This window comes from Uloborus diversus, chromosome 5 (genome assembly GCF_026930045.1).
Source record: "Uloborus diversus isolate 005 chromosome 5, Udiv.v.3.1, whole genome shotgun sequence".
Lineage (NCBI taxonomy): Eukaryota > Metazoa > Arthropoda > Arachnida > Araneae > Uloboridae > Uloborus > Uloborus diversus.
The window spans coordinates 89,334,500-89,622,857 of NC_072735.1; the positions used below are offsets into that span (position 1 = coordinate 89,334,500).

Below are 288,358 nucleotides of genomic sequence, written 5' to 3' on the forward strand. Positions count from 1 at the left end.
CAAAGCCTTCAGCAAGAAAATTTCTACAACTATTAATTTAATGTATATTGAAAATTTCCGAAAAATATGAAGGGTGTTATACATAATATCACCTACTGATAAATAAAAATCATAAAAAAAGTTACATTTTAAGACAATTATAAAGGTTGTTTATAATATCACGATCTACTGATAAATAAAAATCATTAAAATGAAAAAAAAAACCTTCAAATTTTAACACAATTGTTTTTCTACTTTAAATACTATCCCAAAAAAATTTCCACAACGTTAATAAACTTCTGCATGAGCATTTTTTTTTCAGTTCTAAGCAGATTTAGACGGTTTTCAATGTCTCGTCAGGCACTATGAACGAGGATTGGCCAAAAATTTACCTACTGGGTTTTGGCCATTGCACTTCTTATATGGATATAAGCAATCATTTCGGAATAAAAAAATATATGTAAAACCAAAGATTCTGGACAGCTACCTCCTCTTCACCCCTCTAACGCCTAGAAGGTTTTTCTTTCATGAATGTCATTTTGATGTTAGCACCACTAACTTACCTCTTTTGCTAATATTGTATCAATGAGAGAAAACTTCTTGATATATTGACTGCGTCGTCGACAGCCTATATATGGACTCCCTGCGCTAAGCTAACTATTTGAAACAATTTGAAGGAAAACAGTTTTAAAGGTCTACAACAGCAGACTCAGGGTTGGTGAAATTAGTCTCTTCGTTGTCGATCTTCCCGTCGCTCAAGTTGCAACTGTCCCTGTCATCATCGTCAACTAGTTCATCATCCGATAAAGTAACATATTTCACTGTATCTTCGAGCGACATATACTTACATTTGCTCATTTTACGTTTTTATTTACTCACAGACTACAGCACAAAAAACTCGCGCGCTATCTCGTTTGATCGCGCGCACCCCTGCTTGCATCAGAAAGTTTTCACTGCAAACGCAGTGGATGACGAGTTATCTCGTCCCTAGCGCATACAGCATAATTCTGGAGGACGAGTTATCTCGTCCCTAGCAGTCAATGTGGTTAAAAAAGTAAGAGTTATGCATAAATTTTAAATATTTTCCTTACTAATGGATGATGTTCTAAACAGCCTCCAGACTATCTTATCTGAGTCACAATACAATACAAAAAGCTTTATCTTCTGTTCATTAGAATACGCATTCGACATAACACTAGCTAAATTCTATAATAGTTTTGAATAAAGTATTTCTTTCTGACTATTAGTATATAAGGGTAATTAATAATGTACCAGTTAAAGATGCTAGTTTAATTATTTATATACTAGTTATCGTTTAAGATTAAAGAATTTTTCCTAGACATTTAAGAATATTTTACATTTAGGTTATCCATTGTTGTAAACTCCCTAATAATTTACAACAGTTGGCAATTGAATTGAGTTTACACTGCAGAAATTCTTTAGATCGAAAATTAATAAAAGAAGTCTGTGTTTAGATGTCTGCTCGCAAAGTCCGAAGAAGGCTTTTAGTGTCAAAGGAAGGGCTCAGGCAGTTATGACATGCTTCCATGAGAATCATAATTTCCCTCTTTTCGAGAATTCTATGAAAGTAATATTTATTCATAAGTTCTTTGAACACAGATATTCAATTTGTAAGTGTCAAAATTATTTTCAATGTAATCGGATTTGAGAGAGATATTTGATGAGGATGGTATGTAGTGCTATTTTAAGTGAAAATAATACTTTGCACGAAATAATGGCATTGATACTAGGATAAAATACGTCATTGATAAATTTTGTGAGACGTCTATTATTTCAAATACTAGAGGGAAGTCAGTCTAAATACTTTCAAAAATTCGATTTTTTGATTTTTATATATTTTGAAACTCCATTTCAATATCTTTTTAATGATACAAACTTCTTGATCGTCCTCATATTAGAAGTGTCAAAAAGGGCTTTAAAAACTGTAAACATATTTTGATGAGGTATGATTTTTTTCTGAAAATTGCAGCATCTAGAAATGGTATTTTTAACCGACTTCAAAAAAGAAGGTTATGAATTCGTCTTGCGGCTTTTTATGTAGGTTTTCTGATTATTCCAAAACTACTGGACCGATTTGAAAAATTCTCTTTTTTGTTTGGAAGGGTATACTTCCCAGATGGTACCATGGTAATTTGGTCTGGATCTGATAAGGCGTCTCGGAAAAGATAAGAAACTTTAAATTTCACACGTTGTGGCAACGTAATCCAGCTTACATCCCAGGCGGAATACGTCACAGGTCACGTGGTTTTGAAGTGTCCGATGTATTTTTACAGCTTTGGTTTTTCCTTCGTCTTGAACAATATTTAATTCTCGCGGCAAATGTTCGATCAATTTTCGCGCCTGTTAATTTTTAAATATAGGTGTTACTGATGTTGTTAATACTACAAAGCAAAGCAGTAAATTGAATATATTTAGCTACTTTAAAAGCTGAATAAATTACCTTAATATTTTTTTTACTAATAAATAATTTTATTTAGTCACTAAAGTGTTATTTTTTTGAAAATATTACAGTTTTTATTATATTTAGTGTTTAATTCAAGGGGAACTGAATACAGAACACCTCCCCCCCCCCCCCGATGATTTAATTTACATTCTTTAATAACATATTGTAACTGGTGTCTGATTTCTGAGATTTGACCAGTATTCTAGATTTACTATTTCAAAATGCCGCCAGTTTTATTTGAATTTAGGGTTATACTAATTATTAGGCTTAAAAAAAGGAGGATGTTTTGAACTCGTCGGATTTTTTTTTTCTTGGTACAATGTTTCATAAATACTCGAAGACACCTGTACCGATTCCTGAATTTTTTTTTGTTTGAAACGGTATACTTCCCCGACGGTCAAATGGTAATATGTCCGGGTTCAACGAAATCGAGAGCACTCTTCAAATATCATACTCATATTTAAAGTGATCAATTTAAAGGGTTCAATTTTGAAAAAATTTTGGGAGTAGACCTCAGAATCTCTTCAACCCCTAACCTTACCAAAGATAGTCTAGAATCCGTTTTTAAGTCTTTTAATAAGTAAAATTTTCTGGGATGGGCTGCAAACCTCTTCTCCCCTACCATTACCAAAGAAGATTAGAATGCATCTTTAAGACTGCAAATTAGAAAAAATTCTTGGTGTGGGCCCTCGAATTTTTCATCCACGTATCATCATGAAAAGATCGTATTAAACTGCGTTTTTGGCTCTGCAATGGCAAAAAAAAAAAAAAAAAAAATCCGTCGGAGAAACCCCAAACCCCCCTCTTCTTAGCATTATTGGAGATAATGTTTGCGTTTTTAACGTTTCAATTTCAAAAAATGACCGGGGAGGGGGGGGGGGGGTTCACACCCGAGCACTTAATATTACGAAAGACAGTCAAAATGCATTTCTAAATTACAAATCAGAAAATTTCTTTAGATAGGCCCTCAAATCTTTCCTCCCTTTAAGATCATCAAAGATCGTTTAAAACTGCATATTTACAGCTACTATTTCAGAAAATAGACAGGGAAGCTCCACCAAACCTCTTCTCCACGAAAATTACCAAAGAATGCGTCTTTTAGACTACAAAATCTCCCGGGGGAGTAATCCCCGGCCCCCCTTTACTTCTTAGTTAATATTATATTTGCGGTTGGTTCATATCGGCTTCCTCTTAAATCAGAAGTCCTATACAGTCGCCTCAGAACGCAGTACAAATTACAAGAATACTACTTTGAGACGACGATATATGCAATGCACCTCTTTGTTAAGAAAAAAGGAAAAATATTGGAAATGTTACAGCCTTTATGTTAAACTTGCGTCGTCTTGTGAAAATTCCTTAAAAATGCTTTAGTTAAAGGTGGAATATATTGATATTTGTAAAATTGAAAAAAATTCCAAAGCATCGTAGTTTTTCAAATGCCCCCCTCCGAGAATTCTGTCTGGATCCGGCCCTGATCTTACCTACTTATTTTATATTTACACTTACACCACTAAAAAGCAAAAAATAAATTACTTTTAAAGTAAAAAAAAACCGCCTTCAAAAAACACCTACGAACTAAAAAGCAAAAGATAACTGATTACACTTACAAACTATTTCCTACCCAAACCTAGAAATGAAATTCATTTTACAATTCCAGTACAAAAATAAGCCAAACTAAACACCCAATTATAAAATAAAAACTGATTTTAATTACTATACGATGAATTATTTTTATTACCTAACTAATTTTATACGATCTCTTAATTTTCAGTAACTTTTCGAAGTCGGGGCCTCCTATAAACTACCACCTAACGTAACTGAATAGGTTTAATTTTAAAGACTAATTTCGCGTTTCGTTAAATTAGTGTTTAATTCAGGATTCGGTGGGTTGTCAGTTACGTTAGGCAGTAGTTTGTAGGAGGCCTCGACTTCAAAAGGTTATTAAAATTTAAGAGATCGTATATAATTAGTTAGGTATTTAAAATAATTTATCGTATAGTAATTAAAAGAAATGTAAATTTTATAATTAGGGGGTTGAGTTTAGCCAATTATTGTACTGGAATTATAAATAAATTTCATTTCTAGTTTTGGGTAGGAAATAATATGTAAGTGTAATCGGTTATTTTCTGCTTTTTAGTTTGTAGGTGTTTTTTGAAGGCGGTTTTTTATTTAAAAGTATTTTTTGAAACTAAATGTTCCTTTTTCTCAGAAACTAAATTGCGTTAATCTTTGAAATTTTACCCACCTATTCCATTCATCTAGCATGTACTGAAGTAAATGTTTTCTCATATTCCAAAAATATGTTTTATAGAGCTGATTTTGTGTTACAAAAGGGCATTTTTTGAAAAAAAAATACAGTGAATTACACATTAGAAGTTTTAAAAAAAAAACTAAGCCTTCTTTACGTAAGATTTTACCTAAGCATAGAAAAAATAGTTTATTTAAGGTACAGAAAAAATGTCATAAGTGTATCTTTAATAGATTTTCAGAAAAAGGTACATGAACCTGTGCAAACTAACAATGACGATATAGGAAGTTCCGACTCCCCTTAAGCATGCATGAAAAAAAATCAAATAAACATGAAGTTGGTGTTAAAAAAATCAACATTTGAATTATTGACATCTCGAACTCATAGTGTGCTTTTACCAATCACGAGTGTGTGTGTGTGTGTGTGTGTGTGTGTGTACAGGATATGGACGTAACCCCTGGAAACAATGATCCCTGGTGCGGCAGTGTCGGAATGGGTTCCAGATAGAGGATGTTGCTCTGAAGAATGTTGCTTCAGAGGAAGGCGGGCAAAAAATTGAATCCAAGGAAGAAAGGACGGACGAACGGAAGCTCAAAATTGTCAAGTGAGATCAATAAGCAATGTGTGATTGCTCAATTAAAAAAAAAATACTTATAACTACCATGATTTTATGCCGGGACATTGCAATTATGCACGTGTCAATAAGTTCATAATTTCTTTTTCGTTAATAAATAGAGTGAAGAAAACCCAAACATATTTCCCCAGCACGTGTGCATCCACTTTGTTCTACTTTTTGATGATTTTAGGCACACCTTCTATATTATTTACGACAACAGAATGGAAATTTCAGCTAATACGAGTATAGGTACGCATCTCAGAACTGTATTACCGAGGCTCAAAGTTTCTAGAAAACTAAATCAGTAATAGAGAATCATATTGTGTGTCACTATAAGTGCCCACGAGCACGTCAACTTTGTGTAATTCACGTCTTCTCGTTCAAAATAAATTTAAAGCATACCATGTTGTCATATCGTCACACTCAGTTATTATTTATTACAATCTGTATTAAAAATAGTTTTTTTTTATTTATATTAAATTTTTTATCCAATTTTGGTTGTAATAAAAAATTACATGCATATCCATTTCTTTATGAAATATTTTTACGAAATTATTAAAAATTCTCAAAACTTTGATTTACATACGTTTTTTCCACTCGAACAGTTTTTAAAAAATGTCAGACTTGTTTTCAACTAACTTTATTATGATTAGTTTATGGGATGTTCAATTTTATTGAACTTACTTTGCACTTTGAACTTAACAAGGTTTATTTTTACTATTTTTATTTTAATTAATAAATATGACACTGAAGAATTCTGAAAAAAAAAAAAAACATAATTGATGCATTCCTGACTTAGCATGAGTTAGAAATTAATATTTCCCAACTTTTTAGTTGGCCCCATCGCTCTTTTATTCTTGTGTAATTGCTGTAGCGTTTTCTTCCATCTTCCTCATCTCTGTTCTCGTTTTTGAAAGTGGGCAAGTGAAAGTTCTCAGAAAGCTATTGAAGCAATACAGTTTCATTATTAGAAGATAGTGGCCTTAACTTGTAACACGTTTTTCTTATTTTTCACAAACAATTTTTGCATAAAACTTGAATTTATTCTTATTTCTAATTAATTTTGGTTAAAACGTAAAAAAAAAATAGTTTAGGTTTCTTAGTTTACGAACTGCAATTCGTTAATAAAATCTCAGTCTTTAAACTATTATTTTTCAATCAAATTTCATGAATTAGTATCGTAAAGCATAGCATTTTATTATCGTATAATGGCTCTTTACTCATATCTCGTCGCCGTTGTAGCCTCAGGAATTTGTGTCATAAAAAAACTTTCTATCTAGAACTTGAATAGATCGTGCTATGATTGTAACACTCCTGAAACTTGCCATGTCGTCACACAGAACCGCTATCGTGATATCTCCTGACAAAAGTTGATTTATTGGTATTTTGCCTTCAGCAGCTTTTGATATTGCTTAAATCATATTACCATCCATTATGAATTGTTACGTTGAACCAGAACTAAAGAGAAAATCATAGTGAAACCTTTTATATAAAAAATGATATTTTCACACATAGTATTTTTATAGCGTTCGGCCATTTTAGAGAAATTTATCCGTCAGATGTTATCAGCTAAAATGATATCAAACTGCTAGCTATATTTGGTTATTATTAAATGAAATGACTTGACAATAACAGTTCAAGTGAGTATTCCGCGCAATTCTATTAAAAAAACTGTTATAAATTTACCTTTAAAAAGAAAGTCTCTTAGTTTTTCAACTGTTAGTCATGATACAATAGCTATTGTAAAGTGTTTAACGTACAAATAATTGTTACAAAATGAGAAATAAACAGCTAAATAAATTTTGAGATTTTATATTGTCATTTAGAGAAAGTATAGAGAGGAAAATTTATTTAGAAAGTAAATTTGAATTTGCAACATCCAATTTTTTCCAAAATTTTTTAAAAATAATGACTTTCTTTACAATTGGTTAAAAAATAATACATGCTTTTGAACCGATTTTCGCTACCAACAGAAAGATTTGCTTCTATAAATTTACTTGAAATGGAGCGAAAAATTAAAAGATTAAGATAAAATACCCTCATTATTAAATAGAAAGATAGAAGAAATAAGCTAATATTTAAGTTAAATGCGCTTAGTATGTAATGAAGAACCTTTTTCTATTTGCTGAAATATTTCTAATACTAACAAGTAAGTTTCCAAATGAATATTAAATTGAACATCTTATAAAGTAAACGAATATGTAATGAAACTCACAAAAAAAAAAAAAAACAGTAGACTAAACTGTTTTGCATTAAACTATGTGAAAATCTGAATAAGCTCTAATGTTCCCCTTAGTTTTATTAAAATGCATATTACCTTCGATGAAATACCAAAGTCGTTTTGTTATGTTTCAAAATATAAGTTAAGTTGACAAAAAATAGCAAAATGAGTTAAACTTTTACAAAATTCGTCAATCGGGAAAATTAATGAAAGAAATTGTTGAAAGTATATTTCTTTGCATCTCGGCACAAAAGCTGTAAAGATACTTTCTACGTCAGAAGAAAGACTGGGGCTGAAAATTATGGCGTCGTAACAACGGAACTGCTCTTTCACAGAATTCTTTGATCTGCAAGTTAATTCTAGAGCTCTTCTAACATACATGTCACGTATTGCTAGTGCTGAGAAGATATCTGAATGCATCGTAAATCTAAGTGTTCGTTTACAAAATTTAATATTTCAACTTTCGTCTGTTTTTTTTTTTTTTTTTTTTGATGCTATACTTTTAAATCTGTCACTATCTAAAGTTCAGCGTATTTTTATTGTTAAACTATTGTTGTTAATTGGTTGGTTATGAACTAAATGATAAAGTTGTGTGCTTTAAAGTGGTTTTTAAAGTTATACACATTTTAATGGAATGAATGTCAAATATTAATATAGGAAGCAACTATCTTTAGGTGACGTATTAAGTAGGTAACTACGTTGGCTGTGTGTGTGTGCTCAATAAGTAATAAGACTAATTTTACTGCAGCGAAACAACTCAACGGAATGTTAATTTCTGTGGCATGAAAAATGTCTGTTGTCTGTATTAACAAAAGCTACCGATAGTTGTTGCATACAGATTCATGTTTCTGAGTATCACGTGATTGAATTGAAGCTTGTTGCGTCTACTTGGCGTCTACACGAATTTGCCAGTTGTCAAAACGGAAGCGTCCTTGGAACAAAGTTATGCGATTGAAGTTTGTTTTCGTCTGCAAAAATCAGCATCAAAGATCTTTGATATGATATGTGAAGCTCTCAACGATGAAGCAATGCTTAGCTTTAATGCTTTTTGCTGGCATAAAGCTTTTAAGAAAGGCGGGCAAAACATTGACAGATATTGAACGTAAGGGACAACCTTCAACATTCATCACAGAGACAATGATTAACACTGCTGCTATTATCATCAAGGGGAATCACAGATTTGTTTTACATCAGTGATTTCTGCCTGTTTTCTTAACTTAAGAAACGAGGCAAACATTTTGAAAGCCACAAAGCATGTCTAAACTCTGCGAAGGCGGTTTTGAATAAGCTCCCACAAACTAAACGTTCGCAAGTTTTTAAGAAGTTGACAGAACGTTGGAATAAATGCATTTAGTTCCTCAGAAGTAATGCTTAAAAAAACCATGTAATTTATGACGATTAAAGTTGTTCTGTATTTTGTATAAATTTAGTCTTATTACTTATTGAAAAGCCTACGTATTTGATAAATTCTGGGCGATACCTAGCCAAGATTGAGACCGCGTAGTCAAGTTTGGTACTTGCAATTAAAACCAAATTCATTCTCCGTTTGGGGATTAGATATTTGGTAGATTTCCCACAGATCAAAATAATAAACCATTAAATAAGGTTTCTATGAAATACCGTAAGAAAAATGTATTATCTACATCCAATTTAAAAAAACTAAGTGGTGTAAGCATTTGAAAGTTTTCTCACTTTTAAGCACTTTTATTTAGTATAAAGTGGGAATAGATGGGAGTAAACGATGGTCATATTTGGCAGCAAGGGGTTACTTAAAATAAAAATCAGCAAAAAAAACTTAAGAAACTCTTTGAGTTTTTGTTTTTTTGTTTTTTTTTTTGCGGTGCATTGCAATCAAATAGAAAACATCATTAAAAAACGCAAAATATTTTTTACCTTGCCCCATGCATTTTTATAGTGCAATTTTTTCCACTTTTTATTTAAGGTACACATTTAGTGAAAACAATTTTAAAACATTTTCAAAAGAAATTGTGTCCCCAAAATATGTAAATATATCGTTATGTTATGTTTTGTAATATTTTCAGAACATAATTCAAATTTTTTTATCATAAAAAAGCTAAGTTACCTTAACGATTTAGCAATGCACATTTATCTACAATTAGAACCAAAAACGTTATGCCGTAGATGTTTCAAGTTTCACACCTGGCGTTGGTATTGGTTATAGAAAAACACCTCTGTTGCTGAATTGTTAACGCATAACTTAAAAGGGTCCCTTACTCTTTTTTTACTGTAAATCATTGTTTGTTTCAGAGTACACTAAAGGAATTTTATGAATTTCTGATCATTTAGTGGAATGACACCGAGTTTTGTTGCCAAGTGTAAAAAATAAGAAAAAGAACTTTGAGAAATAATATGTACATAATTTAATAATCGTGCAAGTAAGTAATGAGGTGTACGCGTTAGAAATATTTCGAACAATTGAAAATGTTACATATTTTTAAAGTGTATTTTAAATATGTCATAAATCTCCATTCATTTTCATTATAAGACAGTAAGCAACATTAATTTGTTATAATTAGCTAGCGTAACAACTTATTTTTTCAACTTTTATATTTTCCCCCAAATTTTCCAATGTATGCTTATCTTTTTTAAGGAAAACGTTTTTCGCTCTGAAAAGGGATCGGAAGTTTGATAATTAGCAAAGAAAAGGCGGAAAGAAGGTAAAAAAAATGAGTTTACCTCTGACGTTTGTTTCTTAAAATAAAGTGGATAAACCATATTAAAGACCAGCCGCTTCGCAATAACCATCTTAATTAAAAGTAAAGGAGTATGTATGGGATGCATTTGAAGATGAAATTATTTCTCATTTGTGTGTGCAATCTGTTAACTGTGTGAATGGATTTTATGGTAAATAGTTAGCACACTTTTTTCTAATGGAAAGGAATATTCTTTAATTTATAAAGACTAGTAATGCATCATTTTTGGTTATTATATACTGTTTGATATACATTATATATCTTACATCAAAACAAAACTATCCTAAGTCGCATTATCCCTACTTAGCGGGAGAATATAATTATATTTATTTCGTGAGTTTCACGCTCTTTTAATCCTGGCAAATAATCATAAATCCTTTTTTTTTTCTTTTTTTGAGCCATATATACATAATGTTATGGCTCAATATGGGAAGGATTGAAAATCACCAAAATGAATGCTGAAAATGACCATTTTTTCACTTATATACGTTTGACCAGCAGATACAGACATTATGCTTTATGACGTAAGTCATTGATGTTTTATTTTCTGTTTAATGAAGATTTTTTTTTCTTTTAATGTTATTGTAAGTGGATGATGCAACTCACACACTTCCTAAAAATTCCTAACGCACATTTTGGTTTAGGAGAAGGAATAATGAAGAATTTCTGTATTTTTTCTAGAAATGCACTTACGCTCTTTCAGCGGTTAATAAATAGAGAAACTCGTTGAAACACAATTTGTATTTTCTAGAGTACAAATGTCCCATGGTGCGCATTTACACGAACCTAAAGACGCGTTGTAGTTCAAACAGTCAAGGTTACTTGTTTATGTGCATTTCCTGGTCTATAGAATATTATTAGTACTCGTTTTCATGTTCCTAAAAACTCAGGTGCACGTGGTATGCCTAGTACATCTATTTTAACCTTACTTTCAGAGTTACAAAAATACAGTTTCATACAAATTCAAAACTCATTGCACAATTTCCAGCTATAAAAGAAGAAATCCAGTTGATGAAGTTTCGTTAACAGACTTTTTTTTGGTTTACAGTGATTCGCTGGTGTACATTTCCTGGATCATAACTATTTGTCATGTTTGTGTTCTGGCGTATAGTTTCTGGTAGTTTTCTGTTTTCTAGTCACTGCTTTACGCGCAGTTTGAAAAACTATAACAGCGTTTAGATTAAATGAATACGATAAAAAAAAGGCGGATAACTGATCTACTTAACAAAAGAGAGTTATTCTTTTTATTTCAATTATTCATAAATTCTTATCAAAATTCACAAAATCTTCATTTCGAATGATCACTCTCCTCTCCAGATGCACAAGTCTTCAGGAACGAGGAAATTCTATTAACACACACTAAACATCTTATCAAAAAGAGATATCACATCCTGTAATCTCCTCCTCCTTTTCCTGACACTGAACAATGGCGCTAAACACGATATTATCGAGCTACTAACCTTTTATTGAATCTTTCGGTGCTGAAAATTTAATAAAGAAGTCCGTGTGCATGCATTTCAGCGACGCCGTTAGGGACACTGGGAAAAGGTGATTGTCAGTTGTGGGGATAAAGCTACTAAATAATGTTATCATGGGCCGGGGGCTTTTGCCGCGACAGTGGTGCTGTTCAGGGATATCGTCTCAAGTTGCGCGCCGAATGATTTAGTATGCGACGACGGAGACGAGACGTATCTCTATATATTGATGAACGATCAAATATTCGAGTAATGGCAAGTTGTCGTATTTATTATTTTCTTAAATAATCTATCATCCTAATTTGACATAAACAAATAATGTTTGGGCCAGGTATGTTGTTTGACAAGGAATGTTGATAATGCTAGCTACCTGTATATTTTTAATGGTGCAGAGTACCAGATTTCAACCAGAAAATGGTAAAACAGTGCTTTAGAAACATGGTTAAAAAAAAGATAAAAATCTAAAAGCTGGTAAAACAATTCATAAAAGACCGTTCACTAAACTTTAAACACGAAAAAGGTAAGACTTCACAACACGGAATAGTTTTAATTTCTTCTATCGAAATCTTAAACAAGAAAGTAAAGAAAAGTTTGCAGTGCTGCTTTTAATCTTGTATCTCTCTTCGTTTTCCCTCTTTTAAACATGTATTGTAATTCTTATTTAAATTATTGCTCTTTCGGCATTACGTATATTTAAAGCTTCAATGATTCCTTACTTACAGACTTCTTACTAATATGCATACATTAAATTTGTGTTAGTTTTGACTGCGAAAAATACGTTTGTAGTTATATTTCCATTTTATATTTTTGAAGAAAGAGTTGAATAATATTAGATTACAGATTGACTACGCTTAAATTAATTGAAAAAAAAGAGAAAAATTACACTGCATTTCAACTGGGATTAAATTAACAGTTAGCTGAAATATAGCAACAATATATAACATCAAGTTGCAAGAAATATTAATGAAGCTTAACTTTAAGAAAAACGAATTGCTACATTTTAATTAAAAATACGTTATCTCTTCGACAGTACCTTCATTTCCAATTTAATTATAAACTTTGATATTTAGAAAACTTGTTCACTCTGAGTACATTTTAAAATAATATTACTGAAGACTAATGAAATGAATACCTTAGAAAAAAAAGGTTAAATTTTTAATCTTATGTATACGTTTAAGTAAAATTAATCGATAACTAAGAAAATACTTTTAGATTTGCCTTTTTTACCTAAACTGAAAGACACAACTATCTTCAGCGAATACTTGTAAAAATTTTATTAAAGGTAATTAATATTTTGAGGAATTAGAGAATTAATTTCAAATAGTTTGTCTGACTAAATAAGGTTTTGTTGAGAAAGTTTGAATTAATATTTCTTAAACCTTCGTTTTGGTCTTGTAGAATATAAGCGAAAAGAAATTGCTGTTTTTGCTTGCTTTCACTGTAAAAAAGCAAAATAATGATATTTAAAAACAATTAATATTCATACGGGATAACGAAAGGAACGAAGAATTGGGTTCAAAATTTCCTGTTTAAAATCATTACATTTTGCTAATTATTAATAACATTTTCTCTTTTTCTAACCATGTTTTTCTTCAATAAAAGTTAGAACACCATTCCTAGGAGTCAGAATTGAATTTAAAGTCGATTAATCTCAATCTTGCAGTTTATCTCTTAAATTGATTGAATAAGTACCAAAACAATGTAGTATGCTTTAACAGTGCTGTACTACAACCATGAATCATTGCTTTTTCCAATTTAATTTAATGCGAATATTTACAAGAAATGAAATTATATGAACAAATTATATGAAACAATTACATGAATTATATTATATGAACAAATTATAAGAAACGGTTACATTTTTCAAACTGAATATGTTACAAATTACATTTCAAGGGATTTTTAACTACTCTAATATGTCGAGAACGTGAACGATGACTGCACTGTTTTTGTTAAAAGATTATTTCAAGGAGCTTTTTCATTCTTGTTTTTTTTTTTTTTTTTTTTTTGGTGGTCAGAGCTGTACCCACAAAGTCACGGATTATCGCGTATGATGGATGTATCCAGCCGTAAGAAAAATGGATTTATCTGCTCCAGGCTTTTTGTTCGAAGGAAGTTTTTGCCGCATGGGATAGAAATGGCGTATGCTGGGAATGAAAGTGAAAAGCCAGCTTATAGAGAAAATACACAAAACTCGATTATGATGCATGGAAAAAGTTTTCTCATTCTGGTTTTCTTTATTGTGTGCAGGTTTTTAGCGTGAAACGTGCACTTGTTATCGCTAGAAGGTATTTGTAGATCTTCATAAAAATATTTTGCTCTTCAATGTTTAGTATTTTGAGACGAAAGGAAGGACTTCATTTTTGGATGATACTAATTTGGGTTTGAAGTTTCTTTATGAAACACTAAACAAACATTGTTATATTTTCTTCAATATTTTCTGTACTTGCAGCCTAGAATATTGAACATAAACCAAATTATTTACACGAAACATGGAATTACAATAAAATATCTGCAAATTATCTTTCTATTTGCACAATTCGTCGCAAAAAAGATATGTACTAAATAGAGAACTATTTTTCCGAATTATGCCATGTTTTAAAGCAGTTTTTAGACCCTTCACAGTATGTGCCTATCAAGAGAACATTTAGGATCCAGATTTGTTTTTATTTTTCTTTTGAACTATGCTTTTAACTAGATAAAAACAAATATTAACAAACCCAATAATGTAATATAAAAAATAACAAAATTTGATTGCACAAAATTGTAGATTCCATTCAAAATTGCAGAACAAACGTTTATGGTTTTTACAGAACTCATTTTTTAATACAAATAATGTGAGGTTATAGATTACGAATTTGGATTGAAAAAAGGGTTCATTGTAACCTCGAAACTAGTGTATGCAACAAACAGTAATTTTGTTAAATCAAAAACTGTAGTTTCTTTTGTGTCTTTTCAAGCGCAAAGGTATTTGTTCAACTTTAAACCAAAATATGGACTGGGCTAATAGAAAACCTGGTAAATAACTGACCACGAAAAAAAACAACTATTCCCAAGGTCTATACTCAGAATCAGCAAGTTGACATAATTCGCTAATATTACTGTGAATGGAAGATGATGGTAAAATCCCCAACATCTTGCTTTGGAGCTGTGATGAATCAGAATTTACAAAATAAATTTCTTGTCTCTCTGACTAAATTTGATACCGAACGAAGCTTATCCGAAATACAACATCAAGAGCACTGCTTGACGCATCTGATGAAATCGCCACCGGAGATGGACAAACGCTTTTACGTTGGCCTTACAGTCGTTGGAAACAAATGTTTTGGGTACTTCATCGTGGAGTATGGGGCGACTCACCAAAATAATAAGTGATTCGAAATCAATTAACAATACCTTTTGCATTACTTTTACAGTACATAACCAATTATTTAACTACTTATTTCCAAACACCCACTCATCCCCTACTACAACACTGGCCTTAGTCTACTATTTGAGACAATTAGTAGTGTGTCTTGAATACCCGAATGACATATACCTTCGTCCGAAGGTTGGACTTTCGATGTTGTATTCGAGGAAGAACCTCTAGTGCCTCATTTGTAAGATGTTTTAGTCATGGGATAATAGGACGATTCTCCAAGGTAAGCAGTGGTAAAGTTATAGAAATAAACAACAGTCCTTCCGTTTTCTAATGGCCAAACTTGCAGAAGAGGTAGAGGTAAGTAATGAGAAGTTGTTCCCCATTGCAAATATATTTTGGACGTTCAATGTACGAAATTTCTGCCAGCTTAAGGAAGTGGCCGATGTGGAGAGTAGTGAATTATAGAGATTTTATTCCATTTTTTTTCTGATACACTTAAAACTTTCCATACTTCAAATAGCTACAATGATGCAAAATAAATACAGTTAAGATATTAGCAAATGCTAATGAACACAAATGTTACTTAAAATACCTGAGCTGAATAAACGGAATTCTAATTTCTGCAAGTTTTGTCTTTCATTTAAAATTTAATCTTCGCAATCAGGTAAGTATGCTTTAAAATCGGAAAGAAAGTATCATTTCATTTTACTTCTAAGTTAAAAAAAATAAATAAACAATCGTAAACAAAAAGTATTTAATTCAGTTTGCAAATGAATATATATTTTTGTTTAAATGCATTCCAAGAAGTTTCCCAATTTAATCATGTTATACTTTGAGAATTTGCAAAATCATTATTACGTTTTAAAGACGTACTCTATGCTAAAATTCCCTAGAATAATAACAGGATTTGATCCTATCGGAGCCTTTGTCCTTGTGCAATCGATGCATCGTTTTCTCACCACGGTGCAGATAATGATTATGTTTAAGACCCGTCCCTTTTTGAATACTTCAACTTCATTCAGATGAGAAGATTACAAAAGGAAGCTTTTCTCTGGCCTTTTATTTTAAAAAATAATCTCCCTAATGAAAGCGCTGCCTCAAAGTCTTTGTAAAATCTCATTTCCCTACGTTCAATGTAATTTATACGGTTTGTCTAATACTGTTCTTCAAATGCGTCAGACTCTCAACATGTTTGAAGTGTGAAACCTTGTAACGATACGGATAGTGGGAGAGGGCACTTTTTATTCGTTTTTTTTTGCGAAAGCGAAATAAACTTTAGCTTCTCTGAAGTAGTAAAACTTATCAACTTTGTATTTTCAAGAATTGTTTGCATTCAGATATTTCAGAACATCTCACAATTTAAAATATATTGTTTTCTACTTAAAATTAAATTATTTATTACTTAAAATTACATATGATTTACTATATAAAATTACAAAATATTTACTACTTAAAATTACAAATGATTTACTATTTAAAATTAGAAATTATTTGTTTTTGCAAAATAAGTCAATATAGATTAACCAGGGCCAAGAGGAATAATATAGTGTCTATTTTTTAGACAATAGATTCAAGCTCTATTCATGAATTGGTAAGACATTAGGTGCTAGACACCTCACTGAATATATCAAATCGTTAGTAGAGAGTTAGTCCACTGTAGATGAAGTGTTTTGATTTTGTTCATAGTATGATAAGTTCTCATTGGTACAAAGTAAGCCGCAGTTGTTTTCGTTAGTTGCTTTTACTAATGTTTAACAGTGCATAGTTATATAGTGTCCCGCATAACTGACTGAAACTCAATCTAATTGAATAAAATAGCAGTTCGTAAATCTCTGCAACATGGGACATGATGTCTAAATTGTTATCTATAGCAGAGAAAACTATTTTGTTATGGTAGGGTTTTCAGCGCACAATTTTCATCGATTACATCCATTGCAAGTAGCATTTTTTTGACCACTGAAAACTTTTTCTCGCTAAACCTGAAAAAATCATTTTTTGTCAAAACTTCATGAAATCAATCACAATGCACTAACATTTTATTACAATATTCAACTTATCTTTCCGAAGAGCAGAAAAATGTTGATGAATAAAAGGAAGACAATACGAGAAGTCTATCTCTTAAATGAATTATGTCTTAAATGCGAGTCGCAAATGCATTATGTGCCTTTAAAACACTATAACCTTGGTGAAGTTGAAGAAATACCTATGTGCAGGAAAGAAAAAAAAGATAATATTAACAACATTTAATTGAACAAAAATTGCAGACTGTTGCCTACACGTGTTTTGGGAATACAAAGAACTCCTTTTACAATGCAAAAAAAAAAAAAAAAGAAAACCGACTTAAATCTGATTTAATCCATAAGCTCAATAACTTTGCATTGAAAAAGAAGTTCCTTGTAATCCAGAAAAACGTGTGTGCAATAGTCTTCAATTTTGTGCAGTTAAACGATGTTATTTCTTAATTTATAACTTCAGTAGTTCAAGCTTCCAATATGCATCGTTGTTTATAATTTCATTGTACTAGTGAATGTTAAATGATTTGTATCAAGTAAGAAAACTTGCTAGGTAAAATAACGGAGTTTAATAAGGAACGCTAAGCGCTAATTAAAAAATTGTGCTTTTGTAACCTGAAAGTAAAATTTGTTTCAAAAAAACTGAAGTGTTTCGTTGGAATTAAATTCTACAAAAACACGAAGGAAATGTTTAAAATTATGCTTAAGGTTTAATGACTATTTTTAAATGCATCATGCTTAGCACGTGTGCAGATTGTTGTACGCAAAACATTGAAAAGAAAAAACGACTTACGAAAATTTTTCAACGTTTTGACTTATCTGTACAAAGAGTAGCATTTGCTAAAATTTTAATCGATTTCATGTTTCACAGTTCGTATGTCCTTTTCAGATTGTAAGATATGAAAAATAGGTCCTTCTTACGCCCTTTGAAAAACTCTAAAAATCCCACAATTTCTAAGACATTTAGCATAGTTTGAAACGATGGTGTAAATTTAATGTTTCACACATGCCTTTATTTAGATTTTTTACCCGACTGCGCATGTGTGACGCAATGGAGGATAATGTGTTTATTACTCTATGCATGTATGTATGTATGTTTGTTTGCTCCTATGTGGCAATGTCGAGTCTTAGCGCCTCTGCTAATTTTGATGGTTCTTATGTCAATTGATTTGTCTTAATTTTGCAAGTGTCACTAAACACATGACAGTAACCGAATTTCACCACAGCAACAGCCAGTCACTATATTGTCAATTCAGGATCCTATCGCATGCGTTATTTCTGCCCGCATTTTTTTTTACCAACTATACTAAACCGATTTTGATGGTGAAACACTATTATAATTAAGTTGATTTTGATCTCTAACATGTTGCATTTGTTTTTGTCGTGATTCAGGGGACTGAGTTTCGCAACGTGTACATCCTTGACGGGATTTTTTTAGTTTTGCGAGAATGATTTAACTGACGACGCTTCCGAGATCACGTCATCATGAGTTATACAAACTGTTTATATAGAACTTGATAACAAAGCAATTAGAAACAATGTTCCTAGAGTAGGAGCATGGTCAGGGTGAAATAGAACGAAAAATATTACCATTGCATTGCTGTTCTGGGGTGTAACTGTACACAAGCTCAAAGGAACTACTTTGAACCGATCCGTGGCTAACTTAATTTCGTGCATTTTAGCTAAAGGTCAAGCATGTGTAGATTTGAGCCGAGTTAGGTCCCTAGATGGAATAATAATGAATTTTTAAGACTACCTACTCGCTTAGTAATCCTCACGATACAAACTTCACTTGCTGAAAAAAATAACAACACCAAGAAAGACTTGTGCTAGATGAATGAAATTTGCCTCACGCATAAGTGTAGCACTGTTAACGCCACTCAGTACTTTTAAACTACGGTTGCTTTAACTGCGTGCTGTAAATTTCGTGAGCGTTATTTTCCGGTGAAATTTGACGTATTGAGTTGATGTTAGACAAGAATGCCTTTGATAAGACGAATAAACCCTTATCTACAGCTCACCGAGTTAGATTGAGGTTGTGCAATAGGGCTAAGAGACGGTGGAATTTCTTTCCGCGATATTGCGTAAATGTGAATTGCGGAATGTGCCTACTGCGCATGATTGTTAAGAGCAGTGGTCCCGGGATGGAACTGCTTCAAGAAGATCGGTTTCCGGGTGGCCACGTGGTAGTACTGAGAAGGAAGACCATTGTATTCGGCGTGCGGCTGTTCCGAATCATACTGCGTCTACGGCAGAAATTCGACCAGCAGTTGGTACCACAGTGACACTACAAACTGTCAGAAATCGGTTACTTCAAATGACAGCGCCGAGCCAGGGACCCTGTAGCGTGTATTCCACTAACGCCAAGACATTGCCGTTTGCGACGCCAGTGGTGTCAAGCCAGAGTTCATTGGAAGACTTATTGGAGTCCGTTCTATTTTCTGGTGCAAGCAAATTCTGCCTTGGTGCCAGTGATAGCCTTTCGTTGGTCAGAAGGAGGCAAGAGGTATGCCTGCATCCAAACTGTCTGTGTCCTAGACTCACTGAACCTATACCTGCAGTTATTGCTCGAAGAGCGTTTTAATATGACACCTGGAACATTCTCCTGGTTATTCCAAACACACTGACAGCAAATTTTTTCATCCGTCTGGTGTTTCAACCTGTAAAATTGCCATCCAAGGACCGCACTCAAGGGGAGTTTTCAAAGAGGATAACGCTCACTGTCACACTGCTGTTGCAACAAAATGTGCTCTACAGAGTGTTGTCATGTAACCTTGGCCTGCGATATCACCAGATCTGTCTCAAATTGAGCACGTATAGAAAATCATTGAACGACAACTAAAGTATCATCAACAGCCAGCACTGACCATCCCATTATTGTCGTAACAAGTTCAACAAGATGGAACTCCATATCACAAAGTGGCGCTGGGCACCTGTATGACACAATGCATGCACATTTGAAGGTTTGCATTTAAAGTTGTGCAGGTTACACCGGCTATTAATATAACAGCATTTCACATTTGAAATGCATTTTCTTGAGCTTAAAATAACCTGTTCTCTTGAAAATTCAATCAATTGAACATCTCAATTAGACAAATACATTGTCATAATTTTATTATTCTACAATATTTTTTTCTTGGTGTTGGATTTTTTTCCCTTCAGTATATCGCAAAAAAATCAGAAGATTGCGAAATTTACCGTTTTATAATCGTAACTAGCAGAAATATCCGGCGTTGCTTGGGTCAGTAATAATTGTGAGAAACAATTGCTACGTTCATTCGTTTTCTGTTTTAGCTGAAACAATTCAAAACACAACGCTTTGACGTGATTAAAAATCGAGCTTCTTCCTTACCCATAAAAGTAAAATAACAATAAGTATAAAGAATGAAATAGTATTCAGTTAGAAATGAAAGCACGACATTTAAGGATATAAAAATTTGAAGAATTTCCAAAATATGAACTTACAAAAACAAAGGCCACTAAAAAAAACCGTGCGCTTTATTTAATTAAATAGTACACACACACACAAAAAAAAACTCTCTACTATGTTTCCCTTAGTGTGCAAAAAGTAGAGTTTCCAAATGTTTAAATGACTTTAAACGACTGTTAATAAAAAGGGCTATAAATGACTGTTCACTCTGGAGAAGCCTTGATTAAAAATTTTCGTTATGATTACTTTTAATATTGCTATTGTTAGGCAACGAATTTTTGTAAAAACGGGTTTTATATTTATTCATTTAATGGGAAATTACGTGAAATTTAATGTTTTCCATCATTAATTTTTTAAACAATGTTTTTTAGAATTAAATTATAGCATATGTTATCCCTGGTAATTTACCTATCTGTGGTGAACAAATTGTTAATATCGTTCCTTTAGTTTAGAAGTTTACCCTGGACATCCTTACATACAGAAGTAGCCATTTATGTACATAGATGAGGATGAAAATCCTAAGAAAGCAATAAATGTCATGTTTGCTCCAGAGAAGCCTTGATTCAAAACTTTCATTATGATTACACTTAATATTGATGCTGTAAGGCAACGAATTTTTGTAACAATGGGTTTTATATTTAATCATATAATGGGGAACTATGTTTTTTTCGAAATAAATTATAGCCTAAGTTGCTTTCTGATAATGTAGCTATCTATGGTGAAAAAATGGTTAAAATCCGTCCGGTAGTTTTGAAATTTACCCCGGACATACATACAGAAGTAGCTATTTATGTATATAGATAACTAAGTCAATGAAAATTAACTAAAAAGTGTAAAATTAAAAATATTTATTAAAAAAAAACTCGACTGTGCAGTATTTTTGAATATTATGTTTATATATTAATAATTACTGTTGAATAACTACACCATTGAATAGTTTTAAAAAATCGATATACACACACAAGATAAATCATAAATTCAAAAGCAGAATAAAAGGATGAACAAGTCGGGGTCCATTCAAATTTTACGGGGTTTTGGTTCGCCAAAAAGGGATTGGCCCCCTCTGTTGATACCTCTATTCTGTTTTTGAATTTACGATTTATCTTATATGTGCATCGATTATAAAACTATTTCAATGGTATAGTTATTTAGTAGTACCTTGCTTGTAGATCATTCATCATCATATATATCATTCAAAACTACAGGTTTTTTTTTCTTTTTAATTTTTTTGGTTTTTACACAGTCGTTTTTTTTTATTCTAGTTTATTTTTTTAAAGGAAGAAGTGCGTAAGCCCTACCGACGTAACGTAATTTTTACACGTAAATAGATTGAGGTACGTCAAACATGCACGTTTTCGCAGAATAGTGAAAATAAGTACAAGAACTGAACTCCTGTGAGCTCTCATGCTAATTAAGCACTGCTTCTAATGGTAATATAGGAAGATCTATATATAGCACAATTTTTCTTTTTTAGTCTCCAAAACAATTGATTTTTTCAAATTCTAAAGCCTTTCAACAGATGGCGCCAGTGCTTGAAATATTATGAATCAAAGAGTGATGCGGAAGAGCAATAGTACCAGTACTGAAATCAAATTACAGTGGGTTTGAATTTCACCGAGTTTGAAAATTTCAATGACAACTTTGTTAAAGAAACGGATATCTAAACTAACAAATAAATTAAACGCATTGTTTCACTTTGCCGTTTTACCATGAATATCGATTGCGGTGCTAAATGGAAGTTGTATGTTAATAGAAATAAAAATTTTATCAGAAGGGACATAAATTACTCTACGTGTTTCTTTAAAGAGAAAGGATCGGGGGAAGGGGGGGGGGGGGCAAAAAAAAGCGAGTTCAATATATTAAATAAATATTTTTTTTTCATTTTGAAAGTATAACTCGTTTCTAAAGAAATGCGCTGCTTCATTTTGAAGTCTCACGAGAAATCTATTCTTTAAAAAGACGAAACGAAAAATCATACTAATGAGAGGAACGAAAATAATGAATTGAATAATTTTAACTTTAAATATATTTTCTCATTACGATGATGCATTTTGTTACAACGTGCGGAACAAAAATATTTTAGCCGTATTGATTTGCTTACATGCAGAGTATCTTTGAAAAACAATACAGCTAAATTTTATTTATAATACGGTTAGATATTTCGAAAAAACAAAAAAAGAAAAAGAAACCAATACACTTAGAAAAATGAAATTTTCAAGTTGGAATGCGTTTATAAGACAAACAATAGTTTTAATTATTATAGAGGTATATTTTCATCCTTTAAAAAATTGCACTTTTAGACCGTACTCAAAAGGAAAATATATTATTAAAGACCGAAACTTATTTTTGCTCACAAATTTCTCTTAACTATAGTTTATATTTACCGTTTAAAAAACAAAATAACCAGTAAATTACGATGATGAGTTGTGCGGAAAAAGTGCTATTTGTGAATTTAAAATCGTCTCTGATATTTGTTTACTTTCAGTTTCTTCTGGAGAAAGATATTTCGTGATTCAGGAATGAGTTATATTTTTTGAGAATCCAGTAGATACGGTCGTAGTATTTCATAGCCCCGAAAAACAAAAGTTGAAACATTAAACTTACAAACTCTGTTGATCTCCAATTTTTTTTTTTGAACTGAGGATTTGTTTAATTATTTACTTACTTATTTATTTATTTATTTATTAAAAGTATTGCACACTACAGAAAAAATCCAATTGCAGTGGAAAAAATAATAAGAAAACAGCAATTAAAAAATCACTTAAAATATTAAACATCTAGAATTAAAATTGTAAAATTACATGTTAAAAATATCTAAATCACGACAATGAATGTTAAAAAGCTTGTAAAATTTAAAAAGACAACAATTATCTTCATAGTTCTACTGTTTAAAAAACATTTTAAACAAGAACGACTCCTAAGAGTCCTACTTGGGGCAGCAAGTTGGATTGAATTAACAATATCAGAACAGTCAATAAAATTATTTAGTACCTTATCGAAAAAAAAAAGTCACAAAAGTTCCCGGCGTGAATTAAGACTGGGGAGATTTTAAATATTACATAAATAAGAGTGAGAATAAGTCAAAATAAACATGATTATATATATCAGTTCTGTAACAAAAGTAATAAAGAAATTTGGATTGAATCTTCTCAAGAGTTTTAGCTTTATTATTGTAGTAGAGATTCCAAATAAGACTACGGTACAGTAAAGTGGGGCTACTTGAGTCTCCAGGAGCTGCTTGAACCCATGAGAAAAAAGTGGTTTAAATCCGTCCTGGTCCTATAAAACTCAACGTATAGACTTAAAAAACTTTCTCCGTGACAGTTAGCATTACTAGGTAGAGGCTGGAATATGAAACAAAGTTTCTGCTATTCCCGCCTTTTTCTGATTCAGGTTATGACTGGAAGTTGTCTAAACAGTTGTTTTTTGTGTCTGAAAAATTTCACACGCAAGTTCAAGAAAATCTGATATCATCAATGTCAAGATAGTTTTATGTTTGCATTCAATTTCTTAGTTAAATAACAGAGTTTTAAGGTTAGAGCTATATAATTAACACAGTAACTAATATAAGTGAGTAAAAGTTCACTGGTTGCCTTAAAATGGGGCTACTTGAACCCAGAGTTCAAACAGCTTCAAACCACATTTCATCACTAAATTATGCTAAGTAAGGTTTGTAATCTTTTAAAATCAAGATGTTAGTTACTATTTATACCCGTTTATTTGCAAATCTGGGGATAAAAAGAGTCATAAAGTAAAAGAGAGCCCCTTGAAGTAGGAAATAATGCGGATTATTAAGAGGAAAAATTACAATTGTGTCCAGATTCAACTAATTCCTAATTTCCTTAGAGAGTGGCATCAGCCCATTTTGACTTAAGTATATCATTTCTAAAAAGGAAATTGAAAGATGGTTCACGAAACAAGCCTGGGCTTCCTGTTGTATTTAGTAACGAGGAAGATCAGGTATTAAATAATATCAGAGAAATAAAAATCCATCCAAGCCATCAAATTGAGAAGTTTTTATTCTTTCTAATGTTAAATAACGAGCATTTCAATTCGTTTTAGCCGTAGTTAAATTATACTTCTATTTGAGGAACTACGTCTGCCTAAAAATATGTTTTTATGTATATACGTTGATTTTACATTAACTTATATAAATATAATTTGCAATTAATATAAATAGTTTGCTCACTACCACCGCCTATTTTACAGTTTTTTCTAATTTGCTGAGTGGGACCAAGTAGCCCCAGCGCGGGGCCAATTAAACCCAATTTTAAAAATAGAAAAAATTATTAAGATTTAAAATTGTTGTTTGAAAAGGCTTTAGGTGGTAGCAGAACGTCTGAAAAGTGGTAAAAACAAGGTTATCAGTTCACATTATGAGTTTAACAAAGCATTCAGTGTAAAACTCGCAAAAAGTATAAAATTTCGGGTCCAAGTAGTCCCACTTTACTTTACTCAAATGGTGTACAGTCTAAATTTTTAAATGCTATGGTTTAATATCTCGGTTTTTGTCAGTAAAAATAATATTAAGTGTCACTAACAGTACATTTCCCGGGTTACCCTTTGTGTATGTGTTCCAAAAAGCCGTTAACCCTATTTTACAACGTAAAAATTTCATTAGACGCGAGTGGTCGAGGAATGAATCCATCGCGTAAGGGAAGACTATTTTGTATATGATATTGGACTCATGACATTTTAAATAGCTCGTACGGAATAGAATGAATGAACTCCGTAACGGCAGGCTCTGTTTTCAGGCATAAGGATTTGGTACACCCTATTTTCAACCTGAGGCTTAAAAGCTGCAAACCTGTTTCAATAAATATCTTACTTTTTTGTCCTCAGTTAAGCTTAATTACTAAAGAAGTTAAATGAATTTCCGGACTAAGTCTTTTCAAAGTCTATCATGACTCTTTGAAGATGTTTCATTTATCTAAACAAAAATACATTTTTATGTGGTTCGGTACATGTAAAATATTATTTATATTGATCTATGCATTTTAAAACAAAATAGCTTGAAACAGAGCAAAAACTTATAAATCAATTCAAAAATATATGGCTACGTAAAACTTGGTTTAAAACAAAAAGTTCGGAGTCGTTTAGAAGAAAAACTTCAAGTAAAGGAAATAAAAAACAAAATAAGCCTTCTTTAATCTAAATTAAGATTTTAAATTTCGTAAATTCAACTAAACATAATCATGCAAGAAAAATCTTGATGCCAAGTATGGCCACTATTTCTCGTTGAATTTCTAACACAAAGATTCGTTTCTATACGGTTTCTTTCAAAGAAATTCTTTTAAGTTTGACCAGATTAAAATAAAAGCATGATCATATTTCTTTGACATGATTTACGCTTTTCCGTAAACAAAATATTTTAAATTCATCTCACTCTTTCTTCCAAGAGTGTAGCTCTTTTCTAAAAACTCTTGGTTTTAACCTACATTGCTAGTATTTTGATATATATATATATATATATATATATATATATATATATATATATATATATATATATATATATATATATATATATATATATATATATATATATATATATATACCTTATTCTTCGATTAATTGTGCTCCTCTTTCAGTTGTATCATTCACAATTTTCAGTATTTTAACAATCTCTCTTCCCTTTCAATAGCTTAAACATTTTGCCGTGAATCAGGATCAAATAGGAAAAAATCTTTTAGTATTTGCAACTTATCAAACAATTTTTTTGTCTCATAATTGATTTTATAAAGAAGATGATCTTTACTAAGAAAGTATTCTAAATCATCTACTGTTGTCTGAAATTTGTTAAACAGTCATCAGACAGGTCTTCCTTATCACAAGCATTTTGTGGACTAGTCTTTTCCTATCTTCAAAGTTAATTCCTTCATCCAATACAAACAAAGTTACAAGTTTATCCCCTAAGTACCATAATTTCCAATCACTGCTTCTGCTGCATGTTAGTTGTCATTTTGTACGCTGCTAGTTTTTCAGACATATTATATTATTCAAAGGAGCCTCGATTGGGTTGCTGTGAAAAACCATATATTCATACAGCATTTAATTGTAAAACAGCTTTGTAAAAAAGCTCTGAAGGGCTTTCTTTTCATGTAAGGTCAATTTAAATTGCTTCCTAAATATAAAAATTTTCAAACAAAAATTCCTTTTGCCACCCATGTGGCTAAGGGATAAGCTCCAGGTTGCCGAAAACATATCCCTGTAGGAGGAAATTCACCAGGAAATATTATTACAAGTTATGAGAATTCTCTATAATATTTCCCAATTCCGCTTTTTACGAACAATAACATGTCATCCACTTCGTCTTTTTGAATTCAAGTGGTATGTGTACTTGATTGAAATGTTCTGAATGATGGAGATCTTTTCACAAAATTTTGAAGTGCTTAAATAATTGAATATCTAATCTAGAAATAAGAAAGGCAAAAACTTCTTTACGGACACACTCTGCAGTACGATTTCAAGTGCATGATGATGGCAATCCAAATGTAATATATCACCGTTCAGTTTTTGCATTAAAAAATTGCATGAATAATTTCTACGGTTGGTCATGCAAATCGTTGTATCAAACACCATAGCAAGAACAGTTAGCAATAAAGAGCTATCATCTAAGATATCATATACAACGGAAGAAATATCTGAGGAATTCCGAGTAGCTGTTCAATATTTGGACCTGAAGCTATCACGGTAATCCTGTCGGCGTTCTTTTTCCAGTAACATCTAGATGTAGCTTTGTATCCCAGTGAATAACTACAAAATCTAAATTTAAATTCATGAAATTTAATTTTACCTCTCGAAGATTTTCTTTTGCTCTCTTAGGGAATGTACGATTGATCACTAGGTCAATTTGATTTAAATTTACTGCATCTACATAGGCTGTAAATAAACAAACAACATCCTTATCCCTAATATGGCATTTGTCTAACAGTGATGAAAGGCGAGCAGATATCAATAGTTTTCAAGCGTTTTTGCATTGTGGTAAACCAGCTGTAGAAAACAAAAGTTACACAGGTTAGGCTAGATATCCATTTCAGTTTCTAAATCTTGTAAATCGCAAGAATTTGATCATAATAAAGAACTATGTACTGAAATAGAAGAAAATTAATTTAAAGTATATATTTCTACATTGTTCTGATCTGGATATTTTTTTAAAATTTATATTTTAGCCATGGAAAATACAGTATATTTTTAGGTTAGCAGCAATCGGGGATTTTTCGAAATTTATATTTTAAAAAGTAAAAATTGCATAAGCATTTAGGTATGTTTATAACTAAAGAACAGCGAATTAAAATATAATTGCAATTACTTTTATTTATAACATTGAAACCTTGCGACTCTATTTGACACATCTATTACACACACAGGGAATTTTGTAAATCAACATCCCCAAGCCTGGAGGAGGCAATTTGTTGTTGTCAAAGATCTAGGCCATTAATGGCCTAGGTCATTCATTAATGGACTGTGGAATCCCTTGTGTCCATCTTGATGGGAAGAAACGTTCCCCTGTCGCTTGGTCGGAACAAGCGCAGAAGAGCGGTACGCTTGACCCAAGGCCATTGGTGTACATTTTATTCTCTGTAACATGTTAAATTTTACAGAATGAAAGTGAGAGAATGGTCGATCTGGAAGTAGCAGTACCTATTGAGGTTCAAAATTACTTTATATATAAAACGTTAGAATATTTTTACATAAAAATGAGAAAACCCGCAATTTTTTCTTCGAAACTCAAAAAAGGGGGCTTCAGGGGCACGTGTTAATATTAATGGATTGACTTTGAATTTTGCAAGGATCATTTATTTGTACAATGGAACAAATTAAGAGGGCGTCGCGTAAAATATCTGCAACTTCATATATATATATATATATATATATATATATATATATATATATATATGTATATATATATATATATATATATATATATATATATATATATATATATATATATATATATATATATATATATATATATATATATATATATATATATATATATATATATATATACTTGTGTGCAAAAATTAAGGACGAAGTCGAAAAATTAGCATATTAGTTGAACGAAGAGGCAAGAGCGGACAGAAAGACCAATCAGGAGATTAAGTAAGGTGATGTACGGTAGCACATGCGCAGATATGCAGGCAGACGTAATGGGGGAGTGTCTGAGTAGTATAAAGCATGTTGTCGGTGTAAGATCAGTATTTCTGGCAAAGAGATTGCACGCCGTATAGCAGTTAAAATCACACCGAGTTGCTGCCTCAGCGAGAAATGGCGAATAATCAATCTGTTAGACGACATCTGATGCTTTTACCCGAGGTCGAATCATTGGGAAGTTGGAGGAAGGCCGCAGTGTGACAAGTGTGGCTGCAGAGTTCGATTGCTCACAGCATCGTTTCACGATTTTGGAGACAATTTCAAACTACAGGAACAGCTATCCGGGGGTTCAGTAGTGGTCGTCCACGAGGAACCACACCCGCAGATGACCGGTATATTGTCTTACAGGCCAGAAGAAACAGGCGGCAGACAGCGGGAGAAATCGCTAGACACACGACACAGGCGACTGGACGACCGATATCGCGTTTTACCGTGGCCAGAAGACTGCACGGTGGTGGTCTGTTTGCACGACGCCCTATACGGTGTGTACCTCTAACGCCTGCCCATCGGAGAAGGCGTTCTCTGTGGTGCCGGGAACACCGGAATTGGAGAGACAATGAATGGGGACGAGTACTCTTTACAGATGAGAGCAGATTCAGTCTGAGTAGCGATTCTCATCGCATACTCATCTGGAGAGAGCGGGGAAGCGCAATCATCCCTCGAACATCATTGAAAGGGACAGGTATGGAGGTCGCGGTGTTCTCGTTTGGGGAGGCATCATGCTTGGTAGTCGTACAGACCTTCACATCTTCGACGCAGGTTCAGTCAACGGGACCCGTTATTGTAACGAGATTCTTCTTCCATATGTGCGTCTTTTTAGAGGCGCTATGGGTCCGCAGTTCCTTTTCATGGACGACAATGCACCATGTCATCGCACAGTAGCTGCCGAACAGCTCTTAGAGAGTAGGATATTGAACGTATGGATTGGCCGGCACGATCTCCGGATCTCAATCCCATCGAGCATGTATGGGATTTTCTAGGCAGACGCTTGGCAGCTCGTACCTTACCACCAGTAACGATTCGGGAGCTTCGATTGGCGCTGCAAGACGAATGGGCAGCAATGCCTCAACAACTCATTGACACCCTCATTCTCAGCATGGACAGACGCTGTGAAACCTGCCTAGCAGTCGGGGGAGATCATATCCCCTACTAAAGACCGGATGTTTCTTGCTGGACACCCATCACAGGGATGTTTCGGCCTTCAGTCGCATTGCGCTCCATGCTACTTTTTCAATAAAGCTTCTTTTTATCCCTCTGATTTCTCTTTTAGTAAGTGTTGCTTACATTACACATGTCCTTACGTATTGGGGATCTTACGGTATTAAATGTGTTGATTTGGAAAGCTTTTGTACAAAGTTATATTGAAAAAACCGTCTCGTCCTTAATTTTTAATATATATATATATATATATATATATATATATATATATATATATATATATATATATATATATATATATATATATATATATATATATATATATACATATATATATATATACATATATATATATATATATATATATATATATATATATATATATATATATATATATATATATATATATATATATATATATATATATATATATATATATATATATATATAATATACCAAATGTAGTGCATAAGGAAATGTCTAACATCATATTTGCCTGCAACTCTTGCAAAGCTGGTGTATCCAGAGACTGCAGATTGCTCATTTGGAGGTCAGATAAAGTGGATGGGCCGTATTTGAGCTTTAGGCGAAAGTGAAAGCCCAGTTGTTGTATTAGCAAGATAATGGTAGAAATCTTTTTTGACCGATTAATATTATGATTAAATAATTTTAGCTACTTGACGACTCTGCTGTAGATTGTTTTTAGACAATGGAAGGTACTAAAACTGATTACGCGTTTGCGCAAACTCTGGCACAGGAAATATCTTCGCGGTCTAGTCATGGAACCGGTTTATTGATGGTAACCTTCCTTTAATTATAATTTTGATTCAAAAAAGAAACAAACGAAATGACTATCGTAGTTCGTAGGTGGAGGTGTCAGAACAACGTAATGTCATTGACAATAAAAAAAAATAAGCTGGTCTTCGACTAACCACAAATCACAAAACTTTATTATTTTTTAGAATTGTATCATTTTTTAAATTTTAAGTAGGTTGCGCCATGCCGCTTTACTGCTGCTTTGTTGAGACTGATTAAAACTTGGGTGTTTCATGTAAACACGACATATGTGTATCGCCGCTTACACACCATGGGGATGCAAACGAAGACCTACCCGCTTTGGGACACCCTCCCCTACATCGCTCTGGCTCTGAGGTACATATATACTGGATACAGTCTTTAGAACCCTAAACTTGATGCAGCAATTAAGGTAAAGATACATAATTTGGTAATAACAACAACGCTGATTAATTGAAGTTGAGCTGATAGTGAAAAAACTAACTTGATATTTCGATTCAGTGCTCCAAATGTAGCTAAAATCAATTCTAAAACTCTAAGTACTATTTTGTTTGCCCTGTGTAATGAAATCAACATTATACAGTTTAAGTCACCATATTATAATACTTCGCTTTAACGGATACAATTGGGTAAGCATTCTGTATGATAAATCCCTGATACATGCAATTCTTTACTGTCAGATATTTTCTAAATATAAACGCTTTACAGATGTAATTCTCTTGGGATTAAGATAGTATGTAACTTAATTTTAGAAAATACTTTTAGGAGACAAGATGTTATAAATAAATATGTGTGTTCTTAATTCCTCACTTTTCTCCACGAAATTAATTTCATTTATTTTTAAAAGTGATAAAAATAGACGTGAAATATGAAATCTTTTTGCTCCAAATGAAATATCAAGAGACTTTTACACTAGCATGAGGAGAACAAGATTATGAGATTTTGGTAATCTCAATAAACTTTCTAAAAATGTCTTAGTATAAAAACAGGAGTCATCGTTCTGGTGAAGGACGACATTTCCGGAAAAGAATTTTCAAAGTTTGAAACTTTAGTTCGGAAGTTTCAACATAGTATAGGTAGTTTCCTGGAATGCACGGTACATAGAAAATAATATTTTAAACAACAAGAAAGGAATCAGTTAAGTTTATATAAATTATTGATTTTTATGTAAAATATGTCTATTTTCTGTAAAATCACATTGCATGAAAATATAACATTTTGAAAATAAAAAAAAGACTAAATAATTGATCACGAGTAAAAATCTATTAATGGCATTGTTTGTAGGGTTGGTTCGGGAAAGTAGATCACTGGCGTAAGTGGGCCCCCCCCCCCCCTAAAACTGAAACATGGATGAAGTTTCCGAACTTTTTTGCACTGATCATGTTAAAGTTCATCACAGTGATTGGTTTTGCACATATTTTGGATTCGTAGAATTTTTTCCAAGTCATAACACTTAGTAAAAAAAAAAAAAAAATTCCGAGGAATTTTCTTTCTTTTTTTTTTTTTTTGAGTTCACACACAAGCAATATTTTCCAATGTTTCGTGGTTAGTTTTTATTTATTTTATTTTATTTTTTCTGATAATTAATTTTCACATATAGTTTAACTTAAAGTTCATACAGCAACAATAATATTGTATAAAATATTTTTAATAAGTGTTTAAGAGGAGTGGGGTCCCACTTACTCCATATATTTTTCTTATACGGGGTAAGTGGGTCCCCTATCATAATGAGGATTTCAAAACCGAAAGGAAATCTGATTAAGTATTTGTATTGGTGAAATACCAGAAAACTATGATGACTTAGTAGGAGTTGATAGTTCAGCTACAAAAACTGCTAAAGCTGGTGATTATGTATTTGTAAAACATACATGAAAAGAAATCATTATGATTTAAGTAGGTTTAATGTTGTAAGTTGATGATACAATATGAAAAATACTGTTGAATTTGCAAGAATGAATAGAAATAGTGACACTTTTTATTAGCATAGTGCAGATGATGTTGGAATAATTACTGAGGATGAAGCGATAATGGTTCTTCCTTAGCCAACCTTACATAAACGCAGTTATTTAGTGTTTCCAATTTTTTTTTTAACTTAGAGTTTTGGCAAATTTACTCAAATTGATCTTACTCAACTGCATTGCGTTCATTAAACACACCTATGTAAAAGTAAAATATATACCTATAGGCTTTCAATAAATTTCACATAATGAAATTATTTTGTTTTTCGTTTTAAAATTTTCCGTGATACAGATTTAAAAAATAGTAAATATCTCATAAATGTATGCATTTACAAAAAAATAATTCACACTAAAAATGTACATACTTTATCATGTTAGACCTTCTTTCCCCTTTTTTAGATATGCTTCATTTAAATTTAGATAAAAGGAGGGGGGTGACCACTAACCCCTTACTATGAGTTAAGTGGGACACCCATCCGATTTTTTTTAAATATAATCGTTAATAATATTTAAAACATCATTTTAGAAAATAATGATGAACTTTTGTTTATTAATAATGTCCAAGATAAAATAAGACGATGGGTTCAAATTTTTTTGTTTCAAAACTTTTGCATAAGGTTTCAAAAACAAACTATTCTCAAAAGTTGTCCTTCGTACCCCAACCACCCCTATATAGGTTTTCCTTTCGAAAAATAAATGTAAATCCAGTGAAATCCTGTTACAACGAATACCAATACAGCAGAATCTCCGTTTTAATGAAATAAATGGGCAGGCCCAATTAAACTGATATTTCATTGGCTGAATCTCAATTAAAATGAAATTAATGTCACACAAAAAAAAAATTTAGGACCTTGAAGTTCTTTGTAATGGAATTTCAGTGTATGTTATGATACGTAAAAACACGCTACAAAAGTTCGTACAATTAAAAAAAAAAACTTTCTCTGTGCACATATACAAGGTGCGGCTATTAATTTCCAAGACTGACGTAACTGTGGGAGAACAAAAAACCGGAAGATGGCGCTAATGATTGCATATTGAAGAGTGTTTTTTGCGCATGCGCAGGGCAATCGGCGTCATTCAGAAGTAAGTGGTTTTCGCGGAAAGGGGCGCATTAAAACGTAGCTCTTCAATTCCTGTGTTGTCACTTTAATGCGAACTTTTACAGTTGTTTCCAGCGTGCGTACGAACTGCGGCCGACAAGTGTGTGGATCGTCATCGACGATTTTGCGCTCGTCTTGAAAGTGTTTAAACCATTCAAACGTTCAAGTGAATTTCTTTCAACTTTTTGTGTGATTCAGCAGATGTTTTGCCCAATTTGAAACAAAATTTAATGTTAATTCTTTGCTCCATTTTCACTTCAATGACAGGAATTTGGGAGCTATCTATGTTTTAGTGCGCCCTTTCCATGAGAACCACTTATTTTAGAATAACGCCGATTGCACTGCATATGCGCAAAAAAACGCTCTTCAATATGCAATCCATTAGCGCGATCTTACGACTTTTCTCTCTCCTACCGTTACGAGAGTCCTATATATTAATAGCCGGACGTTGTATAATTTAAAACCTTTACTAGTTGCTATATTTTCCCCAAAAGGTTTTTTTTTTTTTTTTGATTGTCGGTGTTTGTAATAAAACAATACGTTTCATATCACGATACGTTTTCATCGGTGAATATTGGTGGTACTAATGTCGAACTTTTTTGTGTTCGAAGTATTTTTTCGTGCGTTTGATTCCGCTAAACGGAATGTAGGGTATAATAGAATCATATAAAAAGTTATTTTAGTTTTCTTTTCATATCTTAACTTTGCATCTTATTTCGATCACTTTTAGAATTGGAAGTACGAATCTTGGACTAACGGTTGCGAAAATAGATCTCACTTTGTGTGTTTTTACTTATCATAGCATAGGATTTGCATATGTACCCCGATAAAAGTAAGAAGATGTTTAAAATATATTTCCTAATAAAAAGCGAAGGAGAAAATATTTTTTATAGCTGCATAACTATTAACTTTACATAAAATGTTAGTATTGATTTATTAGAAAAATAAAACAATTGCACAATTCAGTTGGAAAACAAGAAATAGGATGTCTCAGGAAATACCTGTAGTATGCCGGCAACATTAGTTTTTTGAATAATCTATTTTAAGGATTTGAAATACAAATGTTCAATTATTTCTCCATTATGTAAAATCATTTACCACACACAAGTTTTTAACAAATTCTTTAAGTTTTAATATTCCTCTGGAGACAGTTCATTCCATGCTTGCTCCAAAGATGCTCTATCACTGCTTTTAGCGCTAGAAATACAGACACCTTATTCCACATTTGTTTCGTGCTTCATGTTCACACACGTTCTCCATTGGATTTAAGCCGTCCTGTCTAACCTGTATCTAGTCTCTGCCACTGGTATTATTCATACTAAACCTTTTTTCTTCTTTTGCTGTGCTGTTTGCTAAGTCAGAAATACAGACACCTTATTCCACATCTGTTTGTGCTTCATGTTCACACACGTTCTCCATTGGATTTAAGCCGTCCTGCCTAACCTGTATCTAGTCTCTGTCACTGGTGTTACTCATACTAAACCTTTTTCTTCCGAAATGAACACTTGTATAAGCGACATGTACTATTGACATCAAATTTAGTCTCCCCAAAAAATTATGCAACGGTCTTAAATGGACCTTGCATAATTGATGATAGTCTTGGCAATTAGTTTTCTTAGAATTAAATTGAAAAACACATTTTCTTAATAAATCGAAACCACGCAGCTAGTTGATTTTCTTCTTTTACTGTGTTGTTTGCTATAACATCTGTTCAAAAGTGCATCAGCATTTTGAAAAAAAAAAAAAAAAATGCTTCGCTGGAAACAGACAAATTTCTTGTAAACTTAAATAAAAGGTGATGAATGATTTTTTACTGCCAAACAATGTAGCATTAGTCTTAAATAAACCGTTCGCTAAGATGTTTTGACGATTGCCACTTAACTAATGCATGTGACATCAATTTTAAAACATACTTTAAAAGTTTAGATTTTTCCATGTAATTCAGAAGACATTGATAAATATTAGTACTATTACGATACATTCTTAGTGTAAAATTATTTCACAGACAAATTGTTAATTATTTTCAAAACTTTTAGCAGAATACCAAGTAGAAAACAAAATAAAAGATAGTGTCTGCAAAATAAGCTCCTTAAATCTAGCTGTTTTAATACATATGAGACTCCTTTGATCTAAATAAAAGACGTATAAACTGTTTAATAATATAATTTTATTTTTAAAACTTTTGAAACAGTGAAAAACATTCTTCCTTTCTGTCTAAACAGAGTGTAGCTCTCTCATCATATTTCCAAGAAAACATCTTCGCAACCATTTGCAAAATCTTTCTTGAAATTGGATTAAAAATTGCTATATCATTTGGAAGCATAAGTATTTTTCAGGTCAACAGCTCTGAAGCTTATTTTGAAATTCAAATTTCATTTTTGAAATAATCCCATATTGAAAATATTTGGACAAGAAATAAAGGTTTAGAATTTAACAATATTTTCCTTACAGGTGTTTACGCTTTTCAATTAAATAACAAACTTGATGCTAAGAGTAGTATTTTGAACATATTCAGCAAAATATTATACAAAGTATACAACATAAAGTATTATGCAAAATATATTATAACAAAGCCAAGTTATATTGCATATGTAAAATAAGATGTTTATTTCTATAGTTTTCTTTAACATTTATTTTATGTGGATTGTAACTGGATTCGAATTTTGCTAAATTGAATATCATTTTTTTTGTTCATTTGAAAAGCACGGAAAACTTCAAGCAATACTTGAATATTAAAAACAAGGTTACTTTTTTACAATTTCAATATTCGTTTCATTGTTTTAGAAATGAATAAGTAAAAATGATGCATATCCAGTAAAAAAAATAATTATTAAAATATTGATAAGTGACTGATACACGAAGCAACATGACTTTCGTAATTTGCTTATTTAAATTTGAGGCTGCAAAAAAATGATATCAAGAATAGTTACTTATTGTGTTGAATGATTATAGCTTATTTATTCAAAACCAAAAATAGTGATAATAACATAAATAATGCTAACAAAATAAAAAATAAAATAAATAAAAGATTATTTTTGCGTTCTTTTCTTACTAGTGATTTTTTTTTCGAGACGAGATTTTGCAAAAAAGCTGCATTGAAATTTATTATTTTTCATTTGTTGTTTTTAGTATGAATAAAACCATTCTCAATGAAAGCAAAAATGTAAACCTATTTACACTGATAACATGAATTTAATTTTTGAACTTGTGTTTTAAATTTGTTATCAAGAACTAAACTTCAAAGCAGCATTTAATATAATATTTAAATAAAACACATTAAACTCTTTTCAAAAATAGAGCTGGCAGTACTGAAGTATCCCAAAAAACCTTAACAAGTATTTTTAAGTATCACTGTTTAATGTTTAAGATATCACCAAAGATTCTTATTTAAATTTGAGTTATTATTTAAATTTTAGAGTTTATTTTAGACATTTGAAAATGTATTCATGCATCTTAATGAGCTTCGTTTTTAAAAACCGAAAATCCTATCCGTTGGTAATCGATTGCGAAACTGTTAGTTTTGAATTCAGTCAATTGTGTGCTGGTTTGTCGTTCGAAAACCAAGCATTCATAAACGGATTAATGTAGGTACTAAAAAAAAATTATTCGTGCTCGATTAATTTACGCTCCAATATTATATAATTTGCTTGACTACCACGAATTTGTGATGGCAGTGAATTTAATGTGTTCACACGAGAAATGAACGACATGAGGGTGCACCGATAGGGAGACAATATTTTATATTTGCCCTAAAAAATAAATAAGCTGTAGAAACATAAGTCCACCAAAGCTTGAAATCGTTACTGAAATATTTAATAAGAAAAAAGGTGCCCAAAATAGATAAGAGCATACTATAGATTGATCATATTTTCCCCAATTTCAATTTGAAAAACTTCACGAATTTTCTTTTTCTTTTTTTTTTCTTTTTCGCAATTGATTTTTCAGTAATTTTAGTCGCTTTTTTAGAGCTGTTGAGGACCACAAACAGCACAAAAAGTAAATTTTGCCATAAATGTTATAGATTTAGAGCTTATAAAATAGTCTGTACAAGGTCAGAAAGGGTATAAAAGTCTTACATAATTTAGTTAATACCATTCTTCGTTTTCATTAATAATTAGCGAGATATAATGTCTTTACATCAAAAATGCTCCTAAAAGTTTTATTGATTACTCTGTTTTGCCCGTATTGACTATTAACGTTTCCCGCTATTAGGTCTCTATATCAGTGTTGAGCTTAAATAATGCAAATATACATATATTTACAATGATTGACGGACTTTGATAAAATTCTGATTGTATATGATTCGTTAAACCAGAATTTATCGACTTTGGGCTACTTTTCCCTAGATATTGTTGATTTTGCTGAATATAGAGGAACAAATTTGGCAGTATTACGTCAATCCTCTGATTAAAAGGATTGTCAAAAAGTCTTCCAGTACTCTAAGCCACGTTGGGCCACTTCACGGAAAAACGGCAAACCTGTCCCACACGTGACAGTTAATATCTTTAATGAAAGGTAAATATTTAAAAAGACAATGAACAAAACTATGTTGCTTAAAAAATCACAAATGTATGTGTGACTTCTTAAGCAGAACATTTTGTTTACTTTTTCTGAATGTTTATTTTAGAAGTGAGACCTTTCTTGCAATGGTTTAGAAATCACAAATACATATCTAATCGCAAACTATGTTTGACGGATGTGATTTAGTTGTTTTTTAATTGTTGCCCATAACAATGGAAAATATTGGTAATTATGAAGTTAAAATACTTCCGTTTTTTAATTTTCGCCAAAAATAATGAAAAATGTTAGTAATACATATGTAAAGTTATTTTGGTTGATTATTGCAACAAATTAATTTCATGCTGTAAGTAATCAGACATATTACAGTCGGCATATACGTCAACAGTTTAAGAGCATATAAGTTAAAATAGTTTAACTTAAAAAATTTGTAAAATAGTTTGTTAACTTACAATTAACGAAACTAACTTTATAATTGGTGAATTCCTGCGGTAACGGACGGGCAGTTTTACAAAAATCGATGCATTTCTGTCTATGAACATATCAAAATACATATTTTTTCAAAACTGATGCATAGACTTTTATACAAATCGTAGTAAATTGCTAAAAAAGAAAAAGACTAGTGTTCTTTATTAGTATTTTTTTAATCACGTTTAAAAAACGGTAACGGAAGGACATTTCTGCGACATGGTTTTTAAGCTATCATGTTCTTCCCAAAAGTTCAGCTAAACTATTAAAGGGAAAATTATATAAAATTAAAGCACATACAGGAGTGTTCAGTCATTACATTTCCACCTCTAGTTCTAAAAAATTGTTGAGCATATAAATTATGTATTTGTTAAGGGTAATGGAAGGAAAAGAAGTCCAAAACAATTAAACTTAGAAAATTTCAATTTACAAACATTTATTCAGCTAATCAAGCAGTCTGAAACAATGATGGCTATTGCCTGAGCCATCTGTTACAATTCTGAATTCTACAGAGTGACGTATACCGGGTGTTCCGTTTTAACCTGCGATACCTTTATTTTCGCAACCTTTAGTTCTAGATGTATACTTTCAATTGCAAAAGTGTTCAAAATCAGATGCAGGGTAGATATTGAGAGTTTGAAGTGAAAATAAAAATTAGTCAAAAAGTACAACATTTAACTTTTTATACGGGTCCCAGGTCCCCTAACCTATATTTATTGAAATTATCTCCATTGAAAAATAATTCCAGCACAAAAAGATTGAAAGTAGTACGACCAATATTCACCGAGATATGAAACGCAGCGTTTTGTGACTTACACCACTTTTCACTCACTGTCAATAACACCTTTATGGGGAAAATATAGTGGTTAAAAATTACATGTGTGCATAGCGTGTGATTTTTCAAATAATTCGAGGTTTTGATGTGTGTATCTCCATATCACGGCATAACATTTGCATTTATTTTTGAATAGCAATGAAAAATAAAAACATCTTGTTTTTCTTACTTTAACGACCTGTCATTCTTCTGAAAGAGCGATAGTTCCAATCTCATCTTCTGTGATCTCTTAAAACATTAAACTGGAATATATACATGAGTTTTGTTCGCAAAAATGTCAAGTTTTTTGTGTTAGTAATAGTTTTAAATGGAGATTATTTCCCTAAATATTAGTTAGGGGATCTAGGGCCCGTCTAAAAAGTTAAATTTCGTACTTTTTGACCCATTTTTATTTTTGCTTTAAACTTTCAATATCTTAACTCTGCATCTGATTTTGAACATTTTTGCAATTGGAAGTATATATCTAGAACTAACGGTTGCGAAAATAAAGGTCTTGCAGGTTAAAACGGAACACCCTGTATAAATGCTCAATAATTTTATCATTATAGAACATTTATCTTCTTTCTCAGCAAACATGAAGATCATTCCTACATTATTATGCATTCTCAAACAAGTTATTTCTATTCCTTCATCTTCTATATGAAGTACCTGTCCAACATCGCTCTACGTTAATTTCTTTTCCTTCGATCCAACTAACAAAACTTGTCCAAACGTTAATGAATTCTTTGGCATGTTCTTATGATTTGGTGTTTTTGATTCAGCAGTATCTTCATTTTTAACGTTATTTATAACTGAGTGTCTGTTGACGTTGAAGTGAAATCTCGTTCGATTTGCATAAGTACTTACTATGTTAAATAACATAACTTGCTACAGGATTTAAATAGTGCACATTTTGTCTGCCAGAATGAGAATGGATCTTTTTGGATCCTTTTTTCTCCATCTTTTTGAAAGTTAATCTTTGAATTTAGTGATCTTTCCGCAGTCCGTTTAACGGTCAAACCAATACTCTGAACAGTCATTTCTTGTGACTTGTGGCAACAGATCTGAAAGCAATTTCAATATTGTGTTCTTCCAGTATAAATATCAAGTTTGTGAGCAACTGTTTTTGCTTAAATTAGCTTGTAATATTACAAATATGTCATACCAAGTTGATTTTCACATGCTTAGGAACTTTTAAGTGTAGTTTTTACGAGTTTTATTATATACAATCAAAGAAATAAAATCATAAAACATTTTTTTAATGTAAATAAAAATTTATTCAAAAGAAAAAAAACTATTCATAGTTTTTGCACAAATATTACTGATATATGTTTTAAATGTGACTACTCGCTTTAAACAATAGTTTGTTTTTACTAGCATTTTAAAATTTTACCCTGTATCAGCTTATAATTTTATGTCCTTCCGTTATCGTATTTTTTCGTCCTTCCGTTACCAAAAAAACCATATAAATTAAATATCCATTAAAATTATAACTATGACTCCTTGACCTGGAGCCTAATTCTGCTTTGCATAAAAAAAACCTTACTTTCTATTCCCAATAGATTCTTGGTGAACTAACTGCGAGATGTAGTATTTTGGTAATGGATGGACATTAAATTGTCACCTTAGTAAAGTACCTATTTCATGGTTGAAAAAAAAGAAAATTTATATTACTTACCAAAAAGTTTAACTGAATATTCAAAAGATAAAAGTTAACCTAAATATTATATGCTGAGATAACAAGTTTATTGCAATTACAGTATCTAACAAAAAAGAGATTTTTTGCTGTGCAAAAATACAAAGAGAAATCTTGATTTTGCCCTTGATTTTCTGGAAGTCATCAATTTATTTGGGAAAAACAGGTTAAGATTCAAGAAGTTCATTTATTTTTGCAGAGAATGGTATAAAGCAAGTAAGGGAATATTAAATTTAAAAATTCAATTATCATGTCGCCTTTTTCCTGGAATTCACCATTGCCATTATTTTTCTTTGCTATTGGTAACATTTAAATCGCGGATTTCGGTTTAGGTTTATCGTTATTTATAATATTTGTTCTTTATTAAAATGCACAATTTTGCTGTGAATAGGTATAAACTAGGCGCAGAAAAAGCAAGAGCATAACTTGAGAGAATGCGTGCGAGTTAAGTAACAGTTCAGAATGTAGAAAAAAAAACATAATATTATTTTTGGGGAAATATATTAGCTGTCACGTGCAGAAAAAATTCCCACTATTCGTGAAATATGAAATGTCCCTTTTACATTGAATTATGTAAAAAAGTTGGATACTATTTTATAAAACCTCATGTCGCAAAAGTAAATTACTTATTGGAATACATAGAAATAAGCTTCAGAGCTGTAAAACACACATTTTTTTTTCACCACTTCTCTTCATATATCATTCTCTCCTGTATTATTACACCATTAAAGTATATTTTATTAGAAAAACAGTTCATTTGTGCACTAAAATAGCACGGAAGAGGATCTTCATCCCACTTCCTTAGAATCAATCTTCATATAATGAGTTCTGAGTCTTCTTCTGAGCATTTATAAATTTACAAGGCAGGATTTGGTAGGAACAGCTCACAGACTTACCTATATTTTCATCAAAATAGAAGTTTTGTTGTAAAAAGGTATATTTCTTGTATTTTGGGTTCTAGTTGTTAAGATATAATGCTTTCATTGATTTCTAAGATTTTTACACACATTTATAAAATAATTTACGTATGAGGCAGTGAGAGCAAATTGAGGTAAGTGGACATTTTAAAGTTTTGAGTAAAACGCGATGAAGTTACAAGACATTAAAAAAAAAAAAAACAATAAGTTTCATGTGTTTTAAAAACAACACTTTTTTTGTCATAAAAATCCATTTTACTTTGCATAAATAATATAAGGTACTTAAGTTCAACTCAATAAGAATTAAATGATGCATAATTCAAACGTATGTATGAACTTGCTTCCTTTCCTTCTTTCAAAAAGTCATACTGGGAACCGTGATTCTCCAATTTGTAGATACTAAAATCCTACATACATAATATAGGATGTTAGGTAATAACTGCCATAGTTATTCATTTTTAACAACTTATGAAATTGACTCTAAAATATATTTTAAATTCAAAACAGACATAAATGTGTTAAAAAAATATACGCCCTTTCTCTGAAATTACTTCATTTTTCTCCTGCTTGAATACTATCTTATGAAATGCAAGTGAATGATTTGTAATTTGTTTTAATTTATATGAATCAAAATACAATTGTTTTGCTCAGTATTTTCTTTACAAAGAAAAAAGTAAAAAAATGTATTGCGAAACGTCGTTGTATTATACCGTTTTAAAAGTTGCTAAATTTAATATTTTAAGTGCTACGAAATGAAAGCAAATTACAATGTTGTAAAGAGAAGCAACTTAATGCCATATATATATAAAACTTTTTTTTTCAATTTTAATAAAAATAATAATTGCGTTTTAAAATTAAAAAGGCGGATCAAAAAAGTTGATTACATCAAACTCATTGATCAAATTTTCACTCCAAAGTAAAATCCATATTCATTAAACCGAGACCGTACTGTGCCAAATTATCAATAACACGATAGCTTAAATTAGAAACTGCCAATGCGTTTTCTTTTTAGTAACTTTCTACCGTAGGCAGCCAGGAACGCAATCAACGATCTGCGTTCAAGAATCGATATTCTTCTTCCGAGGCAATAATTGAAGTTGTATACGCTCCGTTTTATTCTCCTTACTACGTGCAAAAGTAGTGGAATGTCTCAGGAGCTAGAATGGTTTCAGAAACTCTGATATATATTGGAATCAAGTAAAGAAGGGGATTTTTCAAACTGATAATAACTGTCATGTTCGACTGATGTAGAAGAAATATTGGCAAAATATTGTTACTCAATATGTCAGATGACTGTGTTTAAATAGGGTGAGATTAATTTGGAGAAAATATGATGTATTTATTTTATCACGCCAAAAATTCAGCGCTTCTTTTTTTTCTGTTATTATTATTATTATTTTTTTTTGTAAGGAAAATGATGAAATTAATATTGACCCAATTCGCAAGTTTAATGTGATAAACGTTGATTAAAATATATATCTAACTTTTTCATCCGTAGAAGAGAACCTGTATTATGGCGAAAAATGTCAAACTTCCGTTCTTTACAGTTTCAAAAAAAAAAAAAAAAGATTAAATCAGATATAAACACACACCATCAGAAAATGAAAGTAGTTTAAATGAGAAAAAATATTAATTGTTTTTTTTAATTAGTTTTTTTTTAATGTTTAACTTCGTTACACTGCCGAAGTACATTTTAAAAATGCCAACTTGTTTTATATATTTCATTAAAATGGAACTTAATTTTAAGCTGCCAATTGCGAAAACATTTGAAATTCTTTATAAACACAACGACTTATAAGCTTTTTAGCATAGTGTTTTAGTGCATAAGGTATGATTTGAAGGAAAGTGGGATTCGTCATCTTAACTGAGTAGATTACGTTTTTGTAAAAACGTCTGTAACAAAATCAAGACTGCATTAGTTTTAATTTCAAGAGAAGGATTTCAATTTAAACTCACCTACTATTTTTTTAAATAATTGTAACTTATTCTAAAGAAGCTTTAAATGACTTACGCACTGTCATTGTACATTTACGTTAGTTTTATTATAAGAAATTCAAATGCATGAAATGACTGTTGAGAACTGAACTTTCCTTTCTAGAAGAAATATCAGGCCAATGATATTTCCACTAGGCTAGTCCTGGAAACCGACTTAACAGCGCTGTGATTTTTACTTCACCACTTAAAACTGAATATAAAGAGACTCCCATACCCATGTTTAACTAAAGTTTTGACTTTTTTAACGTAGGACCGTCATTTTTTTGCCATTTAGCCAGTTCACGCATACATTTTTGTTTTTGTCATCTACATTTTTTGATCCAATTGTTTTTACAACAGATACTTTATTATTTTGTCGCTTTAAGTCTTTGGGAACCTGACACTAAAATTAAAATGCTAATCACAGAAATTTCCTGCGCGTTATGCATACAGTCATCTGTTAAATCTTCTACAGTTATTTTAATCTGAAAGAATTTTTTTTTTTAATGTATTAGTGTTTCACCTCTGCGTAGAAATATTTTAACGCTTACTCTGTCTTTAAGAAAAAAAAAAAACTATAATTTAATCTTGGTTTAAATGTCTGTGAGCTGCTCCCAAGTAATACATTCTTCGTTCGACAAGCACGAACAAGGTCTTGTAGAGGATCACCGCTGAGTAATACACAGTTCCATCATAGAACCGGATTCAGCCGGATTTTGTCCGATTCACCTGATATTGGCGGGGAGTGTCGTCCCACGGTCATTGCGTCAACAGGGGGTTGTCAGCCCGGTCAAGATGTCTGCCCTCTCTGGATCCAGTCCAGATTGCACGTCAGGAAACCATCGGTGGTCTAGGAAAGAGAGTTCATTTTGCAGAGGTCACTTGAATGCAGTCAGCTGCAATAAAGTTAGACAACAAAAGTGTGTCTCGAGAGATTGGAGCAATACCTAAACCTCTAAGCTTGAGTAGATAGTTGATTCAAATCTCCATGCGTTCAGTAAATTTCAAACATTTCTGCGAAAATGTCATAACTTTATTCTAAATGCCTAAATTGAATTTGTATTCAGTATTTGCAATTTAGTAGAATTTTAAGTCAATATGTCTCTTTAGAGCAGAGATGATCACTAAATCACTGAAATTGCACTATATTTTCTGATCTCTCTCTTTTCTGATTATCTTTAATTTTTTTTCAAATAATTTTATTATTATTTTTTTAATATGTGTTTTAGATATTTTATGTACTCATATTTCTAGAAGATCTAAATTAATTCAAACATATGAGCGACAAACTTAACATTTTCGTAGATACGTGAATCAAGTCTCAGTTAATTTGATTTCGAGTCTTTACTAGAATTCCTAAGGACCAATCTGCGTTTAGAGCAAGATTTGAATCAAATCTCTCAACACATTTTCTACGAATAGGCGAATCGAAAATACTGTTAAAAAATAACGTTAAGCTAGCAATATTAAAATATATAATTCTTGTTTTAAAACGTGTGGATTAATATTCTAATCTAAATGACAGTGTGTAGTAGATATAGGGATAACATTTAATTACTTGGATGATTGTTTAAATTAGGTATATATATATTTTTAATTTACTCTTAAAAGAAATTGTTTCACTTAATTTAATAATTTTTTTGCTTATTAGTAATAAAATGAAATTACTCAACTTTGTATCGGCGAGTGTCAAAAGCACTAATCATTATTTATTTTTATAGTAAAAGTAAAACAATATCCGGGTCAAAACATGTAGGTTGAAACAAGACATCTCACCATGTTTGGTAATTCTTTTGTGCTCAAAAATCAACACACTATTTTGAGGCAAGAAAACGATGTGTGTATTTGGATTAAACCACTTGGAACGGGAAAATGAAGGCCAGAGGCAAACCGACTGAAGGAAAAAATAAGAGATAAGTTGGTAAACTATCATCTGAAGGATGACGTGTCCAGACCTTGGTGATGGGATAATCCCCTCCAGATAAGACATACTTACGAGGATCCTCCGTGATAATGGTTTCTGTAGACTGGTGTTGGCTAATCGAACTGGGCAAGGCTCCCACATTTTTCTTTTCTAGAGTGCCGCGGAAGCTTTGCAGGTGGCTACTTTCCTCGCTTGATCGATCGAAATCGGAACCCCTTTTCCGCCTCGTCAGGGACTGCTGTAACCTAATCTATAAAAACAAGAACACAGGTATCATGAGAAAACTGATAATTTAGTTTCTTGATAATAAATGTTCTATTCTAAATAAAATGATGTCCCGCATAATATGAATCAACAGTTTATATTACATACATTTTAAAGTTGTATTATTGTTTAGATTATCATTAGAAATGCGTATTCAAAATATGGTGTTTTTAATTAACATTTTAAGGATAATATTAACGGCTAAATTTATTGTAAATAAATATTGAGTTTCCCGAATTTATTACAGCACTAATTTCGTAGCCATCTGTTTCACTATTAATGTTAGTATTCTAGAATTTAAATGTTTTAATATTGTATTAAAATCGTTCGCTGTTTATGTTGCTTCTGCTTATTTAGTTATTATTTTAATCATGATTTATCTTTTTATTCAACTTTTTGATCCACAAAAGGCTATGGAAGATTCTATACAGCTTTACCAGGAAAGATAGACCAGATATAACGAGGAAATGCTCTGGTTGACGATGTCAATCACATGATTGCATTGAACAAGAAGAAATTTGTGTCAAGCAAACGAGGAATGTGAAGAGTATTGGTTAACTTTCTTTTATTTCATAGAACATCAACAATAGTGGCCATAGTGGCAAATCTTTTGGCAACCTATTGTTTATTTTAGGTCTATCTTTCGCTTACTTGCAAATTAACAGTTTCTGATACCACTATACGTTAAGTTATCACATAAACACACCTAATGTTAACTCTACAAAAAAAAAAAAAAGAAAACACTGCGTAAAGGACGCTGCGTTTTGAATGATCTTCAGGCACAAAGAAAAACCCTAACGAAACCAAATGAAATGTGTTTGAAAACTCGTTTTGGCATTGTTAAGTATTAGTTTGAATGACGAATAGATTTGATTGAAGAGGACACCCCGAGCAAAGATAAAGGAAGTAGGCATAAGGTGAAGAAAGTTGGTAAAAAAGGAAATTTTTTATTGTTTAATTTAAATTGGTGAAAATATTGCATTTGTTTTTTAATAGCTCGTTCACTTTTTTCCTCCCTTACGTATGAGAAGACAAGCTAAATGTAATATCCTTACTCCTTCTTTTGTAAGAAAATAATAAACATTGATTGTCAAAAGCTGGCACAGATTTTATGCATAACCTATATGCATTTATGATAAAGTTTTAACGTGGGATAGTAATCATTGCTAATACATGGCGTAATTGTTTACATTAACGCAATATATAACGCAATTGATTGGAAAGATATTTCATATTTCTCTCTCTTTCTATAGCCAATATTTCATTATATATTTAAATATCAGCGTTTGAAAAAGAAATGTGAATTTTTGCGTAAAATTTGAAAGTTCTATACATGTTTTTTTTTGTTTATATGTTATTATATCTTTCTGCACATGCTTTTTTAATCGTTCTATTTGTCTTTCTATGGTCATTATTATTATTTTTTTTTTTTTGCAGTCGCAGAATTCTCTTATTTGTTATATCCTAGTGTGCAGTGATATGCCCCCTTCTTTCAAATTATTATAAATGCTTTGAAAGAATCATTAAAATATTCATCTCGTGAGAAGAATAAAAAACATTAACTTTTTTAGTGTTTGATTTTTTTTTCTCAATGTGTTCTGTTCTCCACTAAGTGAAATGTGCTAAGTTATAAATCACACGTACTTTGAGCCTCTTTTCGAGTCTTATTTTAATTTTTAAAGGCAAATTCTTTGAAATAACGGGTTGAATTTAACCATCAGGTAGATTAGCTTTAAAACCAATTGCAAGTCTCTGAAAATTCAACACAACTCTGAAGTGAGCACAACTCTCAACATAATCTGAATAATTTTTCATTGAAACTAAATTGTAAGGACACAATTGCGGGGAAAAGCAAATGTTTTCTTTTTCTCATCTTTTACTTAAGTCCCACATAGATTTTAGTGTTTAGGTAATTTTCAAATAGATGCACTTTACTGGAACTAAAAAGTTTCTTCTTTAAATATAGATGAAATCGAACTGTTTAAAAAAAAACGCTTACACTAATCTTATATTTTCTAAAACAATCAAAGTAACGAATAGAGTACTCAGGACAAGAATAATCTTGTGCCATTTTGATCCCCATAAATTTAACAAGAACTTACAAATCGGTTCTCCCCAAGAACTAATTCCGTATTTACGCGTCTTTTCCAACTGTCAAGACACTTCGCATTTGAATAATCTTAGGTGGCCAAAGAGCTCATTTCAAATGAATCTCGCAGTTTCTGTATACAAGCGGACGTCCAAATGACATCAAAGACTGCTCTGCGAGTCGCTGATAATCGTCTCCCCAATGCATTTCTGGATGGAGAAAATTTAAATCTACTTATAGTTGGGATTGCTTAAGATTTCCGTCTTAGTGAGATTACATTCCCGAACAGTTTGGAGCAGGATATTGTAGTTACTATTGTTTAGAAATGAGTTCTAGAAACTGAAACTGATAGTTGAATATTTGTGACGTATTACGTTTAACATCTTTCTCATATGGTAAAAGTGATATATATATATATATATATATATATATATATATATATATATATATATATATATATATATATATATATATATATATATATATATATATATATATATTTATATATATATATATATATATATATATATATATATATATATTTATATATATATATATATATATATATATATATATATATATATATATATATATATATATATATATATATATATATATATATATATATATATATATATATATATATATATATATATTATCTATATATATTTATTTATTTATTTATTTATTTATTTATAACTGCAAAGTATAAGCATCGACACTCTTTAGAGTGACAATGCTATTCATGTGAAGTATTTAAAAATTATCCGACGGCTATTATATAAATGACGGCCACCCTTTTGAAAAAATAATGACTGCGCGAATAAAATAAATTTATGCAAAATACGTTATAGGGAAATGAGTTTTTCAAACTAAATATATGCATTTTGTACTAAGGGAAACACAAAACTCATATAAGAAATTAAGAATTAAACTTTCTTGTAGCACTGTTGGTAAAATTAAATGTTATTTCAAATTAAACTTCAAGATACCTTCAATTTAATTGAAGATTTGTTTTTTACTTTGCCAGTTCCTCGTTTGGTATTCTAAGATTACCTACAAATAATATAAAATATTTTCATACACTCATTTCATACATTGTCGGTTAGTTCTAGGCAATATATACATCTATAGAATGTTGCCTTTCAAACTTTGCCGGAATCATAAGTACAAAAAAAAAAAAAAAAATCCATTACATTATAAAAAAAATAATAAACGAAGGAGAAAGAGAGTTAAATGAGTACAGGGATATTTAAAAAGAATGGTAGGGTTTCGCAAGGTTACTAATTAAGGAATATTTTGCCCGCAGCCACTTAATGTCTATGTGTGTTATTTTATATGTCCCATTCGATATTTATTATTGAGTTAGTCAAAATGGTGACGAAGGGAGATGATCTTCTGCACTTATTGTAATACCTCAGATCACCAAAACGTGACACAATAGAGTTTTTTTACTGTGGGAATATCTAAAGTTGCATTAACTGGCACGAAAGTGCTACAAAATGCATAGTAAGAATATAAACAAAGGTGCGATATCTTTCAGGTTTCAGGAGGAATGCACACTTTTTTTTAATAATGGTTTAGGTAAAGAAAGCATTTCATTTTTATGCCATTTTTACTCTTAGAAGTATACACGTTTTGCACCATACTATTTTTTTTAAATCACCTTACATGTTTACAAAAATAACTATGGATGTTCATATCAGTATGACGAGTATAAATGCAAAAATTAAAATTTCAAATTAAATACAAATATCATGCATGACTTCCAAAATGATGAACAAATTTTAATTATTCTAATGATTCAACAAAATACTTACTGGTATTGTAAAAGTACTAAAATCGTCTGTATTAAACGTTATTTCACGTGCATCAAAACACGAAATATGCCATGAATGACTATTTTCATATGAAATGTAAGAATATACAGTCAGATCCGCTTAATGGAATAGTCATTTTGCCCAAAAAAAGCATTCTAATAAGCGGAATATTCCCTTAACCGGGATCAAAAAACCACATTACATTGGTTTGGTACATTGAAAATGTATTATATTAAGCGGGATATTCTTTTAACCGATATTCTAATAAGCGGTCTCGATTGTATTACCCGTATCAATCAGTGGCGCAGCCACGGGAGGGGTTTTGGGGTTAAAACCCCGCTCAGAACACAAGCACCTTTATTTCCTCCGTTAAAATCAAGGGAAAAAAGCAGAGTATTTGAGTTTTTCCTAGCAGAATAGGTTTCAACAAAATATCTTACTGCTTTTAATGATCGGGAAGCAGTCAGAAATTACTTTTCAATTCTTAAATATAAAAGTTGTATTTCATGATGAGCAACCCACATCCACCCTGGTATAAGATAACTAAAATGGTGTCAATAAAGCTCTACAGAGTATCATGGTCCCTCAGCACTTCCATCACAGCACAAATCCTTTTTAGGGACATCTAGAGAGAGGAAACCTTCCGCACCGGATTTTCTGAGGCTCTTAACCAATTCTCATCGAAAGATCGAAACCGTTATTAGCTAACATTTGACATTCATAAAGACATGAATGTATTTGAGGAGGAGGTTTTAAATGATCTCGCAAAAACACACCCACACACACACAAAAAGGGATATAAGATTAAAGTAAAACTAATAGTAAATATTACGTGCATTTTTCCACTTTCTTCGTTTTATAGTGATATCAATACGAATTATTAATTGTTTTTAAGCAGTTACTTTGAATGAATAATTACTTATCTGTAGAAATTCTTCGATATTGAATAATTATGCATTGTAAATGAATGGGAAGGAAAGCAACAATTTTCGATTTTGAAAATCCCTGCCAGAAAATTTTCTGGCTGCGCCACTGGTATCAATGCATTATAAAGAAATAATTATAACTCAACGAAATATAAATGACAGGATTAAAAATTGGGACTGAAGTGTATCCTTCGATTTGAACACAGCACAGAACAATATTTGTTTTTAAAAGAGTTTTGATTGTGTTTTGGAAAAATAATATGTAGGGGAGAGAAGTACTGTCTTCCCTTGATAAAATTCTTTAGTTTTACAAAAAGGGATACCTATAGTTCGAGGTAAGTGGTACCTGGAATTTGACGGATATGTGACATCACGGTTGCCGAACGGGTACGATTATCAGTGTGTAATTATACCTAGTGTATTTAAAAAAAACATATTGTAATTTTTTCCCCTATAAATAAAGAAACTGTAATTTAAGGCAACTAAATTTATCAAAGTACGTGTATTAAACTGTTGCGGTATTAAAATTGAAATTTAACATACAAATACATTGTCTCTTCTCCTCATTGGCTCATTTTTTTCGTGATCTTCGAGGTATGGTGAAGGCGATTTTTCTCTTTGGCAATACATATGGTTATCTGTATAACTGTGTGACGTCAGATCTGTCATCATTATGACCTCTGAAAAAGTAAAACAAGTTATCCTAATTAAAAGAAATACATATGTGTATTTTTATCATTTATTTAGTTTTAACCTTAAGATTAACGTTTATGCTTCTTATCATTCAACTAAATAAAATAAATAAAAATAAGTATGTGCATGCATAATTTAGTAAAATAAATAAATCTACACGTACAAACTTTTTGTTGTAAATATTTGTTTTCCATTATGCCTTAAAATATTCAAAGACAAATAAGTCCCAACGTTAAAATTGAATGTTTTTTTGTAGGGCAATAAGCATTACAATGTTCCTTTTTAAGTAAATAACAGATGTGATACGTCAAGAAACAATGACCTATAACGAGTAAAAATGACAACAACGTGTATAAAGTACAAATAAAGTAGTATAAAAGAGTTAAAAACTCAGCAAACAACTGTTTCAGGGTTGTCACATGCAAGCCCCTTCATCAGTGCAAAAAAGAAAAGCCCACACAATGTAAACCGAACGATAAATGAACAAAAATTTCGTATTAAAGAACATAAAAATTATGTCAAGAAGCAAGATTTAAAACGTTCCTCGATTGCACAACACTGTTGGTCTTTAAATCATATTTTCGATTTTTCTTCTGCCAAGGTTATTCATGGGTGTTCCTCGATTTATGATTTAGATTTTTGGGAATCCTATTACATTTGGAAAAATTCTGCTTCAATAGCTAATGATTTGTCAAATACTCCCCTTTCCCCAGTGTTTGGAACTCTTTTCTTTAACCCGGGAGAACTCACGGTACTTTTCGTCACACGAACGCTCGCGGAGAGCTCTGTAGGCCCGGAGTGGTTATTTCAGTAGATTAAGTTTGCAAAATAGAAAAAAAAATGTGTTTTCAATACTAAATTATAAATAGATAAACAGCCTCTAAAATATGTTTTAAAAAGAAAGGTTTAAGAAAGTTTAATGATACATGAATCTAAATCTTCTTCTGAGCATTACTGATGATCGCTTTACTGTTCTGTGTCAACTTCTTCATCATCTTCATTAAGGGAGTTCTCCATCAGTTGAAACCTCAACTAACAAGATCTGCAACATTTTCATTTAATCTTTGTAGCTTAAATAGCGATGCATTTTACAACCTCTTCCTTTACATTCACAATCTGAAATGAAAAGCGTGAGCACCCGCTCCGGGCCTCTGAGGCACGAACCGGAATTGTCTGGGGAAAAGGTCAAATGTACATTCATGAAAAGCATGTGGTCAGTATGTAGGTCACCTCGAACGCAGCTACTGTGGACCTCATTCATTTCCGTTGAAAGGGTGATTTTTGGCAGCGTAGTTTAGTCATGACCGGGCCTGAGAGGCCCGATGCGAGTTCTCCCGGGTTAAAAAAACCTTTTTTCTATTTGTGACGTTTTTCCGCACTATAGGTGGCGTTGTTGTTCTGTGATGCATGTGTTTCCGGTTTCCATGCTTATTTACTTTGCTGCCTTCCATTTTTTGTTCATTTATCGTTCGGTTTACATTGTGTGGACATTTAGTTCTTCTTTTTTTGCACTGATGAAGGAGTTTGCATGTGACAGCCCCGAAACAGCTGTTTGCTGAGTTTTTAACTCTTTTATACTACTTTATTTGTACTTTATACACGTTGTTGTCATTTTTACTCATTCCATAGTACAAAGTTTTTGACTGCTTTTTTACAATGACCTATAACGTTTGGCATTTTAGCACAATACATACATTTTTCCAGACCAGGGGTCCACAAGTTTTGTTCATCTAAGAAGCACAATTCTAGAATACTGGCAGCAGCACTAATTTTCTACTGGTAATTAATAACTGAACAATATAATTTAACATAAAAAGATCTATTTTCGTGTTCCTGTGTAAAATAAATGATTAATTAACAATGCATAAAAATATACTAAAAATCCTCATATAAATAATAGCCGATGATCGAGTAACCCGGGTGTTCCAACAATGTAACTCGCGCCACGGCATGATAATTTTGATTATGTGGTTTGGTATTTTTTAACTTGCTGAGAATGGCTTTATTGCGACCAGGCTGAACTCGATCCTATAACTTAGCTTTTTTACTGGTAAGACTGTCATTTCAGGATAATGAAGAAACGAAACGAGCTGATGTGTGCATCACATGACTTTCTTTTACTCCAATTTTAATGTCAATTTTCCCATTATTGGCAATTTTAATGTGATTCAATAGTGTACTCTCTAAATATCACCACCAATGGCCAAATCGAAACCAGATTTTTTTAAAAAAATGTCAAATTTGCTGTCAACTTGGCGACCAAAAGACTAGCGATGAATCGCCAAGTGTTCACCAAATTGTATCACCACTTGAGTTTACATCGAAATTAACACTGATTTCCCCCCCAAAATTGGGGTAAAAGACCCCCTTAAAAACACACGAATGCAACCAAAAAGGGAGGTGCACAACTAGACCCCACTATGAGTCTACTTACCAAATTTCAACTTTCTAGGACATATCGTTCTTGAGTTATACGACATACATGCGCACATCCGCACATACGTACATACGGACGTCACGAGAAAAGTCATTGTAATTAACTCGGAGAATGTCAAAATGGATATTTCGAGTGTTTATTCGTTCTTAGGCTTTTATCCGCGTGTGATCGAATTGAAAAAAAAAACTCAACATTAATTCGGGGGTGAGCAAAATGGAAATTAAGGCCGAATTTTGAGTGAAAATTTTTTGCGAATACAATACTTCCTTTTTTGGAAAAGGAAGTAAAAATGGTCAACAACGAACGCCACCAGGGTTAATCCACTGGAGTTAGGGTTACAATTTCAACTATCAAAACATCACCAAACAGGCAATGGCTTAGTTCAAACTAATGTAGAACAAATTTTCACCCGTCATACCTTAAAGGCGATTTTCTAGTTAATAATAATAATAATAATAATAATAATAATGTATGAACCTCATAGTCAGTACAATTTTTGCATTTCAAACGTATTTCTTCTAATTTGTATTTCTTCTTATGGAGTTTACTGAAGAAGTATTTTTCCATGAATTAAAGTTGCGATGTCTTTGCAAAAAAGCTGAGAATGTCACCCTGCTCATCCCCAGGAACAATAACCATTTCTCCTTCAACTAAACTCCCAACAAGTTCAAGCTCAATCTTCTTCAAGAACTCTTATCGCGCCCGTATTGAAATTAGGTTAGCTAAGAATTCGCATGAAATTAAAAACAAATCGATCGTTTTTTTTTTTTTTTCACTGTGCCATTTTATTAATGCTACACGAATTTTCCACTTTTGTGTAGCTAATAATTGAAAATGAAAAGATTGTCACGTAGCATGTATTATTATTATTTTTTTTTTTTTTGAAATAAAATATATTTATTATTGTGATACAGCGGTGGGTACACATACAACGTTTGTTGGGGGGGGGGGGGGCAGTGATGCCCGGTGGGCCAAAGTTTGGACTTCCGTTAAGGATTACTTTTTTTTGCGTTGAAAATTTCATCTAATGATTACGGAGTTTATTTTCTTTCTGTGTTGAAACACATTTTGGAAGTAAATACATTTCGGACATTTTTGTGCATTTAAGAAACATAAGATTTTCAATATTGTGTGCGTATGTACAAAAGAAAAACATTTCGCATTTACAATAAAAACAATGTATTTTGTGAAATTAATTCTTTTTCTTTCATCACTACAGAGTAAGGCAATTCCGGTTTAATAAACTTCCGCTACAAAGCCCCGAAAAAGTATCGATGCATGTTAGTTCTTTGCATCATCGCATGTACTGTATGAAACTAAGACTCTACTTTTTAAAAACAGAAAACAATAAATAAAGAGTAAATAAATTAAAATGAAGCAAATAAAATAAGGTAAGTGAATCAAAAAAAGCCTTACTAAGATTTATAGCATGATATCTCGATTAATATGATTGAATTGACCCCCGTTTTTGATTATTCATTAAATGACTCAAAATAATAATAATAATAATAATAATAATAATAATAATAATAATAATAATAATAATAATCAAAGTAAAAATTGAAGTTTAAACTGATTTTTTCCATAGTTTTAACAAAGATAGACGTTTTGGCTTTTTAAGGAACACGGGTATCAAATAAGGCATGATTTTTCAATAGCATAGAAAAAAAAAAGCCAAAAAATACTACCAAACGTCCAAGAAAAAAACTTTATTATGAGTTAAAAAACAACATTTAATAAACTCAAAAACATGATATAAAAAAAGCTCGTGTTTACTTCATTGGAAAGGGCAAAAATCAATTGGCACATTCGTAGCACTGATAATTCGTTATTTTCTGACTAGTAAAATACAGAGTGTGAACCATGAAAAAGACAAATCATACTAGTAAAATAAGACCATGTATTACTCACATCGCTCTCCTGAAATACTTTTTGCTATCCTTTTGCCTGATAATCAAAAATTGCTTGCTAATAAAGGGTTTTCTTACGTCGATTATGTCACGATCTAAAGAATGTTTGTTATAGTGTATCAAAAAATGAGGAGATGGCCTCTGAACCACCCTGACTCAGTAACGAATATCTAAGATGCGTATGTTACTGTGCAAAGTAAATATTTCAAATATTGTTAGTAATAAAAAACTTCAAAATTAAATTGCGTTAGTTTATGTTCTTCAAAGAGTACATTTAACAAAGCAAGGATAATCACATATTTGGGTCTTTATAGGTTTATTCGTACAAAATTTTTTGTCTGTCACTATTAAGTTGCCCAGCATAAAAATACAAATTAATCTAAGTATTAATTAAACATTATAAAAATATTAAATAACCTAAAACTTAACTAAACAGTTTTAAAATATATAACTAAAACAAAATAAAACAAGTGCCATAAAAATGTAAAATTTTTACCAACCTGGTGTCATGACCGGAGGTTTCTCATCTTCATCAACACAGATACACATCTCCCGATTTCTGTCTTTACCGTTCTTTAGTAGAGCATCAGACCTAATCAGATAAATGATCATATACGTCTTATCATCAACTTTCATAATATGCTTTAAATTCACATCTCACTATAACTCTGATCTATTTTTACTAACAGTTCAAAAAAAAAAATTTTTTTTTCAATCTGTGTCGACAAAGTACCAACATTAAAATGATATTCACAGAGAAAAAATATCAACATGTTTTCTTTTGGCAAATATGATACACTTACGTTTCTACTCCAATTCAATTAAGAATTTTGTTTTATTTGTTTATTTATTTACCTTTTTTTACGCAGATCTCACTTATTAGAAATTAAATTCATTTAAGATTTTTCGTTTTCGACTGAAATAAAGCGAATCGAAATAAGCGTTGCTAGTTCAACCGCTTGAACTCGCGACAGGGGAAATTTATTTATTTATTTATTTATTTTTGTAGCTTTTTCATAATGGTGTTTTTTATTTATTTATTTATTTATTTTTTGCTGCTATGTTTGTATTCTCGCTTGAGTTCCTTGTGAAATAAAATTATGAAAAGCAGGACAACATGTATTGAAATAATTTGGAGCATGGTGTAAATCAAAAAAAAATTTTGATCGATGAACATAATGATATTTTAGAAAGAATTCCTGAAACAATTTCCCTTCGTAAAGTAATTTGAGTTAAATTACTAAAATTTCACAACTTTCCAATATTAACATCACCTAACACCCGAGTAATAGCGAGAAAAATAATTTAATAACTTATCAATTTGTTTTATTTTTGTACCCAGACGGTTCCAGACATAGAAAAATAATTAGAAAAAACAGAAAAAGACGAACAGGGTCTAATCAACTAAAAATAGACTTATATTCACAACTAGACCATCTCTGATTTTCGTGAAACGATGAGAATTTTTTTTCTCAACCTTTTAATGTAAAAAACAAATCTTTTATGGAAAAGTATTGAAGGTATAAACATAATTAAAGTGCATGTGATTGTGATCAATATTAGCTGTTATATTTTTTATGTTTCAAAAATAACTTAAGTAATAACACTTTAAAGCACTGATGGCACTTAAAATTTAGTATGTTTTATCTTTGGCATAGAATGTTTATGTATGTTTTTTTTAAAAAAGGTCATTCATAAATAATGAGTGATTTAAAAATAATAATTAAAGAGCGCTTGTTAAAATCTGCCGGACATGATTTTATATGCTATAACTTTGGTTTTATACAAGTTACAGATTTGTACAATAAATCCATTTTTAAGAGACTCGCATGCATTTAAACTTTAAGCAAAAATATTTTTTTTACAAAATTACAAAACCTAAAAACTGAAAGTATTTGAATTTTATATCAAATTAAAGAGCATTTTATTGCCAAAATTGGTTATCATATAAGTTAGTAGTTCTTTCTAGTTGAGCTTCAGTTGTAAAATTTTAAAGCACTAACGACAAGTTAAGAAAATCGCTTTTAAACGATTTAAAATAATAATGATTTCTCAGTATTTTTAACTGATTGTTTTTAACTACACACAAATTTAAGGAATCAAAGATAAGTACCGCCTCGGGTGTTAGGCGGATTTCATAAACACTCAATAAAATCTGAGATGGTCAAATTAAGTGCCTCTTTGAAATGCAAGGAATGACTTGGTAATACTAGTTTTCAGAAAGACGTAATGTAATCATTTTCTTCCAACTGTACATATTTATAAAAGTTGCTTGAAGTCAAGTTTTTCACTCCTACGTAAACTTAACAGAAACTTAATTAATAATTTAAATTTCTTAGGACACATTATTCACGTGATTAGTTGTTACTATAATAGAGCTGAGTAAAAAAAATAATAATAAGATTCACAATATTACTTTTCGTATATAGTTTAAATAAAAGTAAACTTCAAAAGTTCTGGAAAAAAAAGAAACAGTGAGGCAAAACGAAAAAGAAAACACTAGACCAAGGTGCATTTTTTTAAAAAAATAAATCTGCAAAAAATACCTAAACAAGTTCTTATGAACTTTATATTAATTTTTGAAATGAAGGCATATGCTAAAGAAAAATATTTTCCTATACTTAGGTGAATTTACTTTATAGAGAATGATTACATTTTCCAAACATCTTTTTTGGCTAACAGTACGAAAATATTTTATGCAAATACATTATTACTTTCAACTTACAAGGAAAAATTACTTTGAAAATTTCCTAAATGTATGAAAAAATCTTCCCCATTGAACTTCTTTATTTGCAAGTCACCACAGTTCACATAAATTTGCAGCGGAATATTGATCCAAGCCGTGAAGAGTAATAAAAAATACGCAAAAAAAACGCTTTTCGTGTAACTGTAGAATATTTAGTTCATTGCTCATTCACTAGAACTGAATTTTATCATACGTTATGAACATAAAGCTCAACAAAGTAACTTAATCTCAAGTTAAAATAAAACACGAAAGGTCATATCTTAAGCACATACGAACAAAGCATAATCAATCTATTGTTTCCTGCTGCTTAGTATCACTGGTGCAAAATATATAAATGACATATATTTATATCTCAGAAATTTCGTAACACATAAAAAAGCAATTTACTCAACATTTTTATAATGGATTATTTCACCATTATTTCGAGCATTATGCGCATCAGTAAAAATACAATTCCTCTCGCACAGAAAGAATGCATCTCAAACCAGATAGCGTAGGCAGTAAAGGTTTAAAAATACTTTACTTTACTGCCTTCTTGTCATAAAAATTTATTAAAAAGAAGATCGGTCATAAAAGTGCAATGGCGATATGGGCTGTCGTCGGAAAATTGTGTATTACTTATTTATTTATGAAAGGCATAGGAGACGTACTGATGCTTTCGCATTGTATGGATCGACGAAATAACGGTCATTATTTCAAACTGCAACTGCTGAAGATCATACAAAGGGAGATTGTTGTTAGGCGAATATCTTTTCTTTATTTGAAAGAAATAGAACAGGCGAGAGTTTACAGGATAAAATAGTTTTGTTCGTAACGAACCAATGTGGTGCTTTATTTTTAAAAATATTTCATCGATCATTATTTGATTTGAGCTTATTTCAGTGTATTATTTTTGCTGTATTTCTTCTTTTCTCTTGTTATAATAATATTTAATTTTTTCGAGCAGAGTAGAAGTTTTTTGCATTGTTAATTTGCAATTTGAACTCTTATTCCATCTTTGTGAAATTGGAGCAAAATATATGTTATAATTTGACTGCAAATATTATGCATGTTTGAATAAACCGCTTGGAGTTTCAAGGTTAATAAAGAAAAAGAAAATAAATAAATAAACAAATAAATTAGGTTATTTCGGTCAACTTCTTGAAGAAACATGATCATGACATCATATAGAATGCATTAGGAGCAACTTACTATAACATTTTCAAAGTAAGACCTATTACAAGTTTACAGGATAAAATATTTTAGTAAGCAACGATCCAATATAGTACTAAATTCCTAGAAAAATTTTATTTTTTATCGTTAGTTTTGAAAGGTTTTCAGTATATTATTTCCATTGTTTTTTTTTTTTTTAATCTCTTTTCGTAACTGTAGTCATTTATTTATTTATGTTTTTTTAATTAAAAAACCCCTGATTTCAGAGCAAATCCTTTGCATTGTTGATCTATAATTAAAATTTTAATTCCTGTTTCGTTTAATATTTATTTAAATCATGCAATCTGTGCCACACTTAGACTACATAAAGCCTTCATGTCTTGTATTAACTGCTCTCATTTAAGACACTAGACTTGCGACAAATAAATAAAGAGAAAGATGTAAAAAAATAAAATAAATAAACAATTAAATATAGTTTAGACTATTTATGGAAGGGATTTCATTGATTTTGGCATGATATAGAATGCATCAAGAACGGAAGTACTGTGCGAAATGTAGACTATTGCCTATTGTGCACTTATTACCTAAAAATATGCAGAAATTAGTTTGCTGAAACGAGCCATTTCTTCTACTTTCTTTTGAAAAAAAGTAATTAGTTTTCATCCCATTTTGACTTGTGCAAGTTTAATTTTCCTGCTAGTTTATGTATTTAGAAAATGTATTTGTACAGCTTTTATTCTAATAAATATTCCAAATGTCAAAAGAGTAGTTTGTCAAATACAATTGACTAGTTTATCGTAACGTTTTTTCTAAAATAGAAAAATTTACATATTGTCGTTTTAAAGTAAATCAAAATACGCAGAAATTGAATAATCCTTTTCTATTACAGTTTTTTATGAAACATCGTGCATTAAATTGTTCAGTACACATAAAGAAATTACTTTATATATTTAATTATTTATATTTTTGAAATTATATAGACTTTTCAAATTGTTATCAAATTCACGACAGATTTTCAAAGTTATCATATTTTAGAGGTGGCTTTTTCTGTATTTTATTCCAATGCTAAAGATCTCTCAATACTTATCTTAACGAAAACTGAAAATAAATAAATAAATAAATAAAGAAAGAAAGAAAGAAAGAACTGCAAAAAGCAACTGAAGTCAAACTAGATCCATCTGCTATTATTATACAATTACGAACTTTTCTCATAACAAACTAGATACACTATATTTGCAGTAATCCTTTTTCATCTCCTCGGAGTGATTAATCAGACTTGGTAGTGGGAAGAGGATTCTTCCATTAGGACCTTTTCTTTAATTCTATTGAACGACGGAATATCACTTGGTTCATTCCAATAAGCTAGAATTAGCCAATCTTTGGGAAAACGACACTATTCGTCGCCTTAGTCATGATTTTTTCCCTTCATTTTTTTTACTCTTACTAACAAAAAAAAATTCCCGTATGCTATGAAGGGATCTTTATTAAAGATATTATTGGCCCATGGTAATAAAGGTTTCCTATTTCCTCGAACTTGCGGGTTTTGTGATGTGAAAAAACATGATTTGTTCCCTTTTTCGTTTTTCGTATTCCTCACAAAAGACACGGAAGAAAATGGAAGAGCAGTTCTTTCATAAAAAATACGTTACATAATTCTGGAGAGCGTTGAAAAGATTTTTTTTTGTGGACAAAATAATAAAAAAAATCAAGATCATAATGTAAACACAATTGTTGATTAAGTAGTTGATCTGCTACAAAAAAAAAATAATTTTCTAAGAATTTGATCACAAGAATATTATAATACTTTTTCCTAATGAAGTTTATACGAAAAAAAGGAGTTTTCTGCATTACGAAATCTGGCTGAAATTCACTTGCAAGTAGTTATTGTGATACCGATATACCAGAATTTCTAGCTATTTCGCAAAACCGGTATTTGCTGATAGAAAATACCGGTATTTTCGGTATTAACTGAAAAAAAATCTTTTAGTTAAATGGTTATCAATTTAATTCACTATATATCTGCCATCATTTTAAATATACATTACTTTTTCTTTCTTTTTTTTTTTTTTTTTTTTTTGATGAGATCACTCCAAAATCAATATTTTGACGTTAAAATTTCTCTTCGAAAGCACGAATTAGTTGACTATCAATGGACAAAAGTAGCGAAAATATTACAAAATATTGTTTTCAATTCCAGAAGATGCGACGAATAACATGTTCATGCGTTTATGTGTATCTTGTTTAAAGTGGACGGTTATGTTCTTAATATATTTTCATAAATAATATAATTTAATGCATTATATTTTGAAATATGGAAACGAAACAGTTTAATTTTTATTTATTTATTTTATTTATTTACTTATTTATATATATATATATATATATATATTTTTTTTTTTTTTTTTGAGAAATTCCTAATACCGGTATTAGTATTTCAGGATCCTGTTTTAAAAAATACCGAATACTGAAGTTAAAAATACCGAATTACAAACAACCGGTATTGCAATCACTACGTGCAAGGTAAGGAATCTTATACGTAATATTCATGCAGTACTGCCTTTGCTCGACAAGATATTTGTAATGGTAAAGGGTAATGCTAATATTTATAGATGATTTTGAAATTCTTAATAGTGTGCCATTTGTTTAAAGAAACCGCCTAAAAGAATAGGACTGAAATAGTTCAGAAAAAATTTCTCGAAGTGAAATAGTAATAAAATATAAATTGTATTAAGTAATGAATTGCTTCATCGCTAAACTAAAAAAAGCGCGATATGATAATATATTTTTACATCAGAAATACACTTTGATTCTATAGCTATTTCATTTTATTTAACAGGATTTTTTTTTAACAGGATTCAATTTTCATCACTTTACACTCCAAGGTCCCTCGTACATAGCACTATTTGTGGCTTTACCGATTAGACAGGGCAATGAAGAAACCTATGTTTTTTGATCCAGACCAGTTATTGAGTAATACCTGGTACAACAATCCCCGATTTCAGAATTCACTTGGAGGGCTTTGTGACCATGACTTATTCAACTAGCTCCAGTCACCCTTAACGAGCACGGAGGTTCTTCTACTAGCTGGCATCGAGCCCGGGACCTTTCTTTTACGAGTCCGAGATCTTAACGATCAAGTCAAAACAACCTCCGCTCAATTTCCTAACGGGAGCTAACAAAAAATCAGCTACTGCATTTTTTTCAGCAAATTTTTAGAAATTAGACAATAAACAGCGGTAATCATCGCCTCCCGGAACCCTACAGTACATCAAAAACTAATGATCCGTTTTCAGCAGATCAGCTGAAATCTAATGAGTAGAAATTATGTTTCATCAAGTTTTGGTTCTTTAGACAGGTTGTCCTTGAGTGGAGATTGTTGTTTGGAGGCAGTGTAGTGGCAAAATGGGGTAAGGAGGAAGAGCGTCATGTTATAACAGTGCAATGAAATTAAAAAATATATATGCATGTATGCGTATGAAATATCATGGGGTATTGCGTGTTAAAGATTAATTTAACAGTTGATTCGTAAATAAAATCTTAATAACCAGAGGAAAACTATTTTTAAACTTTTGAAATTGCATAATGCTTAATCATAAACATTAAATGCTGATACACTTTTAATATGTATGATTGACGCTACAGCAATTGTGGCGTACACTGTGAATTACAAGATATAAATAAGTACGAAAGTAGCACACAATCAGAAAAGCGTACTGATCATTTCTAATTAAAGTTGAAGGAAGAAAGTAAGAGAGAGCATATACTCAGAAAACTATAAGAAAAATACTAGAATTTATTCCTGACGCAGTTTTTTTTAAATAAGGAAAGATGCATATATATATATCAAAAAAGAAAAAAAAATGAAAGGGAAAAAAAATACGCATGTAGGCCAGCATCTTACTTTTTCATTGAATAATTATGAATTACTTTAAATCAGATTATATTGCATGAGGGAAGTTTTATTACAGACAAGAAAAAAACTCATAAAACGAGTTTTTTTTTCTAGAAGAAATTCACAAAAGAAAACAAAAATGAGCGTATAAAAATTACAAGTCTAGTTGCGAAGAAGAGCAGGTATGTTTAAATTAGTTTAATGCATATAAACCTGAATTCATTAACTCTAAACAAACTTTAAAACTGATTAGGAAAATATTTTACATTTAAAAAAATGTGTTTTTTTTTCATGTCATATGAAACAGAAAAAGTATTATCAATATAAATTTTTCCCTTTACTCAACACGTGCCTTGAATGAATTTTGTTCATACTATTCGTTTGAAATATTGATGCGAAAATTGTACGTCAGAGCAGAAAATGACATAAAACAAATACATTTTTTAAAAAAATGTATAAGTAATAAATTTGCATAAATAAAACTCTTAATTAGTTTTCACGAATATAATTTAAAAAATAATTATAAAAGATAAAAAGAATAATACTTACGTCTCACATGTCCTCTTCATGTGCCCTATAAAAGAAGAGAACCCATAAGTACTAAGAGAAAGATGAGTACAGAGAGAAATAGTGGTTTGGAGTGTTAAAACAAACACAGCAAAACTAAAAGATTCTGGTGAACTAAAAATTCAAATTAGCATTTTCTCCAAATAAAGTTTATCTCCACTCGACGATAGTGTTTGTGTTAGATTTACCTTTTGACGATTTCAGTGGTAAAAACATTCTTCCAAATTATGCTCTTCAGGGGACACATTTTCTTTTCTTTCTTTTTTTTATTTCAGTAATTGAACTTATCGTGAAATTTCGAATTGTAGTAAAAGTTCTGTAACTCACCTCATTAAAATACAAAAAAAAAGTAAAAATAAAAACAACTGTACAGGAGCGTAATAAATAAAATTTAAAAAAATGAACTAGTAGCCGCTAAAACTACCAGTGGCCACCAGTTTGTTCCACACACCACATGGCACATTCAGCCGGTTGTTTGCACTATGGATTTTGAATCTTACGCTTCAAATAAAAAATAGAAACTATTATGTTTTAATGTTATTTAATGTTGGTCACAGTGTTTTGTTTTCATTGTCTTGTGCACAATGTGTAGAATTAAGCACAAAAATCATGAAATTCTTTGCCTTAAATAAAACATCACGTAAATTACCAAATCAAATTAGTATCATTTTTATCATTTAATACTTAGAGTCTATACCAGCAGTAGGCAACTGCAATCTAAGTTCGTACAGCGGGGGGTCAGAAGCTGCACCTCCGAAAATTATTTGAAAGTGTAATGTACATAAATTAATTTCGTAAAATTGTTTTTTTAAGCAACTCAATCTTAAAATGCTGTTTTTATCACTGTTTCTACTATTTTCGAAGTAATTTCGTGGCTGATTTAAGTTTTTAATATTTATTTTCAGAAGTATCCGGACCTTAGCTAAAAGAACTTAGCAAGCTATGGAACTAATCACACAAAATAAAATAACTTCTCTAAAGAAACTTGTATAGAAAACAATGCTAATACGTATAATTCATTCTTACCATGCTACATTTATTAGTAAGCGTTTGTCCAATTAAGAGCAATTTTAACGCATGCCACGTACGTTTGCAAAAAATACAATTTTCGAAGGTATTAATATTTATGCATTTATTTCAACGAATTTCCTTTTCTGCGACACTGCTTATTTTACTAGCTCTTTTGCCCATCGCAATTTGTGACAACTGTCACTTTTAGGAACGAGGCCTTTTGACACCAGAGTTGGAATCAAAGTATCTGCTGCCATGGCTAAGGCACAGTATATGTCACTTATGTGTTGCATTTCAAAGTTCCGTTGTTAGTTCTTTTTAGTTCCTTTTACATAGTAAAGGAGGTGTTGTATTCGCAATTTTTTTTCCTCTCAAATATCGGCATAAATGCCAATTTTGCTCACCCCTGAATGAATACTGAGTTGTTTTCCGCACGTGTGACCATCCCCGAGTTAATTAGCACAAGTTTTCTCGTGACGTATGTATATGCTTATGTATGTACGTATGAATGTATGTACGTATGTACTATGCACGTATGAATGTATGTACTATGTACGTATGTATGTCCGCTTCTATGTATGTATGTACGTATGCATGTACGTATGTATGTTCGCATGTATGTACGTAAATCTCAAAAACGGTATGCCATAGAAAGTTGAAATTTGATATGTAGACTCCTAGTGGAGTCTAGCTGTGCATCTTCCTTTTTGGTTGCATTCTTATGTTCTAAAGAGATCTTTTACACCGTCTGGGGAAAATATGTGTTACTTTCAATGCGAACTCAAGTGATGTTATAGTTTGCAAACAATTGGTAAATTATCATCAAGCTTTTGGTCGCCAATATGGCAATATATCGCTAAGTTGGCACAACATTTGGCAGAAAAGAAATTCCTTTAATCTGGTATCAATTTGGCGCTATTCGCGATATTTAGAGTTAGCCATTGAATCACGTTAAAATTGCACGTTATTTGGGAAATTAATCTCTGTAAAACGGTTTTTTACTTCGATTTGAGACAGATTGGGGAAGGGGGGGGGGGAGGTGGTATTTAAAGTGTATCCTTGCTTACTCTTACTACATTTATCATTAAATTGGCGTAAAATGATGTCACGTGAGGCACACATGAGCTCGTTTCTTTAAATACTTTTCTCATTGTTATAATATTGTTGCCTTAAGTTATATGTCTATTAAGCTTATAATTATGCTGAGAGTGTTTGCGTGTTAACTATCTAAATGTGACAGTGAATACACCGAATACATTTTTATCTATTCATCAGGTGGAACTGTATCAATATAATACAGTTTTAGTTAATATCCATATCCTGTAATATTAGTCATCTATGATATTACAGTAAGAAAATTAAATCTCTTCTAGAATGAAGGCTGTTTGGGTAACAAACATGGCTCAAAAGCAGAAGTTATTGGATATGAGACCCAATGTTGTAGTTGCTGCTTCAAAAACTGAGGAGGGGAAACACTTGCAAGCACTTCGTCGCTTTCAGTTACCCGAACGAAATTCTCCTGAATTATTTTCTCGTTAAGGGGTCTTAGGACCTTTAACCTTCAAAATTTTCGATTTTCTGGAAAAAATATATGTTATGAACAATTTAATTCTGAAAAATTTGATACCTTTATATTACCATACGGCAAAAACTTTTCAAGTTTATCGTAAAAATGCGTGTAAACTTTCCCCATAGAGATTTATATTAACAGCAGATGTATAAGCTTCTTTTTCTCAGGTGCCGGTTTCTTTGGTTTTCTAGTTTTGCGCTCACATCTCAGAAAGTTTCTTATATATTTCCGTAAAACGTTTCATGCATGTTTGTCTAGTATACGTTTATGATCTGAATCTAAATTTTAACTTAAAATGAAGTTAATATTAAAAAAAAGAATATTTTTGCACAAAATTTTGGAAATTTTCGATATTAACTTAAAAAATTTAAAACAAAATAAACAAATAATTTTAAAAAAATAAACAAATTTAGGTTCAGGTCATGAATGTAAACCAGATAAACATACATTAAAAGTTTTGCGGAAATATATTGAAAAATTTCTGAGATATCATGCGCGCAAAACGAGAAAACCGAAGACACCGGCACCTGAGAAAAATACGCTTAAACGCTGCTGTTAACATAAATCACTATGGGGAGAGGTTACGCATTTTTACGATAATTTGAAAAGTTTTTTGTGCATGGCAATAAATGAGGTATCAAATTGTTCAGAATTAAAATATGCATAACTTATATTTTTTTCTTGAAAGTCAAAAATTTTGAAGGTTAAAGGTCCTTAGATATACACAAGAGTGATGCAATTATCCATAGAGCATCACAAGGAAGACTTTTGACACTTGTGCTGCATTAAATATTATCAAAAGGATCTAAATTTTATATAGGATATATGATGGATAGATTTTTTTTATCTGTAGTATCTATCTACTTTGATTGCTGAAATATCGCCTTAAAGAATTAACAAAAATGTAATTAAAAAAAAATACTTTGCACGTAACATACTCTGTAAAATATCGTTCACATCATTTCGATGATTCTTTAGTCGTAAGATGAATTTCTTCATTTCCAACAAGTCTCTTCCCTACACTTATGCTTTAATCTGTGGTTATTTTTTTCTCCTTATTTTACTTTTACAGGAAAGTAGATTAAAACGAAGAAAAAAAAAGCGTAGGATGGAATGAAAATGCTTCTGAAACTCACTTTTTTGATCCTGCATCCTTCTTTTCGTCCTCTTGATGAGGATGACGGCGATGCCTGTGAGCAATACGACTAGCACCAAGGCAGCAAGAACGACAATCATCACCTGCGACGTCAATTGCCATCGACTGCCTCTAGGAAACACAGAAAGAAAATAAACAAGGACTTCCAACACCCCTTTAGACCGGTTAAATATTTAAAAAAGAAGGGGAGGGGTAGAACAAACTTTAAGTCAGCAATGAGTAGGAATTGAGAAACTGCATGCGCTATGAAACATTCAGGAACATTTGAAAACTGATATTACTGTTAAATGGCATTGAGTAAATCCGATTAAACAAAGAAAAAAAAAGATAAATCCATTTTTTTCTCCGTTAAAAAATACCCATGATGTATATAAAAAATAAATCAGTCTCGGATACTGGGCGTTGGTGTTATGCAAAAAATGGGTCAACCCACCAAGCAGTACTTTTGAGTAAATTGAGTTCAAAGTTGAACATCAATGTTCAGTTTTTTACAAGTGGTAAGTATTTTGTTTATAACATGGCAAAGCAATACAAAAATTGGCTTAAATATGTTTTGCGTCCTATGATATATGTCATTTTATCTACCAACTTATATGAATAACTCATTTTTTGTGGATTAACTCATTTTTGTAGAACATCATCTATTTAATAATAAGAATACAACATGCGTAGTACGGCAAAAAATATCAAAATAATAATAATAATAATAATAATAACATATTTAAAACTTAATTTAAAAATAATTTTTCCGAAACTTTACACTACAGTACGTTACCCGTATCTTAAGAATGAGACGCCGCCTTCGTGCGGGAGTTTGTGCACCTGGCACAAGAAAAGAATAAAACAGTAAATGCCTGAAATATTATTTTCGAAGTAAAAACGCAAAGAAAGTAAATGATGCAAGTGTTGTAAACAGCGTACTGTTTGAACATTCATGAATATCTGATGATCCATTGTGGGATCCTCACCTGATTGAAAATTAAATTTTCTCTTTGCGTTTTGTTTTCCAAATTTTTTTACTGGTCTGGAATCCTTTTTATCTATTTGATTTTCGCGTATTCCTACTATAAACAGCCGCAAGAGTACAGCTGTTTTCTTAATTATGTAGTTTTCTTAATTATGTCTTGGAAAAAGATGTGTTTCATTTAGTAGCTATGTAAGTGATGATTGCTCTGTATTGTTAGTTCCACATTCTACAAGCTGTATATTGATTTGAAGTATACTAATTAATATTTTGCTTGAGGTATTTACATCATCTTGTATTGTGTTTTTGAACCAGTCCTTAATATCCACCAAAGCCCAAAAAAAAAATGACTGGGAAGAACAAAGTTTTTAAGAAAAAAAAAATAGCTTTAATCAACTCAAGAAATGTACTCCATGAAAAAAAAAAGTCACAAACATAGTAAAATATTACATGATCAAAAAAAAAAAAATACAAATTTAGTAATTGTGCTATTCTGTAAATGCAACTTCGTCACTTGTTGGAACACGGTGTGGCGTGTATATCATTTTGCACTGTTCACAATTCGCAAACCATAGGTCCCTGCATTTTAAAAGAAAAATGACGTATTCATATACAAAGTACTCTCCACTAGCATTGCAGGTATTTTCGACTAATAACGAAATTTCGCATGGTTACGATATTTAGAGTTGAGAAACTATTTCAACGTGAAGTTCGAAATTCATAATGTCCCAAATGGGTCATTCTTAAAAAAGTAACTTTTCTGTCACACGCCCTTTTACAGTAAAACCTTTAAGGAACAATTCTTTTAACAATAATCTTTAATTTCACCAAAAATATATCTATTTAAACCTGCCAACATTTTTTTAATAATAATTTTTATTTTAGCATATTTTTGGTTTACAACATGTAAATTCTCACATCCGTTGCAGGTCACACACCTTGTGTGACTGTTTATGTTGCTTAATATCTTGTTTAATTAAAAGTATATACTTATTTATTGATTACTCCTTTCACAAGTGTCTCAAATACTAATTGTTTAAGTATATTTATTTTTTTAATATTGTGTTTTAATTCGTTTTAGTAGGACAAGAAGTCATGTCTCACAATAAATTCTCATCTCCGTTACCTAAACACAAATTACCATTCCTCATTAACACGTGACAGTGATGACATAAAATTTTGTTTTCCATGATACAAGGGAGCTTGTACCATGGCAGCTTGTACCCTTGTTTATTTTCAACCATTGTTGAAGTTGTGAGATTTTTGTCAAAAAACAAAAAGATAGATTTTGCTTTAAAAACTTAATATGGTTATTCTGACTTCTCACCTCCGTGAACTTGAACTTCAGAGACGTAAATTAATCTAAAACGGGCTGATGTGTGCATCAGATGGCTTCCTTTCACTTCAATTTAATGTATTTTCCCCATTATTGGCATTTTTAACGTAAATCAATTGTTTACTCTCTAAATACCACCAACAGTGGCGAAATTGAAACCATATTTTAAAAAATCGACAAATTAGTCGACCAAAATACTGGCGATATATCGCCAAGTGTCCGCCAAATAATAACACCACTTGAGTTTACATCGAAATTAACAATGATTCCGCCCCCCCCCCAAAAGGGGCAAAATACCCCTTTAAAAACACCCGAATGCAACCAAAAGGGGAGGTGCACAACTAGACCCCACTAGGAGTCTACGTATTAAATTTCAACTTTCTAGAACATACCGTTCTTGAGTTATGCGACATACATACGCACATCCACACATCCGCACATCCGCACATACGCACATCCACACATACGCACATCCGCACATACGCGCATCCGCATATCCGCACATACGCACATACATACATACGTACATACAGACGTCACGAGAAAACTCGTTGTAATTAACTCAGGAATCGTCAAAATGTATATTTCGCGTGTCTATACGTTCTTAGGCATTTATCTACGTGTGGTCGAATCGAAAAAAAAAAAAAAAAACTCAACATTCATTCGGGGGTAAGTAAAATGGAAATTAAGGTCGGTTTTTGAGTGAAATTTTTTTCGCGAATACAATACTTCCTTTTCTGCAAAAGGAAGTAAAAGGAAGTGAACATATTTTCATATGCTCAACATATTCATATTGTAGCAACGAAGGAAAACAAAATCCCTGAAAAATGTATCTTTTAGGCCTACATTAATGGAAACTTACTCACCTCCGTGACAGACCTTAACAATGTCATTATTTCTGAGGTAAAAATAAATGATGGAGGGGAAATACATCAATAATAGGCATTCTATTAAAATTATAAAGTGCCAGAATATCTTCAAATTTAGTAAATACTATTTTTTTACATACATTTGAAACTACTAACTAAGCCGTACATTAATTAAGAGAGCTTAATATCATATTCCCCTTTTAATCACGAAAATAGATGTATGTATTCTCATAAATAGCTTAATCTTTCCTTAAAGTTTCCTAAATCATCTTTCTGTGCAACGATATATAGTTCTTGAGAAAGTGTTTTTTTTTAATCCCAAATTCTAGAGTTATACTTAGAAGTAAAGGCAGCCGTGATTTTGACCTACTTGAGGAAAAAAGATAAGCATATGTTTTCTTTACCAATAATAAAGCTGAAAGTCTGTCTGGATATCTGTATCTCTGTGTGTCTGGATGTGTGTGACAAACACAGCACCTAGACCGTTCGGCTGATTTTCATGAAATTTGGCAAAAAGTTACTTTGTAGCATGGGGTGTGCACCTCGAAGCGATTTTTCGAAAATTCGATGTTTTTCTTTTTCTATTCCAATTTTAAGAAAATTTTACCGAGCAAATTATCACAAAGTGGGCGACTAAATTACGAAATTTTCATAACATGAACCCGTATTATGGGCAAGCAAATGAATATATCAAATTGGCGAGAAAATCATCATAAAATTGTTGTAAATATAGAAACGAACCAAATGACCCCTTGATTTTCTACTATGTGCAAAAAAAAGCCGCCGCCTATTTCGGAAATGCAACTGAAACAGCGCTGGTTATTTTAAGTTTTTGTTTTTTTTTTCAATACTTTGTTCCTTATCCTTAAATTTCCTGCAATTGTTAAATAAATTGTATTCATCATAAGCATGTTTATTTTTGACTAATCTTTACCAATATATAACATTATGTAGAGAACTATGCCGCTGTCGTAACTCTAGGTATATGAAGACCGCCGTAATTCTAGTATTAGGGAAAGTTACTTTGAAAAATTAAAGTAAGGTGACATGTAACAGTTTATTGAAGTATTATATTAATTAAGACAGCCGAAAAATAAATTTTATTTCATTAACCGTATTCAAATATGATGTTTATTTATTTATTTATTTATTTATTTATTTGCTAATTTGTAATAAACTAATTGTTTGGAAAAAAAATACCGTACATTACTCTCCGTTATGATTTCTGAAAATAAAATACTTTTGAAAATGGACGAATAGTTAATTAAATACCTTAAATAAATATTTTAAAATTTACAGTACTTACTATTCAGAAATACCCATTTATATTTATTTCATTCTTTTCAGTTTTTAAATAGGGGAAAAATGTATTTTCATTTTTAAGAGTGCAAGCGGGAAATGTTTCATTTTTCTTTTCTAAGCCTTGTAACCCCAATATTCTTTGCTTTTGAAAAAAAAAAAAAAAAAAAAAAAAACAACGAGAAAGCAAAATTGTTGTTTCATATTTTAAGAGAAAAATATCAACACTGAAGTATATATAACGCTCTCAGTTTCTAATCAAAATTAATTGGATTGTGTACAAACACTTTTAATTAGAAAAGTAAAATTAATAATTTTTCCATATTTATACAAATACAAAAATAATCCTGCCTATTAAAATTATAAAGTGCCAGAATATCTTCAAATTTAGTAAATACTATTTTTTACATACATTTTTACAGTGCGTATTTTTTTACATTTTTTTACATACTCGTTTAAATTTGGGAAAATATTATAAACTTTACCATACATATCGTTACAAAAAACATGTTACACTTTTTCAATTGCTTAATAAACTTTTACAAAGAATGAAAAAAAAAAAAAAAAAAAAAAAAAAACAAGAAAATACGTAATGTAATTTAAAAGAACACAATTCATTACATTGTCCAACCCAGTTACATGCGCAAGTAAGCTTCGAACAAATATGCTAAAAAAAAAAAAAAAATTGAGAATGCCTAACAGGTAAAAGCATCTTGAAGTTAATTAAAAATCATACTTCTTTCTGAAATAACCTTGAAAAGAAAGACTTAAATCATTAACTTTGCTTTTTGAAATTCTTCACGAAAAAGCTATTAATAAAACTAATAATAGTCATAAATCCACATCTTTTTTCGAGGTTTGTATTTTTCTACTGATAAGTTTGATATTGAAAACCGTTTAATCTTAATACATGTTAATCTTAGTCTTATATTTAATTAAGGTGTTATAATTAAATAAAACTATTTTTCGTTTACACATATATCAGAATTAAAGCTGAACTATTTAATCCGTAATTCCTTACCATTTTTTCGAATACTATATAAGTTTCTTTTTTTTTCAAAATGTGCTTTATTATTATTATTATTATTATTATTATTATTATTATTATTATTATTATTATTATTATTATTATTATTATTATTATTATTATTATTACTATTATTATTATTTTTTTCCTTTCATTTAGTTTTATTCATTTTGTCTTTTTCATGTCAGTTGAAGAAGGGACCACTCAACCAGAGTCAGTGAGGTCTTTGTCTCGGAAATACACGTTCATTTAGAATACTTTCTATATAATTTCGATATCAATTCGACATCAAGCAGTCGACGTATTAAAAGAAAACTTTTTTGCTTCAAGTTCAAATAGTTGTTCCATTAATTAGTAATAGTTCCCTTCAAAGAATTTATAATAAAAAAAAACATCCAACATTTTCCGTATAATATTAACATAAAAGTATTTTTTAAACTTAAAATTATGTAATTTATTATTTCAGTTCACATCTTTTCTAGTGTTGCAACTATCTTTAAAGCGAAAAGAAAATAAAAAAACCTATAGTATTTTCGTTTTAGGGGTTTAATTTCTTTAACATGAGACAAATGTGATCTTCAAAAATTTTGGCTCTATATATTCAGCAAAATATAGAAGAGTTGAAGAAAAAAAAAGGTCTGCATAGAAAAGAGCTTACATCTGCTAGATTGTTCAAAATTTATCTAAGAAATATTGTGTTTTTACTGTACGTAATATGCTATTATACTTGAATAAAAATAATCTAAATACAGAAAGAATTCTGGATACTTCTTTCGCAAATTATAAGCATTTGATGCGACCCAAATTCAAATTGATATTTATTTAAACGCATGCATAAACATTAAGCAGCTACTATATCCTTTATCCATCCACATACATTGCGTTTAATTATATTCAATTAAACAACACGTAGAAAAGTTCGCAATGGAACTCGACAATAAAACCAAATAAATATAAATCGAAACTGTAGCAGCTTTGGAGAAGTAAATCAGCAGAAATTATTATCATTGTATCTTCTCCCAGATTAAGAACGGAAGCACGTTAAGAGCAAGTTGAACACCCCTTAATTAATTCCATGACAGGGACCATGTATATCTGCCCAACAAATATTCATTTCTGTCACTCAACCACTGTTTTCCTCGCCCCGAATTATTCATCCTTGTAAATTAATGGTTATCCATTCGTATTACTTTGCATAATTAAAGTGACATAATGGCTTAAGATTTAATTCATTAACCATATTAACCATAAGAAAAGGAATTCGCGGCTTTAGCGTAAAAATATATCACTTGCCGCATTAAGTCTTTTCAGGATAAGTCCTTTGAGCATGCTTGAATGATGATGGTAGGAATGTGTGATGATAACAATTGTTCTTTTCAAAGATAATATTATTCGAAAGCAAAACTTTTGAGTGAAAATGTTGTGTTATTTTCTCAAACTCGTAACTTGAAATTAATTATAACTTGAATACTTATAAAGTTGAGAGAATAAAATGTTTTACTTTGTTACTAAAAGGGACTTCCAATCATCTGCTTGTTCCTACTTCTAGAAAAATTATTTTATTTTTACCTAATGTAATATTTTTCACATTTGCTTGCTTATTCTAAGAAACTAGCGTATCTTTGCGGGACTCCTAACGGATAGCCAAAAATTCAGATAAAATTATAACTTAAGTGCTGTACGATATGGCAACTACTGTGTGTTTTGATCTCAACTTTGCGTCATAATGTAAGGATAAATCAGGAGAAAATGAACTAGACCACCACTTATAACTTGACAATAATATGCAATCAATAAATATGAAACATCAGTTAGTTTTCAAACAAATATTATAAACTAACATCTGTTTATATAGCCTTTTTTTTCAGTTGTGGTAATTTAATTGTTTACTGTCTTCATTTTTACTTCCTTTTACATAGTAAAGGGATTATTTTAATCGTGAGTGGTTTTCTTGGCCCGAGCGCACGTGCATGTGTACATATGAATGTGTAGAAGCCCAAAATATTCATTTTGACAATCCTCGAGTTAATTACCTCGAGCTTTCTCGTTTCGTTCGTATGTAACTATGTGCGCATGTGTGTATGTACGTATGTATATCGCATAACTCAAAAACGGTACACCGAAGAAAGTTGATATTTGGTATGCAGACTTCTAGTGGGGTCTAGTTGTGCACCTCGCCTTTTGGTTGCATTTGGATGTTTCTAAAGAGATTTTTTACACCTTTTTGGGAACAATCAGTGTTTATTTTTACTCAAACTCAAGTGATTATATGTTATAATTTGCCGAACACTTGGCGCGATGCATCGCAAAGTTTTTGATCTCCTAGGCTTGTCGCCAACTTAGTGATCTGCCTCCAAGTTGGAGACGAATTTGGCGAATAAATATTTTTCAAGTTTGGTTTCAATTTGGCGGTATTTAGAGAGTTATCCAATGCATCACGTTAAAATTTCCAATATTGGAAAGTTCAATTTGGGAAATTATTCGAATCTAATTGTGACAAATTAGTTCATATTTGAAATTTATTAAATTTCGTAATGTGAGTGACACGCCCGAATGAGGTAAGGTTATTGAATTTTTTGAAAGTCGCAAGTAAAAATCATTAAGTTAGAGTAAAAAGAAGTCACACATCACCTCGTTTGAGATAGAGTACACTTTTACTTGTTAAACTGGTACTGTAAATTTAGGAATTAAAATTTAAAAAAAAACGCAATTTTGTCCTCTTTATGGTGACTACGGGACAAAAGCGTATTGATACTAAAAGCCAACTTATTTTATAATATATCAAGAATAAAGGACATTTTTCCCCCTCTAGATATGTTTAATAAACAAGAACCACGTCCGTATTTTGTTAACTATATCGTTCTACCTTGACAGCAAAGATTCGTGAAGCCAATCTAAATGCTGACTTAACTGCTCCATGTTGTTGAGAAGATTGCTCAAGTTCGGCTAATCACAGCAACAAGAAAACTGTTGTATCAATGAAGTGTAAATGGAAACCAAAGACCATAAATATGATCTTTGTGTTGATCAAAAAATCAATCTATATTTGTGTTTAATCATGAACTTAGAAATTTCCTATTCGTTTCAGCTCAGCCGTGTTTAATTATTACTCATGCTAAAATAACTACTAACCAATTTCTCTAGTAATAATTCCTGTTATATTCGCTCTAAGTGATTAGGGGAGTAAGAATTGTTTACTGTGTGTGGTCTTTCAACATTATTTCTAAGGCTTGATGTAAATAAGAAGGCAGTATAATTTATGTAATTTGAAACAAATTTAAGTTTTTTATTTATTTATTTATTTTTTGTGGAGTTTTTAAATTTTGAAAAGAAGCATTAAGAAGCAAAGGGATGTAATTGACAAAAATAGGAATTTAAAGATTACAAACACAATATGCAGGAGGAACTCTCATTGCGTTTTCAAGAGATGATAATATTATATTCTGCAGGTGCTGATATACAATATAATTTAGACAAACTTTTCAATAAAACTCCATCTTTAGTTTAGAAAAGTCAAAGCTATAACTTTTTCCATTACATCCCCTTACTTCTCGTTGTATGCATTCCTTTGGAATGCTAACGCAGTCTATGAATGCGATCCACGCACCTTTTCGTTGGTCTGTTTGTTTGGAGTGTGACGTATTCACCCTGAGGACGACCGCTTGGCCTCGGCCTTTGGCATTGACAGCATACACTACGACGACGAAGCTCGTGGCAGGTGGAAGATCACGTGCCAGGAAGACGGGGATGTCGGCTGTATGGTTACCCCTCAGCCTGTGCATGGCGGTGTCGTGGACCTCCATCACAAAATGCTGCCGTAACCCGTTGTTCGAACCTTCCATACATTCCAGCCGAAAGGAATGTTGGGTTATGTTCATGATGGTGCAATTTTGTACTGGATCTGGTGGACCTGAAATTACACAATTGTAAGAAAGCGGTCAGAGCAATCCGAGAAGTGCTTATAATTACAATGATTAATTGCAAATTTTGGAATCTGAATTTGAAATTTCGCTTCATATATGTATTTTCTTGCCACCTGACACTTACAAAAACGTATGACTTAAAAAATTCAAAGTTACTGCTTAGTCTGATATTGTTTTATGCGTTTTTGGAAACAATAACAATGAGTTAAAAAATATTTAACTTTTATCAAAATAAGTAAATTTTATAATGTTTGACTTGTGTCTAATGTGCACAAGTTCAAATATTTCTGTTTATATGAGGCAGGGAGACGCAAAGGGATGCAAGTGGATTTTTTTTTTTTTAATTTTTGAGTAAAACGCTTTTGAAACTCAGATCCTATTCGTTTATTAAAACTGTTTTCTAAATCACCTTGTAGCAGCACCTAACAGGGCTACTAGTATTCTTTGTTTTCCGAAAGCAGATGCAAAGTTCGCTCATAACTTGTACTGGTTATTTGCAAATATTTATTTTTACCATTTGCATCTCTTTGCTTAGCGTTACCACTTACAATGTCTATGCTACTTCTTTCCTTTAAAAGAATAAGAGGACGGTTTTATAAGGTTTTAGAAATCCTTGTTATGAATAATGTATTCATTCATGCAAGTCAATTTAATTCACCTCACCTGCTGTGACTACTGTATAGACGCAGGGTTCTCTCTGCTCTCCAACGCTGTTGCTGCCCCAACATGCAAGAGTTCCATACTCGTAATCTGCCCTTGCAGTCACGGTTGCCGTGCTGCGTGTGCCCTCACTCCGAAACTGAGGCACGTCCTCAGCGCTCTCTCCACTCCGGTTGAAACTCCACCGAAAAGAAACGTCTGCCGGATCGGCCTCCACCTCACACAGCACTCGCACCTCCTCATGCTTTGTAGCCCCGTACAAAATCTTTTGGCCAGGTGCACAAACTGGGGCATCTGGAGACAAAAAGAACAGAAACTAAGACACCGAACCCTAATCACTATTGTATGCGTTATTAACGAAGCCAGAGTCTCCTTCTGTAATTATGTGTGGGGGGGGGGATAGTTACAGCGAGCAGAATTTCCACGGGGAAAAGTTAGTTAAAACAAGTTTCTCGTTTTATTGAAAATACATTTGTTAACTTAATGTTACAAAATATCATTGATGTTTCAGCTCAACTTAGGTACCTTTAAAATGCCATTGCTGTTAAAGACTTATGACTTTTATAGCGAGAAAAATCTGACCTGCTTCGTTATCACGTTTCTCAAAATTTAAAAATATGATGTTTTGAATGATGTTACTTGACAGATCAAAATCCCTTTTGAGTTGCAAGTAAAGATTAAAGGATTTAGAAAGTGGTTTATCTGAGGACGAGTACCTCAAAAGAGGAGGAATCGGACTTCGGCCTTAACTTAAGGCCCTTAAGAGGTGTCAACAAAAATTTCATGGCTCCATAGTCCTCCATTATTAGAAAGAAATTCCCTAGGAACTACTCTCCGAAGGTAAAATCGTAAGATTGACGCCATGACTACATGACTTAAATTTAATAAACACGTACTTCACGACTACTTAACCCAGACCCTCTGGTATCGAATCTGATGATTCATCCATATGGTCGTCTCGGGTTTTAATTTACAAAATTTTGCGCTTGCCAAATTTGTGCTCAAATGTTCTATTAAAATAATAAATTAAGAAATCTGATGAGTAAATAATAATTTAAGAATTTATAACTGTGAATTTTAGTCATTTAGTATACGTAAAACATTTTCAGTATTTAAACTTGGGTGTTAATACCTTACGTTTATTATAAAATTATTCTAAGTTAGTATATTGTATACATCCAAAATGTCCAGTCCCCTTAGTGTCCTTTTTTTGGGAGGTTCTACTAATTCCAAAAAACTCTGCTACGGTCAGGATAATTGCCGTTTAAATTTAAGTGTGGAACATTTCCAACCATATGAAAAGTATTTGATCTATCGCTGTAAGTTTTTAAAAATATAGTTGCTATCCAGCTGCAATAATGCTAAATGCTATGTTTTGAGTGTATAAGATAGCATGTATGTAGCATTACAATAATGAAGTTATGTCCAAGTTCTAAAATCATAATGCCTCGAATTCAAGAAATATAACAATTTATAGCATTCTTCGAGACATGGTTCTTATCCGCAAAAAGAAAGTATAAGCTAAAATTTATAACAATGCATTGATTTATCGATAAAAAAAAACTCGAAGTTAAAAAGTTACATTAAGAAAACATATGTCTTTTTTTTTCATGTTAGGAAGCCGTTTCACAGCCAACCACTCTAAAGCATAAACCCCTTTTACTTGCTGCGATCTAGCTCATTATGTAGTCAATGATACAAATAAAACAGAACACTTCAACAGATTAGCACTGCTTAACCCAAATCACCATGATAATAAGTATTATATATCAAATTACTACAATAAAAACCAACTACAACATTAACCAAATTACCATGCATGCCCAAAATGCAGCAGATTGTAATACTGATGTAAGATTTTGTTCTCATCTTGGATGGTGAACTACGTTTCTATCACTGTACTACGAAATTGGAAAACTTTTAAAGTCAAACCTACCTAATACATTTTGTTTGCCTTCTATATTGAATCAAGCTGTTCTAAATAAATATCACAAAGAGTAAGGAATAAATAACTTAAGATCAAAACTAAAAGGTACTTAGGAATGTAATTTAAAATAATATTATTCACAAAGAATTATATCTCGAAATCCATTACTTCACTTGTTTTGAGTAATTGGTTGAGTTATGTGGCGAAAAGTTTTCTGAATAAAATAGTAAAAGACATTTTGTCGATACGCTTGAGCTTTGTGAGCCATTCATTCCAACTTCTTTCAAGTTCTATTTATGCTAAGAGTTACATTTCGGTAGAAGGCAATTATGGTGAATACAAGTTTCTAAGAAAAAGCTCTAAAATGAATTACGGTCTTATATTCTAAACAGAAATGCTTTTAGATGTAGAACGATTTTAAAGCTCAGAAAAATTAATCATAAATTTTAATGACCCATTTTCGTACTGATGCATTTGCAAGAAGCGGAAGCTTAATTTTATTTATCTTTTGTGCTAGAAAAAAACCAGTCATTTAAACTAAAAGTTTGTAGATACAAGTAACACACTTTTTATGTTTCTTATTTAATGGTGCTCAGAAGTTAAAAATATAAAGAAAGGTTCTTGAATGAAAATTATAAATTTATAACTTTAGATATTTCAAACATGAATTATATTTGTGCATTTCTCTCAGGTAAAATATGGTAGGTTATATTTATTTCACAGATTTGAAATTCATTATAGTAATACTATATAGAAGTATAAAGAGCAACTCAGTATTGATAAATCAGTTCTTATTATACAACCAACCTGCACATAATAAAAATTACTTATTTTGTCATTCGTTTCTATCTTCATGCACTGAAGGATTGGTTTTTGTATAGCGGCGAAACAAGTTCATAATTTGTAAAAGTAAGAAATAACAATATATATTACTACATACATGTTTTTCGGGGTTTCATAGAACCCCTTTTCAATGCAAGCTAGTGACTTTGTGGATGAAAAGGCATCCGATATATGGACTTTTCATCTATTGGCCCATTTATTTCGTATTAAAAAAGGGGTTCCTTCTAACCCCGAAACACGCAAATGCAGAAATCTGCAATATGTGTACATTTATATGTTGTTGTTTTTTTCACGCACAGAGATATTCATTCAACTTTAATTTAATAATTTTTATGCATTTCCACGTCATCATAGTCAGAAAATTCACTGTCCATTCTAATTAGGCAACTATCGAAGTTTTTTTTTCTTATGCATAATAACTTACATTGTATAGAGAGATAAAGTGGCTTGCTTTCCCCTAATCCTTCTGAATTTGATGCTGAACAAGTGTAATGTCCTCTATTCGTCCTCTGTACCCTCTGCAATACCAGGGACTGGTTGCTGATAATCAAACCCGCACTGACATTGGTGTGCAACTCTCTTCCTTCAAAGCTCCAAGAGATTTCAGTGACCCAAGGGTTGGCCCTGATGTCACATTCCATGTATACGTCATTGCCTTCTTGAATGTGGAAGTGTCGGAGCTTGCTTCCGAGCCTTAGGACCAGCTGAGGGACATCTATATAAAAAAAATATATATTACTTGAATTACAATATTAGCAACGTATTGGACAAGTTTCTGTGCTATTTAAGCATCTAAAATTGAATCTGTTTTTAAACCGAAATTATTAAGTAACATTATGAAGTAAAGGGAAAAAATGATTATACATACTGATTATGCTTGCGAGGGGAAGAATATTTTTTTTACAGTTTGAATACTGAATAATTATCTTATCATTTCCAATAATGAATATTTTGACAGCAAGAAGAAAAATTACTACTCCTGGAAGTCTAGTCTTTATCTTTTACAGTCCGCATTTCATATAAAAAACCCGAGAAAAAGCAAAAAAAAAAAAAAATAAATAAATAAATTTGAATTTTGACCATTTGAATTCAAATTACGTTTTTCGCAATCACGAGTATGTGTGTGTATGTAGGCATGTGTGTTTATGTGTGTGAGGGGGTATGTGTGTTTGTGCGTAGGGGGTAAGTGTATGTGTGTGTAGGCGTGTGTGTTTCTGTCTGTGTGCAGGTATGAGTGTGTGGGTAGCTGTGTGTATGAGTGTTTGTGTGTGGTGGGGAATGTGTATGTGTGTGTAGGCATATGTGTTCGTGTCTATGTGCAGGCATGAGTGTGATGAGTGCGCGGGTAGTTGTGTGTAGGCATGAGTGTGATGAGTGTGTGGGTAGTTGTGTGTAAGTGTGTGTATATGTGTAGGTGTCTGTATTTATGCGTGTGTGTGTATGTATGTGTTTGTGTGTAGGTGTATGTATTTGTGTGTGTGCGTGTGTGTGTGTAGTTGTGTATGTACGTGCGTGTGTGTAGCATATGGATGCAACCTGGATACGGTTTTCGCTATAGGAGCTGCATCGTGAGGAGCCGGTCGACGGTGATACTGCAGGGGGTACTGGTGAGAATATAAAATGATAGCACATAAAAACAGTCAAGTGAAAACAATAAGCAATCCTGATTGCTCAAAAAAAAGTTTAAATTACATTAGTTTTAGAAAACATCAATTATTGCAAGGTTACATGCTTGAAATGATGATAAAAAAGAGTAAGTTGATTTGATGATATAAATATTAGGCGTTTATCTTTCATCTATGTGGTTTTAAACATAGATTTGTTACCAGAAGTTTTTTAGAACTTTTTTTTTGTTTAACTATTTAAATAAATACACATTCCGCATTTATTGCTATTAATTATTTATAATTATTGTAAAAAATTCCAGGTGGACTGTGACACATCGTGCAAATTTAGAAGAAACATGTATCCTGGTAAATTCTGCCCATTTTGCTTTAAGGCATGTGGGTCATTCCATGTCAAGTGATCCAAAACTTTTTCCCTCACCTTTTTGTATTTCTTTGAAATTTGGCTCATCTATTGTACCCTTTGAGGTTATCAAAAGTTCAAATTTTTAGATTTTTATCTCTGTTATTTTTTTATTTATGACACTTTGATTTTTCGAAAAACCCTCTTTTTTTCATGGATGTTTGAACATAAAATGGACGATAACTCAGCACTAAATATAGATAGAAAGATTTGGTAAAAATCATTTTAAAGTACATTAGTTGCTGTTTAATTGGATATGCAACATGACTAATTTGAGAAAATTTTTAGTTTTTAAAAAATGAAATTTTAAATTTAAATTTCTCAGAAAAGGTATAATGAATTTTTTTGAAAAAATTCTCAAAATTTTGTGTGTATTTTATCTTCATTTGTGCAAAGTTTCAAGTTGGGATCTCAATTAAATCATATTTTTATGAATTTTTAAATAAAATTTGACTTACGAAATAATGACATTTTTCAGATTCTAACAAGATAAATATAGGGTTCTCTTATTAAGGATGGTTTAGTAAGTAGTAATTGATCATGACTATGCTTGAAATGAGCTGACATGAATTTGTAGATTGGTACCCCCCCCCCCCCGAAACACACAACCACTTTTTATCTTTTTTTTTTTCCAAAACTGTATTTAAAAAAAAAAAGCTGGCACGAAAGAGTTATAATCATAATAAACTGGGATGCGCGCTGCTAAACATCAGCAGTGACTATGGCTTATAAATGGTGGGGGGGGGGGGGGGTCATAAAAACTAAAAGTCAGAAAAACTTTAACAGACAAATAGAACCACTCATTTGCAGCTTTTTTTTTTCTTTCGAAAAGTGGGACGATAAGGGGAGGAAGAAGAAAATCTCGAATGAAGCTTAACAACATGGAAGGTTATGCTCAAATTAGCAAAATTTGTTTGATCTATAACTGCGTTTAATATATGCATAAATAGATCTCGCTGCATTGCTCTCCTTTACAACTGAAACTAAAAAGAAAACTAGCATTAAAGAAAAGAAGACCGCCGCACTCCAAATTTTGTAGAAAGACAGTTTTATGCGGAGATACATATGATCTGATACTTAGATTGATTTTTAGTTTAGTGTGAAAAGAATGAAACAAAATGGGGGGGAAACACTCCTATTTTGCTATGATCTTGGGGCAAACTATTTCTTTCCTCCCTCCAAAATTGAAAGTTGGCGCAGGGGTAGGGGATGAAATGAATCATAACTTTCCTTATCAGATAGTGAAATCAAGTAAATTTTGTGAAGTTCGGATTGAAAAAGAAACACTTGGTCCGAAAAAAAAAAGCGTCAGGTGAGGCGTGATACTATTATAGTGTTAATCGTATGTGTGGGTGGGGGGGATGTACTTCGTCTTTCTTTAAAGAAGAACATTTACCAGCTTTTTATATGCTTTCTATTCATTTTGTTTTATTTTATTAATTTATTTATTTTTTGCGTTTTGAAAATAGTTTTGAAAAAAATAAAATAAAAGTGGTGGTGCTGGGGGTGGGGCTTTTTCTTGCTTTAAAGAAGATTATTTACCAACTTTTACTAAGTTTACTATTTATTTTGTTTTATTTATTTATTTATTTAATTTTAATTTTCGAAATGTTTGAAAAAAAAATTAAAAGTGGTGGTGGGGGGGGGGGGGGCATACCAATCTACAAATTCATGTCAGCTCATTTCAAGCATAATCATGATCAATTACTACTTACTAGACCATCCCTAGTAAGAAAACCCCATATTTAACTAGTTAGAATCTGAAAAATATCATTATTTCATAAGTCAAATTTTATTTAAAAATTCATAAAAATATGATCCCATTGAGATCCCAACTTGAAACTTTGCACAAATGAAGATAAAATACACACAAATTTTTGAGAATTTTTTTAAAAAAAATTCATTATACCTTTTCTAAAAAATTTAAATTTAAAATTTAAATTTCATTTTTTAAAAATTAAAAATTTTCTGAAATTAGTCATGTTGCATATCCAATTAAACAGAAACTAATGTACTTTAAAATGCTTTTTTCCAAATCTTTCTATCTATATTTGGTGCTGAGTTATCGTCCATTTTATGTTCAAACATCCATGAGAAAAAGAGGGTTTTTCGAAAAATCAAAGTGTCATAAATAAAAAAATAATAGAGATAAAAATCTAAAAATTTGGACTTTTGATTACCTCGAAGGGTACAATCGATGAGTCAAATTTCAAAGAAATACAAAAGGGTGAGGGAAAAAATTTCCCAAATTTTGGATCACTTGACATGGAATGACCCATATACAAGAATGCAAAGAAGAAGTACTTTGTCATCAATATAAACAACAAGTAACAATTGCTTACAGTGTATCTCCAGATCCCATGTATCATCAATTGCAGATCCAGCAATAAGTGGGTTCTCCGCCCTGCACGACAGCTGCTTGTTATTATCATCTATGGAAGGTTTGAAATTTAGCACGCTGGTGGTGAAATTGCCGTCTGCAGAGACCGTATCTTTGTTGTGTTTGAGCCTTGTCGTTCCTTTCCACCAAGATATTACTGCAGGTGGTTTGGAGCCAGCACTTTTACATACCAGATCAACCGGCTTCTCAGCAGACATGGGTCTTTGTCCACCTTCCATTTTCACAGATACTGGGCGAACTGTAACAGAGGAATTAGGGAATACAATGGTTATTTTTAAAAACATTCACACGAACGTACAATTAGGAAACCATATGCGCAGATATTTTATGTTACATAGATAATCAAATACTTTAAATTGTTCTCAAAAAACAGCAGCTGTGGAATGGAGCGTCAAAAACAGAATTTGTGTTGCTAAAATTGAACATTCAACAGTTTGCGTGAATTGGTTCCTCTGAATATTTTTTAAACTGATTCTGGTCGTGCACTTCAGCTTGTGTAAGAGTCTTGAACTTGAAAAAATGTTTAACTTTTTTTTAGGCTAAGGTCTCACGGACATTTATATTGATACATTAAATTTCGAGAAAGTCTTCATGCAAACTTTAACAGAAAAAAATGAATTACATAAATAAATAGTTTTAAATTGGTGAAGATTTCACTGTTTCGTTTCAAGTTCAACAAACAATAATTAATAAATCAAAACTTGGTAACATATTGGAGAATAATTGACCATGCAAGGACGGTACCCATAGTCGCAGATAGATCTCAACTAAAAACATAATGTTCAGTTGCAGAATATTACAGTTGGATAAAAAAATATAAAAACCCTTAAGGGCAAGAAACACGTTCGATGTAACAAATATAGCTTTCCCTTAATCATTTGAGCAGAAGTAAGCATGAAATATCGTTCTTTTAATTCTCATTTAAATGTTTTTCCCTCCAAGTAATCTTTCTTCCTCTGAGAGCAATTCCAAATACAAATGGGAGCTTTTAAGAGGGAAGAGAAATACATATGTATACATTATTCAAAAAAAATGATTTCTTCCATTTTCATACCTCTCGGGATGGTATTTGTAACAAAAACAAGGTTTGTACAGAATGAAAAACGGATTCTTGGTGCATCGAAATATGCGCACTGAAAATAGGAAATGAGCATAGCCAGGAGCCATAAACGAAAATTTAGCAAAGGCTAATGCAATGTTTGGGAGTTTGTTTCGAAGCATAGATCCTGAAATCGAAAGGGGTATTAAACACATAAAAATATGGGATGCCGAAAATCTCAACGTAAAAACAAAGCTATTTTACATCAGTAAACATTTATTTTACTTGATTCGGTGACTAAAAATAATAGCTGTTTGCAATAGCTCGCGATAACTCATGCATATGTGAATTCAAGCGTAGCATTCATTTCATCTAGGGGTTTTTTTTTTCAATATTATTAACATGCTTTCTTTCGTATAGTTAAATTTCACAGCACGGTGTATTTAAACGTATTTATCATCACATTTGTAGTTTTTAATAAAAACGCAATTTATGTTATCCAGTTAGAAAAAAAAGCATAATGGCATAATTATTGAAAGTTAATTAAAAATAATAAATACTGAACTCATTTTTTTTTTTTTTTTTTTTTTTTTTTTTTTTTTTTGAGCAATCACGAATTGCTTATTTTCCTCACTTGACCAAAGTTGGTGTTTCTTTGATTTTTCATTACCATGACTATGAGAATTAGTTTATCTCCTCGTTTCAATATTAATAAAGAGGAAATGTTTCGTCGCCGAGGTTACAAATCGTTTGCGTTCATTCAAGGCATAAAATTTAACTCTGCAAACACACGCGCCTACAAACATACACACACACTCTCCCCCTCTCCCCACACGCGTTCATACACACACACATACTCGTGATTGCAAAAAACATAATTTAAACTCAATATGTCAAAAAAAAAAAAAACCTTCTGCTCTTTTTTTTTCTTTGTCGCAGACCTCACATTTTAACACTGCAAGAAATATTTAAAAACCTGAACACAACACATGTCTCATTCTGACCCTATAATCCTAAAAAAAGTTTTTTTTTTAAAGTTTTTTTTTTTATCTGTCTTGCCTTTCGTAAAAACTAATTTAAACTATTTCTCACGAAGTTTTGAAGTGAAGCAGACGAAACAGCTTCTTCATCCGCCAGACCTCAAGTCTTTAACTCCCTAAAACCATCACCACTGCAACCCGGATAACAATGTAATATATCTCCTAACAATCTAAGGCTACGCTAAGGTTACACGCTAAGAGGTGGTGTGAGGTGGATAAAAAAATATCTATACGACAAATCCTTAAATATAATTAAAACGAAATTTTACCTTATCAGAACAATAAATGTTTTTTTTTTCTTCTTAAAAGCTCCTTTACAAAAAAAAAAAAAAAGTAAATGTGAAAGCGACAAAACCTTAAGCTGCCCCTAATTGTGTTTTGCCGTGAAAATGTATGTAAAAATAAAATTTAAGCAACATATCCCCATGTATATAATAATCAATTCACTGATCACGTAACGCTCCTAATGTCATCAACAATGAAACTCCCGCGATAGCATGATAATTTTATAATAATATGTTTTGGTAATGTTTGACATGAAGGGAAATGCTTAAGTGTGACAAGCCTAAACTGGATCCGGTAAGTTAACTGTTAACTGGATCCGGTAAGTACTGTAAAGACTCATTTTAGAAGAATGAAGAAACGAAAAAGTGGTCAAGAATGAACGTTATTGATTGGAGTTCAGGGTTAATCACCAGGAGGGGTGTTTAAATTTAGGGTTCAAATTTTAACTATAAAAATATCATCGAAGAGATAATGACTTCATTCAAATGCAGAAGCAATTTTCACCCGTCATACCTAAATAGGCGATTTTCTAGAGGATAAAAGATGAAATCAAATAAAAGATGAAATCAAATTTAAGTAAAATATATTTTTTTAATGAAAAGAAAAAAATCGACTCCATTATGACGTTAACTCGATGAGAAATGTAACAATATCTTTAATGCAATAAAAATAAATCTTTCAGAAAGTATTTTAAAAGATACAAAGCAATAACATTATTTCATAAATTAAAAGATTTTCAAGAAGTTGTATGCAGTAAGCCAATTTAATGATTACTATTTGAACAGTGAATTCAAATTATCTGATAATGAAGACAGTTCATGAATATTAATGGAAAATCCTCTTTACAAGAACATTTCATTAAAAGGAGCTCAATACGTCTTCCACGGAAAACAAATATATTCAAGAGCTCCACATTTGCTCGAAATATCGTAGGTCGTGCCATTCATTTGTTTTGTACTTTTACTATTCATTGTTGCAATTGATTTGTACAAGAATATGTTCTAAAACGGAAATTGGATTCATATTTCTTATAGGACTATGCTTTTTTATATTCAACAAAATATATAACTCTACGCTGTTAGATGTTTATTTTTGAAAATGTTTTCTTTCCATTCAATTCAGAATGGAAATAACTAAAATTTTCATAGGACGGTTACCACAAATACTAAAATATGTTTCTTAAAATATTTGTATATATCCAGATAAAAAACGATTTCAAAAAAATTGCAGACGAAAAGAACTTTTCGCGTACATTTCAAAAATACTGCAGTTTTTTTGATGAGTGCAAAATGCTTTCATTTTACCTTTTTTTTTTGATAGTGCAGTTACTTTGCAGTTTCCATTATCTTCACAAACTTGATCCGATTATTTGGTGAATTTTTATTGCTCATTGAAGACTCAGCTTTTCAACTAACAAGTAACTTCAAAACTTTATATGATAACATCTGATCCTATCGTAACATTGCATTTTCGTAGATCTTCTTTATTTTGAACACTGGAGACAAAACAGAAATGTTCACAATCTGCGGGCGTTCATGATAGAGGGAGGCTGGATACTGCATATATATTCACTGAGAGCGTCAAAACGTATTCATAATATCGAGGTGTACACATTAAAGGTCATTCTGATAGAGAATTCACTATCATTACACTTAACTTTAAACTTCATATTTTTTTGAACGATTTATTTCTTTTACGCATTTTTGAAGTCAATAGTTTTATAGGAAAAAAAATTATATTCACAAAAAAAAAAAAATCCATTATTTTATTTGTGGATGGGCAGTAACTCATTCCTGCCCCTTCAAGCTGTATATCAAGATACATTTCACAGAATAAAAAGAAAACACAGCACATAACATATAAAATTTAAATACCAACAAGGGTAAAACATTCTAAAGGTTCCTTATATTAATTTACAGCATTTTAGAGCGAATCATAAAAAAATTTAAAAAACAATTCCTTTCTGATTCAAGGGACCCCGTAAAATTTGAATGTGCCCCGACTGTTGAGTCTTCTATTCTGCTTTTGAATTTATGATTTGTTTTATCTGTGTACGGTTATAGAACTATTTCAACTTTGTAGTTATTCAGTAGTACTCAATACATTCTAAACATCTGGCTTATACATTTTTCTTTTTAGTTTTTTTTTGGTCTTTTACGCAGTCGGGTTTTTTGTTTTTATTTAATTATTTTTTATTTTACACTTTTAATTAATTTTCATTGACTTAGTTATTATGATTATAAGACGGTACCTTTCGCAACTTTGTTTTTTCATTGAGAGAGTTTGTTTGTATCGTGAGGTTTATTAAGTAACTCGCGGTGGTCTAAACAACTGATAATTAGTCCCTCTAGGGACCTAACTCGGCTTAAAGCTACATGTGCTTGACCTTCGACAAAATTGCGCGAACTTCAGTCAACCACAGCACAGCTATATAAACAGCCTGTATAACTCATGATAACGCGAAATCGGAAACGTCGTCAGTCAAATCTTTCTCGCAAAACTAAAAAAGTGTGTCAAGGAAGAATACGTCACGAAACTCAGTCCCTTGAATTAAGGCGAAAAACAAATGCAACATGTTAGAGATGAAAATCGAATTAGTAGACTTTCTTTCTTCTGGTGCAATAGCACGGGTTTATTTTGATAAGGACTACTAACTGAGTGTCTTGCCTTCGTTACGCATAATATATTTGTTATTACAGTACATATTGCATATAAAGAACACGTGAAAGAAGGGAAAGGGGGGAAAGTACATCCAGAGCAAAGGTGTCTTGACCCACCGCCTCAAATGGGAGAAGCAATCGCTTAGACCACTCGGCCACTGATACCTCAAATAGTAGGCTTAGTAAATAAAAATTTCAGGCAATGAAAACTCAATGCATTTGTCGCACGCAGGTAGCGTGCGACACAGTGAGCGACACCCATCCCGCGCCAATCCCAAACTGACAAAATTGCAACTGGTTTTTGAAATGGTACTTTTGATTACTGTCATGTTTTTAGTGACACTCCCAAGGTTAAAACAAATCGATTGACGTAAGAATTACCAAAATTGGCCAAGGCGTTTAGCCTGTAGAACGCCACATAGGAACAGACATACATACATAGACTGATAAACCCATTACCCTCCTTTGCGTCGCGTACGCGCAGTCGGGTAAAAAAGGAAGTATTGTATTCGCGAAAATTAATTGTTAAAAAATCGACGTTAATTTCCATTTTACTCACCCCCGAATGAATGTTGAGGTTTTCTTGTTTTTTTTTTTTTTTTTTTTTTTTTTTAGACTCGACCATACGTGGATAACTGCCTAAGAACGTATAGACACGCGAAATATCCATTTTGACCATTCCCAAGATAATTACAGCGAGTTTTCTCGTGACGTCTGTATGTACGTATGTGCGGATGTGTGTATGTGGTATGTGTGTCGCATAACTCAAGAACGGGCTGTCCTAGAAAGATGAAATTTGACACGTAGACTCCTACAGGGGTTAGTTGTGCACATCTCCTTTTGGTTGCATTCGGATGTTTCTAAAGGAGTTTTTTCCCCCTTTTTTGGGGGAGGGGAAATCATTGTTAATTTCGATGTAAACTCAAAAGGTGTTATAATTCGGCGGACACTTGGCGATATATTGCCAGTCTTATGGTCACCAAGTTTTGTCGCCAACTTGGCGACAATTTTGGCGTTTTTTTTTTTTTTTTAATTTGATTTCAATTTGGCCTTTGTTGATTGATATTTAGAGAGTAGACTATTGAATTACATTAAAATTTCCAGTAATGGGGAATTAAATTAAATTGGAGTAAAAAAGAAAGTCATATGATGCACATATCAGCTCGTTTTTCTACAACAGCCGACGCGTAATGGAGAATGTAATAAAGGGATAATTTTAATTTCAGATAATTTTTCCGAATGAGGTCTTAATTCTAAAAAAGGGGAAAAAATTCAACTTTTCTAAAAATGCCTAATTAATTGGAAAGACGTCGCTAGGAATGTTGAAAGATTCTATAATGTTTCAAACTAAATAAATGAGTAAAAGTAACTCTTTTAGTTTATTTTTATTAGATATTTCAGGAAACACACTTTTTTGCGTACATTGTAAATTATATTGAGAAATATTAACTGCTTTGGTAATATTACTTATTTACCTTTTCTTAAGGGCTTGTTTGATATTATGTTTCTGCCACTATGGCCTACTAATAAATGTGCTTCATGAATTACGGTAAACATTTATTAAAAATACGCGTAAAATTTAACACTATAGCTGTTTTATTTACGGGATAGACTAGTTTTTAAGCATTGACAGAACTGTCATTAGGTCATATCTTTTAAGTCTACCATACCCTTCAGAATTTTTCCCACTATTCTTTTCCACTAATTTTGTTTTTACTATAATTCCCCTTTATTAACGAATAGTCATATTTTTCTTTCGTCAACAAAGACCTGTGTACTTTTTTTTTTTTTTTTTTGAGTTCATGACAGTTACTAAAACTTAAAATTGAAACGCTGAAAGCAAATCGGCCAGTATTAAAAACTCTATAAAAGGGAGAAAGCAAATATCCCGAAAAATAAAAAGATCTTGCGAGCACATCAGAAAAACAGTAGAACTTCATTAATATGCATAAATAGGGGATCCAGTTTGTGCAAATTGATGAAAGTACTTTTTAAACAAAATAACTAAACAAATGAGCCAAGGTACGTACATAAACAAACTACTGTACGCAGTAAAAATTGTGTTTTGACTTCAAGAGAATAAAACAAAACTGAAAAGAAATTTTTTTAAAATGCATAAAAAATTGCCTTTAAAGATTTATTATTATGCTAAATTGCATTTCATTTATGTAGTGTACAGTTAAAAGCTATTCGGATTAATCAAATTCCAGTTTAATATGGTTTGGATTAGTGAGGTAAATGTATTGAATTGTAATTAAAAGACTACTAACATGGTCAATAATTGAGCAGATGCAGATAAGTGCATCCGGCATAAAGCCCTCGTTGCATAGAGATACTATACGTCATAATAAAAATAAATAAATAAATAAATAAAAAACAAGTTTCTGAGCAAACTAAAAAAAATTTGGCTAAGTATCGACTTTTATTACATTTCCCATTACGAGTCGGGCATTGTATGAATTAGCCAGAAAATATGATAAATATGGCTTAATATTCAATAATTTATCACATTTACCAATTTTTGTGGTGATTGGGGACAATCACCGGGTTTATCACATTTACCGTAACTAATGTAAAGAGGTAAGTTGAGTTATTAGAATGCTCAGGTTAACAGGTTAAAAGGCTGCCTACTAGGTTTTGCATTAACTTTTTATTTCACTGAATCGTTTTTTTTTCTTTCTAGAATTGATATTAAAAGATGATTGACTCACATTAAATCAAGCTTAGTTTTACCGGATTGAAACCACCTGAAATGCTGTATTGTTTTAATTAAGAGCCTAAGTCTAACAAGAGAATAGAGAAATAGACAGCAAGTGTTGTGAATATGATATTGGTTCGCGGAAAAGTAGGTTCGTACCATTTGGGACGAGTCACTTACAAATGTCAGATTTTATAGTTTTTTAAATTGTTCTCGAGCTTTCAGATCCATAAAAGCTAAAGGTTTAGATTAATTAAAACCTTATTATTTGCATTCTTATAATTACTTCAATTTGTATTGTATTTCATTTCATTTTGTCGTTCAGTGTTTCAAAGCGGTATGGAAATTTCAAAATGCCAATATTTGTTCGTCTTGTTAGCAGATTTTTAACAGTTTGTTCAATAAAATTTGTTAGAATGTAAATATATATATATATATATATATATATATATATATATATATATATATATATATATATATATATATATATATATATATATATATATATATATATATATATATATGTGTGTGTGTGTGTGTGTGTGTGTGTGTGTATAAAACAAAGAGAACAAAAAAAATTAGCATCAGAAGAAATTGTTTACACGTGTATATTCTTATGTATATTTCACAATCATTCATCGGAAATCTTTCTTGGTTCCTTGCAGAAAACACGTTTATAAAAACAAAAGTTTAAGCACAATGCATCTATGTTCTACAATAATCCATTCTTTGTTTATTTCCTAAACCCTTAAAAAAGCGTATATAGGATAATTTTACAATGGACGATTGATTAAATCCCCGTACTGAATTTGTTAAATAATACACTACGCAAGAACAATTTTTAAACACGAATAGAAAGCTTTTTTACTCGTTTTTTATATGATTTACTTCTTTTTTTTTTTTTTTTTTTTTTTTTTTTTTTGCATACACAACTGAAAATCAATATTTCGCCTAAAGCCTCTACCAATATATTAACATATTTCATCTCTTGCTACATCACCATACATACATCACCGTTTCATCGGAGCATTCAATAAGCAATATTGTTGCATCCAGAATTTGAATAATGGAACAGAAAAACATGCTTACCGCTTGTATCATGAATGCATAAATTACTTAAAGCAAAATGCATCATCTTTTACTCGCTGCTTGTCATCAGGAGTTGCATTTTTCATTTCGTGTAATTAAGAAATTTGATGAGAAAGCGAAAACAGTGACAGGTGTTGGTATCTGTTACATAGCTTAAGGAAGCATTCAAGCCGATTTGGATCTTTTCAGGTAAATGATTTATGGCGAGTAACATCGAAACATCAGGCTGCGAAGTATATTTTATTATTAATGCTTAATTTCCGTACTTTCTTTTTATTGATTTTAGCTTTTTTTTCGAAGGAAACTGATGACGTTAATGAAAAGGTATAATTTCGCAGAGAGGCAAATAATGAGAAAAATGCGAGGGATATTATGACGCTATAATAGCGCTTCGTGCGATTACACTCAAAAGCTAAATTTAGGCAAGTTTTGGGAAGTGCGACATTTTTGCCATCAAAAGTTTATGTCAACATTAGTTGGTGTAAATTTTTATTTTTCAGAAGAAATTGGATATATGTGTGCTTGTTTAAAACGTGTAGTCGTGAATAGTTTTTAGTTGCGCATGCCATGCAGACTTGATTCCATTATAGCAACAGTTCACTATTCTTTATGTTTCGTTTTTATTTTTGCTCGTAATTAGCTAATTTAAAAATTGACCAGTATTGAATTCATGATTGTGCTGATTATGAACTAGCCAAGTCAGGGTATTTTTTTATTAACACACTTTTATTAACTTCACCTGCATGTATCGTGCAACTGAATTTTGCAACTCATATTTCGTCCAATTCCTGCCATCGGATTTTTTGAAATTTGGCATGCAACCTCAGATTTTATGACAATGCAATATCCTATAATTAAATCAATTAATCATTTATTAATTTTTAGTTTGTTCCAATTTTAATCAATATCTTTGCATACATCCACTAATATGAGAACGAAAAATGCTTCCAAAAAGTAGAAATAAATATCGATTGAAGCCCCTGACTTTTCTGCATGAGATAAAATTTGTTCCAATAATCCAAAAAAAAGGACATTATTAACTTGTTTTTAACTAATATCATGCCAAAATATAGGTCAGACTTCAAATAAAAATGCATTGTTGATCATGATCATTTTTGAACTATGATTTTATTAAAATGCATCCAAAAAGTTTAAAGTAATAGAAATACGGTTTCCATATACACATACATTGATGACTGGTATGGATTAGCTGGATTTGTTAAATTAAGAATCTTTATGCAAAACAAGTAAAATTTCAAAAAAAAAAATAGAAAATAAGATAATTGTTTAAAAAACTTTAAAAAAAAAATTTGAAAAAAAAAAAAAAACCACTCTTTTGTAGCAATATGAAAAAAGAAGTAAAAAATAATCTTTGAATATTAATTTTGATAAAATAATAGACCAAACAATTTCCTTAAATATAAAAAAAGCTTGGGCTGCTTCATATCAGTTGTCTTAAATATCTTCCACTTGTTTTCCTTGCAAAAATCTAAATAGACAACACCATACGCTTTTTTTTTACATTACAGTTAATTTTTTGTTCAAATACTTTTTATACTTAACATCCAAGGATTATTCTTTACTTTTTACTTCATATTGCTACAAAAGAGTTTTTTTAGATTTTTAAACCATTACTCTTACATTCAACTTTACACTTTTATAAGGCACATAACTTCAACTTCAATCACGTGTCTAAACAAAAGCACAAGATTAGCAGAGACATTTTTTAAAGTAGGGTGACGACTCTAGTAATTGGCACTTCAAGAGTTTGTCCTTAAACTTACCTCTGGTTTTCATTACTTAGAAAAAAAAATATTCACTTGCAAAGATTTTTGTATCAAAGAATGCACATCTGTGCATCTATTTAGTTCACTAAAAGCAAAAATATTTGAATTGATATTTTTTTATAAATAAATGTAATTGGCACCTAATACCCCTGTGTGTGACACCTTGTGATACAGTAATTAGCACATGTTAATAGAACTGGAAAATCACTTTTTTTTTCACTTTAGATTACATACAAAGTTTATCATCATAAGAAACATAATTAATGTTAATTTAAAGTAGGTAATTTTACATACATTAATATTAAAGCAGACATTTTGATGTTGAAAAAATATTTCAGAGAAATTAAAATAAATTTGGAGTGTTGCGTGGAAAAAAAACTTCAAGATTATTGCTGTTTCATTTGTTGGTATGCAATTTTGATTTTACGAATTACAGCTGTTTCTACAGAAAACGGAACATTAACTCGATGGTTCTGGGGGACTATAAGATATGAAAGAATTATATATATATATATATATATATATATATATATATATATACATATATTTGCATATTTGCTTCTCTTAAAATTTAACAGCATATTCTGTAGGATTCAAATCAATAGCAGAACCCATTTAATATAGTTGCTGCAAAAGTATCAGAAATCAAACTAGTGACATATTGCACAACACATTAGGGTTTTTAGGTACATGTGCCAATTACTGGAGACTAGCAGAACTGAAGCTCCACTTAATGGCATCCATCGTTACTTTAAAAATCCAAAAAAGGACAAAAATATACTCCTACCCACTCAAAGTCAGATTTTAATGGATAGATACGCATCCTTCCCTTAAGCCAGAGAAGAAGCTTTTGCAACAAAAATGACTGATTTGACACAAGCCACAATTTTTTCTCTTTCCTATGCACTGCTACCAATTAGTAATATACATTCAAGTTGTAATCTTTAAATTAAATGTACGTTCAGTTGGTATATGGCCTTCTACTTTTAGAAGATTGGATACAAATCTTATTTTATGATATTTTTGTTGGAAGTGTCAATCACTGGTGAAATGCCAATTACTGGGGGTGTTACCCTATGTAATGGATTATTTTTAACATTAATCACAGATGACCTATTAGCTTCAAAGAATACACCATTTTTAGGGTTTTTCAATGTTGAAATCGCTACACTCGTGTCCCTTGTGATTGTGCAAGCAAATATGCAACTGTAGCGCCACCTATCACTCAAAAGCTACTCTAACCAAAAATGTACAACAAGCACCTGAATAAGAAGACTCATAATTCGAAAGGATGGATTTAATATCTATCACCGATTCCTTGTAATTACGTTTTGAAAACAGACAGTCTATTTTGGAACTTCATTTAGTTTAATTGAAATTTATGGCAAAAAACAAAAGCTATCCCGAAGCGTACCATTTCCCTAGGTCAGCCATTATCAATTAGAAATATATTTCATCGAACTAAAAAAAGATAAATCTACACAAATGGGTAGTCCTTGCAGTTACTATCATTTGTATAATTGATTTGAAAAATAGCAACACTGATGCTACGTGATGTTTTGTGCACGTACGTAGGAGATGTAGGATATTACTATGAAACAAGCGTGTTCATGTTACGTTTTTTTTTTTTTTTGTCAAAAACAAAGGTTTCAGGTTGCGCTTCTTAATTCAATGTCTTTTCATCATTTTCAACAATTATTCAAGGTTCATACAAACATTCGAGGCTCTAACAAAAAGACCAGCTCGATCATTTATGTTAAGTTTAAAATAGAAAATCTGTAGCTTGGCCCAACGTCAATAACCGTTATTGGCAACGCAAACCGACTCTACTCATCTCTTTTTCAACAAATGGCACTAGTTAGGCCACAGTCTATCAGGAGTCAACTTATCACATCCAGAATGAAAAATCAACACTAGATAATACCAGAGTGTTCACAAGACCTCAGGTAAGACTAGTTTATAGTGCTAACATTAAGTTCTACAAAATATGGATTTTTCATTGACTTTTTCTTATTTCGCATTTATTGGATCACATAGTTTTGTCTCAAATAATTTGAAATTAAAAAGCATAAAGAATGATGACAAAAATTTACTTTAGATCTATCTGTTAAAAGATCTATTTCCGTATCTTAAAAAGATATTTTTATCTGCTCATTTCCTTTTAAAAAATCCTAATTTGAAGACATAAACTATCATAATGCTTTCAAAAACTGTAGAAGAAAGCAGCGCAATATTGTTCTCCTGGTTTAGTCCTTCTTTTCCATTTAAAACAGCAGTCTCGTAAAAACACTTTGAGCCCTTTTATTCACGTGACTCAGGTTCTTATGGGAGTAAGTCACGAATTCTTCGACGAAAGGAAAAGAAAATATTAAAACAATTGCGACCCTAATTGAGTGTCATGACAAAAATATTTCGTCGGTTTTCTTGTTAATGTACTTTTTTTTCTTTCGACGACCGAGAGCATATTTTTTTTTGGTTACACTGAGCTAAACATATGCAATGTATGTAAAAATGGGAGCCATTTTTGACGTATCAAAATGATCACATGCCATTATTCAATTTCGATTTTGTGTAGTTAATAGTTTATTAAGAGAACTATGTCTGTGAATATTTTAAAATAAATGTAATGTGTAGCAAAACAGCTAAAAATGAGAAAATGTAACAATAATTTGAAAAAAAAAAAAGAAAACACTAGTGTTTAAATGAAAAAAGAAATCGTGGTTGCCATTCACTGAAAGGATTACTTATATATTCTCTTTCAATGGTTTATATCCATTTGCAAACTATAGTGGGTTCTTACCTAGTTATTAGGTTTTATAAAAAGTGTTTTTTTTTTCTTTACACACATTGTTTGTTATTTAAAGAAGCATACTTATATTTTATGTTCTACACACAATACAAGTTGCAACAATTAAGAAAATGGGTTATCTATGTCAGATTTCTTAGCAATTAAATTCTAGATTTGAGTAGCAAATGAATGCATTGCATCAGTAAACAGTGAGCCAACTGGCAAAGCCAATACTGCCAGACTATTAGCACAAAAGTCGGATCTCCATTTTTTAAAATTAAAATTGAGTAATTATCACCAAGTGGTTCTTTGTCACATATTTCAACGAAATACAATGTTTTATATTCATTTGACTATGGAAAATATTTTTAAAAAAATTCTTAAAAAGTTGCATTCGAATCAAATACAAGGAGGCGCAAAACTTAAAACGGCAATTTTTCATTTTGAACTCAGCTGCAGATACGACTTTTGTGCTTAGCATGGCAGAATAGTTGTTTTTAAAATACACAATAACAATACAGTATGTAACAATAAACCTGTCTATAACGATGTTTTCTTTGGTCCCAGCAAAATGCAACATAAATAATCACCTGTTTATAACGATAACCTGTAAACTTTTTTTTTTTTGATTCCAACAGTATTGTTGTAGACAGATTAATCTATGTAATCAATGTATGAATCAATTTATTTGCTCAGAGTGCGAGTGGAGACATTCGATTTCAAAAAAAAAGAAAAGAAAAAGCGACATGCTATTAATACAAATTAAAAAGAAAAATAACAATACATATATAGATGTGTAAACGAAGTGTACGCAAAGTACTGTGTAAATGTCCCCCTTACACAGTAACATAATAAGAAGTTCAGAGTAACAATAAAATTTACCTCTTACCAAAATTCGTGACTAATGTTTCGAACTACGCAACCATATGTTTAAAATCTTCCTCTACATTCATAAAAAATGAATCTCCACCCTCGCTGCAGGAGCAATCAATATCTTAAGACAGCAAAACATTTCCCCGCGAAACACAACGAGTATAATCAATTTAATAGATTAAGCTTTATAAGAAATAGGATTTTCTTGTAAGAAGACCGCGGCCATTTTGTTGAAATAGAACTGTCATACTCTAACTGAATCATTCTTTCATTTTTATTCTAAGGATACACGTGTCTAACTTTTTTTTCCATGGACTTACAGAACAACGTCTCAAGATATACATTAATAATTTCAACCGAAGTCTCTTAGGTTTAGTTCGTTTTTGAAGTTTGAGAAACAACAATATTTTCTATTTCATATATTGAACGTGATGTTTTAAGCGTCTTGTGTTGGAGATTGTTTGGGGTTTTTGAAACTGAAGATCCTATTACTGTGAGAATTTCAGGAATAGGAAGCCGACTGTTTGCTGAAAAGCATATTGAAAACTTTATTTAAACATAAAACCGTATTGGATTCACTCTTGCGAGATTGTTACCTGACTCTTACTGTTGAAATCATGCTTCTTCTTTAAGCCATCTTATGAGAAAAGTTGTCTCCAAAGCGCAAAAGGAAAAATTCCTTGCAAAGCGTTAAAAGTATCGCGTCTTTCAATTATTTAAAAAAATATTTTGAACAGTTTTTAAGGGGTACTTGCCACCGTCTTCATTTGCGTTGTTGTAGAACAATTATCTTGGAATAAATCTCAAATTGAAAATCTATGCTTAAAAACAATTTTCAATGATCATATTGATAGTTTCAATAAAACATGAACTGTACTGAGTTCAATCTCGTAACTTGTTCACTTTAATTTTAGTATACAAATTCATGTTTCATATCTAAGCATTTTCCCGGGAAAAAATGTCTCCAAGTACATTAAGAAATTTTCTTTACAATTTGTTTAAATCAGTTTTGTGCCTTTCAATTATTTCGATGATCTCTTGAATATACACTACTACCGTTATTAATGTAACTAATGTTGGAATAAATGTCCTGTAATGCAACATAAATTGAAAATGCAAGCTTGAACAACTTTCAAGGAGTGGGATATATTCATATTTTCTTGAATTACTCATTAAAATGCTAAGTCAAAGTTTTATGCGAAATAATTTTTCTCTCTGTGAAATTCTGAAATTGCTTTTCATCCCTTAACTATATTTTATCTGCATATATAAAATAGCTTGTCCTGACTGACAATCAACGCACAGCCAAAATAACTGAGGCTAGAAAACTGAAACTTGGAACATTGTTTTATTTTATAACGTAAGCGCGTGCTAAGACAGAATTTTTGAAAATTTCAATTTTAAGGGGCTGAAACGGGATGGGGAATGTTGCGCACTAAAATGTGAAATCCTCAAGAATGGGCTTGAGTTCAGGGTCGAACCAGGTATTGAAAAATTCGAAATTTTACGAGGATCACGAATATTTCAGCCTCATCCACACAAAACGTTAATTATTGGAGATATTACTTAAAAACTCAATTATACGTGAACTGGAACATACGTCTATGCCAAGAAATGGTCAATTTTTTTTTCAATTTTTGCACCGTTTTAAAGCCCCTCCCCCCCCCAAAAAAAAATAATAATCATTTAAAAAATATCGGCTAGGACTAAAGCCGTGGACATCGAAAATGACTACAAAAAAGTTAAAAATGTTCGAATAAAATATTAATTTATTTCAAAAAGAAATTTCTTCCTCCACTTTTTGCGCGAGATTAATTTTAGCTTGAACAAAAGCTGAATAATATTATTTGTTTGCAATTTCTTGTTTGAGTATCTATAGAAGTAAAATTTATAGCAATCTGTTTTTAATGCATTGAGGATTTATCTGTAGTAGGGCATTTAAAATATATTTCCCTTTTGATTAGGTTTTCGCAAGTCGATGTTTTCATGTACGGTTAAAAAAAAATGTGACTCTTACTGGTTATGTTAATGCAAGGCTTCGCTTGATACGCGTCTTATCATCATTGATAAGACGCGTATCAAGTGAAGCCTTGGTTAACGTTACTTTTAAGGGTGAATGATATTTCTGTTTTAATGGCAATATTGAGGAATATTTCTCTTATTTAATTTATCTTATTTTCTTTTTATAATAGGTGTTTTTATGCTATTAGACTCATTCCAATGAATATTTTCAAAACTATTCCGGGGATATTTTGATAATTGAGAATTTGGCGTGATCGTCTCATTTTTGGTGCAAATAATTATACTTTGGCAACCCTGCTGATTTATAGTAGCCCTACGTCAATAGATGTTTCCGTTCGCTTTGTTTAGATTTGCAATGAAAAATACCTCGCGCTGGCGCTGAAGCCAAAAATTGACGCCAATGAAGAAAGATCGCCAGGTTCCTAATTATCGAAATATCCCAACTATTCCAGACGTGAGTTTTGAAGGGCGGTCGACGCTCTTTTAAAACTGTTACCTTTATTATATCGGAGATGCGGTTTTTTTACCTTACAGGTACGTTACGGCACATTATTAATCTTGGCGATTGTTTTTGTTTAACTTATTGTTAGCATGATTGATTAAACTTACGTGGAAACTGCTTATTTGGCAAAACCATGCATTATTTTGTCACTGTGCTTTTTTTTTTTTTTTGAACAAGAACTGAAAATTCGCCAAACAGACATTAAACAATCCTTTAACGTGTTAAATTATTTACAAAATGAATATATCGATTCATAAATAATGCGAACGATCCATTAAAATAGAAATTAGAGGAGATGGAGCAAGCATGACGACGATGTAAGCATATTTTAAAAAACATTCTTACACGTCTAACATTTTACGGGGTACGGGATTTGTTTTTTGCACAGATGTACCATGTTGTTTAAGTTTTCGTTGGAACGACTGGATCACTGATCGGTCAGAGTTCACTTCGCTCGCTAGGCGAGTTTGGCGATAAACAATAGAGCTGCGAGACTATTTTACAGTTTGAAAGACCTGTTAATGTAATTTAATGTATTTTTTGTCTGTTTGGCAAAATACTTAAATTGCAAGTAAATGTCTGTAGGATTTTAAAGGGTGTTTACACATATAAAAAAAAGAAGGAAAGAAAATGATTAGTTTACGTCATAGGTGGCAGAGGGATTCCTTTTGATCAAGTGATATTTTTTTCTTGAATTAGATCGCTAATCGATTGCAGTTCATATCACTCGCTAATCGACTGGGTTACGATAGCGGGGTCACATGGCGAGGTTGGCGAAACACGATAGATTTGCGGACTTTTTTTGTTTTGTTTATTGGAAGAAACATTGTTAATTAAAGGAAAAAAAAAGAAAAAAGAAAAAAAAAAGTCCGCTCCACTTGCAACAGGGTTGGGTTCCGGTAGCGTGGTCGCTTGACGAGTTAAGCAATAACAGTAGGTGGAGGATTATTTTAAGTTTTAAAGCAACTTTACGTGTAACTTAATGTTCTGGCGAATTGCTTTGAAATTCAAAGAAACGTTTGATTTGTTTTCAACGGAATGAAATGTACTACCTTTTCTTTTTCTTTTTTCTGACGACGATTTTCGAATGTCCCACACGAGTATTTTTTTCTTTTTTGTAAATAAGACAGATGGATAGCTAATCAGTCGGAGTTTGCTCCGCTCGCTAACAGCTGGGTTTCGGTAGCGTGGTCACTCGACGATAAACAATAGAGTTGCGGAATTATTTTACATTTTAAAGAGGTAATTTGATGTTTTTTTTATTCGGCGAAACATTTTAAATTACAGAAAAAAAAAAACGCTTTACTCACTAAAGAGCAGGGTTACGGTAGCGTGGTTGCTTGGCGCGTTAAGCGATGAATTATACAGTTGGTGGGTTATTTTATGTTTTAAAGCAACAGTAAATCTAATTTTATGTTTTTGTGAGTAGTTTTAAATTCCAAAAAAACTTTAATAGTTTTTTTGAAAATGTGTGTACGCATTTAGTTGAAAAAAAAAATTATCATTTCTCATCAATGGGAGGGGTAGAGGGTATATACAGGGTCCATTATGAAAGTAATGAACATTTACTGGCAAAATATATTTATTAAACGTAATTTGTACAAATGTTCAATATTCTTCAAAATACATTCCTCCTGCATCAATACACTTGCAGAGCCGTGTTTGCTGCACCTAAAAGGCACCCTGAAACTCTTCCAAGGGAATGCCTCTCAGGAACGTTGTAACATGGTGTTGGATGTTTCCCAAGGTTCCCCAATGTTTTCCTTTCTTCTCTCTCTCTCTCTATTGAGTCGCGGAAACAAAAAGAAGTCACATGAAGCTAAGTAGGGACTGTAAGGTGGTGAGGGATCACCGGGGGGGGGACATCGATAACGGGGTTCGTTGGCGACCTCCTCCTGGCTATCTTTGAATGCCTTGTGCCACTTCCCAGACTGTGATCTTGAAATGCAATCGTCCTTGAAGGCTTCTTGCAGCATCTGGAATGTTTCGGTTGCATTTTTTTCCAAACCTCACGCAAAACTTTATGGCGTATCATTGTTCAAGCGAACGCTCCATTGTGTTATGTTACAAAAGTTGAAAACATACTTCAAGCGGAGGCACTTATCTCCGCTCACACTGCTCGAAAGAAACTGACGACTGGGATGCATTGAAAGGGCATATCCCGCACCACATTTCCCAGCCAGTTTTACCGTGCTGCCATCTATCGTCGCGTCAGAATAACATTATGGTCATTACTTTCATAATGGACCCTGTATATATTTTTAAATTCAACGGACTTCCTTAAAATTCTTAGCACGGGCATCACCATCCGGGTGCTGCTAGTTTGCTTATATGTTGATATGGTTTCATTTGCAAACTATATTTTTGAATTAAAAACCAGTTTGGTATTTAGCTTTTAAAGCTTTTTATCTAACTATCCGGCAACACCTTTAAACCCTAGCAAGGTATGAATTTTTTTGAGACGTCTACAAATGGCAGTGTTAAAAACATCTTTATATTTCTAACCTTTAACTGTTTTTTTTTTTTTTTTTTCGTGATTATTCTATAGTGCTTTCTTTTAATTTCTAGGTTTATAATTATTTGGAAATTGCAGTAAGGAATTGTTTTTCGCATTATTAATTAACTGCAATGTGTATTCCAGTGAAAAAAGGGATCCGCTTTTATGGTTGTGTGTCAACAAATAAGTGACCTGAAAAATTTATGCTGTACAAAAATAGTTTAGATAATTAAGATAGCTATCTAGGAATTTTAATCCACAGTGCTTCTATTTTGCATCGTTCCTCACAAATTTCATTATTTATCTTACATTAGTTAGCATAAAACAGAAGAAATACTCCTAAAGTGATGAATAATTATATAAGATTAATTGACAAATGCTAATAAAAGAAATTCAGGTTCAAAATGTAGTAGCATAGTTCAAAGTTATTCTGATATTTAAGTTAATTGAGCCACAACAGAGATGAGATTCAAAATAAATTATTGTAAAAAAATTAGTAAAACTTAATGCCTGAAGAACTCACATATTTACTTTGCATAAAGCAATTTTTCTCATTTCTAATAATGCTTTGATTATTACAGTTCAGTAGCTGCAATTTCAACAACTCTAAAAATGGCTTTCGAACAGTAACTTCAAAATTAATGAAGGGCACAATTATCTATGTAAGTATTATCAACTGTTTTTAAAATTACTGGCTACAAAATGTATTTCATACTGATTCCTGGAGAGAACAACAGCAGATGTACTAGTTTGATGTTTTAAATATTTATTCATCTATATTTTTTTGAGTGTCAAATTAATAAAAGCTTTGAAGTAATGCACTAAAATGGTAAATTATGCAGAATTCTTTTTGTTTCTTCACTTTATTTTTTTGAGTGTCAAATTAATAAAAGCTTTGAAGTAATGCACTAAAATGGTAAATTATGCAGAATTCTTTTTGTTTCTTCACTTGTTTGTTTTAGTTCTTGTTTCGCATCTGAATTGGGGCAAAACTTGTATATTAACTAAAAAAAAATAAGTTTTTCTTATTATTATACAAAATAAAATACAAAACCTAAGCAAATCAACATATATTACATCTAGACAGAAAAAAAAAATATTTCGCCCTCTAAAAACGGAACATGCATATACAATGTTCGATGAAAGTACTATTTGTATTTGATCGTGTAGATAAAATATTCGTAATCAGTTTTCACAGAAGAATACTTAGACATCTGCTAATCTGTTAGGTATGTATTGATTTTTCTCAGCAGGATTGAATCTCAAATAATGGAAACATTCCAGTCTTGGGCTATGTAATCTTCGAGATTGCTTTTGCTTTGACGTGAGATAAAACCACAATATTTTGCTCTTTTCATATGCAGTTGCTACCCTACATGCTCTATGATCTACGTTTTCTATTTTTCATCGGAAACTGCAAGCTTAAGGGTGAAAATAGGCATTGCATCTTTATTATTTTCATAAAAATGTCTGATTAAGGAAAATGTTCTTTCAAACGTTAAGAATACTTGAGGCGTTTAGCATCAAAAGCGAGGAAATCCATTTTTAAAATGTTAGAGGGTAGAAAAAAATATTTTCGATCTGTCCGTTTAAATTTTCTAAAGTAATTAATTTTTGCTTGGCAAAATCTTGGCGTGCGGCTTTTTTTTTAAGCTTACTTCTCCAGTAAAAGTAAGAGAAAGACGAAAAAAGCATGAAAGAAGGATTCATGCACCTTGAAAATATTACAAAAAAAAAAGTCAAAAATAAAAATAAAATAATTTAATATATATCGAAAAATTAAAAATTGGAAAGTAGGGTATTGAGATAGGAAAAAATGTCTGTTGGTCTGTCTGCCCCCCCCCCCCCCCCCCCGCTAATAACTTTTGAGTGAATAGTCCGAGTCGAACATTTTTTTTTTGTTCGAAAGATCTCGGCAATGACACCTCACTCCTATATTTCATACTAGCAAAAATACCCAGCGTTGCCTGAGTCAGTAATAATTATGAAATCGTTACTTGCTTTTGTTTTCTGTTTTAAGTTAAAGAATTTAAAACACATCTTTTTGACGTGATTAAAAATCAAGTTTCTACCTTAGCCATAAAACCAAAATAGCAATAAGTATAAAGAACAAAGTAGTATTGATTTAGAAACGAAAGCACTATATTTAAGCATATACAAATTTCCAAAACATGAAATTAATCTTCTCGTGCTTAAAAAGATTAATCTCTTGATACTTTTTTTTTTAACATGGAGTATAAAACGTTCTCTGTATGGCTATTGAAGTGCGAAGTTTAAAAAAAAATATAGCCGCGCACGTAATTCCCTTATACTTGCTTTAGTTATTTCGGGAAATTTCAATCATTTTCTCTTGGTGCGATTTTACCGAATTTGCTTGAATCGTTTTGGGATACCTTCGATGACGCTCCCCCCTTCTTTCCTTACTTTGTAAAACGGTATGATATTAATTTTCGTTGAGATATTATCGCCAGGTGCTGAGATACTTTTGGTCGCCATAAAATGGCGCTAAAGAGTTTCATCCGAAATGTTTCCAAAATAAGTAGTAAAATTTGGCGATTGTTTGACATTGTGCAAAAAGGAAAATTAATGGAAGTTTTTGGGCTGTTTATGGATTTGCCTAATTTAGTTTCAGGATTATTTAACACAGTAAAAAAAGTTTTTTAAAGATTCTTTGATTGGCGATATTTTGTTTACATGGTGAAAGCTGAGAAACATTATGACGTAGTCTTCGGCTTCAAAAACAGCGACGTTGAAAAAAACTGCCAAATGCATCAGCTACGGAAATCTGGTTGATATGATAATGAGTAAGTGTTCAATCAGCATAAATATCAATAAAAACCATTAATTACATTAAAGTTCCGTTTAATTGGAAAATGATCAGCCAAATCATGTATTATTTGCCAATCTTGTGCAAAAATATTACTTCAAGATTTGACTTGAGAAAAGCCTTGAACAGTCACGAAAAGCAAAGATAGCCAACAATACAACAATTGTCGCTATCGACAGGGAGTTGAGATGATACACTAAATACTGTATTGAGTTGAGGAAAGCCTTTGAACATGGAACTAAAAAGCTCATAACTCGTTTTTTATTCTACTTAGAAATTTCGAATAGGTGTCATCTTCAGCAGAAAAATCAGAGCTTTCGATGGACATATAATGTAACTATGTGCAAGTATTTTTTCATTCCTATATTAGAGAATTTATACGAAAATTGTATTTTATTGCCCCCAAGGGGGTTTTGCCCCCATAACGGGACGAAAACTACCTTATGTGTTATTCTGATGCATAAGCTATATTATTGTAAAGTTTCATAAAAATCCGTTCAGTAGTTTTTGCATGAAAGAGTAACAAACATCCATACATCCATACATCCATACAGACAAACTTTCGCATATATAATAGTAGTAAGATTTTGATTTAAGCTATTTTTAGCACGCTTTTATTAGCTTCACTTGTATGTATGTATGTATGTATGTATGTATGTATGTATGTATCTTGTAACGGAATCTTGCAGCTCAAATTTCGCCCACTTCCTGCGATCGGATTCTTTTGAAATTTGGAACGCGACCTCAGACCCGATGACAATGCAATATTCTATAGTCAAATTAATTAATTAACTCTTTTGATTGTTAGTTTCCTCCAATTTTAAACAATATTTTGGCATTAATCCAACAATGAAAAAGGAAAATTTTAAAAAAATACATTAAAAAATGCTCGCAAAAATTATCGAAAAAATCTACAAAAACCTTTAATTTTTCTGCATCAGACAAAATTTGTTCCAACGTTCTAAGGTAATTAGAACATGAAATATAATTGTTTTTAACTAATTTCATGCCAAAATTTAGGCGAGCCTTTAATTGGAAATTCATTGCTGATCAGACCATTGTTGAACAAAACTTTTATTCAAATGCATCTCAAATTTTCAAAGTAATATAAATATGATTTCCGCAAACATACATCGATGACTCACAGTAGTCTCCCATCAAGGTGCCCTTGTCTTAACTTTAAGATATTACCTCGCACTCGTTTTATAAATAATTTCGTCAATTAAGTCCCAATCTGATTCAAATTTTCATATACCGCACAAAAAAAAAAAAAAAAAAAAAAAAAAAAAAAAAACTTTACCTGATAATTCTTTAACATAAGACTAAAAAACAGAAAAATAAAATAATAGTTTAAAAAATTAAAAAAACACGCTTTCGTAGCAAAATGAACTAAAATGTGAAAAATAATCTTTGGAGGATAGTAGTTGACCAATCACTTAATTTTAATGCAATACAAAAAAGCGTGGGGGGCTTCTTATCATTTGTCTTGAATTTCTTCCATTTGTTGTCCAAGCAAAAATGTAAATAGACAGCACCCCACGCTTTTTTGTATTACATTAAAATTAAGTGATTGGTCAACTACTATCATCCAAAGATTATTTTTCACATTTTAGTTCATTTTGCTACGAAAGCGTGTTTTTTTAGTTTTTAAAACTATTATTTTATTTGTTCAATTTTGAACAGTTCAAAAAAAAAAAAAAAAAAAAAAACTTAACATTAGCGCCTACGGGAAAATTCAAAGCGATTCAGAACTGTGAGGCGAATTTGCTTCAAACTTTGTAGGAAAAAGTTTATGGTGACAAACTTGTATATGAAATATCTTTTTGATTTGAACAATTTTCCGTTCAATTTTGAACGGTTCAAATCCTTTAACATTAGCTCCTACGTGGAAACTGAAAGTCAATGCAGATTCCGTACTTGAATGCGGTTTACTTCAAACAAATTTTTTTGAAAATAGCTCTTGACGACTAACTCCAGACTCCAACTCCGAGAATTTAGGGTCATCTGATTCCGACTCCGACTCCTGTGCCCGACAATTAGGAGGACTCTGACTCCCCGACTTCGACTCTGACTTCGTAGCTTTGGCAAAAATTTATACACGGAGGACAAATGACTGACTCCGATTCTTGGATATTCGACTCCGACTCCTTTATCCAAAAATGAGATTGACTCCGACTCCGACTCCACAGCTATGATTTTAACTGTGAAATAATTATTGTTAATATGACTTATTTTTATTTTCGCGCTAAAGTTTTAATTTAGGTATTCAGTTTTCGGCGGATATACTGGAAGTCATTTATGTTTATACATAAAGATATGCGCAGACGATTTCTTTTTTTTTTTGACAGTGAAAATTATTTCTTTAAGTTGACATTTTATTGTTTTTATTTATTTTGGTAAGTGCATTAATTAATTTAAAAAAAAAAAAAAATTGGCAATAGGGGAAAAAGAAATGATTATTTTTTTCTTGATATGATGTTTATTTTATTTTAATAAGATAATTAATTTTAATTATTATTTTTTCGTTTTGAAAGCTGTTAAAGAATGTTTTTTTAATGGAAAAAAAGTGAATTAGTTGCTTTGTTTAAAAGGTGCTGCTATTTTATTTGTTCGTTTATTTATTTATTCTTTTACGCATCTAATTTGTTAGATGAGTGAGGAATATTGTAATCCTAGAAATCAGCTTAAAATATTAAAAAAATAAGTTTGAAACAATTTGCGATTTTAGCTATTTTTGAGAATATTGATCTGGTACTAGTAGTATGGGTATGCGGGGAAGTAGGCTCGTTTAGTTCTAGACGGAACTTCTTGTTGCTTTCCCGTTAAAACAGTATTTAATAATTATTTCCAGGATAAAAATAATTTTGGTGAAAATGGATTGATCTTTCTGTTTAATTTACTCTGAAATTTTAACTTAAAAACACATTGTCATATTGTATCTCAATTTTCGGTCTTGTATTAATTAGCCTGTTAATTAAAAATCTTAATTGATTCAGTAATTTATTATAATAATTCTGCTATTGTTACCGCTTGTTTTCCACTGGCAGTTCAGTAAGCAAATGAGCTGAAACTGATTTTTGACATTTTTTTTCCAAACTGATAGCATGAGATTCACTCTTAACATTTTGGAGAATGAAAATTGGCCATGAAGTATCAAAAATTAGAAAAAAAAAACATTTTAAAATACAGGGGTTCAACTGAATTTTCTACAAAATCCTTTATTTAATCTATGCTGTAAAAGAGTACTATGTAAGGAGTAAGGTTTTGGCAAATCAGTACTCATGAAATTTGTCACGTCTTGTACAATTATAACACATATATTATAAAAATATTATAAAAACTTCTCATGACTGAATATGCACTGTGCAGTTTTGTTGTAAACTATTTGGAACAAGTACATAACTTTGCTCAAATTTTTAGCTCAAATCAGAGTAACTAAGACCAAATTTATCTCCATGCCGGGAATAGGGGGCCCACGGACGGTTGTACCTACGGACGTTGGCCAGGAAATTCCGGGTATCGTCGAGAGAGATCCCAATTGGGGTTCAAGGTGTGTGTCACAGCTCACTTCAGTTCCCCAGAAAGTTTCAACGCCATCAAACGAACATTTAAGATTCTATTACATTTTTTTCGGTTTTAGTAGGATCTAAGTAAAAAAAAAAAAGCATGAGGTTTTTTTTTTCTTTTCGTCCGTCGTGGCTTGTATTATTCATTTTTGTTGTAGTTATCATGATTCCCTATATTTTGAAGGTTTTGTTTCTGTTTTTTAATGTTGTATAACTGTTGTCTTGTCGATGTGACTGGCTTGCAAAACCGAAATGGCGTACCTTTGTACCCAAGGACACATAATAATATGTACCCCTGGACAGATAAGTTAGGAGACCTGAGGCCCGTGTAAAAAAATAAATTTTGTATTTTTTGACTCATTTTAATTTTCACTTCAAACTTTCAATATCTTAACCCTGCATATGATTTTGAACAGTTTTGCAATTGGAAATATACATATAAGGCTAACGGTTGAAATAAAGGTCTTGCAGGTTAAAACGGAACACCCGGTATACGTAGGCTGCATTCATATATTTATTTTATTCATGAGCTATTGCATTTTCTTTTCCTTGCCTCTCAATCAATACAAAGAAAAATCAATCAACTCAGGATCATCGCAAAAAGAGCTAGCCTGAAGATATTACTGCACAAAGAATGAGAACTGCATGGCAGAAAATATATTAGGTACACAACATTCAGTCACAACGATCCTGATTACTAGAAAGTGGACGTGGATAATTTCCTGAATCGGCGAATTCAATTCCGTACATGCGTGTGTCGAGATTATTTTGATGAAGCTTACTGAATACTAAGTAAACGATATGACAGTACAGTTGGAAATCCTTCATTTAATGGCTTGGAAAAACGCTGCTCAAATCACCCATAGAAATGACCATTATTAGGAGCTAATACAAGAGATAACAATCAATGCTGGGTGTTGGTCAAAGTACTAATTTCGATTCAGTGTTTCTTCTTTCCAGTAAAAGCATCGATGGCGAGGAAAAAAAATGCCGTTAATGTTTATTTATATTTTCCCTCACATTTTGGGCTTCTATATAATGGGACCATGTTTATTTTCGTTACTGTATAAGATTACGAAATGAATTAATTCTAACACAACAGAATATTTTTGATGGCGAAAGTATGGACGTAATTTTTCTAGTGTTAAGTAAAATCAGAAAAAAAATCAATATCTGACATAAATTACAGAATTTTCCCAGTGTTGAATAGTGAATAAGAAACAAAATAACATTTACTAAAAAAAATATTCTGGAGATAAGACAGATTAGTTTTGTTTTTTTAAGAGTGATAATTGACTTTGCTCCTCTTTAAATAAACTGGTAAAAAGTGTGTCTATTTTCCGGTTGTTTAAAAAAAAAAGCTACGAAGAAACAAAAGTTTTATAAATAGAAAAAAAGTCATCGATGTTTTTTTTTTAAATTAATATTTTCTAAGAGTTGATGTTTGAAAAAAAAAATCTACTGTAATTGACCAATTTATATTTGTTGTCATGCATATACATCCTCAAAGTCTTCAACACTTTGTTCGGAAAATCCCAACTGTATCACACTTTTGTCAATTATATTTCTGTCCCAGGATGAATTTGATGATTATATGGTGAAATCCAGCGGTAACGGAAGGACGGTTTTTACAAAAAAATCGATGGATTTCTGTCTGTGAGAATATCAAAATACATATTTTTTTCAAAAACTGATGCATAGACTTTTATACACATCCTGCTAAAAAGCCAAAGCCATGAATTTTTCGAAAGAAACTTTTTTTTTTTTAAATCGAATTTGCAAAACGGTAACGGAAGGAAATTTTTGCGACATGATTTTCACGCTATCATGTTCTCCCCAAAAGTTTAGCTAAACTCTAAATGGGAAAATTGTATGAAAATTAGAGCACATACGGGAATGTTCAATCATTACAATTTCACCTCTAGTTTTAAAAACCAATTATTTTAAGCATATAAATTATGCATTTGTTAAGGGTGACGGAAGGACGGTAATGGAAGGACAAGAAGTCCAAAGCAACTTGGTAAATTTCAACTAAAAGCATTTATTCAGCTAATACAGCAGTCTGAAACAATGATATCTAATGCATGAGTCATCTGTTACAGTTCTGAAGTCTTTAAATACTCAATAATTCTATCAGAATCAATAGCACAATTATGTTCTTTCTCAGAAAACATAAAGATCATTCCCACATTATTATGCATTCTCAAACAAGCTATTTCTATTCCTTCATCTTTTATATGAAGTACCTGTCCAATACTGCTGTTTGTTAATTTCTTTCCTCTCCATCCTACTGACAAATCTCGTCCAAACGTGATCCTTTGATCAAATGAATCCTTTTTCATATTCTTATGATTTGATGTTTTTGATGCAGCAGTATCTTCATTTTTAACATTATTTAAAACTGAGAGCCTGCTGTCTTTGAAGTGAAATCTCCTTCGATTTGCTGAAGTACTTACTATATTTAATAACATAACTTGTTGCAGAGTTCCGATAGTGCATATTTTCTGTGTCAGGATGAGAATGGATATAACTCCATCTTTGTGATAGTTCATCTTTGAGTTAACTGCTCTGTTCGTAGTACGTTTAACAGTTAAACCAGTGCTATCAACAGTCCTTTCCTTTGACTTGCGGCAACAAATCTGAAAGCAGTTTTAACATTGTATGGTTCCAATATAAATTTCAAGTTTGTAAGCAAATGTTTCGGCTTGAATTGGCTTGTCATATCACAAACATGTCATATCCAAATGATTTTCTCATTCATAGGAATTTTTCAGTGCAGTTTACATGATTTTCATCACATGCAATAGAAAAAATAAAATCACAAAACATTTTTTTTTTTAATTTCAGTAAAAGTTTATTTTTTAAATAAAGCACATGTTTGTTGAAATATTAATTATATATGTTTTAAATGCGACTATTAACTTCAAACAATAGGTTGCTTTCTACTAGCATTCTTAAATATTACATTGTATCAGCTTATACATAAATGTCCTTCCGTTACCGTATTTTTTTGTCCTTCCGTTACCATTAAAAAACATGTAAATTAAATACCTATTAAAATTTTAACTGTGCCTCCTTGACAAGGGACAAAATTCTGCTTTGCATAAAAAATATAAGTTTCTATACCCCATAGGTTCTTGGTAAACTAATTGAGATGTAATATTTCGGTAACGGAAGGACATCAAATTGTCACCACAGTAATGGACCTTTTTCATGTTTCAAATGAAAGAAATTCGAAATTACTTACCAAAAAGTATAACTAGACATTCAAAAGTTAAAAGTTAACCTAAATATTATTTGCTGATAATCAGTTTATCCAAATTACAGTATGTAACAAAACAGAGATTTTTTGCTTTGTAAAAACAAAAGAGAATAGGGTAGACCGACTAGTGAGTGAACACCACCCAGTGAATGAACAGCGCGTCATTTTTTTTAAAATAATATGCTTCCAAAAAATTTTTTCTGAATAAATTCACTACAAAAGCGTTCTTTATTGATATTCTAAGCTATCTGACACCTGATTGGTTACTTTGGATACGTATTATTTTCCTGGAAAACATTTGAAATTTTTACTGCCGTGAATCGTTCTTTCTCTCTTTCAAAACAATAAGACTGGTTTCGTGCTAGCAATTATTTTGATGCATATTATTTTTATCGATAAATTTTATTTTTTAACTCTACGAAAGAAAAATTAAGTATACATATATAGACTATGGATTTAAATTGTTTTAGTCAATGCAGAATGAGTAGACTTTCAGGTAGAGGGGTGTTCAGTCACTGAGTACGAAAAATTGCGAAAACCCAGTGAATGAACAATGGCAAAACTTATTTTGATTTAAAAATTAATTTGAAGTTTCTTTGAAATATTTTCATTTTCATACTTTTTACTTTCTTCTATATCTAATATGTAGAAAAAAGTATTGGATTCGTGCAAATTTTCGAATTTTGACGGATTTGAACGTTTTGAGTTGTGCTGAGTCCATTTCGACTATTTTTGGAAAATGTCTGTCTGTCTGTGTGTGTATGTGTGTGTGTGTGTGGGGGGGGGGGTGTGACCAGTTTTTTGTGGTCGCTCTATAGCAAAAACTACCGCATGAAATCGAACGAAATTTGGTACACATATGTGCCCTTATGTGATTTTGTGCCCATTGGTTTTTGGCGCGAATTCCTCCAAGGGGGTGGAGCAATTGGACGTTTTTTGAGTTACGCGTGATTGCTATTCCTCAGGAAGTAACTGGCGGAATCAAACAAAATTTAGTCCATATGTTGCCGGTTACAGGAACAGGTGCTGATTCAATTTTGGTGTCAATAACTCAAACGGGGTTGAGCTATAGAACGTTTTTTGTCGTCAATTGTGACTGCTGTATCTCAAGAAATAATGAACGGAATGAAAGAAAAATTTATCGGCAAGTAGCCCTTAGTAGGTATAAAAGCTGATTTTATTTTGGTGTCAGCAGCTAAAAAGGGGGTAGCGCAATCGCCCGTTCTTTTTTTCCATTGTGAGTGCCCTATCTCAAGAAGTAATGCTACGTTCTTCTTGAAATTTGGAATATATGTGAATCCATATGTAAACAGGCTTTGGTTCAATTTTGACACCAATCGCTCCAAGGTGCTGTTTTTTTTTTTTTTTTTTTTTTTTTTTTTTTTTTTGCGAATAAAAATAGCTTTATTAATGCAACAATAAGAAAGATAAATCGTAATATATTGTCGTTTGCGTATTTCTCGTGATTTTAATTGTATGGAAATGATCGGAAATATTATCTCACTGATTTAAAATTTTTAACTGTTGCCATCTTATGTTTATTAAGGGGTCTAAGGACCCTTAACCTTCAAAATTTTCGACTTTCTGGAAAAAATATATGTTATGCATATTTTAATTCTGAACAATTTGATACCTTATTTACTACCATACGCCAAAAACTTTTCAAGTTATTGTAAAAATGCGTAAACTTTCCCCTTAGAGATTTATGTTAACAGCAGCTGTTTAAGCCTCCTTTTCTCAGGTGCCGGTTTCTTCTCTTTTCTCGTTTTGCGCGCATAATATCTCAGAAAGTTTCTTATATATTTCCGTAAAACTTTTCATACTTGTTTGTCTGGTTTATATTTATGACCTGAACCTAAATTTGTTTAATTTTTTTAAATTATTTATTTATTTTTTGAAATTTTACAAGTCATAATCAAAAATTTCCAAAATTTTGGGCAAAAATAAATATATTTTTTAATATTACCTTTCATTTTTAATTAAAATTTAGGTTCAGATCATAAATATGAACCAGACAAATATGTATAAAAAGTTTTACGGAAATATATAAGAAACTTTCTGAGATATCATGCGCGCAAAACGAGAAAACCGAGGAAACCGGTACCTGAGAAAAAGAGGCTTAAACTGCTGCTATTAACATAAATCTCTATGGGGAAAGTTTACGCATTTTTACGTTAACTTGAAAAGTTTTTGGCGTATGGTAAAAAATAAGGTATCAAATTGTTCAGAATCAAATTATGCATAACATATATTTTTTCCAGAAAGTCGAAAATTTTGAAGGTTAAGGGTCCTTAGCCCCCTTAACAAATAAAATATTTGTGATGAATTCAAGCAATGCTTTTAAAGTAACTTTCAATTTTCGCTCTTTGCTTTGCTTTTGCAATAATTCAGATATTGGGATGGTCGTCAAGTTTTTGCATGTGTAATTTTGTTTTTGTTGGGAATATTTCTTCCTTGTCAACCATGGGGAGGGATCAGAAAAAAAAAGAAAAATATAGAAGAAAGTTTCGTGATGGCCACAATATACTAGTTTGTAATGCAGATAGTTTTATATGCTTATTTATTTATGTATTTCATTATATATTTTATAATTTCTTTATTTTTGTCTTTGCAAACAATGCACTTTTTGCTGAGTTTTATCTATTTATATCTCTATGTGTATATTAACCAACCTACCTACATCTATCTTTCTATATCTTTATCTATTTTGATAGATAGATAGGTAAATAGAGAGACTAATATAGAGATAGATAGCTAGGTAGATATATTGATAAGGAGATAGATAGTTAGGTAGTTAGATAGACAGGTAAAAAAAACAGGTAGATAGATAGATAAATAAATTGATTAGGAAAATAGAATGGTAGATATTCAGATGTACAGACAGATACATAGGTAGATAGTTAGGTAGATAGATGAATTGATAAGTAGATAAATAGATAGATAGATAGATAGATAAATAAATAGATAGATAAATAAATAAATAAATAGCTAAATAGATAGATAAGTAGATAGATAGATATATAAGTAGATAGATAGATATATAAGTAGATAGATATATGGATGAATAGATAGATAGATATATAAATAAAAATAGTTATATAAGTAGATAGATAGATAAATAGATATAGATAGTTATATAGATAGATAGATCTCAAAGAAACTTAGTTTCTTTTTGAATCAAAATTTATCATGTTCATTCGCTGAACCAATTTGTGTTCATTTACTGGTTCGAGGTGTTCATTCACTGGGTCGTTGTGCCATTTTTTCTTTAAACACTAAAAAAGTCGGAAGCGGTACCATTTAAGTTCCCGCGATTTTTTAGAGATATTTACACAGATCAATTAAAATGTTTTAACTATTACGATCTGTATAGTATAGAATTTAAAATTACTAGGATTTTGAAAAAATGAAATTGTGCTTAACTGTTCATTCACTGGTCGGTCTACCCTACTTGATTTTGCACTTGATTTTCTGAAAATCATCAAACTATTTGGAAAAAAACAGATTAAAATTCAAGTAATTCATTTATTTCTCAAGAGAATGGCATATGGTAAGTTGCAGAATATTAATTTTTAAGATTCAAGTATCATGTCTCCTTTTTCCTGGAATTCACCGTATCTGAATTTTTTTTTGTAAATTAAAATTACTAAACGGTTTTCATATATATATATATATATATATATATATATATATATATATATATATATATATATATATATATATATATATATATATATATATATATATATATATATATATATATATATATATATATATATTAGGGTGGTACTTATTTTTGAAGTTGTAGATATTTTACACGACGCCCCCTCAATTTGTTCCATTATATAAATAAATGATCCATGCAAAATTTTAAGTCAATCCATGAATATTAACACGTGCCCCTAGGGCCCCCTTTTTTGAGTTTTAAAGAAAAAAAATTGCGGATTTTCTCATTTTTATGTAAAAATATTCCTAGGTTTCATATTTAAAGTAATTTTGAACCTCAGTAGATGTTGCTACTTCCGGACCAATCATTCTCTCACTTTCATTCTGTAAAATTTTGCATATTACATAGGGTACATGTACACCAATGGCCTTGGGACAGGCATACCGCTATTAACGCTCGTTTCAAACCAAGCGGCAGGGGAACATTCTTTCAACCAAGATGGACACAAGGGATTCTAAAGGCCATTAATGAATGATTTTTGACAGCAACAAATTGCCTCCTCCAGGCTTTGAGGGTGTTGGTTTAGAAAATTTTCTGTGTATGTAATAGGTGTGGCAAATAGGGTCACTAGGTTTCCATGCAAGAAATATAAGTAATAACAATTACATTTTAATTCGCTGTTCTTTAGTTATATACTTAAATGTTTATGCATTCTTATAATTTAAATTTTGAAAAATCCTTGATTACTCTACCATAAAAATAAACTCTTATTTTCCATACCTAAAATATAAATTAAAAAAAATTCCAGATCGGAATAATGTAAAAATCTATACTTTAAACTGTCTTCTATTTCAGTACATAGTCCTTTATTATCATGAAATTCCTCTTGCAATTCACAAGATTTAGAAACCGAAATGGGTATCTATCCTAACCAGTTGAACCTTTTTTTTCTATATCTGGTCTACCACAACGCAAAACAACGACAACTATTGAGATCTGCTTGCATTTCATCAATGTTAGACAAATGCCATATTAAGGACAAAGAATCTGCTCATTTATTAACATCCTATGTAGATGCAGTAAATTTAAATCCAAATAACCTTATGATCAGTCGTACATCCCTTAAGAGAGCAAGAGAAAATCTTCGAGAGGTAAAATCAGATTTCATGAATTTAAATTTACATTTTTTAGTTATTCCCTGGGATACAAAGCTACCTCCAGATGTAACTGAAAAAAAAAAAGAAAAGAAAACGCTGATAGGCTTACCATAATAGCTTCAGGTTCCAATGTTGAACAGCTACTCAGAATTTCTGAGCTATTTCTTCAGTTGTATATGATATCTTAGATTGTTGCTCTTTATTGCTAACTGTTCAAAGCTGTAGTGTTTTATACAGCGGCTTACAATACCGGCCGTATAAATTGTGCATGTAATTTTTTTGAACAAAACCTGAAGGGTGATATATTGCATTTGTATTGCTATCATCGTGCACTGGAAATCGTACTGCAGAGTGTCTTTAAAGAATTTTTTGCCTTTCTTAGTTCTAGACTCGATCTTCCATTATTTAAGTGCTTCAAAATTAAAAAATTACACATACCACTTAAATTCTAAAAGAAGAATTTGATGACATATTATTGTTCATAGAAAGCGGAATTAAGAGATATTACAGATAATTCTCATAACGTGTAATAATATTTCTTGGTGAAATTCTCCCTCCTAAAGGGATATGTTTTCGGCAACCTGGAGCTTATCCTTGACCCAGAAGGGTGGCAAAAGGAATTTCTTGTTTGAAAAATTATATATTTAGGAAGCAATTTAAATTGACACTACATGAAGAGATTGCCCGTAAATGCTGTTTTACAGTTAAATGTTGTATGAAGATATAGTTTTTCACAGCAACCCATTCTAGGCCTTTTAAATTAATTTAAAATCTAGTGTCTAAAAAACCCTGCAGCGTGCAAAATGATGACAAACTGCAGCAGAAGCAGTGATTGAAAAATTCATAAATCACTTATGGTACTTAGGGGATGAACTAGTACTTTTGTGCGTATTGGATGAAGGAATTAACTGTGAAGATAGGAAAAGACTACTTCAAAAAAATGCTTGCTGAATAGGAAGACGTGTCTGATGACTATAAAAAATTTTAAATAACAGTAGATGATTTGGAATATTTTCTTAGTAAAGATCTTTCTCTTTATAGAATGAAGTCAATAAAACTGTTTGATAAGTTACAAACACCAAAAGATGTTTTCCTATTTGATCCTGATTCATGGCAAAATGAAGGAAGCTATTTAAAGGGGAGAGATATCGTTAAAATGCTGTAAATTGTGAATGATACAACTGAAAGAGAAGCACAATTAATCGAAGAATTTCACAATCAATTTACCAAATATGAGTCACAAAAGCAATTTAGTATTTTACAGACACTCTAAGACTATCGGAAAAAAATGCACACGATTGAGATACATTGAGAAAAGCGTACGATTAAGGTAAAGTTTCTAAAGCAATATTTCGTTCTTATTCAATGTAAAATTTTTAGACGATATGATGTAATTAAAACGATTAATTTTATTGCTACCTCGCTGTAAAAATATTTTGCAAACATAGGAGAAACGATGTACGGGGTCTGCAGTAAAAACTCGAAGATTTGTGGGAAAATTATCAAAAGTGTTAAAGTTCAACGTCCTAGGGGCACGTGTTATTATTGAACGATCGAGTTCAAATTTTGCACCGATCACTTTTTATTATAGTGTCACAAAACTAGGGGGCGTCACTTGTTGAATTCCGAAAAAATAATTTTCCCATATAAATAAGGACCACCCTAATATATATATATATATATATATATATATATATATATATATATATATATATATATATATATATATATATATATATATGTGTGTGTGTGTGTGTGTGTGTGTGTGAAAACTAAGAGAGTTATTTATGTTAAAAATAGTTATCACCTTTTATAACTTGTATGCATTTGTTTGTTTAATCATGTAATCCGAAGCTTTTAACAATTCAAAATCAATCACGGTAATATGTAACGGCAATGAAAAATTCAAGGCAGTAATAAAATTCTCGGACTGCAATGTAATGCATTCATCAAGCATCGTATTTAATAACAACAATGCCCAAATAACGAGCAATAATGATATGCGACACTCAAATCTGCATTAGTAGCTAAAAATAAATTGAAATAATAGTTTTGAGTCAAAGCGTTCACTTCGAAGGTAATCACCTATTCTCATTTTGCTCGGAAGAGTTGAATTGATTAAATGCTGTGAAAATGAGTAGCAGCTTCAAAATACAATATCACTTCTACTTTGAGCACATTCAAGTGGGATTTCATTAATTTGACTCATGAATCGAAGCATACTGGCAATTGAATTTCAGTATGTTGCTAGTAACGTGGGAAACAGAAAATGTTATTGGATCTTTTGACGGCTTACGTTTGTCTATTATTTCAAACATATGGTTGTTTTGACGTGGTTGTCCGTTTCCCAGTATACTCATTGTTCGATAATTATTCTTACTTACTAGTATTTTGATTGAAGGTTTTGCACTCTTGTAAACATTTAACCCTTTAGCTGCGGATGAAATGACAAAAGTCGTTACTTTAAAAATTAACAAAAATATATAATATATTAAAAATTAAAAAATTATAAAATTACATTTATTTCCGGCAAATGAAAGAAATTTAAATAAAGGCTTGCATCCAGGCGCCCCTCCCCTTTCTTTTTTTAAAGACTCTATGTTTTGTTTTCGAATTCCGAAGCTCTGTAATAAACTATTTACTAAGTTTTAATGAAAAAGTATTATTTTTCAAAATGTTCCGTTTTTCTTTTTTTAATTTCGTTAATTTATGCTGGGTATTATAGAAACATAACACTAAAAAATCGAGATAACTCTAAAACTATACCATAATATCTGGCACAATCATCATCAAAAAAAAAGAAAAAGAAAAGAAAGAAAGAAATATGCAGTTAGAAATTAAATCATTATTATTAAATGTAAGACACTGTTAAAAGAGTCCGATGAAAACAAAAAATATACATACTTATTTCAAAGCAAACAAAACGAAAAAAAAATAATTCATCTAAATATCGTTGTTTAGAAAAATTATTTTGTTAGGTATGATTTTTAGTTGAGGTATGAGAATACGCGAACTCTGTAATCAATAATATTCATTACCAGAAAAACTCTTTTTCATTCTCAATAACTTATTTTACATTGAAATAACTTATCGTGTAACATCATTAGATCCATTTACTATACATCTACATAAGATCAAAGGAGCTAGTGGCAGTCAACGGTAAAATATAAGAAATGAGCATTACACTGCAATAAATAAATATTCGCAACGGTCATAGCGTAGCACTCGTATTCAAAAAACTTTTCTTTGCCTTTAACAGTGAATTCTTACAAAAGTTAAGTCGAATAAAGAAAAACTCACTGATTCTGAAAACTATGACTCACTTCCGATAAATTGGCTTTTTAAAACATTCATGTTGCTTTATTAGTTGAGGATAATGAATGTACTTACAATTCATATCTACTGTAACAGCAGCGATCGCAGGTTGCGAGAAATTATTGTTGGAAGCTTGGCACGTGAAGACGGCCATCAAGTCGTGCCGCCTAAGTGATTGGATCTCGAGCTCGTTGCGGACCACTCCGTGGGGGGTCACGGTGTACGTATCGTCCAGAAGGACCGACTCTCTCCACCACGTGACTGACGGGAGGGGTTTGCCTGAAAGAAAAAGGAAGACTACAATGACTCCATACCTGCCGGTGGTATCTTGATCCGGTGCTGGAATTGCATCTTGTAAAACTATCTAAAAATGCAATGATTCATTGAATAAAATAACAAATACCCCTTCTGTCTCAAACTAGTACGTCTAAAATTGTTTCCCTTTCTTATGCCGTCTGCTTTTTGTTTTTTTTTTATTTAGTGCTCTCAAAAGTCATTATTTTTGTTCTCTTTGTTTTGTTACTTATGTCTTAAAATTCTTCACAGTTCATTCTTTCAGTTTCTTGTTCAAAATTTATAACTTTGTGTTTACGTTTATTTCAGAAAAACTTTCCACAATTTCTGAAGATTGATGTATTTTTATTTTACTCCTTCAGCAATTTTTCATTTGTTTTGTCCTTTTCAACGGCATAATGATCTTCTTGCGCAGTTAGAACAGTCTGCTGGAGGTTCTTGCGAGAAAACACTCAGTAGAACGTAGAACTAACCAACAACCAAATCACAATTAGTCTTTACAATAAGGTTGACAGTTTTGTCTCAAATTAGTTAATACGTTTCAACTTTTTAGACTAAATATAGAAACAGATTTTATAATTTTATTCAAACTTTGTTCAGAGGTTGTAGGGTGTTATGTTAATAATAAATAACATTATTTTACCAACAATTCCCTTTATTCCTTCATAGATTAGTACCAAATTAATTTAGAAAACTAAAAAATCTTGTCCGAATAAAAGATTAGGTTTGTGTTAAACGAAAACAGCTAACGCAATCTGATAAAATTACATCAATATTTTTACATTGAGGAATACATTCATGAAGTTTTCCCCAGATTTTAATTTCAAACGTCTTTATTGCATTTGAAAATTGCGTTTGAAATGTCAACTCAATTCAATTTATGTTTTATCCTAAATAGGAGAAATACAGAAAACTTTAAAGAAACAAACAAATATTTCAGACACGCGCTAGCCATTTGTCAAACTCCTTGATTGAGTAGATGGGAGTAAATGATGTAACCACATCCTTGCCGGATTCCACCAGTTCAAAGGAAACCTCTGTGATGCTACGTTACAGTTCACATTAAAAAAAAAAGGATTGACGACAATACTTTGACGTTATACAAATGACTTTTTGATTGTGATTGATCTAAACACTCGTTTAAGGTTTACAGACTATTTTTTAGCTTCCAGTGGGAAAAAGATAACAAAAACTAAATCAGAAATGTATGATTTTGAAAATGAGTAAGAAATTGTAAAAAAAAAAAAAAACTTTATACAATCCAACGATTTTAGTTATTTTGTATCATTGTTTGTGTCATGTTCTTCGTTTTTAATGTGCGATAACTCCTGAAGAAAAGGAAAGGTATTTAAAGAAGGTTTTTTATTAACAGAAGATCAAATTATTCCGCGTTTTCCTTTCCCCTTTTTAAAGGTATGCTTCTTAGTTTTCTATTGTTTCGTCAGGTTTAGAATCATTCCCACGTGCTGCGAGTACTCTGCTATATATTTTCTGATTTGCAATTCAAGTACCTGCTTGATGAAACTGCTACATCAAAAAAACTATTCACATACTGGAAACATTACAAAAAGGAATCAATTTTTTCACGAGCTATTTCATAGCTTAGATTTTTTAGCCATAAATTGGTGATCACGTTTATTTTTTCATAAAGGGACTGAAACTGTATTTTTTACGCAGAGAAGTTGCTAAAATGTGTCACTTCCTCTGTTGTTTGCTTAGTCGCAAATTCATTTCTGTGTACATTCTTTATTTGAGCAGCTAAATAGTTTCAATATGATTAATTTTTATTCATAAAATTCTATCAAGATTTTGAATCTTACTGGCACAATCCATTCATTGTAGTCACCTCTGGCTGGCATAATTTCAAATGCCAAACTAGTTATGTTTTGAAGCAAAAATTCTCATTCTTTCTGGCGCTTAACTTCTCATTGAACATTGATATGAGCCCTCCCCCCCTTTACTACCACTCACTAGTATAACTATATATGGTTATAGAAATAGTACATTTGGCGTTTAAAATTGAAGTTCTTAGGATAGCTAAAACTGGTCAAATGAAAATATAAATAAGTTCGTATAACTTTATTTAAAACATATTACTATAGGAACACATTTAAAAAAAACTAAATACAAATGACGTTAAGGTAATATAGGTGGTCTTGTTTAGGTTGACATGTCTTACTGGTCACTTTCACAACAAACATGGGAAGACTGACACAGTTTATCCTTAATAAGTTTTTGAGTATTAACTGACAAAGCACATAAAAACTACACTTAAATTCTCAGCAAAAACCAATTTCGTTAAAAATACTTGCATGTAACCTCGAAGTTGAGCAAATTATTGTTAATTTTTTCTTTTCGGTTTTGCTTTTTCAGCATTCAAGCGAGTAATGAAATTCTGACACTCCGACACAGCCGAGAACATCTGAGGTTGAAATCCCTGTTTTAAAGGGTTAAAGCACAACATGCATAGTGATAATTCTGATTCTATAACTGGGTTTAATCAGAAAAAAATGAATCTAGCAATATATAGATAACTGAATTTCTTAAGGTAATTTGTCAACTGATCACTGAAATATTATGATGAAACTCTGTTAAAACAAATTCACATAAAAATTTGTTTAAAACTTAGTAAACAATAATGTTCATTACTGTTTACTATGATATTAATTTTGTAATACGATGTTGAAAATATCGTCATGTTAAAATGTTCTGCTAGTAACATGTTGTGTTTCTGGTGAAATTGCTACGTATGTTTCAGACTTGAATCATTTTCAAACCAATCCCAACATAAAATATGCCAAAATATATATGATAAAATAAACAAAACTTTAAAAAAAAGAAAAAAAAATATGTGATGAGAACGAAAAGACATCTATAGATTTCTGCAGTTAAGATTAAGATTTGAATAAAAACTTTATAGTATGTGCTTTTTAAAATCTTATCTTGAAACTTCATGCCCCATAAATCATATTTTTGGATTGAATGGAGTTATCAATACATTCAAGATAATTCAGTTTCTTTCTTTAATCCAGTTGGAGCGATAATGAGGAGGGAAAATAAAAAGAACGAAAGAAATGCAATTGTCGTTATCGACAAAACTACTCAAGACATTAGTTTTGATGGGATGAAGCACGTGACAAAATGACGTCATATATCAGAGATAGAAAGACCGTTATCACGCTGACGAAAACTCTGCTTCCAACGAGGAAAATCCTTTTCCTCGAAGCCGGCAGGTAATCATTGGATTCTGTCAAATGATAAAGGTTCCTGGAAATGGGTATCTAAATGAAAGCCTCAAGATTGCTTTAGTGGCTAGTTATCGAAATATATTCAGTCTGAGAGCTAAAGTTTTCCCGTTTCTGTGAGAGATCACAAAAATTATATGCTGGGAAACAGGGCACAGGGGGGGGGGGGGGTAGGGTTCTATTCAAGGATTAGGAGTGAAACTCTGAAACGGCTTGCTCTTGAAGTATACTTTAGGCTTATTATGCAGTAAATGAATCCGTAATAAAAATTTTCGAAGTGCACTTTGTAAAAAATGCTTTTGGTCTGGTTGTTGTTTATAATATTAATGTAAGTATTGCGTGAGAGACATAAGCCACACCTTTCAAGAAAAGTAATAAAAATAGTGGTTACAAATTTAAAGAATCTTTAGAAAATACAGTAGAAATTTTGTGGACTCAAGCGCTTAAAAAATGTTTATTAAAAATTGGTTTATTCTGTTAATTTTCAGATATCAAATCAGTTGTGAAGTAAGATCTCACTCATTAAACATTTCTTTTATGAATACCTCTCAATAATATGTAAAGTTTCCAGAGTTCCAATTAAATTTGGATAATAGTTCGTAAATTTTTGCTTTGTTTTACTTCCTGATAAATTTGTAACTCAAATAATGTCTCAATTTGTTTCGATAGAAATTGTACACAGTATTTTTTTTCTTCCATTCTTTCAGGATTTTTTTTTTATTTATCGTCTATTTTTGCATCAGATCATGTTTTGGAACTTACTGTCATCAGGAATACATATTTAGAAAAAAAATGATGGTTTTCTAATGTTTTTCAAATCTTGATCGTATATGCCGTAACTTGCCCCTAACATGTGAATAAGTCTTGCAAATAATTTTTTAAATGTGAACCCTTAGTTTTCCTAGAGTTGCCTTGATTTAAAGACATAACTATGAAAAATATATTTTTATTACTAGTGATTAAAAAGAAAAAAAATCATTGTATCACAAATAACTCATGAAACCCATGTATATACACTGTTGAAAAAAATCCTGAAATTTTACGGTAAAGGTTATTAGTATCCATGTTGCCAGTTACTTTTTCGTAAAATCCTGTTTTACTGTAATTTTTTGTCTGAATAAACAACAGTTAAAAAGCGCAAAATGCAAGCATCAGGTTCGATATCGGGATCTTCGGATAAGCAGGCGGCTATGCTGCCCACCATACAATTTGGGACATATTGAGGGAGGGGAAATACGGTGTTATCTGCTTCGTACTGTAAGTGGCGTGGTGTATCGATTTGCGCTGCAATCGTATACGTTTTTCGGTATCATTTACGGTAATTTTTTTCTGTACTGTAAACACTTCATTTTATAGTAATATTTACCATAAAAGTTTCCTGATTTTTTTACAGTGAAAATATGTGTGCATATTTTACCGACGGTGAAAGATTATGTGTTTTCAATGTGCTATCCAGTTTAATGAATATGCTGATTAACTTCTATTTTTTTCTTACGATATGTTTGTACCTGCATATTAGTTTATTTTCATAGCAAAATAAGAAAAATATCTATCTCGAATCTCAAATTACCTTCCTCTGCCTCGCATATCAAATGCAGATTATCCGCCTCGTTGTACGGACCGATCAAGCTCTCCAATATCTCTCCATTTTGATCTGTAATAATTGGCTTTTTCGGTGGCACTGAAAAGAAAAACAAATCTTTCTTTATGTTACGATGACAAGACAAACAACCGTGTGGTTAAATTAAGTAAGCTTACTTAATCTTTCCTTACGTCTTCCAAATCTAGCATGTATCAAACATAATGATTTCAAGTTTTCACAGTATACACATTTTTAAATAACAGAACGCATAAAGGAATACTGGAAAATGCAACTGCTATTTATGGTGAGAGTTACTTTTTGAACAATAGCATATGAAAGCATTGACAATGACAAACCGAATAGCTTCTATGAGGTAAACGTTTATGAAACCATACAATAAAAATACTACATTTTTCTGATTCAAATTTCTGCTAACACAATTTGACTTTTTGATTTAAGTGAAACTTACTCCACAGAATAACATAAGGGAGTAAAAAAGATTGCACAAAACAGACAACTAGGTAAAATGTTATGAATCAACGAAGCTGTAAAACCATCACAGCTTTGAAAAACATAAATAAATAAATTAAAAAAAAAAAAACAAATTTGGAGATAATGTTTTAAGGTCCATTTTTAGTATTCGAACAATTTCCGATGCAGATTACACAAGATGGTTGCATTCCCCATTGTGTACACAATGTATTGTTTTAAAAATATTTTCCTCTAATTTTCAAAAAGAAAAAACATCGTCAAGCAAGTGTAAGGGGAGAAAATCGATTAAAAAAAAAGCAAGTCATAATATTATATATAAAATACACCGCCTGCTCGGTCTTTCCATTCGAGGACTGCAATTTCGTGTTTTTAGCACTCATCAGCCTGGAATAGGAAGTAACTGAGCTGGAGGTAGAAAACATCTTAAAGGAGCTAAGAGAGTCAAACAAACTGGTACACTGTTAAAACCGGAGGAGCCAGATAGGTGCGATTTTCCGCCTTAGGGTGCAAAGATGGAGACATAGAGAGTCACAGAGGCTAGGAAATATTGTTCCGATATCTTTTAGCACCTCAGTGGATGAAAGAAAGTAATGAAGGGCCATCAGCTCACGCAGTAGCCAATAGCGACTCTTTTCCTCCGCAAAGGTGCCTCGCTCGCACATGCGCTGTGCACTCCGGGATAAGTTCAGTTCAGCCACTTTAATGGCGGACGACGATGCTGCAACGTAGTTGTTGATATATTAAATTTTCACATTGAATTGACAACTAAACTGGATTAAAATTCAACATTTCTGGGACAAACCTTCAAAACCTTGCGTAAGTACAGTCATTTAATCATGGTATAACATTTAAGGCTTTCCAAGAGGCTTTTAGTGTTTTCAGAGTCGAGTTTCAACAAAGTAAATTGAGTACTACTTCTTGTTTATAGTTAACCGTTTTAACATAGTGATGTATGGCTTTTTCTATCATCTGTACTAATATATGCTGTTACTTGCTTGTCACGTCAGCGGTCTCGCGGATTTTCCCCAAAATGTTTATTGTTAGCAATACGAAATAATTAATAAGTAACCGTTATGAAAATTTAACGATGTGACTTAACTGCTACAGCAGATACACTAAATGTCTTGATCTTCTCAATAAAATAGCTGCGTAGACGAAGCAAAGGAAAAAAAAAAAAAGACGCTTGGAAAAGAAATCTCTCTGTGTGTTTCATGCCATGACTCATTACGTAAAAATATTTCGTTGGTGTTATTTCAAAAAAAAAAAAAAAAAAAAACGAATGCATTGTCTAGACGCGTTTATTATTATTTTTTTTTTCTGATTTCTGTTTCCAATGCTTTTTTATTATGTGGGCTGCCAAAAATTTGTTTTGATTTTAATGTCAAAAAAGTTCCTATTTAAAAAAGAAAAAAAAGTGCTTTTTTAGATTACTTATGTTTAAATAGGATATTCAAATGTCGAACCATATATGTATACGTATCAATATGTTACTCTTGATTAAAATATTTTGAACGTTTATAAAACGCCTGCAATTTATGAAACGATATGATTTCTCCGTGATTGTAATATAACTGAAAAATTTTGAATGTGTCCGTAAATTATCCATAGATGCCTACATTCTTAATTTTTGGTATTATGCTGTAGTAAATGTCAATATCCATTTAAAACTACAGAGCAATCCAAGGGTTTTTATGAGAGTTAGAACTCGGATAGAGGAATTGAAGTCATGAACGCTTCTAAATTATGTTGGAAAGTCTGAAATGTGATCAAATGCCTTAAATGACAAATTTTAACCCAAAATCAATTCAATGTGAAAAACGTACCAAGACTTTGTATATCATAAACACAAACAATAAACACAATAATATTCAAAAATGCACACAATACGGGGGAGGGGGGGAAGAGGATCTACTGCAGAAATCAGTAACGGTGCCATTTATCTCTCTGAAGGTTCCTTCTTTTCACCGCCGCTGTCTGTCTTTTAAAAGGTGCCCGTTTTTCACCCTAATAAGAGGTGCGATTTCGGCTCCGTATTGGGTGTCGCTGGTGAACAAGCGTTTCACCCCTGAAAGGTGCCAAACGCAACCTGTAGTTTTAACAGTGTAGCTAATGTAAAATTAGCACACCAGACGATTGACAGCAGCACGGGTGTCTTACTGCAAAATACATAATATTATACTAAATGATTGAGAAATAGACAAGGGAATACAGAAAAAAAAAATAAAAACACCGAAAAGTACATCTCAAAATTTGAACTATTTTATGAAAACATTCAAGCCTGCCTTTGTGCGACCTTTTTTTTTTTTTTTTTTTTTTTTTTTTTGTGCAAGTTTTATTTTTTTCTCTTGCGGTAGCTATATAAAAATTTCAATAAGATTAAGACTCATTCGACGAAATTATTTGTAAAACGAGTGCAAGGTAGTATCTTCAAGTGACCACAGGGCACCCCGATTGGAAGCCATCGTGACCTGCCACTTATTTCTTTTTTGGTAATTTTTTCCTGACTGTTTGGAAATGTAATCATCACTTGGTGAATTTTGACATCCTTTAAAGATTTCATTCTTAGTTATTCCGTAAGTTGTTTGGGTTATTTTCTACATGAGACTTTTTTTATGCGGTCCCTATCCACTGCATAAAAAAAAAAAAAAAAAAAGCTGTGTTGGGAAAACTATTTTTATAGCAACTCGTGAAGTTTCGAACGATTTTTTATGCGATTTTTTGTGCGGTCCCTATTCACCACCCCAAAACAGTTTTTGGTGTGCTATCTGGTATGCAAATAAGATTTAAAGAATTTTCAAGAGATGGCGTCACTGGTAGTAAATCAAAACGGACAATGTTGCAACTAACTTCATTTTGTAACCTCATCGTTAGACTTTCATTTTCAATATGTGACATTTCGCTGAAGTGGAAACAACATAGTTTTTGTGTGCTCTGAATATGTGAGCATTTGTGCCAACAAAACACAATTTGCGGGAAAGTTTACTTCTCTGCTTCCATTTGAAGAAAAGTGCGGCTGAAAGCAATCGATATCAATGCTGCAAGAAGCGTACGAGGAACACGCTTTATCTGTTTCCACTTGTCAGTTTTGGTACAGACGTTTTAGAAGTGGTGATTTTGATATCAATGACAAAGAGTACGATGGAAAACCACAAAAGTTTGAAGATGCCGAATGGAAGGCTATATTGAACGAAGACTAGTTCCAAACGACTTTACGGAACTCAATTGATGGGTTTGAGCAGAGCATTGCGGGAAAAACGGCCACAATATAAGGAGAGGCAAAACAAGGTAATTTCGCAACTTGATAACGCTCGGCCACATGTTGCGCCGCCGGTCAAAACATACCTCGATACCCTGAAATGGGCAATAATACACCATCCGTTATGTAACCCAGACATTGCTCCTTCCGACTAATGTTTGATTTCTTCGATGTCACATGCTCTTGAGGATCAGCAGTTCTGCTCTTGTGAAGAAGTCAAAAATCGGATCGATTCGTGGGTTGCATCAAAAGACGCAAGGTTGTTTAGAGTAGGCGTAAGAAAATTGCCAAAAAGATGCGAAAAGGTAGTGGTCAACGATAGACAATGGTTGACACCATTTTTTCCCAATATAGCGTAAAACTTGAAAAAAATAGTCCTTTAAAACTTATTTGTACAATTAATATAAAAACACAATGGCGATGTTTTAACTGTTCTATTTTTTGCGGTGCGTTCGTAACCGCGAAAAGACACCCAAAATATGTTTACGTGGTGAACTATAGATTCTGAACTATAGATATTTAGTGGCGTTTAAAAATGTAATTTCTCGCTACATTGCCAAATATATTGGACATTTTTAAGTAGAAACAAATATTCAGATTTGAAGAACAAAAAGTAATCCGTACCTTTAAAAACTTGAAGATCAAAAATCTGTTTAACGGCAAATGCATTGTCAAACATTGAGTCGAAACTGAATTTCAAGCATTTTTTTTTCCTGCTTGTATGCCTCAACCATTAACGTATAATTGTATTTTCTTTATAATAAATAAAATTCAAACTATGTTTGCACCGATAAAGATGCCAAACATAGGAACAAAGACACAAAGGAGGAAAACACAAAATTATTGTATGGAATCTTCTTTGGGCGCAGAATAATTATCAAGTTACTTCCGAGAGCATTTTCGTCTCAGAAAATGCTTTTTTGATTTTTATTCACGGCAGTTGATGCATATTTTTCTCGCTAAGGATACATTTTCTTTTTTCCAGTATCTTCAACGGAAAAGTAAGAAGCGGAGAAGAATTTAAGATTATTATTATATTGTATTTATTTGTTCTGGCATAATTTAGCAAAGCAATCACGGTATGAAATTCAGAGACAAAACTTAAAGAAAAGGAAAAAAAAAACGGAAGTCTGGTTTTTTCTAAGTACACGCAATTTAAAATCTAGCTATATTTAAGTGAATATATTTTCCGTACTGTTTAAAATACATGTACGTTTTCCCCCTCATTAATAATAAGATGAAAACTCGTTCTCGTTTGATTAGTTTTATAATATTTTTTCTTAATAGTAATTATTATTATTATTATTTTTTTTTTTTGAAACTTTTACTTCAAAAGTGCATTTTCACCATTTGCTATTTTTTTCTTGTATTCCTACTACATTAATACAGCAAATACCATAACTCGAAAACGATCAAAAATTAGCCAATTGTCTAAACAAAAGTTTAGGACTTAGCAAAAAATAAATAAATAAACAAAAACTTGAATCCATGTATGAACAATTGAATATTCCGCTGTTAAGGATTGTAGTCTGGTGATTGCTCCGTGTTCATAAAAGCTACAATTTTGGCTAAATGTAAGGGTTTTTTTTTTCAGAATAATTATTTACACTACAAAACATAAAAATGGAACATAAACGAATCCTGATATTCTAAAATAGAATAGAAGCAATAGTCAAAAGATACATGTACTTTTCATAAAGAAATGTGTGCGATTAAATAAGAGATGTACTACATGTAATTTTAATGCAAAAAAAAGTTTAAAAACAAATTTTAACGGAGATAAAACTGAATTGAAAATCGGACATTGCATTAACTCATTTTAATGTTTCAGTTCCACAAATTTTTAAGGCAAATTGAATTTAAAACTTAAGTATGCATAATTTCCAAACCTAAATGGCTAAAGTTAAGTTATAAAATAACAATGCACAAAAACATGCAATACTAAGAAGTCATAAAAAATAAACACTGCATTTATGCATGAAGAAAAAAAAAACATGAAAGTACGTAACTCCAAAGAGCAAAATTTCACTGGTCACATTACAATGGTCTCCATGTTTGCTCTGACAATTGCAACGACATTAGAATGATAAACGTTAATTTAAAAAAATCTGAAACGCTGCTGGAAAAAAAAAACGAGCAGCTAATATGGCTAATTTATGTCAATGACGTATCTGGGAAAAACCAGGAAAGTTTCTCAATAAAAGATAGAAAGCTTCTTAAAGTTAAATCTGAAATTTTTCTGAAAAAGTCAAGAAACTTCCCAATCAAAGCCAGTAGCGTTTCTGAACCACTTTAGGAAGTTTTTTTTGTTTTCTGTGGAAACTTACATATGTTATAGTAATAGCTTGGCCCTTTTCTGATTTACCAGGAAGATTTCTAAAGTAAATATGGTTGAAGCAGAAACGAAACATTAGAGTCACCCACATTATAAAATCGGCATTTAAGGAGCTTGTTGCCGTTCTGAAAACTTTTCGCAAAAAAACTTGTCTCTCACAGGAAACTGGTGCAAATCCTTGAAATTTAGAAACGTTACTCAGAAGAACTCAGAGTGGTTTCGTATTTTTTATACAGTATAAGCCAATGATTAATGAAATTAATAAACTATCATTAGAGCTTATTAAGAAATAAATAAATAAGTCTACGCATGAATAAGTGAATGAAAAATGTATAAATAAATGAATAAATAAAATTAATATAAAACAGAAAAAAAATCCCTGATCCTGAATACAACATTAACAGAGCTATTAAAGGTACTTATTAGGAACAGTTACTTTCGCTCTCTACCTCTAATAGCTTCTAAACTAGAGGTTTCATCTACTTGCTCAACCATGTACAATTTTGAGCTGTAATAAGTTTGCCTGTTTTTCTTATATTGGAAAATCGATAATATTCAATAACTCACGATATATTAACTAAATAACACCCGCAGTGGCAGTACAATAATTATTATTCGTTTTTTAGTGAGTAGTAACAGTTGTTCTTACAAGCATAAAATATTAAACTATTATTTAGTTCCTTAGTTGTTGTAGACGTACACTATAAACAACCAAGATATGAGATAATGCATAATTTGCTTTAGAGTGCCTTCTATTGCGATTTATGGATGAAGTTAAGTAACAAAGAAACACAGATACTAATAAATCTTAATTAATCCTTTAGGCAAAGCCTTCAGTCTCCAAATTAAATGTTTTTCAAAAACTAATTATTTTGGAATTAAGGAAATTCTTTCTTGCGCAACACTGTTAGTCTCACAATCATATGTTCGATTTTCCTTTGGCGAATAGTTTCCGGTCCCTTGTGTATTTACTTCGCTTCCTTTCATTTTTCGTTCATTTGTCGTTATTAGTCATGATATACAAAAAAAAAGAGGCTAAAATCGCAAAGCACGATGTTGTTCTGATTTTTTAATACGTTGTTTGGGTCAGTTAAGGTAGTGTAAATCTGTTTGCAGTTTTCAGAAACCTGTGCTTGCTGCGCAATTCGCGAAAAACTGCGAAATTTTCGGACTTTTTTAGTTTTTCCTTCCTAACTCCTAAACTTTGCCACTTGTTATGCTAAATATGAATACCAGTTTTAAAGCACATTAAATTTTGAACAATTTAAGCTTAAGTAGCGCTCTGCACGATTAATAGGTTAGAAGATATCGTAATTCAAAAATTGGCCATTTATCGTGAAAAATGAAAAAAAAAAAAAATGCTTTGATAACATTTCAGATGAAATATCTAAATAAATTCCTACTCTACAAGAAAAAAAAAACTGGATATACTGTTGCAGTAAATTTAATTGGCTTTCATTTAAACCAAAATCGAAGTTTGTAGATTCAATAGTTCTTTTACAATCGCAAAACAAGTAATCGGAAAATTCGATTTTTGAAGAGTTGAAACAAAGCACTTCTCAAGACAATATGAAAACTCCTATTCTAAAAAAAGGAGCAAAAAATGAGATCACAAAAATGAAATTTGTGTTTATATAAGCTTTCTGTGCTGGGAAAACATGTCAGTTATGAAGGGAAAAAAATAGTCCAATATTTGACAGCCCTACACTGTAAAAAAATTCCGAAACGTTACTGGCTATTTCCGTGGAACGTTTCGTGATTTCAGAGTTTTTCACCTATTTCCCCAGAAAATCAAGTATCTTCGCAAAAAAGTTTCCTGAATTCCTAAAAGATGCACGAATGCAGACCTTGCACTGGTGTAAAAAATATTTTTTGCTACCAGTTTAAATATTGACGGAGTGTGTTTATTAAGTGTATCGGCTTTAGACTGTTTATTAGGGTGGGCCGAAAAAACTTTTTTTGGAAATCTGTTTTTGGATAGGGCGGAAAAGTTGCTATATGGGCCCGTTATTACCCATAAAAAATTTCGCTAAATTTGTTAAATATTTAGCCGGCGCTATTTGACCTTGAAAAACTGAAAAAAAGGGCAAAAATGCAATTTTTTCAAAAAAAAAAAAAATAAATAAATAAATAAATAAATAAAAGAAGGGGTCAAAAATAAAAGTTTGAAGCTAGTTTCAGCAAACATTAGAAGTATCTGTCAGTGAATTAGTTAAAATCCTCAAAGACTTTTATGCATTTCGTAGAATATTTAGCTACGCTCCTTTAAGACTGAAACATGGGAAAAATGAAAATAATAATAAAAAAAAATGTTTCAAAATACGTAAATACTGAAATGTTACGCAATACGTTACGTAGAAAAAACAGGGAAAATTGAATCAATTTTATGCGACATTTGTACACCAATTGTAAAAAATGCACACACTCAAATAAAAAATAGTTATATAAGATGCTAATTTTTTAATCTTCGGTTACAATTGTTTCTCCTGGATAATAAACGGCGCTCAACTGCTTCTGTTATTCCTAAGATTATTTTATAACTATTTTATATATGGTTAACAAATAGAGCCCTTGAGTATTAAAAAAATGTGAATCCTCTGAAGTCCTTTAAACTGACCAATGAATTTAACGCAAATATTCTTCTTTTTCTCAAGCCATTTCTTCCTCTCGATTTTACTACCCACTTAAGAGACGAAACCCCTGACAGGAAATGCAGGACATGCTGACATTTTTATGCCTCATACAGCTTTAGCAGCAGATCTAACTGTCGCTTCAAATAGAGCAGTGGCTAAAATTGCTACAGCAGTTCTCGCTGATTTCGACTTAGTTTATCCTAAACAAAACAAAAATATAGCCGATAAAACCAAAGGAGGGAGTCGATAAAAAAAGGAGTGAGCCAAGAGAAATGGATTTAAGAGCAATTAAAGGGGCAGCCATAAAGAGTTTGTATTTTGACGGCCGCAAAGATGACACCCTTCAAAAGACATCTGGCCATCAAAAATTAGCATCTGAAGCACATGTATAGCACTGGTAGAAGAACCAGGTAGCAAGTACATTGGTCATTTATCACTAACAGGTGGTGAAATTGCAAAAGAAATTTCGCAAGGTATTATAGGCTTTGCAAAAAAGTATAATATGAGCTTGCTTAACTTATTGGTTATTGGATGAGACGGAACAAATGTAAATACGGGATGGAAAGGTGGAGTAATTTGTTTACTTGAGACATATCTCAAAAGACCTTTACGGTGGAACATAAGTCTGCTGCCTACTAATGAGTTGTCACTGAGGCATCTTATTCTGGAGTTGGACGGTTGCACAAAGGGGCCACATTCATATTCTGGAGCTATCGGACAACTTCTTAGAGATTGTGAAAAAAATCCGGTGATCAAACTTGATAAAATTGACTGCAATCTTCTGGTTTTGGACATGAAAGATATAAAAAATTTAAGTACTGAACAACAATATTTGTATAGAATCTGTCTTGCCGTAAAATATGCTAGTTGTCCCTCTAGCGTGGCTAACAGTAGCCCAGGCAAACTCTGTCATGCGCGATGGCTGACAACTGCAAACCGTTTGTTACACTTGTATATAGACACTCCAACTCCATCAGAAAATCTTACAATGCTTGTGAAGTATGTAATGTCAGTTTATGCTCCAATGTGGTTTGAAATAAAAATAAAACCGAACTGCCAGTATGGTGCCCATCATTTTTGGAAAATGATTTCTCTTGAAAGTCAGTTTCCAGACAACGTTAAAGAGATAATTTTCAAAGTTCTCTCAAATAATGCATATTTCGCTCATCCTGAACAGCTACTGTTGACAATGTTGTTTGACTCAAGAAAATACATTCGGGAATTAGCTGTTAGGCATATTCTTAACTCTAAAAATAAGAAGACGAAGAGTTCGGATGGTGTACGATTTTTTAAGCGTCCTAAACTCAATTTTGATGCCGTTGATTATGTTGATTTAGTTGATTGGGCAAACTGTGTTGTAATAGAGCCACCTCTTACAGTGCATCTAAAAGACCAACAATTGAAAGAAATGTGCAAAGAACAGCCTACAGAGTTCACTTTCGAGAAATTTCCCTGTCACAATGCAAGCTGTGGAACGTTGTGTGAAACTAATAACCGAAGCTGCAATAAAAGTTCGTGGTGAAACTGCACGAGATGGATACATTCGTGTTAAACTTCAAGCTCGGAAAGAACTTCCATCATTTGATAACAAGGGACAATATTATTCCAAAAAATTAATCCTCATTATGCATGAGGTATTATAAATCAAATTTGAAGATTTCTTTTTCAAAATTTTATTATCTCTATAAGCAATTCTAGAAAATGTATGATACTATTGCGCGATAATAATTACTATGATTAATAGTGATATTTAATTAATTTGTTTATGATTTAATTTCGAAAAATAATTTTCACATAGGTTTTTAAAGAAATTCAGTATTTTTTTCATTTTTCTCCAATTTTTGATGTCAGAAAGGAGCGGTTAAATGCTCATTAAAATCAATGAAACATTTTATGGGCTCGAACTGGCTCATTATATAACATTTTCGGTGCATTTCAGCAAAATATTCGGAATTTAGTTTTTTAGAAAAAATTTCGACAAAAATTCATTTTTTTTCTATTTTTTCGGTTTTTTAGTGTCAAATAGCGCCGGCTAGATATTTTTTAACATCCAAGAAATTTTTTGTGAGTGCTAACTAGCTCACTACGCAACTTTTGCGCGCTATCCAAAAATTGATTTCGAAAAAAAAGTTTTTTCGGCTTATTTCGGCCCACCCTATTATGGCCCGTCCGGATTGACTAAGCTTCCAATGGGAGCAAATAAGTCACTGGATAGCTTCAGCTTTGCGAGGCAGAAATTGCAGGCAAGGAATATGCTTGGTTCTTGCTTGCAATTTTCGCATAGCGTGGCCGTGGTTGCTCTAATACTTCTGGAGCTTTCATGGTAAATCAGGATGGTTGTGATCAAATAAATTAAACCTATTTAATTTTTCTAGAAGGTTCACTACTGGCTTTAATAGGGGAGATTTCTTAATATTTCAGAAAAGTTACTGACTTTTATCAGAAAACGTTCCTGGTTTTTGTAAGATATGTTACTGACTGAAAATGGGCACATCAGCTGCCTATTATTTTCCAGGAACGTTTCTGAATCGTTTTTTCAGTGTATGCAGGTAACGCAAACATTCCTTCTCCTACTTCCTTCACATTGATGAATTCTCGGCCGCATTTCGTTTTTCAACTGGAAAGTTACCAACAGAGTTTCAGTTTGAATAGAGAATATTTTTGATATCAGACGATTTTGTCATGAGATTCTATTATACGAAGACGGAAGAGCAGAGAAACAAAGAAAATTAAATAAAAGTGAGAGTTCACTCATTCTTTTTGCAAAAGAAAATGAAACTGTTCAGGTTCATCATATCAAACTTTTAAAGCTTCAGCTAGAAACCTAAAATGAAAAGGGCCTTCATGTACACTTTGGGTAAAATATTATAGAAAGACTGTATTTAGTGAAAAATAATTCAAGTTGAAAGAAAGGAAAATACACTCTTAATTCAAAAGAATGAAAAAATAACTCTTAAAAAGAGTGAAATCTATTGCGGGTGCATTCATTCTTTCTGAGTGCTAGCTTTATCGAAAAAAGACGCTTTACGAAAAAAACCAAGACTAAAACTTTTCCTTATTGGCGTGAAATTCAGAAACACTCTTTTAAAGAGCGAAAAATAAAAACATTCTTTAAAAGAAGGACTCAAAAGCATTTTCATTGGTTCGATTCTGTCACGTGATTTTGTTTAGAGAGAATCTTCTACACCTCCACGTTAGGCTTAACTAACGTTGGTCGCGAATACCAAGTAGATGTCGCTATCTGAATGTCTTCATTTAATGAATTAAAACACTATTTGTCGCCGAATGAGGATTCTGAAGGAAATGCACAAAAACTGAATGGTAAGTGCGAAGAATTTTCTTTTTTATTAAAACTTGTAACTGTTAATATTTCTTGAACTGCTATATCGTTACAAATCACCCACGTGCAATGTTACGGCGAACTTTTTGTAACTTTTTCTTCCAAATTAATGAAACTGGTATCAAAATTTTATTTCGGAAATCGAATAAAAAATATGACATTTGAAACAGTCGTTACCATCTTTGGTGTGTGTGTACTGTATATATATTTTAGGCAGGTGTTACAGACCCGACCATACGCAAATCTATAGGTCGGATATCGAATCCGCTCCCGATGGTCGGAGCTCCAACCACTGCGTATATTTTAAATTAATCAAACATTGTTTTTGTGTATAATAAACTTTAAAGAGTATCATAAACTTTGTATAATACACTCATTCATATGTGTAACGGGCCATTCATTAATTCAGGGTCCTGAGGGGGAGGGGGGAATTCTCTACATACCCTTTCTTGGAGAGGGGAGTTGGTGGATCCATTCTTACGTAATATTTTCCAAGCCGATATTTTATATTAGAAATCCGCGGTCAAGTGGTTTGGCAAATATTATATTTCATTTGCTTCAGGAAGGTAAAAGTATGTATTATAGGATGTGCTGTTTTTTACTTGTGTTTCAAAGAATGAAACGTGTAAAATATAATAAAAGAATCGCACTGTGTTTTGCATGTCTTATTTTTAATTATTATCGCATCATATACAAAAATTATTTGTCGAAAAACATTCGGTCTAGATTCCTTACAGTAAACATTTCTTTACTCAAAAATGTTTTTGAAAAAATTAAAAAAAAAAAAAAAGATAGTTAATTTAAGAACAATCCCAGTGATGTAATATTTGTTATTATTGTGAAGAAAAAAAAGAATCTTACGTAAGATGGGGGGGGGAGTCTTCCATACCCTTACATAGGGGGAAGGGAAGGTCAAAAACTGGCAAAATTGTCCTTACGTAATTAATGAATGGCCTCGAAGAAAAAAAATATCGAATTCAAACGTATCTTGTCACAATTTATGAGTGACTTTTTAAATTAATTTGAACTGATGTAACTTTTAAAACATTATTAATGTTAAAAGGCACACCGAGAATATCAATACGGAGTTTCAAAATTTTAAATCTATTTATTTGGAACTGTGTGGGTTTTTTAGTTTTATTTCAATCTTTAGATTCGGAAATGTACGTAATATTGCACGTGGGTGATTTGTAACGATATACGAGTAGTTCAAGAAATATTACCAGTTAAAGTTTTAATAAAAAAGAAAATTCTTCGTACTTACCATACAGTTCTTGTGCATCCTCTTCGGAAACACTTAAAACATTTTTTTTTTCATTTTTTAAATTGAAAAACTAATTTTTTTTTCAAATGAAATAAGTTTTAAAAACAGTTTAAAATTCAAATACACAGCATAAGCACATGAAAACACGTTTAAAAAACAATTTCACCAAAGGAGAGTGAAATGATTTTACCAATTTTATTCTAAAAAAAGAGTGAAATAGCGGCTTTCCAAAACGGAAAGCAACCACTCATTTAGGATATTAATTTAGTCTTAAAAAGAGTGAAAAACACTTATCAAAAGGGAGTGAAATTAGCTTATCCAAAAGGAGTGAAAATAACCGCTCCGCAAAAGGAATGAAATTCACTCCTATAAGGAAAATGCGTTTTCGACACTGGAAAGGAGTGAAAATTTACTCAGTCTGAGTTAAAATCGCTGGAATTTTTTAAGAGAGTAGGGATACAGCTTGAAACATTAACCAAAGGGCTTTTATTTTTTCACTTATCAGCTCTAGTTTCAACGCAAAAAATGCTAGCCTATATTTACAAGAGATCTGAAAAAGGGAATGGATTAAAAAGATTTTTTATGTACTTGGAAATAAACGTCACGGATTTGCGAATCAATAAATTTTCGTTTAGTTTGTGAACATACTTGTGTAATGAATAGATTCTAATGAAACTAATGAAGAGCTTGAAAGTACTAATGCAAAGTTGTAACATATTCAGCAATTCAAATGTGTGTTTTTTTTGTTAAGTTTAATGAATTGTGTTCATGTTAAACTTTATTGTAGAACTGGAATGGCACTGGGACATTTGTCTATGTTTTTGGTTACACAAGAGCGACTTTGAGCTAGAGCAATATGGTCATATTTAACTTCTCATCATAAGAGTGCTCGAGAAGAAAGTTATAAAAAGCGTGTAATCAGCGACATTTTAAGAAATTATTTTTGGACTTGAAGGCATTATATATATATATATATATATATATATATATATATATATATATATATATATATATATATATATATATATATATATATATATATATATATATATATATATATATATATATATATATATATATACACACACATATATATAAACAAGAGAAACAGATTGAAAGGTCATCTCAACAGATCAAGATCGTTGATGGAGAGGATGTGGATCTACTTGTTCTTTTTTGCTATTTTGTCTCTAACATTCAAAATATTTCCTTCATAATTTTGTTTTTATCCAAAGAAAAATGAAATAGCTCTTGGATTCGTACTGTATCTTCACGAAGTTAATGGATTTTATACCACATTTTCCCATGTCTGGCTAAGAAACACAAAGCTGAGTGGTATTTTTCAAACGAACCGGTGTTGGGTTGGCCTGGCCACCATAACTTTCCGTCCTGAAGTGAGTCACGAAGCCCTAGCCGAAACTGCAGAGAAAGAGCTGGATGCTCTGTATAAAAATGAGGTATCCACCGATACCCTGTGACAGTATTTAATTCCACATGTTCAAAATGCAGCATGTAATGCAAATGTGAACCGTCTTTGTTTGCCTTAATCAAAAGAGTAGCTTCATTCCACTCGAATCGCAGGTACCAACAAGTAAACAAATGGTTCCCAGAGAAGTAGGATACCTCAGAGTGCAATTGGTCGAAGACTAACTTAAATTTTAAGATCTGTTCTTCACTAATCACAACAATAAGAGAACCAGCCTCATCCGTTCTTTTCAGATTTCTCTCATGTTAGTGCAAAAAGGGATATATGGGAGCATGCTCTTGTTGCATAGCCGGTTTTAGCTCCACAGCTTGGTGCAATCTGCCATTTTAAAAGATTCCCACATTATCTTAGCAAATCTAATCAATAAAAAAATGGAAAGAAAAATAATTAAATGAAATAAAATTAACCTATCACTACCTCCATTTTTTCACTTCGGAAGTAGGGTCATATCCATCAAGGAAACCCTGAAAACCACGACATTAAGTGTAGTTAAATTTGAAAATATGTTTTGATGATAAATGTAAAATGTAGTTTCACCCTTTTGAAATCATTCTGCTTTCTTTCTTTTGCCCAGATTTCTCTTATTCTAAAGGAAAGTATTTTGTTTTAAAAGTCTTTTGTAAAAAATATTTTATATTCAAAATAAAACTTGGTAGGTAACTTTCAAGTCGTAAAACGAAATGCGGCCAAAAAATTTATTAGTGTGAAAGGTATAGATACGCAGGGAAAGAATTGTTTGGGTTACCTTCACAGGGTAGTCAGCTATTGGTCTATTTTTTTTCCATAACCGCCGTGTTTTGCCAACACACATAATTTATATAAACACATATTAGAGTCTTATCATATCATTCTTTGCCTCTTTGTTTAAAATGGGATCTTCCATAGTATCTGGAAAAGTGTTTTGTCTCATTTCTTCAAAAATCGAGTGTTCCGATAATTTGTTTGTTTTGCGATTATGAAAGAAAAATTGAATCTACAGACATCGTTTTTGGCTTAAAAGAAAGCCAATTAAATTTACTGCATCCGTATATCCAGTTTTCTTTCTTGTAGAGTAGAAATTTATTTCGATATTGCACCTGAAATGTGATCAAAGCATAATTTTTTTCATTTTTCGTGAAAAAGGCCAATTTTTGAATTACGATATCTTTTAAATAATTGGTCGTACAAAGCGCTACTTCAGCTTAAATTGTTTTACCACATTTAGCATCACAAGTTGCATAAATTAAGAGAACTATGCAACTTTTTTTAATTAAAAGGAAAAACTAAAAAAAGTTCGAAAATTTTGCAGTCTTTTTGCGAATTACGCAGGGAGCACAGGTTTTTGAAAACTGCAAACTTAGGTTTACACTACTCTAACTGACCAAAACAACATATTAAGAACTCAGATTTACAACGCACTTTGCAAATTTAATGTCTAATATGACTGGACTATTTGGTTTGCATTGGTGAACCATTCATTCTTCTTTTTATGCCCTGATGAAGGGGCTTGCATTTGATTGCCCCGAAACAGCTGTTAGCTGAGTTTTGAATAATTTTTAAATGCTTTCTTTTGTACTTAATACATGCTGTGTCAATTTACTTATTCCACAGTACAAAGTTTTCGACTGCTTTTTAACAATTGAAAACTTTAGATCATACGACGAAAAAAAGTTACGGAGGTTTCTCACATTTTACAATTTTAATTTTCCACCATAGCCTTAGAAACATAACCAAATTACTAAAAAAAGTATATTGTAAATTTTTTCGTGTGAGTCCTCAATGCTAGTCAATAATATCAAGTGTTCATTAAACGTTTAAGGAAAATTCTATTAGTAAGTTTAAGGCTCTTTTCATTTAAATATATTCCTCTCAGAGAGGCAGTACGGCATCTAAACAGTGAGTTATCCTATTAAGGCTTTGAGAATACGATATCATGTATATAAGATGCACTTTCGTACACCTCTGCGCGATTTTATTTCTTCAAAAACGCGATAGGATATTTTATAATGAGAAAATGTAACAGGATTTTTTCCCTCTTTCTCGACAGAATTTCTCTCAACACTAAAACATAAAAATTGTCTACAACATCATAGCTACCATTAGCTAGTTTATCTGCGTCTCAAACAAGGTACACGGAGTGCATTAAATGTTAAAGTATGATCATTCTAAACAAATTACACTCGATTTCTAGTGTTTTAGATACATAGATACATACTCGCGTTATTTTAAAAATAAACAAAGTTTATTATTTTTCCCATTTCTATTTCCAAAATTTCTTTTAACTGCTTAGCATTTACAATGCTCAAAATATTTCCTTTTTTTAGCCTACTTTCCCAGTAAAAGTCAGAAAAAGAAGAAAAAAACTTGAAAGAAGGCTTAATGCATCTTAAAAATATCCCGAAAAACAATTAAAAAAATCAAAAATAAATAAAATAATTAGATAAATATTGAAAAATTGAAAATTGGAAAGTAGGGTATTGAGATGGGGAAAAATGTCTGTCGGTCTGTCGGTTTGTCTGTCGGTCTGTCCCCCCCTAATAACTTTTGAACCAATAGTCCGATTCGAACAAATATTTTTTTGTTACAAAGATCTCGGCGAGGACATTTCATTCCCATAATTCATGTTTTGATTTGAACAATTTTTTGTTCAATTTTGAACAGTTCAAAATAACTTAACATTAACGTCTACGGGGAAATTCAAAGCAAAAATAAATCTTGAACTCAGAGGCGAAGTGGCTCCAAACAAACTTTGTAGGGAAAAGCTTTTAATGAAAAACATGTTTCGTAAATAGCTTTTTTATTTGATTAAGTTTTCGTTCATTTTTTAACAGTTCAAATCTCTTAACATTAGCGCCTACGGGGAAACTGAAAGTCATTATAGATTCCGAAGTAAAAGGCGGATTTACTTCAAACAAACTTTGTTAGAAATAGCTCTTGACGACCTACTTCCGACTCTGACGCCGATAATTTTGGTGCTCCTGACTCCGACTCCGACTCCTGTCCCCGAAAATTACTCGGACTCTGACTTCCCGAATTTGAATCTGACTTCGTAGCTTTGGCAAAAATTTGTGCTCGGAGGAAAAATGGCTGACTCCGACTCTTGGAAATTCGACTCTGACTCCAACTCCTGTATCAAATAATAAGTCCTACTCCGTCTCTGCAAATATTGGCAGACTTGCGGACTTTTAGGGGAAATGACCGATTCCAACTCCGAGTCTTTGAATTTAAAACTTTCAGCTCTCGAATCTAACTCTTTTGTCCCAAAATCAGATGGACTCCGACTCTGACTCCACAGCCATGGTTTTTACTGTGAAATAATTGCTTTAAATATATTTTGATTTTATTTTCAAGATAAAGTTTTAATTTATGTATTCATTTTTAGCAGAGAAATCCTTTATGTTTCTACATAAAGATATGCGCAGACGATTTTTTTTTCGACAATGAAAATTATTTCTTTAAGTTGACATTTTATTGTTTTTATTTATTTTTGAAAGTACATCAATTCATTCTTAATTTTTTTTTGGAAACAGGAGAAAAACGAACTATTTTTTTATGTGATTGTTTTAATGAGCTTTTAATTTGAATTATTTTTTTTTTCTTTTTGAAAACGATTGAAAGTTTTTTTTTTTTTTGATGGAAAACATGTATTTATCTGCTTTGTTTAAAAGGTGCAGCTATTTTATTTGTAATTTCATTTATTTTTTACGCATCTAGTTCTTTAGATGAGCAAGGCAGGCTTTATTTCTCGAAATGAGTTTAAAATATTAAAAAATATGCTTGAAATAATTTACGATTTTAGCTAATTTTGAGAATACTGATCAGATACTAGGAAGTCGATATTGGTATACGGGAAAGTAGGCTCGTTTAGTTCTGGACAGAACTTCTTGTTTTAAATTAAGTTTACAAATGGAAATGGAGTTTCATTGAAACCCCATCCAAAGGATGTCTATGGTTTAAATCGTTTTTTCTCTAATATTTTCATTCCCAATTCGTTCACCCTGAAAAGTAAGAAATCTTTTAAGATTTAAAGATACTAACTACAGTTGCAGATAAAATTGAGAGGAAATATTAAGAACGTTTAGAATGCCGGGAAACTTCATTGATGAAGATAATTTTTGAAAAATATTTCCAGACTTTCGTTCACGGAACATAAACACGAGACATGATTACATTTCGAAGAAGTAAAAAAAAGTTAAAACTATGTTAGAAGCGATAAAAACGCCTAACGCGAGGAGAACAGAAGTTAGAAAACGGAGAAATAAAATTACTTCAAGGAGAATTTCCTTGCGGGCAGAATAATTATGAAGTTACTTCAGAAACTACTTTCCTTACTAAAATTTTCCTTTGATTTCTCATTTCTAAGATAGAAATATGTCTTATTTTCTAAGAAAATGGTACCTTCTGCGCTTCTGTTATTATCGTCAAAACTATAAAAGTAACAAAGTTTGCATTTCCCTGTTTAAATACATTGTAAAAATATGAAAAAGTCAATGCATTTGCTTAATTTATTTCAGTCCTGGGGAAAAAATAGCAGCATAATATCGATTATGTGTATCGATTTATTTTGGTAAATTCATTTAGTTATGAAGCATAAGTTTTTGCAAGGTTCTACACGTGTAAATTTTCTTAGAGTACTGTTAACGTGTGACCGCACAAGAATCCAAATTGCGGGTGTGGGTGTCAAGAGCGCGAACACACATTCCGTAAAAATGCATTTTAGAGACTTATGCGTCAAAAAATTTGCCCCAAACTCCCTATTTGAGAGCAAACGACCCCTTTCCAACAATGATTCCCCCCCTCCCCCAATCAGAACCTGTAACTGGCCTTGCGTGTGGCCATGTAAGATGTGCGCACACTGTGTATTATATTGAGCGAAAAATGTCGGTATTTAAGCTTGCTTATGACAGAATACCATTGAGTTTTATATGAGGTATGTGGAGTTGGCGAATTAAAAATGAGTGGCCAAACTAAGTCAAATTGAGAAATTTTGTTTCGTGAGTAAAGGTAACGCTGTATTGCACGTGTGACCATGTAAAACATTTCCTATGCAAAATTGTAGATGCACCAAGGGCAACAGGACGGCTATTAAAGCATTAATGACATTAATTATATTTATGGTAATGATTTTCATCATAAGAACAAAAATAAAAGGTTGGTATCAAAGAACTTCCTGAATAATGGCTTTGTACTGGCCATTGTTTCAAATGTTAGATTTCTAAAATTAGCAACACATAACCTTAGAAATAAGCGAATAATACTGTTCCCACAACTTTTAACCTAGTAATACTTAGTAAAGCTATTATATCGGACTAGCGTGATTTATTTTTAAATTAATGTAGGGGAGTGTGGGGCTAATTATGAAATATTTTCGGTTAACACAACAACCTACCTAACACGATAGCTTAATTAATTTCCTCAAGATATAGTTGATTTCAGCTAAAAATGAATAGTTCTAAATGTGAAGGAAAATATTAATAAATGTAATTTTTCGAAATCTGATTCTTAGGCTTGTTTTGAGTTTAAGGGGTAAACACAATTTTCACGTTCGCACGGGGAAAGTGTTTCGAGCAAAGTGAAATAATTCATTTTGCTTAGGCAGTCATTAATTAATTATTTATATTCATTGCATTATTAATTAATACACTTTTTTGTTTCCTCATTCACTTATTTTCTTATTTTTTCACTACTTTTTCACTTATTTTCTTCTTTCTCGTGCATTTATTTAAGTGATTATTCTTTTATTTATTCATTTATTAACTGCAATGCCCGGTTTTGCACGGTCTACCTCGAAAATAAAACTTATGTCAAGTGACGCATGTTCAACAATCAGGCTTCAATTAGAGGGAAAAAAGCTGTAAAATTTCCCGTTCAAACAATCATTCTGAAAGAAAGAAAGCAACAAATCAAAAATTCCCGAACAAATTAAACGCAACTTTCCTATTTATCTTCTGCTGGCGGTAGAAAAAAAAGAAAGAAGATAAATAACCAACTAATAATCAAAAGGAGAAATTTTCAACTGAAAAGAAAAACAAAAACAAAATTTTATTTCGTCGCAGTCGAGAAAAAAAAAGTGGCAACCTTCTGAAACTTTATTTACGCTCATTTAAAATGAGATCGCGCAAACGATAATTTTCCGATATGAAAATAGAGTTCCATTATGCTTAATAACATTTTTAAATTTTTTCCCGGTAATTTTACAACCTTTTATTTTGAAATTCTGAGGAAGTGAATGTACTCTATGATTTTCTTCTGCGAGCTTTCGAATGAGACCTGAATCATAGAAACCGGATAATTATTTCGGGTAGAAAAAGCCATTTAATGCCATTTTCGGGTCATAAAATTAAAATTCGAACGGTTCGGTTTTTTCATGACGTTCGAAAACCTCTCTACGTTCCTTCTCGGGAGCTCAAGTACCTCCTTGCCAAATTTGGTCCAGATCCGACGTAAACTGTGGATTTGTATAGGGAACACACACACACACACACACACACATACAGGGTGATTATAATTAAAGTTCCACTTTCAAAACGCTGTAACAATAAAACCACTGGTCAGAATGACGTCAAACTTCAACGGAATATTATCGAAGAATGGGGGAACTTGATGGCAGAAGAAAAAAAAAATAATTGGAATTTTTAGCAATAGATGGCGCTGTAAGCATAATTTAATAGTGATCGACTACAAATGACAAATAAACCATAAACTATTACCTAAGGTGTAAACTATACGTTAAAACACCGTACTACTCAGCGTGCACGAGGCTACAGGTTTGATACTGTTAGTTAAGTAAGCCCATCCAACACGGCAAGGTCATATCACATCGGATGGGAAAAATGGATTTTTAATTGTCCTGAGGCCGAAAACCGCAAAAAAAGCATGAGTAAAAACCAAATCGGTCTTTAATTTTCGTGAGACTGGCGCAAAAGATGTTCGATATGATGTACCCCGTTTTCTGTAACAAGTTGAAATCGAGAAAAGCATGTTCCAGGACTGATTGAAGTGTTTCCAGGGTCACGTTTAGAGTGTGTTGCGCAATGCATGCCTTCAGCTCAGCAAAGTTTGCAATTGGAGCACTGAACACAGTAGCTCTCAGATAGACCCATATCCAGAAGTCGCACGGGTTAAGTGGCGTTTTTATAACAATTTCAAAGAGTCGTGCGCATCACAGGTGTTTTGATTTACATATTCTGATACTTCAGCGCCATCTATTGCTAAAACTTCCAACAATTTATTTTTTTTCTGCCGTAATGAAAATGGACAGCAGACAGTTTAAATATCAAAATAAGCAATAACAAAAGCAAAACAAGACAAAACGGAACTCAAAGTCAAGATTTATTGCATGATTAACCCCCAGAGAAAACCGTTAAGCAATTAATTTCAGTAAAAAGACCCATAAAATACAATTCATGCAATTTTAAACTGTCTACTGTCCATTTTCATTGCTTTTGCTGGATGTATTTACATCTAGAAGCTCACACCTTTGAATTGAAGAAGGGGTTCCTTGAAACCTCGAAACACGTGTATTCTGAAATCTGTTTATTAGTGCTAAACAACTTTGGATATTTCCTGTTATATATGCTCTTTGTTTTATTTATACAGATTTGATGAAAATATCTTTCAAAAAAATGTTTCATAAAAAAATATATTTTTTTTTCACTTTGCGTTATGTAGAAGAAGAGGATAAAAATATTCATATAAACTCTGAGAAACAATTTTCCTGACACTAAAAATGTTCGCTTGGCGTCTGTTTATCTGTTTTTTCTCCGCAATATATGCATACACGCAAACAAAATTGTTAAATATTATTTATTGAACGCAAATTACAATTTGTTTTTCAAAGGAATGAAAAGAAAAATATTCGAACTACATTAAAAGCAATAACCGTGTCAAACAATAACTAGGGCTCAAAAATTGAGGAACAAAATTACGGTACGGGATTTTCCTTGCGGCCAAGTAATTATCAAGTAACTTCCGAAACTACTTTCCTAGCAGAAAATGTGCCTCTGATTTCTTGAATGTTACATTTTCCTCACTAGAGTGGATTTTCTTTTTCTTTAACTTATCTCTAACGATGAGAAGAGGGAAAGATGAACGTTTCGCTTTTAAACTTATTTGTTTTTTATTTTTTGAAATAACATAAACTTTTAAGTTTGAGAAAATAACGAAATATTTACAATATAAATGGATGTATTTCATTTACTTTAAGAAATACTTATAACGTAGAGTATCCAAAGCAAAAAAAACCTTCTTAAATTCACTCTTTACTTCGTTTTAAATAAAAATAGTAATATTTTGGTTATATTTAAGTAGTTGTATGGTATATTAATTATATACAATAAATATTTATAACAAGTTTTATTTTATTGCAAACGAGACCTGTTTTCAATAGCATTAAATCATTCTTATAGGAGTGAAATTATAGCTGATGTGTATGGCCAAGTGGTCCACTTGCACCAGCATTTCAAAAGTAGAACAGTAGACCATGCAATCACGTGCAACGAGTTATTTGTGTTTAGAAAAATCATGAGAGCATTATCCCACGACAGGTACTCAGACACTAAGCAATTTTTAAAATTTGTATATACTCTGGATAGGTTCAAAAATCTATAATTTTTTTCCAATGACAACCGAGATGTAATTTCCCTAATAAGAAAACAGATAAATAATTTAAAAAAAACAAACAAACACTGCTTCTGAATTTGTGCATTGATCTGTTTTCCAGTGATAAATATCCGTTTTGTTTGACGTAATTGCAAATTGGATAATTTTCTACAGAACAACAAAATTAATATGCCTTCTTATTCGTACAGGTTAAATTCCATAAAAGGTTACAGCTGATATAATTTTAAATAATGAAGCAACACATAGATTAGCTTGAATATGTACATTTACAACTGATACTTTTTAAGAGTAAATTTAATTCACACACAGTATTTTTTCCCCTAACAAATACACTAAACATTTTTCAAGAACATTTAACGAAAGAGCTTTACAAAGTACCGCTTTTGTTCGATACACAACCATAAAAAATAACCGCAGAAAATGTTTCATGAACACAGTTTTCTCGCGAAGATGTTTACAAATAGACGTGTGTAAAGCTTGACCACAATTAAATGGCGGATGATTTTGAAGCAAAAATATCGTTTGTATCATTTGTAATTGGTTGTTTGTTACTATTTTGCAATAGATAGGATCAGCGAGAACGTGTCTCTTGAAACTCGGCGCTTTGTGGCTGACTCTACCAATTACAAATGATGCAAATGAGTTTTCAAATGAAGGTTATCCGCCATCTCTCCATATTCTAGCTTTAACAAGTTTTGTTTTCCACTGAACTCCATAAAACCAGATAAACATTTTCAAGGTAATACCTCAACTTGTCAGAGTCACACTGCATGTTTTATAAATATAAGCACAGGAAATACTTCCGTTTGAAGAATATGTAAGCAATTCAAACTCACCAACCAACTGCAGAAATACAATCGCATTCCTACTCCTCGCTCTCCTGAAGTCCACCCTACACCTGTACTCCCCCTCATCGTCTTCTGTAAGGTATTCGAGAAAGAGGAGGGAGGGGTTGTCGTCCAGGCTCAGGCTCACCCTGTTGGCCACGGCCTCCCCAGTCGTATGCCTGGCCTGCTCGACACTCGTCTTTCGCGCGTCGACGCTGTAGATTGGCTTGGTGATATCGTCTTTGTACCATAGAATGAGCGCTACAGCATCGTCTAAAACAGGGGGTGTTATGTTGCAGGGAAGAGCCACTTTACTGCCTGTGATTCCAAGCACACTTGTGACCGTTTCTGCAAGAAACAAAAAAGAAATATTGTAATAAGACTTTGCTCAAAACAATTTTCAATGTAATTGATATATTAATTCAATGTAAAGTTACAGATTTTTTAATTAAAATTTTATCAATTTCTAACTCAACTTTTCATTCTCTATTCAGATGCATAAATATTTTCATTAGGATTGTGACAGCAAAATTATTTTAACCACGAAAGGCAGTCCATAAAAAAATTATCACAAAAGAAAAACTTATTTTGTGACTAAGGTTTTTTTTTGTGACTTAGTGACATTTACCTCTTGCGTACAACTCAAAATCAACAGATTTTGTACAGAAAAAAAGTTTCAATTTAGCATGTAAACCTTTGTTCTCTGCAATCAAAATGAATGCAACTTTCTTGGGCCGTTGGAGTAAAAAAAAAATAATTTCCCAATATTGTATCGTATACTTCAAATTTCAGAGAAATTATATCTGTAATAAAAAGAAGCAAATGGTGAATCCGTATTGATACCATTATAAAAACAATTTTAAAATTGGACTTATAACAAGAATATAGTAGACAGTATAATTTTATACATAAACTATTACTTTTTATCCACCATATAAAAACATACAAGCATTTCTTTGTCGTAAAATTAGCCACTTATTTTAGGAGTAAGGAAAGTTCATTTGTTTTTAATTACAATAACAAATTAAAGGCCTTTCATTAATCAGTTTTATTAAATAAGAGACAAAACTTCCATGTACCCATATATACAACGAATAATAATTACATCGGGACATTTGGTCGCAAACACACTGACGAACTACATGCACACGAAGCCAGAAACTGACGGATGTGAAACAGGTCACAAATTTATTAAACAAGGATGATTTTGCACATCATTTCAGTTTTTGGTTAAATTCAACTGTATTAAATTGCTCACTGCACATGTAATACATGCATCGGAATGATATGCCCCGATCGTCACATTGACCAGTCATAATAAAAAGCTTTTGTTGATCTTATTCTCGTTGCGGTGCTGGTATCACACCTACAGGATACAACTTTAAACAATCGTTTTAAAACTAAATAAATATTGAATTAAAATTTAAAATAATGCACAAAATCTTCTTTATATACAAAACAGTTTGATCTGTTCCGAAACGTACAATTTCTGGCCTTGTGTGCATGTAGTGCGATACCTTGCGTTTGCGCTCAAACGTTCCGAGTAATATCAATAGTCGTCTGATGAGTGCTATGACCCCTCTATATTTGTGGAAGCATCTCTGAAAGACCCTGTGCATCCAAACAACTTATGCTTATTTTTTTACGGTATTGATAATTCTAAATTTGAAAAAAAAAATGCCTTTTATCCGTAATTTACCCTTTGAAATATAAAAAAAGATATTGAACTAAAGGTGAGGAACGTCATAGAATAATTTTAAAGTTTTATATTTCAATTTAATTGCACACACACACAGTACATTATAATATCAGTAACCTCTTGTTCAAAGTTATTCATTAAGATATCATGTGGCACCAAAATCGGTATCTTTTTAGTCGTCTCTTTAGTGAAGAAGAACACATATAATAAACAATTGCAATCATTTGTAAAAAAAAAAAAAAAAATCAGTTTAAAGAGATGAATTTACAGTAAAGAACATGTTTTCTCGGTTTCATATTAAGGTTCTCTTAGATTTCTTTTAGACTACACATAACTTTCGCCAAGTATGATGAACGCTACATTTTTAACAGTTAAAGGGGATCTACCGAACTTTCGACAGTTTTTTAAAGTTGAAATCGTTTTATATATTCTGTATTAGTTATTGTTAAAAACATAACGTTTTTTTAAATCAAGAACGAAAAAAACCTTTTTTCTGTTTTTAATTTAATATTTTTTGTTATCGTTTTTGTTACACCCATAATAGTATTCTGTATCCTTTTAGGGACATTTTTACAAAAATAAACTAGTTTTCTGCTACTTCTTAATTCAAAATGCTGTGTATTTTCAAGATAAAGCAAAACACATTCTAATTCTGTCAAGAAAAGGAAATTTAGCCCACGCACACGAAAAAAAGTGTCGCGTTTCAAGTTCCAGCTTTTTATGTAGTAGTAAAATTTAGCTCAAAACTTCAAAATAAGAAAACATTGTCTAAAAACCCTAAGCTTTTCAGAAAACTACAGTTGAACTATTTAAAAGATGATTGACTACATTAATATTCATCAGATTATTTTTTTAAACTTATAGTTATGCTAAAAGTGTCAAATTACATTTGAAGTAAAAAATTGAAACAACGATTTTTTTTTTAAAATTTGAGAAATATCTAATCCCGTTAACTCTACGTCATATTTTCTGCGTACTGCGCCATGCTATACACATTCATATTAACGTTTGCATCAATATCTTTTCAATTAGCTTCAGTTTTCCACGACGTAATTATAATTAGATAAATCATGTGACTTAAGCTAGTTGCATATGAAATTCTGGTGTAATTGTATGAATAATGAACATAATTATTCACTTTTAGCGCAATAATCAGATCCCGCATTTTAACGAACATGAATTCTGGGTATTGTAAGATCATCATATTATTTTAATGAGCCTACTAACTTTCTATTTTGGGTGACATGCTCAGTTTTAGAGTGGATATTTAAGCAATGTTTGACAAGAGCAATTTGAACTATAATAAAATAATAAGTACGTTAACATTGCTAAAGAGGTGTTACATTTTCAGAATATTTGATTATTTAGTGATAAATGTGCTTTCCTATCCTACACGAACCAGATGCGTGAGTTATGAAATTTAACTGCAATCTTTTTAAAGATCTTTTTATTTTAGCCACTGAGTGTCAATAACACAAGTGAAATATACATCAAGTATAAATATTAGCTTAATTTTTAAACGGAAAAAATAAATATATCAATTCATATTTAAAACATTATGATCTAAAAGACTTGGGTATGTTAAGAGACCTAAAACTTTTTATTACAAAATATCTAATTTGCCCGAAACTTAAAAAAATACGGGGTATACTTGCACTTAGAACAATACGCTTAACGTTAGATATATTGCTTGTTGTAGATTTTTGGCTACTTTCTGTTCTAATGAAGAAAAAAGCGTAGCGATAAATAGCAAAAAAAAAAAAAAAAAAAAATCAAGGATATTCTAAGTACTTGAAAATATGAATAGAGCTATGGAAATACATCGTATCAAAAAAAGTTAGAAAAAAAGAACTTTGCGGGGTTAAAAAATACAACTTTCGTAAATTTGTTTTAACAATCAAAAAAAAAAAAAAAAAAAAAAAATAGCAAATCAGTAACACACGTAAAATAATAAGTATAAATATTTGCTTAGATTTTTAAGCCAAAACATCAAGCACTAGTTCACAGCACAGTTCACAGTTAAAATGGTAAGATCTAAACAGCAACGGAATTTTTAAGACCGGAAACGTAATATTATTTTGGTGCAAATTATCTTACCCCCCACAGCCAAAATTTAGAAATAATGACATACGCTAACATCAGCAAATAATATGCTCAAGTTTACAGATATTGTCGCGTTGTTGATTTGTGGCTAGCTTCTTAGTGAAAAAAAAATGCAACGAAAGATTTTTAAAACATTAATAATCCAGTAAATTAGGAGCTTTGAAATTCTTCTTCTACATTACGTAATCCAATTTCGGACAGCTGGAAACTAACGTTAATTACAAAAGTTACGACTACGAATTGCTCAAACGATCACTATAAAAATATCTAATATCAAGAGCGAAGTACACAGCATAACTGATGGTGAAATTTAATCAGTATGTGATCTTAGTATGACGTTAAATTCAAATCATAAAACAGAAATGTCCAGGTTTCTCTAGCCGGTTACAAGTCAATGGACTTTATATATGACTAATGAACAAATTAAACAAACATTCAATTCAGTCCTGCCTCAGATATGAACTGCATATTTATTCCAAGAAAGTGTAAATTTAATATTTCCGCCACGTTGGTGCAACCACTTATAGAACAAGTGTAATCATTTGTTCAAAAGATACAATATTGTTTTCCTCATTTTTATTTTAAAATGTTTGAGAAAACTTGACATTTTTAAAAGGATTACAAAAATTTTAAAGATAAAATTTAGACATAATTCTAACATGGACATTATTTTAAATGTTAGATTCAGTTTGCATGAAAATTGCATTCCGGAGATCATAGCAGCATATTCCCTACATAATATAATTTCTAAAACAGATCTTTTTTTTTTTCAATTGTAGAATTTCGAACGATTTTGTTGTTATTTGTATACATAGTGATCTTATATAAATAGCATAAACAGAATCATTTTTAGTTAAACTACTATCGCAATTTAAGTTAGTACCACCCCTTGTTTTAAGTAGTTTATTTTGATACAAATGAATTACTAAAATGTGTTTCTAAAATGCCTCCAAAAAGCAAAGTAACATTTTTTTTTTATTTTAAAGAAGTAGTAGTTTGTAATTGTAAAAAACATTACAACATCTCTGGAAACTTTATTCAAGGTAAAGGTTCAGCGACACTCTAATATGTTTTGCAAAAAGAAAAAAAAATGACATTTTAAATATAGTCCTCTTTTTACCGTATTCGAGTGTTAACATTTCTTAACCAGAATTTTAGTTTAGAGTTCAATAAAGATATTTTGCCCTGCAATTTAAAAATCTTGATGATATCGTGTAAAAAAAGAAAAAAAACTCATAATTGCATGTAACGAAAAATAGCAAGAAACTAATTCAAAAAATTTGAGGTAATAATCATGCAAAGAAAAATTAAATGAATGAGAAAAAAGTATTTTTTTTATTACTAAATCTGTTTTGAGAAAACATGATTAAATGATTATACTGGAAATCTAATTTCATTTCGGTTCTAGAGTTTCCTTCAATGCCTTAAATAAATCGGAAGATTTTTCTAATTAAATCTTCATTAGTGAGCAAACAGTTTTTAATCAGAGTTTTTAGGAACAAAAACGATCTAGTGTATTGAAACATGTTGATTTTGTAGCTGCTTTTCAGGAAAAAAAAACCCAGTGCAAACTATTCCCCAAACGTCGAGAAATTAATTATCCACTCGTTTCGAAACTTTAAATTAAAAGAGGAGAAATGTTTGAGTATGGAATTACAGTTTTAATGATTACTTTTTAAGGCCTTAAAAGTAAAAGTGAGCTTTAGTGTTTAGGAAAACGAATAATGAACATTTTAAACATTAGGAACTTTTTAATCACAAAATATCATTTTAATTACTAGAACGATACTTGAAATTTATGTTTTGTATATACAAGTAGTTTCTACACATCTGCTTCGTATAAGCTGAGTGACGAACTTCGTCTTTCCTTTTTAAAGATTCCTTTCATTGATTTAGTAATTTAAATAATTTTGTAATAATTAATTATTCCTCAAAGAATTTCTCATTAGATAGTACGTAGTTTTCAGCAAAATACGGTTCTTATCAAAATTTTTAAATCTAATTTCTTAAGGTATAATTATCAGCTAAACGTTTTATGCGGTAAGAGATAGAACAAATCAAAAAAGTGTTTTTAACAATGATACGCAACGTATAAGCAATTTCTTTTTTTTTTTTGGAAAATGAGGTTTTTTGAAGAGCAAATTCTATATCTCGTCTGGATCACATAATTAAGAATTCTACCGCTGTATGCAGAAAGTCATAAGCGTGTATCAAACACTTTTTTCATAGGGAATTTAAATATTCTCAACTCTTGGGTTACTGGCTCTGACTTCATATAGTAGTTCTTCAACGAAAATGTTTTAAGTGTTAACGAAAATGTTTCCACATACTTGGCACTAGTGCTAGGCTGACAGAACCAAATGCAATGAATGACATTTACCGCTGTTAAAAATTAGTTTCGTTACTTACGAATTCTTGAATGAGATGATAACGTATTTTCTCGCTTCATTACATACACTGGTGTGCAAAAATTAAGGACGAAGTCGAAAAATTAGCATATCAGCTGAACAAAGAGGCAGAGCGGACAGAAAGGCCAATCAGGAGATTAAGTAAGGTGATGTACGGTAGCACATGCGCAGATATGCAGGCAGACGTAATGGAGGAGTGTGAGTAGTATAAAGCATGTTGTCGGTGTAAGATCAGTATTTCTGGCAAAGAAATTGCACGCCGTATAGCAGTTAAAATCACACCGAGTTCCTGCCTCAGCGAGAAATGGCGAATAATCAATCTGTTAGACGACATCTGGATGCTTTTACCCGAGGTCGAATCATTGAGAAGTTGGAGGAAGGCCGTAGTGTGACAAGTGTGGCTGCAGAGTTCGGAATTGATCACAGCATCGTTTCACGACTTTGGAGACAATTTCAAACTACAGGAACAGCTATCCGGGGGTTCAGTAGTGGTCGTCCACAAGGAACCACACCCGCAGATGGCCGGTATATTGTCTTACAGGTCAGAAGTAACAGGTGGCAGACAGCGGGAGAAATCGCTAGACACACGACACAGGCGACTGGACGACCGATATCGCGTTTTACCGTGGCCAGAAGACTGCACGGTGGTGGTCTGTGTGCACGACGCACTATACGGTGTGTACCTCTAACGCTTGCCCATCGGAGAATGCGTTCTCTGTGGTGTCGGGAACACCGGAATTGGAGAGACAATGAATGGGGTCGAGTACTTTTTACAGATGAGAGCAGATTCAGTCTGCGATTCTCAACGCATACTCATCTGGAGAGAGCGGGGAAGCCGCAATCATCCCTCGAACATCATTGAAAGGGACAGGTATGGAGGTCGCGGTGTTCTCATTTGGGGAGGCATCATGCTTGGTAGTCGTACAGACCTTCACATCTTCGACGCTGGTTCAGTCAACGGGACCCGTTATTATAACGAAATTCTTCTTCCATATGTGCGTCTTTTTAGAGGCGCAATGAGTCCGCAGTTCCTTTTCATGGACGACAATGCACCATGTCATCGCACAGTAGCTGCCGAACAGCTCTTAGAGAGTAAGGATATTGAACGTATGGATTGGCCGGCACGATCTCCGGATCTCAATCCCATCGAGCATGTATGGGATTTTCTAGGCAGACGCTTGGCAGCTCATACCTTACCACCAGTAACGATTCGGGAGCTTCGATTGGCGCTGCAAGACAAATGGGCAGCAATGCCTCAACAACTCATTGACACCCTCATTCTCAGCATGGACAGACGCTGTGAAACCTGCCTGGCTGTCGGGGGAGATCCTATCCCCTACTAAAGACCGCATCTTTCTTGCTGGACACCCATCACAGGGATGTTTCGGCCTTCAGTCGCAGTGCGCTCCATGCTACTTTTTCAATAAAGCTTCTTTTTATCCCTTTGATTTCTCTTTTAGTAAGTGTTGCTTACATTACACATGTCCTTACGTATTGGGGATCTTCGGTATTAAATGTGTTGATTTGGAAAGCTTTTGAACAAAGTTATATTGAAAAAACCGTATCGTCCTTAATTTTTGCGCACCAGTGTAGTTTTACATTCGTTTGAATATCAGACATTGTTTTAGTGAACCACAAGAAACATTGCTCTTCAAGTATTTTTTTTTTTCTTAGGTAATGAATTTGCTTTATATCTCTAAAACTAAATTTGAAAAAAAAAAGAAAGAAAGAAACCCGGAAATATTAGGTTGTTTTATATATGTTATAAAAATGTGTACTGATTGTTTTTTTAGTTTAAGTTTGAGGGTGCATGAATCTAATACAATAGGTATAATGTACATATGGATGACAATGTAAATTATAAATATATACATATTTACATGCATGCGAAGAAAATACTTAGAACGATAATCATAGCCTATTGTTTATACACAGACGTTGTTACACAGCATTGAATGAGCTCATCATGCCTTGTAAAAGTGTATTTTCATCGGTAGTTATGGCTCTCAACGCAATTATCTAAGATTGCTAAGCAGCGCGTTTTACCATTTAATTTTATAACGGGTTCATTCATAAAATCATTGTAGTATCTCACTTCGTTGTTTTGAGGTCAATGAATCCTTGATTGCGAGCAGCTTTCGTACAAGCTTCCATCAAAAAATCATCAAAAACTGGTCATCTTGAAAGAGCATGAAAACATTTCTGACCATTTCAAAGACTATCGACAGAAGAGTTGCTCGTACCACAACCACGTCCTTCCTTGGGATAAATCAATACTTCAGTTCCATTACGCATCCAAGCGAAACCAAGTGATGAATTTGCTTCTTGTAAAAATGACAGGAAATTTGCACGCATGCTTCCGTACTAGCTTTTATGAATTCCATAATACAAAAATTAAACGAAATACTCTCAAAAATTAAGTGACCAATATAAACGCATTTTTAAGTTTAGAAAGAACAAAACTAATAAATAAATAAATGAGTTGAATAAATACAGTAAATAATAAAATGTAAAACAATATTTTTTTCCCTTGAATATTGGCTTTTTTTTAAACGAACAAGAAGCATAACTTGGTATTAACTAGGCAATTTTTCAGTGCGCGATGAAAAATTTCATGCAAATTACGTCATGTCAGTACATGCACAACAAGAATTTATATTTTTTTTCATCCAGTCTTTTCGTTCACCAAATGGTTTTGTTTATCCACTCCTAACTGAATGGTTTTGTTTAAAACACCAAAATTAAAAAAATAAAAAGGAAGATGTAAATTTAAAACCAACACGAAAGAAGTACACAAATACGCGTCTCAAATTAGGGTTTTCCAAAGCGACAATTACGGAAGAAAACATGAAGTTGTTGATTAAACAAACCTAACAGTCCTAAAAAACGAAACAGTCGTATTTTTACGCTAAAAAATAAATGAGAATCACAAAAATGTGTTTATGTTCTTACTAAGCATCTTGAGACGATTTTCCACCTAAATTCCCTATGAGCCAAGTCTAGTAAAATGCAAATGAATCGTCATTGTTTCCTTAACGACCATATCTGTTTCAATAGTTGTAGATCATTAGATTGTAATTTACAACTACAAGAAAAGAAAACTTTTCTTAATCATCCAAACTGTTTCATCTCTTATTTAAATAAGATGAAGACATTACCACTGACACGATAAATCGTGGCTGCATAGCACTGACAGCGATGATTATACCATGAAGCAAGAAAACGGTCCAGTATTAGAAGTTGCGCTTATTTTATATTTATGATATTACTTTCCGGCACATTTATGAGACTTAATTTTCTTTGTAATGATATTTATCCATTAATGTGTCAAATTTCTCAATTTGTTTTTTGTCTTCGTTAATTAAGAGACACAAGATGCGATGTTGAGTCTTTAACACAATGAAAAATGACGTCATTATCTCGTAATATGATACTTAAATCTAATCAAACATTTATTTAAAAATTCAAATAAATGTTTTGTTTAGTTTTGAACTGTATTGCTAAATCTTTTTATGCTGTTGAGCAACATTACGCATTGTAAAAACGAAATTTCAATTGTAAGAAGACTTTTCATTTAAACTGTAGTTTTGCTGTTTATTTAAATCAGTGGTTATTATTATTATTTTTGTAATTTTAATTGTTGTTATTGCTATTGTTACAACTATTTTTATTGTTATTGTTATTAGCATTATTGTCATTATTATCATCGGTGTTGTTCGTTGTTATCATCATTACTTTCATATCGAATTGTACAAACATATTGATAACTCCCAGTAGCTTACAATTAGTTGCATCAATAAATTGTAGCTTAATCGAAATTAATAGTATTGGAGACTGGGGTTTGTTGTGACAAAGGCAAGTTGTGCCATCGACCCTCCTGACTGTGCCGATAGGTTTGAACGCCTGTCGCGTCATGGGATTGAGTAGGTTGATTGTTTCAGCGTGCTGTGCATGTTTGGAAGTACAGCGTTCGGCTGTTTTCAAGATAAAAGTATTTATCTCGTTTTCTACAGCAAAAGTAATTTTTGTGGCTTACTATGAACTTGTCATTGCTATTAAGGATACTGAGGTATGAAAGCGTTTCCAACATTATTTAAATATTTCGAGCTGTTATTCTATGCATATCATTTGTTGATCAGAACTATGTTTCAGAAACTGATGAATAAAGCTCCAAATGGCGTAACGCAGGGCTAGTTGAACAGGAGGCATGTTGTGGCAACACATGTCACAACATGCCCCGGCGCGTTTTCCGTCAGAGATGAGAGCGTTGATGACCAAAATTTAAATTATGATGATAAATATGAAGCTGTTAACAAATTAAGCACTTCAGCAGTATATTTAGTCAATAATAGTACGACTGAAGTGAGAAATCTCATTGAAATAGATGATTCTATGACAGTTAACATTAACAATGTATAAGCACTAAGTCTTACAAAAATAAGACAGTCATCTAAAGCACGAACCGAAAGTGCAAGCAGTTACGAGCCCCGCTCGTATTTGTTTAAAATATGCGAGCGGAGCAAAAAGCAAGAGAACGCAGGAAACAAATTGAAGAAGAAAAAGTGAAATGGAAAATATATGAACATGTCAAAATGTGCTTGAAAATGTACATCAACGTTATTGAAAAATTGAGGAAGTAAGATTCGGATAGCTCTGAAAATGAAACAAAACGCTGATGTCAAATATACCAAAAAATAAACCTTATTTTATTTGTACTTATTGCAAATTAGATACTGAAGCAAACTATGATAATGATTTAAAAATATAATAAAATGACAAACAAAGTTAGGTCTGTTGAAAAATTTACGTATACATTGTGTCGAGTCAAAGCCAAAAAGTTAGTATTGATAAACGTTTTACTTCTTTCCTGATTAGCATTTTTTTATGTGGATCTATAAAAAGAGTTCACAAGCGTTAATATTTTAGCGATTTCAATTTCATTTTGTTTACAGAAATATTAAAAAAAATAAGTTATTAATTAAAACAATTAAACAATTTCATGATTTAAAAATCTTGAAATTGCTTTTATCCAGCTACAAGCGTTATAAAGGAATAACTTTATCAATCTTAATTTAAAACATTTTATTTAATTGTATTTAATACATAATTTGCGCATGTTATAACCTTATTTTTACACGTGTCACAGTTAAGTGTCACAATGTGCCTCAAGCATGTCACTACTAGCTCCATTACCGGGCTAGTATAGACACATGTAGAGGTTATGCAAAATTCATTTTATGTAATGAAAAATGTTAATGTTAACAGTAGTTTTTTTTAAAAATATATTACCCAAGATTTACTACATTGATAAATGTTTCACTTCAGTTTAAATCTTACGGTAATATAAGAATGCCGAAAATGTCACTATTAGCCCCGGTCTACCCTAATAATAATTTGAACTATTGCTTTGAAAATAAAGTTGTAATTAAAGTTAGAAACTATTAATGAATTCTTACCTAATTTTTTTCTTTTCAAAAACACATCGATGTTTCCATAGTTAAATTTATAATTGCAAAAAAAAAAAAAAAAAAAGAAAAATTAATTTGAATTTTGACGTCTTGAATTCAAATTATGTTTTTCGCACTCACAAGTGTGTGTATGTAGGCGTGTGTGTTTGTGTGTAGGGGTATGTGTGTGTAGGCATGAGTGTTTGTGTCTGTGTGCTGGCATAAGTGTGTGGGTAGTTGTGTGTATGAATGTGTGTGGGGGATGGGTATGTGTATGTGTGTGTAGGCATATGTGACTGTGTGCAGGTATGAATGTGTGGGTAGTTGTGTGTATGTATGTGTCGGTATCTGTATGTATGCGTGTGTATATGTGTTTGTATGTGTTTGTGTATGTGTGTGTAGGTGTATGTGTTTGTGTGTGTATGTGCGTGTGTGTAGTTGTGTATGTATGCGCGTGTGTGTAGTACATGGATGCAACCTGGAGACGGCTTTTGCTATAGGAGCAGCATCGTGAGGAGCCGGTCTACGGTGATGGGGCGGAGGGTGGCGGTGGGAAAATAAAATGATAGGACGCCAAAAACAGTCAAATGAAAGCAATAAGCAATCGTGATTGCTCAAAAAAACTCATTAGTTTTTAGTAAATAATTTATGAAGCTCATGTAATATTTTATATTTATTTTTAATGGGAACAGCATAAACGAAAACTTTTCTTCCATTTGTCTTTGAGGAAATGACGTGGTGTCTAAATGCATTGGTATAATTGCATTTTTTTAATGAAAGAAAAATAAGAATCTGCTGAATATAGTTAGTTGGTCACTAAGTAAAACACGAAAACAATACCCTTTTTTTGAGGTTAAAAAAACAATTTCAGTGTCATTTACTTTTATGCTTTCAAGTTTTGTCTTTGTTTTGAATTGGTAGTTTACGTAATAAATATATTACCAAAAATGATTCGGTATAAGTACAAAAAAGTGCAATATTGCCGAAAGTCCTCGCCAAATGGAACTATGCTTAGTTTTCTTTAAAAGTTATTATTTTTCATACCATTCACGACTTTTGTTAAGTTAGTTAAGTAGTTGTTTTAACTTGAAGTTAAAACAACTACTGATTTTCTAGAAATAGAAGTGTTAGAGTCCCATTGTTGATAGAGCTTCTTTTGATCTGTAGACAGTCTGAAGTTTCTAATACGAAAAAAGTAAATTAAATCGAGCAAAAACACGTGAGATCAACTTCCATGAGCTCTATTCAAATTAATTCTTCCTCTAAATAATTTTCGGTATTGATACCGTACACAAAAGTGAATTAAAGAAATATTTTATCGGTTTTTTTTCCAAATTTTTTCTTACTAACAATTCATATTTATACCGGTAAAAAAATAAAAAGTATTATAACTTCTTATGTAAAAGTAGAGAGACTCTTATGTGTCAAAGTTAAAAAACAATTTTGTTGCCGCACATGTTACAAAAAAGACACTGAGTATAATTTAATGATATGATACTCTACGCAACTCGAAATAAAATGGAACTCTGAAAAGATATTTTAGAGCGAAGGATTGTATGATAACATCTTCGGAAAGAAAAAAAAAAGAGTCAGCTCCATATTTTCCAAAACATTACCTAGAGAATGACTCAATGATTACTTCTGACTTGAATGGAGTAAAACGCCGATTGTTGTTTGTGCAGATGCTCACTAGATTGGAATAAAAGGGGAAAAGACTAAAAATTCATTTTCTCGGTGAGAAAGAAATGTAAACAATAGGAAAATAAAGTGTTATCGAAACTTTAAAAAAACAACGGCGAAGTCGATGTTAAATTTCCCTTTGATTTGTTTTCAGGTACATCCATATTTTCTGCTTACGGTCTCAACTTGATTTATAAGGTTTTTACAAATAGTCATCTCAATTACATATTGTGTTAAAAACAAGTAAAATTAATTATATTTACAATACGTTTGAATAAAACTGCATCATACAATTAGATTTCGAAGAATGTGTGCTCAATATTTTTCAGCTATTACTTTGAAGTAAACTATTGTTCTTCTGCAATTCTCAGAACGTATTGTATAATGAATTTATATTGACAAGAAAAATTATTGTGTTATAATTTTCTCGTATAATGAAATTTTGCGTTACTTTTTTCATAAAATCTTGAGTACTCTTAGGCAATCAAGCTTGTAAACCTACTTTTAAACAGCGATTTTTTAATTGGAAATATCGAAATATGGTAAGTGGAATAATGGCACACGCTTATATCATTTAAAAGAAAGACTATAGCTTTGCTATTGCACAAAGTAGTGAAACATTATTTAAAACTGCATTGTAATAGCAAATGCATGTACAAGTATCACAACATATTGTAAATAAATATTTAAAACAAGACAAGATAATTTTTAAACGTCATAACTTTTTTTTAAGTGGTCACTCCTCCGTCTCTACACTTTGTCTAGGATCATTTTTTCCCGTTTCTGTTTTTCCATTTGTGGGACCTTTTTTTGGTTGACCGTTATTGATTATTTTTCAAGCTTTTTATCGAGTGTTAGCCTATCTCTTGCTTTATATGCTCTTATTATGTGCTCATTATTTATCTCTTCCTTGCGTATAAATATCGTAATGTGGTACTCCTTATATTCACAGATTCCATGTTGTTGATACGCTCATTTACAGCTTCTCCGTTGTTGTTTTCGGGATTAGCAAAAATTTTTGCTAAAAAATCCTGAAAACTGGTTTTCCTTTTCAGATCTTGTGTTACAAGTATGCATTTACTTTTAAAAAATAGAGAAATGAAAAAAAATATCATTCCTTTTTTTTTTTCAAATAAATCAAAGGTTGGAAAAAGGTCATCTTGAAATTTAGCGCGGATATAAACTCAAAAGAATTCCTACAAAACCTAATAGACTCTACAATTGCAGGTTATTTATTTTTCATTGAGAGAATAATACATGAAGGATTTTTTTTTTCTGTTGTGACAATGTGTTCGCAGCAGAGCTATTTTATTTGCTTCATTTATTAATTGCTGGATTTTCCAACTTTAACAACATATCATTCCATTTTTTTCAGATACTCTAACTGGAATGACTTTCTGAATCCACTAAGCCAGGGGCCGGCAAATAATTTTAGTTGCCGTTCAGAAACTTTTGGAGATTTTTGATCAATGGGAAATAATCTTCATGGTGTATACGAACTATTAAAATTTAAATGAATCACCCAATTAGTACTAAAACAAAAGTTAAAACGGCTAAAGGTAATATTGCCAACATAAAAATATTTTTTAAAGATTTATTTGTTTAATTTGAAGTTTAAACATGTATGGCGATTTAATTGTTGACTGTTACTCTAAGCATTCGTTTAAAAAAAACTGAACTTGTTTTTACTTATCAAGTGATTTTTTTTTCTAAAAAACGTTTTCGCAACTAGGAATTGTAGTAACAAAAAAAAATATATATTTTTAAATGTTTTTTGTTTTGCTCTTTTTGAACTGCTTTGCTTTAAGTGGATTATCCTATAGGTCTAGAAGTTAGTTTTAAATATCGTTTCAAATATTTTCTCTTTTTTTATTCACAGAAAATAGTACAAGAAATGATCAGTAGGAACAGTTTAAAATTTAATTATATAGCTTTCAGTCATCACCTAATTTCCTATGACATTTTACCCTAAAATACTAGTTACCCATGCTGTAAGAATTGTTCCCTATTGTAATATTATGTAGAACATACTATTAAAAAGAATTTACTAAGACTTTTTCTTTAATGTAAAAGGAAAACTTTTATTTAAACCGGACAAGAAATGAAATGAAAATTCATTTCACACACACAAATGAATTTTATAAAATCTTAATTACAATAAGAACTTCTCCCTAAAACATTTTGATTAAATAAAAGTAAGTTTTTTTTTAATTATCTTAAAAATCGTATCGCAATGCGGAACAAAATGCCAAACATTCTTGTCCGAAAAAGTAAACCTTCCGAATTAATATCAACAGTCCCTTTAAAATTCCCCCATTAAGATAAGGGAAACGCATTCAAAAATCCCTGTTCAAAAAAGAATGACATCTGCTCACTAGAACCATCTACCGAATACGCAAAAAAAAGAAGAAAAAGAAGGAAAAAAAATGTTACTTTTATTTCATTAAAAAAAATAACAGAAGAAAAAGTTTTGAATTTTAGATGGACTTTAAAACTTCAGAATGTGTGCTGAAAATAATTATTAAAAAGTTAATTGTTTATAATTCGAAAAGAGGACAGAAGACAAAATTAAAATAATTTAATTTTTTCACAGCAATATAAAATAGCTCCGATAGTAATAGACTAAAAAATTGTGAAACACCGACTGGTATATTGCACTTAGTAAAGCCATTAAACAATGAAACCAATGGCAGTTGTTACAAAAATAAAAATGTATGTTTCTAACTCTATTCGAAGCCTTCAAAGCTCAAATAAACATCAAAGATGAGCAAAAGCTCAATAAACCGTATAATTAAGGAGGTTAGATCGTTCTACTGATATATTATCCATTCTCCATATCTAATACGTAATACAAAAACTCAAAAAATACGCATCTCCAAACAAAATTTTGAAGAAGAAAATGGTGAACAAGCGAAATAGCGGCACAGACATATTTTCCGAAACATTACCGATCAAATGGTTCAATGATCACTTCCGACTCAGAAACAGTGAAGCACCGACAACTGTTTGTGCATCTGACCATCGAAATGGAAGAAGGGAAATAAAGGGGAAAAACCTCCTTTTCTTCCTTCAAAGGCGAACATATACATTTCCAAATTGAAAAGAAAATCGACCCTTTTCGGAAAACTTGCGTTTTTATTGCCATCCCACATCAAGCCCAACGCTGAAAATTTTATTTTTCTGCTGTTCCTTTCATAGTATATTTATTTTGGCCACCTGGTGTGTGAATGTTTGTTTACTATCTTTTTATGAGAAAATATATAACGTTCACTTTTTCTGTGCTGTAAAAATAAACTACATTTTGCTTTCGCCCGAATAGCGAAGTTGGTACGGCAGCATAAATTGCAATAAAAGTATATTTCATTGAAATTTCTTGAGCATAGAAGAAGTGTAAAAAATTGTTTTCCATCAAATTATCAAAGATAAATAGTACCATGCATACAATAATGTTTTGTTTAAACTTTGAATTAAGTTCTTTTTTACTACTGTACTGAAGGTAAAAGATTTGTACCTTCTACAATACTTTCTCCTGTGTGCTATCAAAGTAATGCATGTTATCGTAATAGTGTTTAGTTCCATTATTGTCTACCACTACAATAGTAAAACAATTGTTTTTCTTTTACGTTAAAATACGTTTAATTCACAAGGGACGTGGAAATGACTTATGAAAATTAAATAAATATATATATGTATATATGTATATTCATAAACAAGTGAGGTTTGTGATATGATATCAAATATTTACCGAAATGAATACCAAAATAGCGAACTTCGCATTTTGTGTGATATTCCTTTTTTTTGTAATAAAAAAGCACAAAAAATAAAGTTTATTTTTTTTCCAGAGGTGAAATTGAAGAAACATGTTAGTTTTATGAAAGAGCTTCAGCTGGTTGGAAATATTTTGAGAAATTTAAAATGCATAAATATTGATTTTTTGAAACAGCCGCATTATTTACTTTTTCCTTATTAGTACTTACTAAGATACAATCAATGTTATGGTAGATAGCTGAATAAAATTTTCAGTTACTTTCCGCTGTTTTAGAATTTTTCCTTAAGTTATAACCCCATTGACTCATTATATAAGGCTGTTAGTGTTACCATTTAAAGATTATTATAGAGTTTGCTTTAAAAAACACCGATTTGCCACGAAACAATTTTCTAATAAGGTATAATCAACTATCTGAGATCGAACTGGAAAACTACTACGTTTCGTACCATGAAAATGTAATATATTTATCGCATAATATTTAACCGATAGTCCAATGAGCTTGCATTACTATATAATACTGTTTTTTGAACCGTACAACTCCTTAAATAACAATAACTATTATTTCTTTATTTATTCAACACAGTTCTCCCTATAAAATAAGATAAGAACTATCAAAATCTGTAAATGGTGATAACATATATTAATTTTATACGAAGCAACTACATTTGTTCTTTGTAGTTATTTTATACCGCTATTTTAATCAAATCAAATGAAAAAAAAACCTTACGCGAAACTTTGCGGATAAAACTATCAAGCCGAAAGCGGGACTAGAAGAATTAAATATATTCTTGAAATATAAGGCATACTTCTTGATTGAATATCTAACTAAAAATAACATGTAAATCCCCACATCCACGAACTCTATTGTTTAAAAAAATAAATCCATGTATCCATAACGAGAGGAAAAATTAGTCTCCGCAAGATTGTCTGATCATGTAACAATAATGTAAAGTAAGAATCTAGTTTCGTGCTTAACTAAACCGCAATAAAAAAAAAAAAAAAAAAAAAAAAAAAAAAAACACCAGCTGAAGTAAAAGTGATGAAAACCCATTTAAACATCGATTTGCTATGCCCCATACGAAAAAAGAACTCAGGAAACTACAATGTGATTACAAACGTAGCTTCCGAGCCTGACCAAAAGCGAAAAAAAAAAATATCTCATAAAGCGAGAAAACTGAGAAAGCAAAAAAAAAAGAAGACAGGAGTGGGAAATTTGACGCGTGTTACATTTCCATTGGGTCAAGTCTGCGCACATAAAATTATCATCACGAAATCCTGGGTGTAACAGCTCGCCTTAAAATAGTTCTCTGATTCTGTAAAGAAAATATAAAAAGCACAAAAACTCAGGCTTTTCTTTTTTACATCGTTCCAGGAAGAAATTTTGGTATACGTGCTAGGTGATTAGCGTTGAAGAAATTTTATTACACGGAGAGCTTTTTATTTTACGGCAGTAATGTACTTTTTCCCGGTTCACTAAGGAGTTTATCCTAAATAATTATTATTGCGTATTAATTTAAAGCATTCTAATGGCTTTGTACAATAAAACAAGATCAGTAAGAAAGTTTGGTAAAATATATTTAAAAATACAAAAATGTACTTTTTAAGAGAAATTGATGGTTTTTTAACACTGGAAAACATAAAAAAATAAACAAACTACAAACGCTTTAATTTAAAGCACATTGTAATTGTTTTGTTTTTTCACAATATGTAATGAAATATGATCAGTTAAAGATATATATATATATATATATATATATATATATATATATATATATATATATATATATATATATATATATATATATATATATATATATATATATATATATATATATATATATATATATATATATATATATATATATATATATATATATATATATATTTATGTATATATATATATATATATATATATAAAACAAGAGATACAATTTAAGACAAATTTAAAATAGAAATTCAAAGAAATTGAAAAATCAACGACATTAAAAAAAACTGAAAGAATAAATACAAAAGTGTACCGTAATGACAGCGCGAAGCTGCTAGAAACAAAACCAGTACAAACATATTCACACAAACAGTCAAAATACAAATGAAAAAGCAAATGAAAAAAGCGAGAACATCAAAATGGAAAATGAAAAAGGTGAACCCAGGACCAACACTTTCTCAAGGGGTTTTTCCCCTTGAGAAAGTGTTGGTCCTGGGTTCACCTTTTTCATTTTCCATTTTGATGTTTTCGCTTTTTTCATTTGCTTTTTCATTTGTATATTGACTGTTTGTGTGAATATATATATATATATATATATATATATATATATATATATATATATATATATATATATATATATATATATATATATATATATATATATATATATATATATATATATATACCGAAAAAAGTTTGTAAAATATATTTACAAGCAGAAAAATATACTTTTAACAGTAATTAATATCATTTCAACCGTTTAAAAAAAAAAAAATCAAAAACCTTACATTGCATCACAAAAGTATAGTTATTATTTATTTGTATTTTAATTAAATTTAATAAGTGTACAGCTTTTGGCTGTAAAATAAGTGAGTAAAAAATCACCACATACCATTTAACAAAGATAATTCATTTTATTGCAAAGTTATTTTAAACGGTATTTGTAACACCGAAAAGTCATATTATATTTACAAGAGAAGAAGAAATCCATCTGAAGAGCATGAAAAATCAATTAATGATAAATTTAGTCCAGTTAAGTCTTAAAAAGCAATTTCCTTAATGCCAAAAATTTTGCAATACTTGCATACCGGCTGATGTACTAGAAGCGAGAAAATTTAATACAAAAACATAACGCATATTGATTTATTTCAAAATGTATAAATTATAAGCATTTTAAACCGTAATCTAAAGACCATACACCACATTCTTATTTTCAATTTTCGAAAGAGCCTAAAAAATATCTTTATAAGAGATAAATAACAAAAAAAAAAGTTTCTGAATGTTAATATCGTATCTTTTTTTGCCTTTAAAAAAAGTATAAAACGATAAGATAGTTACTTTTTCTTCCTTCATATATAGCTAATTACAAAGCACTGTTAATTAAAATTTTAAATTAGTTTCTACTTTCTTTTTTAGATAAGCGTCAATAAATAACCAGTGAAATGTGACTAGGGTTACAGTTGGCACACCATGTGCACCAGCTCCCACAGTATGTTTACTTTGATTGAAGAAAATAAAAATAAAAGAAAAACATTACGCTCTTAAATCTACTTTAATTTTTTCTACGAAATAACCTTTTACAAAGAATTATATACGTATGGGTCACTCTCCAGAAAACGTAACTTTTGAACGCAAATTTATTTCAGGTTCGAAACTTTTTGTTTTCTTTTTTCTCGTTCTTACATAAAAGTGTTACCTACTAGAAGTAATTATAAACAATGACAAAGTTAAGTTCCAATTATTTTACTCATAAATAGTAAAAATAATAATAATAAAAAAATGCTTTGTTCATAAAAATAAAAAATAAATAAATAAAGCACTTTTAATATTTAAAAGTCAAGACCAATTTAGTATCAAAGTAGCATGTTAATTGTGCAAACAATAAGCTATTTTAATGATTAGTGGGAACATAATATAAGCTCTCTTAATTAAAGTACGGGGTAATTAGAAATTTCAAATGCAAGCTAAAAATCAGTATTTAGTAAATTTGAGGATATACTGGCAATTTATAATTTTGGTAGAATGCCTGTTATTGATGTATTTCTCCTCCATCATTTATTTTCACCTCAGAAATAATGACATTGATAAGGTCTGTCACTGAGGGGTTTTTATATTAATATAGGCCAAATAGATACATTTTTCAGGGATTTTTTTTCTTCGTTGCGACAATCTGCACATGTTAAGCATAGGAAAACATGTTCACTTCTTTTTTTACATTAATTTACATTCTTGAAATTCAAGTACACGGAGGTGAGAAGGCAGAATAACCATACTAAGTTTTTGAAGTAAAATCTATCCTTTTGTTTTTCGACAAACATCTCAAAACTTCAACTATGACTGAAAATAAACAAAGGGGCTCTGTTTGTAGCATATGAAATAAAATTTGATGTCATTACTGCCACGTACTAATGAGAAATGACATTTTGTGTTTAGTTAATGGAGGTGATAATTTATTGTGTGACTTGACTTCTTTTCCTACTAAAACGAACTAAAACACAATCTTAAAAAATTAAATATACTTAAATGATTAGTATTTGAGACACTTGTAAAAGGAATAATCAATAAATAAGTATATAATATGAATTAAACAAGTTATTAAGCAACATAAACAATCACACAAGGTGTGTGACATGCTACGGAGGTAAGAATTCAATAAATAATTCCAAAAATATACTAAAATAAAAATTACTATTAAAAATTTGTTGGCAGGTTTAAATAGATATATTTTCGATGAAATTAAAAATCATTGCTAAACAGAAAAGTTACACTTTTGGAAGAATGACCTATAGGGGAAACCCGACTAAAGTGGATACCCCGGGCAAAGCGAATTTTGCCTATAACTCCCAAATAATTAGTTGGCCGGTAGCCGCGTTGTCATAGCCACGGTCGCCTGTTGCCGCTCCGTGTGCGGCAAACACGTCGGGACAAGTTCGCCTAAGACAACGCCAGTGAGCGAACAAAGTATGTTTTGGAGAAAAAAATATTAGTTTACAGAAGTTAGTGTTTCCTTTATAACTTTTATGCTATTTGGACAAGTTCTTTGTTATGAGTAGGATTTGATGTACGATTATGTAGCTTTCAACTATCCGTAGATGACGAGTTTAGATGCTCTGGTTTTCTAGTAATTTTTAGTAAAATCAAAAATGTACCTGAAGGGCAAACGGATTGGGCAAAGTGAATACCATATTCACTTTGTCCGGTCATGACACGTCACTTCATTCGAACCTGAAAGTCCTTCAATATTAAGATCTGAAGACAATGCTACTATTGAAGACCTTCCTTATACTTCCATGGAATCTGAAACAACAGAATAAGTCCGAGGCAATGATGTTCCCGCCGCTTCACTCAATCCTGAAAGTTCTACAAACTACTACAGTCCTTCCGTTTTACTACCTATTCCTCATCCTGTAAAACCAATAACAACACGTAAATAAAAACTACATAGATCTACACTCCAGGCAAGTACTCCAGTAAAGGACAATCAAAGACAAAAATTTGAAAAATCAAAAAAGACTTTCATGAAGTAACTAGATGATGTTTCGACTATACCTTATCAGAAGACTATTAAAAACACTACCAAAAAGACTAATCAAAAATCTCTTCTAAAAAACATAGGACTGCATAAGATAATAAGAAGAAGGAAGTAAAGAAATTTGATGATGTAAGTTGCATTTTCTGTGATGAAATGTTCATTGAAGAAGCTGTTCAGCCAATAGAAAACAGGATACAATGTCATATTTGTACAGAGTGGTGTCATAAAGAGTGAATGGTAATGATTTTGTTTGTGATAACTGTAATGATTAGTATTGTAGCAGAAAAATGTTTTTTTTTTTTTTTAATATGCTCCTAAATTTTGGATGTTGACTTTTTAAAAAAAAATCTTTGCTTGTTACAATAATTACTGCAATAATTATTATTGTAGAAAAATGCTTTTAAATATGAGTCTTTAATTTTCGATGCTTATGTTATTCTTAAGTTCAGTTTCTTTGTTTGTAATACAACAACAATTATCACTGCAGTAAAAAAAAGTTTTTAAATGTGTTCCTTTTATTTTTTACGTTTATTTTTTTTGAAGTTTAATTTCTTTGTTTGCAATAACTACAATAATTAGCATTGTAGCAAAAAATGTTTTCTGGATATGTTCCTTTAATTTTCGATGGTTATTTTATTTTTAATGTTTAGTTTCATGACAAATAATGTTGTTGTTCGTTTTGCCCTAGTAACGAATCCACTTTACCCGGGGTGTTGGGCAAGTGGATATTCATGCCATTGTTGAAAACTGGCCTTATATCTAATAGTGTAATAAATATTAAGGACAACTGCTATTGCATTACGCAAGTGCATTAAATGAAGACTGATTATAAACATTTGTTTCAATTTCTAAAGTCATAACTAAACGACGGTAATCAAGAAAAGCTTAAGGTATTCACGTTACCCGGGTTTCCCCTATATATATATATATATATATATATATATATATATATATATATATATATATATATATATATATATATATATATATATATATATATATATATATATATATATATATATTGTTTGTGTGTGTGTGTGTAATAAACGCATCAAATATGCAGTACCTTTTGTTTTGTCCTCCTATAACTGGGAAAATAAGGACAAAAGTAGTAAATTTAGCAAATAAGATAATTCAGAATTCCGGGGACTCATTGCATTAGATCAGTTTAAAAGCTTAAAGTACTTTTTAGAAATTAAATTAATTTTGGGAAAATAACATAAGAAAAAAAGTTTTTGTATATCATAAATACTCTATCTAAAATAATTCTTTTCTGATAAAAAATGAACTTCCTTATCTTCATATTGCATATTTTGCTTGAACTTATATCCTGCGCCGTATTGCGCGCTGCTCCAGCAACATTTTTGTGAGTAATCACATGAATTAGCTATATTTATTTTCGAATAATACTGAAATAATGAAGTATTTAACGTTGTCACGGAAGAAATTACAACTTATAGAGCTATAATTTTCAACGTATAGTAATAGTATTATATACTATATGAGGATTTCACCAAAAAATTTTTTTTCTTTAGAAATATTTTTTTTTAAATCTTTTTCTTAAACTAGAACTTTGATAGATGAATTCTTTTGCCATGAGCAAATACTATAATGCTTATTGTGCAGTAGCTATGAAATAATGTACCGTTTGACGCCTTTGCGATATTCATATTTGAAACTGTTGCTTTTTTTCTGAGTTGAAAAACAAATGAAACGACTCAACGCAAGGCATTGCTCAATCACTTATTGATCTTGAACAATCTTGTGTATCATTAATAGAAGCCATCAAGAGCTCAGTTCCTGTTAGGAGAGCAAAATAGAAAGCGAAAGATCGGTCATGCAAGATGGATTAGTGTTTGAAATAAGTTTTAATTTGCTGACCACAAATATACTACAATTGCAGCAAAGTTTTTTTTTTAGTATTTTTTATTTTTAGAAATATTCTTTTTTTTATAATATCTTTTTAAACTAGAACTTCGATAGATGTCTTATTCTGCTACGGGCAAATACTATACTGCAATTTGTTAAGTAGTTATGAAATAATGTACCGTTTGACGCCTTTGCGATACTGATATTTATAACTGTTGCTCTTTTTCTGAGTTGAAAAAAAAAGATAGAAACGACTCGGCGCAAAAGCATTGCTTAATCACTCATTGATCTTGAATGATCTTGTTTATCATTAATGGAAGCCATCAAGAGCATAGTGCCTGTTACAAGTCGGATTATTTCTCATTCTGCAGAGGTCTTGGTAATCCGTGTTTCCCTCCTCCCATTTATTCAAGTCACGTCTGGCTAGAGGACAATTCTCTCTGACTATTCGCTGCAAGCTAAGTCTGCGTGAAAAGTTTAACGAACCTCATAGTTCATAGGATCCAGCCGATCACGTTGTCAGATGCGATCATTTGATTAACAGACCATCTCACTACCTGCTTTCAGGCACGTTGAAATTCTGGATTGCGAATTGAAATTGTTTAATATAAAAATCTTTACACGATGAAGTGAGAGTTCTTAATAATAAAATTTAAATGTTGTTAACATAATCGTATATATGTATGAAATAAGGGATCTATATACTTCGCTTGTATGTAAACCTACAATCGTTTTTACACGGCATAATGTTTTTGTCTTTTCTAATCATAACATATGTGAGTGTAATGAAAGCATAAAGGGCAAAGCTACTGTTTTTAAAAGTGATATTCATTTAAATCGGGCATTTTAGAATGTTTCCATCAGGCTGTACCAATTAAAAAATCGTCGAGATGCATTTGAATTGTGGTGTTCGATCTACTTCTACTGTTTGGAAAATATTGTGTTCTTGAGCTCATTATCAAAATTGGCCATAAGTGTAAAGCATATATAAACTGATTTTCTTTTGTATTATGCTAAACTCAAATAAATCATTTCAATTATACTCGCCAAGCAAGTGAGAAATCACTGCTATTGCAAAACTTCACTTATTTTTTTTTCTGCAGCTTCCCCGAAGTTCTTCGCAATCTGTTCAAAATAAGCTCTGATTGTGCCGGATGCTGTAATTACTTCAAAAGTTCCCTTTAAATTCATTTCTTAAAATTTCAACTCATTTGCCAAATGGTTTGAAGATTGAAAAAATACTTTTATGTTCGAAAATTATGTGCGTAGTGTATGTGAGAAAGAAAAAAGAAATAACAAAGTTTTAAAAGCCAAAATTGCAAATTACTGCAGACAAGACGTTACAAGAAACGCTTTTTCAATGCAAAAAAAAAAAAAGAGCGCATGGATAAAAATAATACCCGAAAAAAATGGACCATAAATCTGTTTATCCATAAGCTCAATCTTTTGCATTAAAAAAGGCTTTCCTTATAACGCCGAAACACGTGTCTACAGTAACCTGCTATTTTAGCTATTACTCTTTTTTCACATACCTTACAGTATTCTATAAAGTGCACGTATTTGATTTTAAAAAAGCATAGATAAAGACAGACTGGAGAAATACGACAGAATAGGTCTTTACGTTAAACAAATATGAGACTGAAAAAGAAGAAAGTAGTTGGATGTGCTTATACGCGTACAACTTGTATAAATACGTAAACATCACAAGGCAGTTGAAACATTTTGTTAGAAAGTTTCTCAGAAGATAAATACCGATGTATTTTATAAATTTGATATATAATTGATTAAAACACGGGAACATGTTTCTTGTAAGCAAAGTAGATCTTAGCTCTACAGCTGTTTAAAAGAAAGTGAAAATTATTCAGCCACTGAATCATATAAGAACTGGAGAAAAAACCTCCGTGTTGTAATAAAGAATCTAGCAAAACGATGCACATGAATACATTTGCATGAAATGCTCAAGACATCAATACAAAACATTGTATTGATGTCTTGATCTATTGATACTTCGAGTAAGGCCGAAGTGCACTACTAAAACTCTTTAGAGCTGTTATAAATATCTTTCAATTGTATGGTAACCTAAAAGAAATATAAGTTTTTTACAATTAATCTTTTTGTCAATATTTTGCAGTTAAAAGTTCGAGTTTAACCTTGATCGCAGAAGAGTCTAGTGAAAGATTATTGATCTAGTTCGAAAGCACTATTATCCCTATATATTTCTTCATACCTCTAAAACTACTGTCAACGCACAATGTTTGGGGTGGGAGAAGCATTCAAAGGAGTGCAAATACTGATGCATAAATCACAGCAAGCAAAATTGAAAACGGAGGTAGGGCATATACAGCTAGTAATTGACCTGTGACTTTAAATAAATACTTAATTGGTTATAAGATGTTTGATTGATATTATCGCAAATTAATTTTATAAAAAGTTGCATTCTACATGGCTTCCTATTCTTGCACTCAAAGTCTGTAATAGAGATCCGTCCATCATCGGGAGTAAAGGTTATTTAATATTTGATTAGATTCAGTCGAATAGCCCACAATGTACAAGTTATCAGAAAATAAAAGTAAAAGATCCACAATACTATTCGGATGCGTCACTTGCCAAATTGATTAACTCCATAAAACAAAAATTTGAGAAAAGTGATGAAGATAGTGTTATCCATAGGAGTAAATAGGACCTCATGTTTTATTTTCTGTCATCACATGGTCAGAAATGTACTGAACCAAAACTTTAATATAAATTCACATGCTAAGCATTGATAAAGCACTATTAAAGCAAAAAAGATTTTTTTTTAAAAGTGGAGTTAATCTATTTGTCAACTGAGGCATCCATTTAGTAAATTATTAGGACATTTGCAATATAAGAAATATTATGTGGAAGTGTTTGAAAGGTTTTGTCGAATATAGTAGTCAACCAGATTTTAAAGTGCATTTGAAATGTTATGAGTTTTATTTTGTCATATTTGTAATTATGTTCCGAAATATAAGGTAAATAAAAACTAATTATAGTTTAAAAAATAAAACACATATTATTCTTGTTTTCCGTTAAAATAACATGCTATACTTTACTAATAATGCTTCTGAAGCCTGAAAAACATTTAATTAATAATCTAAGAATACTAATGAAGTAATTTTGGAGAAAAATAATTTATATCGAAGAAAAAAGAATTCAATTTTGTATAGATTAAGAATGTAACTGTAGTAAAATAAATGGTACAAGTAACACGTTAGTTACGTTTTAAAAAGACCAAGTTAAAATATTGGAACCATATTACTTAATGAAAGTTTCATTCATTCTCGCTTAGAAAATTTAGCATGCAAAAATTACGTGCACAAAATCCATCCAAAAAAAAAAAAAAAGATATTCATAACAAATCGTAAAAATCCATATAGCCTCTCAAAAGTAAAAATGAGTCTTATGTGTTAAAAAATTAATTCACCTCATGTTCCTTTCCCTCGTATTATTACCGATTCTTGTATTGGAGTAACCCTTCATAAAAATTCATCTACAGAAAAAAAATCGGAATTGAGCCCTCCATTATTTTGATCTCCCTTTCTTCCTGTTGACCCCTGGATCCATTTGTCATTGGAATCATCCTTTCACCATCCTCGTCCGAATGCTTTAACTGTGGATTTGTGGATTCAGAATAAACTTCAAATAAGATGTCTTATTTCTTTTTTCTTAAATGGAGCGAGACAGGCGAGTTATGAATGAACGGGTCTGACATCGCAGATTTTATTAGATTTTCTAAAAGTAAAAAGACGAGTTCTAAAAGGAGAGTATAGTATTATGTAATTTAGAGAATTCTAAATGTGTTCATCTCTGTGTAAATATACAAGGTACTGTTACAGGTCGAAATTATATTAAATCATCGACTCAATGATATATATATATATATATATATATATATATATATATAATTAAAATTTTTAGGCAAGCCTTGTTGGCCTAAGACAGTGTTTTGGGATTTAACCAGTTTTCTCTTTTGCAGCAGAAGCTTTTTTTTTTTTTTTTTTTTTTCAAGTTTAAAAAATAAATCATTATTTAAATTGACATTTAACTTGATTTTATTACATATTGAGTAATTCAGAATAATCATATGTGTTGACGAACTAAGTGAGACTCATTATGTGAGAATTATTATCACTACGCTGATATCGAAAAGAACTTGCAACTTTCGTTATGGTCCTCTCCATTTCTAAACTGATTCAATATTTATTTCAAAATAACCGTAATTTAAAAAAAAAAACATCCTTTTGCGTGAATTACTTTTCGCTCAAAAAAAACAAAAAAAAAAAACGAGCTGATGTGTGTGTATCACATGACTTTCTTTTACGCTAATAGCCTTGGTCTTGGAGTAAGCAAAGAAACACTTTTTCACTCACTACATATTTTCACCCCAAGTTTGTTACGAAGCAATGTAAAAAAAAAAAGTTTCATTCAGATTAATTTTCCCAATATTGGCAATTTTAAGGTGATTTAATGGTTAACTCTTAAAATAACACAATTAGGGGAAAAATTGAAACCAGATCGTAAAAAAGCGCCAAATTTGCCGCCAAGTTAGCGTTTCAACTTGGCGACCAAAGCTTGGCGATTTATCGCTAAGTGTTTGCCAAATTAAAAGAACACTTGAGTTTGCATTGAAATTAAAAATGATTTCCCCCCAGAAGGTGTAAAAGACCCCCTTTGTAGCGTCCAAATGCAACCAAAAAGAGAGGTGCACAACTAGAATCCACAAAGAGTCTACGTACCGAACTTCAACTTTCTAGGACATACTGGTCTTGAGTTATGCGACATACATACGCACATACGCACACACACATACGTACATACAGACGTCACAAGAAAACTCGTTGTAATTAACTTGACAATCGTCAAAATGGATATTTTGTGTGTCTATACGTTCTTAGGTACTTATCTACGTGTGGTCAAGTCGAAAAAAAAACTCAACTTTCATTCGGGGATGATCAAATTGGGAATTAATTCCAATTTTTGAGGGAAACTTTTTTCGCGAATAAAATACTTCCTTTTTTGTAAAAGGAAGTAAAAACCAGCAAATGTTCATAAACGTATCCCAATAATAATATTTGACTCACCAATGTAAAAACACTCTAAACATTACTGACCAAACAAAAATGTATTAAAATTGTATAACTCAACAATAGAATGAATGCAGAGAAAAATTAAACAAGGAAAATGTTCCGCAAAACCGGACATACAGTGGCTCCCAAAAGTGTTCGTTACACCTACGACTTTATAGAATTAATATTTAGGAATAGGTATTTTATTATAAGATTTATGATATATTTTTAGCAAAACTACATAAAAAATTTTACTAAACCATTAAAACATAATTTTTAAAAAATCAAAAACCAAAAAGTGCCGGAAATTTTATCTCACAAAAGTTTTTGAAAAAATGTCAAAAAATTAGTAAATAATCTACCTTTTTACAACGTTATTATTTAGTAGAATATCATGCAGTATCAACAACAGCTTTTAAACGTCTGGGAATAGATTTCATTGTTTTTTCTTTCTTTTTTTGTGCAATTTCTGAGTAAGTGTTCAGACTCACTTCGAGTCTTACTTTTTCTAGTTCGCTTTTTGTTTCATTGGCGTATTTTCGTAATCTAGCTATCAGATATCTCCAAACATGTTCCATTAAGTTTAAATCTGGCGACTGAGGAGATATTTCTAAGCTTAAGGACAATTTTTCAGGCACCAAACGCAAACGTGTGCTTCTTATCGTTATCTTGATAAAAAAAAAGTTGTTTCCGATTACCAAATTTTGGGCTGATAGTTTAAAATTGTTTTTCAAAATATTTAAATAAACAGCATGATTCATTATTTCATCAAAAAATTCCAAATTTCCAAGTTCTGATGCTATAATGCACCCTCACATAATAACACCTTCACCGTTCTGATTAACTGATCCAACTAAGTTCTTAAGATTAAATTCCTCATTTTTTCTTCTATTGACAATTACACAACAATTTAACTCAAAATGTTGAATTTGTTTTCATCTATAAGTAAGACGTTGTTCCTAAACGTTTTGAGCTTATTTATCATTGATATTACGACGGAAGGCGTAAGCTTACTGATTTTCGCACGAACAAGAAAATTTCTGCGGGAAGAGGTCCCCTTTAATCCAGCTAATCAGAGAACTTATCGAACAATTTTAGGTGAAAATTAAACGTAAAATGTTTTATTCAATTCTGCAGAAACTTTTTCAGCACTCAAATGTGTATTTTTCATAATTTTTTTAACTGTAAACCTCCGATCACGCTTTGTTAACTTTGCCAGTTGACCTTTTCTTACCTTGTTTTCGGTCCAAGTATTTCCTTTAAAGCATTTTATCAAGAACTTTACTATAGAATGGAATAAATTAACTAATTTAGAGACATTTTAAACCAATTTACCGCTAATATGAGGAAAAAAATCAAATTTCGAATGGTGTTTGTGGTTTTTTACGAATACCAGCCATTTTAAAGTAATAAGCACAATATTATGGAATAACTAAACAAAAAAATAAACCCAAATGACTTTTAAGGATCAATACAATGCAAAAATAATAAAAAAACGACATATGATAAATTTAAATCATGAATTTATTCGAAAATATTTAGGTGTACGAAGACTTTTGTGACGTATTATTTCTCTGTCTCCTCGTTTTTCGACCCATTTCAAAAAGAAGATCCGTCAATATTTTGAAAAAATTACAGGGTTTTATTTAGAATGACAAAGGAATAATGTGAAAAAATATTGGACTTTATATTCGAATTCAGTTTTGAGTTGTTTCGATTTTACTAAAAAATTTCAAAGTGTACGAACACTTTTGGGAGCCACTGTATGCCGTGATTTTCTGTCTACTTCAGGTTCGGCCTATGATCCATGCTACGTCCAATGCACAGGGGAAACGCTGATGTGGCATCTGAATGCAGTGGTGAAAAACTGCAATGCTTTGAAAGAATATTTTTCCATTGTTTGTATTTTGAGATGCTTCGGTTTTTCGCCGAGTTTAAAGATATGTATTTTAATGATCTGTTAAGGCTTGAGTCGGAAGAAAAACAAAAGCTTTACACACATACACACATTATATATATATATATAATGTGTATATATATATATATATATATATATATATATATATATATATATATATATATATATATATATATATATATATATATATCAAAAGTAACAAATTCATTCATTTTACTTGGAACTGGCTATTTGAAACTACTACTTTACTTCTAACAACTAACAGAACTAATTAAACTATTCATTTATTGATCAGTTATTTTTAAACATGATTTAATAGGCTTTAAGATAGGCAACTCCTATCTAAGATTTCTTTGCTCATATTTTGATCATAAATAACTATTTAAGGTATACATAATGTATGTGTATCTACTATTAGACTAATCTGACTGTAATAAGTGACTTTGTTACATAGTTTGAAAAAAAAATAACAACAAGAAGAAATTGTTTTGGGACAGTTAGCAATGCGAAGCGAACTTGAAATCCATATGACTTTAATATTTTTTCAAAGATGTTTCATTATGTACTAAAAGCCACGATCGAAAAAAAACGATATTTTTTTCTCAGCAGACACGTAAACGGAAAGGACAAAAAAGAGAAACACCTAACCAGAACAAATTACTGTCATTAATTTGAAGCAATAAAAAGAAAAACCACGCCCTCAACAATTGCACTTTTTTTACTGGCAGCTTGTCTATCTGAGACTTAAAATTAACTGATGTTCCAGTTTTTTTCCCTAGGAAAAAACAGAAAATCCTATTTCCAGTTCATTTTTTTAAAAACTTTTTTCTCATTGAAATGCATTTGATTGCAACCATCAATCTTAGTCTTTGATGTAATTTCAGTGTTGAGCAGTGGGAATAGAAGAAACTAGCATGGTCTTTTCGGTGAATGTTGCACGCTCCCAGTTTTGATATATGATCTGCCAGGATTTTATGAACAATTTCTTAGAAAAAATATTAGCATTTCATTTTTGATTCAGCATTTCAGCTTTCATAAAAACTAGCTACGCATACAGTAAAATAACATGTTAGTATATGGGTGGTGCCCTTCCCGGGAAAATATTAAGGTCTAAAAACAAGAAATCTGGTGTACAAATGTAGTTTCTACCGACGATGTGCAACTCTACGCTTAATTTGTTAAAAAATAATTAGAAAAATGTTATTCAGTTATTTATTTGATTTGTTTCTGCAGTTTATCTCCTACAGAGCTTGAATTAATCGTTGTATTAATTGGTAAACATTAATGAGTTGTTGAAAGGACCAACGCTTAATTTCACTGCCTTCTAATTCTTAAGAGTTCGTAGCGATGAAATTTTCTCTAATAGTTATGTTCGAGTTAGAAATATATATTTACATTTTTGCAAGTAAGCAATGTATCTAGCGGTGCAGCCATTGTAAAACTATCTCAAGTGCTCTTTCTTATTTTTCAAGGCTAAACATATTGGTAGATAAATGACAATACATGTATGGATACATATAGATATAACACATAGATATATAGCTCTATAGATAAGAATTGATTCAGATTGCTAAAAATAGATATATATCTCTATTATTAAAAAAATAAGATAAAAAAAAATCTTGAAAGGAAGTCTGTGGCGGTCCTATGTCCCGGAGATCCCATAGCACCTACAGCCTTGAAATTTTGTACAAAATTACTTCGAGCCTGGTCATTTGCAATAAGGGTTTTTTTCTTAAATTTCAAATTAGGTTTTTTGCAATAATTTTTTTAAGGTGAAATTTAAAATAAATTGCCTCTTAAGGGGATGGAAGGGTTTCCACGCCCCTTAACATTCTATGCTGCTTGAAATATTTTTTTTCTGCATCAAATAAACCTTGTTCCAATTTTCTCAATTAATTAGAACAGCAGATATAAGGGTATTGATTTCGGCGAAACGCTCTAGGTTGAAATCGATTCAAGCCCCGGATAAAGAGCAAACTATATTACCAGAGACCACGAATATGAAAGCGACTTTTGAAACATAGAAAACGGCTTTTTGCTACGTCCAGTACGCAGGAAGCCCTTAGCTGTGAAATTTAGAACAAATTAGTTAGGACGTTGGGAGAGGGGGGCACTTTGATGCTTTCCTTTATAAACAATTTTTTAGCTATACCCATTTTCATTAAGTTCTTTTTGTCTACAGGTTGGGGTGGGATTTTAATATTTTTCTATACTCAATAAGTGTTTTACAAAAACTCGATTATCTACGGGAAGGTGAGCGTCACTTTTACTTTGTTCGAATGGCAAGGGATATTGTAATCAATTCTTCTTAAAAGTAGGTACTTTAAATCTTCGCGAACCAAATAAGATTGCAAAGCAATCTTCAGGTGTTGGTGAGCGGCAGAGAGCCGGTTGGGAGGGAGCCAACAATATTATAAAAATACAGACTTAGATATTTTTTAAAGACATACATAGATTGATAGGTAAAGAAACACTTATTTTGGTGGATATACTATACATAGATTAGTAGCTTTATCGACAAATGTAATCGATAGATTTAAGTGGGTTGATAGATGTCCAGTTTTTAAGACGACAAAGAAATTTACTTTTTAGCACGGACAAGAAAAAATGCAGCACACGCCTGTCTTTACGTTCTTAGTTATTTGTTGCATTTAAATAGTTTAAATATGTCTCATGTCATACTCATATACGAATAAAAAACTATATATATATATATATCTATATCTATATCTATATCTATATCTATATCTATCTATATATCAATATCTATATATATATATATATATATATATATATATATATATATATATATATATATATATATATATATATATATATATATATATATATATATATATATATATATTGAAATTTTTTCTCATCACTAAGTGTATTTCCACCTGTGATACCTCACCTCCCCTTCAGTGTCACAACATTCGGCATTAGTACACATGGTTCTTGAGTTAGAACCATTTATTCAAAATATCTAATTTGTCTTATACCGAGGAACCTATGAGTAAAACCAGGCAGTTTGGAATGCACACAAAAGTTATTCAATGAACGTTACAATCCAAAATCAAAATAATAGAATATCAGAACTGTTTGAACAAAACTTGTCAATGAATCAGATAAAATGAACGCAGGCAAATTAAAAAAGTGAATCGTGTTGTTAATGGATGGGTAAAACAATTTTGACAACTGTGCAGGTTTTTTTTTTTTTTTTTGCTGAAAATGCGCCGTCAACGTGATAAATTGGAAACAAGAAAGTTGCCCATTGTATGTTTGCTTAAAATTAGGGAAAAAAACATTTATTCAAAGATCAAACCTACTGCCTCAAATTATTTAAAAAGATGCAGAAGAACTGACCAATTAAAAACTAACTGAAATAAATGGAGTAGAAAACATTTAACAACGGGCAGATATGAATACAAGTTAAAATGGATTGTACAATATAATAATTTTTAAACTGTTCCTTACATATAAAACTGTTGGAAATAATCTCTAGTTAACATGTACAAGATAACTACACTTGAACGAAGTAAAACCAAAGATGAAATAACAGAAACGCTCCCAGCATCCCTGTAGCAAAGAGAAGACCATCTAGACGCAACAAGACTGGCAAAGTATTTTGCTCAGTTATGAATTTGAAGTATAATCTGATAAAGAAATTCAAAATCATAGGATGCAGTAAGCAATAAATAAATACTTTTGTGCCTAGGAATAACAGGAAATATACAACGTAATGCTATCCGCTTGCATGTGCTAAACAACGATGAATACTTCCTGTTATTCATAGGATGCAGTATTTATATCTTGTTTTACATCATTTTATTCAAAACGGAAAAAAAGAGGGAAGAAAAAGCTTAATCTACCGCTAAAATGCACGTGACTAGAAATTGTGTACACCTACTCTACACGAAAATCTCGATTTCTGGAAATCGATTTAAAAAAAAAGAAAAAAACTTCATATTTTTTCTCAACTACTTTGCATCGCACTACAGGTAAGAACTATTTTTCATCGTATTGATTCCCAACCCTAAGTTGCGTGTTTAACTATGCCAAAATCAGTGACAAATGTACCGGGAATAATAGCTACGCTGAATTTCTGATCAGGTTTCGGAGGCACGAAAATAAAATCGTTTAAAATTATGTCCCGAAGGTATAGGGCAATTCAAATCGAAAATAAGGAACACCGATAAATGTGACTCCCACTTGAAGCTGATTTATAGCAACCATTACGAACGATTTTCCATCACGAAGAAAGATATAAATAAAAACCTGAAACTTAAATTATGCTCTATAAATCTTCATTGAATTTTATTTCATTTCTTATTTCAAATTGAATACCGTAAATAATGTTCATACACTGAACATCAGTTTGTCATCGCAAAACTTTTATACTTCACGCCGCACGTTTTTCTTTCTTTCTTTTTTTCTTAATGTTGGAGAAACCACGAATGATAAAGGTAAAAATAGACAAATAAAAAAATAAATAAATAAAAAAGTAATACACAGCCTTTTAAATATCTTTATTTTTTAAGTTAATATTATTTTGTTCTTGGAGAATATTGAATCCATATGCTTTATTATGCTATATTTAAGAGAAAAGAAAACGGCTCTTCAAAGATTCTATGAAAATTGCAACGTTATGAATTTTAACATGGAGTCGTAGGAAACGTGTTTAAAATTTTGTCAGTTTTTCATAATTGTTATGTTGGTCACCTTAACGATACAATAAAGCATCAACACTATGAGGCATTTTAACTGTTCCAGATCATCATACCTATGTATATTTGAACATAGAACAATATTTTTTACATTTTCGGAATAAAATTTAGTCAGTCTGTGCTATGATTTTGTGAAAAATATTTAATTCTGCATTAGACGCGTTCAATCTACATGAACGAAATTGCATCATTTTACTGGGTTTACTAAGAGAAGTTAAAATCGCATCTTCATCCTTTGTGTTAAAATTTCTGGTAATAAATCATTCAACATTTATTTTAATCCAAAATCCACATTTACTAATCAAGATCTTATAAGAGTTGGATATTATAGAATTATTGCGTCTAAGTGTTTGATAAAAATAATTGGATCTTATTTTTACATTAAATATGTAATATCTTTCGTTTTATGTGCACGCTTACTTTTATCGGATAACGTGTATATCTAAAACATTTTGAAAACAATTATCGGGAGTGTAAGAAAACATATCTTTGATGTACCAATTCCTTTCAGTAACATATTTTACAAAATACAGGAACGTTTTCCGCTAAAATTCAATAGCCTTCAGGAAATTATCCCGAAAGCCTCCTGAGATATTCAGAATTCTTCCCGTTTAAAGCTAGTCGTGTATATGGAACTATAAAGTAAACTTAGGTAGGTATAATATAATGGTTTGGTATCTTCCTGCGTATCCAGGAAAGCTCCGAAAGCAGTAGTACAAACATGGTCGAAGATAAGACAGAATTGAAAGTAAGTTTCAATAATTTTTCTCGCCTGCAATTCTTGCAAAGATACGTAATCCATAGACTGATTTGTGCCTTTTGGACGCCTTATCAGTCTGGACGGGTCGCTATTGAACTGGAGCCGATGCACTTTATAAATACTCTCTTCGTTAATCTTTAAACTGGGAGCTAAAAAATATTTTTCACAACATTGAAAAGTCTGCATTTGTACCACCTGTAGCAATTCAGGAAACTTTACAATGACAATTGATTTTTCCAGGAAGTGGATAAAAACTATTGAAATCCAGAAACGTTACACGAAAATACTCGGTAAAGTTTGGGATTTTTTTTTGCAGTGTAATCATAAAACCGAAACACGCATCTGCACTATTTAGGCGTTATCTTTTACTTTTTGGCACGTCTTTTATGTTTATTATTCTACATATAGCTTCATAAAAAATGTTTTTGTGTGAGTTCTTTTTTTTTTTTTTTTCAAAATTGAGACGCTCATTGTGTAATATTACGCGATTGTAGTAGCTTTTTGAGACTTAAATGGTTTCTGTTTTTTTTTTTTTTTTTTTTTTTTTTAAGAAACATATTTGTTTTTATTGCTACGCAAATTTAGTATAGCTCATGTTTATTAATTTTTGCGTTTTATAAGACATGTCTAAGAGTAGATTTTGAAAAAAAAAATGCTTTAAGGTAAACAATGTAGTGGACAGTGCTTCAGTAGTGCTCACTTCAGGGCCGTGGTGGCCTGATCGATAAGACATCGGACTTGTGACCGGATTGTCCCTTGTTCGATCCCCGCTGGTCGAAGATCCACCTTCTTCATTAAGAGCGACTGGGGGACGTTAAATATGCTCGTGGTCACAAAGTCTTCCAAGTGAAACGATACCTGTGGGGGTGCTGGACCAAGGGATTGCTAGGTTTCTGGTCTGGTTCAAAAAAAAAAAAATCAGAGCTGTCTTCAGGGTCCCATCCAACTGGTTAAGCCACAAATAGTGGCAGGTACGCAGGACTCTGGAGTGAAAAGTGAAAAGTGTTCACTTCAAGGTTAATATTTCAAAAAAAAAAAAAAAAAGGTTTCCAAGTCTTCCAAAGGATTCAAAACTGCATCAAACGTGCAGGAGGTGTCCTGCACGATTCAATCCATTGGGAAACCAAGAATATTTTTTTTAAACATAAACCTTGAAGTGGCCACTACTGAAGCACTCTGAAGCACTGGCCAGTACCGGTGTGTTTTTCTTAAATGGAAGTCTTTGTGTTCCAGACGAAAAATTATTAGAAATGTTTTTTTTTTTTCATTTGCTCCATGCTGTTTAAATTGAAGGTTTTTTATTCTTAGATTACATTTTATGTGATACTACTTGATGCAAAGTTTATAATAGGAAAAAAGGCACTATTGTAAAGTAAGAAAAACCAACGTCAAGAAAGAACAAAATGCAAATTACTGCCGACACGTGTTAAGGCATTATTAAATAGCATTACCTCCTTGTCGAATTAACTTGGCATTTTTTTGATAAACAGATGGTTACCTATCATCTCTGGGAAATACATTGTTATCAATATTCCTATTTGAGATCAGGAAAGAGGACACTTTAATGTTATATGCATAAAAGTAAAAGTATATTTCATTCATGTTTATATCAAACTGTTCAGTCATTAAGGATTAATAGAAATTGCCATACGGTTGAAAGATTCTTAAGACATCATTTGAAAGCGTCTTTCGGGTAAATATATAGTATTTGCACAATAAACTGATCACTTTCCTTAAGTTCATTAGTTATCAAACTCTTTGGAATAAGCAAGCGGTTAAAATTTTAAGCACACATAAATTTTTAAAAAATGTAAAATAAAATAAATTTCAATCAAGAAGCTTCCGATATGTCCTACCCATAACCCATAATTAACTTGCACCCCCCACCCCCAAGTTTAATTTAGAGGAATAATGCACTTACTGAAAAAGAAAAGAAAGAAGCATTATACCTTATTAATGCGTTTATATTTTAAGTAGTTTTAATGGCAGTTAAATGCCAAACTAAAAGCATAAGAAACATCAAATAAGCACTCGGTAGTACAAAATTCAAGCAAAAATTAGTGTTACAAAAACACAGCAAAAAAAAAAAAATGTAAAAGTTATTTTCTTTTAAATGAAACTGCGAATGGAATGTTGAATTATAGCACTGGATCTCAAAACAAGTATGATTTATTATTAAAATTAAGTAACGATTATTTTTCTCCCCCATACCCTACTTCTTAGCATGTTGCTTTAGAGTTATGTGCCCGAGGTGCTCACCTCCATGCTACAAACTAACTTTGTGTCAAATTCCATGAAAATCGGCCGAACGTTCTAAGCGCTATGCGCGTCACAGACATCCTACAAACATCCAGACATCCAAACAGAGAGAGTTTCCGCTTTATTATTAGTAAAGATTATACAATTGCTATTGCACTTAAAAAATAAATTTAAAAAAAATATTGAATTGCACTTTTGCATGACATAATTTACGAGGCAGGTTTATAAAATGAAATTATCACGTGTCAGTGTCATTCTAAAATTGTTACAAGAAATGTGACGATGTGTTTCGTATTTATGTTCCCGAGAATCCGGAAGCCACCACCCCTCTCAGCTCCCGACACAAAAGCTATATAAATGAGTATTGCAGTTTGTAAGAATCACAGTTTATAAGCACTCCCTGTAATAATAGAAAAGAACTAAGACTTTCAGAATTATCTGCTGCGTTGCTTTCCAATCTTCCGTGACACACGCCCCATTTAAAGATAACCATATATATTTATACAGTCCGACCACCGTTGAGATGGAATGGCAAATACCCGGTTTATTGGCGGAAATGGGCGCATTTATTAATTTTCTGGGATGCAAGCTTTACTGATGTGCATTAGTCTCTGAATTAAGCGTAGTCACACTGAAATTACAGAAGCACGCGTTTTAATTTTGTTTACTTTCCCCCCTCATTCAGAGTTACGCGCATTGCTTACTAACCTTTTTATGTGCCATTAGCTAACTCATGTGCCACCATTAAGGCGTGAACGTCAATGGCGCAGAAAATTTTGGCGTTAAGTTGCCACCAGATGGAGGCACTTGAACACTATTTGATGCGAAACAGTGGATTTGATTTTGCCGAGGGTATTCAAAGCCAAATGAATAGCTAAGGTTTTTTGTTACATGCCGCATTATACGACATGGGCACTGCTGCATCTTAAAAATCAATTTTGCCACCATGGTTCAGAACCCGGGTCCAAGGCGTAGAAGGACAACGCCTTACTCCATGTCACCTAACCGACTTTGTATTTAGTTTCCGACTTTTTCTAAAGTCAACCGACTTTGTGTTTTATAGCCGACTTTTTTCCAGGTCAGCCGACTATGTTTAAAATTAAATAAAATAAAATGCAGTTTGTGCATATGTTTCTTAGTGCTCGTCACTTGTGTTTTGGTTTTGAATATGCAATTTTATTGCTTTAAGCTATAAATGTAATGCACAAATTTTTAGGAAGTAGAAATAAATATTCAAGATTTAAAGAAATAACCACGTTTTGAAAAGAAATATTTCTCTAGATTTTGCATCGTTAGTATAACTTTTTCGATATCTTGTTCTTTTATGTCATTCTTCGAAAGAAACTAGAACTCATTTTTAAAACAGACCTGACAGGAATACTTTCTTTCCCTGATTTGGCACTAGAATTATTTTTCCTTTTTTTCAGAACTATGAAATGGAATACAAGTAGGAATGCTTCGAATCTTCCAACTTTTCGATCAATAATTCACGTTGTTCTATTTCACGAAAAGAAATTCTTAGATACAGAAAAAGAAGCAAAAATGAACGAAAAAAAGTTTTTATCAAAGACTGTGATAAATTATTTGATATCAAAATGTAATCCTTCTGCATTTGCCACCTGAATTTACAACGTTTTATAAAAAGACACTGTTATCATTTCTTTTTTTTTTTTTCTTGTTCCAGTAGAAAAGTGCAAAAAAAAAAAAAAAAAAAAGAGCGTGATATACACGATAGTTTGATAAAAGATATTTTTGCCCGATATAAAAATTGAGGAAATTGAAATTTTGAAGTGGTTATACTAAAAATACGTTTCCTTTTCAATATATTTTGAGGTTCTTTATTATGATGATGTAAAATGATAATGTAGTGCTGCTACGTGTTTTAAATGAGATTTTATTTATTTATTTTTCTTTTCGCAAAATGAAATAAATAATAAAAAGTAAAAATTGAAGACAAAAAATAAATATGGGCGTAAACTAAAGCTTAAAGCTAAATTAAGTATGGGGGAAAATAAATATGGGTGTTGCACTTTGAAAAAGTGTGATTTAATACGAAACTAATGATAAAACTGTAATGATCAAATTAAATTGCAAAAGCTGAAATTTAAAAATAAATTTCTAAGAGACGAAAATTTAGTTTTTAATTTAGAGAGTAAAAAAGCTGATTTGATTTTAACACCAATAGTTTAATAAAACGGGTGGTGCAATTAAACGTTCTTTCCTGTTCATTGTGAGTGTTATATCTTCAAAGGTAATTCAAAGTTTTGGATAAGATTTAAATAAATGTTAACCTACATGGAAATGGGTGCCGATTCATTTTTAAGGTTAATCTTATCAAGAGGGGGGAGGCTGATTTTTGCCATCATTTGCTCCAATTAAAATATATCTCAATTATTACAACACCATGAAAGATAAATCATGTTAAAATGTCATATGCACGAGAAAGACTTTTTAATAATTAGAAAATAATGGGAAAAATCGGAATGATTCGAAAGTTTTATCTGTTGTAATCTTCTATTTAGTAATGAATAAAACGTTACTTAAAAACGGCAAGGTTTTTATATGATTTTCAATTGTTCTCTTTGACTTTGCTTTTGCTGATATTTATATAACTTTGAAATTACCACCGTCGTGAATTTTTGAGAATGTAATTTTATTTTGGAAACTTTCTCGTCTTTTAGTAACTCAATATCATTATGTATGCTTCCCTATTCTTTATTTATGTATGCATAGGAAAATATTTTCTCGGAGAAGTAAAAGTGCCAAAGTTTTAACGTTACAATGAATTAAGATCAACAGATGCCCAAATATCGAAATTTTCCCACTCTTACGTTTAGCAGAATTTAATATGGATATTGTGGTTCCAATGTACTAGTATTTTGCTAAATTTATTTTATTTAAAGTGATAAATATTCATCACTATTTAATGAAATGTATAATATTACATTGTAATCGAAAAATTATTTTAATCGGTAATTCCTTTTGAAAAATATGAAAACTCTTTCTGTAAACTAAATGTATACTTTTTAATTTTTTTCAGCAGTACAAACCCAATCTATAAAATATCGTAGTTTATAACCATTTAAAAGTTGTTCTTCTTTGTTTGAAGCTCTGATTTTTTTAACTCTGATGCAGCGTGAAATATTCAAACAATTAAATCGCATGAAATGCTTTCGCGAGCAGACGACATTTTAATGTACAATTATCAATCTAACTATGAATATTAAATAACGAAAAAGTTAATGTTCAAAGTCCGATTCAGTACATTTGTTTAATATGCTATGAGTGTATGCTTTCTTTAGTTATAGGAAAAATGTAAATATCATTAATGCTATAGCGAACAAACCGATACATCTAATCTTTAATAGCCGCATGGAATCATCGATCGTTTTCTCAGTTGATTCTTCAGGAAAAAGAAACCTCAGAATAGCAAAAACCACTCTAATTCCGTAATGAGTCTCTCGGGCCTTAGAAGCAAATGGAAATACTTCATAGTTACCCAGTTTCTCCACGTCAGTTGGTTTCTTTTGCGAAGCCAACATTTACTCAGTGAAATTAGATTTAAGGTTAATGCATTGTTCAGACACTTTTACATTTGCCTTCAAGACGAATGCTGGTAATTTAATTTTCAGTTAATCACATTTGATTTTCAAACGCTGTACGGTCCTGCATAAGAATATTTTACGCTGGGAAATGTTACAGGCAATTTATGGTAGATTAAGAATGAAAAAAAAAAAATATTGCATTGGAACTTAAAACCATTGGGGATAATAGACGTGATTAAACTGGATAGCATTAAAATGGATTTTCTTTGAGAACTGCTTTCATGCTTTTAATGGCAAAAGAAAAGAAATACTTTGATTTAGTTATATCTTTTAATTTCGTCGAATACAGTAAACAAATATTTGGTTTACTCGTCATTTGCCAATGTATGTACTCGCATACAGTATTTTTCTTAATAATTTCATGTAATTAGTTTTGGATTGTGCAACATTGAACATAAATTGAACAGTTATTTAGATCCAGATTTTCAATTTTTCTTTCTAAAACCTTTTTCAAAATGATTACATGTTTGATAAGTTTATTGAAATATGCATACCCAAAATTTGGATTTACTGCAAGAAATATGTATATAGAAAGCAGAGAGCAATAGCAGGGGATAAAACTTCTAGATTACACAAGAATTTTTCCTCTTATCACTTGACAATATTTTCTTCTGTGCGATACTTCTTTGCAGGGCAGTTAGTACAAAAACATGATTTTTAACCCTTGCTAATAAAATACTCTAATAATACGAATGGCAAACTAAGTTACATTAAGAGGAAGTTAATTTATTTTTAAGTCTTATCCAAATTAAATAATGTTAACTGAAACCTGATTTCACTTCTGTAAAAATGTGATTCATCCGATTTTTTTTTTTTTTTTGTGGTCACATAGGGCAAACAATGTAAACTGAACGAATGAATTCCCAACGTTTTAATGCAAAAAATTGCAAACTACTGCAAATTTTTGTTTTGGGGTTAAAAAGAACCCCTTTTTCAATGCAAAGAAGTGTCAGCTTTTGGATGAAAAGTTATCCGAGGAAAGGTCATCCAAAAGCTCACATCCTTGCGTTGAAAAAGGGGTTCCTTGTAACTCCAAAACACGTGTTTGAAGTAATTTGCAATTTTGTGCATTCAAGCGTTGGTAATTCACTCATTTCATTTTCAAGCACAAAAGTATTCATTCATTATCATGTAAACTAATTTTAATGGTTTATCCGCTATGAAAATTTTACCGTATTTAATAATGAATATTTACTATTAAACAGTTATTCATTTCTCCATACCAATTTGTTACAAGGCGCTTTTGGCAAATGTCTTGTTTAAAAAATTCAAAAATTATAATAGAGTTTTCGAAAACAATTTAAGTATATTTTCTGTGGTGTCTTCTGTCTGAAAAAATTTATCAATAAATCAGTAAAACAAAGTAATTTATGCTATTTCAGTTTTTAAAGGGTAATCTTTTACACCAGGGATAATCAAACTCGATGCCGCAGGAAGAGTCAAAGGGTGCTGCGAAGTGTCCATGGTATCAATATAATAAAATAGATATAACAGGTATCAATGTATATGTTACCGCTACAGTATATAATGCAGTTATTTTATAGAATACCTAGTTATTTTATGAAATAACTGATCGTGTCCGTTAAAGTGTGTAATATGTTATTAATTCGACACTTTTAACAAGGATTCTATGAAATAACTAGACATTCAATGAATTAACTAATGAGATACTGTTAAATTGTAAAATAAACAATGTAACTAAAATGAAATAACTAGGTATTCTAAAAATAAACTAATGATAGACAATTAAAATGAAAAAGAAGCAATTTATTTAATTCTTGCAGCGTATAAATGGTATAAATGGAACAGCAGCCAGCAATGTACGTGCAAGCAATCAATTAACCAAAACGAACTGGCACCAACATGATAAACAAGTTCTCTCCCTATTACAAGGAATTGTTCATGAATGCAGTAGGGGTGGAAAGTAAATGTATTTGTCGTAAGAGATATATGATCTGTTTTATTTAACACTTTAACGGGCTGCGGATCGTTATTCTATGAAATAACTAGTTAAACTATGAAGTACAAGATAGTTTTACACTTTAACGGACACGATGATTTATTCCATGAAATAACTAGGTATTCTATAAAATAACGGATTTCATACTTTAACGGTAACATATATAATAGATATAGAAGGGTGTCGTGAGAAAATTCGAAATCTTCTACGGATCTGTAGTGCCACGAGTCGGAATAGTTTGAAAACCATTGTTTTATACACTTATTAATAGTTGTATTAACAGCTAAAATTAAACATAATACATTCGGATAAAAATGGAACAACGTTTAAAATCACAAAAAGGATAAAAAGTTTATAAAAACGCAGACATGTTTCGGAGGCAATAGCCTCCCTCCTCAGTGCGAAATGTACAAATGGATGACTCAAGGTCAAGGGAGAGTTTAAATTGCGTAACCGGAAAAACATTGATCAATCAGCTATCAGCGAGAGGTGATACACACACAGATGAGATTCATCACACAGGTACAAAATATAGAACAGGCAATATGTATTCGTAGAGTTTAAAAAATATGTAAAATTTATAACACAATCTTTGAGAGGTAAAACGTTAATACTTCCATCAAACGATAAATGATAAAATCAGCGGTATTAAAGCGAAAACAGGCAAATAGCATAATAACGAATTTTATTAAAGCAAAAACAAACCATGCATAGGTTTTTAGATTTGAAATAATCTAATTTTTCTGAATTAAAAAAAAATCTTCCTTGTCCAAAGCACTTGTAGTATACAAGATTTCTTTCAAAAATGTTGTTTGAAACGCATTCAAGAAAATACGTTTAAGAGTGGTTTTTTTTCATGTATTTTAAAAGAAATGGACACCCGTTTAGGTATAATTAGTACTAATAACAGAGATAATTACTTTGGTATCTGGACCACTAAATTCCCTAATGGGTTTTTTTTCAGTCATTTGCATTACTAATAGGTTATAGTAAAAACTGCAAAAAAGTATTATATTCTTCTTATAAACATGCTCCAAAACGTCATATGACATAAAACCATTGTAAATTGCTGGGGGGAAATAAAACAAACAAGAGCCCTATGGAGAAAAAAATGTACTCGACAAAAGAATTTTGTCGTAAGGTTTCTGCTAAAGAAATACAACCTCATTTTGTGGTAATGATTTTTAATAGACCTTTCAGAAAGTTAAGAGACAAAGCATTTTTTCCCTTTATTTCTCTTTGTCGTTCCATAAAATCCGAACTGTTCTCTGAAAGCAACCATTAACACGGTAATTAACACAACAACTAAAATCATTAGAAGAAATGAGGAAAAACATCTCAGAAACATAAATCCTCAAAGCAAATAAAGGAAGCTTCGGACATTTACCAATCAAAGAAAATCTGTAGAAATACGAAAGTTAAAAAAGCGACATTTTTGTTGTACATAATACAATTTCACTTTTTTAGTAATAATTAGCAAAATGCCTCGAAAGAAGAAAATAATCTTACTGTGTTGCGTTAAAATGAAACGTTAATTGCAAATTTCCTTTTAGAAGCAGCTAATTAGCCTGTTACGGGTAAGAACCTGTATTTCTTCTATCTTGTTAATATACAATCAGATGGATCATATCTTACCAATTAGCAAAAATCGTAAATTCAATAAAATGTTTCATATTTTCAATGGGTATTAATTAGTATTTTAATAAAGATGAAAATGTTACAGCATTGATTTGCTTTTTCTTCCGACAAGATTGAATTTATTTGACATTATCGTAGTTTTTGTTCATTCTTATTGTTTTCCTCATAAAATTAATTTTAAAAGTGTTTGGTAGTAACGTAGGCACCCGAAAAAAGTGAGGCAGTATGATTAGCATAAATGTTTCTTTTCCTTTTTTTCAAATGGAAATAAGATATTTCTTATTTTTACTAAGGATATGCAACATAACAAAATAAGAAATAACAGCGTCATATAACACAAATTGCAGCTTTCTGCAGACACATTTTTAGGCGTTACAAGGAACGTATTTTTCAATGCAAAAAAAATGAGCTTATGGATGAAAAGAAATTTGCCAAAAGTTGTTGGTTTTCGACCGTTTAAAATTTCTTCAAGAGTAGGCGCACGAAAATTATTCCGAATTTTACAGGTATGTTTTTTAATGTATAATTTACCACGTTTTGTTGAAATTCACTAAGTAGTATTTTGGTCGAAAGTAGCTTTACTTAGAGCTTCGATTCGGGAAACGTATGAAGCGTTTATCGTTTATTGAACGTAAACTTTATGGTTTACATCTTTTTGTTTCAAATCATATTTGCAACTTTGACGTTGTTGACAGATATTCTGGCTTTTGTCAAATATACTTTCGTTCCTAAGATTTTTTTTTTGCACTGAAAAAGCCGTTCCTTGTACTGCAGAAACACGTGCCTGCAACACTCTGCAATTTATGCTATTTGTTGTTGTAATTTTTTATTTTACTTTTTATGCACAAAGGAATTATTTAAATTATATACAACAGGTTTTTTAAAACAATATCGTTTAAAAGGCCTTTTAAAATCGACAGGCTTTAAAAACCGACATTGGTAGTGCACTTGAGTACTAGTTTGCTCATTTCATATCTGATGGACCAAAGACTCCACTCCAGATAATGTCAAATTTCTTACTAATTTGTGTACTTTGTTCTTTCATAATGAATGACATTAAATTATATAAAACTTTTTATCCGAAACATTAAAACATTGTTTGAATGAAATAGCTATGCTAGGATATCTCTTGGGAGGCAAATACTGAAACCAACAACTTCGAATTTTTATTACTAACAAGCCAAAATTTTGTACTAGGTAGAATAATGCAGTTTAAAGGATAACGAACGTAAACTCTTTGTAGCACAAACATAATTTGCATAAAACTCAATTCAGCAATCAAAACTAAAGTTATAATTGCTGTTATTGAAAAAAAAGTCTTAATTTTATTTTATTTATTTATTCTCATAGCTCATCAGATAAACCGGTTTTAGTTTCATACTATAAAATATTTCAACGATTTAAAATACAAATAAAATCTATATTTGCATCCTTTTCAAAAATTATGTAATTATTAATAGTGTCTTAATTCAGTGTCTAAAAAAAAATATGACTTGCAATTTCATTTTTTTCTGCCCCCCCCCCCCAATTTTTTTGGTGGAACTGTAAGAGACGGTATTTATAGTTGTAGCAAAAATATTTTACAACTGAAGCGAAATAAATGTCGTCGTTTTGTTCATGTGTTGAAGATACGAGAATTTTCCAGGAAAGAGAAAATTAAAAAAAAAAAAAAATCATCAGATAAGAAAATATTTCTTTCTTCTCAAATAAATTGATTATAAATTATTAAGTAAATTAATATAAGTTTACCAGTATTTTCCAGCATGAAATAGAGCTTTACTGGAAGCTATTAGTCTTTGGATGTCTAACCAACAGGATTGAAAATTGGAAAACAGAGTGGATAATTTTGACAGCTTCTGACAATTTGCGTACGTTTTATCAGACAAAGTCGAATGTATTTCCGTGTTTACACCAGTAATTATGAGAATAGCGTACCCAGAAAAAAAATATCAGTGGCAAGATTGCTTGACGATGCGCACTTGAAGCATATTTGGAGGATCCGAATGCATAGACATTTGTTTTCCTGAACAGTGAACGCAAATTCAGTGTCTGAGATTTATTTTTGGATTATTGATAAAATATTCATCACCATTCCCATTATTTCCAAAAGAACCGATATATTATCCTTCTTTTACATTATTTGTTGGAAATATACTTAACTGTGTGGCAAATTGTAACAATCTACTATCTTTTTTTTATTTCACTTCCCAATGTACGAAGTAGAGTAATAGTTTTTTTGTTAGTTATCTTAAGAAATTGAACTCAAAAATTGGTCCAACAAGTTTTTTTTTTTTTTAATGTTAAGACCAATCCCGTTTTCCTCTATCATTAAAAAGCGCAAAAAAAAAGTTTATATATTTCTATCACTGCGCAACAATAGTTTTAATAGCGGGAAATGAAACTCACCTATGGGAAAATAATTAAAAACGTAATTATATTATTTTGTTTACAACATTCAACTACAACCATGAATTATTCTAATTATGTGTTAAAAGAGAAAATTTAGCAACTGAAAAAATAATTTGTTTTGTTTTTACAAGAATTACAAATTAACCCCAATTTATAGCTCTAATTTTGCAAAAGGGCAATGTTCTGGCAAAAGGCCAAATATTCTAATTGTTCTGAATGCAACAAGCCTAATGGCACTAATAGCTTTGCGTTAAAAAGGAGGAAAACATGGGGCGCGATAAGTCGAACGTTTAGGTATCTTAACTTTCCAAATATCTTTAAGCGAGACTTTTTTTTTTTCGTAACTAAAAATAACGATAAAATGTTCACAAAATTTAAAATCACGTTTTTCGCTCAAACTTACTCAATATGCCATTCTTTTTACGTTTTGATTTGGTCAAAAATAAATATGTATAGCCATTTTAGAAAGCAAAATCATTCATAGAAGTATAGAAGCAGATTATTATCTTCGTTACATATGTGTATGTGTGTTTGTGTACTTTACTTCTTGAAGGACAAAATGAAGACATTTTTGAGGCTCCTGTATGCGTTGATGCGTGTGCATTGAGATTCCTCTATGGTGCAGATGAATGAACTTTATAAGCCATTGTAAGATGGCTTATAAAGTAACAAAACTTAGTAAATTTCCTTCAGATCCTCAACAGATTTTAAACTAATGATGCTTACTTTCGCTAAAAACTGACACATTACCCTATTCAATAACATGTTAAAACTGTTTTCACCCATTTTTAAATATATTGTTTAGCACAAAATAATGCTAGAATGTTTTTACAGTTTAAAACAATAATATTTTCACTAGAATTCAGGGTTTATTATGACCATGGACTATTCTGTTTGTTACTGCAGAGCGATATCATTTTTATTTACTTTCTAAATCATAAAGTGAATAAATCTAGCATGGGAAGAAAAATCAAAACATTAACACTGAATTGGTTAATCGGTTAATTTTCAGACCACTCAAAGCAGAGTGTTATAACTCGCTCTTCCAATTATTTCTCTAAGAATTGTATAAATGACTAACGAAAATCTTCTAAAATGTTTAATAAATCCGCTGTTAGTTCTTTTTTGTAGATAAAGTTATTGTGCCGCATAACACAAACATATTAACAAATAAATTTTAGTTTTGTTTTTTCAGTTAATTATTGGTGTGGTGCATAAATTATATTACATTTTGTTTTAAATAATTTAGACAAATGTACCCCATTAATTAAAAGGCCCTCTTAAAACCTGCACATTACATAATGCATGTTTGATGTGATCTAACATAAATACATTTCGAGAGTAAGAAGATGTTTTACCATAAACAATTATAACATCCAATGGTTAAAACATTTTTTAGCATTTGAAAAGCTAAGGAAAAAAAACAATGGGCAATTTCCCCTAGAGATTTTCCAGTAGTCATGAAAATATATCTCGGGGAGAAAAACCTAAATTCCTTTTTGTCTGTTGAAGCATATTGTTACCCAGGATTCGTTTACTTTCCGATGTCATAAATCCGTAAATGAGACAATAAAAAACTATGAGTAACTAAAAAAAATATTATTTTCTCTAATAAGAGATGAAATGAGATGGAATGGCACGAAAAATATGTTTTCACTTTCCGATCTGTAAGGTAAAAGTTAAACAGGTTAAAAAAAGGGTTATTTTTTTATTTAATAATTGTATCCACTTTACGATTGTAAGATATATTTCTACATAGTATAAAATGAAGTCTCCGAAAAAGCGTCTGTGTGATTGAAAGCAGAAAACTCAACAATTATCCGGCCGATTTCGCTCTAATTTTCAGTTTGTCTCTTTAAGCTCGGTAAAGGTTTGCAGACCGGTTCGAAAAAAATTTGAATGGTAGGTATCTTTTTATTCTAATTTCTGAACTAATTTTCATATAAAATCCTGAATATAGGGATGAAAAATCACCTGCAAATATTGATATGATACTTCGTTAGAAAGAGCAGAATTTTCTGCGTTCTAGAGTTATCCGTGTTTTTTCCTCGAATTTTGCAAGGCTCCGCTGCATTTCAGACACTACTTTCTTCATTAAAACCATCAACAAAAAGTCAAAAAATGATCACAGATCTAACTCAACCTACGGTCGAATATCCAAATTCCATCCTAATTAGGAAAAAAAAGTACGAACATTTTAACCTGGATTTAGAAAAAATATTCTCCATTCAAGTTATTAACGTTTTATTTTGTGTTGTCAGGTTTACGTCTGCTTCTTCGTTTGTTTCTTCTTTTTCATTAGATGCTATTTTTCAGTTCACTTACTCTGTCATAATCCCTGCCTTTTGGTACCGGTTTTTATCTGTTGCCAAAAACAATGAAAATTAATAGAAAATATAAAGTTATCACACTTCCGTTTGTTAATTGTTAAAAAAAAACAATGAATAAATGAATTATTAATGAATTTAGCAATTTACTTTCGGGATTGAATTTAAGAAATCATATGTTTAGAGGCTAACAATAGGGAAATGTTTTTATTAGAAGTATTTTTTCGCGCATTTTTTTAGCGGGAACCAAAAAAGCAAGCTTGTACAATAAAGCTTACGTTAAATGATAAAAAAATAAATAAATAAATTAAAATTTGCGGTGCTCTTTACCTGCCCGCCGCAGTATACTTATTTAAAACTGCTTTTGAATGGAGCATACAAGTCAGCAATATTGAAATAAAAAATCAAGAGATTTAAAATAGTCTTTACTAATAATAAAGCTGAAAGTATTTCTGTCTGGAGGATGTCTGGATGTCTGGATCTCTGTGACGCGCATAGCGCCTAGACCGTTCGGCCGATTTTCATAAAATTTGGCACAAAATTAGTTTGTAGCGTGGAAATGTGCACCTGAAAGCGATTTTTTGAAAATTCGGTTTTGTTATTTTTCAAATCCAATTTGAAGTACATTTTCCCGAGCAAAATTATACGATGGACGACTAAATTGCCAAGTTACCATAACGTGGAACCGTAACGTGACAAGTCAATTGGCGAGAAATTCACCATACATTATTTGTAAATATACAGGTGAACCAAAATACCTTTTAATTTTCTATTACGGACAAAGCCATGCGGGTACCACTAGTAGTAAATATAAGCTGTTCTCACTTCATGTGCATTACATTTACATTAAAACTAAAGTAAATACCGTTTTTTCCCCCAAAAGAAGGATATGTAACAAGTAAATAGGTTTTATATTTAAAAAATCGCGCCTTAAATAAGCTTCAAAACGTAAACACGTAAAATAAAATACTAAAACTTATTTTCTTAATTCTAAAGACTTTCTACAAGCTTGGTTTGAATAAAAAGAATGATATAAAATATGTATATCATTTTCTTGATTGCAACACACAAAATTTGGCATTGATCTTAATATTTTTATGTTTATGTTAATTCTAGAGCAGCCAATAAAACTAAAACTAAAATTTTGAGAGAAGAAATAGGCAGTATGCGGCTTTGTACGAATAACTTTTACTATGCCATCTAATCTTTTTTTCTCTCAAACTTTTGATTTTATTGGCTGCTGAAACGTAACAGAAAAATGGAAGTAACATAAACGTGAAGATACTAAGATTACCACCTATGTTTGAGTGTAGCAATCAAGAAATCATAGACTTCTTTTATATCACTCTTCAGTACGAATTAAACTTACGGAAAGAAAAACATATAGAAGACTTCAAATAAAAAATTTACGTTTAGAAATAAAAAAAAACACATTTTATATTTTATTTTAATTTCATAAAAGTATTTTACATTATAGCGATCCACAGCCCTGAAATGTTGAACGTGGAAAATAATGTATTTTAAATCAGGGAAATTCCATGTATAAAAATGACATTTTTGACAAAAAAAAAAAAAAAAAAAAAACAGAAGCAAACAAAAGTTTAAGTGATTAGAGTAAAATTTCTGGAGCTTGGATAAAATTATGTGTGCACATTTTAATTTGCAAAACTTAATTTGTCTTTTTACTCCGGTGCGTAAGAAAAATTTTCATTTGCTCAAAGAACTTGTTTTTAAATTTTATAGCACTAGCACAGCCAAGCGTGTACAGCTTGTATGTTATAATTGCTTAATTACAAAACAAAATAAAAGCAAGTACCTACCTTGGGTTGTTTACCATACTTCGTATGTATGTTGCATTATTTATTTTAGTTGAAAGTTGTAGGTTGAATATAGGATATAAACTAAACATTCCTTCATTCTTCCTCACAAGAATCACATTCGACCTCATTTCTCATTTTTACTCAAGTAGTTACAGGAATTTCTTAAAAGAATAATATAAACTGCAAACAAAAAAAAAATTATAGAGAAAATGTATTTTCAAATTTATCAAACAATATTTGGACTTCTTTAGTTAACAAGGAAAACTAAACATGGTCCAAGAATCAACTTGGATTTAAAAAGCTTTTTTTTTCTAAATTTTACTGGCGAAATTCTTAATCTTATTTTTCAAAGCTTCCTCTAAAATCTTGGATGAATAAAGCACAATACTTTGTTCTGCTAAACGAATCCAAAAAGCACAAAAACAAGTAAGAATTATCTAAAGAGGATGTTTCTTTCGCAGGAAAAACCTTGTTTGGTCAATATTTTCCAACTTTCATAAAAATAAAGAAGTTACTCTCCAGTTTTCTTTACGAATTTCAAATGAATTGGTCTTTTTGTTGATTTTTCGATCTTGAAAGAACTATTTAAAAGTAATACAAAAAGTAAATGTGGTTGTGTGTAGACTTATAAACTCAAATAGTTTTAAAGCTTGTGTGTTGAAGGTTTTTGAAATATATCTTCAATACATTTATGCATTCACTTTTATTCAACTAAATTTAAGTCACGTCTTTCTTGAAGTTTATTTCGAATTTCTTATCAGACTATATTACCTAGCATCAGTAAAATTATTTTGCAAGGGATTTGACTCTCTGCTGAAATATATTTGTAGCAAAGTAAACATATGATGATCAACAAAATATCCATTTGTTGAGTACCATCTGATTTATGATGAAACCTTCGAAATAGACTGCTTACATCTAAAAATTAATGCACAAAAAAAAAAAAAAATCAAGAAAGCTAAAAAAAATAGAAAACTGAAAACTTTTCACATGATATTTAAGTCAAACAGAATGTTGACTACTTACCTTATTTGGTTTGTTTTTTCATCATATTATGACAAAAAATCCACATATTTTGAAAAAAAAAGGGTTCAAGTCAATTACGTAAATTCGAATCTACAGTCAAAAATATTTCAAGTGCTGTATTTAATTATTTAGCAAATTAATGTTTATTTACTGCAGTTCTTCCAAATTAAATTCTTTTATCGAACCGTAAAACTGATACACAGTAGTTTTTGATCAATACTTTACAGGAAGACTACATCCATTGACTAAAAACCCAGTAAAATAAAAAATACGTAACCAAGGTCTGTTCAAAAGGTTTTTTTTTTTGACCGAGCAGTATGCGGGTAAATCTGAAAAGATTTTTTCGTACACTCAAATGGCATTCGGGTTGAACGGCAAAGTGCTAAAGCAAAATAAAAAGTTAAATTTTAAAATTTAGGTAGTCAATCTACCATATATTATTCATTGAAACAACATTTTGCCGCGAGAGTGAGAGTATAGAAGCATGCACCGACAGCCCGTTTATGACATCCTGAAGCTGCAGTGTCGCCCTTGACGTGGACTCGTTAATCTAGAATATCCAAGCTGGAGGAAAATTTCGTCTTTGCTGAGCGATTATGAAACTGAGATAACTTTGAAACGGAACCTGAGATTAATGTCAAACTGATAGCTATATTGAATTAAGCACACCAAATAGAGTCCTCAGAAGAAAAAAAACGACTATTACAAAATAATAAAAAATGACTATAAACTTGTTAGTGAGAACATATTCTGAAAGTGAGGTGAGCTTCCAGAAATATGTTTTCATTCGAGCAATGTTATACTCCCTACCCCCCCCCCCCCAAAAAAAAAAGAAATTTTATATTGATTATTTTCTAAACTAAAAAAACGCTGAAACTGATTTTTTTTTCCTTTGTATTTAAAATGTTTCTAGTTAAAAATGACTTTCAACAGTTTAAAAAAAAAAAGTTGCATAAAATGCATAAATGCACAATTTGTATTTTTGTTGCACGGATTGGAACTTATTTAGTTATAAAAGATGCATAACTGGGAAAAAAATAAATATCAAACGACAACTTAAAATAGTTAATGAATTAAAAAGTTTTTCTGAAACAACCCATTTGCTAATAAACGAAATGAAAAAAAAATGAAATCTGCAAATTCGCATACTTTCTGCCCTCTTTGTTCAGATAAATATACTTTAATTAAAAGTAAAAACAGTTCTTCTATCTAAAATTATAAAATTGTTACACAAATAAACTTCATTTCCTGCTGCAGGAAAAATACAGAGTAGGAAGATCTTCATTTGTTGGGCATTTTTTATTAACTTAAGGAAAGTAAAAATCTGGGAAACAATTTTAAAACGAGCTGATGTATGCATCACATGACTTCCTTTTACTCCAATTTAATGTCATTTCCCTATTGTTGACAATTTTAATGTGATTCAATAGTTTACTCTCTAAATATCACCAACAGCGGCCAAATTGAATCCAAATTTTAAAAAAAAATCACAAAATTTGTCACAAGGTTAGCGACAAAACTTGGCGACCAAAGCACGGGCGATATATCGCCAAGTGTCCGATAAATTGTAACACCACTTGAGTGTACATCGAAATTAACAATGATTTCCTCCAAAAAAGTGACAAAAGACGCCTTTAAAAACACCCGTATGCAACCAAAAGAGAAGTGCACAACTAGACCCCACTAGGAGTCTACGTACCAAATTTCAACTTTCTAGGACACACCGTTCTTGAGTTATGCGACATACATACGCACATACATACATACTTACATCCAGACGTCAAGAGAAAACTCGTTGTAATTAACTCGGGAATCGTCAAAACAGATATTTCGCTTGTCTAAGCGTTCTTAGGCACTTATACACGTGTGGTCGAGTCGAGAAAAAAAAAACTTAACATTCATTCGGGGGTGCGTAAAATGGAAATTAAAGTCGATTTTTGAGTGAAATTTTTTTTTCGCAAATACAATACTTCCCTTTTTGTAAAAGGAAGTAAAAATTTATGAGGACATTTACCGCCACTCATTACTTTATACCAAGCACTACAAAATGAAAGCTTCAAAGAAATATTCGTTATCAAATTTTCCACATAACAAGATACTTGCTGGTAAATCAATAATTACATCGATACTCATTAATTTCGATACTAAAATTCATTAATTCCGATTAGGTATCATTTGATGGCTCGTGCAAAAGTCAAATATATTAGTTATTCACAATCGTTAAAACACGAAAAGAGCGAGTAGTACATGACCGATAAATCTTTCCCATAACTGAACACTTGCGTGATTATCGGCTACTAGAACATTTCAGTAATTGATGCCAGTGTTTGCGAAGCGTGTTGGCAAGATCGTTTGCAGAAGGATTTTGCTATTCTGAATGAATGCGATAATCAGTTGAAGATCAAACGTGTGACTTGTTTTAGAATGAATATACATATATTCGTAGAAGCAATGTTTATCAAAAAGGATTTTATAAATTAATGAATGTATGAAATATTAGTAAAGATTTCCAACTCTCTTAAATGAACATTATACCAAGTTATTTTGTTTTAATGGAAGAAAGATAGAGCAACTATAAAATTGCATGTACGTGCTTGAAAATGGTTTCATACTTCAAAAATTTAACTAAATGTTACATTAAAAATATATTACGAATAAATTATGTATAAGTTAAATTATGAACCAATATTGATAAAAGCCACAAGTAATTACCCTTTATCGTAATTTAGGCATATAATTGCAAGCTAAAAACTCAAGCTGAAGTTTCGAATAAGAAGTACTGGTAGCTTTATACTCAGAAACAAGTGGAGGGTTTAATAACGATCGAGTAAAATCAACATAATTTTGAGAAGTTAAGGGAGCCCTCACCTAAGTAACTATAAATAACATGACGTAAAAAGAAATTATTACTATCCACTTCTGTGTAATTCTAAATTAGATGAGTTTGTTTTATTAATCTTAATAGTATACATAGATACAAGTAAAATTTTCCGGATGGAAACTACTTTCAAGTGAACCTTCTTTTTTTAGTTTCAATGGAAATACATAGCACTTTCGTATTCACAGAATTTCAAACCTATTTGAAATGAGCAATAATGTATAGAAAACTAGATTTGTGTGTTCCTAAGAGAAAAATGTGCATGTTTTTCGCTCTGCACATGACGCTGCAATATGATACAAAGTTTTAGTAGACAATTAAGAGAGGGCGCCACACTCTATTTTTTCAATCACGCTGCTAAGTATTAAACTTTCAGAATTTAAGAAAAGGAAAGTGGTTTGCTTTTATATTTTTTGTACTTACTGCACGTCAAACTGCAAATCTGAATAGATAGAGATGAGTTATTAATAGCTTTCTTAAAAATAACGCAAATACGAATAATTCATCTTCTGTTACTGTTCATGAAAAAAAATTATATTGATACGAGGTTGCTAAAAAAATGAACTGTATATCAGTCTGAAATTGAAGTTACAAAAATAAAATGTGTTGTTGTAAGTAAAAAGAGGATGTTTATGGAATGCTTCGACGGTTCAGAGTATTGAACATATTTTACAGTTTATTTATCTGAACAATAATTTCTTTCATAACAAGCACAGACCAAAAAAGAAACGATCCTTTTTTTTATCACACGAATATTTTAGCCATCAAAAAATTAATCTTAACTCCTCCATTTGTCTAGTTGAATGTAAATGAAAACTTACTTCTTGACTGAAATAATAAGTTTAACATTTATAAAGTCACGGCAGTTTATGATAAATTAAATATTAAAATTCATCATAGGATATTTTAAATAATGAAATCTAAATATATGTTTATTTAAAATGATCGTCCAATTTATTATTTTTGAGAAATACCATGGTTAACTTTATCTCTACTCATGGATCACCATCTCTAGAAATACTCAAGCTACCCCGAAAAGAAAGTGTTCTCTTCAGAGCACGGGGCAATATATTTGCATTCCTTGATGGATGACGCATGTAGATGTGCAGGAGAGGAAGAGAACCAGGAAAAGGAATCCTTTCCGGGAAATAGTCAAGATGTAATTATTTTCTTGGGAACGCTGAGTGCAAAATCAATACCAGATTGGAAGCCATTAAATATTTTTCGATAAAGAAAGAACACTCAGGGACGAGGCATTCCCATTGGGCAAATAACTCTGCGTATGTAACTTTCCTCCTCAATGCTACGGTAGAAATCTAAAACTTAAAAATATTAGCTAATTCTCAACAACTCAAATAAAATTTGAATTTTATATTAAGTTTGGGGCTTGTGGCATAGTATTCGCATGCAGGAATGTGCAACTAAAAGTGTGGTTTCCCGTGGGGTAATTTTTAACACTAAGTTTTAGTTTTGTCAAAACCAGGGTTTTTTTTTAAAGATAAGTATTTAATTGGTCTCAAATAAAAATCAATGTAAATGAACGTCTTTAATGTTTTGTTTTTGCAATACAATACTCCAGAAAATATACATGTCCCAAACTACAGGAAAAATTCCATTACAGCAAATAATAATAAAAGGACATTTCTTTTTCAACGAAACAAATGTTCAGCACCCTATTAATGACATTGCATTAATTGAGTTCCATTTCAGCAAGACTCCCGTTACCAGGAATAAAATTTGCTTTGACTTCACATCGAACAAAAACTGTTGTTCTTTTGCAGTTCGTTGCAACGGTATTTAACAGTATTATGACAAAAAAATTTTTTTATTATTTTTATTTGTCTTTCGAGCAGATAACACGAAGCACTTTTGATATGGTGTCTATGCAAGTTCCAGGAATTAAAAGTAACTTTGTAGGTCTGCTAAAATGGAATTCAACCGTAGAGACAAATCAAATCACAAAACAGTAAAAAAAAAAAAACATTTTCAGTTGCTTTTACTCATATTTACCGAAAGCTACTTTTAAAGTGTAAACAATGCTTTATTGTACAAGCTTGCTTATTTGATTCCGCTCGAAAAATCGTCGAATTCTAACATTTCCCAATTGTTAGAATCGAATTCAGCTTCTCCCCCCCCCCCATTTCAATAAATATCTTGAAAACTCATTTCTGCAGATACTGCCGTTTGCCCACCCACTGCAGAACACTACCCAGCACTTAAAATGCAGCTATTCCCGAAGTATTTTGCCCCGCTAAACATAAAAATCACCAATAAAAATTGAGATCAGCTCTTGTTTTTAAGATAGAGAGTCAACTGGAGTAGTGAAATCTCACTAATGCTCTTTTCTGCCGGAAGATAGAAGCATTCCCCCAATTCAAAATAAAAGGCTGTACAAAAATTGTGTCACAGAATTTAACTCGCTATTCACCATTTATATACATCATAAAATCTACAGTTTTAAATCTTTAAATTTAAGAGCAAAAGTAGAAAACATATTTAACTTCGAAATATGTATATTAACCCATATTTTGTTCACGCTTGATGTATGAAAAAACCTAATTAATTACTTATACATAAATTATCACTTAAATCACTCAGTTCCCCGAAAGCTTGAACTACATTACTTTCCCTTCAAACAAATGCTATTCTTCATAATATTTTTTTTTTTTTTTTTTTACTCTCTTAAAGGGGAGGTAATTTCAAAGAAATCTGTGCTGACATTTTTCAGATACTGATAATTTTTCGGAAGCTACTTAAAGAAATTTTCGTTTAATCAAAACCGATGTTTTTTATTACCCAACCTGACTTTTTAAAGATTTAATTAAAGTTGAAGACATATGCCATTAATTACCATAACCTGTAATGATTGAATTTCATTTAAGAGAAAAAGAAATTACGTTACTTAAAGGAATGATAATTAAGATTTCTTTTACAAAAGAAATTGGTAGAATTAAGATCTTACTTTTTTACGCAAAGATTAAAAATGAAATCGTAGATTTTTTTTTTCTCTTCTTGCTTTATTTTCTTACTGAAAGAACAAATTGGAAAAGCTGTGTTCTAAGATCTAAGTTAGAGAAAACATTTTATTTGAAGAAATATTTGTAAAAACTTCCTGCTTACGGTAAAAAAGAGCTCATGACTATTTCTATGGTTTCATTATGAAATTTGGTAAGATTATAAACCTTTTATATGAGATCAGAAAAATTTATTTAGATAAGATACAAAATGTTGACTTTTTTTTATATGAGGTCAGAAAAAAAAAGTTTTTAGTATAAAACGAACAACGCAAAGCTTACTTTATTGTTATTTTTTTAGTGTTATTGTATGATATGGAAATATCAAATTCAACAATGTAACAAGCGTAACTGACAGCAACTGACCCTGTTGGTTTTTTCTGAAATCTGGTTAACCAGCTGGTGGATAATGATAAAGGACCCAATTACGCACTTTCTTGTAGTTAAAAATACAGATAAAAAGATAATATTCTATTTTAATCGATGATTTTATTTCATTAAAAAATCAGAAGTTTGCTATACATCTTATTTTAAGGACAAAATAATACTAATTACAACAGCTTATAGTTTGCATGAAAAAAAAATCATTTTAAATAGAAAAATTAAAGTTATAAAAACAGAATCTATTTTCCTTAAAATAGAAAAACTTATAACTTGGTATTTTCATGAGTATACATTTAATCGTTTGTTTGCGAATCAAAAAAGTCCCTTAAAACTAACTCATAAAGAGGTCAAAAACTCCATCCATTGCAGAGTCAACTAACATTTCTTTAGTTTTCAGTTTTGATAAAGAACCTCAAAATCTGCTTGAAATATCAGTTTTATTTTTTATATCATTTCTATGTTAATAAAACTATTTGATATCATGTTTTTCAATGCACTGAGAATGATTCTTTGATGTTGGGGTCTCTTAGACTCAAACTGAGAAAAGGACACAACGTTCTTTGCTAACCTTCAGGAAGCAGATTTTTAATTCATTTCATCGGATTCCTCTAAGGCCGAAGCATGCAGTGATGTATACAAAGCAGTTCTATAAATCTCCACAAGAAGCAGCAGTGGTGTTTTTTTCCCTTGTGCTAACACGTGTCTTTTACATTTTTACATGGGAACACAGCTAAACAACTTTTTAGAGCTCCGTAATTACCTATTAAAAAACGTTATTTAATACTTTATACATTACCATGATTGTACTTCTCCTTTAAGTTAAAGTACTTATTTCAATATTCCGCAACAACAACAACTCTCCTATTCTGCAAATTGCGACCTACTTTGCATCAACTTGAAAAAATTTAAAACAATCCGTTAGACAGATTTAGAAAAGAAAAGAAAAGCTAAAGGTAAAACTGAAGAGATAGGACTGTAGGAACTCTAATGAATAAAGATAGTAAGTCCAACCAAAATGTATCAGGCCATACTAATATGGTTTGAAGAAGAAACGACGTAGAGTAACTAGAAGCTGATACTGGTCCCAAGTAAGGCAACCCATTTGCATCTTTTACTTCTAGTGCCAGAAAATTCTTAGAAACAAAAAAAAAATAAAGATCAGATTCAAAACAGAAACGTTTTCTGTAGTAGAATGCAATGGGCAAAGGTTTCTAGGCAAAGAAAAGGTTTAATTCACACGAGGCAACTTGGTAGAATAAATTTTCAAGAAGGCGGTTATTGAGAAGTGTAACCAGTTAGAAAATTGAATAGATCATCCGGCATCTTACTCATGACCGTCAACTCATCTGGCACGTCATGCTCATCCCAATGAATAGAATTAACTAAAAGGACATTACCAAGCGTTCTTTCACACGTGTCAACTAGTTGAGTCAAAAAGCTCAGTTTTAACTACGTTGTAAAGCAGCTACGCGAATACCTTTGGCTTAGTTTAGTGGTATGATACGTGAAGTTATTTTTTTATGTACTGTTATCTTTCGAGAAGAAAAGTTGATTCAACCTAAGTTGTATCATGTAAACACAACGAAAAACACTAGTCAGCTAATTCACGGAAACCTTTTTCAAAACGTTTACTTAACTAACCGCCGAAAGAGGTGTTGAATATATGACATTAGCACGTATTGGAAGTTACCAACAATAAGGAGTTATTTTCTTTACAAATGGTGTTCCAATAATGAAATTAAATAACCACTAGAACTAATGAAAAGAGGGTTGTTTTCCGTTAGCTATATTTAAAACAATAACTATGCTTTCACACACATTTTGTTTTTAAATTTTAACTTTCCTCAAAACAAATATGTTTGACTCAAAAGTTCTAAAATTTGGTCCACAGTAGCCCGTCTTCACGGTACTTTATTTTTACACACGCTTTTATAGAGTAACACACGGTTTTTGTGCATTTCAAATTACCAAATGCATGAAAAACTTTTGTAAACAATACTTTTTTATACTATGTTTTTATATAAATTTTATAACGATTTATTTTAAAATATAGTATTTTGTTATAGCCTATTAAGTTTTACTTCCTCTAAAAACAGAAAAAAAGTTTCGTTTTCGCGACATTTTAATGAACATTTTTGATATTTTAACTTCCGTTATCTGGTCTCTAATGAAATAATTGATTTTCTTCGTAAAAAAAAATGTTCCTAAAGGAAGAAAACTGAAACAAAAACCCTATTGCACCTGCAGCATAACATAGTCAACCATTTAAGGTTTAATACATTTTTTTTTTCATTTTTGATTCAATTCCAAATAAAGAAAATTAACACATCTGGCATTAATTATACCTGGAACATAATATAGTCAACCATTTAAGGTATATTACATTTTATTTTTCATTTTTGATTCAATTCCAGATAAAGAAAATTAACACTTCTGGTCTGGCACAATTCCGGATAAAGACAAGAAATAAAAAGAAAAAGAAAATTCATTCATTTCCCATTTAGAAAACTTGAGGTGCTCTCGCTATAGACTCGGACGAAGTATTTGGCTGCTTTCCAACGGTTAATAATAACAGTTGCAGGCCAAATGTGAAATGTATCGGTACATTCATTCGCTAGGTAATTTTAGTAAAAATAATCGATACTTTTCAAAGCTTTGAAGTGTTTGCCTTCCGTAAAAATTCCCTAACGATGTGAGAGATGATGTTAAAAATCAATATCCGTTGCAGTTCCAGTTAACGCAAAGTCGACACATATATTTTATAAAAAAATATTCAGCTGATGCTGGAACGGCATTTTATATGGTTAAGAACTATTTCAATCGATATTTGATCCGTATCAACCAAATCTGGGCCTTTGAAATCTTTCTCTAAATATATCTCTAAGAATAAAATTTAAATGAAATATTACTTCTTTATAAACACACTTTAATTTAATAAAATCATTTGAACTAGAAACTTAAAAATCATTAAGTGAAAGTTCACAGTTCAAAAACTTTACATATACGATGCATCAATAACGTAGTTTGAAAATAGCTATCCAAATCAAATGAATGGTAATTGGTTAAATAATTAAGGCAATTTCATGCAATTCAAATCTAAGCAAAACAAAAAATACCAGATATGGTTCAAAATGAAGTAAAATTTTGAATATAAGTCAGGCTACATAATTATCTTAAAGTATTCTTCCGAAATTGCATTTCTTGACGTTAGCGTATTATTGTTCTTAGATAATAAAGTTAATTAAAAAAATCGTTTGGTATCCATGCTACTTATCAATACTACAAACGTGAAAAGCTGAAGTAAATCAAAATGGTAATTAAGTAGGAAAACAAGCCTTAATATTTTTTAACACCTGAACATCACTTACTACTTACATTTACTTGAACATTGCTTGAGAAAACGAAAGGAAAAAAAAAAGTAACAATTTTTAAACAAGCGAAGAGTTTTAGAAAATAAATGAGGCATTGAGAATTAAAGGTGTGCAAGTGACAAAATTGGAACTTTTGGCGGTAGATTGCAGACATGGTAGGAAAAATGTTTACCTGCGGAGACATGAGATTGTTATACAGTCGAGCCCGCTTAATAGCATATTCAGTATCCACGAAAAATTATTCTAATAGTCTATAATGAATATTCGATTAAACGGGATTAAAATAATAGACACCATCCGTTTGGTACACTGAATACAATGAACACGTATTACATTAGGCGGGATATTTTTTAACCGCTATTCTAATTAGCAGGCTTCTCTGCAGTAGTCTGTATGCTGCTGAGAAGCATCATTAAAATAAAAAATAAAAAAACATTCGATAAAACCTTCCAGGAGTTTGAACTTTGCCCGCATTTTGATTAAAACTTTAAAAACATTACTTTCTTCCCTTCGCTTCTTACTGTCTCAAATGTAAATACTAACCTGTTTTTGATTCGCATCTCCAATAAACTATAGGGGGCGCTGCAGCCATTGTCTAATGGCGGATGAAAAAGGTAAAACAAACAAATGCCGTAATTTATAACTTGCTTAATGCTTAGTGAATGACAGTAATTTTTCATCATGTTTGTGGGAAGCTTTCTTGTCTATTCTTCTGAAATTATATTACATGATAAACAGTCTGAAGCCTGTAATTTACCTCAAAGAAAACTCGTAGAATGGAAAGTTTTACATTTTTCTTTAGCATTGTTAATCACCGCAAGGTAGCGTATTCGAGCTCTGGAGATGCGAATAGAATCCATCAAATAAACAGACATTTATTTGGCAACAAGACAAAAAGCGCATGATAACACACCTGCAGTGTTTTATGTGTTTTTTTTTTTTTTCAAATTCAAACACAAAAATCGAACTCGCTCACATAATAATACATTGATATTATTTATATAATTATTTATCAGAAAGGCAATATTTAAGTTTATTTCGATGGCATGTATAGTTCAGAGCATTGATTAGATAAGTATACAAAACTAAAAAAACAGGAATGAGAAAAATAAAATAATAATATTAACAAAGATTAGCCTTTCGTTCAACTAAGAATGCTAAAGATATTCTCTAACCTGCAGCGCTATGTGAGGTATGTAAATATGATCCAAAATATAGTTTTTGGTTTTCTAAACGCTAACGCATACATACATACATACGTATATAAATCGTAAAAACATTACACCAAATTTAACCATGGTTGATACATAGGCTAAAATTTTATCACACAAAAGACACATAGTTAAACTTCTAATTAAATCTTTGTCATCAAATTAAATTATCACAAAAATCACTTTTATATTGTTTTATCTTCGGAAATGTTAATGATGTAGCAGATAGATGCGATAAAAACACTAAGTGTAAGTGTTTGATAGCATAAAAAGCCGAAGCAACTGACACTCAAAAAAAAAAAAAATAAATAAATAAAAATAATAATAATAATAATCCCCCCCTATCTTGAACGAATGGCCAGGTGTTTCAAAACAAAATGAAATTCCTATTATTTTGATGAGGACGATGTAAAATATTTTCTAATAAAACTTATGAACGCTCTTTGAACAAGTGGTATGTCATGTTTTGTGTGTGTGGGATGGGGGGGGGAGGAGGGGGTGAAGTTCTCTTTCATATCATCTCAATGATTACTTTATTCCATTTTCCGGATTCGTTCATTTAACTGTCATCAAATAACGACCAATTATATCCTGCTGCAGGAAATGTATTTTCTATACTGATAGAATAACTGGCAGGCAATGAGCACTCGATTAGCAATATAAGCACGTGTCATGTGTTTTTAAGTAGATCAAATATGTTATTTGCAGATTATTATTAGATGATGTGTTCTGCGGGAGGGCGGCCCTCTCTTAATGTATAAAAGTATTTTAAAATGGTAATGGTGACATAAAAAAAGATGAGGATGCTACATTGGTTGCTATTTTGTCTTATTAAGTCATACGTACATTTCGAAGTAAACCGGATTTTTTTTTTAAAGCAAAAAACTTCGCAATAATAAAGCACCCTAAGCTGGGTGGTAATAAAGTCGTTCAAACATTTTGGTGCTCAAACAATTTAGAAGACACGTGCGAGATTCACTCAAGTACAAAGACTAATTAAAAAAAATTCCTGAAAAAAGTAACGATTTGAATTTATCATTGGTTGTGGTAACGTAAAACTAGAAAATAATCCTTTTTAAATGTCAGATAACAAACCAAAAATGGGTGTGATCAACTGTACGCTAATAAGATCAAAGTAAAAAAAAATACAAATAAACATTTTTATATTATGTGAGATAACAATGTACATAATACATGTAGTTCGAACCAGTCCAGTTGACCAAACTTCCCATAATGGGGTAGCATAGAGAAAAAATTGAATTTTCGAGTTTATATACCTGTGCACATATATATATATACCTACGAACAGAGGTATCGAAAAATCTAATACAAAGGGATTTATTGGTGAATAGGGCTCGACCGATGGCAATTTTTGGCCGATGGGCCGATGCCGATTGTTGGCCGATTGTTCAAAGAGGGCCGATGGCCGATGGCCGATTGTTTTCCTCCAAATGGCCGATTGCCGATGGCCGATGGCCGATGCCGTTGGCCGATGGCAAAAAAAAAAGTCAAACAGAAATGTATTGATAAGATTGTCAGGGATTTAAAGGATCATTGCTTCATTTCACTTTACTTCCTTTCTACGAATAAGGAATTGTAATCACAAAAAAAAAAAAAAAAAAAATTAGATTTCGACCTAAATTTTTATTTTACGATCATCCAATTTATACTTTACAAGTTTTTTCGGCACATCTGTACATGCATATGCACCTAAGAACATATAGATGACCGAAATATCCGTTTTGAATGCCTCCTCAGTTAATTATCGCAATTTCTCTTGTGATGTCTTCATGAGCGTAAATTTGCGTCACTCAAAAACGTTATGAAATAGTACGTTGAAAACTCATACGTACGTAGTACAGACCCCGAAGAGGTTTTTTTGGGGGGAAAAGTAGGAAATGAGGAATCAAAAATTAAAAAAGTAGGAAAAGTAGGAAAAAAATCACTTAAAAAGGTAGTAAGAAATAGGAAGAGATAGGACTACACACACATCAAGAGGAAACAAATGTTGCGTAAATTTTATTTCTAATGTAAAATAAACTAACAGTATTTTTGATTTAAAACCGCCCCAAAAATAAAATAACAGTTCTTTTGAAGTATTCAAGGGATTTAATGAAATACCGAGTTGCAGAAACAAAACGAAAGAAAGAAGCTGACAATCATCAGTATTTAAAATAAACTAGTGGGAACAAAGATATTAATTACAAAAATATGAAAATAAAATTCAAACAAAGAAACACCCTTAAACAATACAGTAATAAAAATTTTAAGTGTGAAAGAGTAAAATGCAATGTAACGATCGCAAAAAAATAATAATAATAAAATAAAACTCATATTTTGGTGCAATAAAACCATTTTTGTTAAAGATTTGTTTTGTCAAAAACTAAAACATTCCTTCGAGAGCATCCATTAATCATTTGAAAATACCAACACTTTCAGCTCATGTTGTCATCAACTATGATACAAAAAGCAAAGCAAATATTAAATTAGTTTTAGTTAAAAATAATCAGCAGCTACCACCAACGCCTCGGAAGAGTTTCTGAATCTGCTTCATCACTTCCGAAGAAAAAATTCAAAAGTCCCTTTGATTTCCGAATTATGTCACCATTCAAAACGTCTTTAATCAATTTCTTACATTAATGCTCTAAATTCTTCCTAAACAATAGATAAAGCTAGTAAAATAATTCTCTAATTTTATGAATGGTGCTAGTTTTAAACAACTAAGAAGTACGTGAAATACACCGCCAGCTCAGTCATTTCCAGCCGAGGACTGCAGTTTCGTGCTTATTAGCACTCATCAGCCCGGCATAGGGAAGTGACTGAGCTGGAGATGGAAAACTTCTTAAGGAAGCCAAGAGTGCGAAACAAACTGGTAGCTAATATAGAATTAGCAGACCAGACGAGTGACCGAAGCAATGGTTCGGTTCAACTCGAAGATTGAACGCAAGGCAAGGTATATTCAGTAAGTTACCGCTCTATAGCCAGGGTGGTCATTCCAAGATCGTTAGCTTGCGAGATCGAGATTTTCGCTCAGGTGATCGATTGTGATGTAGAGATGTCGCAAAGTAGTATTCTAGTCTACTAGAACTTAGCTTGCGGCTTGGTTCGAGTAGATTAGAATACTACTTTGCAACATTTCTACGTCCCAACCGATCACGTGAGCGAAAATCTCGATCTCGCAAGCTGACGAGCTTGGAATGACCGCCCAGGGTTAAGACAGAAATACATGAAATACACCGCCAGCTTAGTCAAAACACGACGCTCAAAAACAAAACCCTCAGTCAGCACGAAACTGCAGTCCTCGGCTGGAATTGACTGGGGAGTTACAAAAATGCTTATGATAAATGTTTTACAACTTCTGTGATAGAGAAATAAGGCCCCCGAAAATGTATTTCGACGGGACCCAAACTTGTAATTCCGCCGAAGCGAGATAGAAAAGACTGCATTACTGTGATTCATATTACAAATATCAAAAAATTAAAAATTACCGTCGGTTCAACGGGAATCTAACAGAATGAAACAAAACCGGTTTCGCCATCTCTTATTTGTTTCCATGGTTTCCAATTCGGCAATATATCACCAAATGATCGTCAGTCTGAGACGCTATATTAGTTTTGCATTGAAATAAGTAATTAATAGCCACAAAAAAATGGGTAAACAGGCTTTTCAGAACACCCGATCGAAAACGAAAAGGGAAGTACACAACTGGAATGTACGCACACCCCACATGCGAAAAGTTATCCTTCTACAGCTTACCATTTTTGAGTTATGACTTATGGAGAGATACATACGTACATCCAGCTGCAAGAAACATCGCAATAATTAACTTGTTTGGTACCTGAATGCAGTATTAAAAACTCTTTCAGGGGTGACTACAATGGAAATTCATACTGAAATTTAATTAAACAATTTTATATGAAAACCATAACTCCCTTTACTTCCTATAAAAAAGTAAAACAGCAAAAGCCTTTTTTTTTTTTTTTCAAAAACATCGGCCAATTCCATCGGCTTTTCGATGTTTTTTAAGGCCGATGGGCCGATGTTAACTGCAAGTTAGCATCGGCCGCCGATGCCGATGCCGATGGCTAAATTGTTGAACCATCGGCGCGGATGCATCGGCCAAGCCGATGCATCGGTCGAGTCCTATTGGTGAATAAAGTTTTTATTTAGGATGCACAATCCCATTAGAAAATATTTCTAGAAAGCAGTTATTACTGTACTTCGTTCTAGGAAAAAAAGTGATAAAAGACATATAGCGTGTCCCCATTTAATCTGCAAAACCACGATTTGGGCAACCTTAGTCCTGGATGGCAAAAATGATTTAAGTAAGAAGCAGAGTAGAGAAATTTAAAATTTGAAACAAAAAAAAAAGTGAAAAGAAAAACGAAATCAAAACAAAGAACCCTGACTTTTTAGTGCCTCTTAGGTTCTTAAAATTATATTAAGGGAAGTATTACCTATTAAAAAGAAATAAAAAAAAGAGAAGCATTTGACCAACAATAGAAATTCTAACTAACCGAGTACGGCCAGTGTAGAAGATGAGACTGGTACATACCGTGCTTGCCGAAGACTAAGTCAAATTAAAAATCTATATATATATATATATATATATATATATATATATATATATATATATATATATATATATATATATATATATATATATATATATATATTGCTATTGAAAAATAAAGGCTGATGTTTTGCTATAATGCGTAAAAACTCACTACAAAGTATCGTACATTTGAAAATACACATTCTATGCGCACATCCACTATATCCCCTTCCCTCCCCTTGAAAAATACAATTTAAAACGAGTGTAAAATAATACAAGAAACAAATTGCCTTGTTTCATATCTCGGTAAATACTTGTATTACTAATATTTGTTTTTTGTTCGATTATCGCATAATTGCTGTTTTTTTTATCTACTTTTCTACCTCTCTTTAAAAAAAACAACAACATTTTAGAAACAACAGCTTCTTCTGCTCTTTTCATACATTATATATAATTGCAAAATATATAAATGAAGTTACACTTATTATAATTGGTACAATTCACATAATTATTAAACATTTGAAAAAAGGGCCTTCCTTCAACCACACTTTTTTAACGCCGTAATAACTTTTAAAGCTTTCTACTAAGTAAAGAATGTTGCTATCAAAGAAACCGAAATCCATCTAAATGATGTATGTGAGTTTTATGTTCCCAAACCTTTTCGTTCGTGAACATACAAAGATTTCGTGCTTTATCCAAACACCAAGAATAGCGGTTGAACATCAAATGCTCTGCACGAGTCATTAGCTTAAGGAAAAGGGAAACATCCCTCCCCCTTCAACTTCATCAAGAAGCCTAAGGAGTGATTGCACTAATGTTTTTCATCAATTAGCCCGGGAGAACAAATCAATACATCCTCTGTTCTGCTAATGTCAGCAGCCGGAAATTTGATCGGAATCGAAAGTATGTAACATATGACTCAAAAAACTGCTACATTGATTGAGAAAAACTAGGGGAAAAAATCCTCCAAAACAAGTTGCATTAAAAAAAATCGAGATTTCGTTTTTTATTGAAAGAAATCAGTTTTTGCCGTGATAAAGAAATTAAAAAGAAACTAGCTTCAAGGGAAGTTCCAATGCATAAAAAAAAATCCTTTGTTAAAAGAATGAAGAAATGCAAGAAAATACAATTATAAAATCATGAACTTAAATTTGCTGCTTCGGTACTCGACCTATTAGGAAATATATTTTAAAATTTGAACATACATATGATATGATTACAATTTTGAGCAGCAATAGTTGTCTCTTTGGGTGGGGAAAAGGAGCCTTAGACCGAACTAAAATGTACTAGTATTGAAAACTTTAAGGACGAGCACAGATATATGTTTCTTTAGTGTAAGTTTATTTTATAAATTTGTTAAATACAAATAATTTATGATATATATATATATATATATATATATATATATATATATATATATATATATAAATCAAAGTTTCTGGAATGTTATTTGGATTAACCTTCCTACATCTTCGGTTACTGCTTTACATTACTAAAGTTGTAAAAATGGTGCAAAATGGCGTTGGTATAGCTTCTGTTTCAACTTGCATTTTTTCCGTACTTCTTGCAGCCACGAATGACGTTTATACAATAAGTATATGACGCATATGCAGTATACTCCCGCTACTTTCGCTCACTAATAATCAAAAAGCTTACTAATTATCAAAAAGTTCGCAAAAAATGTGTCAAAAAAATTACATTTCTTATACATAACACACATTTTATGAAACAGTATATTTATGAACTATATATTTTAATAAAACAAGGAAGCACAAATTGTCTATTATTTTGAGAATCTAACAAATTTCTTTTTACTTTAAAAATTAGAACATTTTTATATATAAAAAAAAAATCAACACCATAAAGGTGTCAAGTTTTTTTCCGTATCCAGAATTTATGATTTTCCCCTCCTTTTTGAAGGTGCACTCATACAATGTATTTACTATTCTCAAAATAAATTCCAGAAGAATATTTCCGTTTCTCTCCTTTTAAATATTTCGAAAAAAAATTCTCGTTTTTTTTTTACTTCTTCGTCAACTTTTGACACATTTCAATAAAAAATTTCACTTTTAAAAACGATAGAAACATCGCTATTCTTTAGATGTTTTAATCACTTTTACAAAAACTATTTTTTTAATTAGCATACGAAAATCATTCAGTTGAATTAAGTCGGTCTTTAAAACAAAATAGTACTAATTCAACAATGCAACCTTCTCCATTATTTAGTTGGGTCAACAATAGCGTTTAGAGACAGCAGTGAAAACACACGCAAACACATAAAGAATGTATATACAGCCGTGGGCAGATAAAGGACAGTAATTGCAAAGTTTTCATACAAAGGACACTAAGGGGACAGGACAATGTGTTCCTCAGTAGGTCACTTAATCCCTTCTTCTTTTTAAATGAGGTGTGCTTTCTTCGGAGATAGATGAATTGCGGCATACTGGTGCATTTAACTCAGTATAATTTCATAATAAATGTGAAATAATAGCATTTAAGATTATGTATTAAAAATGTTTCATATACACTGTATAAAATTAAGAATTATTCGAACTGTTAAAAAATGAATGTTAAAATTTAATCAAAAACTTTGTTGTAATAAAGTATCATAAATGATTTTCCTTAATTACAATTTTGAATTTTTTCTGTTACATGGATTTTACGCATTCTTGTTCTTCATTTTTCTCTGTGATTGTCCCTTAAGTATAGGTGTCCCTTATTCTGTATATGTAATGCAACTGTAAAATTTTATGTATTTAAAAAAATAAGCCCAAACTTATCTCCACTTATGTAAAAAATAAAAAAATATCCCAAAATATACTAAAAATATGTGCGCGTAACTATTTTGCTATTTTAATGAGCATTTGCATCAGACTCGTTTGAGGTGTGATTTGTCATTCTTAGAAAACTCTTAAAGTTCATTAATTACACCATGCGTGAAAGGAGCACCATTGTTTTCTCAAAAAAAAAAAATCAATTTTACACGTTAATATCCGAACTATGTCCAACACGTCCAATTCATATTTTCAATCTTCAGGTTTTTAAAGCCTTGAAGGAAGGTTGTACATCCCCCCAGGAAGCAGCCCCACCCCCATTTACGATGAAAATGATTTTCAGGTGAAGGCTACAGTAGCACGCGACACGTCTGGCAGCTTTCCAAAAAGAAAAACTAGGGAAGAGGGGGAGGGGCGGCAGTGAATGCGCGGAAGGTATTAGCACTCTGATGTCACCGCGAAATTTTCGGAAGAAAAATCGATGCTGTTTAAGCTTTGAAAAAGTGCCCTACTCCTGCATAATGGTCGCAAACGCTAAGAGTGTCAACACTCCAGTTGACTAGTTTAAATATGATTCAATTATCTTAGTGAAAGCTTTATTTTGAGAAATTTTTCAAGCGATACATCAGCTTCCGGAAATGAAGAGATTTTAATAGCTTTAATAGGAGCTAAGTACTTAAAAGATATTCCCTCTTCTTTCCGCATCTGATGCTTTGGATAAATAAACCTGAAAAGTAATCAAGTTGATTTAGTTTTTGCTGCTTATTTCAAGTAAGCAAGAATTTAAATCTCACTCTAAATATTTAAAAAATGTAAAAACATATTTTTTTTTCTTTTTGAACAGTAAAAAAAATTAAGAAACATTTAAATGTACTCGCAAATACAAAAATATTGTATCCAAAAAATTGTATTTTTTGTCTAAGAAAATTACTGCAGAGAAAGGGAAGGGACACTAAGCATTGTTTACAACCAGGGCTTTGGAGTCGGAGTCAGAGTCGGACTGATTTTAGGGTAAAAGAGTCTGGGTCATTCGAAAACATGCCGACTCTGGGTTTGTTTTTTTCTTTAATTTTCATTGACTCTCCTTTCATTTTTTAGGAAACTGACTACCAATTAATTTGTTTACATGTATAAAAGCCTTCTAATAAGAAAATAACTGTTATTGTGGCCACCAGCTGGCTGGATTGTTTACCGAACTTTCTGTAACAGCTAGCTACGCCGTCTTCTTGTAGCTTATTTTTTAACTTGTTTTAACTAATAGCAACTGTCAGCAAACAGTTTTGTTGCCAAACATTTTTTAAGTAATCACTTTCAAATTAAGTAATAATTTATTTTTACCTCGGTCTCGAGTTATAAACTAGTAAAAGGATTGTATATATCGCTTGAGCAAGTCGCGAAACTTCTGAGAGTGCTTGGTAAATTCAAATAAGTATTGGTACGAAAGCGAATTTCCGAAAGATCCGATAAAATGTAAATGTTATTTTCATCTAAAGACTTTATCTACGAAAGCTTAGTTATCAGTAAAAATTACAATATAAAATCAGTACATGATTTATTGGTTACAACACTTAATAGTTCTAGTTAATCATAAAATTTTCATATTAAGGTTATTCTAAAGTTGCCAATAAAATTAAAATTAAAAATTGAGCCAAGAAATGTAGGTATAGGAAAAGCTATTTGAAGAAAGCTGTGTACTGCCGCATTCTGTGTAAAATTTGCTCCAGTCGTATATGTACCCGAACTCTCCTCGCAATACAGGGCAATATTTTCCTAGACATTTTTAAGATGTAATTTAAGATTTTATTATTGGGATATTTTTTCAGAAATAAAGTACATATTTCAACTTTTATAAACTCTGAAATGAAGTTGAGGTGTCACCTACCAGATGGGTGTAACCCGGGAGGAGGGCGCCCCCTCTCAAGAAAAATTTTTTGACTTTGCGAAAACTTGTTTCTTTTTTTTTTCTCAAATTACAGATTTCAAAAATTGAATACAGGGCTTGATCAACATCTATTTGTTAAACATTGAGGGAAGCAAATTAATCCTTTTCAATTTTTTCAAAAATGGGATTTATAAGTAATCTTACTTTAGAAATCGCAATTAGTAGATAATTTGATTTTCAAATTGAATTTCTAGCGTTGTCTGCATTTTTGGTTTCCAATAAAATACAACCCGTAAATTTCATAAAAAGGAATTATAATTTCAATCTCTGTTTAGGGGTCCCCCCCCCTTTCCCATGATGGGGGGATTTCAAGTAAATAAATAAAAAAGTAAAAAAAAACCGGAATCGGAGTCGGACGTTTCAAATCCAGGAGTCGGAGTCGGCCATTTTTCTTCCGACTCCGCAGCCTTGTTTACAACGACGGAAGGATAAATAATGGTACGATTTTAAGTGCGTTAGTCATTTTTTTCTGCTTATAGAGTAAAAATTATAATTCATAGCAAATGTTTTTCTGGGGAAAACTTTCAAACTTGAAAAATATGTGAACAACGCTAGGATTACAGAAGGGGTCATTTTGACACAAAGTAAACTTTTTTGCTAATTACTCCTTCATATTTTCATAAAAAGGTTAATCCTTTCGTGACTTCATCGTGCTGGGTAATAATAGAAAGTTTTCAAGAATATTGATTTTTTTTTAAACCCGAGCTAAATAATTATACATGAAATGGTGGGCATGTGTCATTTTGAACCTTTTGAGAAAAAAAAAAAGCAAATACAATTACTGATGCTAAATTAGAGCAAAACTCAAAAATGCCTCTTAGAATATAGCATTGGCACAACTTGTAGCATTTATAATGCTTTTTCACATAAAAGAGAGTATAAGTCGCTAGTTTTTAAAATGCAACTGAAACAGTGCTGAATGTTTAATGGTTATTTTAAGCTTTTTTTAAATGCTTCATTATACATCCTTAAAATATCTGATTAATTTAAATAGACTGCAGTTTTTCTATATGTTTATTTTTAACTAGTATTTACAAATAAACAGCATTATTTAAGAAACTATGCAGATTTCGGCTCAGGGGTCCAAATGACCCCTACCGTATTTCCATGCATACAAAGATAGTCGTAATTCTAGTGTTAAAATATTGTTCGCTTGGGCTTCAAAATCAGCCACGAATAATCGAAATAAGATGAGTTCCGTGAATTTGAACAGATTTAGTAATGATCACTTTGAATTTGTGCCTCACAATCATATCGGTTGAACAGCTTTTAACATACTGTTTAGCAGGATCTTTTATTTTTCGTTTCCGCAAAAATACAATCTTTTTCATGCCTTTTTATCAGATGTCTTAGAAATTCATTTCTTCAGATATTGCTCTTTTCCTTCCCACAGCAGTAATCGAATTAATTTCTATGATACCGTATAAAAAAAAAAGACCAATAAACAAAAACAAATAAAAACAGCATTAATAAAAGTTACTAAATAAGACTATAACATTAAACTAATAACTAAAATCAGAAATAGTATTCTAGTCCAGTCTCCATTTAAAACTGCTAGTTATATTTTACCGTTGAATTGAACGAGATAAGACTTCATGACAAGAAAATATGATTAGTTGCTGGAAATCCATCGATAAAGATCCTGTTATCGTATTCGACATATGCAATATATCACTTAAGTAGAGCTGACATGCCTTTCGGCAATAAGAAAAAAACACGATACAGTGACTTAAAATATGAGGATTTTATCGCTACGTGAGAAATGAGCCTTTGTCTAGATGTTGAAACTTTTTTTTTACATTGTTTTAGAAGAAAAATGTCGAATATGATTTTTTTCTTTTCTTTTCACGAAACTTCCATTTAGTGATTTTCAACAATAATTATGAAGTTTTAGGCTCCAGTTTTGTGACTAGAATAATTAAGCAATGAGTTTACTTCTCAAGAAAGTTTACTTCTTTCTCTTCATAATTGTTTACCGTAGTCTAATAGCGCCATTGGTTTTTTGTCGTAGCTGAAAATTACTTAACGAAGCATGCATTCAATTTCCATAGTATAAAAACAGGAATACAAGGATATAGTATGTATCTACTATATATATTGCCGTTTTAACGTAAGTACACAACACACTAGAATCTTGCTGTTAAATCTAAACACATATTAGTGTATTTCTGTACGAGTTTTTTCTACGATATTTTTTCTTTCTAACACTGCGTATTATAAAGTAATTCAGGTATACTAATGTTTTAGAAACAAACATATCACAGTTATAATATTGATATCTTTACTAATAATAAAGCTGAAAGGCTCTCTGTCTGTCAGGATCTCTGTCTGATCTCTGTCTGTCTGTCAGGATCTCTGTGACGCGCATAGCGCCTAGCGCCGATTTTCATGAAATTTGGCACAGAATTAGTTTGTAGCATAGGGGTGTGTACATGGAAGCGATTTTTCGAAAATTCGATTTGGTTCTTTTTCTATTCCAATTTTAAGAACAAAATTATCATAAGATGGACGAGTAAATTACGAAATTATCATAAAGTGGAACCGTAACATGGGCACAAGCCAATTGACGAAATACGAAATTATCATAACGTGGAACCGTTACACTACCACCATACATTATTTGTAAATATACAGGCGAATCAAAAGATCTTTTAATTTTTCTATTACGGGCAAAGTTGTGTGGGTACCATTAGTTTTAAAAATAAAATGATAACATAAATATAATACGGAAATTTAAAAAATAAAACATAATGATACAGATTTAATACTGGATTTTTAAAAATAAAACATGATACAGATTTCGTATACAAGGTGTCCCACGTATGACACGGTTAATTCGTACCTTGAAGTATTAAAACCATTGTATGAGAGACTTTCCATAAATGTTTTTTCTTTTTGAACTAACTAATGTGCAAAACATAAATTAGGTCAACATGTATGTACTGTGTTATATCAAAACCGTGTTATACGGGATTTTTAAACAATGTAAATCAAGCAATGTGTACTGTGTAGAATCAAAAACAAGTCCTAACATACAAATTTTATAATCGCTGAAATTTTGGTTCATTAAAACAAACAAACGAAAAGTGGAACCAAAACAGATAACAGTCCAACTGATCCAAAATTAGATTTGCTTTGAACGATACAACTTAGTTTTTTCACGCATCTCAAATTAAAAAACTATAATAAACAACAAAAAAACTTTCTCTCTTAAGAATAGAACGAATATTATCAGAAAGAAAATCTGAGCTTTTCTGTAGCATTAAAGTTTCTCTGAGCAACAACATCAAAACAAAATACAAAAAAAAAAAATACAAGGAATTTTTTTTTTTTTAATTTCATATTTTGTTTCGGCTACATGTTTTTAAAAAAATGTTTGCCAAATTTAACTGATGTTCAATCCTAATGGGATTATTTTATAATGTATTGAAGACAAAATAATTTCCATCTTTTTGCTTTTAGAACAGTCATGAGAAAAATAAAATATTTAAAGGTTAAAAGTTAGAGTTGTGCGGGTAAAAAAAACTTTCCAGCTCGAAAGAGACAAAATTTTCCATATCAATACTTTAAAAACAAAGTAAAAATAGTTTTAGAGTTAATATAACCCATTTTTAACAGTATAGAACAGAAATAAAGTTCAATTTTGTAAAGTTTATTTTATATCAAAACCGTGTAGCACTAAATTCAAGTTTTGTACCGTGTAATATCGTGTCTGTGTTAGAATGGTCGCAAATTTCGTAACGTGTAATATTAAAACCGTGTTGTGGAAGTACCGTGTTATACGAGCTATATACGTCTGTTATACGCCAGTACTATTGATTTCTGTGCGCGTCAGTCTCTGTGTCTGTAACTCCATCTCCTCCGGACTGGCAATGTCTACCAGGTCATTACTGATACCGTTGGATGCAGAACGTCCAGGGAAAGCTATTCCAATCTGTCTCATATATCCAAACCTCAAAGGGAGCCGGGCATTCAGTCCCGAGGATATCCAGACCCACAGAAAAGCATTTAAATCATCAATTGTCGACCTCCGAAGGCGGCATCGAACTACCACACGTGGAGAAAAGGGGTTAATGAACGCACCGAGCAGGGGATGAAGCCCCCTACTTTTAAAAATAAAGCATGATCAATTAATTAATTGTTACAGTAAAAGAAATATAAGATGAGCATTAAAATACAAATACTGGAAATACTGTTTATTTGTTTTTAAAACATAAAAGTCAAGAGAAAAATTACAGTAAACAATACTGCTATAATAAAACTGGATAATCTTTAAATTTTTGGGACACATTTCAACAAAATTTGAATAAAAGCCTGTAAACATTGTTTAGTAATAAAAGGGGTTTTAAAATAGTATTCCTTTTTGTAAGTCAAACAAAAAATACAGCAAACAATACTGTTATAATAAAACTAAATCATTTATAAGTTTTGAGGCAAAATTTTAACAAAATTTTAATAAATGCCTGTAAACATTGTTTAGAAATAAAATGGTTTCCAAAATAGTATTCCTTTCCGTAATTTCCTTTTTTTATCACTCGAGGCATTTATAATTAAATAAATTACTCCCCCGTATGGTTTGAAAAATAATTTACACTCTGCCACATGCACTTCATTTGCCATTTTTTACTATAAACTCCCTTTTTTTATGAACGAGTCAAAATCAATTTATTTTTTGTAGTTATCAAGTGCACGCGGAAAAATTTGATTTATTAAGAGCAGAACGATGCATAGCTCGGTGTTTTTTCGTTTCTGACGTCCACATTTTTACTTTCATTAATTTCCTCCGTTTCTTAGCAGAGCATAAAATGCATAAAAACCAATTCAATGCAAAAAATAAAAAGAATAAGGGCACATAAAAAGTAAAACGCATTTTTTTCTTATTTAATTGGGCATATTTTATAGAAAAATAAAAGAAAATGGTTTCGCTGGCAGTGCATAAATTCAAGCAAATAAATAGGTAATTAAAATTAAAACACACTCTTAAAGATTCCAGTGTATAATAAATTTTTGAGATGCTGCTTTAGACAGTTTAACATTCAAGCTCTGGATCTAAACGCATGCCATACCCAATCAAGCATACAAATTTTGATTTACATAATTTCTGATTGCCTGACCTTGGCTGTAATAAAATGTACTTTTGCAAGAAAAAGAGAAAAAAATGAATGAAAAAACAGGATGTTTAATAGCTTTTTAATCCCTTCGAACTTTATTTATTTACAGATTACTCGTTCTTTACTATCGGAAAAATGACCATGACACTTAAAATAATGCAATGCGTATGTTACACATTACATTATTTTTTTCAAAAATAAAATTTTTGGCATTTACCTTTTGATATATCTTCATAAGTCTTTCAAAATCAGAATAACTAATTGAAGTAAATTAATTTATTTAAACGTTTCGTAAGCACAAAAAATCAAATTATTATTCAAGCACTTAATTTTACAATAGTTTATGTTTATGCAAACTATATCTGACTTTGTTTTTAAATAATTTATTTCAGACTCTCTTAGAATTTTTAAGCCAGTTGATGAGTCCAGCAAATATTTAATACAAGAGATAAATCTATAATATAACTCTCATTTTAAGAAGAGTTTAAGAACAATTTAATACAGTTTAAGAAAGTTTTCAACAGGTGTTGTCAATGATATAAATACTTTCCGGGCTTGCAGGCTGTAGTCGATACACATCCATGTTGTTTACCGTGTTGTGTACGATACACATCACTGTTGTACAACTTTTCTACGTGCCCTGAAATTTTTATTCTTCATTAGTATAATACTGCTAAAGGTTGAAAGGAAAGCACGCATTCTATACAGTGCGTAAAACTAGCCACAAAAATATCTAATGATTTATATTTTACACATTTCCAAGGAAGTGTACAGAATGTCAAATGAAAAAACGGCAGATTAAGAAATACATTTCTGAGTCTTAAATTGTCTAAAATTTAGCATTGTATCACTCTTAAATTGAAAAGTTGTTCAAGTCTATCATGTTGCAAAAAATAGATTAATTTTAATTTACATTTTATATATGAACATTTTGCTTCCCTTTCTTAGAGTGATATACATATTGTTGTGCATTGAATTTATTTTTCGTTATGTATATAAATCAGCTTATTTTGATGAAACTAATATTTTAATTTCAAAACAACATTTGTAATTTCGGGGACTATTTGTCTTTTATAAAAAGTCCCAATTATATATAAGAGAGCGATAAATCATTATCAGAACATTTTCCCCATACATAAGGAAGTACGCAATTTTCGATTCCACCCTCCACCCCAATGTAAGGGTACGTAAGATTTTTTAAACCTTCCTCTCTATTCTTACGTAAGATTCCATTTCGTTTTTAAAAATAGTAAAATAACGAATTTTACATCACAGGAATTGTTATTAAATTCACTATTATTAAATTATTCTTAAAAACATTTTTGCGTAAAGAAATATTTGCTGAAATGCTGGAATGATTTTGTGACATTTTTTTTTTTTGTACATAACGCAACATTATTTAAAAATAAAACATGCCATACATAGTGCGATTCTTTCGTCATATTTTGCACTTTTTATTCTTTAAAAAACAAGTAAAAAACAGCTCACCCTAATCCTTTTTTTGCTAGACGCAAACAAAATATTATCTCTGCCAAACCAATTAACAGCGCAATTTCTAGTTTAAAATACCGACAAGGAAAATATTACGCAAGAATAGGTTTGACTCCCTCCTCCACCAAAGTAAAGGTATGTAGAGATTTTTTTTTAACCCCTCTCCCCCCTCGGGACCATTAGGAAATTAATGAATGGTCTCTAACATACAACGTATTTTTGCATCCATATTTTTGCATCTATATTTAAATTGATTTAAAACTCGTGCTTGGTATTCTTGTCATTTTTGAGACGAATCATTATTTTATGAGCGAGTACTCATAAAAGAAAGGAGAAACTCGTATCAATGATTTATGACAAGTGGCGCGAAAGAGGGCATTTCGTTATAAAATACGGAGAAAAGGAGGTGCGGAAGTCATTTATCAACGCGGAATTGAAGTTGATATTCCGACTTTCAGTAAAACGGTTTGTTACAGTCTTGAAGGAAAATACAAAAAATATGCATTGTATCATTATTTTATTTTTATCGCTATTACTACAGTCGTATCCGTTTAAAGCGGAGGCTTATGAACCAAATTAGAAACTCGACGCAACCATCATTTTGTGTACACACAGCTAAAATATAAAAATGAATTAAAACTATTTGGTTATAGCAATAAATAGCGACTAACAGCTTCAAAATAAACGAGTGCGACTAAACTGCAGTCGAGCCGCTTATTAGAATATTGGTTGAAAGAATATTTCGCTTAATATAATACATTTTCAAGGTACCAAACCAATGTAATGTGTTATTCTGATCCCGGTTAATAGAATATCCTGCTTATTAGAATATTTTATCGTGGCAAAATTTCTATTCCATTAATCGGGTTCGACGGTACTGGATTTCCACAATGCGCGTTCCACCACATGCCACACCACGTGAGAATTATCTAACACGTTTAATGGGATACGTTAATAATTTGAAGTTTAGTGGAACTGCAAATTATGGGCGACTGCATCGTTCTCTACTAACAATTATAAAGTCAGAAATGCTGGTCGTTTCGACGCACGTAAATTAGGTTGCTTTCCATTTTTCCAGAATATTTCATTCTGAAAGAACTTGATCGAACCCATGGGGTGAGTTACTTTTTGACTCATTTTCTCTCTAAAAAAATAATCTTAAAAGACGCTTACTTGCTGTTTTCATTTTCGCTGCTGACGTCACAAGTGAACGCGTCGCTAGAGTTATTTAAAAAAATTTCGGTACATTGTCAAACGAATATTGTTTTTAACTAACAAGTCTTATTCCGCGAATAATTGATCAAAGTGGAAAAATCACCAAAAGGAGGTATCTTGCCTGAAAAGACAACCACGTGCTCATATTCAAGATGGCTGTGCTTACTTGTAATGTCACACGATGAAACATTTTTTTTCAGGCATCTGTCATTAAAATAAAAATAAATAAAATAAAAATTAAATATCAGGAAAATAGAAGTAATTTCTGTATCCATGTTTGTTTTTGCCCTTTCTATCTATTTCAGTTCTTTTAATAGTACTACTTTTGACTAAAGGAAGCACCCCCATTTTCATCTCGTTTAATTATATACGTATGCAGCTTCAATATGCCTCCTTAAAATATACTGCATTCGTAAAATATACCTGGCCATTTTACCACGTTTCGGTGTTTATTTGTGGAATAATCGTTTCTTACTGAGAGTGTGAATTATCCTTCCGAGAAATCAGTCCTCATGACAAGCTGGCCCCGTCACAACCATGCGAGTACAGAATCGATGTACACAGGAGCGAACGATTGACTGACAGAACCTATTGCAACATCTCGATGCACCACGTTACGGAAAGACATACACATTGTGTCCATCGCATTGTTAAGTTCTAGACCTGCAAATATATTTCGACGTCATGAGCAATTAGATCAACAAGATCATGAAAAATTCGACGTCGTTTAAAGTACAACGGAGTGCAGTAAAACCTAAGGCGTCTCGCTATGAGGTAGATCAAATCCAATAGGTATCCATTACTTTGTTTGTACTTGACCTTAATCCATTGGTGTTTGCGATTGCAATGATACACTAGAAATAAAATCTTGAATGACATTAAATTGTGTTTTCGCATGAATCTTTCTTCTGCGTGCAATATCACATTAAACAGATTAAACTTTGGATACACCGTTGAAAGCGGCTGCTCAACTGTTGTTTTATAAACCATCATGCTCCTCCTACATATGGTGTCATGTTTTGAGGTGGTATTGGATTCCACTTATGCACTCTCTTAGCTCGTATTACCGGCACCATAACCAGATAAAGTTGAAATTCCGAGGTTTTGCAAATTGATCTCGTTTTTCACTTTAAAGGTGAGCTCTTGTGGCCCGGTTTACGCAGGACAATACGCGATCACCCATTGCACGCGTTGTTTCAGCTTTCTTCATAGCCCACCATATCACATTGTTACATTCAATAATAAATAAATAAACATAATTAAAATTTACGTCTGACAAGAAACTAGGCAAATAGACTAAACTTAAGATTCTGTCTATGTTGCAGCAGAAATGACATCGCAACAGCATAAATATTTAAGCTCAATTATTCTAAATTTCATTTTCAAATAATTTAAATATCATTTCTTTGTACAAATGTTTTACAAATATATAGTAGATCGCCTAGAGCAGGTATTTTCAGAAAATTTACCCGTAGCCAAATATCATTACGTGCCAGCGTTAGAAAGGTATCAGTAATTAAATAAATAAAACTTAACGAAATGAACGCATTAATTTAAAAAATGCATTAACATATAAAACCAATGAAACATTTTATACTATAACTGGTACATTAATTTTGTGATTACTTTCAATAATTTCCGCGATTACTTTTCAAAGAGCCATTTACTTGCGTAAAATAAAAACAAAAAAAATTTATATTCATAGTTAGACATATTTTACTAATTAATTTTAGAGATCATGTAATTAAGATATACAACAGTTCTTTAGTACTTAGTCAAGGTTTTTTTTTATGTAAGAAAAATATTTACCGGTCCTCCGTTTTTTCCCACGAAATGTTATGTGTCCGCGGGTTAAAGCAGGTTAAGAAACAAGAGTCTAGAGAACAATATAATTGCAAAAATGGGGGAAAAGATAGCTCATTTCGCCTTGCAGGCTCTGAAAAACGTCTTTACAATTTATCGTTTACTTTATTTTCGTTTACCAAATTCTACTTAACACCAGTCGGAGAAATGTCACTTTTACGCACATATGTTTACATTTCTTCGTAACCTGTACCTCTGTTCTAAATGCAAAAATGTTATACGACTGTTTCTTTTTATTATAGCAGGGGTTGACTACTTTATTGCTGAAGCCAATGCTGATGAATAAAAAGAAAACTTCCAGCCATTTCACGAAACTTGCAAAGCAAATGGGAGACGGAACAGCATTTATTGCCTTCGGGTTGCAGTCAGTAATATCTTGCCTTCAATTTCCGCTGTGCAGGAAATGTCGAGACAACAAAAGTTGTTGCCATTTTGGATCACGTGACGAGAGAAACTAACAGTTTCTTCTCTCGTAAAAAATGCTCAAATTGAGTATTCCTGACATCTTACCAAAAAGGAAATTTGTTTATGAAATAAAAACGAGAAATATTGCAAATAGAAGAAAAGTAATGGAAAAACACATGTTTTGATTATTTAAAAATATGGTAGAGCTACAAATCAAGTAAATAGCTTTTCTTATTGCTTAGTTTTTATTGATTTTTTAAAAATGAAAGATGAAAATGTAATATTAATAGCGGTTAGAATGATTATTAACAATTAACAATTATTTTGCTTTTAAATATATTTATAGGTAGCTTTTATAGAAAAATATTTTTAATGCCGTTGAATAAAGAATGCATTAACTTTTTACTGCAATGTAAAAAAGTTTAAAATGCAAAATTTAAAATTCAAAAACATCTAACCAATATGTTTACAATCAAGAAATACAGTTACTATTATTTTTCGGTTTTTGAAAAAGGTAAAATAAAAGTTTTGAATATATTGCAGAAGTTTCCTTACCTTTTTACTAATATTTATAATGTAATAAAAGCAAACATAAATTAACGAGGAATTATCATAATAAGCATGACGTGGGCAGATAAACAACAGTAGGCTACATAAATGAGTTTTCGAGACATTTGAAGAAACGAGTTTTGAATTCAATACTAAAATCAAAAAAATAATGTAATAAGTCATTTCCAAAATTTTAAAAGTACTTTTTTCTGAAAGAGCATGCTTAAAAACATAGGACCATTTTTTAAATAATCTGTTTTAAGTTTAATAGTTAAAAAAAAACTGAAATAGGTGCGCTTCCATTGTTTACACTTTTGCCGATGACATCACAAATGATGAAATGCCATTCAGTGTTGCCATTCACAGAGCAAAATATACAATTCCCATCTTTAATCACGCGTACTGGCAACGATATGGTTGATAGCAAGCATAGAGCGCAATTTTAATTTGCTTCTTGATTATCGTATCGTGGAAATGTGGAGAAAGATGCTCCAAAGAGCATCATTTGTGACGTCATCAAGACCACGCCTTGTTTGAAAAATCGGTCATTTAAAAGCATTAATAAAAAATAACTGTTGGAAAAATGAAAGTATTCTCTGGGTCCATGGTTATTTTATTTATTTATTTTATTTTATTTTTTTTTTTTTGCTTATTCTATGAATTTCAACGACTAAAAGTACTACTTTTGAATGAAGGAAAACAACCCCATTAGACGTTTTTTTGGGCTTATTTTTCAGAGGAAATCAAATAAGAAAGCGTGTAGAATAAAGCTACCGTACTATACAGGACAAAATGCAAAATGTAAAATTTGCAGTAACTGCCTTTACCTGACCACGGCAAAAGCAAAGCTTGACGGCGAAAAAAAGCAAAAAAGAATTGTTGATTTTATAAAATTCAATTGTTTGGCACTTTTAATGCATTTTAGCGCAGAAATAGAGTTTTGCCCACATTGTCTGAGTAATCAATCATCATGGATGTTCAGCATAATATTTTTCAAAGAGTTTGAGTTATTGAGAGCAATCTCACTCTCAGCATGCATTGAAACAATCCCAATTTACAGAAGCTCATTCAATGTAACTTATAGCTCAGAGCATGGATAAGAGGTCATGTTTTTCCTTGGCACCTTGAAACTAAAAAGCTTAAAGTATTAAAAACTGGCAAATTAGAGCGACATTAAATAAATAAATACACACACACACACACACACACACACACACACACACACACACACACACACATATATATATATATATATATATATATATATATATATATATATATATATATATATATATATATATTGGTACAAAGGCAATTATTACGGGAAGGCCAAAAATGATGACAACCTTTTTTTTTGAGCAAAAATGTATCAGTTAAAAGATTTTTCAGTAAAAATCTGTCAACTGATACTTTAATCCGAGATGAGTCGTTATTGACAAAGCTATGTAACAAACATAAAATTGATTTTTAAAATTCATGACATAGAGATCGTTTTTTGAAAAGGAAATTATTTCTTGCCTCTTATACGGGGAAAGGTGAGGATTTAATTTAAGATAATATGAAACAAATATTTGCAGCAATAAAGCAGCATTTAGCCCACAGAAAAAATATTTTCGCAACTCCTAATAAAAAAAAGCATAGCTAAAGAGCTGAGAAATATGTTTTTCTCTAACTAGTACATTCAGATGTGACACAAAAGCACTATCGAGGGCTTGACTGGAACACTGTTTTCAATAATTTGTAAATTACAAAATTCATTATTTGCAATTTACACATGTCATTTTACTTAAGTATATTGAAATTGAGTCAGTTATATGGAACACTGTATAAATACGTTCTGTTAAGCATTATTTAAAATGCGTTTGACTTACTTTGAACTGATGAAACTTTATTATACCATAAACAAATATTAGTTTCGCAGGTTCATAAAAAATAAACGCTTGATCTTAATCGGATGAAACTTGGTTTGTTCAGGATGTAACTATGACTGTAACTATGGTCCCTCGCACTTGTTTGCTTACAATTAAAGGAGCTATAACCTATGGCCTAAAAATTTAAATACGATATTCTTCGTCTTGCGACGCATCGTCATATTCCCAGGTTCCCTAATTTCTAATATTAATTTTTTCTGTCTTTTTTTTTAAATTAGAAAAACGGATACTATATTTTTTTTTTGTGAATGTTAGTGGTTTGTCCAAAAACATAGACGGAAGAGAAGACGTCAATGAATGTGGTGTCCATTGTCTCCTCAACGTCAGAAAAAAATGACCATAGTTAATACTCTTTTGGATTCTGATCGCTGAATGATTGTAACATCGATGAAGGCGGTGCTTAAAAAATTAAATTCGCTTCAAATCAACAGGGAAAAACTCTAAATTCATTTCCACACATTTTCCCACGAGGCTTATTTCCTGCGAAAATGCAGGACAACAATACTGTCCGAATCACTTTATTTCTATTATATTTCCCCACCTGTTATCTTATACTTTTTTCTTTAAAATCCAATTTAAAATACATCATTCTGACGATTTGGAAAACTTACATTAAAGCATAAGGCGCTTTCTGAACAATATTCAAGACAAAGATAAGGTGAGAAATAGTTGTTGGCGGCGAAGTGTTAATCCAATTCCAAGAGGGCTGCTACGAAGAATATTTTAAATTTGACCACCTCAGAGTCCCTCGCACCAATCAATTGCAAGGTTTATCGGTTTTAAATGCTCAAATAAATCTGAGCAAGTGTATCCTTGAAGAAATGTATTTAAATATTAAAAACACGCACAATAATTATCTCTTACAATTTTGACTGCCATGAAGAATAATAAGTGTTTGTTAAGTTATCTTAAAATAAACTAATTGTATTTGATCACTAACTGTGTCACCCGGCTCTGCATGGTCTACCTCAAAAATAAAAGTTAAGTAAAGTGATGCGTGTTGTCCAATTAGGCTTAAATAATAGAAAGAAATGGTGTAAAAATTATCTAAAAATAATTATTCTTAAATTTCGTTAACGGCAAATCTAAAAGCCCGGAATAAAATAAAGAAAAAAAGGCCAACAAATAATAAAAAGGGAAACATTTACCTCAAAGAAAAATCAAGAATTTTATTCGTTAACAGTCGAGAAAAAAAAAAACTATCAACAGAACTTTCTTCTGAATGGTTTTATTCATGTTATTTTAAGCTCAGCTCGTTGGTAAGCGATAGATTTCAGATTTTAAACTTCATATTCCATTAGGCTTAAAAATGCTTACAACTTTTTTTCCCGGTGGTTCAACAGCCTTAGTTTTTTTTTTTAATGGGCCTTTCGAATGGGACCTAAATCAAGAAAATCGGATATTTATTTCGGGTAGAAAAAGTTATTTAATTACATTTTCGAGTTTTTAAATTAAAATTCGATCGGTTCGGTACTTTTTTCGGCGTTCGAACCCTCTCCCCACCCCACCCCTACGTTCCTTCTCGGGTGCTGAAGTACCTGGGTCAAGATTTGACGCAAACTGTGGATTTATATCGGGAATATACACACTAAATGTACATACTTATGCACATATATACACATATATTCTGTTTTACTTATATAGATTATCGTTACTTTCTGGACGTACCCTTTCGCTTATAATATTTACGCTCAAACAATAACTTTCATACACATTTTGGCATTAGGCGCCTTTAAAAAATATTTAAAAAATAGGGGGGGGGGGTACGATTTTTATCTCTTTCATACTGACGTACAGAAACCATGATATCTGCATTTAATGATTAAATTATAAAACGTTAAAACGGTTTTACAATAGCTTTACTTCGAAAAAATTTCAGTATTACAAATAATTTCATAACTGTCCTTTTCCCACGACTTAGTAGGTTTACAGTAACAAGGAATGCCTAAAACTAGTTTCGAAACAGTAAAGTTTATTTAAGACCAGCTTTGCTATTGTTTTATACTGACATAAGTCTAAAATTTTGTATTGCTTCATATTTCGCAATATCCTCTTATTTTATTTCACTGACTGCAACAACATGGCACAATTTTCAAAGTCTCCATTTCTTTATGTCTGTTGACAATCGGAAAGAATTGTCAACTGGAATTTTTTGAGATACGCCTAGAGAAGATTACGATTCAAGACGTTATTTGACATCTGAGGAGCAATAAAAGGCTCCGTATTCGTTCTTCTATAAAAGATATTTTTCCTAGATGTGGAATTTTACTGTTGGATGTTTCAGGCATATGCAGGCAAAATCTTTTCACAAACTTCCCAAGACCGGATTTTTTTTTCGTATTACATCCAACAAATAGCTATCTCTTGCATTTTTGAGCTCTCGCAGCTGTGGATCTTCAATGTAGACTTATATTAGTACGAATGGAAGTCAATTTTCTGTTAAATATTCAATCACGAAGAAGTGATGTAAAGCTTGAGATATTAAATAAAATGTCTAAAAATACGTGTAGCCTATTAATTGATAAGAGGATGGGTCAGTGAAGTTGTAAAATGTCAAAAGCTCATTTTAAGCTCTAATTAATCAATGAGGAAGAAGCTGAATATTTTTTTATCCTCTGGCAACAGTCTATAAATGAATGATATTGGGTAACTAAAACTTCATATCTCATTTTAAAAATTGTATAATACGAAAGTTTTAACAATCAACGAAATTATACTAGAAGAATAAGTAGCAAAAATATTAACAGAGTTGCAAAAATAAGATCAATAGCTCAAATACAAATCCTTAAAGGGTTTTTGTATCATAAAACTAGAATACTATTAAAATATTTGACTTTTTCAAATATATGATGCATATTTGCCATAATTAAGATCAATCAGCAACATGATGTTCGAAATTTTTGAGTTTAATGAAAAAAAAAATTACTTAAACTCCAAAACAGTTAAGTTTCATTACATAAAAATAATTCTTAAAAAATGCGGGAAATAGAAATTAACATATTTTTAGCGCGTTGAAAATCTTATTCTTGAACATATTGATTGTTCCTAAATTGTGAAAAAAAGAAACAATATATTTTCCACTTTAATGTAAATTCGCACCATTATGAATAAAATTAACGCTTATTTTGCTTTCTAAAATACTTTAATGAAGCAGAAGCAGAAAAAAAAATCCATCTGTACTAAAGTCATTTCTTTTCTAAACTAAAGACGTGACTGTAAGGGGTGTTCAAATGAAACCGTGCTAAACGATACCGTGGGTCTAAATGAAGGCTTTATTCAAAACATGTACCAATAGGCCTGATCACCTCGATCCCACTAATAAAGTACCCATAAGGTACATCTTGTTTTCAGAATTTCTGTTCTCTATGACGAGAACAATGCCTTTACAGTGTCCCTGATTTTGGCGTACGAGTTGAATCCTTTCCCTTTCATATACGTTTTAAAAGGATCAAACACATGGAAATTGCAGGGAAACATGTCCGTTAAGGCTGTAGGGTACGGTGGTCACGAAAAATCGATTTTCGAATTTCTTCCGCGGCAACCCCCTAAAATGTGCCAATGGATTAGAAAACATGATTAGCAAAGTTTCAGCTTAATCCGATAATATTAACACGTGCCGCAAAGAGGATAAAGTTGCGAAAAACAGCGATTTTTAGCAAAAAATCGTTTTTCCCCTTTAAAACCAAAACGTTTCATCCTAGAAACTTCGTTCTGGTCTAATTTTATAGATAATTTTATCCTCGTGATGAAATGTTTTATCCACTTTTTTAAAAAAAAGTTACAGAATGGTTCTTGGCATTATTCAGGTCAAGTCATGGAAGATATCATTAATAAGGAATTTTCATGCAAAGACCAAAAAGCATTACAATATTCAATTACATTTATTTGCTCTTTGTTAATTTTAATTTAGCCATTAAAAAGGCTTCATTTGGAGGTATTTTAAAAATTTAATGCAACAAATTGCTAATTTAAAATAAAGGAATTAAGCTGTTTAGAAGAGAAAACGAAAAAAAAGAAAAAAAAATCTAATGCATTTTATTACTTTCACTGTTAAATGATATACACTGAAAAGACATACATCATTGTGTTATTACTTTTCATTGACAAATTAAAGTGGTAATGGCTTCGATATGGTAGATTTTGATGAATGTGGAAAAATGTGCCTGCATTCAGACATAACTTGTAACAGAAACAAGTTAGTTAGAAATTAGTTTTACACCTCTTTCAGCTGTGACACTGACAACCCTTAAACTGTTTACTGTCTTTTTAGTTTTCATATAATATTAGTTTTTACACTATTCATCAAAATCAGTATTTAAAAACTTTGCATCGATTTCGAATCTCTTTAAAAAAAATTGAATCTCTAAATAGTTGGAAAAGAAATGAAAAAATCTACTTCTTTGTCCAATAAACTAAGCTTCCTTCAGATTGAGCTGTGCTTTTGTATCAATATCATCACAATCATTTTCATTATGTAGTACTTCAGATTTTAATTTTGCAACCTCCTTTGTTTTCATTTTTTTTAAGTATCATCAAAAGAGGGAAATGCAACCTTCTCTGAGTTCAGGAACACAGATGGCTAATTATTTTATGTAGTTCTGTTCCTACATCATCTTTATAAATACTCTAGTATTGAACGAAGGATTTTACTAACTGTAGATATTGGTTGGGGGCCAAAACTGAATCGCAGACATAAACCATACTTTTCCGTAAATATCGATGATGAAAAACAAAATATCTTCAATACCTTTTATCTCTAAATCTCTTAATTAATACTGACCCATGAAAAGATATATTTTTAAAAAGTATATGAGGCAGTGAGAAGCAAAGGGATGTAATTGACAGAATTAAAATTTTGGAGATAATCATTACAAATAATTGGGGAACCTCTACTCTGCTTAATGGCAAGACATGGTACTGGTAGCTCTGGTAGGGGCTGTTATATAGCATGATTTAGAAAAAAAAGTTCAAATGAAAGCCTAGGATCTGAACTATAAAGTCCACTTACATCCCTTTATCCATCTGGTGTGCGATGAATACCGCCAGGTACTCGAAAAATAACGTTGTTTGGAGAAAGACTCCCTAAACAAGTTAGGGGCTGCTACTAGGCAGCTACTGATTTTATTTCTCAAAAAGAAAGCATAAAATTTCACCAGGATTGCTTATTTTGTTTTTAATCTTCTATAATTGCTTTGGATTGCTTCTTATCTATACCATTCATCCTGTAATTCATGAAAAATATCTGGTTGAGGATTAATGGACGTACCTATTTTGCAAATCAAATTTTCTTTTAAACCAACTTCTAAAATGTGGTAGAGATTTGCAAAATACAAAAACCTTTTTCTGTAACAACTGTACTCATAAAACGCAGTTTTGCACTGCAGATTGCAGAAGCCCTAACAAGTCCCCATCTAAGAACACAGACCACTTTCCTGGGAATTGCAAATTTTTCTTTATCTAGGGGGTCGAAAGCCCTTACATGACTGGGATTTTTAAGCTATTGCTTAGCTCTGACCACCAAGGAATAAAGCAGCGTTCCATATTTATGGTCTTTACAGCTAATATCAAAAGTTTTACACGCAATTGTTTGTTTTAGCTTTGAGTTTTAAAGACATAACTATTGTACAGTGAAATCCTGTCACAACGAACTTCGAATTACCAGAACTTGTAACGAGGTTTTAGTAGTAATGAAATTCAAGAAACGTAATAGAAATTAAATCAGGGCTGAAAATTTCTTTCGTTAAATCGGATATTTCGTTGTATCGGTATTCGTTGTAACGGTGTTTCACTGTATACATTTCTGATAATATCGCTGTTTTTGCTCTGATTACTTAGCATTGTAAGGGGGTTACAACCATTAACTAAAAGAACTAATACAATTTATTTTTAATGATTCATTCTTTTTAAGCGATTTTGAGGATATTAGCTACGACCTGACTTGCAAAATCCTGAATAATGTTCAATCTCTTTTACAAGAATTTAAATGAAATTAGACTTAAAGAGAATAAATTTCCCTATAAAATGAAATCAGAACGAAGTTTCTAGAATGAATAGTTTTGGTTTTACTGATGAAAAACTACGATTTTTTGCTAAAAATTGCTATTTTTTGTAGCTTTAACCTCTTTGCGGCACGTGTTAATATCATCGAAATGAGTTGAAACTTAACAAATCACATTTTCCAATCTATTGGCACATTTTAGGGGGGTGCTGCAAAAGATTAGTTGAAAAACGTTTTTGCCCATGTACCTTGTGACCACCCTACTGTAGGGTGGATGGTCAAGCTGATCATACTTGAGCTTTGCCTGAGCCAACTGGATGACCCTGGAGACATGCGGTCGCACGTCATCAGGGAGCAGAACCACTCTTCGTGAGCAGACCTGGTGTTTTGTTCTTGAAAAACCAAAGTAGATTTTGAAGTGTCTCATAATACACATCAGAGTTAATGAATCTTCCGTGCTCAAGGAATTCAACAAGTAACAGACCTCGTACGTCGAAAAAGACGGTCGATTGGACGGTCAATTCCTTTTTGTAAGAGCATCTGATTTCTCCTGCGCATGTGAGCGTCCGTGCATGCTTCGATTCACAATGGATACTCCAATACCACCCATAAATGTCTCGCTACGTTCTTCCCTAGCGGTAAGCCAAATATGTTAATGATTATGTTCGTGTGATGTTTGCTTCCTATTCAATTGATTACCCATAATATGTTCGCTACAACTGTGTTTCAAATTATGTTCGTTTTGCTTAGTGCATAGTATATTACAAAAAAACAAATTAAGCTGCTTTAAAGAAGGCTTTAATCCACATCAATCGGTCCTATTTTGCATTCGCAGCACGCGAAATGGCTGATTAATGAAGAGAAGAAATTAGTTTGAGAGAAATTGTAGGACTTCCCCTAAATATTACTTGACATCTTATTTTTAATAAATTACTATTCTCTTTTAGGTTTTAAAAATTTTAAAATAAACTTTTTTTTACTTTGAAAAGAAGGAGAAGAAACTCCTCTTAAAACTTAGAAATAACTGTTTAAAAAACAAGTAAAAGTTCCTCCTGATTTCAAATCTCAACTTTCACTAAGCTAGTCACAAAATAATAAGCTTAAGACAGAGTTTTAAGTTCATGCAATTTTAATGTATATTTAGGCTCTAGATGCACTTCTACTTTTTTCATATTTAGAACATTTTATCGAATTATCACTTTTTTAATCGCTTCAAACAAAACGGTGACATGGCTAACAAAACGTTTTACAAAACCCTGAATTCAAAAAGATTCAAAGAAGTAATATGTGTGTGTGTGTGAGAGTACAAATTTATTTGAAGTCAAATTCTCTTTTGCAGAAAATTACGGTTTGTAAAACATTTTTAAAAAAATTCTGGGGTAGCATCTCATATTTAAAAATGAGGCATATAACTATTAATGAATTGATTAAAAAATATCATTAGTTTCTTTGTGTCGATGCAATTATTTGAGGTTCACTTCCTAATAGGTGTCTAAGAATATTTAAGTTTTGAATATTTTTGTACTTGTATATTATTTTAAAGAACTGTCTTAGCAAAACTTTTAGTTAGCAACAAAAAAAAAAAGCAATTAATCAAACAGATAACCATCTAACGATAATATTGTGAGATAAAGCACTATTTTTTCCAAAGAAATTATACATATTTAGCATGTTTACTAAAGTTAACAAACACAATAATGTAACACCGTAAACATATGTTTTAATATTCAATTGAAATAAAAGCAACAGTTTGAAGACTTAGTTTTAAATTTTTGTACTAATAAACATCTTAATAGAATTACACCATAAAAATGGAAAGTAACATTTCAATTAATCCTCCGAACAACTAAATAACTTTGGTAGAAAAGAAGCTCAATGCAACTACAAAAGCAACACAGTGAATAATTTGTTTCCTTTCATGCATTCATGAGTTTAAGTCATTAATTGTCCTCGGCCATTGCCACAATGAAGCGCAGCCAAAAAAAAAAGATCCCAAATGCTATTATGTAGAAATGACAGAAATGCTGCAATTGTGAGTCATACAGAAATTTTTGCAAAAATAATAATGAAAAAGTAATTTAAAAACGATTTTTTATCGTTTATTTTAACAGGGTTTTTGCTGCAGTGAGTGATTATTTCAAAATAAATGGTGCTTTCCAAGTTTTTCATTCTTTTTGGAAAAAAAATATCATGAAGTTTTTTATGATGTTATAAATTTAACAATTCTGTAAAGTCAGCATTTGAGATTTTATCCCTAAAAATTAAAAAACCTAAATTAAAGACGAAATTTTATAAGATTGCAGTGCTAAAAGCTGTATTTTGAGAGAAAAAAATGAAATCTTTAAACAATGCAAATAAAAATATGAAGAATTATTTTCCTGAGATATTTATGTGGAATTCGGAAACTTTTTAAGACATACAACAGTTACCAAGTGAATATGCGTTCAGTTTTGAATATATGAGTGTGGTCTTTAATGTTCAGTGATCACAGGTTTCCAAAATTAAGGCTAAGTTAAGAGTATGAATTACTAAAGCAATTAAAATGAATATCGTTCGTTTGGAAGAAGTGTGCCACAGTACGAACATTTTTATTTTTATTTTTTTATCGCTTAAACACCTTTAAATAACGTTATCTTTGGAAAATAATGACAGAGTTTTTGTTCTAGTATTAACCTTTTTAGAGCACATCAATCTTAGCTTTTTAAATGCAGATTGCCTGAAAAGTTCAATTTCAAAGGCTTCTCCTGTAAAATTCTTTGTCTTGTGGCATTCTTCTTCTAAATGAGCGATATACAAAAGTAATTTGATGTAAATCCTCAATTTTTAAATATTTACAAATTCATTAGTAATTCCAACTAACATAAAAATAAATTTCTAAATTATAATATCACACGAGAAGTTAAATTATACATATTTACCAACTATTTTCGATGAAGTACAGAGAAAAAAAATACAAAATTGCATTTTTAACAGTTACTTCTCTCATCAACTAAAACTAGCTTCGATTCGAAAGTTTTAATGGAAGTTCAACTTTTACAGTGAAAAATCCTCGCAGAATTTTGAATCCTTTTTATTAAAGCTTCTGCACTCGAGGTTGCTTGGGAATCGTGACAGCAAACCTGACATGCCATCCCACCACATTACCTCCCTATGTTTGTTTAAAGTTTCATTTAGAACGCTAGAAGTCGGAGAGCACTCGAAACTTGTCAGACGAGATTAAATTTTACATTAATAATTTAGGAACAGTTTCGAAAATTATTGTGACGTCATAAGTCTCCAGACCATATTCGAAATAATTGATCACAAGCTTGGATTTTGCGCCGCTGAAGAAAATCCGACATCTACGACGATGATTTATTATTAGTTGAGGAACATTATTAAATTTATTGACTTAATTTATATTCTGATGAAACAACTGTCCGTAATGAACTTTATTTGCTTTAAAATGTAGGTACTAAATGAATAAAACAAGTTTGGAGCAGTTTTTGATCAATAAGGTTACATTTTATTGAAGCAGCTCAAGACGTTATTTATTGAATGTCGCATAACTATTGGCGCTTTGGATTAAAATGTATTGCAGAACTTTTCATATTGATGCTTGGGTAGCATTAAATTTAATATATTAAGGTGTTATAGATTTTATAATTATACAACTCCGAAAGTTAAAAAAATACTTTAAACTAATCTATTTAACTAAAATCAGTCATTTCGTTTCCAGGATCTAAAATAATTTCAATTTCTTAATTATGAATATAAAATCATGTTTTTAAATAAATTTTAAGTATCAAATATGTGTTAGTTAAGAGTAAATGCACAAACATACAATGTTTTGGTTGATAAGAACGCATGGGCATTGTTTGAAAAAATGCTATGATTGTCTTTAGTTTACGGTGCTATTTAAGTAAAGAAATATGCAAAAGATTTTTTTTCAAAAAATATATTTACTTAAATATAAATATTTTGCTTGAAGGACTGTTAGACTTCCTTGCATAAACTTTTCTAGTTTTAAAATCTTTAGAAAAATGATGTGACGTGGCAGTTTTAAACCATTTTTTAAGTAACATAAATCAATTTTGGAAAAAAAATCAATTATACCAACTATAGAGAAGAAGTATAGTTTAAATCAAAGTGTGTTTAATAGTAGAATAGAATTTAGCATTTAAGGCAAGATAATAATTTTCTGACCAGTATATACTCTTTTCCATATCATTAAGTTAAGTGCAGATCGTAAGGAATAATCACATTAAATGAATTTTCTGAAAAAATGATCGGCGGTTTACTTTTGTGAATGCAATAAAACCTGTAAAGTTGATCACACTTGTAAGGTAAGCACCAGTGTAAGCTGACCGCTTTTGTCAGGTTAAGGTTGAATACTATATCATGTATATTAACCTCTATATGTTTACGCGGCTGCCTATAAAGTACTGCACTACAGGTGGTCCTCTTACATAGGTTTCACTGTTTCATAATATTTTTCAAGCACAAAATATACCCCTTCAAATAAAGTTAATTCTGTTAATGCTATACATTTTGCACAAATTGTATTGGAAACAACACAATAGCAGAAGAAACTCAAAACGCACGGAAACAATTTTAATAAGCAGTATCACAGCTTTGTTCGAGTGCCCCCCCCCATATGTTTTTTGCGATCAATGATGGTTTTCAGTTTTAACCACAGCACAAGAGTCGGCGCTATTTTTACGCATTGTCATTTGTAAGCAAATATCGCATTGGGCTTGAAGTACGCCAACTACGTATCATTTATAGGTTTACGGCATCATATCGCTTTTATCTTTCAGTAAATACAGATGACAGTATACTAAAAACTTCAAAGGGGGGGGGGCACAGGGTGCATCGTAAAAAAACATGATAGAAAAGATTTTTTTATTATAATTAAACAATTTATTTTATCATTCACTTTTGATTCCCTCAAAATTGTGTTTGTTATTCATTCATTTACCTTAAAATTATATACATATGTGTCATCATCTTCTTCGTTTTTCAGAAAAAAAAATTATCGTTTTCGTACGCATATGAATAATACCATGCAGTGGTTTCTGACTGACAATTTCAGTAACTCAATTTCGAGTGCGCTAAGATTTAAACCTATAGAACCCCAGATCGAGCCCTGGCTAAGACGTTTCAGGCATTCTTATGTATATTTTAATAAAGCAAATATATTATAAACAACGAGAACACTACACAAGACTCAAAATGCGTTGGTTTAACACACGTGTTCAATACTCAATGCCGTACACGCAATAGCGGACAACGATAGACAAAGAAAGCAATAATAGCGCATTTGGGATTTTTCTTCACACAAAAAACAACTACATTACTTCCGTCACACAAAAGTTTTTCGACCAGAATGTCAAAGCCCTTGCATAAAATATTTATAATCAACTACTTTTTTATGGTTCAGTGCTTTAACGGCATTTTATTTAATCAAATTTGAGCTCGAATAGTTCCAACTCAGCGACTTAATAAAGAGCAGTGGCAAACTGTATTGCCATTCAGCAAACGGTAATGAATGATTATTATTTAATATTGAAACATTTCAAACACCTGTCGTATTTCTAGCAGTTCCCTAGGACTAACAGTCGCAAAATTTCGGAAGTTCAAGATTAACACACTTTTCCATTGGCAGGATTCCGAGTAAAGTATCAAAAGTATTTCCTTATCCCTACATCCCATTAAGGATGGGTGTTGTCAAAAGGCAACGCGTTCATGCAAAGTAACTGGCTGCTCTCCAAAATATAAAAATAAATATCGCTGCCGAAATACGATAGGGATGAAAACCACTGATAAATGATATATTCCAAATAATCGATATTTTTGTTACAGCAAAAAATGTTTGACCTTCCTTTATAATTTACTTGGCTTTAATAGAGCTACTGCTCAATGTTATGATATAATTATACATTGATTTTTTATAGTATTGAACAACGGTATTATATTTAAATAAAGAATCAAAAATATACCTAAAGTATTGTTAAATACGTGTTTTCTTATTATTTTTATTGAAATAAAAAATACATATTGGCTGTCAAAAATAACCGTATTTAGGAAAACATCATAATTTAGATGCAATGTAACGATGCAAGTAATGATTTTAAGTGAGGCAAAAGGCGTTTAATTTTTAGTCAAATTGCCTTACATTTTTTTAAGTTCACTAAAGTTTGTTCGAAAATCAATACTGTTTGAAAAATTTTAAAGTGTATGCAGAAAAAAAACATGCCGAAAAAAGATAATGTAAAAATAATGTAACAATATCGCTTTTGATGCAAAACTTTGTGTTACATATGATTTTTACTACGCCGAATTAGAGTTATTATTTTTTTGTCTTATAAGTAGCTTCATTTCTACTAAATAAAATATTCTTTATAACTCCGAATATTTGCCTACATTTCATGTGCATATCATTGTTTCCTCTAACATATGACAAAGAAAAATTTGGCATAGGGCATTCAAAAAAGAAAGAGAAAAGAAAAAAAAAACTGACAGCAATATTCACCTCAGTAATTTAGTATCTATCCTGAAGTTTTGGAAAATTACTCTACATAAATAAAGCTATGTGCGTGTTTCTCGATCACCTCCTACCCGGACGAAACGTTTCAAAAGTTTAAAAGAATATAGTCCTGATGCATCTTGAAGAGTTTTAAAAAGATCCATATTTTCTCTTTTAATTTTTTTTTAAATCATAATTCAAAATGATACTTCCGGATGCAGGTTCAGCTGAACTGTTTTCACCGTATGTACAAGTTTAGAAAAAGAAAAAAAAAAGAAAAAAGAAAAAAAAAGTTAGTAACTAATAGAATAAAAAAAAAATTCCCAGTCAGTTTCCGCAAACAATAAAATTATGTTATAACTATTAAGCGTTATGTCATGGTTTATTTAAGAAAGTTTTCATAAAAACATTTATCCTTCTAAAAGTGTTTTTTTCTTCTGTGAAATAATTAAATCCATTAATATTGAATTTTGAAAAGGCATCTTTTAATATGCGATTTTTGTAATTATCTTTTAATTAGCTGTAACCACTTGTATACCATAGGTATTTTTCCCAAATTCCGCAATAATATATAGTTGTGAGCACTAAATATGAGGGTATTTTTTTTTCATCCGGCGGATTTGCAAGCTTTTACCTTTCACGATAAAATTGGAATTTGTCTGATACTTTACGTTGCATTTCAAACAAAAGAAAAACCAACTTTGTTGCACCGATACTTCAGAATACATTTGCTTATTAAAATAAATAGGTTATTTCTGTATAAAATTAATAACCTTAGTTTTCAAATCATAAGTTTTAATGAAACTGAATAAAATGTATAAACTAAACATGTCTCAAACAAATCATTATTAAAACACGTAAAATCAAATAAAAAACGCATTTATTAGATTTTACAGATTAAATTAAGTTTCTGAAACAAAACAGTAACTAACATGTGTTGTTAAATTGTTTCATTATAAAATTAATTAATTCTTCCAAAATACTCTGTATTTAAACATATCTCATATTTCGTTAAGTAAACATGATAATCATATCGTAATGCACATGCTAAATTGCAATCTTTCAGTTAGCTTATTTTAGAAAGGAAAAAAAAAGGCTTTAATATCAAAATCATGATTTGAATAAGAGCATTGTAAACCTTTCTCTCAGTAATTGTAATAATAATTTCAAGAAATTATGAATATGGGGTACTTAACATTAAATTAGTTTATAAAATAACATTAATCAAATCGAATTGTATTGAAATAATGGATTTGGTTTTAAAAGAAAGAACGTTCCGCATTATTTGTAATTAAATTCATTTTTACTAATTACTCTAGAAAATCAGTAATTTTGATTGTTCAGATTTTACGTTCATCTATTTCATATTTGCATTTAATTTTAGTGATATTTTATGTGGCTAATATTGCTTTTACTATAAATATGCTGCATTATTAAGCATTTATACCGAGAAATTGTTTTATTTAGGCTGTGAAAAATGAAGTATTCTATAGCAGTGACCATTAATGTAAAAAATATTCGTTCGTTAATACGTATCTTTCGACATTTAGATCACATATTCATATATTATATGTCACATACAGTAGTTTAGGTAGATTTAGTCACTGATTGATTTAGAAAGGTGCGATTTGATTAAACAATAGCTATAAAAAAATAAGTATTTTTAGTCGAGATACGTCAAGGAAAATGTGTTTTTCTTCACGGTATTAAAAGTAAAAACAGCATTCTTTGCAAAGGTAATTTTGAAAGTCAGAAATGAAACATGGGTTAGGGGGTGAGAAAAACGTTTTTGTTTAATGGTAAATGATTAAAAAGTGTATTGCCAGATACTAAAATTTATTAAGACAAATATTTTAATAAAACAGTCGTCAAACAGAAACATCAAATATATAGTACAGATTTTAAAACTTCAATCTTCATTTAAAAAAAGAAGTAGTAAAAAAAGAGCAGTATATAGTTTTGTTTTTTTTTCCTTTAACAAGTGAATTCATGAAATGAAATGAGTCAGTAAAGTTTATTCGCAACATAGTCGTATTATCAATAATACAAGTATAATTCTTGTCAGAGTTTATGTATAGAATACATTTAAAAGGCTAAAATTCTACTCACTGACTTCGATATAAAGTAGTTAAGCGATAAGTTTTAATCAAGTTAAAAGGTTAAATTTTTCATAATTAAAAACTGAAGAAAAAAGTGGTAATGTTAAAAGTATTTTTTTTTCCAAAAGAAATACAGAGGATGAACTAAATACCACACATTAGCCATTTTCTATTGCAACGTGGTCATGAGAAGGAGATCTAAAATGGGATCATAGACACTCGTCACATACTTGAATAAATTAACGATACAGTTACACATCAACGTGGGATTTCCACATATTCTGTTAAAATATTCAATATCTAACTAATGTTTAATCTTTGTCAATGTTGTCATTTTCGATACATCCGGTTATTATCCAAGATTTGATTCATTATGTTTACCATAACAATAAGCCAATATTCACCACCACCATCCGCGTGCTTTAATGGTTTCTCCCAAATGTATCTTCTCAGCTGTAACCACGTATAATTATAATAAGGAATCCGATAATGCCCCCATAGGAATTATACTGACTTGTCATTATTTAATAACCTAGATGAATAGCTATTCAATAATGTCAGTGCGTGTAATAATTGCTATAAAATTCTACTTACAGTTCATAAACGTGTTTATGGTAAAAAATCAACTGTAGTTTGATTAACCTTAACCACAGCTACACAAATATGAAATATGCAAAAAAATATTGGGACGGAAAATCATAATGAGAAATAAAATCACGAAACAAGGATCCTTTCAAGAACTAAACGAACTACGTAGTTGTTAGCTTGGGCATGGAATGTCTAAAGTGGATTGAAGGTGGTCTAGGCAGCTTTGAAAATTTTAGTGCAGGTGTCCTCAGGGAAGTAAAAGAAGTATTTTTAGTCAAGATACATCAAGGAAAATATGATTTTCTTCACGCGATTAAAGGTAAAAAACATTGTTTACTAAGAGAGTTTTGAAATCCAGGTCGTGCGTGCATTTCGGTAATTTGCTGTAGTTTTCATTTGATGGCAGGTCAGGAAACGATGTGAGCCCGGTTCAATGATTGCAAGGGGCAGTTCTTACAGTTCTGATACTTTCTTGAGCCATCCTTTTCAATTCTTTCTTCGATAGTGTTTCGTCTTGAGTCTTGTTAAAATTTTCGAAATTTTCCTATTAGTAGTTAGTTCGCAGACTTGAATTTTTGTTTTAATTGTTTGTTGATTGAGTTCTAATTTTGCTACTGCGATAATGTTATTGAGAGTGACATGAGACGAACCATTGCTCCTTGATATTTCCATCTGTTTATAACACTAACAACCGTTAAGTTTTATTTATAAAATATTTATAGTGATTCTCCTAGTCGGGAAACAATGATTTCAATACTGCGTACACTTTTTTAAGTAAAAAGAAAATTTTAACAATTTTATTGACTGAGGCAACTCTTTAGAAATGTTGGTGTCGTTGTTCGGCATTAAGATGTGTACATAATAATGTGTTAAAAATTAAAACTCACAAAATTGCAAAATATAAGCATACTAAAACATCGAAAAATATACAAGTCTTAAGAATAAATAAATATTGTCAGTGAAACTTGAAAATACAGTGGAGGGTAAATAAATAATGCAAGTTATACTTATGCATTATTTTGCCAAAAAAAATAAATAAAATAAAGCAAAATCCCTTACTATTTATACGGAAAATATATAAATTTACTTTTTTACTTCCTTACCAGATAAAAATTTAAAAAAAAAGGAGAGAAAAAATGAATAAAAAATACGCTAAAGAAATCACATTTTCCTTTACAATCCCTTAAAACAATGAAAACTCAATGAAAATAAATGCGAAATAGAAAGGCAACAACATTTCTCCATTAAATCTTTTTAAAAGGGCAGTTAAACTTGTTTAAGAAATAATGATAATTTTCTGCAATACGTTTAATAGTTAAAAGTACAATACAATGACATTTTAATTGGATATTCTGCAAGAGAATTTTTTTTTTTTATTTTAGGATGTATTAACCAAGAAAAACGTACAGTAATATAAAACTTAAGTAGGATTAGGAAAAGTGAATGAAAATGCACAAATCTTTCTTCGATAATCAGTAATTTTCAAGTCATTTTAAGATGAGTCTAAGAAAAACGCATGAATTTCTTTTATAATAACGACTTGTCCGCTCTTTCTATTTTTAAGTAAAATTTTTGTTTTTCTATTTTTTGAAAATAAATTATGTTTCTTTTCGTTCTATCGTTTAGAACAAAGTTTTCATTTTTAAACTTATTTTCTGGGAATAAAAATATACGGCAGACTATACAAAGGAAAATTTTTAAATGACTCCTATTTAAATATATTTTGAATTAACAAGCTTAACACTATCGATCCCATTTCAAATGTAATTTCTAAGTTCTTAAGTTCCATTAATGTTTAGTAAAAATTTATAAACTGAAAACATAATATATGCATTAAAAGCAACTTTTCCCCACACATACAATATTAACCATATTATGAGATTGAAAGGTTTAATGAATAATGGTGTGTAATTAACTACGTATGCACATCTTAGTAACCTATTCATTTACTTAGAATGTCACTTCAACTGAAAACGACATGTGTGACAATAGGTAAATAGTTTTCATTGTACGCGACTCCGAATCATTAATGATGGGTAAAGTTACAGTTGACCGAGTGCAAATTAAAATTCAAATACTTAGGCTATGGGCTACGTCGGTAAAGTTAAACTTACAGTTAATTTGTAATGTCGTATCCAGAAGGGAATTATACAGGTCAATTCACTGAATGTTCGTGGATGGCATTCATTATAATGTCTTGCACTGAAATTTGAAACGTGGATAAGCACAAATAAAAGTATCTGGTGACAGAAAACGTTCCCGCGGAACCAAAGCGGTGCTGGAACACAGTTGTACATATAGTTAATTTTATATAAGGGCAATATTTCTGTCACAAATAGTGCTCTTTTTTTATAAACTTTCTTTGTGTACATTATCTATTCGTATCTCTGACCAAACTAACGAAGTCCAAAAATTATGCTTTACCGTTTATTTGTACATCGTATGTAAAATCTGATTTAAATAAGGATTGCGCATCAATTCATGTGAAAGTAGTTTTGAAAAAAAAAAATCATATTTTGTATATATTTACCAGTGTTAAAAGAGAGCGCCTCTTATTCTTTGCATGCGCAAGACAAACGTTTTATCTCTCTCCTGTTAAGTAGCAATTGTATGACTTACGATAGTCTGGCTTTGAGGTACAAATATATAAAGCGGCCAATTTTTCATGAACACTTGACACCTTAACTCAGATCGGCTGTAATTCCCCATTGTTGCTCCAAAAGGGCCTGATAGCTCTTAAAAGGTACTTCAAGACAGGTAGAGAGTCAAATTCAGTGCGTTGATTTAAAAAGAGAAAGAGCAAAAAAGTAATTTTACCTAGTTTATATGCGGGCAGCAGTTATGAATGTTTTCAGAGAAAAGTTTACTAAGTAGAAAACCCACATCTTGACATTAGACTTATGGTCACTACAGGTTATAGAAAGCTCGATCTGAAAGTAGACTTGAGAGAGTTGTTCAAGACAACATAAGAGCTGCAGTCCGTCACATTATAGAAAAACTAAATCAAGATGCAATTAGCAGTTGCAAAGGTTTCTAAACAAACTTTTCACCGCAGATTGCACCGTATAAGCTATGACAGCCGACGACCTGTTCGAAAACCTCTGGTTTCTGCTTTGAACAAAAACAGAAGCATTCAATTAGTAAAGGAACGCATGGACTGAACGGCACACAGTGGTTCAAGGGCGGAAAAAATAGCCATTTTTAAGTTTTAAGATAAAAAAAATTTCTTCCCGTAATTACTTAGCCCTTGAGTTGTAGTAACTTACTCCATAAGAGTTTTTTGAAAAAAAAAATTCCTTTTTACAAAAATAAGCCCAGATTGTTGAACAATTATGTTTTTACTTTTTTCGGACGTACGCCTTATACTTCATTTTTATTTCATTCGTTCAATAAGGAGGACTAAAATTTAATAAAAGACATTTCTGATTGGTTTTTCACACTTATAGGATGCATATTACATTGTAGTTAAAAATTAAAAATTCATCAAAATTGAAAACTACATGAAATAAAAAAACATTATTTTCTTAAAAATATAATGAAAAGTATTGTGGAATATACTTTTATCGGCGGCTTCCGGTGGGCTAAAATTTACATACATCAATAGTTTAATCCTTCCTGTAAATAAACAACAACATTTTAGCTGCGACCACCTGCGACTGCAGTCGTGGCAGATGTTTTTGTTTGATCTACGCTATTTACGAATACCAATATAATAAGTTAGAAAATAACTTGTAACGATATGACGGGGGTAAATTGCTTTTTTATCAAAGAAATTGGTCATCCAATTTGACATGCTCCAGACTAACGTATGTCACAGTTTCACTACTTTTCAGGAGAGCCTAAAAAAGTTTGTTTACTGTTTCCGAAAGTTGGGGCTTTTGAAACATTCATCAATAAATATAGAGGATTTTTCAAAACAGATTTACGTTGTTATGGCTTAATGCGGAGCATTATTCTACAAGCAATGCAGTAGTAACCTGAAAATAACAATTTTCGGACCCGTTTGGCTTTAAAGATGGTACATATGAGAAAGAAATTTTCAAAACTCATACAGAATTCTATATAAAAAGTTAAATAACCATTCTGTTCACAAAACAATGAAATTAGAAAATCATTAAACGTTTGAAATTTCTGATTTCCTTTTCGAAATCATTTTAGTATAAAGCTGTTCTCAGTTTGTCAACATTGCCAGAAAATATTGTTCGAGGGTATCAATTACAATAAGCATGCAATGCATGCGTGTGGCATATGACAGATTTAATTTATATTTTTCACTATAAACAGAAATGAATTTGAACTGCACAGAAACCCCGATGTCACGTTTCTCAGAGGCCTGAATCAAACATAAAATACATAAAATTGGGAAAACGTCAATTCAAACTCAAAAACATAAAATATGGGAAAACGTAAAATACGGGAAATGTATAAAAAGCAAAAATCAGATAAGGAAACAAAAATAGTAATAAAAGTTGCTACGATGACTCTTATAAAATGTAGAAATACGATATTTTACGAAAAGAACATTATTGTACACACCACTTTAGATTATTCTAACACATTAAGTAACGAATTCGGGCGTTTAGGTTGAAAATAGTCAGTAATATTGAGTCATTGAATCCAAAGTAAATACAGCATCTTCCAGGATTGGAACACTTTGCAAAGTTTTTTTTTTTTTTTTGGTCTTTATGATAAAGAAAACAGTTTTTCACTATTATTAAGCTCTTAAATGCAGTATTGAAAGAAGAAACGATTTGTGTTTCCTCTTCTTCTTGTTCATCTTCATTGGCGGCCGAAAAGTCCATAATGTCAGCTACGGATGGAGCAGACGCGTTTCTGTTTTCATGGATTAACTTTCAACAGAGTGGATGATTATGTTTAAAAATGCACAGAGGGAAACACTTTTCTTAATTTTAAAACATTTTTTCTCTTTTTTTAGTTTTTTAATGCCAAGGAAAAACGTAAAATGCGGGAAATTCATAAATAACAGACTTTCCATCCTGGTTAAATTAATATTATTAGTGTACGGAAAAACTGGGACCTGATGATAAAAAACGTAAATTGTGGGGAAAACGTAGATTCGAGGGACGTAAAATCGGCGTTTCACAGTGAATACGATCAGCAAGCATGGAGAGAAATATTACCATGCAACAATTTTAACAATTTTCCAAAGCATTTTTTGAGAATATTCAAAGTTATTGAATTTTTTCCGCTTTTTCGTCGTTTCGAACCACTGTGCGGCACATGGATCTAAAACGATAACGTGATTCTATTATCTTGTTTACTACTACGCTGTGCAGATGGAAGGGTGCGAATATAGTGAACAAAACACGAAAGTCGACCCTACACTGTTAAAAAGTCGGGAAAATTTTTAGATAACTATTACGGCAAAAAACGGAGTGTTTGCAGTACAGAGAAAAAAATACCTTAAAATGTACGGGGAAAAGTAAGCGATAGTAGCGCCAATTTGAGCACTCCGTGACTTATAGTGCGAAACATATATTTCTTCATCTCCGTTAACCTTCCGCGCCCCACTTTTATGGTGGGTAGCGAAGCGCTCTCGAATCACGACGGCGCAGGTTCGGACTCGACTGCATGCGTCTTGTTCATTTTAGTCAGAACAACATGACACGGCGTTCTCGTTTTTTCTGCCGTAAAATTTTACAGTATAATAGAATTTTACACTAAAAAGTACTGGCACTATGTATTCCAGCAACTTTTACCGTAAAATTTCAGGAGCATTTTTAACAGTGTACAAAATAATGAACCCTGCGTGCAATGTCACAACACTTTAAGCTAGTGCAGGCAGTATTATGGCTTGGGGAAAGTTTTTTCGGTGTAGCATGAGTCCTTTGATTCCTATACAACAACGTCTGAAGGCCCATTGTCGTATCGTCGCTAATGAAGTACACCCTGCTATGTTAATAGGTTCTCCAACCGAAGACGGGTACTTCCAGCAAGAAGTAAGACAGTTCTTTCTGTCCTAAAGCAGTAAAAGCCCACAGACTGTTCTGAGCGCGATGGCGATGAAGTCGAAAGGAGCATGGCAGCGGTTCCATCAAATCTGTTATATGCGCACTTTCAAACTTTATACGCTGTAAAAATGCAATTCCGAGAGGAAAAAAAATAATTTAAAGCTTCCGCTCTTGCAAGAGTGTAAAACCAAGTGTCATTTATAATTACACGATCATATACTGCACATAGACTTTAAATTTAAAAATTGCCTTTTGTGAAAATATTATTATTTTGTCAAAACTTGTGAAAACATCATAAGTAAAGATAAATCGAATAATCGCAAAAATAAAAAACCATTTAAAAATAGCATTAACCAACTCTAAAGAAAGATGAGGAAACCAAAGTAATATTAGTCTAAAATAGGGCGAGGTAGAAGCAATTTGTGTGCAATATGTTAGAGAACATAGTCATTATTTAGAGAGCAAACGCATCGTTACGTGTTTCTTTTTGCTTAATATCATTTTTTCAGTTATAATAAATATGTATGCATAGAGTTTAACCACCCACTCGATGGAAAGGCAAACATCTGGTTTACAGGCAGAAACTGACGCATCTATTAATTTTCAGGGATGCCAGCATTTGCTTATCTTAGAAGCTTATGTTAGCTTCTAAATTAAGCTAGCGACTGTCACATGAGAGAAACACTCGTATCAAACTTTTACTTTCCCCCTTATTCGGACTGACTCGTCCCAACTGGACGTTTATCAATTCCATATAATCCGTGGGCAGACGTTATATATATTATGGACATTTGCAATAATATAGAGCACAAATTCATAGATATTGTAGAAGTAACGGAAACTGTGATCTGAGTGGGAGAAAATGAACGCTTCCGAAACTTCACCTTTAAATAATTTTAACTTATCCGTAATACTTATTTAAATGTCTTACATATTATACGCAAGTATATAAAAACTCTAAACTTAAAAGCTTTCAAGAAAATTAGCAGTTTTTGCAGATTACCTTTTTTCCTTACACCATCCACAAACTATCTTCACAATTTTCACGCCCTACTACAAAAGTTTCTTCCTCAACTTCAGTTAGAAACTCTCCGATTATTTGCTTTTCCATTTAAGGGCAAGAATCTTTACCATCCACAAGTTCATTAATCACTTCATTAGTACAAATTTAGGCGTAAAAAATCGAGTCGGGTTTCTTTCAAGTTAATATCTCTGAATACAAAAGCGTATCCAGTGTTCCATGAACGCGTCATTACCATGAACGAAAACGGAAACAGGTCTTCCCTTTTCATCAGTGAACCTTCATGTAAATGATTAGTCTAATGTTTTCAGTCAATTAACTCGTGCTGGGAGTCAATATTATCTGTGTTCCGCTTGCTTAAGCTACGCCTATGCCTCTCCGTACCCGCTCCATAAATCGAACAACAGCATCTGTATGGAGAACGTGTTAAATTATTTAATTCTATTAAAGAAAGAACACCACTTGAATAAGAAAATATTTGCTTGTATGCCTTAAGTCAAATTCGTAAAAAGTTAAAATTGCAAATAGGAAAGCGATAAGCAGATGTATGTTTCATTGTTTGCTTTTGTCGGGATATTTTTATACATGCCCGCATTTTTTGCGTTGAAAAAGAGGGTTTCATGTAACGCCGAAGTACTTGGTTGCAGTTCGTATTACCGCTTAAATAATTTTCTATTTGAAGAAAAAAGAGAAGCAATGACTGAAAAATGAAAAAAAAAAATACATTTCACAAAAAAAAAACGAACAAACTAAACTGTTCGAATTATGTCCAACGTATCTTGCAAAATAAATATATATGTTTAATTTCGATTAGAGTATTATTTGTTGCTTTTAACCTGCATTTTTCAAAATGCATTGCAAAAACGTTTCTGTAAAATGCTTAACAATGTGATAAAAACTGCGTAGGTAGTAAAAAATGTCGTTTTTTCTCACGTTAATTTCTTTTTAATCGTCTTTACGTTAAAACTTGGTATAATTTAAATTTCTGACATACAAGAGCTTCACATGGATTCCAAATGTTATATAAGTTGAGCTATCGCATAAATGCACTATCAGATGAATTCTAACTGCCCTATAGGTCTACACCACATTTACCATTAAATAGCTTTTCAATTCTTTAAAACTCTTTGTTTCAGTGTTGCAAACTTACGTAACACTTCTGAATAAACGGAATAGCACTTCACAATGTCTCAAAGAAAATTTATCTCCATTTTCAGACAAATCGATCGAATGAGTTTGGTCCTATGCAAAATACACAGATGAAAAAAAATAATAATTTTAGGCCATTATCATTACTAGACACTTTATTTATACTTGGTATAATAACGGTGGTTACTAGCCTTAAAATAATTGAAACTCGTACATCGAGCCTACACTCCTCCTTCGTGTTTTTTTTTCCTTTGAAATATCCAAAGCGGTCTTCCAAAAAGGAGGCTAGGAAAGAATTGTTCAACTTCTATTCAAAGTAAAGGAAGAATTCCATGCAGATCAATACCCACTTTCGGCTTTTTTCCCTTAACTTTTCTTTTTTTTTTTACTGAAAGTAAGATCTGGAACCGTTTTAGTCGACTTAACTTCCTTCTTTTCCAGGAAGGGTCCTACTGAAGTATTTGCGTGATTTGGGGGGAAAAAAACAACTCCATTAACCCCAACTCACTTAGCAATCCTCGAACACGCAAGCCTTAAGTTAAAAATTGGAAATCGCATTAGAATACCACATGAATAAACTTTTATCGTGCATAAGTTAATTTTAAAATTTACGCAGATAGGCCAGAGAAGCAATTCCGTTTATTTTGCATTATAGATTAAAAAAGAAAAAAAATGTTAAACTCATTTGTCGAGAAAATATATAGTTTTGAAAGAGGCTATGCATTTATTAAGTGCGGCAACAATTAAAGTAAGCAGGCTATGAAAGAAGCACAAGTTGGTTGACTTTGCAGTGATGTTTAAAGAACTTCCAAAAAAAAAACCTAAGAAAAAATATAACGCTTAGAAGTGTAAAATTGGAGTTGAAAATTTTAAAAAGGTTTTACATTAAACATTAATTTTCTCGATTCAATCTAAATGGATGTATGTGTGTGTATTATGCAAATCCACATTTATGTGTGTGTGTATATGCAAATCCACATATTATCTGTAATTATCGTTGAGTGCAAAAATTGCGATTTTTTGTTTATTTGTACACTGCATGTAAGATCCTATTCCGCATCTGATCAGGTGAACGCAATTCTAAAAAAAATTATTTGCAAATGTTTACAAGTGCTAAAAGAGCGCAATTCCCATCCTTTGCGTGAACAAAAGAAGCGTTTTCTCTCTTTCCTGTAAAATAGGTACTATGTGACTTACAGTAGTGAAAAAATGTGCATAAACCTTTTGAAAAAAGTTGATTTTAATGGTGTTATGTCTACTAACACAATATTTTTCTGTACCAAAACTATTAAATTAAGTATCATTGGAAAGATAATTTATTCAATACTATAAAGCAATAAAATTTGTTCAGATATCTGTGTTCTATCAAAAAAACATAGCAAAATATCTATAAAGAAAAGACGCACAGCTTTCTTATGTTTACCAAAAGAAGCTTTCCTTCGTTTAAATGTAGCCAATCAGCAAGAGTGTTTACAGAACCAATGATATGTCATTTTATTCTGGCAATGTTTTGGCAATGAGCAAACAGGTTACAGTTCATTTACAGTGTGTTTTGAAATTTGGTATATGCTTTGAGTCTAATGGATTTGCTATTGAGCTTCCGAAGCGTAATTAGATACAAAATGCAAGATAAAATCGAAGATATGGCGCAAAGTGTTTACTGGTCACTTAGGAAGTGATGTAAGGTACTAGCATTAGTTGAACATGGTTACAGTTATGGAGAAATTAAAAATTTTATTGTAGAAACTTAACTAAAGAAGGCATTTCTAAATTTTTGATGCAAGAAAGGCAGTCATGACAAAACCAAACTGGTAAAGGCAGAAAAAGGTGCAAATCAGCCGGTGATGATCTAAGAATTGAAGGAGTGTATTAAGAGGACATAAGAAAAATCATCTCGGTGTATACAAAATGAAATGGTGCATTGTAATGTGACAGTAAATTCAATGACTGCCTCGGCGCAGACTGCATAAATTAGGTCTAAACGCTAAAATTCCATGAAATGAGCCATTTCTGTTTCTGAAACAAAGTTTTAAAACAGTAAAATGGGCAAAAGCTCATTTTAACTGGACAACGGAACGATGGAACAGTGTAATTCAGACATTTTTGAAATTGTTTGATTTAAAATTGAAAGTGATAATTTAACAATGCTCCAAATGTGACGATTGATTTTTTATATTTTTATTGAAGTAAATATGAGTTTTTTGATATGGTTTTTGCGCTCACCAATTGAGGATTAATATGCTTTAATACCAACAATAAAGCAACTTTTCCTTGTTTACTTTACCGTTTGATAGTTCTTTTCGGTGTTTTTTCAGAGTCGGTCTTGATAGGAATCCCTGTTTCTATACACTTGGCTTTTTTTTTTTTTTAAATGTTTATTAATGTGCTACTTAACATAATGGAAACTTAAATTTTCTAGTGAATGATTTGATTCTTTTTTTTTATTTATGCGGTTATTTATTTTATGAGTCATTAGATGAATTTATAAAAATTGTAGCCAATTGAATCAAAATCATGCGAGGATTTAGGCCATAAACTATACGTCAGCCTTATTTGGCACCCGTACCTTATTGCTCTTTTTTCAGAATGCATGGTCTAACTTATCTTGTTTTTAGTTCAAAAAAGAAAAGACAAGACTTGCTTTATGACTAGAAACGTTATAAATAATAAAACAAAAAGTAGGTTCATTTAACGAATAAATACTACGTATTGCCGGTACATGTAAGTGCCTTGTTTATTCAAAATTAAAAAGGAATGTAACGAAAAAGAAGTATAACTCTTCCATTACTATTTAGTGATTCGAGTTAAAGTATGTAATGTAAAAATTTAATCATGATATAATGAAGATTATAGAAGAAAAAAAAAGCTATGAGTCGGTCCTCGACGACTGTTTCAGTTGCTCCGTCAATATGACACATATTCTTTAAAAAAAATATAACCGGAAATTTTAATGAGTTTACAAAAAGGGAAAATACTAACGTTTACTGTTAATTTTTGCACTAATGATTTATTTATCTCTGTTTTTCTTGTGATACACCGACATTGACAAAAACACATATATACAGTCAAACCCGCTAATTAGAATATTGGTTAAAGGAATAGTCCGCTTAATGCAGCATATTTTCATTGTACCAAACCTTTGATGTATATTATTTTAATCCCGTTTAATGGAATATCCCGCTTAATGTAATACATTTTTAGTGTACCAAATCCATGATGTTTATTATTTTAATCCTGTTTAATGGAATATCACGTTTATTAGAGTTATCTTTCGCCGAAAATTGGATATTTCATATAGCAGGCTCGATTGTGATTCAACACATTTTAGCTAAAGTTCCCTCACCAATAACCAAAAACCTATTACCATTTCTTGTGCAAAGATTCATCCCCAAAAAAAAAAAAAAAAAACTTAAAGAAAATATAATTTTAAAATTTGATAACAGGAAAAAATGCAAATTTTTACTTTTACTGCGAACTTTTGCACGATAAATTCGTCTCTCTATATATATCTCTCTGTTTTTCTTGTGTACCGCAAAAACGACATTTTTGCTTAAGTATTTTACCAACAACATTAAAATTTCAACCAATTCTTGCGCAGGATTTCACCAAGAAAACTCCAATAAAACATATTTTTGTAACTTGACAAAAAGCAAAAGGAATGCAAACTTTTACAGAGAGCTATAACAATAAGATTATTCCTCTTTTCTCTCTAAGCAACACAACTTACTTGTCAAAACACACATATTTACGTGAGAAAAAGTGATTTTAGCTAAAGTTTCCTCAACAATAACCTCAACTATAGCTGTCATAGCTCTTGTGCAAGATTCCCTACTTCCTTTCACTAGCACCTAACTCACTCAAAGAGAACAATATCCTCTAGCAAGAGAAATAGATATGTGACGCAATTCCTGTCATCCATAGCATTAGTGCGTCACGCCTGCAACCTCCCCCCCCCCCTCCCCCCACTCCCGCATCCGATCATGGTCCTTTTGCTGTGCCATTGATTATGAGGCTGAGACGCTACAATAAGATGGATGATTAATCCGTTCGTATCCAACGGAAAATATTGTGGCTGACGCAGGGACACGGATGGAGGTATTGGATGTCCAAGAAAGCCAGTATTTAATCAATGCCGAAGTTCGAGGTCTTTCCGCTCGTATTGTTAGGTTTCTTGCATTAGATTAATATGAGCTGGATTTTTGTTCTTTATGTGATTAATGACGGAAACCTATATGAGGAATAAGATTAGTGGGTAGTAAAGGTTTGGCATGGATATTGAGCAGGGTTTGTTTTGATTCACGAGCAATATAGGAGAGTCTCGGTTTTGATGGTAGTAAAAATTCACGATAACGATGTTAACGCTATTTTTTTGAAGAAAAAAAATATGAGTTAGATTTTAGTTCTTAATGTGTTTAGTGACAAAAACAAATGTGAAGAATAAGATTAGTGGGTGGTAAAGGCTTGGTATAACTATTGAGCAGTACTTGTTCTGGCTAACGAACAATATAAGAGAGCGCTGAGTCCACTAATGGTAGGATTTTAGATCTTCTGTTGTTTAGTTCTTATGTGTTTAGTGACAAAAACCAAAGTGAAAAATAACATTAGTGGGTGGTAAAGGCTTGGTGTGACTATTGAGCAGGACTTGTTCCGATTAACGAACAATATAGGATAGCCCAGATTCCGCTAATAGCAGGATTTTAGTTCTTTATGTGTTTACTGATAAAAACCAATCTGAAGAATAATATTAGTGGGTGGTAAAGGCTTGGTATGGATATTGAGCAGGGCTTTTTCAGGTTATTGAAAAATATAAGAAAGTTCAAAGTTCGCTAGTAATAATAATTAACGATGTTAACATTATTTTTTAAAAAAAAATATGGGTTGGATTTTTGTTCCTTTTGTGTTTAATGACGGAAACTTCGACGAAGAAAAAGATTAGTGGGATGAATGTTTGGTACGAATATAGAGGGAGCTTGTTTTAATTCACAAGCAAGATAAAAGAGCCTGGATTTTTGCTAGTAGTAAAAATTAGCACTATTGTCAACTTTTTTTTTAAGTACCCATTAAAACTAGACGCTTATTTAATTAAATAATGCCAAAAAATTAATTCTAATTCCAAAAAAGTACCGAACTGTTCGAATTTTAATTTTAGTATCCTAATATTGGCAATTAATTGAGGGCGAAAAACTCCTCGGAAACATATCCTTAGAAACCCCTGATTTTTCTGCATTAGATCAAGTTTTCTCCAATATTCCAAGGTAATAATAATGTAATTATAACTGTTTTAAACTAAATTCATTCTAAAATGTAGGAAAGCTTTCAATTAGAAGTTTAACGTTGATCACGGTCATTGTTGAACAATGCTTTTAATAAAATTTTTAGCGAGAAGAAAATTATTAAGAAGAAAGATCTGTCTCCTTTTTTCCCCCCTCAGATGTGAGCAAATTAAATTCTGATTTTTTTTTTCTTTTTTGAGGCGTTCCCATAATCGGGGGATTTAAAATGTTGTTTATTTTTCTGCTATTTGTCGAAAGTGTAACTTTTTTTTTTTGTTTGTTTAAGCCTGATTGTTGAACACGCGTCACTTGGCATAACTTTATTTTCCAAGTAAACCATGCAAAGCCAGGTGACACAGCTAGCTTTTAATAAAGATTTAATGTAAGATATAAAATGCATGAGGATGGTTTCTTATTTCGGAAAATGTTCTTGAACGTCCGATGCTGTTTTTGAGAAATAAACATTACTTTCAGTTGCTAGAAAAACGTTAGCGGTCCAAAAACGACGGATTTCGTAAGATGTTTTTAGAAATCAAACTTTAATCTTTGACGCCAAATTGTGCTTAAAAATATACAACTATATTTTCTCCCCTCAATTTAGATTCGCGAATCAAAGATAAACATTTTACGTATGCATACATTTATTGAGCAATCACATTGCTTATTGTTCTCATTTGACTGTTTTTTGGCGTCCTTTGATTTTATTTTCCCACCGCCTTCCTCTGCAGCACCACCGTCGACCGCCGGCCGATCCCGATGCTGCTCCTCTAGCGAAAAGTCTCCAGATTGCGTTCTTATCCTACACATGAACGCATTAATACACACACGCGTGCCTACACACTGTCGCATACACATACACACACATGCCTACATACACGCGCACATATGCACACACACGCACACGCCTACACAAAGACACAAAGGCTCGTGATTGCGAAAAATATAATCTAAATTTAAACTGCCAAATATATTTTTTTTTTCATTTGTTTTTGGTTCAGATAAAACAAATCTGTTTAAAAAAAAGAGTTTGCATTTAAAATAAATAAAGGAAACATGAGTTTGAAACGTGGGACAGAAAAAAAAAATTGTGTTTAGAATTTTGATCGTAATTTGACTTTCAACTTCAAACTAGTATGAAAAATACCATTACGTATTTAACATGCACTTCAAAACGTTTACTTCAAATTTTGGCCTAAGTTAGTGCAATATGTATAAAAATGGAATTGATGTAGTAATAAAAAAACGTCATCAGTTCGCAGTTAACAGAAAATGCGCATTAACGCAGAAAACAAACAGAGCGTATGACGTATTGCAATAAGTGAATTCCATTTTATGTATGTACTAGAGGTACCTGCACGGCTTTGCCCGTAGTAGAAAATTAAAAGGTCTTTAGGTTTGCGTGTATATTTACAACTAATGTATGGTGAATTTCTCACCAATTGGCTTGCCCATGTTACGGTTCCAAGTTATGTTAACTTACTTGGTAATTTACTCGTCCATCTTATGATAATTTTGCTCGGGAAAATGATCTTAAAATAGGGAAGTTGCAACCTATTAAATGTTCATATTTTGGCTATTGGATATTGTTAATTGCCCCTCAAAACTAAAAAATTCACTATCGCCGAATTTTAAAACACAGTGGTTGATTTTTAATGAATTTTTAAAAATCCACGCGCAAAAGTGCGCTCTTCTGAAACGTCACGAGCCTACGTCACAGGGCGCGAATGGGCAGCCTTCCGCCGAAGATCCCTTGTTTTCGCTAGGGACATTTTGAGCGCGCTGATATTTTTATTTTTTAGAAATTCAATAATCCTTTTGAACACACTATGGAGGTCGGATTCGTTAAAGCACAATCTAAATAATCTTCTTCAAGTAATATCAATAATGACAATCGAATATTTACGAGAGGATGAGAGGTTTAATGTTCCAGAAACGCGAGGAGTTAAATGCGAGGAGATAAGCCTTTTACGTTTCGTCTTCGAAGTCGAATGCACGTTCTTCGGGTTCTCCCATGACATGGGAACCGGTTCGCTAGCGTTTCTCTCCTATCGGAAGAGCGCATGACGTCACTTCCTATGCCATTTGACGTCACAAGGGCTTGAACTTTAAAAATTAATTAAAAAAAACACTACTTATCGTATCGCAAAATTTTTTTCACCTATGATGTTCATACATGTTACTCTATCATATAAAAATAAAATTGAAAAATCGAAAACTTCCCTATTGGAATAGAAATAGAACAAAATCGAATTTTTGAAAAATCGCCTTGAGGTGCACAATTTCATGCTACAAACTATTTTTGTGCCAAATTTCATGAAAATCGACCGAATGGCCAAGGCGCTATGCGCGTCACAGTGATCCAGACAGAGACACTTATAGCCTTATTATTAGTAAAGTTTATCACATATATGCACTTTTCAATTACACTGGCCTCAAAAAGTTAAGATACAACATTTTCTTCGAAGCTTACCATTAAAAAATGGCAGTAACAATAAAATGCATAGTTTGCATGAAAGATAATAACAAAAATTAAAACAATTGATAAAAAAATGATAGCTGCCATAGAAAAGAATGTATTTATATGAGTGAGAAAAAAATTGTGCAAATATCAAGCTTTCGTACTTTTGTGTGTAAGTTGTGTTGATTTTCAACTGTTGTTGGCAGTTTCGGTGACAACAGTCAATATTGTTTAGAAAATGTCCCAGAGATGTCGTTTGCCCAATTCATTTAGATGGCGGGCAGTTGGATGGATGGAAATAGGACTGTCTCAGGCTGATGCGGCTAGACGTCTTAATGTGTCTGGTAGTATTCAGCGACTTTGGAATCAAAACCAATCCGAAGATTCTGTGTCCAGAAGACCTGTTCCAGGCCGACCACAAGCTACAACACCTGTAGAAGACCGTTTTCTAGTTCTTTCGGCCCGAAGGAGAAGAACGACTAATGTGCCGCAGCTCGATGCAGACCATTTTACAGCATCAGGAAGAAGAATATCTGCTACTACGGTGTGAAATCATCTTCACAATGCAAGTCTCTATGCAAGACGACCAGTTGTGTGTGTTCCGCTCAACGGACCTCAGCAAAGGATTTGCTTATGCTGGGCATGAGAACATGTTTCCTGGACCCAGCAGCATGGGCTTCTAGGCTGTTCACAGTCGAGTCCAGATTTGCGTTGGAGAGTGATTCAGGGCGTTTACTGTCCTGGAGGGAACAGTGCACTAGATACCATCAATCCAACATTGTTGAAAGGCACAGTTATAGAGATGGTGGAATCATGATTTGTCTGAGTGGGCAGGAATCTGGCTTGGTAGGCACACTGATCAGCATGTGTTCCATGGAGGAACTCTGAGTAGTCTGAGATATCAGGATAAGATCCTTGATCCATATGTCCGCCCATATCCTGGTGCTATTGGTAATGACTTCATTCTGATGGATGGTAATGCACGACCTCACCAAACTCGGATTGTTAGGGATTATCATGAAAACCACGGTTTCGAACGAATGGAATGTCCAGCTCGATCTCCAGATCTGAATTCGATAGAACATCTTTGGGTACTATCTTTCCAGATAGGTTGCTTCTTTCAATCTTCCTCCATGGTCGTTACATGAGCTGTAACATAGCTTACTCTCTGTCTGGTCTTCGCTTCCCATTCCGGGGTCTGACAACTTAATAAACAGCATGGAAAATCGATGCCGCCAATGCATTCAAGTTAGGAAGGACACATTCTTTATTAGACACCATTTTTGTATTGTTTCTATGACATTTTACTACATAATACTGCGATGTTCTGTTTTCTTCAAAAATACACTTTTCCTCAAAGATTGCTTTTTTTTGTTACAAATCGTCTTTGCAATACACTTATACAAATTTCTATGACACATTCAATAAAAAACTATTTAATGCACGTATCCTCCAAATTCTTTGTCTCTACGCTCATTCATATGCGAACTAAACGCAAAAAATCGGTTGTACCGTAACTTTTTGAGGCCAGTGTACTTGCTCCGTCTAAAATGTAACCAAAAAAACTTTAAATTACGTAAATTTAACAAATTCAAAGAATTCTAGAATGTAATACAAAATAATTTAATTAAAAAAAAATAGATACAACTTTTTATCCCTATTTTACAAAAAATATTTTATCTTTCTTAAAAATCGCATAAAATATAAAAACGAGATAAAATGCAAGTACTATGACGTCAATTAACATCAATATATTTAACAAAAATGTTCTCAGAGCAAAAACATAAAATACGCAATCATGCAAGGTTCTTCTTTTCTCAAGGATTCTAAGATTTTTTTTTCTCTCAAAAGAACTTGATTGTTTCCATGAGAAATAACAAAAATTTATTTAAAAACAGTTGATTACCGAAACAAGTAAAAACCCAGCCGATCTTTTTAGGCATTTATTTTTACTACAAATTAAAAGAGCTTTTAAATTCCTTTGCTTAAACGTAGTTATGCTTTTTTTATGAGTACCACAAAATGTTGTATGGTTTTTATACAAGCCATAGTCCATTTTTTTCTGAGGAAGACTTTCAACAAGAAAAGAAAGCTATTTTCTTCCTAAAACGTACTTTTTTATTTCTCCTTAAAGTTGTGTATTGACCTGCAAACTTTTCTGTTCCTGATAGATGCCCTAGACTCAAAGCAGCTGCAAATGATAAACTAGCTTCCCCCGTCGGTTGCAACAGGGCGGTTTAATTTTACATAGTGCATAAAATTTATTCACGTAATGGGATTTCCAAAGTCATGTTTGCATTTTGCTTTACTCCAGTAAAGCACGAGCATTAAAATATAAGGTGCATAATATTAATATTACTGAGGAAATATAAAAATAATTCAGCATTCGTGGTTCATTCTCATTAAATGCCACATACGAAAAAAAATTAATTTAATCTCGCTTAATAAACAAATGCATATGCAACTTTCCTGCATCATATTTCATCAGAAATTGTATTTTGAAAAATGTGTATACAACGAGAATACTTTTCCGTTGCATGTACTAATGTATACGCCGATTCAAGTTACACTTCTTAAAATCTTATTTTTTTATGAATCTCAAGTCACGGGAGTACATTTGAAAAGTACAGTAAATATCGAAATCATAAAGGCAGACTAAATGGAGTGCGAAGGAAGGTAACAGAAAAATTTCAAGAGAGTTTTTATAAAATCCTTCAACTGATAACGAAAATTCATTTCACAAAATCTACTTCAGATATAAACATATTTTTTTTTTAAATCATTTTCTCGGAAATTAGTTCTATGATCTTAATATATTTCTGTGTTCCATTCTTTGTAAGAGAAGCTTTATAAGACATTCAAATTTTTGCAGGGCAAAAGCGAAGTCAAAATTTATCTTCTGGAAAGTGAGGGTTTGGTCATGACATTCTTAATATGGATTTACACTGACAAATTAGATTTGGCACAATATGTTATTTTTTGCTGTTCCGAGTTTAAGGAAAAAGAACAGAAAAAGTGTTTGCCCATAGTATTAAACTACCTTACAGTAGGGGAAGCTGCTGTACCCACGGACAAAATTGTCTTTTGAATTTTTGCTGGTCTCTGGAAAATGGATGATCAACCGGAAAATTCTTCTGGCAGAATCTACAACTTGTCATCTAATTTGGCAATTTTTTTCAGGTGAAAATCTCTAAGTTTTCATCTTCAAAAAAATTTTCTTAAAAACCATCTTTTTTGTCCATGGGTACAATACCCCGTTCACCCCGCAGACAGGTGCGATTATTTTATCGAAAATTTATCGAAGGTTTTTTTTTTCCTTTTTTTTAAATTTTCCTTAATTTTTAACATCATTGAACTTTTTTAAAAAGTTTTTAATATTAAGAGAGTTAATGATGAAATGAATAATTAATATGTTTTTAAACAAAAAAATATTACTTGATGCATGATAGTATGGCTCATTATGTACCTACATAATAGCATCAATTGATAGGCAAATTAATACCTTTAACCAAAATTAACACATTACAAAAAACGCAGTTTAGATTAAACCAACAAAAGTCTAGAAAAGCCGACTTTAAATTAAAACAAGGGGGATTGACGGTCTGTAGATCCTACAACAGGTGGGGGTTACTTCAACACAAAATCTTCAAGCCCTACTTCAAATTCATCATCATTGTTGAGCAAATTTCGGACGTTGATGACAAGGCACCATTTTGAGGTACTTCACATTGTAAGAAGATTCAGGTGTGACCAAAGGAGACTAAAAATTGCTGTCCGTGGGTATACATGGTTATGTGTCCTTGGGTACAAAGGTATGGCATTTTGATTTTGCATGCCAGTCACATCGACAGGACCACAGTTTTACAACATTAACAATCAGAAACAAAATCTTCAAAATATAGTGAATCATGATACCTACAAAAAAATGAAGAATACAATCCGCGACGGAAGAAAAAAAAAAGAAATTGCTCATGGTTTTTTTTACTTAGATCCTACTAAAACCAAAAACTGTGATAGAATCTTAAATGTTTGTTTGATGGCGTTGAAACTTCCTGGGGTACTGGAGAGGGTGTGACACACACGTTGAACCCCAATTAGGATCTCTCTTGACGATACCCGGAATTTCCTGACCAACGTTTGTGGGTACAGCAGCTTCCCCTATATATTTCATTTAATAATGATACATTAAAGGAAAAAAAACTGTAATTACCAAAAGCAGTTTTTTCGATCATAATTAGCTTAAACCATCAAAAGAAGTAGAAGGAAATGGTTTTTTTGAGAGCGATAAGCTACTGTACAATATACATTTAACTTAGGACATATAATAAAATTAACAAAGTACTTTTGTCGTCAAAGTGGTTTTTTTTTCGTCCAGAATTCGACAAAACCGTCAAAAGTAGTAAAAGGAAAATGTCTGCTCATAGATAATAAGCTACCCAAGTACTCGTATTATGTATTTTTTTAGAAGGGATAGAACAAATAGAATATTTGAACCGCTAAAGTTGAAGCAAAACATTTATATTTTACTGAAATACCATTATTCTTCGCTAAACATCTACATACGCTATGCATATTTACATGTTTAATTTCATTCAGAGAGAAACGATCGCTGACACAGCCTAAATCTTTCGCGAAAAATATTGTGCTCAGCACTTCCGCGATTTCATTTTTGCTTCGCAAAAGTCAAAAGTTATGAAAAACTTGACGAAAGACTGACAAAAGAAATGAAGTTTAAGACGTATTTTTATCACCAAAGTCTTATTCAATGATGGTAGCGCGTAAAAAGCTAAGACATGAAATCCGCTCTGCAAACTTATGTTTGCATTAAGCGTAAGTAACAAAATTCGAAATATGTTCGCTATAGCAATGCAGCAATCGTAACTCATTGATTAGTGCATCTCGACAACAGCAGTTAGAGTTGTTCTAGTTTTCGCTCTACGTATATACAAATAATAATAATAATAATAATAATAATAGCAGCACAATTTGAAATGATGATTTACATGTATTTTATAGCTCAAACTTACATTTTAGGTAAACACTATATTGCAAGACAAAAGTTGATTTGCAAAAGCTAGATAAAATTACGTTTGTTAGTTCAAATAGTTAGTAGACTTATTGAAGCAACAGTTCCTTTTTTTTTTTTTGGTAACTGACATCTTTATTTTTTTTCAGTGGAATACGAAATCGCGCTTATTTATCACAGTAATAATACGAGGGTCATTCAATAATTAAAGAAGTTGACATCACAGGGATAAGTTCTAAACTGGTTGTTAACCATTGCTCTGCTTATGACCTCAAAGTTAAGTTAAACGATGCCGAATCTTCTTATAAATTAAATTTTGGTAGATCAGCATTCATTCAATTTTGCTGGAGCTCAAAAACGAGCTCTATTATGTTGTAGATTGGTTGGTTGGTTGTATTTGGTTTAATGACACAAGAGCCCTTATAGGCTACATTGCCAAACGGTTGTTTCATATAATGAAAATTTGAAACAAAAGTGTTCTGCAGAATAACGGACATAAAACTTCTATAACTTTGAAAAATACTGTCGAAAAATACACATAAACGAAGATTTAAATTTAGAAATACAAATCAAGAAAATTTGGAATGTAAAGAGAAAAGTTACAAAAACTAAAAAACACAACGTAAATACAAACACAATGAGACGTACACTAAATTAACTAAAGAAAACCAATTTCCTCAAGGAATGGAGCAGTTTAAGATTGGGTACGTCCCCCAACAATTCAAAGCTGGATTAAAATGATTGAAGAATTCGAAACGTATATGATTAAAATTGAGATTATCAGAAATGATGTGCAACACCGCCATGTTCTAGATTGAATAAATGTATGGTGAAAGCTGTATGAAACGTTGACATTTTTCTGAGTATGTACAGCAGTTCAAAAGTACCCGAAGGCACCTTTTTGTCCATACTATTGAAGTTTCAACTTAATCAAATTCATCTCAGCTCACAATTAACAGCCAATACAATTAAGATTTGCTTTTGAAGAAGATGAATCCAGCCATGAGAGAGAAACGTCATAGATCTTAGAATATAGGTGTTCTTCACCAGCAAAACCATGCACGTTCTCACACTGCGGAATTCACCCGTGAAACCATTGAAAATATGAGTTATAGGGTACTGCCATGTAGGACAATGAGTATTAGAAATGGGGTATTTATTGCCTTATCCACCAGATAGATCCAATTTAGAACCTTATAATTTCCATTTACTTGGTCCACTGAAGGAGGCATGACGCGGAAAGTTCCAGAATAACGAAAGTGTCAAGAAATTTGAGAAATTGACTCCAAAACCAAGACAAAGAGTTTTTTTTTTTTTTTTTGTAGTAGGTATAAAAAAGCTAGTACTCAGTTGGGAAAAAAGCATATACATATTGATGCGGATCATATTGAAAAGTAGGAAAAATACTTCATTGCAGAAAAATTAACGTTTTTTACTCCTGATCTGCTTGTATCTTTAATTTTTGAATGACCCTCGTACACTTATGATATTTTAGTTTCACAAAAAATTAAAACTTGATTGCCCGCTAATGAATTAAAAACCATATCACTAAGAAATATTTCAGTATATGAAATAAATGTTTTTGTGACTGAATAAAAAGCAATGTCCACCAATGTTTCTTTAAGACTCAGACAAAAACACCTCTAAGTTCTATTTTTCGCATTGCGTATAGTATTGAACGTGATACAATTGAAGCAAATATAAAAAGTGTTAAAATACAAACCTGCATACTACTCCGTGGTGTGCACGTTTGCATTTTGAACGGTACTCAATTTAAAGTTACTCCTGTAAGGGAGTAATTAATCAAGAAAGATGCCCAAGACGTCGGCTAAGGTCCCACTACGAGCAGCGATTATTGCAAAAGGTCAGAAGAATCAGTAGAATAGTGAAAAGACTGAGCTGTTCAGTTCTTTTGCTGAGTTTAGGTTTAAGAATTAATTGATGTAAATAAGATTACGTTATTCTGCACGCTACTAAAAATGGGTACTTTTATTGACTTCAAATTAAATATTTGATGGCGTAGAAATCTTTATTTAAATAAAAGCCGATTATCGAGTAACCCGCGTGCCGCGTGTTTCAACAATGAAACTCGCGCCACGGCATGATAATTTGATAATATGATTTGGTAGAGTTTAAGTTGCAGGGAAACTCTTTATTGTGAAAAGGCTGAACTCAATCCAATGACAACTGTTTTACTGGTAAGACTCATTTTAAGAGAATGAAGAAACGTAAAAATGGTCAACAATGACCGCTATCTACTGTAGTTAAGAATTAATCCTCTGGAGTTAGAGTTAAAACTTAAACTACCAAAATATCACCAAACAGACAATTGCTGCGTACAAATGTAGATGCAAATTTTCATTCCGTCATACCATGACGGGCGACTTTCTAGTTCTTTAATATTTTTCTGCATACATTTGATTGCACGTCTAATAAATCTCAACAGAATCAAACAAGCACACAAAGTTTGTTGATATCTCAAACTTGTGTTGATTTTTTTAAATAAAAATCTGCTTATTGCTTTTAGGAATACATAATTTTATCCACAACGTCACTTTTACACCTTTTTTAGAATAATATAGGCATTAATACATTTCAGAATAAGTTTAAATGTAAATTATTAGAAAATTATTTATGAAAAACGTCACATAACTTCATGCGCGTTCACAAAAAAAGCATTCCTTAACAGCCTGAACTTTTAATCGGGCAGTGTTGAATGAGTCTTTAAAAAAATATTTTTATAAAACTTCTTCATGGATTTGAATGATAGGGTAACGGCACCAGTAACAGAGATGCTTAAGACATCGCCCTCGGGTTATTTCAATATCATGAGCCTTTTATTGTATTTAAAATTTTAAAACTACTTTTCTCTCATGCAATTACATTTAATCTAATGTTTGTCCGCTTCTGGATCCTTTGAATTCGTTAATTCTATTATTATTTTTTTCGATTTCGAAAAAAAAGATTCGACCTCCAGGAACAGACACCGAAAATTCTGATGATACGCAGTAAATGATAGGATGAGGAAAGTATGAGTAACGGACATAATTCGGCTTTTTTGGACCAAATGTGCAAAAATTCTTTAGTTTTAGATCTAAAACCTTATTAAATTCAATTGAATATGAAACACCGGCAGACCTGGTGGTAGCTGTTCATAACCTTACACCACTGCCTTGGAAATACCAACTGGCTCATAAAATTCCCTCTGATAACAAAAAATGGGTAAACCGTATTTATGGGCCCCAGCAAAATCAGTTTTACCCGTCTAAAATTCTTATTATTTAAATCAAAACTTACGACCGTCTGTTACTGGCCCCGTGTCTGTTACTGGTGCCGTTACCCTAATTGGTGTCGTCTTTTCTTTTAAGTTTTATCACAGCGGTTAAGATCACTAAATTAAATTCTGTTGATTTTGCTTTCATTGTAGAGTAATCTGCTTGAGATAAATTAATTTTTTTTTTGGATTCACGAATTTTTGCCTTGTTTTTACTTGCACTTAATAGCACCATTTCGAAATTGAAAATTCATTACATCGTGAAAAACTAGCTTATGGATCGTGACAGTAACAAGCATTTAAATTGAAGTATGCAATTATTTTCAAACAAAATTGGAGCTGCTTTTACCTTTCTGCGTCAAGTTTTTCGGGATGAAATGAAAAAAAAAACAACCTCTTCTCGTGAACTCTCGTAATTGGTGGTCAAACATAGCTATGTTCAGTCGTTTTCTGTTTGAAAATTGTGTAAGGACTACTGCCAATTCATTAAAGAAACTTTATTTTATTTTATTTTATTTTATTTATTTGTTTTTCAAATAAGAGCTGTCCATTCACTGAGGATGTTATATTACTGCTCGGTCTATACTCTATTAAGATATTGAATAAGAGTTGATGTTCAATTTGCATGAAGGTTAATGGAAGCTCAGATCGCGTAATGCTGTTGCGTCTGTAAGTGATTACATACTCATTCAAAACTCCTGACAAAATTTAAAAGCTAATCATCAAACTGAAATTTTGAAATACTCTTTGACAAAATTAAACAAACGAAGTTCCGGAAATATTAGTATGTTTAACGTGTTTTATACATTAGTATAAAATCCATGGAGTACATCCATCCGAATATAACTAACAGTCAACACTTGCTCATTTTTAATAACATGACCTTAGACGGCAATGCAATTTCAGAGCGCGAATAGCACTTGTTTCTAAGCATTTCCTTTCAACTAAACTCTGAACTCGACCTTTGTTCGATAATGCCATTTTCGGCGCAGAATTAACTAACGTGGAATCGCTCCCCAGATGCTGTTCTCTCCACCCCACCATAGATAGAGGAGGGATAAATTAAAGCGAATTTTCAACGTCTAAAATAATTTCTGGAGTGAGAGCGAATATCGTTTAGGAATGGAAAAATCGTGTTCGGAATTTTGAGTGAATTAAACATGGCGGACTTTGATGCGGATTCTATGCTAATGCTATCGTGCAAAATTTCATTTCCAGTTAATTTATGGTCGCTTTTTCTTTTGTATCTTTGCCTACGATTTCAACTTGGATTAGAAGTTTCTTAATTGTTTAAATGCGTTCTCTCTTAGTGACTGTCAATAATGATTGTGTGTCAAACTATTATCAATGGAATGTGACATGCAAGATACGTCACTGTTGCCTAACTTACATAGCGTGCTGTTTTAGTTCTTTAATTAATATTGCTTTCTTAGTTTTTTATTGTTATTAGAATAATTTTTCGAGACATATTTCTCTTATATGAGGGCTCAGGTTTCCTTGTTAATTATGACCCAAATCGTTTATCATGCGAGTGCATTCGGGTTATTCAGATGGTTTAGACGAGAAATTCTAAAATGAACTTTTGTATTCTTATATATAGAGGTGCTATAGAGAATGGTTATTAATTAAGTGCAACATAGAACAAAACAATAATTTACTTATTTGATGGATAGTACTTACAGACTTGAAATTCGATACACAATTAAATCGTACTTCACTAAACTCTATTTAACTGAACTACTGACCTAAATGTTATTGGTCCGCGTTTGGAGACAACGACTTTGGAAACGATTTTTCAGATTGAACTTTACGGCCGTTTTGCTATATTAAAAGGCTTTATTACTATTTAGAAAAGGTTTTTAGGTAGCAACTGTTATCATTTCTGAAACGAGAGTTTTTGTAATGGAAGAGGGCAACTCATTTTGTATGTGTATTGCATATTTTTTTTAATTCCTTTTTTTATTTTTTTTTTCATACAGAGGGCTTATTTTTGTTATTTTTTTCTAACTGTAATGTATATTTTCACATAATTCTTTTTTTCTCTAGGTTAAAGGATAGGGGCTTTGAGACACAGTTGTCGTTATTCTAATAGATAATGTTTATACTACATAGAACATTCTTGGATCTTTCGCTAAAAGAGGTGTGCTTTTTAATCAAACAAAAGGATTTTTCCACTTAGGAAGGATATTTTTATAAACTCAAGGAACTTCCTTTAAATTCTTCGCACAAGCATCATCGTGCAGGTAGATCTATTTATTGCATAAAAACTGTAATCTTACAGATTAAAACTAGAGAAAAATCTAAGTTAAAAAAAGCTTGAAATACTGGGAATGGAAAAAGCAAGTGAACATGCGATTATGTTATACCTTAAGAAGTTTTATGATTGTATCTTAGAGAATCGATATAGCATATAAAGAGTGCCCGGATGAAAGAAGAAATGTTATTGTAGACCGAGGCACATTTACGCGGAATTTTTTCAATGAATTTTCTAAATTTTATGTTTTAACTTAGGAAAATTTAGACAACGCGGTTTTATGAGACAGTAGATGGAGTCAAAACTGGTATATTCAGTTGTTGTTCAGTTTGTGTTTTTAACCGTTTAAAAAAAATATTTTTCAGTCCTAGTCAGTTGCGTCAACTTGCCCCGGCCACGGCGCACGTTTACGCATTTTTTTTTTTTTTGGTTCTGTTAGTGTTTTGAACATAATGTCGTACCCTCGTTAAAATAAAGCAAATATATTACAGACTGAATGTGAATAGTGTATAAAGTAAAAGCTGAACGGGCATGCAGACAGCACTACATGACTATAAGCTATAAGATACGAATTTGTAACTAAATTAAAAATTAAATGGTGATTTTTAAAACTAAAAAGTTTAAAAATACTAAAAAGTGTTGAGACAGTTCGGAGCGACAAAAAAAGTCAACGCACGTTTTGAAGTAAGATACAGTAAGAACGTGCGTAAAGGTGCTCAGACTTCAACGCGTAAACTTGCTCCGTCGCCAAGTTTGGCTTTATTTTTACCGTGCAAAAAAATTCAATAACATTTCAATTCATACAAATAGAATTCTCAAAAAAAAAAGGATAACATTCTGCAAATTTTAATATATTTGTTCTTTCTTAACTAAGTATTATTTATTCACAAAAAGCTTCAAAACGTTCAACTCAAAATTTACTCGACTTGGTAGAAAACATATTGCTCTTTCTGCATGCTTTATCGAAGCTCGAAAGATGCTCAAAATCTTGTGAGGATATTTGCTAGGGAGCAGCATCAATCTGTTACGACTGTTGGCTCTTCAGTTATAATTCGTTTTGAAAATAAGGCACTGCGTAAACATGCCCTGGTATACCCTATTAGTAGAGCTTACAGAAAAAAAAAATATTAGAGAGAGAGAGAAAATGAAAGGAGAGGGATCAAGGCAAAAACTGACTTAAAAGTAAACCCTAGGAAAAAAGGCCGTGATTTTTAACTTCAAACCGGATTTTCTCAAACTCTGGAAGAAGTGACATTTCATTTTTTCCCCTACGCTCTCTATTTGTTAGGTCATTTGTGCGGCAGCACAACATTGGAATTTTTTTTTCATTCGCATGAAGTGAAATTTGACATTAGTAGAGCACAAAAGAAATATCACGAATATGACACTATATTTAACACTAAGGACATTTCAAACATTGTTCAAAAATATTTTATTCATTTCTAAAAGGTTTGTTTGTGTGAGATTTCCAAAAATGAACAAAAGTAGATAACAAATTACTATTTAACTAGCCTGTAGAAAAGTTAACTAGTGAATATGCAGAAATAAGATTTAATAATATTCGTTATGGTAAACTTTAAAATTGTAATCTATAAAAATAGATATTATATAATATAAAAATATATAGGCAGAAATATGTTTTACAAAATTGTGTATTGGTTTAATCAGCTATAATTATATATATATATATATATATATATATATATATCAGCGAAGTTGAACAACATTAAAAGCTAAATTAAAATGTAATATAATCCCTCAGATAAACATGTCGTAGAACTGAATGTGAACCGAAAGCATAAAGAGCAAACAATACGACATTAACGATATTATTTTCTGTTTTTACTTATGTCGAAAGCAAACAATTCGTCAACCCCGCTACCTACTTCTGTTTTATTCCTTCCTAGATGATATTCTATGGAAAGCAATCATTTTTACTAACACATAAAATCAAGGTTAAAAATTAACTATATCTAGTCATGTTTTACTTCACACATATATCATATTGTAAAATTATTACATACGTTATTGGCAGAAAATGTTTTCATCTGTGAGATAATAAAATTTAAAGTCACTAACAATGATAAATTAATCATATTCAGTTAATAAAACTTTAAATGCACCTTCTTTCTAAATAATAATTAACACACAAAACTGCATTATTATTTAAGTAATTTCATAAATACAAAAACTATTACTTACACATGGTTTATATAATTACTAAAACATGATTTTCGGTAATATTTTGCTTAACAATGAACGTTTGTTGTGGTGTCAATAGTTAAATAACCTGTCTTCTTTGTCTCCCTACTGCATTTATTTCTGCGTAGAGCCAGGAAAATGTCAGACGTAAAAGCGCCAGTTTGCTGAATTAAATTAAAGTAGACAGATTTACGCGCCATAAATTTAACATGGCATGTCATGAATACAAATGTTATGTTGCTTCCTGCTTATTATTAGCATTCGCCTATTACTTTATAAAATCGATTCGAAAATGTGAGGTCATATTTGTCTGTTTAGTGGAAAACTGTTATCAAAAATTTCCTTAATAAACTGTTAAGGTGCAATATAATGGGGATACGTATCTAAATTCAGTTCATTTATCTAGATTTTGCAGATAAAAGGAGAGCTTCCGCAGAATTTACGGAGCTCTCGTATTCCTTATTTTTCCGCTAAATGAGGCACCGGAGTTACTTTGAATCCTTTCCACTTAAAGCTACTCAGGAAAAAGGAAATCAGCTATCCGAACAAAATTATATATATATATATATATATATATATATATATATATATATATATATATATATATATATATATATATATATATATATTTATTTCTTTATTTATTTATTTATTTTTTTATTTTTTTTTCTCTTAACTTTTTTAAACGAGCTTTTTATAATTATTTTTTTAATTTTAGATGTTTGCTTGAAATGAGCAGCACACATTTTTGTTTTAGTCACTATTTGCTCATTAAAAAAAATAAATAAATAAAATTTAAAAGTTAACAATGGCTTTTCATAATGGCTTAAGACCTGAATATGGTACGAACTCAAATATTCCAGATATTACTTTTTGAATTAGGAAAGATAAATATCAATTTAGAATTTTCGTCAACTTAACAGACGGATAGATTTTAAGAAATTGGTACATATGTGCCTTATAGCTGAACAAGTTTTGTAGAAGATTTAATTAAATTTTATGATTTATTAGACTGCAATACATAACATTCTTGCATAAAAGTTGGGAGTGAGAAGGGATTTATTGAGATTTGGCCTTTGTATCCTAGTCAATGAAACAGATTCGGGGAAAATATAATTCGAATTCTTTGCCCTATGCCCTTCTCTTGAACTGGCTTCCGGTGACTTTAAAAAATAACAAAAAAGTAAAACTGGCTTTCAGTTGGTAAAACTCAAAAAAAAAAAAAAAAAAAAAGAGAAGTGCCGTCAGCTACAAAACAAAGTAAGAGTGAAAATATCCTCAAGAATTCAATTGAAGATGTTCTCAAAATGTGATGGACCTTAGAAGCCGATGCAGTTCTATTTCGACAAAAAACACCCACACACACAGTTGTGATTCAGATTAAAATTCCAAAAATAAACTTTGAGACAATCCGACATAAGATTAATCGTAAGATCTAAATCTGCTCCGAGGAATTATTGAAAATAAAATGATTGACTTAAAAACTACAAGCATATTCTATCTGTGAGTTTTCTCCTGAAAAGATGGCAAAATTCCTTGTTTAGGGAGCTTCAGGTTTATTTTTTATTTAAAAATTTATGGTTTTTTTCTACAACTCAAGAAATATTCCGCAGAATTGTACAAGAAGTACAACAATGTGACGCATGTCACAGCGATGCGCTGTTTCTTATACATTTTGTAGAACAAATAAAATAAGTAATGATTAATTTCGTAAAAAGCATTTTCCAAAAAACAAAAAATCTTTTGAAACAGTTTCCGTTAATGAAAGCAGAAGACTTAGTCAAGACATTACAAAAGATAATCTATAATGAACTACGAAACAAAAACATAAATAATCAAAAAAATGCTAAAACATTTCAACCTAAAACATGTTATTATTGTTCAAAAAGCGTATTAATTATCTAACTAATCAGCGTAAAATGAATAACTTAAAATAGAAAGCGTGTCTATATATTGTAGATGACATTCAAAGGTAATTCAGATAGTTCAGAGGATAAAATCCCTAACTCGATAACATGTAAAATGTATAATGATTTAACAAATATTGTCTTACTTCAAATTTCATTAAAAAAATAAAATCGATTAGTTCTCTCTGCATAGTTTTCGCTTTGTTTGAGATGCAAGACGAAAGAGTAAAGAACTTTAAACAAGGAAGCTAACATAATTATAGCAATTTAGAAAGCAACGGAAGTTTAGGAAAACAGCTGAAGTATTTCCTGTAGCAGTTAAATCTTTACAATATGCTTCCCTCAACAATTTACAGGGCACATAAAGTTCATTACTTTCCGGAAGAAAATTTTTAAATAATAGAACTATAATGAAGTTGTAGAGATCATTGCTTTTTTGTTTAATAATAACATGATTTAGTAGTTTTTTTTTTTTGTAGCTTTTTTGCATAAAAGCAACTTTATACGCAAAATTAGCTAATTGGTTATAAATCACTTAAATTTTCAAATCTCTGTTTAATTATAATTTCAGTCAATTTACTGACTCGGACATTTTTGGTAGGTCATGCTAGATTTTTAGGAAATATTTTAAGGATATGGTTTCATGAGTTTGATCATGACAATATCCACAAATATGCGAGATTTTTTTTAAAATAAAAATACACTAAATTTAATTAGCCAGTTAAGGTAGTAAAATAGAAAGAAATAGAGACACAGACTCAAATAATTAAGCCAAGCGAATCGATAGGATTTCATGAAAAAGTAAATAAATGTATGTAGTAAATTTGTAGATAACTATCAAAGTTTTCTGAATTTATCGTGAAAGGTAACAAAAAATAAGTTCTTTAGAGAAACCGAATGAAAAAAAAGCAGAAATATGTTTAAAAATAATAAAAACAAGATAAAAGTTATAATTTTTAAAATCATGTCAACAAATTTATAATGATATGTCAGGAATGAAAAGCAAAAGGAAAGAATTTATCTGAACAATGTATTTCTAAATTTGATGCCATCCCAATTTTATCAAGTATATACTCGTATTTGAGTTCAAAAAGAGGATAAGTTAAAAATTATTTTATTTGAAAAAGATTGATTGTTGGTTATATGTTCTATGATCATCTAATCGCTGCGACAGTTATGCTGAAGTAGATAACGCGACTTCCCGTGCAGGACAAATTGTATGACGTCTGTGAAGGACATAAATATATATTAAAATGATTGAACGTTACGCGCTACGAGCGTTAACATAGGATTGTATTATTCCCTTGTTCACATTCCTTTCAATGTAGTTTAGTATTCACGTTCAAATATTTAGATATCATGTGGGTTTTTAAACTATGTTCTGAAGCTCTGACATTAGCAAGCCGTTTTAAAAAGATATTTGTTCAGATAGCACTTCAGATTTTTCCGATGGCCCCAATACTTGATTGTTTTCTCAAAAGATGGATTCAAGTACGTTAGTCATTATTTTCGAAAATTGCCTGAACTTACGTTTTTAGGACATTACATTCATATAAGCATTTTGATTAACTAAATGACTCAACTGTTTAGGGGTAAAAATTTGGTGAAATTCAAACTATTACTTGGAGAACATATCTTATGCATGTACTTCATTGCAATGAAAAAACTAGATGAATGGAAAACCGGCTAGTAGCTATTCAATTTGAGGTTTAATGTGTGTGACATTAAGATTACATTAATGTTGAAAAGGAAAACATAAAAAATATATTTTAAAAAAAAAGATAAATTACCGATATAAAATATTCATTACTCGATAAATTCGTTTCTAATAGAGCATTTTTTTTATATTTTTCAATGCCTCTTCAGTTCCCCATGCTCCTAAATGTGTATAACTTTTTAATACATCAGTCCCCAAAAGTACTTTGAATCCCCCTGTTGTTTGATAGGAATATGAAAAATGCTCTTGATGTTCTTCCTGCGTTTCTCTAAAAGAATGAAAAGAGGAGGAAGCGCACAGATGGCATATAGGCGGGGGAACTTCTTACCTGTTTGATGAGGATTTAAAGAGACTCAGTCTCTGACTTAAAAAGAGAGGGAAACATATTAGCAGTATTCTGCGTGATTTTACAAAATATAGTTCAGTTTATTTTATTTAATGGATTTTCTTTGAAGAATATATATTGAATAAGTAGAGCTATTATATTTTTAAAGGGTAAAAAATAATATGCGCATATATTAAAGGTTTTCGTATAAGACAAAGACTTTTCACTAAAAATGATTCTAATGAATCCACTAAAAATGATTTTGTAGTTCTTCAGTGCGCATAAAAATTTCCATTCGTAAAATTTTGCTGCTTTGTGGTTCTCTCTATTGATCTTTATCTTTGTTTATCTGAACCATAAATGCGCGTCAAATGATGCGATGTTCGATATCAGTTTGACTTGAGCACAAAGTAAGCATAGATCCATGTTGGTCTAATCACGGCTCCACATAACTCTTTTAGGCCTTGACAATCGCTGAAACCCAGACAACAAAGATGGCGCTACAGGAAACCCCTTTTCCCATTACGGCGCCCCTGATTGGTGGATTCAGGGGTTCCGTTCAACTCCTCTTGCAGTCAAAATGGTTGCCGTCAAATAAAAAAAAAACAAAAAACAAACTTTGAAACGTTGACATTAATTGGTGGATGCATGAGCTGCGTCAGCTTAACACAAAAAAGTCACAAATTGTTAAGACCCGTTAAGCGTTAGCGCATCTAGTGGTGCCATGGTCTAATCTGCGGTAAATATTGTGTCAAAATATTTAACCGTGTGGAAAGACTTAGAATGTTACTTATGTAACAGAATTTTCGAATGGTATTGGAAATACAAAAACAACGAAAATGGTGATGAGGGGAGGGGAACTGTTTTTGAAAAAAACAATAAAAAATAACCCTAACTGCCTCCCCTTTGATGTGTATATTATTAAAACACTTATCAAACATAATGATTCAAATTTTGTATTTTAGTTTATTTCCAAATATTTTAGTGTCGGAAAGGGAAGAAATTTGCATACGTCAGCACTCTGCGTCCGAGATTATTAAGAACTTTTCTTGTTACGCCTGCAATAAAAATATGATAATATGAAACTCCTCAATAAATCCAAACAAACTCAAAATCTGTATGCTACATGAAAATGTACTATGCAAGATTTAACTAAAATAGTTTTCCTTTTCGGATATTCGCTTTAAAAAGGAAGATGAAAAATGAACCTATTTATTGAAACAAATTGCATAGAAATTTGTTTACGTAGAAGCAGTTTAAATTATCTACAAAAACTTCTTGCATAGCATGGAAGTACGCATTCCAAAATAAGAAATTTTATTTATTTATTTATTTGAGAAATTTGCTTATGATTTTTTGAAAAGATTTCATTCAAAGCAGTAGAAAGTCTTTTTCTAAGTAGCATTTTCAAGAAATGTAAATATGCACTTTTCATTTATGAACTTACCAACTATAACTTGGTTTCAAATTTGAAAATGCATTTCTACGTAGCGCATATTTTGAAGCTTAATTTTAAGCCAGAAATAGTATCATGAAAAATTTAAATCGGTTTATAAATGACAAATTTCAACTTTCATGTCATGCAAACCATCAGGAAAATGCAATAGTAAAACTTTTCCATTTTGTTCTTGAAAAGAACAAATACTTTTGATCATCAATGTTAAAAGAATTCCTACTCTTATCGCAAAAGTATAAAAGAATAGAAAGAAAGTAAATTAGATTACACCTCCACGTTAAGTTTAAATGCAGCCGCTAGATGACAAAATTCGAAACAAGCAACTGCGTCTTCGAATTTGCATTCCGTTCGGTTGCAACGACACTAAACAAATTTAATCGCGTCGTAAAAGGAGTGAACGTAATGAAATTTGTATGAAAGATCCGATGCGTAGATTTTGTACCAGTAAGAGACATCGAAAGAGAAGAAACAAATATTTCATAGAATGAACAAATTTCGATTTATATGACTGGAAGAATCTCTAAATGTGATGTTTAATAGTCTTTGGCAATTAATTTAATGTGTGATATTAAGCTGTGACCATTGAAAGTAGAAGATGCAGAATTTATATCATCTATGATGTTTCACTTATAATCTTTAAAACACTGATACAATGCCGTGCTAAGCACCAAAGTCGTATCTGCAGATTAGCTGAAACTGTGAACCTGAATAAAGTTTTACGCCTCCATATATTTATTTCAGATTCAACTTT

At 31.4% G+C, this 288,358-nt stretch overlaps 1 protein-coding gene across 1 annotated transcript; it reads right to left on the bottom strand.

Moving 5' to 3' along the window:
• Window positions 1-45,922: 45,922 nt before the first annotated feature.
• Window positions 45,923-160,500, bottom strand: LOC129223003 (protein turtle-like). The gene is made up of 13 exons (XM_054857566.1): window positions 160,389-160,500; window positions 151,945-152,283; window positions 127,690-127,800; window positions 122,656-122,859; window positions 85,448-85,744; window positions 81,502-81,792; window positions 78,311-78,601; window positions 77,332-77,634; window positions 68,210-68,338; window positions 64,475-64,499; window positions 56,636-56,727; window positions 51,639-51,775; window positions 45,923-46,246 (listed from the first exon to the last, which is right to left on the bottom strand). The coding sequence occupies exons 1-13, from the start codon at window positions 160,498-160,500 to the stop codon at window positions 45,923-45,925; spliced, it is 2,655 nt and encodes an 884-aa protein (XP_054713541.1).
• Between the last annotated feature and the right edge of the window lie 127,858 nt (window positions 160,501-288,358).

Coding starts and splice junctions, on each gene's coding strand:
- LOC129223003 (XM_054857566.1), bottom strand. CDS start 160,500: ATGCGTGCAAATTTCCTGTCATTTTTACAAGAAGCAAATTCATCACTT. Junction 127,801..151,944: donor TGTATTTCTGCAGTTGGTTG/GTGAGTTTGAAT, acceptor TTTTCTTTTCAG/TGCCACCGAAAAAGCCAATT. Junction 46,247..51,638: donor GGAGAAGAGACAATGTATTT/GTATGTTAAATT, acceptor TTGTTTTTATAG/ATTAGGTTACAGCAGTCCCT.